A 288,358-nucleotide genomic window follows, 5' to 3' on the forward strand; every position below is an offset into this window, starting at 1 on the left:
TGCATCTGAAATGTATATAACAAGCTAATTTCCACTCTGAGCTCCTGTTTTTAAGGCTGGCAAATTTATTTGTAAACAAAGCCTGCAATCTTCTCCATCCATAATTTCTATTTTACTCCCAAGTATCTCTTCATTTCTATTCTCCTTGATGATTACATTAGTTTAGACTCACACCACTTTCTATATGGATTACTGCAGCAGTCCCTTGGCTGAGACTATCTTGACTATACCTACTTCTTCACTCTGTAGCAGACATTCTCTGTTCACATTTCTACTATTTGTCCATTCTGGATGTCACCGCTACACTGATAATCTACAAACTCTTTTTGTTGTCCCTCTATGTTCAAATATTTCACATGTCAATACTCTTGTACTTAACAATTACTATCAAGGGCATTCATTAATCTGCAACATTCTTTCAAACAAATGTTATATATCCAGTTTCATCCTAAAACATAGTGCCCCATAGTTTATTCTCACTCAAACAAATTAACTATTTTATTTCTTCAATATGGCCAGGTTTTTTTTTTTATTGTTGGTCGTTCAAAACATTACATAGTTCTTAATACATCATATTTCACAGTTTGATTCAAGTGGGTTATGAACTCCCAATTTTACCCCGTATACAGATTGCTGTATCACATCAGTTACCCTTCCATTGACTGACAAATTGCCTTTCTAGTGTCTGATGTATTCTGCTGTCTGTCCTATTCTCTACTATCCCCCCTCCCCTCCCCTCCCCTCCCCTTTTCTCTCTCTACCCCTTCTACTGTAAATCATTTCTTCCATTTGTATTATCTTGTCTTACCCCTCCTTTCCTCTTATATGTCATTTTGTATAACCCTGAGGATCGCCATCCATTTCCATGCGGTTTCCCTTCTCCCTCCCTTTCCCTCCCACCTCTCATCCCTGTTTAATGTAAATCTTCTTCTCAAACTTTCGTCCCTACCCTGTCCTTGTTTACTCCCCTTATATCAAAGGGGTCATTTGGTATTTATTTTTTAAAGATTGACTAGCTTCACTTAGCATAATCTGCTCTAATGCCATCCATTTCCCTCCAAATTCTATGATTTTGTCATTTCTTAATGCAGAGTAATACTCCATTGTGTATAAATGCCACATTTTTTTTATCCATTCATCTATTGAAGGGCATCTAGGCTGATTCCACAATCTTGCTATCGTGAATTGTGCTGCTATGAACATCGATGTAGCAGTGTCCCTGTAGCATGCTCTTATTAGGTCTTTGGGGAATAGACCGAGAAGGGGAATAGCTGGGTCAAATGGTGGTTCCATTCCCAGCTTTCCAAGAAATCTCCATACTGCTTTCCAAATTGGCTGCACCAATTTGCAGTCCCACCAGCAATGAACAAGAGTGCCCTTTTCCCCGCATCCTCTCCAGCACTTATTGTTGTTTGACTTTCTAATGGCTGCCAATCTTACTGGGGTGAGATGGTATCTTAGGGTAGTTTTGATTTGCATTTCTCTGACTGCTAGAGATTTTGCATTCTGTATTTTTCCCATCCCCATATTCAGGCCTTGCCCATGTCTTCTCAGGCACCATGACTGTTAGAAACTGCCACTGACTCTCTTAAGCTTTACTAATCTCCCCTACCAACACACCCTCTTTCTTCTGAAACCTGTAACATAGATAGTCTTACAACTTTTACTGTGTGCAGCATAATGTTGGTTTTTGGTTTACAAGGCTCATTTCCCTCAATACAGTCTACTTCTATAGAGGCAATATTTAATTCTTAATTTTATTTACATAGTGCCCTAAAACTGAGTACAGCAGTGATATCAAAGAAGTTTTTTAATAACTACTTAATGTCTGATTATGGAATGACTAATTGATAGATACCTTTAGTGGATGAAGGTTTGTTAGAGTCTGTAAACAAGTCTGGATGGCGCCTGGCATTTTTCAAGAGGGAGTGGTTTGTGAAGTAACGCCAGTGAGCCATTAAGTGTGGAGATTACTTATTGGTTGACTGCTGTATCTAGTTTATGTTAATTAGGATAAGCTGTGTGGAAAGGATATATACTCCTCCTGTCCTACAATAAACGGCTCCCACTCCTGCTGTATCAATGTACACAAGTTCCTCACAAGTTTGCAGCCGGACTGCAGCAAAGGTTTATAGATATTACATTAGATTTATCATATGTTGGGTTGCTATAGTTATATTTACTTAGTGTACAATAAAGCAGATGCTAAGTTTATCAAATTTATGAGTAACTATAATCACATTTATAGTCATGTCTAACTGTAAAAGTTATTACATTAGAGTACACTTCTAAGTGTAAATTAATGGATAGGTATAACATGCCATTATATTCAATAACTTTCATGAATAGTTACTGGGTTCTTACTCTGGTCCTGGAACAAGGAAAACAATGAAGAACAAAAGAGGCATTAACTCTATCCTTTCAGGGCTTCTAGTCCAATTGGGAGAATGACTTTAAACAAAAATTCAATTATAATTATGGTAATAAGTACAAAGAAGAGATACTTTGCACAATAACCATGTGGACCTATTGGGTCTTACCAAGTTGAGAAGGCCACAGAAAGTTTCATAGGAGAATTTTGTGGAGAAACTTAATCATCTATCTTAATACCTCCTCTAGTGATGTCCCTGCTGTGTGGGGCAGGGCTCAGGAGAAGGTAGGGCCTTTGCCTCTGCCCACTGCTACAGTGACATCCACTGTAGAACTTCATCCTGGGGTTTTCAGAACATAAACATAGCAGAAAATATGAAATAGTTGTTTCTGGGTAAGGATAAATAATGTATTTAGAGAGTCCACACTGGAGATTAAAGTTGACCACAGCCAAGTGAAATGTGCAATTAAAAACTGTTTGCAGGACTGGGGATGTGGCTCAAGCGGTAATGCATTCACCTGGCATGCGTGGGGCGCTGCGTTCGATCCTCAGCACCACATAAAATAAAGATGTTGTGTCCACCGAAAACTGAAAAATAAATATTAAAAATTCTCTCTCTCTCTCTCTCTCTCTCTCTCTCTCTCTCTCTCTCTCTCTCTCTCCCCTTCCCTTCTCGCTTAAAAAAAAAAGCTGCAGAAAATAGGGGAAAACTTAATGTATCTATTTAAATTCATTAGACCAAATTCTACTGTCAGGGACATACAGTGAAATTCCTTTGGCATCAGAAAGTAAGTTGAAAAGTTTAATGGGAAAAAATGTTCTTCAACATTTTATACCTGTTAACAAAAAATATAAGTTTGATAGGTTCCTAATATCAGTTCTAAATAGTGAGTAGAAATACTCCTCACCCTTTGCCTCATCACTGATGAGTACTATATCACTTAAATACATTTTACTTCTGATAAAGGAAACAAATTGGGAAATGTTACATGAAATGCAAAATGAAGCAATACATCTCATATCCAGTCAAAAACATTTCACAACCGAAATTGAAAGGTAGACAGGGAAAGATGTGAGATTTTGTATACTGCCATTAAACTCCAGAATATCATATTCATAAACATGTAACCAATTCAAAAGTGTAATTACTTATCAAAATGAAATGACTGTAGTTACAATGAAAACTCTCCATTGTTCAGGTAATGTTTTCATTTGCTTACATTACACATAGACCTGTACTAAGCTTGTTTAAAGAGTACAGTGTTATTCTTTATAGTAGCTTTATTTTAAAGCATGTCAAATCACTTGGTGGTATTTTCCACAGCAGTCAGGCTGTGCACACACCTCTCATGGCATACCAAGTACTCTTCAGCAAAATCTAAAGTGTTTCACAGATTTAAAGTATCCCTCACTTCCCCATATTCTCCCTTTCCAATGACCACTAACATTTCATGATTATGTTGTAGGAAATGAGACTATATTGTACGTATATGGCTAGCCAGACTCAACTGTCTATGACATTCTCCATGATGCTGTTTAATTCTAATTCCTAAAAAATGTTCCTGTTACTATGCTTGTTCCCTAATCAGGGAAGTATAATGTCTGCCTGTGAGCTTTCATAACCATAAAGTTCTTTGTATCAAACTTCTTCATAATTACAAAAATAAATTTTTGTAAGTATTCCTCACTTGTACCTTCTACTTTTCATTCAGGTACTTCACCCAATATTGTGCTCACTTCTGGCTCTATGACATCCCCAATATTTCAAGTGTTTATTCAAATTACTCTCATCTTTCAAGGTTTTTCCCAAGTTATATCTCCCTAGAGCATTTTACATACTACATCACTTACTGTAGTTTCTCTTTTATCATCCCATTATAGTTTCTTGCCTATAATGCACAACCCATTTATTATGATTTTAGTCACTCTCTGCTTTAAATTTTATAACATTTCAAAGGAATTATGCCAAACATTTGTATTTTAAACAGATAGTTACTCCATAAATATTTGAATGAATGACATAGATACCCTAAATATTTGAATAAACAATAATATAAATTGCAAGTTAAATATCATAAATATTCTATTGCTATATTTCATAGTGTTTATATTATTCGTAAAGATAAACATACATCATTTAAAAACTGTTCACTGCTCTTTTTAAAGATAGATATTACAGAATTTTAAAATGTAGAGTTCTTGGTAATCATTTATTTTAACCTCATCATTTTATTTGGAGGATATTGGGGACAGAATGGCAATTAAGAAGCAAGGCACAATGAATCCTAAACTATGGCAAATATCAAGTACAATGTTTTCCACCAATGTTTGTTGTTTAACCAACTACCTATTAGCCTGTCTTAAGTACAGCAAGGAGACTTTTCTTAATTTTTTTGCATGTGTTACATGATATTTCCTTATAAGAGACTCTGTGAAAGTCTAAGATGTATCCATGTTTCCTTCTAATTATTTTCAGCTGCTAAATTTTCAAAGTTTCCTAAAATTTGAAACAGGTTTGAAATGACTGCATAACAAAGTGTTTCATGACATCTCAGTTGTTCTTATTGTTTAAAAAACCCACTTTTATAGTCATTTTTTTCATATAATTGCTGATATTTTCTCACAAAGCAGAAACAGAATGATATAGAAAATGAATGTGTGAGTATGTATTCTCCAGAACATGATTGCCTCCCTCCCCCACAGTGCATATCATGATACAACAGAGCTGTATGACCCCAAGAAGTGTTTCACTCCTCACATTTGTCTTACCACATAACTGTGCTGAATTTTGAAAACTTAGCTATGTCAATATATAGTCCTAAAATGATCAGTTGGATAGTGGGATTATATCTGTATTTTGAAAGGGTTATTCTAATTAAAGTAACTATTATTGGGTTGTTTCTCTGATTAATTTGAAATGTATGCTGAGTGACAAAATTTTTTGCCTTCATATTCTGGAAAAAAGACTATTGTTTTAATTGTGTCAAATAATGAAACATGTCCAAATTTTGTGAACTTTCAGTGTGTGTAATTAAACATAAACTGCTTGAATGTGCAATATATGATATGTATCTGGATGACAGGAAATGGCAGTGTAACCTTTCTGTGGTATTAGGTCTGTATTATCTCTAGAGTGTGATGCAAAGCCCAGTGTTTCTCTGTATTAGGGATAGTGACCTGGGTTCAGTGATATCCTTTTTCTCATTCCATATTTCCTTTGTCTTCATCCATATCTGGGAGAAGGAATGGAAAGTTTTCTAACCTATTATCAGTTCCCCTGCTTCCTAGTCTGAAACTAAATCACATAAAAATTTGCTCATTTTGATGCTGAAAACTGTTTTGTTTTATTCTGTTTTCAGACTGTATTTCCTGTGAGTCATAATCAAGCAATACAAATGTGCTGCAATGGTGACATAAACTATTGACTGAGACTGGGAAAGAACCTGAAACACCATCTTTTCTTTTCTTTTTTAAATGGTGCTTCTGTTGGAAGAGTCAAGGAAAACCTATACATCATGAGTTTTATCATGAAGCTTCACAGACACTTTCAAAGGACGGTTATTTTGCTTGCCACTTTTTGTGTGGTGAGCATTATTATTTCTGCTTACTACCTGTACAGTGGCTACAAACAGGAAAATGAACTCTCTGAAGTGGCTTCAGAAGTGGACTGCGGTGACCTCCAACACCTACCATATAGACTAATGGAAGTGAAGGCAATGAAGCTTTTTGATGCCGCAAGGACAGACTCCATCGTCCTTGTGTTTGTGGAGAGTCAGTACTCATCCCTTGGTCAAGACATCATTATGATTCTAGAATCAAGTAGATTCCAGTATCACATTGAAATTGCTACCGGAAAAGGAGATCTCCCAGCACTTACAGACAAAACTAAAGGCAAATATGTTCTCATTATTTATGAGAATATTTTAAAATACATAAACATGGACTCTTGGAATCGAAGCCTTTTAGATAAATACTGTGTAGAGTATGGTGTGGGTGTCATTGGATTCCACAGAACTAGTGAGAAGAGTCTACAGAGCTTTCAGTTAAAAGGCTTCCCCTTTTCTATATATGGAAACCTGGCAGTAAAAGACTGTTGTATTAATCCTCATTCTCCTTTGCTCCGTGTGACCAAATCATCAAAGCTTGAAAGGGGTTCTTTACCTGGGACTGACTGGACGGTTTTTCAAATTAATCACTCAACCTACCAACCAGTAATATTTGCCAAAATAAAGACCCCGGAAAATCTTTCTCCTCCAGTCTCTAAAGGTGCTTTTTTTGCCACTATCATACACGACTTGGGTGTTCACGATGGAATTCAGAGAGTTCTTTTTGGCAACAACTTGAACTTTTGGCTGCACAAGCTCATTTTCATAGATGCCATCTCCTTCTTGTCAGGGAAGAAGCTGGAACTGTCCTTGGATAGATATATTCTCGTTGACATTGATGATATATTTGTGGGAAAGGAGGGAACCCGAATGAACACCAATGATGTTAAGGTAAGGTTCTATTATCTGAAAATCTATTATCTGAAAATTTAGTTCATATCTCAGGAGTGTTAACAACTGTCCTGGTTTGAATTAGGACTAAAGAATTTTCTAGGACATGGGACTATTATTTTATTGGGAAAGTCTGGGATAGGCTACTATAATTGGCTATGGTATCTCTCACCTTATAACACCTGCATAGATAGTATATCTACTGAACAAGAAAATGAAAGTCATACTAAAAGATTGAACATGGTAAGATCCTGAAATGGTTTTCCTTACCTATTTATAATTACAGAGTAGAAATGATTTTTAGTTGCTCACTACAAACTGTCTACCTTGGAAAACTGACTAATCTGAAATTCGATGAATTTAAATATGACATTAAAGTGAATTTGTTTTGCAGATCTCAAGTTCAATATTTTTGAAAGTCAAATATATGTCATTTTATCTTAATATATTTCTGACACTCTGAAAAATATGGGGAATTATGAGTATAAAAGCGTATATATATGTGGGTTTAACTTGATTTTACTGGATACTTCTAGTACATGCATGGATTCTATTATTCTACACTTAAAGTATATTACATTTCTTATTGTGTAAAACTGCTTCTCTTAAAAAGAAAGCATTCCTTTAAAGGTAGTTTATTGTTAACAATTAAATGGTTGTTTAATGTTAATCAAAGTCATAATTAAGATTATCTACATTTATCTTAGTTTTCCATTGAAAATGCTGTAGGATTCTATCTCTGTTATACTATGTTATTGATTTTCCATAAATAAGAAATGTCCAAAGAATTAATCTTGAAAATGACATCTCTTTTCTCTAATCACTGATATTAAGTTCATTGAACTACTTAAATGAGCTAAGGATACCAGAGGACCTATTTAATGTTTCTATAAGAAGATGTGAACATTAAAAAGAAACAAATGTCCATAGTAGAAATTAATTAATAAATAAGTTTTATTCAGATTTATTAAGTCTTTTGCAATTTACTTTAGCCAGTATTAACTTAAAAGCAAACTGGTAATTTAAAAATTCATTGTGGTTAAAGATTACAAATATTCTTATTATAAATAATAATACATCATTTTCCTTCTAATTTTTCCATTTCCATTTATTGTTATGGAAAACATTTGCAATGCATATGTATTTATTCCATAAAATTTTTAGACTCCCCAAAATATGTTGGTATGGCATTTAAAAATATGCTAAATAAAACTCAGAGCTTTTTTCAGTACTTTTTTCACTATAAAGGTTAAGCCAATTTTTAGGAACACAAAAAAATTAAAGGCTTTGTATACACATTAAAGACCTTAACATGTGTGGTTTATGAATTGCTTGCATTTGTGTAGGAAGATATTTTTTTAAACCATTCGAAAGCTTTAAAAGACATGTTTGTTTGTTTGTTTGTTTCCATGCAATTTTTTGTTGTTTATTTTCAATGATGTGCCTGTTAACATTTCAAACATTCACACATCATCCATCTTAAATAATGTGCTATTGAAATGATCAGTGTATTTTATGTAATTTTTTAATTTATATATGACAGTAGAATGAATTACAATTCTTATTACATATATAGAGCTCAATTTTTCATATCTGGTTGTATACATAGTATATTCACACCAATTTATGTTTTCATACATGCACTTTAGATAGTAATGATCATCACATTCCACCATCAGTAATTACCCCATGCCCCCTCCTTTCCCCTCCCACCCCTCTGCCCTATCTAGAGTTCATCTATTCCTCCCATGCTCCCTGTCCCTACCCCACTATGAATCAGCCTCCTTATATCAAAGAAAACATTCGGCATTTGGTTTTCTGGGATTGGCTAACTTTACTTAGCATTATCTTCTCTAACTCTTATCTGTTTATCTGAAAATGCTATGATTTGAGGGCTGTGGCTGTGGCTCAGTGGCAGAGTGCTTGCCTGACATGTGTGAGGCACTGGGTTTGGTTCTCAGTACCACATCCAAAAAAAAAAAAAAAAAAAGCAAATGTTTTGCCTAGTGCTGAGGGGGGTTGGTGCTAAAGTCATGCTGTCCATCTACAACTACAATTTTTTTTAAAGACATGTTTTGAATTGTGGGGTTTTCTTAATTTTTGTGTTTTTTTTTGTTTTTTTTTTTTTTAGTTGTAAAGGGCCAGAATGCCTTTATTTATTTTTATGTGGTTCTGAGAATCAAACCTAGGGCCTCACACATGCTAGGCAAATGCTGTGCCACCGAGCTACAGCCCTAACCCTTATCTGGGTTTTTAAAATACTTCTTAATTGCCTCTGTGATGATATCACAAAATACTTATTCATTTCAAACAGTTGCCCTGAGAATATAATATTCATTCTTTATTTCTATACCTATTCATTAAGTGTATACCATATGTGCAACAATTTTGGAGATATTTTGGGTAGAATCATAGAGCATAATGGCCCCAGGCTCTTTGAAAGAGGTGGGTAGGGACTATGTATAATGTTACAAAAGCATATTGAGCTGAGCATCTATCTGTTTAGTACTTTATATACCCTTATCACTTGCCAGGCACAGAGGCAGGCACTAGAGACACAACAACAAAGCATAGCTCTTAATAAGCTCACAGTTTTGTGGGAAAGATAAATTGGTAGTTAGCTTGCAACCAGATAAGTACAATATTATTTATGTAAGAAATACAATAGTCTATAGCATGTGTAATGTACCAGAAAGGAAAGAATGTGAAAATAAGTCTGTAGTGATGTGATGATTTGGGAAATTGTGGCATTGATTCAGATGGCCATTTCTTGAAAACAGAAAATAGGAATAAGAATTGAGAAAGAAGGATGCATTTAAAAATTATCTAGGAGGCAAAATTGAACAATTTAGTAATTAGTTAAATAGAGATGAAACAGAATATAATTGGGTGATATGATTTTTAGCATAAGTGGATAATTGCTGATAATACCAACAAGAAAGAGAGATATGATCATTGTGAAGGTCATTACACATAAAATTTCAGCATTCTCAATGGGCATGTGGAACATACAGATATTTCAGGTAGACTGAGCAGTAGATTTCAAAGTCCTCATCCTGTGGTCCTGATCCACATGAAAGGATGTGAGATCAGCCATGCAAAGGATTTATAGAATAATAAGAGATGACCAAGTATAGAATCTTGAGGAAAATCATCTTTCAAAAAAAAAATAGAGGGAGATTGCCCATGAAATAGAGTTAAAAGCACAATTAGATACCAGTAAGCTGAACTGCTGTAGAAGCCTTAGTAGTGAATTGATTCAGGGAAGATGTATCAGCAGCATTAAAACCAACAGCAAGGCCCACTGAGGTAAGGACTAGAAAGTCTCCTTAGGGAAAAATTGAAGGTCATTTGATGATTCTTGCAAAGCCCATGTGTATGAGTGATAAAGGCAGAAACCCAGCTGCAGTGAGTTCAGGAGTGAACCAAGAGACCAAGAGGAGGAGAAAGAGATTAGAGTACTTAAAGTAACTGGAGGGTGAACTGGCATTAAGGTGACCAATCATCCTGGTTTGCCTAGGGCTGAAGGGGGTTGGAGCTAAAACTTATAGGCCCAGAGTTAGTTTAGTTATGAGTGGCCTAAGTAAAGGAAGAGAAAAAATATCAAAGACATTGAGGTTGAAGAAAAGGTGAAGGATGTGGTGATTAATAGTACATAATTAATAGAAGCATTTAAATCAAGTTCTTTAATCATTACCATTTCTGAGCAAATTTTATGTTATCTTTATTTGAAGAGTTAGAAAAATTAAAAAGAATGTGAGAAAATTGAAGGTTATAGACTGTTACTTGAAAAATTAGAATGATAGTGTATAACATAAATTTTAACTGATTAATGCATATACTTCTTTTCTTATGTGTAAAAATAAATGTTTCCTTAAAGAGATTAGAATTAGCAGCAGTATCATCTTTACCTACCTACCTATCTGTTGAATAATATGAGTATGTTTTAAAGAGACACAAATCTACAAAGGAAACTATGATGAAACACAGAATATATTATTCTTTGTGTAAAAAAAAAAGCAAATTAAAAAAAAGTTCCAGAAACAACAACCACCAAAAAAAATTTCCCTAAACAGAACATCAAACTTAAGGTTGCATCTTCATTAGTCAAAGTCCTTAAAAAAACAAAATATAAAATTGTTTAGACAATTAAAATATTCTAATTCTCTTCTATTAAATTCTTAATAAATTGTATTTATTTAGTGCAATTAAAATTAAATTTAATTTTAAATTAATTAAAATTAAGTCAATGTCAGAAAAAGAAATTGTCCACATATGTGAGTGTGTGTACATTCCTGCACATGCATGAGTAGAGTACTACTAGACAGGTTTTGTGACTTTAGAGTTCAAGTTAGCACAAGTTCCTTATGCCCTGAGACCTATTCTCAAACATCCTGAGACTATCTACAGAATGAGATTTTGGAGAAGGAAAGTTATGCCTTTTTAAGTAAAGCATTTTAGTTTTAAATGAAAGCATATTATGACCCAATGAATATTAACATCTCACATTCTCTTTTAGAAAAATTATTTCACTCTTGGTTTAAGACACATTCTATCTTTAAACCTAGAACAATTCATGTAATATTTGTTACCCAAGACAAATGAAATGTTGAATTGGAAGATGTTGGTAAAGCTGGTTAGATGGTTTTACTGAAATTTCTGTAGTTGAATACTCGCAATAAATAAATGTGTTCATATCTCTGACTCTTGCTGTGTCTGTCCTTCTCTTTCTGTAATAGGAACATATTCAGGTTTAACTTTGACAAACTTCTAAATGTCCAGCAAAAAATGAAGAAGCCCAGTTATACCTGAGCACACTAAAGAGGTGCCTGTACCTGTTTTGGTGGTACTCAGAATCCCTTCCTTCTGCTCACTACCCTAAATCTTTCCCACTGTTTCCTTACATTTCAATATTCCTTAACTTCTTTGTTTCTGGATTAGCCCTTTAAAAAAAACACTATATTATTAAAGTGACCTTATAAGAAAGAGAAGTTCTTAATTTAATACAATGTTATAAGTGACTTTATTATACTTTTTCTCTTTATTTGAAGAGCTGAAAGTGTCTAGGGGAAAAAAGTGCTAAAAATAAAAGTAGGAAGCAGTAAACTGTGAAAAATAAGTAGCATCAAGCTCAGAAGATGAACTTAGCCAACTTCTTATTCTTGTTTTGTGCTGACCCTGAGAGGCTATAATTGGAGTGTAAAGGTGAGCTCTTTGTTGCTTGACTCCATAAGAATATTCACCATCTCAGCCAAGGTAAAACAGCAGGCTTTATAAACCCACTAAAAGAAAACAACATACCAAATGTTTGGGTATGGGAGCTGCAATCAATTAATTTGTCATAAGTTAAAGTAGAAGGGAAGCAAAAATTTCCCCAGATAGTTCACTATTTATATGCTCTACATGAATACCATTGTTTGTATACTGTACACAGTACTTTTCCATTTATTCCCCTAAAAACATATTTTTTTTTCTCATTCTCTTCTGTTATTTCTGTTTATTTTCTGACAACCATTTTAATTGTGAAAACATATACTTGTTTGGTACTAACAGCTTAAATTTTCTAGAATCACTTATAACTGTATACAATATTTCTTATATATTGGGCAGGAACATATATTTTCAGTCAAGACATGGCTATTGCTTCAGCTTTGTTAACTGTGTTTTTAAATCTGTATTCTCTCTTCTTTTTTCTTTTCTTTCTTTCTTTTTCCCCCCACAGGGAATAGAGCATTTGATATTACCCACCCAGATGTATGTTTAATTTTCCAGCCCTGAAGGTGAATTGTAAATATACCCTTGTTATTTGTCAATTATTATATTTTGTATTTTGAAGCTAGTTTAAGTGAACATATTTCAGATTACATTCTATTTTAATATTTCACTCTTCTGTGATTACTATTTTTAGTATTTTTGCCTTTAATTTTGTTTTGCCTAATGCTCATATTGTTATACCAACTTTCTTTTTTTTCTATTTGAAAAGTATGCCTTATCCCATTTTTATATATTTTCAACCCCTCTTCTTTGTCTTTGCATTATAAATTGATTTTGAAAACAGCTTCTAGATCCATATTGCAATTTATCTCCTAAATCAATATTTATCTACTATATCAATATCTATTTTAGTATTTTAGTTAACAAGATAAGTTTACATGAAGTTAATCAGACTATCAATGAACAAGGAATTATTTTAGCCATCTTATTTTGTGCTTTATATTTATCCTATTTGTTCTGCTTTTGTTGGATTTTTTCCCCCTACCTTCTATTTTATTTGAATTACCAGCTTCTTTTTGACCTACTACTGGTTTGAAATGCATGTATTTATTTCTATTATTTTAGTAATTTCTTTCCAAAATGTAAAGAAGTGCTAATATTATAGAGTATCTTTAAAAATTGATCAAAAAGTACTAAGTACTTTATCTTCAATCATGCCCACTTTAATGTAGCTGATGAGTCAAGTCACCTAAACATTTGTGGTAGTAGAAAGAGTACACTTCCATTGTTTTTAATTATTTCATAATTGTCAAAAATTAGGCAATTTTTGAGTGTTCTTATGAATGTATATGAACTATTTGTTTCTCATTTCTTCACTTTCTCTCTTAGTTTGGTGGGATATTTATGTATCAATTTGATATATTGTGATAATAATACAAAGAAAAATTTTCTAGCAATACCATCATTATACTCAAATAGCCATAATGTTTTAACATCTATACAATTGTTTTAAGGAAATAAGTTTTAGGAAATTACTTTGTTATCTAACCTGGGAAAATAAGAAAATAATTTAGCTAAGGGGAAAAAGAAACTATTTCATACTCATAATCCTTTTATGCTTACCACATTTTATTAAATGTGTTGTTGTGAGATAGAATGTACTCCATTAGTATTAATACTAAGGAGTGATTTGTTATGCAGTGGAATTCTAAACTAATGAGTTCCAAATCAGTTAAAGAAGGAAAAATGCTGTTGCTGAATGAACAAGTGAATTTGTCATCAGAATATTTGGCAACTTATTACTTTTTCTAAAGGTTTGTTGCACTGAATCGTGGCTGATCATGATAAAGAGAAGGCCTGTTATGATGGCATCAAAGCATAACTAGGCCATGCCAAATTTCATTTACTGGATTACTAGAAGATTACAGGAGGAAATTTGAGAATAAGGATTTAGAGTCTAGAGATATCCAATTCAGTGTAGAAAATTATGCACAAAGTGGTCAGGATTTCAAAGGATACTCTTATGGATGATGAAAAACATTTTTTTTAATAAAAAGAAATTGAACATGTGAAAATTTTAATATTTGTTAGTTTTTGGATTATGTACTTCTATGGGTTAAAACAGGATTATTTTTCCTGTGCTGATGGTTCATACTTTTAGATCAATAACGAATGCAGTTACCCAGATACATACCCAAATAGGGAGCACTTGTTCAGCAGTAAATATATTGTTTTAAATGTTTTACTTTGACCCTCATTTAATTCTTGAAGAAATTCTACACAACAAGGTGACATCACTTTATATGAAACTAAGACTTTTATGCTATGATTACCATACCTAAGATCTTACATGTAGGAAGTGGTACTCCCAAGATTCAAAATGCAGGTCTGCTTGGTTCAAGATTCTGAACTTTTTTGGAGCTGGGGTTGTGGCTCAGCAGTAGAGCACTCTCCTACCACATGCGAGGCCCTGGGTTCAATCCTCAGCACCACATAAAAATAAATAAACAAAATAAAGGTATTGTGTACAACTGAAAAATGAATATTAGAAAAAAAGATTCTGAATTTTCCACTTCACATGGTTGCACTGTTATGGATGTCACACAGTATTATGATGTCTATAGAAATTCTTTGCACCAAATTCTACTTCATATTAAAAATGTCTATTATGATTTTATAGGTCACATCTGAAGCTTTGTCTTGGATTTGGCACAAAAAGTATCAATCACTTCTTGAAATGGATGATTCAAATAAGTACAAAAATTTGATATAAAACTCACTTTAAGTTTTCACTAAGTTTGGCTTGCTAGACAAAAATCTTTCTAGGTGCTTTGCCTGCAATGCTAGTAACTGTTAAAATTTTGGAAGTTTGGGACAAATTTAAGGTAGTTCAATGACAAATCCAAGTGCCAGAAATTCCCCATAGTTCAGGTAATTTAACTGTTTCCCTCTGCGTGTACTCGGATTTTAAAATCTATGTGATATTTTAAGTAATTTGTACAGGCAATCTTCTAACATTTTTCAAAAGCCCATAAACAAAGTAGGAAAAATCAAAGAAATTCTGAAATATTCTCATTCAGTCTGTGGGAAATATGAATTAGTATCTCAAGCTCTGTTTTGTTCATACCTTTTATAAGCTATAATGAAACTACAAACTAAAATATAAAATAGATCTTAAATCATGATGTTAATATAAAATAAGTTATGAAATCTGTTGTTTTACAGTTCTGAAGGTCAGAGGTCCAACACAGATCTCACAGTTAGGTAACCCTCTCTTCAGTTAGGTAGTTAAGTTCAGGACTTTGCTAGGACTATATTCCTTTCTGGAGACTATAGGTGAGACTTGCCTTGCCTTTTCTTCTACAGTCTCCCACATTCCTTGGTTCCTGTGTCCTTTCTACAACTTCCAAGGCAGCAGTGTTGCATCTCTCTGTGCCTTCTATCACAGCCACACCTCTCACAAAAAAAAAAATGAGAATGATCTTCTGCCTTTAATAATCCATGTGATAATACTGGCCTACCTGGATAATTTAGGATAATCAACCCATTTTTTTTTTTTTTTTTTTTTTTTGCTAGGCAAGGTGCACATCCACGGGCTCCAGGATTTAGCATGTAGATATCCTGGCAAGAGAGGCAGGAGAAACATTATTCTCCATACCACATGCTGTGTTTTTCAAAGTAATATTACTATTACCGAAGCCCTCCAACCCCCCCCCACCCCCAAGAAAAACAAAATACTTTAACTACTTTATTATTGTTCTCCTCCCTGGGAAATGAAAATTTGATGGTATTTGTATGTTCAAATAGCTAGTTTAGCTCTAAGTCAATAGTAGTTAATTGGGGAAAGCATCAGTTAGCAAATATCTTAGCACTTTAGAGGTCAAAATGGAAACACAGGTAACCCTCTCTTCAGTTAGGTAGTTAAGAAACTTGGCTCTCCAAACATTGCTTAGTTGGAGAAGATGTGTGGTTATTATCAATTCACTACTTTAGTAGATTCCGATATAATGTTTCTGGAAGTGCATCCATTATAAGACCAATTAAAACAGAATGCTAAAAGATAGTTGTTTGAGACCAACACAGTTATTTGCAGTTGAAAACCCTGGTCACCATTTTCATTATACTTCTTTCATCCTTCCATTTTATTTTCTTATTTCTCTTGTGTTGCTATTTCCACCTCAGCTTTAGTGCCCTTACTTAGTCTTTTTAGGGATTGATCTTCTCCTCTTTAGAATTCATATTATAATTACCTAATCTAAAAACAACAATGGGAGTTCTATTCCATCTATTGACCCCTTCTCCACTCTGCTATCCTCCTCTGGTTCCCTGGTATCTGGATTAGTATAGTAATGCTTCCTTTCTCTTGCTTCATACTTACATCTTTACTTTTATGTAATTACCTGACTCTATTTTATTCCCTGAACCATATATTCTGAGTAGAATTAGCTTTTGGAAAAGATGGAAAACTTTGCATATAGATATTTAGTCAGCTATTAATGGTACCAGTCTTAGAGATCAGGAATGGGTCCTTTTTCCCCCTGTGTAAAAGGTTAAACACCCCGAGAAATGCCCAGGCAAAGCAAGTTTTATTTAAGAAAAGTGTTAATGACTGAGGGCATATTTTTTGAAGAGGAGGAGCCCCGCCCCAGAGCTGGGAGTCCCTGAGAGTGGGTGTGTCTCGCTCTTTTATGGAAACCAGAAGCCTACCTTCTCTTTTTTCTCTGGTATGTCTGAGGTAAAAAAGCAGCAGCACAGGGGTAATAGTTAGCAACTCATTTTGCCAGGAAGTGTGATCTCAGTAGTTAGCTGTTGGCAACCCATTGTCTGTTCTTTGATAACCATTCCTTATCCCCATAATTCATTACCTTTCCCCTATCTCAATTTGCTGAGGAATGTGAAATATCCTGTCCACTTAGGCCAGGTATGGGTCTGGCAGATTGCTTTTTGGCAAAGAAAGCATGTGGAGACAGTACAATGTGTTTATTTTATAGAATTATTCTCTTAACCTCATGTTCCCACCATTCTCATTTATTAAAAACAACAATGGAGTTCTGTTGATGCATTGACTAATGATCCAAAATAAGAATAATAAATCCTTCCCTATTCTTTATTTTGGATCAATATACACTAGAACAAGACATAACTAGTCTGTTTCTCCTCTGCAGATCCTTAGAAACAAAGTATTCTAATTCACACAGAATGATAACATACTTGATTGTCTCAAATTAATTAATTGAGTAGTTTTGACAATAAGTAGTTCAAAAGTTTGAACTGCTGTCATTGAAGTCTTAATACTTACATCCTTCTAGACTTGGATTTCATAGATACTAAAAAAAATACTTCTAGGAAATTTTATATAACAACTTTAAAAAAATTATTTGACAATATTTTCAGGAAAAAGAAGACATTGTAATGAAAAACCCATTTAACTCTAGCATACTTGCTTTGATGAAATAGTTTAGGTTAATATTTAAAGATTTTTTTCATAATATAATAATCTGCTCTAGAAATGCAACGAATATTAAAAGTAGCAAACAGTTTAGAGAAGGGGACTTTCCTAATCTTTATTATTTCTCTTCTGGTATAGGACATTGTCATTGCTCCAAATGAAGGGCAAATAAACAATGCAAAAGAAAAAAATGCATTTTCATTCTTGTTAGAACTATATTTCCAATGGTATTGTCACTTGTAACTTTGCTAGAACTAATTAGTGCTCAATCTGTGTTCTCAATGAAGCCCTGGAAGCTCATTCCACTTGACAAAGCTCTATTTCCCTAAAAGGGATCAGTCTCTAATGGATGCCAATGACAGGAGGCTGTTCATCAACCCTCAGGGTAGTTCAGAGCTTCAGCAGAAGACTGGGTAGCCCTTGCTCAACCGTCTGTACTTAGAAATTGACACAATGTCAATATAAGATTCTCAAAAACAAGGAAAGCCTAAGAGGGCAATTCACTGCACGTCTTTGTTTTCAAGCCATCAACACATTTCAGAGTGGTTCTCTGTTATAGCTGAATGCCTCTAAGGAGCAAAATCATTACTGGATTTAAATTAATCCATCAAATCACTCACATATGACATACTCAACTGTTCATAACTACCTTTATTGTTGACAAGCTTAAAACTCAGACAACTGTTAAAGTCACCAGTGATGAATCAACTTGTAATTTGTAAATGAACAAAGAACAGGTTGCTATAGTATTTCTTTAAAGAACCAGTCCAAGAGTCTATCACTAGTTTCATCTTAAGCATTCTTTAACTCAAAGATGTTTAGATGTATACAATCACTTATCACTTTGAAACTATTTTCATGCATTTTCAAGCCATAGAAAATGCAAGCAAAATCACTGTCTTTGCTTAAAAGTGGAAATTTCCCAGTCTCACATAGATTTTTACTGGGTTGATCTAGGAAGAATCTTGATTATCTATGTGATTCTAATATAGATGGTAGAAATACATATTTGGGAAAGCAATTGTTTAAATAGACTGCATTTGATATTATTGCAAAATGTGAAGACATGGGTCTTATTGTCTTTCTCTCTAGAAAGTATATTAAAAATCTCTCTCTCTCTCTCTCTCTATATATATATATATATATATATATATATATATATATTACTATGTACTTATATATAAGTATATATCTATATATTATATATATATATATATATATATGTAATATATAAGTACATAGTAACAAGGGGCCACAGTAAAATTAATAGTTTCATAACTGATTTGACATGATGCTGGAAGTTTTCATTTTTATTTATTTTAAATAATATAAAAATACTATATGATAATATTATGTCAAATGCATATGTATGTAAAATTGCCTATGGAGATATATAGGATAGATTTTATATGAATGATTTCAGTTATTTCCTTAAGTGAATGGGTTGGTACTGCCTAATAAGAAGATGTTGGATAATTTTGACAATGTATAGTAATGTAAAGTACTTTGCTTCTGTGATGTTTTAGGAAGTTGTAGATCAGATCATTTAGAAGAGAGAAACTTCAGAGCAGAGAGGATTATAAACAGGAGGCTAAAGAACCAGGGAAGAGAAATCAGAACTTTTCTGTTTTTTTCTTGTTTGTTTTTAGCTGGAAGAGGAGGCCAGGAGGGAGAGAGAGGGAGAGAGAGAGAGAGAGGGAGGGAGAGAGAGGGAGGGAGATTTTATGTTTCAGGTTTGATTGAATGTCAAATAAATTAGAAAATCAAATTGGGGCGAGTTACAGGTGAGACAGAGGTACTTCACTGTATGATTTAAAAAAAATGTTAGGGAGTATTTTGGAATGAAGAAAATAAATTTTATCTTAGGAAACTTTAAGTGGAAATTCAAGTGTTGTCTAAGAGGGTCTACAGTTAGCACGGATTTGGGTTTGTTTTTATGTTTTGTCCAAATGTCCAAAAAAAATCTTTCTCCTCTTGTCTCTATCTCTCTCTCTCTCTCTCTCTCTCCCTCTCTCTCCCTCTCTCTCCCTCTCTCTCCCTCTCTCTCCCTCTCTCCCTCCCTCCCTCTCTCTTTCTTTATGGTCTGGCTCATGTGAGGCAAACACTCCACCAACTGAACTATATCCCCACCCCTATTTCATTCTTCTTTAATTTTTATTTTTATTACTTTGTGAGAGAGGGTTACTATGATCACATTTATTGTCCATGAGCATCTTTCTTTTGAAATTTGTTCTTCCCCATTCATTATGTTCTTTACTTTGTTATTTCTCAGTTGGAATTGTTAATCTGTCTCTGGGTTTGTTTCTTTTTCTGAGATTGGAACATTGAATTTAATCACTTTTGAGTCTCAATTAGTTCTAACTCTGTGAGATAAGTTTTAAGATTTTATTAAGGGAATCCCAGCACCAATTGGTTTGAACAGAGTCATTTCATGGTAAAATAAGAGTGAGCAAAACTTCCTTTTCTGAGTATTAGAATTCCCATCATCCTTTCAAGTGGTGTGCTTTGCTTTTCCTGACAGCTCTAATGAGGGGTATTTTTGGAGGAGAGAAGTTTAGCTTTCCTGTCTTCAGCCTCAGATGAGGCATGCAATTCCAAGACACTCTAGTTTTCCCTTGAATAACTTCTTATTCATCTATTATATAACTTATTTAAAATATTTAGAATATATTTATATACGTATCTACAGAATGTTACTTAGACATGTTCTGTGAGCTTATTTTAAATCTGAAACAAATTTCCCAGCCCCTTGCTGTAAGCAAATCCGTAAACATTCTCTTCTCCCAGTTTTACAAAATCTCAACTATTTTTCTCTTGACTTTCACATTTTATAGACTGAAAAGCTGTTTACCATTTCATCTTTCCCATTATTTGGTTTTCCTTGCCAATTACATGGCTGAACATACTATTCATGCTAAAAGGGAGCTTGGGAGTTAAAAGTCAGACAGATAGTTTTGGTCCAATATCAGGTCTGTATCTTTCTAACTTACTCTATTTATCTGTCACTTTCCATATCTTTACAGTGAGAACAATACCTACTTCACTGCCTATGGCAGTCTATTTCAAATGCCTAATACTAGTGGACTGTCAACAAATTTATTTATTTATTTATTTTTCAATTATTTATATAAACACATCATAAGCTGGGAGCAAATATTTGAACAGAATTATGAAGTAATTCTAAGATGAATAAAATGAATTATTTTCAATATCCAAGTGTTATCATATAGGAGAAATGGGTTCCCTCTTGCTTATCATCTCAAAAGATATTAATTGGTGCCTGTGATGTGCCTGGCTTTCTTCCGGGAGCTGGTGATATAGTGGTTGCCAAAAAAGACAAGTTTGCCGTCTACATAATCTTACCTCTAATAGAGAAGTGAGAGAAAATAAACACATAAACAAATGAACAAATAAAACAACAAATAAAACAACCTTAAGTGGAATAAGAGAGATATGAAGAAAATAAAGCAGGCTCCATGAAATGAAGAGTGGTGGAAGATGCTGAGGGTGAGTGGGAGTGGACAAAATTTAAATGCTGATTTGGAGAAGCCGGATATGGAAATCCTCTGTGATATTGCTTATGAATTGAGATCTGAAAGGGAAGAAATTTCAATAAGTACAAATACCTGGAGTGAAAGCATTCTGTGAAAAGGAGGCAGGTTCTTCCATGGGGCAAGTTGTGGTCAGAGAGAGAGAGAAGGACAGTCAGTGTGAGGGAGTAGAAGTGAGAGAGCCAGGGATGGGATTCCGCTGGAAAGACAGGCAGGAACCAGATTATGTGTGGTTTGGTAGGCCATGGAGAGAAATTTAAATCTTATTTTGATTTCAGGAAATTCATTGCTTTTTTTTTTTTTGCAAAGTTAGTGAAAAAAATCTGATTTGTGTTTTTAAAAAGTTATACTGGTGATCATATGGAGAGTGAGTTACGGAAAATAATGGAATGTGACAACCTCGTCAGGTGGCCACTACAGTAGACCAAGCAAGTGATAATGATGAAAAGAAATGGTAAGAAGCTAAAAAGTTTGAGATACAGAGGAGATACAGCTCAAAGAACTTCTTGATGGATGCCATGTTGGGAACATCAGGAAAAAGTAGAATCAAGGATAACTCAGATGGTTTGGGCTGACAGTAGAGTGTGTTCCCTTAGCTAGGGAATGCTGAAAAGAGTCTACTGCAGTGTCTGTGACATCCCTTATGGGCACAGACCAGTTTTGCATTCCAGGTTCATCTTTTACCAGTCTTGGTCAAGTTATATTGCTTGTTTTCTTCAGTTTCTTTTAGTAAAAAATCAGAATCATAACAACATCCGTCTCCTAAATGTGCTTTAAAGATAATATGATTAAATTCATGTAAAGTTCGTATAACAGTACCATACTCATCCTGTTAATTATTATTAAGGGCTGAAATGATGAACAAAAGTTATATTTTGTATTTGTTAGGTTTGTGACATCTTTAGATATCAAAATAGAGATAAACAAGTAGTGGATATGCAAGTTCTGAGTTCAAAGAGTCAGGTACAAAAGTATAAATTGAGAATTATTTAGCATATTGGTAGTGTTTAAAGTTCCATTACTGGAAGAAACACTTGAGGAACACACATTAGAGAAGAAAACAGAACCAGTAGACACTTTATCATTAAAGTCGTGGCTCAAGTATACTTAATGTCACAGTAATGGTTTAAGATTATGAATACATTTTTATCTCATTATTTTTAGAGAAGATCCTATTTACAAATTAATTCATTAAAGTTTTATTTGAAGTTCTGGATCACATACTGTTTTCCATTTCATATATATACTTTTCGATATGATTATGTATTCCTCAAGGTAAGATTATGTGACATCATTCTTTATGCCCTTTACTAACCTTATCACTGAGTAATACACATAGGCACCCTTAATAAATATCTGTTGGGGTAATTGTTTAAAGGACTTTTGGTGAATAATCTGTCTTTTCCTTGGTACCATATAAAGATATAGTGACTGAGGATATGAATTATTTTGCTGTAGGGAAGAAGAGTAACTGAACTAATTTCACAGGGAAAAATTTGACCCCTTTGGAAAAACAATGATGAATCCAGACTCATGAATAAACTTATCTTCCTAGATCATTTGTTTCTCTACTGCACAAGGAATAGAGGAAAATTGAAAAGATGATGAGGATTTTGGACTTGGGAAAACTTGTGCTCAAGGCTCAGATCCACACGAGTTGTAAGACAGGAACAAGTTACTTACCTCATTTGAACCCATCTTCTCTTATTTAAAATAGAGTTGATCATAATAACTATCTTGTGATATTTAAAGGAATCCAAATGGACTAGTATAAATTGAATACTCACATGTTGGTTTCCTTGTCTCCCCTATAAAATATGTTGCATGTTAGGGAAGGATTTTTGCACGAATTTATCTGTTATTCTCAGTAGATAAACCAAAATTAAGTATAGTCATGTGTTAGTTCATAATAGGGATGCATTCTGAGAAATTCATTTTTAGGCAGATTCATTGTTGTGAGAGTGTCAGAGTGTGTACTTGCTCAAATGTAGATGTTGCAAGTCAATCACTTGATGTGGCTTCCTGATGCAATTAAGAAACAAAGTAGGCATGAGATATATTAACTGCTGCCATTGTTGCAGGATATACTGTGTTATAGTAAACTTTTAAGTAAAACAAATACACCATGAAATAATGACAAAAATATAGTATATAAATATGTAAACCACTAACAGTCATTTATTATCAAGTGTTATGTAACATTATAATTATATGACTGGCAGTACAGTAGGTTGTTTATGCCAGCATTGCCACAAACACACAAATATTGCATTTTGTTACAATGTTATGATGGCTACTGCTTCACTAGGCAATTTAAGAATTTTTCAGCTCCATTATAATATGGAACTACCATCATATGTGCAGTCTGTTTTATACGGAAACATTGTTATTGGCATATGATTGTAAATATAAAACTCAAGTTTATTTTTTTATGTCATGCATATAATGCAACTGATAGATTGTATGTGTTTGTGATTGTTCTGTGAATACAAAAGTGTACTCACTATAAAATGTATTGTTAAGTTTTATATAAATAATTTTACTTATTTTTAAGTGAAATTATATGTGTGACAGGTAACTATAGGGATTTGTTTCATGGTAGTAATTTATTGCTTATAAATAGATTTAACAACAGCCATAGGCAAGGACTTCTATGGTCTCCTTATTTCCTACCTCCCAGAGGATAAACTATGTTAATTAATTACATTTGAAGGGGGAATAAGCCTCTTTGATATAACCACATTAAGCTACTGTCTCATTACATACTAATGCTTGTTACAATTTATTAACTATGAATTATACGTCACAGTGAATTAATCCTTCTTTCTCCACTCAATTTGACAGATATAAAAGTTGCATAGAGTTACAAACCAGCCAGTTGGCTTCCCCAGGATATAGATATGAAACAATTTCCTACAGCACTGAATCTCAGAAGAATTTAATAGCTTTTGTGAAACTAGTACCAATGCTCATTTTCAAGCCAAGAGCAAGCATATAAATCATGTTCAGCACAGTGTACCTGTCTTTAGAAAGCTATTTACAGCCATGTATATTTATTAGGTTTTCATGGTTTTGAGCAATATGCTTTCTTTTTTTCTGTCTTATTTTTTTAATTTTTGTTGTTGTTTTTTTCTTTACACACACACACAAATAAATTCCTGTAACAAAGCCTTTCTGAATACAGCATAAAGCATCACCTTTTGGAATGATTATTTTCCACTCATATCTTGTGATATTGATTCATAAAGTACCTTAAATAAACTGGATCTTTTGCTATCCATGGGTGTATACATGTTTGCTTTTGCCACTTGTCAAGAATTGTGAAAAGCTGAAGATTTCAAATGCAAGCTAACAATTCAGCCTGCCACAATTTCATGGATGCTGGCAGAAGGCACACCAGTTCCTGCTTAGAAATTCATAATTACAATTGCAGTAGCCAGAGTGCCAAATTTTGAGCTGATTCTCTAAGTTCCTGGTTCTATAGGGTGATGTGAGAGGGCCACATGATATCTGTGCATATACTGAGTTGTATTACAAGACAACAAACTTTGGGAACCCAGTTTTTTATAATATTCAGTAGTCCTGGATAACTTTTACCCCAGAGGAAAATGTTGTTTACCCTGTACTGGAAAGTAGATAGATTTATCCTTTGCTAAAGGATAAATCTCACCTTCTGAGACTGTTTACAAATATCCTTAAAAAGGCATTACACAGCAAAAGCAGTCAATGCTTCTGCTCACCAGATTTGCAGAAGTATAAGAGTACTATCAATTTTGTTTTTGGAAGTACTGGGGATTGAACTCAGGGCCTCATGCATGCTGGGCATGCACCCACCACTGAATTATATCCCCAGCTCTCCCATGAATTGTTTTCTAACACCACTAAAGTTTTTTCTTCATGGATACGTGTTACAATTTAATAGTGTTTTCAGTGTGTGAGATTTTACAGTTAATATGGATTTGGGTGTTATGAGCATTTTGTTCTCAAATCAGATAGTCCTCTTGCAAAGAATATCTCAATTTTTTTAATAAAGTGAAAATCCAGTTTTAAATTTTTGATCAAATTTCTTAACCTCTGATTACCTCAGTTTCCTCATGTGTAAAATGAATAATAGTACCCAATTTGACAAATTTTGAGTAGATTAAATGGGACAGTCAATATAAAGTGCTTATCATAGATCCTGGTATACATTAAGTGTCCATCACTCAATAAATACAGTAAATGTTAGTTTTAATTAAAATTAGGTGTACTTTGATGACAGGTACTTAAATACCCCCTTATTAAACTATCACCATTGGACTTTTTTCTAAACATACCTTGAGAATGCTTGTTTGCTTTTTTTTTAGTATAGAAGTATTTATCGGGAAAGAGTAGTGATAAAAATAAATAATATTTTAGAAAATGTATTATGTATTTTAAATTGATTATTTGAAACATTATTAGTGCTTTAATATACTATTTTATTCACCTATTTTATTAATTGATTCCATTCTTATCATTTTCATAGAGAAGGTGTTATTTTAGAGATAAATTGAATTGAGAATCAGACATTATTGAAAGTTGCACATTTGCAAATTGAAGAGCAGATGTCAAAATCTGAATCTAGTCTGAAACCTGCTTTTTAATTTCTAATTGTTCAGTCTTACTTTCCTCAACATCTATCTTTTGGGACTGACTATTAGATTGTGTTGAAAAATCCTCTCTATTCTCTAGACACCTTCATTCTTCTGAAAATGATACCCATTCTGTATGTTTGACTTTTGTTTATTTATTTTTTTGAGGAAATGGGGTAATGTAAATCACAAGATATGCAACCATATAGGATGAACATATCTAGAGATCTAACGTATAACAGAGGACTATGGTTAATAAAATTGTCATGCATTTGAGATTGCTGCAGAAGGAATAGGTTTTCAGCTGCTCTTGCCTGAAAAAATTTTTAGAAAGTATAAATATGTGAGATGATGGTTATATTAATTTGCTTCATTATGCTCACCATTTTGCTATCCATATATACTCCACATCATCACATTATATCCTTAAACATAAACAATGAAATTTATTTTAAACCATCTGTCTACAACGTGCTAGGTTTGAGCAGTATTTGTGGCCCAAATGCCACTTTTTGTACCACCACTTACAGCCAGATCCAAAGTTCTATCAACAAGTTTTTCTTACTTTTTTGAATATAATTCCTAGCTTAGCAATTTTTAGTCTCTGTCAGAAACATTAATTACGTGTAACATCTTTGAGAAATGCTAGTCTGACTTCTGTGGTCTCTTGGCTTTTATAAAAAGCATTACATTAACCAGAAAATATTAAGCATTAATAAACCTATAATCATATCAAAATCTTCATTATGATAAATTTTAACAACTCATGGTTTTAATTTGATAGACTCTATTTACACACAAATAAAGGTAAAAACTTTTTTTTTGAACTCAACTTCACAGGAATTTCCTTTTATATCTACTCTATTCAAAATATTAATTACACATTCCTTAAAGTAACTGATATGAAAATCAAACTGGGAAAACAAATTATTTTTAACACTAAATCAAGCATGCTATGGATTTGCAGAAGAATTATTATTCTATATCATCAGAAAATTTTTTGACAATAACAGATCATATCAAAAGTCTTCTGCAATAATGCTTTTAGTTGTCTAAGAAATATAACCACATCAAAAAATTATCAAAAAAGTCATATTGAATATAAGAGTTCACACAAAAGTCTTAAGAACTGCCTGGTGGCATTTAAATTTCAAATATGATCATTATATATGTAAATAGAAAAGGGTACTAATAAAATATTCTGATTTTTTAATTGAATGTAATTGCATGATACCTAAAAATGATGAATTGATGTTATAATATAGAGCAAGCAAACCAATAAACATAAAATCCAGAGTATTCAGTGGAGGAAAAAAATCCCTATATTTTGTTGATAACATTGTTTAATCCAGGTACCTACTCTTGCTGAAGGTGATCATTCTTGAGTTGTGTTTTTATAATAATAATATTAATTATTATTATTGTTATTATTTTTTTGCTGTTGTAGAGATGTGGAGGAAGAAGAACTTATATACATTCTTGAATTTTAGTAGCACTTTTATATATACTCCCCCATTTAGGGTTTGTTTTGTTCTTTGACTTGCCCCTTCTCCATTAAAATTTATAGGGGAAAAATAACAGATGTATATCTTGGTCTCACAGGAAAATGAGAGCAAAAACAATTTCACTGTCAACCTGGTCAGCTTTCCCTGGGAATTCAATTACTGTATTGACTTTTATCTGTTCTACTGAGCATTTACTAAGATCATCAGCCATTGACTACTACTTTACTACATAACCATACCCTTACTTCACATTTATCTGAAATCCTGTCTGAGGATTTCAGTAGAGATTTTTAAATTCTGTTCCATGATATCACCATTTATAGGAAAGCTTTGTTATTTTACTTGAATGTGTTTGTGAGTAGGATCTTCATTTTTTTTTTAAATCTACTCCTCCCCTGTGGCTATTCCTGAATAATTCTGTAACTTTCTTCATAACTGTTTCATACTTATAACTTCTCTGTCCATTTTGTACCCCATTCTTAATATTTCAGTACTAACTTCTTGCCATCAAGTCTCCTTCCTAGAACTTGTTTAAATTCTGAGCTCTTTTCAATTTATGAGGAATTTTGGAAATTTCTCTTTGTATTGAATAATGAAATAGGAACTAGGATTCAAACAATATAGTAAAATATTTTCATAGTTTGCCTCTGATTCATTGATATATTCCAGATCCTCATGTGTACATCTCCCTAGAAATCTTGATTTTAACAGTTTTATTTCAGTTCCCCTAGTATCTTAAAACTTTGTCATTCAAATGCCATCCACTCCCCCTTTGACACCTTCTTCCTGATTAAAAGAGGCATTTATGTATAAGAGTCACCTCCTGTATAAGAGTCACCTCCCCCCCCCCCACACACAAATTACAGTGTTAAAGTAAAAGTCATTATGTCTTGCAGAGTAGAACAATAGAGCACTTTAGGGCCTTAACTCTTAGAATATCATGCCTTATTCTATATACTACAAATGAATGAACTCATAAATGCTATGCTTTCATAAATCCCAATAAGCTTCTTGGTCTAATACTAAATCCACTTTAAATTGATTTTTTTGTGAGAGGTAACAAAATAAATGAAAAATTAATCCATACTCAAGACATATTACATATATGTGATATATATGCTGAGTTATATTATGTGGAATGTGGAGAAGGAAGAACTCATAATTTTTGGATTTAGTATCAATTTTATATATACTTCCCCTTTGGGGGTATGTTTTGTTCTTTGTCTTACCCCTGCTCTATTAAAATTTGCAGGGGAAAATAACATCATTTTATATATGTATTTACGATCTCACAGGAAATTGAGAACATGTAGCCATTAAGTAAAGAATTTCACAGTTTATATGGTCAGTGAACTATATATGAAGAGAGAATGTGGATTGAAAAATAAAATATATTATGAGCAAAGCATTTTATCTTTACATGTTAATATAAAATATTAATGTGAACAGATATTTAAAAGAACTTATGGCAGAAACAGTTTTTTTTTTTGTGTTTGTGTGTGTTCCTAAAAAAATGAATTGAAAGTCTTGCCTATATAAGTTACCATATGTAGAATGCATATGAGTCGAGACATTTCTAGTTTTCTTGTTTCTGGGCAAGACAGCTGAGGCAACATGGAAATATGGCTCTGAGTCCCCTATTCTGCCCCTTGTTACTGGGTGAGTTTAAGCCATTTTCTTAACATGTCTGAACTTCAGTTTCTGTAAAGTAACGTGGTAAAAATAATTCCTTTTCTTCCTCTCTTGAGTGGTTGTGAGGATCAAATGAGACATGTGAAGGCTTTTTGAGAATTACACTTGTGCTACAAAGCTGAAGTGATAAAAAAACCAACAAAGGTTTGAATCTCAAATCAGTATTGTAGTTAGTATTCTAGTATCCCATTATTATTCTCTTGGTGGCACAAAATGCAGTACTCCTTCAAAGTGCATATGCAGCATGGAATGCCAATTCACTGTGTCTTTCTATTAGTTTCTCTCTAGATCTTGGCTTTCCTCAGAGGTGGCTGTAAGATCTTGAATAGTATACTGCTGTGCAAGATGAATAGCAAGGGAGGGAGAAGCTTAATTCTTTCTTGCTGATGAAGAGACTCCTGGATGACCCCTAATTCTTTCCTTCTCACCAGCCATCCTACTCACACATTCACAGATATATGTAACCTCAAATAAAGTCACATGGCATTTCTCCAGATACCTCCATAGAGTCTCAATAGTAGAGTTTCTCTCAGCTGTTAATAATAATAATCGGTTGTAGTCTATCCTAAGAATTAGGTGGGACATAAATAATTTCTAGAATTGGAAGTTTGACTGCCAATCCAGAGCTTCTCCAGTGTTTATACTTGACTTCATGATGGGAGGGGTGGGTGTAATAGGGGGAGTGAAGGGTAGTGTCTCTAAAAATGCATTAAGTCATTGTCCTTCAGAGAATGACAGCTTTTTAAAGTTTTTTTTCCCCATTTTGCATAGAGGGTTTTCTCTCTGTGTTACAAAGGACAACACACAATCAAGAACATAAACAGAAAGTCTACAGAATGGGAGAAAATTTTTAACATCTCCACCTTAGAGACAGCACTAGTCTCCAGGATATACAGAGTACTCAAAAACCTTAACACCAAAAACAAAACAAAACAGAACTAAATAACCCAATCAATAAATTGACAAAGGAACTGAACAGGCACTTCACTGAAGAAGAAATATAAATGGTCAAAAAATATAGAAAAATGTTCAACATCCCTAGCAATCAGAGAAATGTAAATTAAAACTACACTAAGATTCTATCTCACTTTAGTCAATAATACAAGTAACAATAAATGTTGGTGAGGATGTGGGGGAAAAGGTTCACTAATACATTGCTAGTGGGACTGCAAACTGGTGCAACCACTCTGAAAAGCAATCTGGAGATTCCTTAGAAAACTTGGAATGGAACCACCATTTGACCCAGTTTTCCACTCCTCAGTATATACCCCAAGGAATTAAAATCAGCTTACTACATTGACACAGCCACATCAATGTTTATAGAAGCTGAATTGAAAATAGCCAAGCTTTGAAACCAACCTAGGTGCCTTTCAACTGATGATTGGACAAAGAAAATGTGATATATATACACACACACACAGTGAAATATTACTCACCTATAAAGAAGACTGAAATTATGGCATTTTCAGGTAAATGGATGGAACTGGAGAATATCATGCTAAGTGAAATAAAACAGTCCCCAAACCCCAAAGGTCAAATGTTCTCTCTGATATGTGGATGCTAACCTTTAACAAGGGAGGGTAGGGAGGGTGAGCATAGACGTTCATTGGATCAGACAAAAGGGAATGAAGGGAAGAAAGGGGGTATGGGAATAGGAAAGACAGTAGAATGAATTTGACATAACTTTCATATGCTCACGTATGAATACACAACCAGTGTAACTCTACATCATGTTTGACCACAAGAATGGGATCAAAATTGTAATGGGTTTCACCCCATGTATGTGTAACATGTCAAAATACATACTACTGTCATGTATGTCTAAAAAAACCCAAAAAATAAAGTTCTGGGGAAAAAAACCCAGCACAGGACAGCATGCAGAGGTCAACAAAAATATGATCACTCCAGGCAAAAGATAGACTTTATTAACCTTTCCAGAAAATGGTTCTGAAACTAGAAGTCTAGATATTAATGCATGGATGGTCGACCTTATTCATTCTCAAGTGGAACAGGCTTCCCAAAGTAGAACTGTAGGATATTGTAAAACATAACTGAAGATCATTTCTCATAAGAGGGATATTAGACATGAGTCTTGATTTTTATCACGTTATGGTGAAAGCATGTATAGGAGGAAGTGATCACATTTCAAAACAGGAAGCCAGATACTCTTGTTCTATAGTCCCTCCCAAAAGCATAACCCCATTGATCTTAGGACTGTCTACTAAGCCCAGCTTTTAAGTTCTTACTACCTACCTATATTAGGGTTCTCTAGAAGTACCTTAACAGGAAGTACAATTATAAATGGGGGATTTATTAGGTTGGCTTACAGGACCACAAGCTAGAGAGTCCACAATGGCCATCTGCACCCTGGAGAGCTAGAAGAACTAGTTGCTGTGCAGTGCACAAGGCTGAAGCCCCAGAACAAGAGGGATCGATGGTGTTATCCTATTTCAAAACAGAAGGCTTCTAGAGAATCATTGTCAGAGTCTGCTTTGGAAGAAGCCAGAATCCCATATCCTCAGACGATCACAGGAGGAATCAAGAATCCATTAAAGAAGAACCGAGCTAGCATCTGCTGCTGCTTCCTTATTCTTCCAACTTTTATTCCATCCAAGCCATCATCCTATTGGTCAATGCTGCTCACACTTAGGGAGGGTCTCTATTTCAGTTGGCTATCCATACCAATAATTTTTAGACACACCCTCATTTACACACCTGTAAGCCTCTTAATCATGGGCTTCTCTTATTCCAATCAAGTTGATGATTCAAATTAACCATAACTCCCCATATTACAATTCTGGGGACCAAGCCTCTGATACACAAACTTTTTTGAGGAAAAATAAAATCCAAACCATAGCCTTGTGTAACTGTGTTCCATTATACCTTCATTTCTACAGCTTCACTAGGCATTACTTTAGCTGGGCTGTTATGTAGGGTCTCAGACCATGAAACATATATACTGCTTGGCCTTCCAGCCTTTACTTTGAAATTTCAGTGGAATCCATCATAACTCTTTAACTCTCTCTTTCTGTATACCCATAAAACTGTCATCACCTGGACCCCACTAAGGACTATCGCCAACAAAAGTCATGCCTAAGCCTGCCTTAAACCATGGATGTGGCTTGGGGCCCTTCACCAAGAAACAGCTTCTGAAACAGATTTGTACTTCTAGGCCTCTGGCCCTGTAGTGGTAGTGTCACATGTGAGAAGGTGTCTCCAAAGAAAGTTCCAGGGGAGTTCATGAATAGAAGGGGAATAGGAGAACTTGATTCAGGACCAGAAGGGTTCTTGGAATATGTGATGAAAAATAATTGCAGTGCACACCAGTACAGAGGCATAGATAGAGACATAGAAAGGAAACCAGATGAATATTCAAGGGAGAATTAGGGCATTCATATGACAGAGAGAGAGAGAGAGAGAGAGAGAGAGAGAGAGAGAGAGAGAGAGAGAGAGAGACCGACCTTTTTTGGGCAAAGCAAGAAATTTAAGGGTGAACATATGAGCAAGGCATTTAAAGATTCCTGTTTTTTCTTTTATGAGAAACTCGATGAGGGAGGAGTCTGGTTAGGAATGTGGGAGTGGTATCAGTCTGGTGCTCAAGATGTTTCTGGTGGTCTGATCAATCTCAGATCCTCAGGCTGTTGTGATTCTCAATTATCTGATCAGTTAGAACTGAAAATCCCCCTACTCTGTATTTAAATATTATATCTCTTTTTACTTAATTGTCTTGTTGGGGTTAAGTTAATAGCACACTGGTAGATTTACAATTTTTCTAGGAATTTGGGAGTAACATGCCTGAAAGTAGACAAGCGTGGTGAGTGACAGGCCTGGAAAAGTATGCATATCTTCTGAATTAAGGTCCTATTTTCTTGTCCTTTTGTGTCTCCTTTATACTTATTTTGTATTTATTCTTTCCTACCCCAGGGAGAGCAGCTGAACAGATTTGTGAAATGTCTTTAGGCCTTTTCCAAGTTCTCTTGAGAATTAGTATTCCTATTAATCTCTTCTGCAAATATATGCTCTCCTGTGCCCTTCTCAATGGCACCTTCTTGTCCCAAACAAATTTTCACTGCTTCCCTGGCCAGCCTACCATTTTCCAAATCTTTCCATTTGCTTCTGTCACTATAAATCTCTAATCTATCAATAATACCAATGCTATAGCCTGAATGCTTTGTTGTCTTGAAATGCATCTCAAGTAAATTAGTCCATCAATCTTAATTTTGATGTTCATGAAGTCTTAAGGCATGGACATAATTCAGCCAGGTTCTTTGCCACAATGTAACAATAATGAGTTTTTTTCCCTCTAACTTCCACTAGAATTCTCATTACTCTCACTTAGCTAGTCTCAAAGACATTTCAGCTCTTCTCTTATCCTCTTCTGAACCTTCACTAGAATTGCCTGCAATGCTCCAATTATGGCATCTGGACTTTTCTTAGAATGCTCTTCCAAACTCTCCCCATCTCTGCCTTTCACCCAACTCCAAAGTTGTCACCACATTTGTAGGAATATTTATAGTAATAATTCCACTCCTCAGTTTCAATTTCTGCTTTACTGCACTTTTCATTACTATAACAAAACACTAGAGGCATGCTAAATTCATAAAGAAAAGATGTTTACTGAACTCACAGTTTTGGAGCTGAAAGTGTAAAAAACATGGCATAAATTCTGGTAAGGGACACTCTGTACTCCTCTGCCTCATATACATCATTGTATGGATCTTGGGAGTGGCAGGAGCATGTGTGTGAAGAAGATATCACATTCCAAACAGAAATCCTGAGAGGATGGAGTCTCATAGTCTCCTTCCAAGGATGTGCCTATATTAGCTTCCGTTTTTGTCACTATGAAAAAATAGCTGAAAAAAATCAATGAAAGGAGGAAAGATTTATTTGGTTCATGATTTCAGTCTATGGTCACATGGCCCATTGATTCTGAGTCTGGAGTAAGGCACGAATGCTATGGAAAGCTCTGTTCTTTTCTCAAATGCCAATCCAATAATGATGTCATGGTTTTGAGTAAAAGGAAAAAGAAGTTTTATTGCTTTGCTAGCAAAGGAAAAACAAAGAGGACTCCTGTCCTAGAGGCTGTGATTCCACCCATCAGGAGGAATAGGGGGATTTAAAAGAAACTCTTCAAGGGTTGCATTTCAGAGTGCTCTGGTCAGGGATCTCAGGATACCCTGATGGTGTATTGGGATTCACTTGTTAATTTGGGAGATATTCACTTTCTAGATCCTTTGGCAGACATCTCCTTCCTGGGTTCAAGTATAGTTAACTAGGGGAAGAAAAGATAACATTCTCTCCCTAATCTTGTTAGAAAGGGGAGAAAAAGAGAGAGAGGAGAGAGGAGAGAGAGAGAGAGAGAGAGAGAGAGAGAGAGAGAGAGAGAGAGAGAGAGAGAGAAGAAAGGAGGAGGAGGAGGAGGAGGAGGAGAAGGAGGAGAAGGAGGAGAAGAAGAAGAAGAGAGGAGAGAGGTCCTTTTAAAAATAAGCCTCAGAGCAATGAGGGCTACATTCAAAATGTGAAATAGACCACTGTTACATGAACACTGCTGCAGGAAGGATTTGGCAGAGCAAAGCTGCTTACCTCATTGCAGCCAGGAAGTAGAGATAGAAAAAAATCCTGTAAAGGACAAGACACATACTTCAAGCAGGGGCTTCCAGGTCTACTTTGCTGCCCCTGCTTCTCCAAATAGGCCTCACCTCCTAAAGTCTTCTCCAAAGGAGAACTAAATCTTCAGTACAATTGCCTTTGAAGGGAAATCCAGATCCAAAGAATGATAGTCTTCAATTAATGCATAGACCTCCCATAAGGCTCCTCTTAAAGGTTCCATACCATCATTGCCACATTGCAGAAAAAGCTTCCAATGGCTGGAACCTTTGTGGGAGATATTTAAACATAATTAAACCATGACAAATATGAAATTGATTATACTGCAAATGTTTGTGCAAAAGGAATGTGGGAAAGGAACTGTTCTAAAGCCTTGAAAGTTTCTTAACCAATATTGTCTTTCTCTAGATCATTGCTCTATACAAAACATAGACATGGATAAAAATGAACTGCTAAAGATATGTTTTTGGAAACAAATCCACTAATTTGATTTGTAAATCTTCTCTTTCTTATTAATGGAATATAGAGTTTTTCAGTGTTTTTTTTTTAGACATTTGAACAATAACATCATTGGCTACATTTTAATTTAGTTTTATTTGAAGTTCCTTTATAAAGAAATTAGGTGTCATCCTGGATCCTACCTAAAGTAGCTAAGACTCCTCCCTCTGCAGAAGCCAAAATGTCATTTTTTAACTCTAAATTGGGTCACTGAGAGCAAATGACTGGTGACTTGATTCAAATAACATGTCTTTTCCAGTTTTAGAATCACCTTCCCTATTATAACTCAAAATGTAAATGAAGCCTACAACTTATTATTAGAAGAAATACTGAGAATGGTCTGAAGTCACAAAGTAAACAAATGTGAGCTTATATATTCTGTTCAATTATTTAAATGACTAAAACTTTGAAGTTCTGTTTTATGTTTCACCTGTGTTTATATGAACTGCGCATACTAATTATACTTCAACATCTGGCATGTGTTTGTATTCTCATATATCAATTTCTTCTCAAGTAAGGGGTCTTTGACAGGATACTTAGAAACTGTGATATTTAGGAATGGGAGGCTTTATGTAAGGAAGAATACTCTATTGATCTTGGGCAGATGAAAAGATGAAACTTTGAGAACAAGATTGTACCTGAGGTGATAACTATAATAGAAAATTTAGTCAAAGGAACACCAATCAAGCATATCTCCTTATGCACAGAGGTCTGGAGCCTCACAGGATGACAGACACCATGAATGAATAAAACAATGATATATTCTCAGTCCATGTAGCAGACTAGGGAAATAAACATTTTATGCTCATGACATTGTCTAACAGCACTTGATGGTTCTCCATGAGGAATGAGAACCCTACATCTATGCCTACACCTGAATGCCTCAAAACTTTGAGTTAATCTGGCTTCCAGGCTGTTTTTCACAGAGGTGAATGTCATATATGTTAAAGACGAAGTTAAATTTTGAGGGCAAATACAATTTAAGGTTAGGTTCTGCTTTGGGAAATACGTTCAGCCATTTATAAATATTTGAAACTCACTGTCAAGTGGAATAGATTGTCAGTCTTATCAAAGCTTATAGGAGTGAATATGAAGTCAGGAGGCAGGGCCTTTTTTTAACTCTGAATTAATTGGATTAGATTTTTTGACCTGTAATTAAACAAAAAAAAAATGAATTCCTTTCTATTTATAATAGAAGCTTAAAATCACATAGGCTACAAGAACAATTCTAAGAAGCTTCTAATTTTTATTAACAAATAAACATAAAATATGCAAACACTATTTCTGGCTCACATTGATCTTATTACATATTTGGAAACATTGATAACTTCCTTCACTCAAAAGGAACAAACATTTTGGAAGAAAGGAGTTTTTCTCCTTAGGTATATTTGTCAAGCAGAAGGAATTTTTCAAGTGTTTTATGAGCTAGTCTAGAAGCTTCTTCACCTGAGAAAAATATTTTCAGAAGCAGAATCCCAAGCCAAGATTCAAGAGACTTTATGATTTAGAAGTTTTGTGAAAGGGTCTGATTGATCAGCTGTCGATATAAAGTACTTCTATATAAGATTAAAATTATATTTTATAAATTTAAAAAATGAATATTTCTTATTTTGTGTTTTTATTTTTATAACTTGTGGATACTTAAAAATATGCTGTTAAATCATGATAGATTTTTGCAAATTTTGCAAAATTTTTGCTGGTAAAACCTAAGAGCCAAAGAAATCTTTTTCTTTGTGGGAACAATGGCACTCCATATAACAGGTATTTGGAATATGAGGGATAAGCAGTAAAATGTTCATTCCTTGGTTTAGAGAGATGCTTTCATGCCACAATGTAGAAACTACTGAGCTTGGCAATCTCCAAGGTGTCTTTTAGTTCTCACATTCTACTCTGTGATTATCACAAATAAGAATGCATATTTTGAATCCTGGTAGAGGACTTTCTAAACAGGCTCTGATTGCCAAACATCTTCTGGTCACAATGAGGAAGTATAAGACTATCTCTGTGGAAGAACTCCTAGGATATTTTCCTTTTCCAGTGTGGTAATATGCTTTCCCAACTATGTCTACTCTATTACAGTTCATACAGAACATTAGTACCTGAAGTTTTGTAGTATATTTTTGTATTTTCATTATAATAGATTATATTTTATATCTCTATAATTTCTCTCTTTTTTTCTTATTCTTATATGCACTATTATCATGTTTAATGTTACAGATTACCTGTGACTTTAAATCTTTATTAATTGAAGTAAGGTATTAAAATGTCATTGTGATGATTATGTTGCAGTTAAGTTTTGCATATATTCTTTCATTCAAAACCAATGAAGTACTTATTGTCACCATGTTTTTTCACAACCAGGAAACAGGTTCAGAAAAGATACTTTCCAAAGGGAAAATTTACTCAGTGTCCTTACCTCTGTGATCCAGGCCCAAGAACTTTCCTCCTCAAAACCATACTATTAAATGACTTTCTGAATAGCAGTTTAGTTAAAATAGTCTCAGAAAGTTACAAAAAGTTATTCTATTAGCTTCCTTTGTCTTGAAGTCTTTGTCAGGTGTTAGACTATTTCTATTTCTGGTCCCTTTGGTTCAGCTGGTCTTTTCTCTCTTTTCATCTTCAGAGTCACTATCTTTTTTTTTTTTTTTTAACTACTGTCTCTACTGTTTCTCTAAATGTTCCTTCCAGAGAACTTAGATAGATCCAAAGAAATTTTTTTTCTCAATTTTAGTTTCATTTTCTTAACCTCAGAACTCTACTTTTGCATCAGGCTGAAACAGCTCTAAATTCTAAGTTAGAAAAATTTATTTGTTTATATATTCAAGAAATATCTATGAGTGTTTACTGCAGGATACTGGGCAATGTGTGATTCATGAGGCAGGCAAACTCCTGCTCACTTGTATTCAACAGTGAACAAATAAATATACAGTATAACATCACAGGCACTAATGGGTGCTGTGAAGAAAATTCAGTAAGGCAAAGCAGATTAGGGAAGTCTGGGTCTCAGGGAGTAGATGAATGTTGCCAAATTAAAAAGATATTCAGGAAAAACCTTCCCAATAAGGTACTATTTGAGGAAAGACATTTGAATTAAAATGTGACGATATAGGGAAAAGACTTAGTGACAGAGAGAAAGAATGGGAAGAAGAACAAAGGTCCAGAAATATAAATAACCTTGTTCTGTTTCCCTATCAATAGGAACTTCTGTTGTCTGAACAGAAGTACGAAGAATTAATTGGCACCTAAAACTGTTTGACTTACGTATAATTTATTCAAGAGTGACATTAGACTTTTAAAATATGATCATTTTCCAAAAAAAATGACTTTAATAGTATTTAGTGCTTTACAGTGTAAAAAAAAAAAGTTCTCCAGGTAATATCTCATTTTCTTCTCAAACTTTCCTGTCACTGAGTGATGGGATTAATTTAATTATCCTAGCAACAGATGTAATATATAATGCATAATAGATACTCAATAAATGTATATTGAATTAATGAGTTGATTTATTAATGTAATGGCACATTTTTAATTTATGAACTTTATCATGTTCATTACTACTGAACATCAGTGATTGCATTATAGCGAAGCCTCAGAGGCTATGGTGATGTATTAGGTCATTTGCCTCCATCTTAATTTGCATGTGTATTTAATTTTTATGGGGATTTATACTTTTTCTGCCTAACTCTTCCATTATGCTCTTTAGCATATTGCCCTGCAACTGCTTTCTATAGGCTCATAATTTGTATTATGTAGTCTGTTATGTTCTTAGAAACTAGGTCACAAGTCTTATTAGAACTATACAAAAAATAAAGTGATTTCAAGTGAGAGGATGGAACTCTTTTTTAAAAATAAATTTGTATTGGTGCATTTGTGCCATTATAACAAAATGTTATATAAGCAATTTGAAAACAATATAATTTTTCTCCCTATTCTAGAGACCGGAATATCCAAAATCAACACATCAGCACATTTGGTGTTAGGTGAGGGCCAGGTCTCTCTAGTTCCAAGATGAAACTTTGATGCTACCTCCTATGAAGAAGATGAATGTTATGTCTTTACATGTTCAGGGACAGAAAAGGACACTAATCACATTTGTGAGAGCTCTGCTTTTATGACATAACCACTCCAAAAGGACCCACATATTATTATTATTACACTGGTGAACACATTCCAATATATGAATTTGGGTTGTGTATTCAGACCATGGCAAAATTCAGCTTCACTATTTTCTTCCTAACAACTCTATTGATATCATAGCCTTTTTGCTTATTTCTGTATCTTTAATTAGGTTCTAGTGGAATAAAGTTGCTAGGCAAATTATAGACTTGTGCCTTTTCTTCAACCTGCATCAGAGAAAATTATAAAGCATTTCAATCCCTCCAAAACAGGATCCAAAATGTAATCGAAAGCATATTAGAAGGATGTTCTTCATTAGACCAAACCTTACTTATATATTTGAAAGCATTTATGAATTTCAGTTTTGTGTGAATCTTAATTTCACCAAAGCAAGGGTTCCCATCTAACACAGATGGAGATTCCTCTGCCACATCCTTTGGCCCAGAGCAAAGGTGTCTGATTACCATTGGACTGAACCTCTGAAACCACAGGCCCAAAACAAGTTCTTTCTTTTATGTTTAGGATAACATTCAATAAATTACATGAGAAGTTGAGTACTTTATTATAAAACATACTTTGTGTTAGATTGTTTTGTCTGTGTTATGAGCACTCTTAAGGTAAGCTAGACTAAACTATCGTGTTTGGTAAGTTAGTGTACTAAATACATTTTTTACTCATGTTATTTCCAATTTAAAATTGATTTGCCCATACATCACTAAGTGATCACTAGTACATCACTAAGTCAAGGAGTATCTATACACCAATAGCAATAATAAAATAATTGATTTCTATGAAGAACTAAAGCAACAGAACCATATGTGGAGTTATAGGCAGGGCATCTACTTACTTAAAAGAGGATGGTCACAAGAATATTAAAAATCAAATCTGTAATAGATATATTAATTAAGTTGATTTAACCATTTCATAATGAATAAATCAAAACATGATATCCCATATAGTTAAATATGTAAAATTTAAATTTGTCAATTAATATTTTAATTAATCTGGGGGATTTTTTTTGCTTAAATTGCTTATATAGCATGCATGCAAATAGAAAAAAAAAAAAGAAAAAGAAAAGAGGTTGCTCAAGGAATGCCTCACCAAAAAGATTTTATTTAATCAAAGACCTGAAAGAGTAAGTAAATCACTGAATATATGGAAAAGGCTTTTAAGAGGAAACATCAAGACTAAAGACCTGGGGGTGAGAACAAAGTTGAAATGTTCCAGATATCACACAAAGGCAACCATGTGCAGAGTTGAGTGAGTATGAAGGAGAATAAAAGAAGATAAGGCAATAAGGCATAAGGTGAAGGCTAAATAGTGTAAAGACTGCTGAACATCTGTTGTCACTTTTTCCCAAGAGTTCATGATGTGTTTGACTTTATACGACTTCTGAGAAGTTTTGTTTAAAGCCAGTGTGAAGGGTATGGGACACCTATTGGAAATAAGTTTGTTAGGATAACTCATATAGTGCCCTTAAAATTTAGGAAAAAAAAAAAACATGAGGACAATAGTACTCACAGTTGTGCACTCTGATTTTAAAAATTTCTTTATTAAGGTGAAATTTACTTAACATAAGCTTAATAATTTTATAGTAAAAAACATCAGTGGCATTTAGTAATGCATGCATGCATAAAGTTCAAATACCACCTCTGTCTAGTACAACATTCTCATCACCTCATAAGTAACCTCACACCCATTTAATAGTCACAACTAATTTTCCCCTGCCCTGTAAATAGTACAATACCTGTTTCTGTGCATTTACATATTTCATTCTATAGTACATTGGAAATGCAGTCAGATGCTATGTGACCTTTTATGTCTGGTTTCTTTAACTTAGCATAAGTTTTTGGAATTCACCCATGTAGTAAGATGTAGCAGTACCATTTCTTTCTTTTTTTTAATAAATATTTTTTAGTTGTCAATAGACCTTTATTTTTTATGTATTTGTATGTGGTGCTGAGAATTGAACCCAGTGCCTCACACATGCTAGGCAAGTGCCCTACCACTGAGCCACACCTCCAGTCCCACCATTTCTTTTAATGACTGAATAATATACCATCATATGTAAATTCCACTATTTGTTCATTGATTGTTTTCACCTTTTTGCTATCATGAATAATGCTACCATAAACATTTGTGTACAACTATTTATCTGAGCAATGTTTTCAGTTATTTGGGGTGTATACCTACAAGTGGAACTGCTGAGTCATGTGGAAATTCTGTTTCTCTTTTTGAGGAAACACCACTCAACTGTTTTCACATTACTGAACCATTTCAAAGTTCCATGATGCTATAATTCTTAAACTACCTCTGTACTTTATTAGTGATTGCTTCCTCACACCTTATCTTCACTAGGTTGGATCTCTTTACCCTAGTTTATTATACATTACCTAAAGTGTTAAATTGGTATCTGATTTTCACAACTCATTGAAAGGGAGTTTTCTTTTAATTAAGGAAAAGAAAATGAATAAATACATAAAGAGAAATTTTAGTGGCCACAATGCAATGTTACATAATTTGTAACCCAAACTTCTCTAGCTGTGATAGATGTAGATATGGAAATAGAGATAGAGATAGAAAGATATGTAGGTAGGTACATGCATAGAAAATCTCCTATTGATTCCATTTTACAGGAGAACCCTGACACATACATGAGTTTTGATTGATCAATCAATTGAACAATCCATAGATAGGAAGATGGATTTGTTATAAGGATTTGTTGCCAATCTTATGGAAGTTTAGAAAACAAAAAGCTCTACTTGGAAGTCAACAGTTTAGTTCTTGTCCAATTTTGAAGGCCTGAGAAATAGGAGAACTGATGATGTATGATCCAACCTGATGCCCAGCTGACATGAAACTCAAGAATTCATGTTTCAGTTTGAGTTTCAAGGCAGAAAGAGACCAATGTCCCAGCTCAAGGCATCAGGCAGAAAGAATTCCCACTTATTTCCAAGATAGTCAGCATTTTTGTTTTGTTCATGCCTTTAACTCATTGAATATGGTCTATTCATGTTAGTAGGGGCAGTCAGCATTACTCAGCCTATCAATTCTACTGTTAATCTCCAAAAACACATTTTCAGACATACCCAAGATATTGTTTGACCAAATATGTAAGTAATCCATGTCCCATTCAGTTGACACATGAAGTTAAAAATTACTGAGCACTTTTGAGCCAATACAGTTTCTAAGACCTCCACTGAATTCTGATAATCCTTATACAATCTAGTTTTATCTACAGTATTTGTGATTTGAGAACTCATAGTAATCCTTATCTATGTGGTCCATGGAATTATTGACTAGCTCATATCTACTTTGTACTGGGAACAATTCAAAGCAGTAGACATCAAAGCCTTCAACACTAAGGGAAAATAGGCCTATAAATAAGTAATTAGAAACTGATGTCTTGAACTACTTGAAATCAAGGAACAGGTCAGTGAATCTTAGAATGTGCTATAATGTCACATATTAAAAACACTCTGGAGGCTTTTGTCTTGCTTAAGCAATATGACACAGAATCTCTGAGTTAGAATCCCAAAATCTATATTTTATTAAGATTCCCAGATGATTTTCCCAGTAGTTGGAGAAGCACTGAAATAGGACATGCTATTTCAGATTATTTTTAAATAAAATGTTTTATAATTACTGTTTTTCATTTTGAATTATGTTGAAATTTCTACCAATTCAAAATAGTTTATAAAATAAAATTGTAAAAAAATGTTAAAAATACATAATGTACAATATTCATTTCATTTTCAAATCTTTATGATTTTATTTCATCATGAGATCAATCAGAAATTTATTCATATTTATATTCAAGAGATATTTACTTGTTCCCTTTCTGATCCTGCTATTATACTGGGCTTTGGGGATTCAGACATTTGGGGACATAGCCATAATTACTACTTCATAGATTTTATAGTCAAGCTTCAAACTTACCTCACTTTTAATGTATAGAACAAGAACAAACTCTTCTGGATGTGGATGGCTTAGGATTATTTTTTGTGTTTGTGTGTGTGTGTGTGTGTGTATATGCACATATGTGCATATTTAGCGCTTGTACTTCTTGAGCACAATAGATTTGCTACTTACATGGTTCCCAATTGTTAAAGGACATGACTTGCATTAGAATAATGGCAAATGATGATACTCTGTTTTTTTTCATATTGGATCCCATATTTCTGCTTCTTTTTTCTCTTTTTCTGCAAAAGCAAGTATTTTAAATTGTATCAACATTAAATAATACTGACATTATTTTCATAACACATAAAATAATTTTTCTACATAACTGAACAAATGAGATGTGACTAATAATTTCTTAAAGATACTGTATTGTAAGAGATTATGAACTAATTTTACATGTTTTTTAAGAGTACATTAGTATTTTGACTATTTAAGTACATCAACAATAAGTAAATAAAATATGTATAGCAAATACTTAGAGTAGCACTTAATAATTTATGTTTCCTATTCACATATCATTATTTGCCAATTTCAGTTCAACAAGTGTTTTAGGAAAAATCATTCCTCACTATATAATTTAAAGTTTATTCATAATGTATATTCTAGACAAATTAAATATATATAACAGAAATAATTCAAATTTACTATTAACATTCTTTCCTTAGCTTTTACAAAATCTTTGCCCTTAATCTTTTAATACAATACAAACAACAAAATACATGAACATTTTGGTGGAACAAAACTAATTCACTGTCTTAAGAAGAAATACAAGTCCTTTAATGGTTACTATAATGCTGCTGCTTAGATAATCCTTATCTTTAGTGTTGATTAGACAACAACCAAAGAGCTAAAGATCAATTTGAAATATAATTTAAAATTTTAGATGTCTTTTTTTTTTCTTTATAATTTTCACATGGGTATAGGAAGAAATGGGAGATGGAGTTACATGACAGGACAAAAAGAATTTTGTAAAATTGGTTGAAGAAAGGACAGTAGATTCCAGTCCTAGAACTAGAACTCTAGAACTCAGTTTCCACATGCTAGAAAATGTTTTTGATTTGGGGGACATATATACATTTTACATGTGATTTTCATATTGAACCTGTGATCTATATGTTGTTATTCTATTTTCCAGAAACTGATTTGTCAAGGTTCAGTAACTTAGTCAGCATTTTGAATATGTCAAGTTTATACAGTAGTCAAGAACAGTCAGAGCCGGGCTCAGTGGCACACACATGTAGTTCCAACAGCTCAAGAGGCTGAGGCAGGAGGATCACAAGTTCAAAACCATCCTCAGCAAGGGTGAGGCATTAAGCAACTCAATGAGACCCTGTCTCTAAATAAAATACAAAATAGGACTAAGGGATGTGGCTCAGTGGCTGAGTGCCCTTGAGTTCAATCACTGTTATGCCTCCCCCACCCCCCACAAAAAATAAAAGAAAAATAAAAAAGTACAGAGACAGAGTCTAAAACCATTCTGATTCCTAATCTGCTACATATTTAATATGCCATGTGGGTGAAGTCATGTTCAAGCACAGGCCTGAAACAATTTAAGAAGGAGGAATACGATCTCTAAAACATCTCATTCTAATTAGCAAGTTTCTGGATGAAAATTCATGGAAAAAATAGATAACATACTCTCACCTTTGGTCTTCATATTTTAAACTTCCAGAATAAACATTTCCACCATTTAATGTTTATTCTGACAACTTAAAATATAAATACTCTAATTTAGAATATGGACAACTGGGAGCTGAGTGAATGTTTATCATCAGGAATTTGTAAGTCAATACAAGTGCCATATGTATAGGTTTCTTGTTAAGAGAATCTAAATACTGTAGCAGATAGTGACCAAGTATCATGCTTTCTGCTAGCTTACCAATCTTTTCTGCATTTCTTTCTTATTTCCACACTGAATGCCAGTTGTGTAGCTAGGTCAAATAGTAGTTAATCCTGGCCTTCTTGTTTACTGTTTTTCTGTAAAGGTGTCTTCCCTTTAATTGTTCATAATATCCCACTATCTTATCAAACCTAACTAACTGTTTCCAGCATATTTCAATATTTTCTTTATCTATAAATAACTCTTTAAGATAGAGTCTTCCAGGCTGGGGATGTGGCTCAAGCGGTAGCGCACTCGCCTGGCATGCGTGCGGCCTGGGTTCGATCCTCAGCACCACATACCAACAAAGATGTTGTGTCTGCCGAAAACTAAAAAATAAATATTAAAATTCTCTCTCTCTCTCTTTCTCTCTCTCTCTCTCTTAAAAAAAAAAAGATAGAGTCTTCCCAATTTTACACCTCATCTGATAGAGACTAGGGTGATTGCTGGAGAACATCATAGTCCTTAGGTGTTCTGAAGCCCAACACTACAGGTGGTGCACTCAATGAATGTTGTATAATTTAAATTCCAATGGGTAAACATTTTAGTTTAGCTGATGTGATTGATAAGTTTTGTACACAAACTTGTTTGGGCTGATGGATGCCTGGTCAGCTGGTAAGATATGATTTTTGTGAGTGCCAGTGGGGAAGTTCTAGAAAAGAGAAGATTTTGAACTGGTGAACTGAATAACGTAGATGACCATCCATGTGAATGGGTATGTATTATCCAATCCATTGATGGACTGAATGAAACTAAAAGATGGAAGAATAAATTCACTATCTCTGAGCTGAGATTTTCATCTTTGTCCCTCCTTGGACACAGACAATCTTTATTCTTAAGCTTTAACTAAATTACACTACTTTCTTAGTTTTTTAGCTTGCCTTCACAACCATATTTGCCAATCATATTGGATATGTTCCTCTCAGGAATCCTAACAGCTGCAGTATCACAGACCAATCTAGTCTTCCCATTTCCAGTATAACTTCAAATTTCGAAAGCTAAGAATGACAACCAGTTGTTAAAAGTTGAAGGAAGATCACCCTCTTATATCCTTCTAGAGGATTATATTACCAGGTTTCTTTTTTTGCCAGTGATAATAGTGTCCAATGTTAAGATTCTTGTTTTTTGAGATCTGAAATTCAAAATGCTTATTTAAGTCAGTTGTTCAGCATTTAGTCAGCTTTGTGACAAAGGAGAAATCACTTAAATTATTTAAGCAATGTCTACCATTATCTCAATTTGAATATTTCTGAGGGCTGTTTGCAGATAAATATATAGACACAGGAACTTCTCGCCCATGTCCTGCACAGGCAGCAGAATTTGGGTTTCCTCTGCATGTAACGGGCTAGTGTGAAATGAAAGAAAGAAAGAGAAAATGATGAAGAAACCACAGGACACAGGAAGTAATTTTAGAAAGGGGGTGGGCACAGCTATCTCAGGATCAAGCTTCCACACTGGAAAGAGAGTGAAAGCTCGAGTCTGCTTTGTTTTTATGGGAGAAGCATCAAAAGTTTTCCAGGGAATATTCTTTTGCTGAATAAGGTAGGAGGTGGGCTGTCCAATTTCCAAAGGGTTAAGCCCCACTCTGGAGCTATGAAAGCTGTCTCCCTAGCCAAGCAAAGACAGAGGTCAAGTGCATTGGGCCATCCATTGAGTAGGAGGGGCCACAAAATAGTTTGCAATGCCAAACCTAAATCTTCCTGGCTCAAGGCCAGTGAAGATGCTCAAATAAACTCAATAACTTATGGGTGGAGTTCCACAGGAATTTAAGTTGCCCAATTGCTTTTATTTGCTTTAGCAGATATAAAAAAATAAGTAGTATGTAATTAATTAAAATATCTTAATTCTAATTTTGTATTCAAACAATATTTTTCTTTCTATTGAAAAACCCTATTTGAAAATAAAATTTCTTCCCTGTCTTTAATATGGCTTACCAACACAGACTGTTGACTTACAGGCAATAAAATAAGTAAAAATATAATCTAGGAAGAAAAATAAAAAATATAAAAAATCAGCAGATGTTCCCCCAAAGAATGTCACACATGTGATGAATACTAACACAAATCTCAGTATGATGTTTTTGCAATTACATTTAATTTAAATTTTTGTCACTGATTTACTGTTTCTTATATTTATTTTCTTAAAGAAAGTTGAATAAAATTCAAAAATATATCAAAGCTGCCATTTTGCTTAATTCTCAGAGCTCAGTTTTATTAAATTAGATCTTTCTTTTGCTTGTAACTAGATCTTTTAATGTTTGGGAATGTTCTTGGCTTTGTAAAATGAGGACTTAAAAAATTAAGAAGTTAGTGGGATAAGTGTACAGAGTCAAATTTGAAAAAAATAACTTTGAAATGTTATGTGGAGAGTTGCATAAAATCCAATTCTCATATTTTTTATGGCTTGTTTCTTTTTAATCATCAAATAAGCATTTTATATTTTGCTGCAAAGCAGTTTTGTTTTATGAAGAACACATTGAATTTTTTTTCTACTATAGAAATGTCTGCTTCATTTGTATATAAATACATATTGGTTTTAATTTACCCATATCTCCATATACCTGAAATATACATGGATTTATTTAGTTATTGAAAAATGGAAGCAACTCACTAGCATCCTTATTATTTATTTTTAATGATTTTAATTTTTCATTGGAAAGTATTTTTTTAAAAAAATCACTGATTATCCTAAATATTTATTTTGGAGCAGTTTAAGGAAAGATTATTTTTCAAAAGTCAAACTAGTTTTCAAAGTAGATATCTATATTCTTAAAGTTTTTACTTGTTACTGAGGAGAATAATAAATGGTGCACGTTAGGGGAGCTTATTTACTTCCCTTTTCCATAGCCCAGGGGCTGTGCATATCAGAGATTGCTCAGGAAGTTTGTGAGTTGTTTGAATATAGTGTGATAACATTGATTTATTTTTTTCTGATTAGACTTTTAGATATTATCAGGTTATTTTAGAGAATAAAGCAAAATATCACTTATATAATCTTATAGCATTTTCTTTATAATAATGAATAAAATATTTTAGTTTAAAATGGAATAATAATAAAATCATTTTAGTAATGAATTTAGTGAAAAGGATAAGGGCCTAAAAATATTGCTGATGCTTAAGCTTTTTGCACTGAACAGGCCAGTGATATGCATATTTTGAATAGTTGGAAATAATGGATAGATACAATATTTAATATTATTATCATAGACAAATTTCCAAACTGGTTTATAAGAACAATTTAAATGTGAGAAATATTATGGCTTAAGTACATAAGATATCATCTTGAAATAGGTTTTCTTCTTCACCATACATAGGCATTTTAGTATCAGCTATCTGTTTCAGTATATCTCTTAAATATTTCCATATTTGTTTCTAGAATATCAAATAAATATGTAAAATTTCCAAATCAAACCTGAAAAATTAGGGCCTATTCAGTAATTGAAATTAATTCATTCTAGTTTATGAAGAGACTAATTCCTAAATATATTATATATTCTTTAACAGCTAAGGCCTAAGAACAGGATAGATTCATTTACTTCCTATCAAAATTATTAAAAGTACACTGGAAAAGTGCCGCAGTCTGGCTGGGCACAATTCAGGAGCCACTTGTCAAAAGAAACGAACTTTTTTAGAACACACACACACCAAACCACACAGCTCCTCAGGAAAACCTTCAGAGCCCAACTGCCAACACTGGCTTCCCACAAGCCTCTCAACTTCCCCCACTCCTCCTGCTCTTGAGGCTGATTGGCTGGGTCACGTGGGCAGAGCCAAAAAAAGTGCCCCAATGAGCAGCTCTGTGGTCTGAAAGGGCGGGGAAACAGCCCAATGAGCATCACCACAGAGGAGCCAATCAGTTGGCAGCTAGAAGTTTGCTGGGGCTTCTGTGAGCCAATCATTAGCTGGCAGCTGGAAGTTTGCTGGCAGCTGGAAGTTTGCTGGGGCCCCTTCGGCTGTGGCTCTCAACAGAAAAGCAATGAAGATTACAAAGCAAAGTTCAAATTCAACTTCAATAGAAAAAAAAGGCAGAAAGAATGTCAGCCTTACCTAATTTTAAGGTAGAACAATTCAGTAACACAAAGCACTACTTAGAATGTATTTCAAATCTTTATTTTAATCAGTGCAAGGGGAATAAGGAATAAAATGAAGTGATTAATATGGGAAAAGAAGAAATACAAGAGTTATAAGAGGAGAGAAAGATATGAAGACTCAAATAGAACGTTCCCCTGAGGTGAAGAGCCTAGAGGGATGGGCAGAGTAGGGGAAGACTAAAATAAATATATTTAATAAATGAATTAAATAAATTAAATAAAGAGTAAAAGGTTTAGAAAAGTAAATGAAATGGATGGATAGGTAGGTAGATAGGTTTAGGGGTAGGCAGATGATAGATACTGCTGACAATTACAGCATCAACATCTAATATTTTATGATACTTTTAAAAAAGTTTTCCAACTTACTTTAATTACTATTATTATTATAATGATGATGATGATTAAATGTGATTGAACTCAGGGGTGCTCAACCACTGAGCCATATCCTCAGCCCTATTTTGTATTTTATTTAGAGACTCTGTCTTAGCTTAGCACCTCACCATTGTTGAGTCTGGCTTTGGACTTGTAAACCTCCTGTCTCAACCTCTAAGCGGCTGGGATTACAGGTGTGCACAACTGCACCCAGCTATATATTATTTCTTATAATCTGTATTAATATTCCATGGGTTATATCACTGTCTCCAATTTACAGATGAAGGAAAATGTTCAGACAGGTAATGTGAATTCTCCTATATCATTTAATAATAATAACCATATGAGTAGTTGTAATAGTATCAGCAGCAATAACAGAAGAGCAGCACTTAATAATTGTTTGGCATGAATGAATCATTTCATTTAATTCACATGACAGAGCTTTGAGGTAATTATTACTATGCCTACTTTATAAATGAAGAGACTGACTCTTAGAGTTATTTAACAACATGCTCAAAGAAGATTAAGGACAGATCCAGAATTCCATCTGAGGCCATCTGACCTCTAAACCTGTCCTCTTAATAACTGCAGTAGTTTCATTTACACCTTCACATTCCTCACCTGATCTTCCTTCCAGAAGAAATAGAGAAGTTCAAAGTGTTCACCCAGGCAACTCCCAGCTTACCATGGCCCAGTTTATCACCTACCAGTCCCATTCCTCACTTTATTATGCCTACCAATTTGTTTCCCATGATTAACCCATACCCTACCCTGGTAAGGGCAAGGCCTGTGTGTCCCCAGTGGCATGACCATCAGTCAGTCTTGTTCCTGTAATGAGGTGTGCAGATCTACTAACAGGCCTACTTTAATTTTTGAGTGTCAACTCTTTCCATATAATACATGGCTCAGTTATGTACACCAAAGAAGTTGTTCATTTAAATAAAGTGATAGAAAGGTATTCGGTTATTGATCAGATGAGTTTAAATTTAACAAAAGCTCTTTTCCTCCCCTTAACACATAACTCATCATACATTTTGTTCAGGTGATCACCAAATAAAAAGAGTTTATTTGTTTATCCCCAAAGATCAAAACATAATGAACATGATTGAAACAATATGAATATGATAGTGCAGGGTTTCCACTTGTCACTCTGATATCAGGAAAAAAAAAGATTTAGTTATGGCCCCAGCTGTACTAAAGAAAGAAGGAAAGGATAGAGTAAAAGGAGAACGAAATTTGGATATATATCTTTAATCTAGGATCCACCACTAATTTTATCTGTGAAAAAAGAGCAAGTCATTTTCCTAAATTTCCTCAAGTGTAAAAGATGCATTAACCAATCTCCTTAACCAATCTAACATTGCTACTTTTTGTCCAGTTGGAGCACTCAACTACTATAGTGTGCTCGTGTGTGTGTCTGCACACACACATGTGCATGTTGAGAGAGACAGAGGAAGAATATAAAAAATAGAATTTAAATAATGAGAAAGAAAAGTACAAGAATGAAAAGTACACTAAATAGTCATAACCTGTTATAAATATATAACATATATATTTATGTAGCATAAACATAGAACAAAATACATAGATATATAACACAATTGTATAGATATAGCAAAACTTTACTTCAAAAATAGTTTACTTGTTAGAAATAGTGCATTTTGTTGTTTGTTTTATTAAAGAAAGGACAAATCAGAGATCTACTTTATCATGATACCTTTTTTTGAATGGGAGTCATCATCTTTTGGGACTCTTAGATTTAAGATAGAAAAGTCTTGCATTTTGAAGGCCAAAAATGTATCTGAGAAATAACAATTTGCTTCTTTCCTCATGCGATGTTACATAGCTTTCTTTAAATTGAGTGACATTTTTTTGACAATTGTTATCTATGTCCCTGGGTGGTAAAAGATACATATTTTACATATTACATACAAGTTCCTTTTCTGCACACAGATTAAACTTGTCACTTAAATTCCCCTTCTTAGCTGAAACTTTTTGTTGATTTATTACAAGCTAAAGGATAAAAAATATTTATGTTTATGTAATCTCAAAAGTATCTCTCTAATTTTAAAGTGATAACTACTTTCCATCATTTAATTCTGCCAAGTATAAGGAAGTGGTTTTATTCTATACCTGCAAAAGGAAGATGTCTTTTAAAAATATCTGGATGTCATTCTTGACCTCATACATTTTAAAAAATTCTATATTTCAGGCCCTGCTTGAGACTCAGAATCTTTTGCGGGAACAAATCAGAAATTTTACATTCAACTTGGGATTTTCAGGAAAATTTTACCACACAGGTAAGAAAAAGAGAATAAGTATTCTCACAAGGCTTTTTTTTTTTTGACCACTCTATTTAAAATAGTAAACTTCTACATTCCATATGTACTTCCTCTATTTTTCATATAATTTAACTCCATCTAACATACTATTTTAACCATTAAAAAGTGTTTATCACTTGAAAGGTTATGATGTTATCTAATGAACTTCTTTCTTATTATTATAATTTATGTATCTAAAATGAATAAATACTAGATGTGCTATTCAGTTAATTTTGACAAACTATACACATCTGTGTAATTCATAAGCAGATCAAATAAGGTAACAAAACCAGAGCACTGCCACCTCATACTCCCTTACAGTCATTAGTTTTCCTCAAACAGAATTATTATACTCACTTCTGATACCATCTGAGATTTGCCTCATTTTGAAATACAGGTAAAATAACTCATTTGTTACCAGTTTTTTAGTTCAACTGTTTTTGTTTCATAGATATTATTATGTATAGGTTTATTTCTTCATTTTTCATTGCTTTGTAGTATTCCATTATTTGCATATACAAACATTTCTTTATCCATTCCATTCCAATATAGATGACTGCATTATTTATAGACTTGGCTGTTTTTAATAGACCTGTTATGAAAATCTTTATACCTGTTCTTCAGAAACTTGAGTATTTTTTTTCTATTGGATATCAGCAGGGAGTGAAATTTCTAGTTGTATAGCAAACATATGATCAGATTTAACAGAAAATGACAATCAGTTTTTCAAAATTTTTTAATCAATTTATATTTTCAATAGTATCAGTGTTCTAAAATCTTGCTCTAAAGTCTTGTTAATGTTTGATTTTTTCTTGTTAATTTTAGCCTTTCTAGTAGGCATATAGAAATGTCATATTATGTTTTTATATATATTTTTCTGATGTCTACCATACAAGCTTTTTTCTTATGTTTATTGTCTGTTAATATCCTTTATTGAGAAGCATTTTTTCTATTTTCTGGCTTTTATTATTGATTTATAGAAATTCTTTATGCAAGTATTATAAGAAAAATAAGAGACACAGAGGTAGAGAGGCAAGATGCAGAGGCAAAGTAGCAGAATGTTAGAAAAAGCCCCTTGTCCAAGCTGAAAGCTTTATTCATAATCAATAGGTTACATTAGGTCAGTGGCATCAGTAGTACATTATTGCTCATTGTGTCATTAGGCAGGTTACAGAGTTAGCAGCATTATGCAGCTTATTCCTCAGTTACATACTGTAGTTGTGATGTGCAAGTTAGGAGCTTTGTGTACCTCTCAAGAAAGCCCATTGTTTAAAGTTACTGTTTTGTGGACAAGTTCAGGCACAGCAGAGCTTGGTGCAACATTGTGGTTGTCTAATAAGAAATTTTGTTTATTCACAAGAGCTGAGTGCCTGAGATAAATGTTGAGTCTGAAAAGACTCTAGCACAGAGCCTCCTCATGCAGGGCATTGCTACAGCAGCTAGGCATCCTGTGTCTTTGCACAGAAATTTTCCTAGCTACCAAGCATGCCACTAAAGAAAGAAGGAAAGAATCTGAAATGGTAGAGTAGAAAAATATTTAATTTTAACATTTTTCATTTTACTTTTTCTTTCCTTTTTGCTACCTTTTTGTTTCTTCTCTAAAAAATACCTACGTATCACAGTAAAATGAAATTTTCTACAATCTTAGAATTTATAAATCAGTGATTCATCTGCAAACTGAGATATAGAATGGCTAGTTTGCTCATAGTTGCACAGCTGTTGGTACCGATATACGATGTCTCTGCAAAATTCACAATAAACTGGTTTGAATGGTATCCGTGAAGAAGAAAATTTGGGAAATGAAGTACAAGGATGAAAATTAGTTACTTTTCATTGTTCATTCTGCATTTTACATTATACATATATATAATCCATTCAATTAAATTATGAATTAAATGATAAGTAATTTTTAAAATGACTTTATATTTAAGCACATTTTCCAGTAATTTTCCATAATTTTAAGTGCTTTTAATTTGATAATATGAATTCTTTTGTGTATAGCTAATGTGTACCTTCAAGGGGTTAACAAGATTATTATGGTGATAATTCTTCCTATTATTACATTTCTGTAATAAGTGAATTTTTACTTGTTTTCATGGAAGTTGCAATGTTGTGAGAATTGACTCTAATATATTTTATATCGCACAATATGTATTTCATCCACTATGTATTTTCATAAAACTATGTATGACTTTGCTTCTTTTTAAAAAATTTTTTTAGTTGTTGATAGGTCTTTATTTTACTTATATGGGGTGCTGAGAATCGAACCCAGTGCATTACGCATGCTTGGCAAGTGCTCTACCACAGAGCCCCAGCCCCAACCCCATGACTTTGCTTCTTAATTTGAAAATTTTCTGAGCTCTAAGAATGACCTTAACATAGGAAGCTCTGAAAGCCTTATTACTCTAATTACTTAAACAAATATATAAAAGACAAGTTTTCAAGCCATGCATACCTGTAATCCCAGTAATTTGGGAGACTGAGTCTGGAAGATTGCAAGTTCAATGACAGCATTGGCAACATAGTGAAACCCTATACAAAATAAAGTAAAAAGGGCTGGTGATGTATCTCAGTGATAGAATGGTGTTGGTTTATTTTCTTGGTAACACACACACACACACACACACACACACACACACACAAGCAAATCAAAACCAAAAAATAAAAAAAATAAAATATACCCTTTTCTGTGATTATTTTAAAGATTTACTGGGAATTCCATAATCATGGTTTAACTTTCTATTATTATTGACACAAATTTCAGTATTTATTATAACCTCAAAAATGAAAACACAATGACATATTCTAAATTACTCATTTACAGTAAAGTTCTACTACCTTGGTATAGATATATAAAGTGAAAACATTTTTTTAATGTGCAAAAGTTCAGTTCATCTTTTTAGCACCACTAAATTTGCCAATGTGGATCCCCACAAACTTAAAGCAATAAAAGTGTATTATTATGAAATCTCTTTCTAAATCTATCCTAATTTCAGTGTGCTTATTGTAGATTATTTGACATCCTTTGAAAAAAATAAAAAGTTAATATACAGATAAGGAATCCCCAGAGTAAGATCAAGGACATATAGAATATGTAGTTATCAGTGAGGCAGAGAGGAAGATTTTTGAAAGAACCATAGTAGGAAACCTAGGAAAACCTAAACTCATCAAGGGAGTACAAGCAAATATTCCTGGAAACTCGATTCTCTTCTCACCAAACACTGAATGCATGAACATTATTCCACCTTTCCCTCTCCTTTCTTACTTGTGGAAGATTTGTCCTCTATTTTTTCTTTGCTTCTGCATTTCTCATAGCTCACAATAAAAGCGCCCTCTCTCTAAGCCAGGGAAAGTAAACACAGGAGAAAGCTAAGACCAAGGTTATATTTTATCTGTGTAAAATATAACAACTTACACAAAACTGTGGCCAAGGTTATCTTATGACCAGTAGAAGAATTTTTCAGTGGAAGCACATAAAATTTAATACTCTGTCTTTCAACAGTTAGATATTATAAAATTTAATTACATTGTTTCCTTTCTAAATTAATAATTAATTTTTTATTAAAAATTCTATCCTTTTACTTTTCTTGAATGTAAGGAGAAAAGCTGCACTGTCATAATATTATAAGAATTTATTTCAGGAAAAAGCGTTACTTATGTGATTTCTTTTAAATTTTGAAGGGTTTGTGCATTTTAGTGAGAAATAGAGATAGAAATAAAGATCAAACTTCTTTTATAGTGAGCAATAACTACATCCAATGTATGTTGCTAAACACTTTTCATGTACCTATTCAATGAATCCTAGGAGTTATATAGTATGTAACTCACTTTCTAGATAGGATCATAAAAATTTAGAGGTGCCATGGTCATAAATTATTAAGTATCAAAAACCTGTCTTAATCCTAAATCAGTTAGAGCCCAATTCTTATGCATTAGAAAAACTGAATATTTGTTATTTATTTGGCAACTGTTAATTAGGGAGCCAAATGGCAAAAGATTCCTTTTATCTATAGAATCTTTAGATTGACCTATTTCACCAAATCACATAGAGAAATACATATGTAAATTTATTTGCATCAAAAGTTACTAAAACATCAAAAGATTGTGATATTGAATTGAATTTTTTATCTTACTTTTTATTCCACATTTGCCCAATGAATCATAGCTGGGGCTCTGAATTTGGAATTGCTTCATTTGAATTAGAATTCAGGTTCTAGATTCAGGTTCTGTCCCAGCACTTTCAGTGAGTTGGGACAAGTTACTTTATCTCTTTAGAGACCAATTTCTTTACCTGTAAATGGGATTTAGCAATGACTCTGAGCATATAGGTTTGTTATGAGAATTAAATCAAATATGTTGTAAAAAATGTAGCTTTTTTTTTTCTTTTTTCTTTGGTACCAGTGATTGAACTCAGGTGCACTTGGCCACTAAACCACATCCTCACCCCTATTTTGTATATTTTTAGAGACAGTGTCTCATTGAGCATTCCACTATTGCTGAGGCTGGCTTTAAACTTGTGAGCCTCCTGCTTCAGCCTCCAGAGACACTGGTAGTAAAGCATATAACATTGTTCTTGGAACAAGGTAAATCTTAGTCTAGGAGATGTTTTAATATCAGAGAAGGAAATATTGCTGATAAAATACTGCGAAAAGTTTTTATAATAAATAATATAATAAATTATAATTTGCAATAACTTTTTAAGCAAGTTTTGTAAGAACTTCAGAAATGGTCTTTAAAAATTGACGAATTTGACTTCTCTGTCTTATACCTCCAGTTTGACAAGGAGGGCAGAGCTGGAGAAGAAATGGACAGCATGGTGCTGAGGCAATCCAACCATGAACAACTACATTTCAGCTGCTTTTAATCATAATGTTTGGCAATTGTCCTCAATATAATTACTTTTTATTTATAACATCCCTAAAGTGGGGTTAAAGAAAAACAGATAAAACAGAGCTATCAAGAAAAAAAGGACAGACCTACTACTATGCCTACTATGTGAGTTAAGATAAATCAGTTGGAGGGCAGACAGACATCGTTTGTCTAACCCCGGCATGATTGCAGTGTACACACATTTTACTCATAGATTCACCGTGGTATACAGGAAAGGGTAATGTCTGAGCTGTCTTTCTGAAGATCACTGAGATGTGTCACTCTGTCTTCATAAATAAATTTGAGCAAGGTCTAATTATGAAATGAGTGAAGGAGAAATGACAAGATAGATTCAGGAAAAGATAGTCCTATGTAACAAGGAATGGAATGCAGAAGCACCTGGCAAGAGACTTTTTATAAACCAGGGACCCTCCACAGTCATATTGCTGGGGAGATAGAGATCAGGAATAAATTGATTACTGAGAAATCCCAAGAGATTTTTTCCTATTTTCAGTGTGAAAATTGCAATGAATAACTGACTTAATCTTAAATGACATGGTTTCCTGAGGGACCCAAATGAATTATGAAATTATTTTGTTGTGACTGTATATATAACCCATGTCAAAATGATTTACTACTAGGGTTCTATCACAACTTTCCATACTTTAAATTCCAATGGTTACATTTTCTATTTACCCCCATTTTCTTCAAACTACAAATTGTACAAAGATGCTAAAAGCGAAGAGTTTTAAGGTCCTTGGGAGTGGTTATATACATCCATCTTGCAGTGGTTATATACATCCATGTCTCTTGTTTAACCATATTAAAAACTGCTTTATAACAATCCCTGGTTTTTCCCTAACAGATTTTGCTTTGTTACGTTTTATGTTGAAATCCTTATATGTATGTAAGATAGTATAAATGTAATATATGAGAATATAAATTAGATAGATAGATAGATAGATAGATAGATAGTGGCAGATTAGTGTAACTGGAATTAATTAAATAATCACTTCTCCCCTAAAGGAACTGAAGAGGAAGATGAAGGGGATGACTGTCTTTTGGGGTCTGTTGATGAGTTCTGGTGGTTTCCTCATATGTGGAGTCATATGCAGCCCCATCTCTTCCATAATGAGTCATCTTTGGTGGAGCAGATGATTCTCAACAAAAAATTTGCCTTGGTAAGTAACTCATGTTGACTATTACATTGAACTAGTGTTTACTTATTAGAGAAATGACAAGATTTTTTATTGAAAATATTTTTGAGGCTCTTGATATTTTGACACTTGTTAAGCAGATTTACTATGTGATTGTTAAAAAGCTCTTGATATTGCAGGCTTTCAATATGTGGCTTTTGAGTTTGTATCGGGTGCCTATCATTATGCTAATGCATTGAGGGCTCTAATTTAAGAGAGACTTCACAAAACTCAGGACTCAGTTATATGTCATTTCAGTCAGAGCTCCTAACTCATGTTTTCTGTCTAGAAGGAGGTTTCTGCTGTGCTGGGGAGGTAGAAGTATACACATAAAACAATTATGCAATAAAACGAGATATTTCATGACTTAGTGTCAAACCTTCAATACACAAATTCATGGTTCAGAGAAACAAATGTCATTGGAAATGATGAAAGACCAGTTATTGTGGAAATGAAATTAGGAACTTCCTGCAATATTAATAGAGTTAAGTACCAAGATGAGTTGGAGTAAAATGAGGCTGAGGGAAACGACCAGGCAAGTTACCATAAAGGGGATATGAGGTAATAAAGATTCTGTCTAGTAATACTGTGGAAATGAAAGAAAAATTATTGAAAGACAGTTCCAACATACATGTTATATAGATGGAACATTTGCTTGGTTGAAGCAAGATATACTGCTTTAGACTGAAGGGTTTGTGACTTGGGACCCAGTGTGGCTGGGCTGGCAGCAACAACACCACACACACACACACACACACACACACCCAGAAATACCGTTTTTGGGTGTCAGGGATGACTCTGAGACCTCAGCTCCTATGTTGGAAAGCAAAGAGAGCAAGGGAGGCAAGAGACAAGAGAGAGAGCACACCCTGAACCCCTGTTTTTATTTAGGGGAAAGGCATTCAAGACAGATCCACCCAAATAAGGCAAGGGATTGGGTTTCGAAGGGTGGAGTCTTACTTGGTGATGTATTGTGGTGGTCAACAGATTGACTGACATCTTGGAAAGCTACACTAATCTCAGGAGCTATGTGGTATCATAGGCAGAATGAGAAGGACACATAGGTCACATAGCCTAATCAGGCAGTAACATTAGGCCAGTCCCCTCATATGATCAAATGTGAATAGCTCACACATACATAGCCCATGGATGGCTCACGACAACAAGGGACTTTAAAGAAAAACTTTTAATAAGTACATAACGAGAGGAAATAGAGTTGCAAGCAGAGAAGGTACTAAAGCCCACTTATATATAATGGTATTGTATGAACTACTAGAGTCAAGAGCTCAAGTAATTTATCTCCATGTTATCTTACCCAAACTTATGCAAGAAAGGGTTAGAATTTATAAAACCTACTTCTTTTTTTTTCTCACCACTGTAGAAAATCAAGTTTATTATGTGTAGCATAAAGAGTTCATACTTGCCTTTTAACTTAAGTGTACTCCTTGTGGGGGAAAAAAAGTTTCAAAGGAAAACTTGCTATGCATTGACATTTTATTATAAAAGAAAAAATAGTGCTCATGTATGTTGATATGAAAGTATTTTGATGGTATTTGCAAACTCCTGTAAGATGGATATATTTTCCCCCAAAATATAAACAAAAATAGAAACCATTATGTAAAATTCAGCAATTACTATCATGATTTGTAATTGAGAGTACTAAAATTCCTATTTCAATGGAAAAGGTAGACATCTGAGGCTTCTAATGTTAGCAGTGTTAATTAGTAAGAGATGATGATGCAGAAAATGACTTGGTAGTTGCTTCATAAATCTGTAGTAAAAGGGAGAAAGGAATTTGTGAGAAAGGGAAATATGTAAGTACAGTAAAAGAAAGCAATAATAAAAGATAAAATAATGAGAAGAGGGAGTTTTGTTGTTTTTTCAAAGCCTTAAAAGTATCTTGTGTCAAGACGGATTTCACAAAAGATATGGCATTCACTGTTATGAAAGAAGAGTAGTATATAGAATGATAGGTGTTTGATTATTATTTGAATGAATAAATCAGTGAATGAATCAACAAATGCCAATATTATGTTCATATTTAAAATGGCTGTAAATACTTGAGTACTTGTAGTGAAAATAGGCTTATATGCATTTTTGAAAATTCCTAACTAAAAAGCATCATAAATGGAAAGAATAATTCAAAATCAGAATCTAATAATTTTTCACCTTCTAATTGCAGTATCAAGCAAAGATTTCTGACGAAAGTGATGTCTTACTGGATGTTGACAATCCAAATCATTGTTCTTGAGGCAGTCGTAAAGGATCTTTGGAAATAATACCAAATGTATTTTTAATGTTTAATCAAATATAAAACCAGTGGATGGTTGCGGGGTGTCAAGAGTAGACAGGAAAGAATACTGCATCTAGGATTAGTTGGTTCCCAGCCATAACAGCATGAGAAAAAATATATATGTTAAGTATTTGAGAACAGTGATTAGCACATAACACCCAGTAGATAACAGTTACTGTTCTTATTTATTTGTTTTTATTTATATCATTTTATTTAATATAATAATGATGCTACCTTCAATTTTTGCTTGGGATCCTAAAAAGTTTGAAGTGACAGGAGGGACAGTCTCTTTAATTTTAAAAGTTTATTTGTACTGAAATGATATTTGCATATTGTGAATTTTGCACAATTTGTGTATATGAGTTAGTTAACCCATTTACTTTTCATTTAATTCATTAAGTTTCCCAAACCACATTGCTAGTGTATTTGAGGATGTAATGAGACAAGATGAAGGGTTCTAGTTTGTTATATGTTCTATACTATTTCTTTTAATTCTCACAACAGCACTGAATTTTAGTTGTATTTATTCTCCATTTGTAGATGAGGAAAATGAGAGCCAGAGTAGCATGGTGACTCAATCAGTGATTATAAAGCTTCCTGAAGGTAGAATTAAGACCATAAAACCAAGTCTTTTAATATTACATAAATTGTGTCACCATGTCTCCAATACACAGGTATAAATCTAGATTTCTCTTCTGCCTAGTAATCAAAGAGAATATATGGTAACCTTGGTAGTTTAAGGGAAATAGAAAAGTCTAGGTGGAATTCACCTTTTCCTTTGGGTTCCCTAAAGGTTCTTATCATAGACAGATTCTAAAATGATTCAGGAGACAAACAACTGAATCTGAGGAATTTTGCATATGACTAAAGTTATCAGCAGAGAAAAAAAAATCAGTGAAAAGTTGAATTAAATTCTGTCTCAAATGTCTACTTACTAGCTGCATCAAGTAAATTATTAATATGTTAATTATTAATAATAAATTATTAATATTGCTTTTCTAAATTGGTTTATATCTTGTTTCTCTCCATCTTCTTGGAGGCTCTGGATTTCAATATGAGCATGAATGATTTCCAAAGGAGAAATTAAATGAACATGCAAAGAAGCAATGTGCTCCCTTAAGAGAATATGGGCATTCAAACAAGAATAGAGGTCATGGGTGCAATATTCAAATGGTGATTATATTAGATGACATTTAAAGTATCCTTCCAGCTAAAAGAATCTGAGACTATAATCTAAAACTCTGGTCCCCTGCTTTCACTATCTATAGCCAAACACCTGTCTCTTACATTGAGTATTAGCAAATACATCTGATTTATTATCCTTTTGCATAATGTGGACATTTCTGATTCACAAAGGAATTTGAAGTCCATTTAATTGGCTTTGAAAGCTCTGTCTAATAGCGTATTATTGAAGGTCAGACAAATCTGTTAAGCAAATTTGCATTTGATGACTACAGCCATCAAAAGAAATGTAGCACTACAACTTGCTTAGAAAAAACTTGTAGTTGCCAAATATGGGCTAATTGAGGAATTCAATTGAAATTTTAAGGGGAGACATATTTTTGAAAGGTTACCAATTCTAAGGTAAAAAATTATTATAACATTAACGATTGACCTGAAATACAGTTTGAAATATCTAATGTATAGGCTTAAAAATAAGATAAAACCACCATTTGGAAAGTAAAATAACTTTGTATTTAAACTTCAAAAATTATCAGTAATATGTAATCTCAACTGAATAATTAGTTCTGACTTTTGGCAAATAATGGTAGTTTATGTTTTATTTTTTATATTTTTAATTTATTTTGTGTTGAGGAGTAAGCCCAGAGCCTTGTACATGCAAAGCAAGCATTCTACCACTGAGATACAACCACAGTTTCTCAGGTTAATATTTAATAATACAATAATTAGTAAAGATTTTTATCATAGATTTCTTCCAATATCCAATTAATATTGTTATATACAATATTATTAGTAGAACAATGTTCCTGAAAACATAAGGTCTTTTTGAGTATTATACTTTTGATTATATTATCATTTTTAAAAATAGTGTCATTTTTCCTCCCTCTTTCCAAGTTCAGAACAACCTACTAATTTATATCCACTGGAATATTTGTTGTCAATTATACAGAGTTTTAGATTAGTGACCCCATTAACTTTTCCAATATGGGAAATTAAGTTTATTTAGTATCAAAATACAATATAAAATATTTGGAAGGCTTTCTGGCTTGAGGAATATGTGATAAATTTTCAATTAGCTTGCTTGCCAATTGGAGAAGGAATAATTCCTATAATTTTTATTTCAATAAAGCACTTTATTAAAAAGGACATTGTATTTTCATTTTATTAATGCTTAAAAAGTATAATTTTAGTGATCTGAATAGAAGTGAAGAATTCCAATCAGGATGCAGAGTCCACTCTAAATTTATAGACCACTTCATTATTCTGAGCAGAATGACCAAAGTGTATAATTTACTTCATAAAATGAATGACTGAAAGAATTTGAACAGGGCAAGAGATAGAAGAGAGGACTAAGGGACAGAGTATCAAGGCTGATACTTAAAGAATTCTGGTATGGCTGGGAGTGGCGGTGCATGCCTATAATCCTGGATACTCAGGAGACTGAGGTAGAAGGATCACAAGTTGGAAACCTACCTTAGCAACATAATGAGAAATTCAGCAACTCAGTTAATCTTTGTCTTAAAATAAAATAATAAAAAATTAAAAAGACTGAGTGGTAGAGAGCTCGTGGGTTCAGTTGTCAGTTCAAAAAAAAGAAAGAAAAAGAAAAGGTGAGAACTGGTATGGCCACGCATATCAGTTATTACAATGTGACAATACTACTATCACTAACCTCATTACCATCTCACATCCTTCCCTAAGGAGTCCCAAACCTTGAAACTATTAAGCAACTAAAGGGATCAAGCTGGTCCAGAATGAGTCTCCAGCATCCAGTTCTAATTCTGGAGCTGGCAGCATTCTGATTCGTCAACATAATGGCAGGCAGGTTGGGAAATACCTTAAGTACCATTGAATACAGTACTTTAATATAATCAATCAGTCTTAAGACTTAGGATTGGATCATGAAGGAAATCACAGAAGAGAGAATAGAGTCTTATAGATTTAAGAAGTATGGTTTTCTAATTAAAATTTATGAACACAGAAGGGTGCTTGACATCTAATAAGTGTTCAATGAATGATTACTTGATAAAAGTAAATATTTCTTGGGACTTTTAAGATTCTATTCATTATGGTCTTAAAATGTATTATTATTTTAAGTAGTTATTATATAATATTTCTGGTATTATTTATGTGCTGTGGCTCAACAGATCAGGAGACAACTGACATTGAAAGGAGTTTATTATTCAGATTTCCGCAAGAGGGAAAGGCATGTCATACTTGTAGAGTTACAAGAAGAAGCACCAGAATTAGTTAGGAGGCAGAGTGGACAGTGGGGAAATGTGCGCAAGAATACTGTGATTTGGTTAGGAATGGTTAGACAAAGCAGGGGGAGCAGCTACTTTGAATATGTTCAGTGGGTTCTGAAGTATAAGGGCTATTTCTAATTGCCTGGTCATTGGCCTTGAGATGATTAAAGCAAGGAATATTTTGATCAGTGCCTGAGAACCTAATAAAGGAGATGGTTGAGTATAGAGGGTCTGATTTGGTTGATTTGCATTTGAAAAGTATGTTCTCAGGTAATAGTTTGCTATCTCTAGGATTCACTGGCCCTGGAACTCACAGTCTCTTTAGAATTAGCCAGGCCCCAATATCAAAGCATCAGAACTGCAGAAAGTAAAAAACTTTCTCTTCTTATGTATCTTGAAGCATTCTATAGGTTTTCAAACACCCTCATTATCCCAAATGCCATCATTGAATCAGTTCTAACTTCTCTTTCCCCTTCCTAACAAATGTTGTGGTATATGAACAATATAGTACACTGATTAGATATAGATATACCTATATCTATATATCTATATCTATCTATCTATCTATCTATATACATACATATCAGTGAAATATTTTTTGTTCTGCATGTGCAATTTACTTCTATTAATATAGCCAAAGATCACACTAATTTTGTTAAGCCATTATATCAGACCTCTGTTTCTGTTTATGAGCTATTTATTAGGCCTTCTTGTATTTATTTTGGAACAATTTATTGCATTAAGTAAATGCTATCCTTGAGATTACTGCTGTCTCTTTAACATTTCATATTTCTTATATATTCAGTGTTTCAGTATATAAACATCCTGTTAAAGATTCATTTTGTTATTTAACTTGTTTTATATTTTCCCAGTTTGTGTTATACCTATAATTTATAAGTATGACTTCTGCATTTCTGTTAAGCTGTTGGTAAATTTGAATGTAATAATATCATAGCTAGAGAAATGTGGTAGATAAATAAAGTTTTAATTCCAAGGTAGCATAAGTACAGTAGTCACCATTTTTTAAAATAGTTGGCCCATAAACTGCAAATCTGTTAATTCAACTAATATCCATAAGGATTATAAAAGTATGTCAAGGATCTTTCTAAAACTGACAATGAAGATATGTGTGGCATTATTCTGACACCAATTTAGAACTTGTATTTTAAAAGGAATTTACACAGTAAAGGCATTAATCATAATTCCTTATAATTATTGCTTTCTTCTTTGTTACTTCTCAGTAACCTGTCTAATAATATCTTCTAAAATTTCTTCAGTTTAACATTAAGCTCATTTATTTACAGATTCCAAAATGCTCTAATTTTTCTCCTGTTTTGAAAGTTTCGCATATTTTCAACTTATGCATCATATGTTATTTCTCTTTGATTAGTAAAATGATTTGCACGTCACATCTACATGCTTTATATTTTAGTTACCTTAAAATTTGCCCTTCTAAGCTTGAAATATTTAGTATATTATAGTTAATACTTTATCAAATTGCCTCTTTATCTAATTTTATGTTTATCTTGTCATAAAATCTTAAATATTTTTCTCTTGATAAATCAGAGAAGATAAGCAGATAGTTTCAACTCTTTTAAAACTCTGTTGTCAATTAAAATATGTCAAACTTCTCTTCCTCCCCCACACAATCATGTAAACTTATTTTTTGTTAATCAGATTCTTTTTTTTACATTTATTTTTTAGGTGTAGTTGGGCACAACACCTTTATTTTATTTATTTATGTTTTTGTGGGGCTGAGGATTGAATCCCAGGCCTTGTATGTGCTAGGTGAGTGTTCTACCGCTGAGCCATAACCTCAACCCCTAGATTTATTTTTGATTAGCAATTTCTGGAAAATAAACTTATTCTGAGATTTAATCTCATTGGCATTGTTTTACTACCTCTTTAATTTGTTTTCTTTGTTTTGTTAGTTTTTGTCATTGGTATGTGTAATTCCTTTCATCTCTTAAAAACTCTAGCATATACCATATTGAACATTTATTGTGTGGCTGTAACATCTATTAATTTAATAAATGTATTTACTTCTCTTATTAATATTATTTACTTCTCTTCACAACCCTCTCACTATCATCTTCATTTTCAAAATGATAGAGCTGGGACTAGCCTATGCAGGTCTCAGGCGCACTGCAGGGTAGACACCCATCAGAGCCTAGCCTCTGGCGAAGGATGACCCCTTCTGACCAGCACAGCACCAAGGGAGGTCAAGCCTAGTGGCAAAGATCCACCCACACCAACTTGCACAGGACCCAGATCTAGGATTCAGTGGCATTCATTGAGGGACACCAGCAGTGTCTAGAAGCCCAACATTAAGGTGAGGTACAGACAAACTGCATGGGTACTACAAGAATATAGGGAAGAAACTGTAATAACTCAGATCCATACTGCAAGAAAGGAAGACACATAGACAACATAAAAAACAAAAAGGGGGAGGAAAGTGCCCCCAAACAATCCAGGACACTATAATAACAGAATCCACGGATAGTGAAGTTGATGAAATGTCAGGGAAGGAGCTCAGAAGGTTCATAATTAAAATGATTTGTGAATTAAAGTACTACCTAAATGAGCAAACACAGGCAAAAATTGATCATTCCAACAATGAGATAAGAGAGCAAATACAGGTAGCAAAAGATTATTTCAAGAGAGACATAGAGATTCTGAAAAAAAATCAGAAAAATTTGAAATGAAGGATACAATAAATCAAATAAAAAACTCAATAGATTCAATCACTTGGAAGAAAGAACATCAGATAATGAAGTCAAAGTATACAACCTGGAAAATAAAGTTGATCACACAGTGAAGATAATTAGAAACCCTGAACAGAACATCCAAAAATTATGTGACAGCATCAAAAGACCAAATCTAAGAGTTATTGGGATAGAGGAAGGCAAAGAGTTTCAAATAAAAGGAATGCACAATCTTTTCAATGAGATAATATCAGAAAATTTCCCAAGTATGAAGAATGAATTGGAAACCAAACTCAAGAGGCTTTCAGGACATGAAATGTACAAAATTACAACAGATCTACACCAAGGCACATTATAATGATAATGCCTAGCATACAGAATAAGGATACAATCTTAAAAGCTTCAAGAGAGACAAATCAGATCACATATAGGGGGAGACCAATTCCTATCTCAGTAGATTTTTCAACCCAGACCATCAAAGCCAGGAGATCATGGAACAACATATACTAAGCTCTGAAAGAAAATGGATGCCAACCAAGAATCATATCCAGCAAAATTAAGCTTTAGATTTGATGACAAAATAAAAATCTTCCATGATAAACAAAAGTTAAAAGAATTTACAACTAGAAGTCTGCACTATAAAACATCCTCAGCAAAGTATTCCATGAAGAAGAAATGAAAAACAATGATGAAAATCAGCAGATAGAGGAATTACACTAAAGGAAAATCTAATCAGAGGAGAAAACAAGTCATGTTAAATACCAAAAATAAACAAAAATGGCTAAGAATACAAATCATGTCTCAATAATAACCCTGGATGTCAATTGCCTAAACTCACCAATCAAAAGACATAGACTAGCAGATTGGATCAAAAAAGTGGGGAGGGATCCAACAATATGCTGTGTCTAAGAGACTCAACTCATAGAAAAAGACATCTACAGACTAAAGGTAAAGGTTTGGGAAAAATCACACTACTCACATGGACTGTGGAAGCAAGCAGGGGTTTCCAGTCTCATATCAAATAAAGCAGACTTCAAGGTAAAGTCAGTCAAAAAGTATAAAGAAGGACACTACATACTACTCAAGGGAACTATACACCAACAAGACTTAACAATTATAAATACATATGCCCCAAACAGTGGAGCATCTATGTTCATCAAACAAACTCTTCTCAAGTTCAAGATTCAAATAGACTACAACAAAATAATTTTGGATGACTTTACCATACCTCTTAATCAATAGATAGATCATCCAATCCAAACAAAAGCTTGCAAAAGAAAATCTAGAACTCAATAATACAATCAATAACTTAGACTTTACTGACATATATAGAATATTTCATCCTTCAATGAGAGAATACATTTTATCCTCAGCAGAACATGGGTCCTTCTCTAAAATAGACCATGCAATATGCCACAAAGCAACTGTTAGCAAATATAGAAAAGTAGAGATACTACCCTGTGTTCTATCAGATCATAATGGAATGAAATTAGAAATCACTGATAAAATAAGAAATAAAAGCTACTCCAACATCTGTAGAGTAAATAATATGCTACTGAATGAACAATGGGTTACAGAAGACATCAAGGAAGAGATGAAAAAAAATTAGAGGTGAATGAGAACACAGATACAACATACTGAAATCTCTGGAACACTATGAAAGCAGTTCTAAGACGAAAGTTCATTGCATGGAGTTCATTCTTTAAAATAAGAAAAAGTCAACAAATAAATGACTTAACATTATATCTCAAAGCCCTAGAAAAAGAAGAACAAATCAACACCCAAAGCAGTAGAAGACAGGAAATAATTAAAATCAGAGCTGAAATTAATGAAATTGAAACAAAAGAAACAATTGAAAAAATTGACAAAACAACAAGTTGGTTCTTCGAAAAATTAAATAAAATTGACAGACCGTTAGCCATACTAACAAAGAAAAGGAGAGGGAAAACTCAAATCACTAACATATGTAATGAAAGGAAATATCACAACAGATACTACAGAAATACAGAAGATAATTAGAAATTATTTTGAAAACTTGTGCTTTAATAAAATGAAAATACCAAAGGCATCGACAAATTTCTCGAGTCATATAATTTGCCCAAATAGAATCAGGATGATATACACAATTTAAACAGATCAATTTCAAGTGACGAAATAGCAGATGCCATCAAAAGTCTGCCAACCATATGGATACACAGCTGAGTTCTATAAGACCTGTAAAGAAGAACTAATACCAATTATCTTCAATTAATTTCAGGAAATAGAAAAAGAGGCAGCACTTCCAAACTCATTCCATAAGGCCAATATCACTCTGATTTCAAAACTAGGCAAAGATACATTAAAAAACAACCACAAAAACTTCAGACCAATATCTCTAATGAACATAGATGCAAAAATTCTCAATAATATTCTGGCAAATTGAATACAAAAACATATCCAAAAGATCGTGCTCCACAATCAAGTGGTATTCATCCCAGGGATGCAAGGTTGGTTCAACATACAGAAATCAATAAATGTAATTCATCACATCAATATGCTCAAACATAAGAATCATATGATTATCTCAATAGATGCAGAAAGCATTTGACAAAATATAACACCCCTTTATGTTCAAAACACTAGAAAAACTAGGGAAAACAAGAACATATCTCAACATCATAAAGGCTATTTGCTAATGATATGATTCTATACCTAAGAAGACCCTAAAAATTGCACCAGAACACTTCTAGAACTAGTAAATGAGTTCAGCAAAGTAGCAAGATATAAAATCAATACCCATAAAGCAAAGGCATTTCTATACATCAGTGACAAATCCTCAGAAAGGGAAACGAGGAAAACCACCCCATTTTCAATAGCCTTAAAAAAAAAAAAAAAAAAAAAAAAAAAAAACCTTGGGAATCAACTTCACGAAAGAGGTGAAAGATCTGTATAATGAAAATTACAGAACCCTAATGACCAAAATCAAAGAAGACCTTAGAAGATGGAAAGATCTACCTAGCTCTTGGATAGGTAGAATTAGTATTATCAAAATGACCATACTTCCAAAAGCACTATATAGATTTAATACAATTATGATCAAAATTCCAATGACATTTGTCATAGAAAAAGAAAAAGCAGTCATGAAATTTATCTGGAAAAATAAGAGATCCAGAATAGCTAAAGCAATCCTTTGCAGGAAGAGTAAAACAGGTGGCATCACTATACCATACCTTAAACTGTACTACAGAGCAATAGTAACAAAAAAAGCATGGTATTAACACCAAAACAGACTGGTAGACCAATGGTACAGAACAGAGGACACAGAGACTAACCCACAAAATTACAATTAACTTATATTAGACTAAGGTGCCAAAAAACATGCATTGAATAAAAGATAGCCTCTTCCACAAATAGGGCTGGGAAAACTGGAGATCCATATGCCACAAAATGAAATTACAGCCCTATCTCTCACCATGAACAAAACTCAAAATGGATCAAAGATTTAGGAATAAAACCAGAGACCCTGTGTTTAATAGAAGAAAAAGTAGGCCCTAACGTCCATCATGTGAGATTATGTCCCAACTTCCTTAATAAGACTCCTGTGGAGCAAGAATTAAAATCAAGAATCAATAAATGGGATGGAGTCAAACTAAAAAGTTTCTTCTTGGCAGAAGAAACAATCTGTGAGGTGAATAGAGAGCCTACATCTTGGGAGCATATCTTTACCCCTTACACACATCAGATAGAGCACTAATCTCTAGGGTATATAAAGAACTCAAAATCTCAAAAACTCAAAAAACAAATAACCCAATCAATAAGTGGGCCAGAGACCTGAACAGACACTTCTCAGAAGATGATATACAATCAAACAACAAATATATGAAAAAATGTTTATCATTACTAGCAATTAGAGAAATGCAAGTCAAAACCATTCCAGTCAGAATGGCAGCTATTATGCATACAAACAATAATAAGTGTTGGCGAGAATGTAGGGTAAAAGGTACATTCATACACTGCTGGTGGGACTGCAAATTGGTGTAGCTAATATGGAAAGCAATATGGAGATTTCTTGGAAAATTGGGAATGGAACCACCATTTGACCCAGATATCCTTCTCCTCGGTCTATACCCAGAGGACTTAAAAACAGCATACTACAGGGGACACAGCCACATCAATATTTATAGCAGCACTAAGCTAAACTATGGAACCAAACTAGATGCCCTTCAATAGTTGAATGGATAAAAAAATGTAGCATGATGTTCTCCAACTCCATCCATTTACCTGCAAATGCCATAATTTTATTATCTTTTAATGCTGAGTAATATTCCATTATGTGTATATACCACAGTTTCTTTATCCATTCATCTATTTAAGGGCATCTAGGTTGCTTCCACAGTTTAGCTATTGTAAATTGACCTGCTATAAACATTGATGTGGCTGAGTTACTATAGTATGCTAATAAAATCTGACTTTTTATAGGGTTCTCTCTTAAATAGATGTTCATATAATTTATGCAGTTTTTTTTGTGTTTGTGCAACCAGCACCATAAGCTTTACCTTCCTGGTCTGTATTGTAAATATCAGAGGTTATGCAATAATTATATAAAGTAAACATCATCCATCACCAACTTCTATATTCTTTCAGGAATATCAAAATCCAGTTAAAATTTGTGCTAGATTCCTAGTTTAATCAATCTTGTACATTTCAAGAAGATTAAATGAGTATGAAAGTAGTCTGGGAATTGAGACTGTCCCTGAATCATTTGTAGCTTTTTTATATCTCAGTGACCCTGGAGGTCCGAATAAAACTCATTGTTCCAAACTGAGAAAACTACATTAAAATAAACCTTCCTCTTCCTTCATTGTATCCCTGGTTAATTTTCTTTTTAGTTGTTTCAATAGAGCATAAAAAATAAAGCCTCATAAATTCTTCATTTTACAGCTATGTAAACTTTCCTTCTTTTGTTTCACCTGAATAAATCTCAGTGATTTAAAAAAAAATCAGCCTATGGCAAGTATAAGTGTTTACATCATACTTTTGAGTATTCTCAAAAAGCACATCCTTTAGTGTCTTGTTTGTTTATGAGACACTCAACAAAGTTATGACAACACTTCAAAAATTTTGATGAGAACTTAAAAGAAGAAAACAACATGCCCTGTTAAATGGAGAAGTACTTAAATTAAGTTATATAGTTACTAGCAAAGACTGGGAAAGAATCAATTGCATGACCCCCCAAATAAAGTTTTCTTAGAAATTACAAAAGAAATTGAAGTTTTAAAATAGAGTTATGCACATTTTATAATCGTTTTTTCAGTACCAGTACTAAATTTTTAGCTCAACTTTGTTTCTGAAATTTATTTATTCATTTGAATTACTGAATATGATTTAAACTCAGCAAATAAATAAGCTGGTTACTTGCAGTCATACTTGAAGGAGAATATGTGGTGTCAAGGGAGGGTTTTAACTGATATCATTGCTATAGTCTTATCAAATTTGTGGTATACCTGATTATTACTTACCTCCCATTTTACAACTGATATCAATTGATTTTGTCAGAAGAAATTTATTTGGTTTCTACTTCTACTTTCTTTATACATAATGTCAATTTCTTTTCAGTCTAAATTTATACTCTCAAGTAAATCTGTTTTTATATACAATTGATCATATACTGTATTTTTCAGAAATGTCTCCTCTTAAATAAAAATTCTAATTTCTTGGTGGCAGAGTTTATCTTTGTATTTTTTCTTTTTTTTTTTAAAGAGAGAGTGAGAGAGGAGAGAGGGAGAGAGAGAGAATTTTTAAAAATATTTATTTTTTTAGTTATTGGTGTACACAACATCTTTGTTTTGTATGTGATGCTGAGGATTGAACCCGGGCCGCACCCATGCCAGGCGAGCATGTTACCCGCTTGAGCCACATCCCCAGCCCCTTGTATTTTTTCTTAATTAGTTGTTTCAAAAAGAAAGAGGAAATGTTAATTGAGTAAAAGAAAATTAGCCAATAATTTTGTTTATTTATTTCAGTGTCTAAAACTGTGAAAGAATTAGTTTTATTATGCCTCTTTGTTAAGTGAGGGAATTAAAACTTGGTAAAGCTACATGGCCCTCTGGTCAATGAAACTGACCATTGAGACTGAGCCAAGGACTCATAAATGTATGTTTTCACCATGAAACTGTGCTGCTGTCTGTCTTCAGCCTTCCTGGTATGTTGATAATTTCATTATCATGCTTTTGGTTTTCTTTAGGTCTAGAAATGAGATTATTTTCTTAATATATAATTAAACACTACATACTCTATTCAGAGATAAGTAACCTCAGAGTGATAAGATCACACTTCTGTTTCATGAGTTAATATGTCTTTCCAGTTCCCAAGATTTCATTATTAACACTTTTAACGCCTTTATCTAAAGATTTCGCTACTTTTGTTCTTGTAACTATGACTTTTGTTATCCAAACTTTTAGACAAAGAACATCTCATTACTAAGTTTTCTCAATCCATAGCAATATCACCAACTAAAGAAACTTATCTAAGCCTCAAATTCCAGTTTTTATTAGATTTCATCTAATAGACAAGATTGATGGACTCATTGACCATATGTATGGATTTAATTTCCAACTCTCAGTGACCCTGGAGGTCCGAATAAAACTCATTGTTCCAATAAAACTCATTGTTCCTACCCTGTGTGTGGCTGATACTACCTACCTCAAAGCCCCATCTCTGTACTGACATGCTATAGTCACATCCCATGGAATGGCATACTCATAAATGGTCTCATGTTCCCATCATGAATAACAAAGACATTCCCATTACTAGGGAAATTCCAAAGATTTAAGGAACCAGGAATGAGGAAGACTAACCAAATTCTTTATTACACCATAACTGCAACAGAAGATGATTTTAAATAGTTAAACCAAATCCACTAAAAACAACCTGATCATCACAGTAAGTTTTTAAAATACCAGCCAGCAGACAGAAATTTATATTATGAATTAAAAGAAGACTTCAGGGTTATCTATTGTCCAAATCTACAAATAGTAACTATATTTATATTAAACTACCAAGCACATTTTAGGAGGTTATTACTTCCTTAAATATAATGAAATTACATTGCACATGTTTATGTAACTCATGGATTACATTAGTGCATTTATATTTAGCATCTGAATATAAGATTATTTCTAAAACCACAAAGATTATGTTGAAGAAACAGAATTTTAAATCTTAACCTAATTGATTCTTGCAGAACTCCTCTATTACACAACCAAAAAAAGAAAGACAAATTCATTTGTTGATCACATATTTCAAGATTTCATTTATCATGTGAATTATTCTAATATTAAACAATCTTAGCATGCAGTACTGAACCTTAATTCTCTAACCTAGAAATAAATTCAACTTGCCCAGAGCTGTATTAGGTTTTGTTCAGTTTCCTTTGAACAGTAACTTTACATATATTGGACCACATTTCCATTAGTCAGTGGCATTCTTTGGTTTCCTTAGTCACAGCAATTGCTATAGGACTCCTAACCTTGGTGCTGGTGGCCCCACAGGTCCTCATAAGCTTAAATCTGTGTATCGACCATTATTTTTACTTTAGGAAAACAAAATGAATTTAGAAGTTTTAAAGTATATCTTGTATTCAAGAAAAGAGTTTTATAATTTTTTTTCTTCAAATATATATATATATATATATATATATATATATATATATATGAAGGTATATATACATACACACATATATATATGAATAAATATACAAAAAGGCTACACCTGCGCACACATACCTATGTGTGTATACATGATATGCATATATAAACATGTATGCATATAAATGTGTATATACAATATACACATATACAGTACCATATATATGTGTGTGTGTGTGTGTGTGTGTGTGTGTGTGTGTGTGTATAGTATGTGCAGGTATGAGCTTTTTTATGTCAAAAGGTTTGAATCTCATTTTCAAACATGCTCCTATCATCTGAAAAATATGTATAATTTTCTTTGTGAAACAATCTCTCAAATAGTCATAATTCTTAAAGAAGCCATTTGAACAGTCAAAGCAAAAAAAAAAAAAGATTCTTTTCCTAGAACCTACTGTAAAAATAAAATGTGAATGGAGGAAATATTTAAATCCACATAAATTGTAAATGTGAATTTACATAAATTGTAAATGAATTCTTAATACTATGAGACAGTTAACCAAAGGATGAATCTCTACATACTGAGAAAATGGGACATTCCAATCAAAGTGAAATGCAGAAAAGCATTAAGAAGTATTTCTAAATTATGTTGTAATGAAGTTTAAAGTTTTTTTCCTCTGTAGAGTGAAGAATATTGTTTGTCTATAATCGCTCTGTTTTTTTAAAATTACATTAATTTGCATACTTGATAATTTGTGAAATATAGAAAGAGTCAATGGGTCTTCTAGTCATTAATGGAAATTTAAAAGTTTCTCTTGTTTGGAAAGATTGATATACGATAAACATTAAAAGCAATGTGTCATTCTTAATTACTATAAAATGTTTAAATAAATGTCATCAAAGATAGTAATAAGCAATGATTTCTTCAGTAATTAATTATATTGCTTGATTACCTGAATACTGATTTTTCTTGTTTTAGTATATTGGAGAAAATTTAAAGTACTACAAAATCACTATTTACTTGATAAAATTTTATTTTAGCACTAACTACTTAGAAATATTTGGATGATAGTTTAGGAAAATCTAATATTTTTTTAAATTCCATGTAAACAAATGTGTGTTTTGCACTAAATTTTTTTAATTACCATCTCAAAAGAGTTTTTGATTATTACTTTTAAAGGCATCACAATTACCCGGATTAATTACTATATGTTCACTTTTCTGATGAGTTTACAGTTTAACTGAGGTAATTGAGAATTTGCAGTTGAATTAACAGTTTACAGAGGTAATTGAGAAAGTGATAATTCAAATGATAGAGAGATGGCCAGAATTAATCTACACAGTCATTCACTACTATTTGTCAAATGCTTATGATAGCAAGATATCGGAGAGAGAGCAGTGAACAAAACAGAATCCAAACTTCATGGAGGTTATTATTTAGTGTCAAAGAGAGGCATTTGGTAGTTATTTATACAAAAGAAACAGGTACTTTCAAACCAAGTAATATACTAAGAAAAACAAATGAATATTACTAAAAGAAATCTTAATGTGTACTTCATTTAAATTGGGGCTTGTCAGTAAAGGATTCTCTGAAGAAATGATAGGATAAATTACCTAAAAGATATTGTAGATTTATTCAGGTAAAGAGCTGGAGGAACATTTCAGGCTGAGACAAACACATACAAGGGTAAGACAATAGGAAAGTGCCTAGTAAATGCTATGGTTTAGATCAGATGTCCCCCAAAATCTCATGTGTGAGACAATTCAAGAAAGTTTAGAGATAAAATGATTGATTTATAAGAGGTTTACCCCAATCAGCACATTAATCCCTGATAGGGATTAACTGGGTGGCAAGTAAGGTATGACTAGAAGATGTGGGTTCCTGGGGGCCTTCCTTTGGGGTTTATATTTTGTCCTGGTGAGGACAACTTTCTCTTCCATAGCTGCTTTCCTCCAGTACAGATTTCTGCCATGGTATTCAACCTCACTACAGGACCCAAGAAATGGAGCTGGCTATCTTCGGACTAAGACCTCTGAAATGATGACCTTACAAATAAACTTTTCCTCTTCTAAATTGTTCTTGTCCTGACTTTTGGTCACAGCAACAAAAAAGCTGACTAAAACTGTAAGTTTCAGGAAAAGGTTTATGTGACTAAAATATAGTGAAGGAGAGAGGAAAAGTTATACACAATTAAGCTAGATTGGGAAAAGGTCATATCTTGCAAAACTTTTGGCTGTGCTAGGAATTTTGCATTTGATGTGCAAGGGAAAATTATGGAAAAATTTTGAAATGAAAGTAAGATAATATTATCAGTGTTTTTAAAATATTGCTTTGGCTGTTGAGTACAAATGGATTGGAAGGAGACAAGAAAGAAAATGGGTAGAATATTAGGAACTGTGCCCAATGGTAAAAAGATAAGATAGTAGATTGAACTAGAATGATAGTGATGACAACAGAAATGGAGAAAAGTGGATAGATTTAAGATATGTGTTAGAGGCAGTACTGAGAGAATATGCTAATGAGCTGATTTGGTTTAGGAAAGAATGAGAAAACAAGATTTTGATACTGTTATCTAGCTGGTTAATAATTGATAGTGTCTTTAATTAGAAACCATGATGAAAGAGCTGATATTGGGGTACTGAGACATTTTTAAAATTTTTTTTCTTTTTTTATTAGTTCACAACATTACAAAGCTCTTGACATATCTTTCATACATTAGAATCAAGTGGGTTATGAACTCCCATTTTTACCCCAAATACAGATTGCAGAATCACATCGGTTACACATCCACATTTTTACATAATGCCATATTAGTGACTGTTGTATTCTGCTACCTTTCCTATCCTCTACTATCCCCCCTCCCCTCCCCTCCCATCTTCTCTCTCTACCCCATCTACTGTAATTCATTTCCCTCCTTGTTTATTATCCCATTCCCCTCACAACCTCTTATATGTAATTTTGTATAACAATGAGGGTGTCCCTCCATTTCCATGCAATTTCCCTTTTTTCTCCCTTTCCCTCCCACCTCATGTCTCTGTTTAATGTTAATCTTTTCTTCCTGCTCTTCCTCCGTGCTCTGTTCTTAGTTGCTCTCATTATATCAAAGAAGACATTTGGTATTTGTTTTTTAGGGATTGGCTAGCTTCACTAAGCATAATCTGCTCTAGGGCCATCCATTTCCCTGCAAATTCCATTATTTTGTCATTTTTTAGTGCTGCGTAATACTTGATGGTGTATAAATGCCACATTTTTTTTTATCCATTCATCTATTGAAGGGCTTCTGGGTTGATTCCACATTCTAGCAATTGTGAATTGTGCTGCTATGAACATCGATGTGGCAGTATCCCTGTAGTACGCTCTTTTAAGGTCTTCAGGGAATAGTCCGAGAAGGGCAATAGCTGGGTCAAATGGTGGTTCCATTCCCAGCTTTCCCAGGAATCTCCATACTGCTTTCCAAATTGGCCGCACCAGTTTGCAGTCCCACCAGCAATGTACAAGAGTACCCTTTTCCCCACATCCTCGCCAGCAGTTGTTGTTGTTTGACTTCATAATGGCTGCCAATCTTACTGGGGTGAGATGGTATCTTAGGGTGGTTTTGATTTGCATTTCCTTGACTGCTAGAGATGGTGAGCATTTTTTCATGTACTTGTTGATTGATTGTATGTCCTCCTCTGTGAAGTGTTTGTTCAGGTCCTTGGCCCATTTGTTGATTGGGTTATTTGTTTTCTTATTGTCTAATTTTTTGAGTTCTTTGTATACTCTGGATATTAGGGCTCTATCTGAAGTGTGAGGAGTAAAAATTTGTTCCCATGATGTAGGCTCCCTATTTATCTCTCTTATTGTTTCTCTTGCTGAGAAAAAACTTTTCAATTTAAGAAAGTCCCATTTGTTGATTCTTGTTATTAACTCTTGTGCTATGGGTGTCCTATTAAGGAATTTGGAGCCCGACCCCACAATATGTAGATGAGCCAACTTTTTCTTCTATCAGACGCAGAGTCTCTGATTTGATATCTAGCTCCTTGATCCACTTTGAGTTAACTTTTGTGCATGGTGAGAGGAGGGGATTCAGTTTCATTTTGTTGCATATGGATTTCCAGTTTTCCCAACACCATTTGTTGAAGATGCTATCCTTCCTCCATTGCATGCTTTTAGCTCCTTTATCAAATATAAGATAGTTGTAGCTTTGTGGATTAGTCTCTGTGTCCTCTATTCTGTACCATTGGTCCACCCGCCTGTTTTGATACCAGTACCATGGTGTTTTTGTTACTATTGCTCTGTAGTATAGTTTGAAATCTGGTATCGCTATACCACCTGATTCACACTTCCTGCTTAGAATTGTTTTTGCTATTCTGGGTCTTTTATTTTTCCATATGAATTTCATGATTGCTTTATCTATTTCTACAAGAAATGCCATTGGGATTTTGATTGGCATTGCATTAAACCTATAGAGAACTTTTGGTAATATTGCCATTTTGATAATGTTAGTTCTGCCTATCCATGAACAGGGTATATTTTTCCATCTTCTAAGATCTTCTTCTACTTCTCTCTTTAGGGTTCTATAGTTTTCATTGTATAAGTCTTTCACCTCTTTTGTTAGGTTGATTCCCAAGTATTTTATTTTTTTTTGAGGATATTGTGAATAGAGTGTTTTTCCTCATTTCTGTTTCAGAAGTTTGAAATTTAATAATTCTATGGTGTTCTAGGTATTTATACCTTATTGTCACTTAGCCCTTTGCCTCAGTCTTTTGCTCCATGAAAATCTTGACATAGATTATAGTGCTCCTGGATCTAAGATGCTACATTTAATCAAGGTCAAATGAAAAATCATAATGAATATTTTAAACTAAAATATTTACTATTTTAGACTGTCTGCTCCAGTATTACAAAACAGTAAGTTCTTAGTCTCCAATTAAAAAACTTGGAAGACAGTAATCAGCCAAGAACATAGTATTATGGCTAAACTTAGTGAAAAAATGAGTCTGCTTTACAGAGTATATTGCACATAATATTAACTTTTTTATTCATTAAGATTTCAGGTTTTCTCTCTCATATTGAATGCAAATTTGGTGGGAAAAAAATTTATGCTGCATTTATCTCAAACTCATTTAAAAGAGAACTCATCAATTTTCGGTGATTCACTACTTGACAGTGAATGAGAGTTTTGAATATACGAGGAGGGAAAATGGATCCATGAAAAGGTAGTGGGGTAGAAGCCATGGTTTGCCACAGAAATCTTCTAAGACAGAATCAAAAATCTACAGGAGTAGAACACACAGCCTATCACTTTGGGCTAAAATAGGTGGCCCAGAGTATTCATAATTTCTACATTATAATTGAGTAATAGGATCACAGCATATAAAAACAATGTAGGTAGGGTAATGATAGCAACAATAATGATTAGCATTCATTGATATGTTTCAGAAACTATATTAAATGTTTTCCTTATATTAATTACATGAAACCCTTTGAGGTAAGTACACTTTTATCATCGTGTTTGAGAATAGAACATGAAGCTCTAAATCATAAGTCATTTCACCAAAGTTACATAGATTATAAATGGGAACATGAAATGGTCAGATATATGAGTCCAGGAGTGTAATTTTCTGCCACTGTGCCACACTGCACCAGCACACAAAATGATGAAACTTTAGTGCCACAAGATAGAAAGAAAAAAAATGAAAACATTATTTACGTTGGTTGCCAAATATTGTTAAACAATCCAAAAGAGGAAAAAAATGTCTCTGTTATGTTAAACCATCGATTTACTATATAGAACTTCTGAAGACAAAGCTGACTACTTACTGCAATGTAAAACTATTTTGAGATTTTGATTAATGTAATTTCTTACAAATCTGCAGGCATTTGAATTTCACACTATCGCTCCAGTTTTTGTGAACTTCATCCTTGTTTTCTCCTTCAAAATTTGTTTTAATAATGATGGACATTCATTTTCTTTCATCTTTGTTTTTATTTCTCACCCTTGTTCTTAAACCACTTTGATGATCTTTTCTAACACAAATTATGTGTTGATACGTGATTCTTCATTTAAAACTGCTTTGCTTGATTTTGTAAAAAACACTTTAAAAAATGAGAGAATTCACCTCAATTTTGGTGGAGTTATAGATGATATAATAATAATTGCATAGTTATATAAACTTCTAAAGAGGTTTCAGATAAAATGAAGAATGTCAATTTTTCCTTCTCATCCTTTAGCAACCCATCTATTATCCACTCTACCTCTATAACTACCTATTCTCTTTCTCTTAGCAGCAATGTGTTGGCTCTCATTTGTAGTGTCCTTAACATACCTGACTGAACTGAGTTATCAGCAATGAATAAGATTTTTAAGATAAGATGAGGGGCTAGGGTTGTGGCTCAGCGGTACAGCACTCACCTAGCATGTGCAAGGTCCTGGGTTCAATCCTCAGCATCACATAAAAATAAATAAATAAAGATTTTTTAAAAAGACAAAAGGGACATTATAATTGATAGGGGAAATGTATACAGTATACAGGAAAAGACTTGAAGGAAACATGAAAAATTGGCGTGGCAGTGAATGCTAATAGGAGATGAAGTTGATAGTCTGGGACCAAATTCTGAGTCTCTGCCATGTAAAGAAATATGAAAAGGTACAAGGCTAATGGCAAACCATTGGGAGTATATTTTTCTTCTGTATTCAGGTGCTTCTTGTACATCCTTGTCCTTTTGTTATTATTTAGGCTGAAAAACAAAACTGGCCATATTTGACTTTTTACATATCCATTTGTAGCACATTACTAGAGTTCAGTCCCTTTAATAGCGTAACTGTGGTTGTGTATATGTGAAGTTGTACTTTGTCATGAAGAAAGCCATGATTAATTCAAAGGAAGCTTCTTTAAGTAGAACCTTTGAAGATTATCAAGCAATTAAAAAATACAAACAACAACAAAAAATTTATTCAAGAAAAAAATATGCATGTCCACTTCTGAAGCCACGGGGATACTTTTTCTAAAAGAGATTTCATCTTTTGTGCCTGTGCAGTTTTCCTCTATGCCAAAGAGCAATATATCATGATCAAAGGACTGCCACAAGTGGAGAAAAGCAATTACAATTATACACAGTTGTCCCAAATCCCTTCTAAAATAATCCAGATTTACATAGATTTATTTTTGGAATTGACAGAATCTTAACAGGACCATTTGAAGTGAAGTGGTATGCAACTCAGACCCTGTCTCTAAATAAAATTTTTATTTAGCCCTAGTTTGTAAATAGGGATGAGATGTGGGTCAGTGGTCAAGCGCCCCTGAGTTCAATCCCTAGTACCTGCCCCCGCATCCCACCCCAAAAAATTAAAAAGGTATTGCAACACGTGATTAGTTATTTCATGAGTATAGTGTGTGTGTCAGGGGTGGTGGAGAGAGAAAGATATTGAGAGACTGGTATTTATTTGGAAACATTTATTAAATTGGACTAATTTTATATATAGAATTTCACTCCAGAGCAACAATTTCTGAGAATATTTGTCTCTTTCAGCACTGTCTACTTTCAGAATGGGAGTCTCTCCCTCAAAGTAAATTGCTCTGTAGAATTTTGCCACATTATTTGATCAAAGACCTGCCCTTCTCCTGAGACAAAGAATGTTGTCTATTACTGGCCCCATGCTGAGAGACCAATAGAAATGTGACAGACTTGATAGAAACTATGTAGCAGAGAAAAGCCTGTCATCAGTCTTAGTGAGCTTGGGATGTTCACTGTTCTGATAAATATTGGTTTTATTCTGTGGAGCCCTGTAAATATTGTTTGTAACAAGTATTTGTTTTTAAATTATGGAAGTTTTAAACAATTAAAAAATGTGGCTATGACAGGATGTGCTGAATGGAATTCCATGCATTGTCTGCCCCACGCCCTCTCAATCACAAGTGTATGGAGATCAGGACTGGTGAAATGGCTACTCTGCTTCCTAAAGTCTAAAGGTCTCAATATTTGTCACTTTAACTTTACCAAATAATAAGAAATGATTGATTTAAACAAATATCTTTGTGGTATATTGGAAAGTTCTTGGGTAAAACATGGCTAGGTCAAATCTTCCCATATTCTAATTAATATTTACTTGATCTTATTAGGAGCATGGCATTCCTACTGACATGGGCTATGCAGTGGCTCCTCATCATTCAGGTGTCTACCCTGTACATGTACAGCTTTATGAAGCCTGGAAGAAGGTTTGGAATATTAAAATCACCAGCACTGAAGAATATCCACATCTGAAACCAGCTAGATATCGGAGGGGCTTCATCCACAAAAACATCATGGTGAGCTTCTTCTGGTATGCATTGAGTACAACTAAATCTTCCAGGCTTACATTTCTCATTTGAAGCAGTATAAGAAGAGAGAAAAAAAGTTAAAAGCATAAATGTAAGAAAAGCTCTATGCTGTAGAAAGCACATTTGTCATATCTAAGCAAAGGATTTCTCAAAGTCACTTCTTTTCAATTCTTCAAATCTATTTATTTATTTATTTTTCTACTGGTACTATAGCTGGTAAGCCGGCACTGATGTGACAATGTAAGACAGTATTACATCAAATTGTCAAAAAGTTTTAGAAGCCATCATTTCTTCAAAAAGTTATTTGGTAGGTAAAACTGACACCAACCTGATATATGCACCATCTCTTTTATAAGCCAGTTACACTGAATTTTTTCTTACCATGGCAAGCTAAAAATAACTAATCTATTTGCAGCAAGAAGCCACATGTGAGATCCTACATAATTATTAACTGAGGATAATACAGAGAATAAATGACAATGTTAATTAAATCATTACTATCAATTGCCTAATTCTCTCCAGAGCTTCTCTGTTTTGTTACTTTTATTCACTGGGCAAATGTATATTGTCAAAATATTCTGCGACCTTATACTTTGCAGGATGCCCCCCAAAGGACATATTAAAAACCTTAATTTTTCTCAAGTACCAAGAAAAGTACCAGTGAATATAACAATGGATCTACTAATTTAGACTCACATACTGGGAAGAAAGACTGAAAATAACATGATATGATGAGCCACTGCAACTCTAAAGCTTATATGTTTGAACAGATATCTTTGTTTTAACCAAGGTGTAACTGACTTTTTTAAAGACAGTTTTCTAATGTCAGTAAAAATTACAGGGGAAATTACTTTTAACTTGGATCAGCTCACATTTTGACATTTCTCTCAATAAAAAAAATGTTATAAATGCTAGATGGAGATATAATGGTCACATTTTATCCCAGCCTGCCCTTCTTTGTTATTTGAAATGAACTTACTGCCCCTCAAGTTGCCAGTTTTCAGACCAGAAAGTTTAAAAGCATTCAATACTCCCTGTCATTTTAAAATTGTAGACAGTCTTATGACAGTGAAATTAATTCTCTAAAGACTTTATTTAATGTTGTTCTGTTTTATTTCTGTTTCAATACTGACAGAAAACTTGCTGGGATATGTCTCTTGAGAAATGTTCATTTTCTTTTTCTCCTGAAAAAATATTTTACCTCTATTATAAATGCATGAATCTTGCAGGTAATAAAGCCTTTAACAGATTTTGTGTTTTGATAGAACTATCCCTGTGGTCCCACTTTTGCATGGAAACCTTCTATTTTGGTTTATAGGCTCTTGGATGAGAGTTTTCTAGCGTGAAATGTTCAGAAGGCAGTTGATTATGCAACAAGAGAGACACGACACTTCTAGGAGCCAGCCAAATACAAATACAGGTGGAGACCACAATAGCCAATATGCCCTCATAGTAAGAGACTATACCAAAAAAAAAAAAAAAAAAAAGGAACTGAGGAGTGATCTCTAAATTCCATCAATAATTCCTTCTCTAGCACAATAGAGCCATTTCAAGAAACATCTTCAGTGTCTTGTATTTTGTATTCACTAATCAGAACAGTGGCCTCTGACCCTTATCAAACTCCCAATTATCTCTTTAACCTCTTGTGGTGGTCCTTACATTCTCCTAGGGTTTATGGTGATGTTTCTACTTGCATCAGGAGTAACCCTTAGTTGCAAGGTAAAGCCTGGCCTTTCCTCTTCAACAAATCTTATTTATTTATTTATTTACATTTTTCTCCATTTAGTATAGAATTATCTGAGCAATAAATTCTCAAGGACAGCTCTGTAGGCATTCTGTAATTTTTCAAGTAAAATAATCAAGTGAAATCCTAAAAGTGATTTAGTTAGTCACATCCTTGTAAAATGTAACACAACCTGGTATATAATCACATGTATTTTCTTATTTAACTTTTGAATATTTCTCTTTACTTGATGTATCTTAAATTTTTCAAGAGTAGACAACGTATCTTTTTATTCTCATATGGATTAGAATTCAGTTTAAATAATATTTTAAAAATAAATTATATGTATTTATGTATGAAGACATATCTTTGTATATATATATATACATATGTATATATATATATATATAGAGAGAGAGAGAGAGAGATACACTTTATATTTTCCTATATAAAGATATCTTTATATAGAAAGATAGCTATCTATCTTTAATTTCCAGGAAATGATATTTTTAAGAATCATTAGGAAATATATTTAATTTAATCATACTTCTTTTTTTTAGTGCTTTTTTGGTGTTGTTGATTTTGTGATTTTGTGCAGTTTTATGACATTGTATAAAAGCTTTCAAACAGTCATCACCAAATGATGACTCTCTGTGATTTAAACTTGTTCTTTAAGCTATTGTTTACTTAAACTACTAAGGAAACAACAACAGAAGAATTAGTATACTTGTAAAGTTTTGCAAAATATGGAAAGTCCTGAACAGGCTATATTTTGAGAGCATATACTGAAAAAAATTTGCTTTAATAGTAAAAATGAAGATCTAGGGCTGGGGATGTGGCTCAAGTGGTAGTGTGCTCGCCTGGCATGCGTGCAGCCGGGATTCGATCCTCAGCACCACATACAAACAAAGATGTTGTGTCCACCGAAAACTAAAAAAATAAATATTAAAAATTCTCTCTCTCTCTCTCTCTCTCGCTAAAAAAAAAAAAAAAAAAAAAATGAAGATCTACTTGCTTAGGGCAATAATCAGAAAGCCTGCTTGTGTTAGATGCTGTAAAATTTCTAGCATTCCAAAACATATTAATTTATTTTCTGCCATTTCAAATGTACATTGACAAACAGGTTGTCATGAGGTTATTATATGATACTAGGATAAAAACTGTACTATCTTGAACATCTTTACTTCTTTTATAATTTCACTGATATTTTATCAGGAAATCTATAAAAAATTAGTCTTTATCACAAATGTGTATAATTGATGAAATAATGATTTTCATATACAAAGCATGAAAAGAAAACCTTTACAGTAGTGACCATTTATCATTTTGTTTATAACACTCTCTAAAAATTGTGAACCAAATGGATAAATTCTTTCATATGTTTGAAATTAGTGGGTTTCACACCTAGAATTTTGGGCAGCATGATATAGTCCTTTCTAGAACTGATTTATGCTTCAAATATTTGTTCTACTTTATAATGTCATTTCCTAAGAAGCACATTAAGTAATTTAATAATGACTATATTTTCTAATGCTTGAGTACAACTTGGCAGAAGGTATTAATCTTTACATTTTTTGCCTACTATGATTACAGTAGAGCACAGACAATTCCAATATTTGTAAATTCTCATTATTACTTTTTATTTTTTAAGATGCTAAAACACACCAGGCTCGGTGGCTCAAGCCTGTAATCCCAGGTTGAGGAGATTGAGGTAGGAGGATTGTGAGTTCAAAGCCAGCCTCAACAATTTATTGAGGCCTTGTTTCTAAACAAAATATAAACAAGGGCTGGGGATGTGGCTCAGTGGTTAAGCACCACTGAGTTCAGTTCCCAATACAAAAAGAAAAAAGAAAAAAAAAGATGCTAAAACATATTAGGTTTCATAATGAAAGTACTGACTTTGATACTTAAAGTAGAAAAGCAGTTAAAATAATTCAAGCCTATTTTAGTTGTAAAATATTCTTTTAATTTTCTTCACTATTCATTCTCTTGTAATAGCATCCTCTCTTTCCCAGAGCTTAAAGTATTTTTCTGGACCAGAGTTAAAATTGACTAATGACAGCAGCTTGTATATCATCTTTTGTGAGAAAAATTTCAATCAAGTAATTTGTCGAGCGCAGTATTTTCTTCACTTGGTCCTTTTTTCTTCAGGTTCTTCCAAGACAGACCTGTGGACTTTTCACTCATACGATTTTCTACAAAGAATATCCTGGAGGTCCTAGAGAGCTGGATAAGAGTATCCAAGGAGGTGAACTTTTCTTCACTGTGGTACTCAACCCAGTAAGTATTTGGAGTTACTCTTCAAATAAACAATGAAAAATGACAGAAGCAGGTAAAAATTACACTTACATGGACAATAGGTTCGGGTATTTTATCAGCTGAAGAAACATGAAGTTCCAGAAGTTTCCATGAAGTTCCATGAAGTTTCCACAATTGTGGAAATGTGAATGGGATCACATCCAAAAGTGGGGACTCATTTATTCTAAAAGCAAAGGTGACATGAGGAGCTTCTGGCAGAAACATAAAAATACTCCAGAAGATCAGAATTTAGGGATTTTTGTGTTTTTGAAGAAAGATTTTTCACTTATAAAACTCTCCTATTTCTATTGGAGGCCATTTTTTTTGCACATTGTGAACAAATTCATCTATTAATTTGTTTCCTACTTAAGCCATAAACAAAAATATTTGTATCTGATAAGCATGAAGGAAATGAATTAGATAAGCAAATATAGTCATTATGCCTACCTTCATGTTACATTGCTAGATCACAGAATAGTCCTGTTTCAGGGAGTCCTCCTCTTCCTCCTTCACATCTTAATACCATGATAACAGTACCCAGTGAAACATTCTGCACATATTTCCCTTGAGGCAAGTATTATAAAGTTGTTTAAAGATGGAAGAACTAATTTAAGTAAGCAGTATAAGGAAAAGCTGTTAGTGATTTTTTCCCCAGAAGGGAAATCACTAACATAAAAAGTAAAGTTAAGTTTATTTATTAGATGTATAGGTTTGCCACTGGCATTAGCAGTGTTCCAAATGAAAAATGCAAATTATCTCTAATGTGGAGAAAAAAAAACTATCAGGATAAAAGTTGGATAAGATAGAAATAAACATTAAAATTTGAAAGACTACTTTCATGACTTCAATTTTATAGGTTCTACAAATTAAATTACAGGATTTTTTAAATCACCTACTCCTATTTAGTAATTATATCACTTTTTAACCCTTAGGAAATGAGATAACTCATATTTGGGAAAAATCTTCAGGCGTGTTAAAAAAATCAACATACTTTGGAACAGTGTGGCATGTTCCAAAAGCCACATTTCCAAAAGGCATTTTGGAAAGTTTATCAACCTTCAGACCAAAAAGCATAAATAATTCTGATTTACATATTAGAAATAACCTGACAATCCCAAGTTACCTGTTTATTTATAAATGTAACTATCTTTTCAGTTATATGATATGACTCTTTTCTTTAGAAGAGAGCCAGCTATGCAAAGGCAAAAAGAGTTAAACAAATATCTAATTATGAACCAAAGATTCAGTTAAAATACTCTTAAAATGTTAACATTTTTTAACAATCTATAATTGTAAGGCCTTTTATTTATGAGCTATAAAATTCTTACATTTATATTTCCTCTAGTGATAGGGCAGTAGGACTGTGAACCATTCTAATTGATCAGACTCCTTAGCAAACCTCATTGCTTTTCAGACCTTATCAACAATATTTGGCAATTTTAGTTATCTTGATGAAGTGATCCATAGGAAATAAAGTAGTTGGAGGACTTTACAAAAGCACTCTTTCTTGGTTCAGAAAATTTTTAAAAGATAATTACTTCCAGATAAATACTCAGACTCAAAATAAGTGACAAACCTTGTCAGATATTACAAAATAGACCAGGAATCTAAACCCCTCATTTGATGCACCAGCTCCAGTTCTACTTACCTGGAGCTGGTGCACCAAATGAGAAGTCTAAATTAAACTCAACTGAGTCAAACAAAAATGAGTTTTGCAGTTGTTAGTGATGTTTGCCTTCAGGAAGTGATTGAGAAAAATTAGCATGTTTCCCATAAGTTCTCATACTGAAATTAAATGTTGGAATAAAAAGCTACCAGGTATCGTGAGGCATACTATTAATTTAGCAGATGATACTCTTTAATTTTTTTATTTGTTCTTTTTAGGTATTCATGACAGTACAGTGACTTTTGCCATATTATACATACATGGAGTAAAACATTCTAATTAAGATCCCATTCTTGCAGTTGTACATAATGTGCAATTACACTGTTCATGTATTCATGTATGAACATAGGAAAGTTACATCCTATTTATCTTACTGTCTGTTCTATTCCCTTCTGCCCTTTCTCCCCTTCATTCACCTATGTCTAATCCAGTGGAATTTTATTCTTCTCTTCATTCCCTCACTCCCCACCCTGACTTTGGGTTAATATCCACCTTCAGAGAGAACATTCAGCCTTTAGTTTTTAGGAATTGGCTTATTTAATTTTGCATGATATCTCTAGTTCCATCTATTTACTGGCAGATGCTATAATTTTGTTATTCTTTATAGCTGAGTATACATGTGTATACATGTGTATACATGTCACATTTTCTTTATCCACTTATCTGTTGAAGGGCATCTAGGTTGGTTCCATAGCTTAGTTATTATTAATTAAGCTTCTGTAAACATTGATGTGGCTGTGTCACTGTAGTATGCTGATTTTAATTCCTTGGGTATATACTAATAAGTGGGATAACTTAGTCAAATGGTGGTTCCATTCCAAGTTTTCTGAGGAAAGATGATACTTTTTATTAGATTAGAATAAGAATGAGAAATGTATATTTGCTGCAAGAAAAATGTAAGTTTTAATTATAGTAGATTTCAAAGATAACTATTGCAAGATCATGTAATACACCAGACCTCAATTAGTAGTACTATTTTCTGAGAATGCCAAATGAGGTTGTTCACTGAAAAAATTTAGATGTGTGCTGGAAACATGAAACTTAAAAACATTTATATACTTTTCATTTTAAAACAAAAATATAATAAAGACTTTAATGAAGTTTTAAATATCTTGTCATTTGTCAACATAATATCAAAGTTTTAGAATAATTGATAAGAATTAGGGTGACAGATGGTTGCAATAAAATCTTTTAGAGTTAAATTGGAATAGATCACAAGAAAGATAAAAACCTGAATGGAATAACTTTCTAAATTGAGGTGTTTTACTATTAGCAAAGTACTTTTTCAATAGCTAAACAAAGAAATGTCAATCAAGTAAACAATAGAAACAAAAAGTTCCGAAGACAAATGTTAGCAATGCCTAGGGGAGAGCAAACCTTGACCATTTCTAAATGAATATTCCCCAAATCATAGACTTGGAAACCTCAGATGTGGGTTAAATGCAAGTGTTTGAGTAATAAATTTTTAGGTTAATATCCACTTGGGAAGTGGACACATCAGGCTATCTGACCTGGGTCCTTTAAGAATTTAGTTCTGGTTCTTCTTTTTCTGATTCTGAACTCAACTGTCAAGATACTTATCATGATTTGCTTTCCTTCGTAGTTAATATTATAGGAAAAAATGTGTTGATCACAGAAACTATGATAATAATTTCCAAATTAATTTTATAAATTGTCTTTTAATTGATAAATATTTCCCATGTCGTCTAACTGCCACAAAAGAATCTGCTGATTGCACAGATTCCATATTAATTTCTTTTCTAATTCATAATTCCCCATTTTAAACTAATAGATAGCATCTTATTTTTATTTATTAGTTTCCTGGGGTTTACTAATTTGATGCTGTCCTGAGAAATGGACAGTGTCAGTGTTTAATTTCCAGTTCCACCTGTTTTAGGAAGATGATCTTAGGAAGATATTATAATATTTAACATGTCTTCCTAAGTATGATGAATGGAACCATTCCAATTTACATAAAAATTTTACTATTGTGGCACCATGTAATCATTGTAGATATTCTAAGCAAAGATGTTGCCTTCTTACTTCACTGTTCTAATTTCTAACCACAGATGTTCTAGTCTTTGTTTATGCTCCTTCTCAGTAAACACAATTTAGATATTGTGTCATTAATAATTGATATCAATGGAACATTTTTGCCTTCTTCCAACATGCTTGATAATAAAGTCAGTACTAGCTTTATTTATTAATAATAAATGGTTTTGTATTGCCACATTTCATCACATTTGCTTGGCATCCCTGATAGCTTAAGAATATTATACTTCCTTCCAGATCGGCATCACACAAAACCAGTAGCTAATATTTTATGTCCACATTTTATTAATTTTTTTTCTCCATGTTTTCAATTTGCCATACCCTCATTACCCTTTTACTTGCATTCCTGGAAGTTAAATCTAGGTTGTGTTTCTCTTATTAAAGAAAAAAAAAACAAAACAAAGACATGCATGTGAATAGAGTGAATATCCTATTATGAGAAGATAGGTGGATTACAATTAAGACAACAAAATTCATAAAAGAAGATAGCTTATATAAATAAAAATTAACTCACATTGAAGAAAATGTAATTTACATTTGTATATTTAGTATGTGTTTGACTATAAAAATTATCTAATTTTTTTTTTTTTGCCTAATGGAAAGTGTTTGTTTACTTACATGTCTTTGTTGCAAAATAAGTAAAGAATAACAGCCACAATTTTAGACAATGGGAAAGGGATACCTGAACATACTTAATGATGGAAACTCTCTAGGATTCTTGATAAAATTTTTTTCTTAATGCTTAAGATACTACAGGGGAAAGAACTCTGCATATTTATTATGTGCTTAATGTGATTGTAATGATCAGACAAATTTGCAAAATTCTGTAGAGTAAGGAAAAGAAGATAAATATTGAGGACCTCCTATAGTCAAGGTTTCAGAAATAAAAATGATTCCGGAAGAGGTGGAGGAGGAAGAAGGGGTGGGGGAGGGGGAGGGGGAGGGGCCAGAGAACTCTTTTGTTGGTCATCCAACAAAAGAAGCCTCTCATTTTGTTTCCATAACATCTTCTGCAGACTCACCCAAATCACTTCTTATCCTGAATTCTAATTGTGAGTGCTATTAAGTTGTTTTTGGTCACAGAGAATGTGTCATTAGTTTCCCAAAGCATTCAATTCCAAAAGTATCCCGATGTAATACCTATACCTTTTTTTTTTTTTTTAATTTAACATCTGTTATTGTTAAAGGAGACAGACTGGCTTTTCTAATGATCTGGTGTAAACAGTAAATCTGAAAGGAAAGGAAATATATGTCCTAGTAAGATAGTTCCCCATTAAAAATATAAGTAAACCCTGTTTCTTGAGTTGACTGGGGATGAATTGTGTATTGTTGGGCACTCTTCACTTCTAGTTGTTTTCCTATATGGAGACTTGATTTTGTTGAGTTTCTCTGGTTTCGGGACTATCGGCTTAAACAAATTACCTCAAGTAATAGGAGTGTGGGACTCCAGAATGCTGAACATTCAGGTATCACAGGACCAGAAGATGTTGAGTCCAAGGCAGCTCTTAGACCCATGGAAATGAGAATTGCTGATCTTGATCTTGCCTTAGTACTTTAACATGACCATAATGCCTGCCATCTCTGTGTGTATTTGTATTCCTTCTCTCTCAAAAGTGCTTCTTGTTTATGGTTCATGTCCCAGTGTGATTACATCAGATGTACTCTGTATCAGAATTCAGTTTCAATTCTTACTGATGACTGCTTCATCCTCTTGTGGTTTCTTAGGCAAATGTTCAAGCTAGGCAATCTATTTGGGTTAGCCCACCTTTTTTAATCAGCTCATGTCAGTCCTGCCCTGCTATGAAATGTCTGCTCTGGTAATTCCCAAACCTTTCTAATCTATGACTAAGCAAGTCTGCCTAAGGGATATCCTTTCAGCAAAGGGGCAAGCATTATGGCTACTTTATGGACTAAATCTGAATCATGTGGGAACAGTGTGGTCTTCAGACAATTTCAAATGGAATTATTTTGTGTTATCAGTTTATCAGAGATAGAATTAACATTTATTCAATTCTATTTATTCTCTAGGTTATAGTTTGTATCACACTTACCTCACAATGTGGTTGTTTGTGTATGTATCTTTCCTACCATATGAGAGGGAATTCTCATTATATAAAGATTTGTATGTCTCATTCTTTGTGCTTTGCACTATCTAAATCAGTGCTTTTAATGCAACTAAGAGGTCATTAAATGATTTTAAAAGATTAACTCAATGCTGGAAGAGTTGTTTAAGGGCATGACTTGATTTATGGCATATACAAATGTGAATAATAATAAGGCTTTTTAAAAAAATAAAACTTCATTCTGGCAGATTACCTGCTTGCAAGTAAATGAAATTTGAAGCTCCGAAATATAAGTGGCCTTAGGTCTTTAGTAGGCTCTCACAAGTGCTTACTTTACATGCCCAAGGACCTAGATTTGATCCCCAGCACCACCCAAAAGAGAGAGAGAGAGAGAGAGAGAGAGAGAGAGAGAGAGAGAATACTCAGATAAATAAAATTAGAACTGACAAATGATTTTATTTGACTACTATGTAAAACTGTACACTAACAAATTGGATACCTAGAAATAATAAGATCCTAAGCTCTTCTATCTACCAAGATTAAGTGATAAAAAAATAGAAATTTTGAAAGGACTTATAACTGAGAAAGAGACAGAGTCTGTAATCAAATGCCTTTCAAAAAAAAACCCTCAGGATAAGACAGATTTACTGATTAATGATTAATTCTACCAAATATTTAAAGAAGAATCAATTGATGTCAATCTGCAATGAACATAAATATTAAAATTCTTAAAAATAATACTTTCAAACCAATACAACAGTGCATTAAAAGGTCATAAACCATGACCAAGTGGAAGGAATTCTTAGAATGAAAGGATAGTTCAACAAAGAAAAATCAATTGATATGATGCATCACACTGACGGAAGAAAGTGTATCATCTAGATGTAGCAAAAGCATTTGAAAAAATTCATCATATGTTCATGGTAAAAACACTTAACAAAAGTTTAAAATAGAAGGAAATTATCTCATCATAAGTGCCTTATTTAGAAAGCCCACAGTTAACATTACTCTCCATGTTAAAAAACTAAAGATTTCTCTCTAAAATAAGTGACAAGGGAAAGGTATCCACTCTCACCATTTCTCTTCAACATAGTTAGACAAGAAAAAGGAAATATAAATTGGAAAGAAAGGAATAAAGTGATCCCTATTTGTAGGTGATGTAATCTCATTTGTAGAAAATCCTTAAAAATCAACCAAAAAAACAAAACAAAAGTAAAAATGAAGTCCCATTAAAATTAATCAGTTTGCAGGATACTAAATCAACATACAAACATCAATTGTTTTATGTACTAATAACAACACATCACAAAACAAAAAAAATCTTACTTATAATAGTATAAAGAATAAAATGCTTAAGCAAGATAATGAAAGATGATACACAGAAGACTGCAAAATATTGTCGAAAATTAAAGACACCAAAATAAATAGAGGGGTTTCCCAAGTATTGATTTAGAGGCTATTGTTAAACTGTCTATACTACCCAATTAATCTACAGATACTCAATACAATATCTATCAAAATTTCAATAACATTTTATAGAAATGAAAAATTTTAAATGCATATGTAAACACAAATGATTCAAAATAGCTCAAATAATCTTGAGAGAGAACAAAGTGAGGGCATCACACTTCCTAATTTTAAAAGATATTATAAAGTTTCAGTAACTAAAGCAATCTGGTTCTGTTATAAAAATATATAGACCAGTGGAACAAAGCAGTCCATAAGTGAACCCATTCATGTGTTTGTGTGTGTGTGTGTGTGTGTGTGTGTGTGTACTTTTTTCCCACTGATCTGTGGTTGCTCATGGTTTCTGTAAGTCAGAATTTGGAAAAGACTGCAATAGGTGATTCTGGGTTCAGGTTTATTATGAGGTTGGATTTAGGTGGTAACTGCAGCTTTAAAACAAGGTGGCTGGAACAATTTTGTGGAATGGGGAGTATTCACTCATATTTCAGTCAAGGATCTCAATGAACTGGTGGTCATTCTAAAGGTTATGTGCTTTCAAGGGAGGTATTATTTCAATTACACAGATAACTGGTTGATTGAGATTGGGCCTTCTGTTTTCTAAGATAAGTGGGTTTGTTAACCTTTTCTTTGTAAATCAGTATTAAGCAGGGCTTGAGGATCTTACACTCAGCTTTGGCACCAGTGAGCAGAGTAGGTCCTGGCAGAACAAAGGAAGGGCATCTCTCTTCAGTTCTCCTGCTGAGTTTACACTGTGCTGCCATGCCACATTTTTATAAAATGTCAATAATGTTGCAATAATAATAAAGGTCTCACCAGAAATTAGACATTTGGTAGACATTAAAAATCAAGATTTCAAAGAGTATTATCAAAACATTGAAGTGCTTTTTGCAGTTGGCATTAGTAAAGGGAATATCCACATGAGATTCTCCATCCATAGCAAAACAAAGGCTTCGACATTCATCTGGAGTAAACAGGAAAAATGCCAGAAATGCTTGGCTAGCAACCCTTTGGAGTCAAACCTTGATTCTAAAATTGCTATATTTCCACCTGTCAAAAACCTTTGTACTCTGGAACACTATTGTAACCCCACTTCTAGGCATCTATCATAAGAAAAGAGTATTAAATACAGAAAAAGTATTAATTGTGATGGAAAGGAAATGGAAACAAATTGAATATCCAACTGAAGGAATAAATTATGTCTACTTAATAAAATAAGTATGTAGATCTTAAATGCATGTTTAGGGATACTTTGGTTTTATAATTATGAAATACGTATAAAATATAATATTTTACATAGTGCCAAAATTTTGCTTCAGAAACTATACATAAAAATAATGAAATGATTCATCTTTGGATGTTGAAAGTTGATTTTTTTTCTTTCTAATTTTCTGAATTTCATAATTTTCTTTAATGAGTTTCCATTACTTTTTATAACAAGAGGGTAAAGCATTAATTTTAAAAGTCCTTATTAAGAATGATTAACCTTGTCTAATTATTATTATTTACATTCTCAAAAAAGTGTTTCTTAACTGAATTTCTTAATATTTTATCTATAATAATTTGATGTTAAATCATATGCATTGAATTTCTTCAAATTTCAAAACATTAATAACATCTAGAAGTTCACTAGAGATGAGATAAATACTAGTAATATTTTGACTATCTGTAATCTCTCTTTTCCCTGTAAAACTATATAGACTGTAGCCAAGAACAAGGAAAAAAAATGCCAAGAAAGGCTTTTTGAGAAGAGAGAGAAGGAGACCAAGGGAACTTACTTTATGCCTGGCAATGTGTCACGTGATGTTCTAATGACCTTATTTAATTTTCACAATAACTCTATGAGATGTTTTTATACATTAACTTATTTGACTGTATCAGCAATTCTGTGAGGGATTTTACAGATGAGGAAACTGAGGTTCAAAGAGATTACAAAATTTGACCAAGAAAAGTTCTGCACTATTTTTACTGTCACTGCTTTGATATATTCATGGCCCACACAGAAAGCCTTAAATAACTATTTTTTACCACAATTTATCCACATTTCTTACATTGATTTCTTGTTCTAAGGGATGTATTAAATAAAAAAAAATAGCACATTAGGGAAAAGAGAGGAAGAATGCTAGAAAAATAGCAGAGGAAAAGCCAATGAAAACAATAAATAAATAAATATATCTATATATATAATATATATTGTAAATATATTTACATATATTTATAAATATAAATATATTTATATTTACATATAAGTACACTTATAGAATTATTCATATATGCATGTTTATACATGTGTGTATATACATGTATGTGCATATATATAAATTTTAAACGTACTTAATAGAATAGAAGTAATATAACACAAAATTATTTTGCACAGTGGCAACCTCTCTCTCTCCTACAATTGTCCAAAGATAAAGTATTTCATTGTTTCATTTTGTAATATATGAAAACCCAGAAGAATACTTATATTTGCAAGCTGATTACTAAATCAAAGCCCCTCAGAAAAGGTAATATAAAGATTCAGAACTCACTAGTTGCTGATCTACCTGTCTAAAAGCTGAAGTATAAACTTAACAGCTACTTGGTTATTGAAATGCATTTGAAATATTTTGCTAGTACAACTTAAAAATGAAATTGAATCATCAATGGTACCTTCCTATGCTACTGTGGTTTAAATTAAATGCTGCACTTTGTATAAACATGATTTTTGTGTTTTAACTTTAGGCTGTTCTCTGTGGTGTTCCCATATAACGAGAATGCGTCAGAAGTACAGCTTCGTTTCCTGTGTAGGCTGGAAACTGTTAACAGCAAAGTTTGGAGACAGTCTGAGTGAGCTCTTTGCCATATGTTAAACTAAATTTGATATGAAAAATCAAATCAGTTTCTAGTTTCCCAGAACATTAAAAAGAAAAAAAGGAACGCATGCTTTATAAATATAAAAAGCATCTGTCTCCACAGGAAATTTTACTCTGTTATTTTGCAAATGATCCTTACTTATATTTACCAGAGAAATCAGATCTGATGATCTACATAGGAAGTAATGCACCATTTCGTTTAAATTTTTGAAATATGCTTTCATAATTCTGTACAGCTAGCTGAACTGTGAACTAACCACCATTGCACAAAGATCTCAACAGTGATGCCCAGCATGATCCTAAAGCATTTATGTTTCCAAGTCAAAGAAGATGGAATATTTTGATATCATGCTGCTTGCTAACTTAAACATTTCTATCCGATATAATTTTTGTGTTTAAATGCTCCCAACACCATTTCCAGCCCAGGAAGACATTCATAAGTATTCACGCAAATATTGGCAAAGTTTTCACTCCAGTTTTTTTACTTCTCTTGACTCTCTAAACCTCAAAAGAATTCTCACAGTTGCAGATGCAAATAACATTGAGTTAATCTTCAGTAACCCTTTTAAGAATCTCTTTCTGCGACTGCCTACTGTCCTGCTGACACCTTCCCTGTTGTCACCTATAATTTTTTTATTTATTTTGCTCTGAACCAGCTAGATATTCTAAAAGTCACCTCTTCTTCTCAACACTGTTCCATGACCCTCATAAGATTATCAGCTAAAAATCCATGACCATAAATCTGATCATTCAGTACATTCCACAGAAATCTTCTTGTTATCATTATAATGCCCCATATTTTACTAGCAGTCCTCTCTCAGATTTGACTATAAACTTTGTGTCTTACTTTATTTATCAATTGAGTACTCCAGTGAAGATCCTTGATTTCACAGATTGTTTTCTTGCTTCAAAGATGTACCAAAGACTTTTTCCAATTTTTTTTAGTTTTTTTTCATCTAATAGGCTATTTGTTCTAATATTTCCAACTAAATTCCCCTTAACTGATAAACCATTTTTATTTTCTTTTTCTCAACTCTATCTTGCTTAGCTTTTATTCACATTCATTCTTTTAATAACTTAAGTCTCCTTTTTTGCTCTCAATTCATTTATTTATATTATTTCCTCCAAAGTCATAATAAGATTATATATTGATAATTATTACTCACCCACCACTAAGTAGTCCCTACATTGGCTAATTTCTCTGGTTTAAAAGTTATTATCTCTTCCAGGGTCCTTTCTTTATAATATACATCTTTGAGGTAACATCTTTTCTCCTCCATTTAATAACAGAAAAATTATAAAATGGTTTTCCCAGATAAAAATTGTAACCTGCTTTCTAGAACCTATCCGTGAGCTTTAGGTTCTCATTAATAAAAGGTGAAGCTCAACTACATCTTTGTGGCAAGTAGTAACAACCTCAGTTGTGTGTTTTGCCTCTGCTTGCTCCTAGGGATGTGTAGACATATCATATTTCTCTCTTAGCCTGGACTTATGAAGGAAAAAAAAGCTTGACATCCATCAAAACAGACAATTCCACTGTGAATTAGAAAACTCCAGTGAAAAAATTCCACATAAATTCATATTCTCAATTTGGAACTGTTTTTCCATGTTTATAATTGTCTCTGTGGTTAAACCCTCAGATGGTTAGAGAATGGTTAGTCAGTCTATGCTTCTATCCATTTCCTTTTTCTCAAAACATTGCACATTCTTACCTCCAACCAAAGTGAGGAAGAAAATGAAAATGTGTGTCACTGTAGCTCTACCAGCTTCAGTAAAATGTTTGTCATTTAGAAGGTCAAAATTTTTAGCAATTTTTATGATGTACCTCTAAAATATTTAGCTTAAAATAATTATTTTAGTTATCATTTAATATAAGTTTAAGAAAAATACCTGTGAGCCTACCTATTCCCTGTGTGTTTTTAATGATTTATCTATTCATTTAACATAAATTTATTTAAGTGTTTCTTCTTAAATTAATTTACATAATGTCTTTATAACATTATACACAATTGGTTGCATACATATTATTATTATTATTGCAAGATAATGATCATGGCCAAAGTTTTTTTTTTTTTTTTTTTTTTTTCTTTTTCATTTTGAACCCAAGGGTGTTTTACTCTTGACTCCTGAGCTAAATCCCCTGCCCTTTTAATTTTTCACTTTGAGACAGAGTCTGGCTGAATTTCTGAGGCTTGCCTGGGATTATAGGCATTCATGATAGTGACTCACCAAAGACCATTTTATACTCTAATCTTTCACCTCGATATTGATGATGACCTGTTCATCATAGCATCCATCTTAACCTGAGATAAATAAATCCTAACATACTAATGAATCCAACTTGTATGTTGAGTTCACTTCCATAACTATGTGCCTATTTTTTGAGAATTAGAAAATAAATAGTTTAATAATTTTTCCAGGGTAGAATTTTGTCAAGGAGATGGCTGAGAAGGGTGTATTAAGAAATATGCACTCAGCATAGAGTACAAGACATTCACAATGTTAACAGAACAAGAAAGTTGTAAGCCATTACTACTTCTCTTGAAAAATTTACATTTTATTTTTGGAGATATGAAGTAAACATCTGGAAAATGGAGAATAACCAAAATACTATGTAACTTGAGCCAGGTGCATTTGTTCATGCCTGTAATACCAGCAACTTCGGAAGCTGAGGTAGGGGGATAGAAAGTTCAAGACCAGCCTCAACAATTTAGTGAGACCCTAAGGAAATTATTGAGACCCTATTGCAAAATAGATAATAAAAAGGACTGGGCATGTAGCTCAGTGGTAAAACACCACTGTGTTCCATTCCAGCCCCATCTGTCCCAAATATTATGTAGTTATTACTCTCAAGTGAAATTTGACAGAAAAATATTGTTAACTTCATCAGCAATGACAGTCTTCAAGGCAAACTTCAAGGAGCTGGTGGATTTAAATTGAATTAGAAGAAAAATGAAAATATTAAGTGGACAATGAAGTCCCTGAATTGTGGGGACATGAGGAGAAATTCAGAACAGGAAGGAACAAATCTACATAGGCAGTAAGGAGCAGGTTAGGTAACAGAACCAGAAGGAAACATGCTTATCTTAGGGTAAGAGTCTTGGAGCAAAAAAGTAAAAGAGAAAATTATTTAAATAATCCAGATATCACATTTCTTTAACATTACAAAAACCCATTTCACAGTGTTATGATAAAGATCAAGTTTGTGAAGATAAAATACGTGAAAGTGCTTGCAAGAGTACAGATATTGAGAACTCCTGTGAAATAGGCCTGAATTCAAAGTACAGAGATAGATTAAGAAGCATTCTGACATTTGCTTCTTGATTTCAACAAAATAGCATTTAGATTAGCATTCAGATCTGGTATGATGTCCACACTGGATTATTTTTAAAAATTTAATCTTCAAAGCAAAGGAAAAAACATACTCTACTAAGTATTTTTTTGTCCTGGATAAAATCACTAGGTTCATTGCTTCTATCAGATTCCATTTTAAGAACATTAAAAGCATTCTTTTATTTCAATCTTGTTCTCCTTGCACAATATCAACCTATCTTCTAAAATAGTTGAATATTACAAAAAAACATAAACATCATTACCCTTTGAGATATTTCACCACAACTAAAGACTACAAAGTTGATGTATTTTTACAACAAAAAGAAATGTATGGGGTTTTGCTCTTGGTGTATCATAAAAATTCTGTGTTTCTGATTGTAATTAATATTACAGAGTAAGGGTAGTCCTGGATTAAGATTATAAATAATATTAACTTTGGTGCTTCTGAAAAAAAATTTTTTAAAGGTAAGTGTTGTTTTGTGAAATTTCAATGAAGAATGAAGGACTTAAATGAGTCTTCCTAAATGTGCACAGTTCAGTTAAGTGAAGACATGGAGACAGCAACCATCTAGAGAAAGAATAGTCCTCAAGTAGTCAGAAAATCTGGAAGGTACTATGCCAGAATGGAAATCTAATGTTAGAGAATTATGAGAAATAACACTGGATAAGGTTAACATGAGTGAGTAATTAACTCAGCTACTGCATACATAATATTTTAATTTCTTGATAGATGTTCAGTAGGTATAAATTATATATAAAAGTACCCTTTAATAATTGTATTAAGCACATGAGTTATCTATGTAGCAAGGCTGAAATAAAAATCCATATGTGATATTGTAATGCTTTTTAGTTGTGGTAAAATATATGTAACCTTAAATTTAGCATCTTAGCCATTTTTAAGTATAAAACTTAACAGTGTTAAATTATATTCACCTTGCTATGGCACAAATATACAACTCTATACCCATTAAACAAACAACTCTTCAGTCACCTCTTCTCCACTCCCTGACAGCCATCATTGTACTTTTTGCATCTATAAATTTGACTCTTTTTGGTACCCTAGAATCATACAATGTCTTTTTGTAATTGATTTATTTTGTTTAGCATAATGTCCTTAAGGTTCACTAATACCTGTCAGAATTTTTTTTCTTTTTAAGGTTGAATAATACATCCTATTGTTTATACCAGTTTTTGTTTATCCATTCATTCTGTTTATCCATTTTGTTTATCCATTATTCATTTTGTTTATCTTTTCATGTACACTGCTTCCACCTTGTGGCCATTATGAATAATGTTGCTGTGAACAAAGGTGTACAAATATCTCAACACCTTGATTTCATTTCTTTTTGTTTTGATTTAGGATTCAAATTAATAGAATATGTCGTAATTCTATCTTCAATTTTTTGAAGAATAACCATACCATTTTAAATAGCAGCTGCACCATTTTACATTCCTTCCAATGGTAGACGGGAATTCCAGTTTCTACAACCTTACCAACACTTTTTTTTTTTAAATAGGAGATGTGTGATAGATGTGAAATAATTTTAATATTGCCAACCATTATGATTTAATATTATTACAAACTTGAAGACTGTCAGCTTCTATTCATATATATTCAAAGAAGGCATGAGATTCTTTAGTTAAAGAATGACAATAGCAATAGTCAGAATATCAGCATTTGTGTTGGTTTTCTGACACCAAATCCCATAAGAGAAGTGAATCGAGGCAAATATTATCTTCATGCAGTAAGACTGATTACATAACAGGGAACCCAAGTTCAGAAAACTAAATCTCATATAATGGGCAGTAAGCTTGCTAACTCTTGCCCTAGACAAAGTTGTTAACTTTTATGAATCATGCTCGTGAGATATATCTATCCTTTGCTGGTTGTGAAACACTATGTCTGTCCTCTGAGGCTGTTTACTTTATAAATATTCTTGAATATGGATTTGGTCTTTTTTAATTTTTTACTATAATGGAAATATTTGACATGGGCCACTTAAGAAAGAAAGTGGTTTATTTAGCTTATATATTCTGGGTATTCATATACCCCATAATAGATAGCAATAGTGGGATACTTGTGAGACCAAGAAGATTACACCTAAAGTCAGGAAGCAGAAAGGGCTGGTGCACCTAGGATTGCTTCTTTCATAACAATCATCTACTAAGAATTCATGGGCCTGTAGGAGAGTTGCCTTCAGAGAGCCTATCCCCAATGACCTAAAGAATTTACACCAGGACCCAATTTTAAAATGTTCTACTACTTCTAAGTAGTATCACTGTGGGGACCAAGATTTTTTGACATAAAATTTGGGGTAAGGAAACAATTAAGCCATATTCAAATCTTTAGAGAAAAGCTAGCTTAGAAGAAAGCTGTCAATATTTCTGCTCATAAGACACGTAGAAATGTGAGAGACTCATTGAAATCTTGTCCTAACAAATATCTAATAATATTTTAACACTATAACAAAACATGTATTCCTATAAATCAGGAAAAATGGAGTACATAAATCAGGGCTTTCAAGAATTAATTTTTATTTTCATATAATTTAATTTTAACTCCAAGCCTTTATTTCTAGCATACTGACTAGAAATGTAATTTCAATCATCTGACAGAGGTGAGAGTTTGGGTAATGGAGTGAGAGTAGAGGTCCACTCCTAATTAGACCTAGAGAAAAGTCTAGAAAAGTTACTTGTCACCTGGAAAAATGAAGAAATATCCTCCAGTCTTAAACCTATTATTGTTTTCAACACATTTGTATCTTTGCTTTTAATGAGAAGGACTCACAGGAATATTAAAAAGCAGCTTAAATCTTTTGCCATGCCTATCTCTGTAAGTCAGTCTGTAGGGCTAATACTTCTTCTCCATAGAAAAAAGAACTTGAGTAAGCCTCAGAACTTGGGGGTGGGGGTGGATTATACTCCTAGGATTAAAGTCATCTAGCCACTTTTGTAATGAAATATGTCTCAATTTAGTAAGTATAGTGTAATAGTGAAAGTACTGAATTTCATTCAAGGTTAAATTTCTCTGAACTCTCAGCCCATCCTATAGCTCTAGTCTACTGTAGAAAAGAAACCCTCAGTAGAAAATGGAGAATGTTAGGTTTTGTTTTTAATTCTTGACTGAAATCTATAGTTAACAATGGTTTCTAACCTGTCTAGTGTAAGAAAATCAAAAGGAGGCAGAAGAAAAGGTGCAGAGGCAAAGTGGCAGAATAACAGGATGGCAGAATGGCAGAAATCCCCTTATCTACACTGCCAGCTTTATTTATGTCAATAAGTTTCATAAGGTCACTGGTATCCTTATTACATTATTGTTCATTGTGTCATTAGGCAGGTTACAGAGTTAGCAACATTATGCATCTTATTCCTCAGTTACATACTATAGTTGTGGTGTGCAATGTTAGGAGCTTTGTATCTCTCAAGAAAGTCCATTGTTTAAAGTTGCTATTATGTGGACAGGTTCAGGCACAGCAGAGCTAGGTGAAACACTGTAGTTGTCTGACAAGAGAGTTACTTTATTCCAAGGAGCTGAGCGCCTGAGATCATTGAGAGGCTGAAAAGACTCTAGCACAGAGCCTCCTCATGCAGGGCATTGCAACAGCAGCTAGGCATCACATATGTATTAGTTAACTTACCAGTTCCTGGCAGAAACTGCAGAATATTCCAAGTGTGGAATATAGGGTACCTGTTATTCCCCGGGAATTTGCTCACCAGGGAATGCTGTCCTGTACATTTTCATAGCCAGAATCCTTACAGTCTAGGGTCTTATCCAGGGAGATACTGAAGAATAAGAAAAAAATGAAGACCAAAGGTACTTATGTTTTTACTTCTTCCAAGAGTTGCTTTCTGGATTTTAGGGTTTAGGTGTGTGAGCTTGTCAGGAATTTCTTATCTCATTCTCTGGAGAATCCTTCATCTGATAATTCAACTAATGCAGAAAAGTGTATACCATTCTTTTGGTATGGATATGGTTCTCTACTCACCAAATCAAAAAGTAAGACCACCTTCCTCCTTAGCAGTTAGGAGAGCAATCTGGGTACACAGTACACTTCTAACTCTCATTTAAGAAATCTTCCAATTTTCAAATTTCTTTAACTATTCAGATTTATAGATACGTACTATTTTTTTCTCAATATCTACACTTCCAAGAATTTGTCCTGGGATATATTTCCAAATAAATGAAGTGAAGCATAGACAAGGTTATTCAAAATAGCACAAAATCACAAGAAATCTTTGAATAAACTATATGGCAATCTATATTAGCATAGTTAGATGACACCTATAAGTATGTCTCAGTGGTAGAGTGCTTGCCCAGCACATGTGAGGCACTGGGTTTGAAAAAAAATAAATAAAATAAAAATATTCTGTTCATCTGCAACAAAAAATAATTTAAAAAACCCCTAATGTCAGATAATGTCAGAGTGTTATCTATAAGCTGAAAGAGATAATTTACCAGAAGTTGATGGTAGGAAAAGCAATCATAAAAAATTTAACCAACAAGAAAACAAATAACCCAGTCAACAGATGGGCCAAGGATCTGAACAGACACTTCTCAGAGGAGGATATATAATCAATCAATAAATACATGAAAAAATGCTCACCATCTCTAACAATCAGAGAAATGCAATTTAAAACTACTCTAAGATACCATCTCACTCCAGTAAGAATGGCAGCCATTATGTAGTCAAACAATAACAAGTGCTGGCGAGGATGTGGGGAAAAGGGTACACTTGTACATTTCTGGTGGGACTGCAAATTGGTGCAGCCAATTTGGAAAGCAGTATGGAGATTCCTTAGAAAGCTGGGAATGGAACCATTCGACCCAGCTATTCCCCTTCTTGGACTATTCCCAAAAAGACCTAAAAAGAGCATACTACAGGGATACAGCTACATCAATGTTCATAGCAGCACAATTCACAATAGCTAGACTGTGGAACCAACCTAGATGCCCTTCAATAGATGAATGGATAAAAAATGTGGCATTTATATACAATGGAATATTACTCAGCACTAAAAAAATAACAAAATCATGGCATTTGCAGGGAAATGGATGGCATTAGAGCAGATTATGCTAAGTGAAATTAGCCAATTCCTAAAAAACAAATGTCGAATGTCTTCTTTGATATAAGGAGGGGGGGTGACTCAAAACAGAGCAGGGAGGAAGAGCATGAGAAGAAGATTACCATTAAACAGGGACAAGAGGTGGGAGTGAATGGAAGGAAGAAGGGGAATTGCATGGAAGATGGAAGGAGACCCTCATTGTTATATAAAATTACATATAAGATGGTGTGAGGGAGAAGAAAAAAAAAGAGAGAAATGTGTTACAGTAGATCGGGTAGAGAGAGGTGATGGGAGGGGAGGGGAGGGAAGAGGAGGGGAGAGGGGGATAGGAAGGGGATAGGAAGGGCAGAAGACTACAACAGACACTAGTATGGCAGTATGTATAAATGTGGCTGTATAACCAATGTGATCTTGCAATCTGTACACGTGGAAAAATAAGAATTCATACCTCATTTGAATCAAATGTATGATATATGATATGTCAAGATCATTGTAATGTTTTGAGCAACTAATAAAAAAAGAAGAACACAGATTGGCAAGAACAGAAATTTGTGAAAAGTATTGTGCCATTTTTAAAGAATGAAATAGAGGATATAGAACTGTAGATTGTATGCTTTAAGCAGAAAGAGAATGTAAAGCATCATGAACTTGGGAAATATAGTTATCATCCAGTTTTACAGATGAGGCACTTAAACATCTGGAGGCTTATGATCTTACCCAGGCAGGTGATATCGAAACAAAAACAAAACAAAAAATTTAAATTAAGAATTTAGGAACAGATATTTAGAGAAGAGTAGAAAATTGTTTTTAAGTTAGAATGAACATAAGGCTTCTGCTCTCCTCCCTCCCTTACTCAACCTCCCTTAAAAGGTGAATTTTCTTTCTTTAGCATTCTGTAGTTTTCATTGTAGAGGCTTTCACCTCTTTTGTTGTTGATTCCCATTTTTTTTAGGTTATTGTAAATTGGGTAGTTTTCCTTATTTCCCTTTCAGAGGATTAGTCACTGATGTACAGAAATGCCTTTGACTTATGGGTATCAATTTTATATCCTGGTACTTTGCTGAATTCATTTATTAGTTCTGGAAGTTTTCTATTTTTTGAAATTTTTTCGATATTTTAGGTATGGAATCATATCGTTGGCAAATAGTGATAGTTTCAGTTCTTTTTTTCTTATCTGTATCCCTTCAAATTCTTTCTTGTCCATAATTGCTCTGGTTAGAGTTTCAAGAACTATGTTAAATAGAAATGGTGAAAAGGGCATCCCTCTCATGTTCAAGTTTTTAGAAGGAATGCTATCAATTTTTCTTCATTTAGAATGATGTTGGCTTTGGGCTCAGCATAGATAGCTTTTACAATGTTGAGCTATGTTCCTGTTATCCCTAGTTTTTCTAGTGTTTTGAACATAAAGATGCTGTGTTTTGTGGAATGCTTTTTCTGCATCTATTGAGATGATCATATAATTGTTATCTTTAAATCTATTGATGTGATAATCACATTTACTGATTTCCATATGTTGAACCAACCTTGCATCACTGGGAAGAACCCCACTTGATTGTGGTGCACTGTCTTTCTGATATATTTTTTTTTGTATTCAATTTATTTTAATGAGAACTTTTACATCTATGTTTATTAGAGATATTGGTCTGAAGTTTTCTATCTTAAAGAAGATATTAGAAGATGGAAAGATCTCCCTTGTTCTTAGATAGGCAGCATTAATATTGTCAAAATGACATACTACCAAAAGCACTATACAGATTTAATCCAATTACAATCAAAATCTCAATAACAAAACTCATAGAAGTAGAAAAAGCAGTCATGAAATTCATCTGAAAAAATAAGAGACCCAGAATAGCTAAAGCAATTCTTAGAAAGAAGATTGAAGCAGGTAGCATCACTAGATCAGATCTCAAACTATATTACAGAGTAATAGTAACAGAAAAGGCATAGTATTGGCACAAGAATAGATTTGTAGACCAATGGTACAGAATAGAGGACACAGAGACAAACCCACATAAATATAGTTATCTCATAGTAGACAAAAGTACCAAAACACATAATGGAGAAAAAATAGTCTCTGCAACAAATGGTGTTGTTAAACTAGAAATTTATATGCAGAAAAATAAAATTAAGCCTCTATCTCTCACCATGCACAAAACTCAACTCAAAATGTATCAAGAACCTAGGAATTAAACAAGAGATCCTGCACCTAATAGAAGAAAAAACAGGCCCAAATCTTCATCATGTTGGGTTAGGCCCCTAGCTCAAAAAATAAAACCATGAATCAACAGCAGAATGGATTCAAACTAAAAAAGCTTCTTACTAGCAAAAGAAGTGAGGTGAATAGAAAGCCTACAGAATGGGAGCAAATTTTTACCACACACACACATCAGATAGAGAACTAATCTCTAGGATATATAAAGAATTCAAAAATCTTAACACCAAAAGAACCAAATAACCCCAATCAATAAATGGGCCAAGGAACTGAGCAGATACTTCTCAGATGATGATATACAACCAATCAACAAATATGTGAAAAACTGTTCAGCATCTCTAGTAATTAGAGAAATGTAATCAAAACTACTCTAAAATTTCATCTCCCTCCAGTAAGAATGGCAGCTATTAAGAATACAAACAACAATAAGTGTTGGCGAGGATGTGAAGGAAAAGGCACACTCATACATTGCTGGTGGGACTGCAAATTGGTGCAACCAATCTGGAAAACAGTATGGAGATTCCGTGGAAAACTTGGAATGGAACCACCATTTGACCTAGCCATCACACTCCTCAGTTTATACCCAAAGGACTTAAAGACAGCATACTACAGGGCATTCTGTCTATCTACAAATACCAAAAAAAAAAAAAAAAAAAAAAGTTTAATGTGCCTCAGGCTTGCCTGATTGTGATAACAATGATAACATCTAAGCAAAGGTTTTTAATTTTTTTCTGTAAGTCAATGAAATCTTAATGTTTATTCCTGACTGAATCTAAATTTCAGATTTCATAACCTCATTAAGTTCCTTATATCTCTTCTATGCAGTTCTGGGTAGTTGCTACCATATAATATTTGGTGTTTTTAGAAAGGAAACAGCTATAATTGGTAATTCTGTTTAATAAGCTTGTTTACCTGGTTCCTTATGGTGATTAGTTTTAGAAGTAAAACTCCTCCTTACCAAATAATATTTCTTGTATGTTGGTTTATAAGCTATTTAAAGTGAGACTAACGAATTATAGTCTAAAATGTTGGACTTCCTTTAAATTATTTAAAAAATAGATAACTAGTCTAGTTACAATCTTTGTCTACAGAAACTTCTATCATGGTATTTTCACACTACAGCTGAACTCAGCCGCTTCACCTGCCAGCAGCTTTGGCAGTGGGTAGCCTCTAGTTGTGCTGACTCATAAAGGTTTGAAATATTTTAGATTTCTGGTCTTTCTACATCTTTAAAGAAATTCCTTTCTAGGTCTTTTGATTTTGATTAACTTTTTATACAGTACCTCTTGAATGTAGGTTGGTTGTCTTCTCCATTCCAAAGCTCTGGAAAAACTATTATTTTTGTTATCTTTGGCAAAACATTACTTCCTGAAACATTCTATTTCAATCAAAACAGCTACATGCAACTCACAGAAGTCCAGTATTTTCTCTCTCTTAAAGTTAATTCTGGGTGATTTTGTTAACACCTAACTAGTGTTCATTCTTTAGTATTGTACTTTCTTGTCCTTTAAGTATCTATCCTATATTTAAAGATTTTAGTGTATGTACAAGATTAGTACTCCAAATCTTCAGTGTTTTATGATTAGAGGGTTGTCATAAAATAAGTAAACAAAACTAAAATTGTAAATTGTTTTCAATATTTAGAGACTTAGCAAGTACTTACCAGCTTTTGTAAACCTAACATTTTTTTTAAAGTCACAAAACAAATAAACAAATGCTTGTTTGGTAAGTTAATATCTTCCCCCACTCCAAGGTAAATTCAACCACATAAGAAAATACAAATTAATTAAAACTTCCTGGTAAAGCTAATCAATATGATAGCACAAAAACATAAAAAAAATATTAGACAGCCAAATGAGGAGCTATGAGAATGACCATCATGCATGCTAAAATTTAAAATTTACCATCAACTTCCAGGGAAAAAAGGTCAAGTTTCTGAACTCCAAACCTAATTTGATTCACACACATTTGAGCCAAAGTCAGACTTTCATGTGACCAATTTTCTTAAAGATTTCTTTTTTTTTCCAATTCTGTGACATCTTTGGGTTTAAATTAAATAACTTTAACAACATTTAATTTGATTCCCTCTCTATTTCTTCATTATGATGTGGAGGCATTACTTTAAAACAGAGGCAAAATGTTTTGTTTTGTTTTGTTTTGTTTGCTAGAAAATGAAGATATTTCCTTTGCAAAATCTAGCATAACCTTTGTGATGTTTCTGGTTTAAAAAAAGGATTTCCCTTAATTAATCATTTTTTAAATCTAAAATAAACTGTAGATATATTCACTATCCTGTCACTTAGTGAGTCTAATAGAACAAGTTCAGCTGTTGTTTGGTCTCTAAATAACTGCAGCAGTGTTTCTCAGAGTAATAAAGAGACAATCAGAACAGCACAAGCCATGGACACCAGGCAAAAGTATTTGAAAATTGGTGGTCTGAGAGATGCAGACACTTTCATGGCCTGTAAATGTTTTTTTCAGAAAGTTAAAGTAATATCAATGAATTAAACCAATGGAATTACTTCTTCTGATACCTAACAGAAATGTTAATTGATCATCAATCAGTAGCTTGTAATAAAAAGGCTGAGCTTGCAGTTCTGAATGGATAGCCAGAAAAATTAAGTGAGACATAAATGTTATAAAAAAGGCAAATCACTTCAAGCTAAATTGCTTTGAATTACATTGACCTCATCCCTGTACCTTTGAAACCTGTGCCTATTTGAGAGCAATGGATTTACCCTTTCAGCTTTCTTTTAAAGACTATCAGATCTCAAATTTGAAATCTTAAAAGCTCTTTGCCAAATTATTATGCAATTGAGCCTTCATTTGAGAGTATTAGTTGATGACTAAGGTACACAAGCTAGATAGAAAAACAGTGCACGATGAATTTAAACCACAGAAATGTATTTTGCTCCCATGGGAGAAGGATAAAATCAGTACATTTAGCATATTTTATTTTTTATCATAAAATAATTATGATAGCAAAAAACATAAAAAAAATATTAGACAGAAAAGTGAGGAGCTATGAGAAAGACCATCATGCTAAAATTTCAAATTTACCATCTACATCCAGGGAAAAAAGTTTCTGAAACTTAAGAAGACTTTGTAAGGAAAACTTGTAACAAATTTGGTGCTCAGAGAGCATGATCCCCACCATGTGTACCCCTGGGAGAACAGAGGCAGGAGTGCCTCCTCTGCTCTTCACTTCAGCTGTGACTCAAGGGCCACTGGTGTCAAAGAAGAGTGGGGAGCTGAAACTCCAAATCTTGGATCTGAAGAAAGAAAATTTAAAGTCAGACACCAAAAACCATGCAAGAAAATTTATTATAACTGAAAGTTAGTTAAAAGTGAAGAAAAAGCAAAGTAAGGCTCAAACAAGGAGCACTCTTGAGAAAATGATTGAGCCATCTCTGAGCAAAGAATTACAAAGGAGACATGCTATCTCCAAATTTATTACTGAACTGGGGTCCTCTTTCAGCAACCTTCACCAATCATGTGTTCAACTCCTCCTTCACATTTTTTACCTTAGTTTTTGACCTTAATTGCTCCTCTCCAGAATGTCATCATGGCCATCTTATTCAGGGGGGCTTCATTTATAAGTTAAGCCCATGTTAATGTGGGAACTGGGGTCAGTAACTGATGAGAAGTTACCTTAGTGAGCTTGCACTACTAAAAGGAATCTTCCTTCCCAGACATAGCTAGCCATAATTCCTAGCTTCATACCAACCTCAATGGAACCTGTCAAGAGTTAGTCCCATTAAGCCTTTTCTTTGACATATTTTTTCCATTAGCTCCTTTGCTTCTGTTTATTTTCTACAAAGAAACTACCACCTTTTTTTCTTATCCACTTTGAAAGTAGTTTAAAGAAAACCCTAAAGTAAATTAAAGAACACTTGTGACCTTGCCATGCATTTCACTGCTCATTGTTAGTTACTGCCTAACAACTAGGACCAGGGAAACCCTGGTAGATATTCTCTGCAGGAGACACACCCAGTAAATTGATGGCTGATTCACAACAGATAAAATGAAAGGATGAGAAAGATTAACTAAAGTGGTTTGTCAACAGAGGAAGACAACATATGGATATTTCACAACTTCTTTTTCAAAGTCAAATCAAAGGCCTCTAAATCCTAGGGTCTAGTTGGGGTCCTTTTGAAAGGAACCTTATTCAAGAAGGATCCTGGCAAAGGATGGTTTGCTGGTCTAGTAAAGAAAGTTATATTGATGAAGCCCAACAGTGATCACTCCAAAGGTGGTTATAAAGAGTCTTATGGCAGTATTCAATTCAAGTAGGGATTCTCCCTTGCATCTCTTTTTTCTCCTTTACCTTCATGTTCCAAATAGTAAGGGTTCAAAAACTTTGACAAACAACAAAATCATTTATTCCAGAAGAGACAATCTATCCTCTTTTGCATCAAATTGCAGCTTGGAAAAGAAGAAAATATTTAATATTGCAACAAATTTGGCATTTTGATTATTACCTGGATCAGAAGATTTAAACTACTAAGTCTGTGTTATCAACTTAAAGCTACTTAAGATCGTCCATATCTGTTCTCACCTTCACCCAAGGATAAGGGGAAAACCAGGACACTGAATATATTTTAAAGGGCAATTGGATAAAGCAATAAGACTACTTTAATTATTATATCTCCTGAATTCTGTTTAATGCCTACATTACACAATGATTTTTTATTAAATATTATTTTATTGTCATTTTATATTAATCTTTTTATGCCATAAGGATCCATTCAAATATAAAATTTTAAAGGATGAACTAACTAAAATTCCTAAATGTCTTATTAATCAGAATGTTTCCTTATTAAAATTAGTGGTTTCAAATCCATATTTTAAAAATCTGATTATATCATCATTGTTTACATCTTATTATGTGGCTGACAGCCTTATACTAGAAATAGTACAAGTGTTGGCTCTGCTAATTTCCTGTTCTTCACTTGTACTTTCATTATTAGTATTGGCTACAAACTATCATTTCCTAAAAATTTTATTAATATACTTGGATATTTTCTGATGGCTAGCTTAGTTAAAATTAGAAATAATATTTGTAAATTTGTGTAGCTGAACTTTCATAAACTGCTACATATCCTAATACACTGCAAGTGAAATGTTTTCTATTCCTTCGTTGGTAATCACTTTAGAATCCTCTGCATTTCAGAGCTCTCCCTTTTTCCTCAGGATTGCCTGATTACCAGAAGAGGGATTACTGGTAAACTAAAGAAGTTAATGACTCAAAGCCCCCTACTCTCATGGGCCCCAAAACAATTTATTTGCAAACACTCTGTTTTCTTTTCATCTTTCCCTCTATCAAATATTCCTTCGTGTCAGTTGGGGTTTAAGTGGAAGTTGAATAGAGGATATATTTAGTTTGAGGTCACAGTCATTTTTAAGAACACAGTTTTTTCCAAAGGCAAATATTGCACTTGAAATGTGTATGATGACCTAATGAAGAAACTTACCATAAACTATTCCATTAATTGCATTTTACAAATACAGCAAGAGAAGCAAATGTATAATAAACTCTTCCTACTCCTCTTTCAGATTCTCTCTTGTATCCTTTTCTTTAATGTCTAAGATTAAAAGTGAAAAATTATTATTGCCCATATAATATATGACAATATCATATGGCATGTCACTGAGATTATATCATGACCATTTATATCAAAACAATCCTATAGCTTCAGAGACCATCTGGTTGGGGGGGGGAAAGTAAAGGACAAAGTGGTCTCTAGCTGACTTATTTTTCCTACTCTTCTAGTTTTTCTTATCATTGTTATTTCATACTATTTTTCCTGATGTAAGAATCAAATGAATTCCAGAGTATGTTCACACAGCTTCCGTTATGGTTAAATATGAAGTGCTACTCAAAAGCTAATGTGTGAGACAATGCAAGAATGTTTTTGCATTTGTGAAGAGGTGAAATGATCAATTTATGAGGCCTATAATCTAATCACCTGATTCATCTCCTTATATGGATTAACTACCTACTATAGGTAGGTGGGTGTGGCTAAAGAAAGTATGTCACTGGGGGCATGACTTTGGGGTTTATATTTTGTCTTTTATGTCCTCTCTGCTTCCTGGCTATCTTGAACTGAACAGTTCTTCTCTGCCACACCCTTCTGCCATAATGTTCTGCCTCACTTCAGGCCCAGATCTATAAAGTTGACTGAGCTATGACTGTGGACCGAGCCTCTGAAACTATGAGCCAAAATAAACTTTTTCTCCTCTAAGTTTTTTTGTCTGATGTGTTGGTCACAGTGGAACAAAAACTAACTGAAAACACCTTCTTCAGAGTAGATAAACTAACTATGACAAGTTAGCCTTGATATAAGAATTTCAAGGCATGTTTTCAATCTCATGTTTAACCTAATGAAATTAATTGCCTGCATCTTTCTCAGAATGCTTGGATGTTCACCATGTTGTTAGAAGCTTTTAACATGTATTATCTCATTGAATCTTCACAAGTAATCCAAAAGGAACTATTAAAATTATCATTTCGGGCTGGGGATGTGGCTTAAGCAGTAGCGCGCTTGCCTGGAATGCGTGCGGCCCGGGTTCGATCCTCAACGCCACATACAAACAAAGATGTTGTGTATGCCAAAAACTAAAAAATAAATATTAAAAAATTCTCTCTCTCTCTCTCTGTCTCTCTCACTCTTATAAAAAAAAAAAAAACAACCCTATCATTTCCTCTTTCATAGTTTAATGAAAGATACACCATTTATCCAACACCCTTCTTACCTCTTATTCACATTTGGTTTCTCACTCAACTGTGACTCATCAATTCAAATCTAAATAGTCAAAGCTAATACGACTTTGAAATAATGCATCCCAGCCAGAAGAATTATATAAAATAAAAACCAATGATGAAATTAAGAGGGCAGTTTTTCCTAAATTTAACTGTAAATTTATTGACTACAGTAAACTGCTTTTTCTTCACGGTTTGTGTCTATTCATGCATTTGGAGAACAGGGAACAAAGCCCAGGGAATTGGGCTAATGTGCTGAATCTAAGCCTGGTGGTACACAAAATACTAGCCTTTAAAATGCTGTTGTGGTTGAGTGATTTCACCCACTTCTAAAATGTTCTCTTAGGAATAGTCTAATATATAAATAGAATGTCTCCAGTATCATTTACAACAATAAAAACCTATAAATACTATAAAGGTAGCTGGGGGTACAACTCTGTGGCCAGCCATATGCCTAGCATGTGCAAGGCCCTAAGTTTGACCCCCAGCACCATCAAAAATGAAGTAAATAAATAATAAATACACTAAAAGGTCAACAGCAGAAAGCTTTTTATGTAAATTTTCATGATTAGATTACCGTTTAATTATTCAAGTGTATATGTATAGGTTTAAAAGCATTTTGATTTACACAGTAACATTCTAAAGATAATATTGTGACAAATATTTTGTACCAAATTATATTATACTTTAAGATATACAAACAAGATTTTATTTTAAAAACAATTTATATATACAACCATTTATAAAATGTTTTATATATATTCCATATTAAACAATTTAGAGAAAACAGTTTTGAGCATTTTTATCTCTTCTTAGAGTGTTTTCTGGTATTATTTCACCTTGAATAATATTTCACCTTGATTTTTAAAAGCAAAACGACTCCATGAAATGAGATAGATTTCAATCTGTTCAACAAACACTTATCATTAGTCTATTATAAAATTAACTTACATTTAACCAGCATTTTTTAAATGAAGTATACCATAGATAAAAAGGTTATAACATGGTCACTGTGTTTGGTGAGCTCCTAGTTCACTAAGAAGAATATATAACACATCAAGACAACTATTGCAATAGCTGCTATAAGAGTGCATAAGGTAACAGTGGAGATAGAAAAAGAGAGTGAGCTCCTCAAACTGGGAAAATCTTGGATGGTAAAAATATAAGACAGAATTTCAGATAGATCAAATAGCATCTACAAATGCATGGATGCATTTTCTGTAAAAGAAGTAAAAGTAGATGGAAAGAAGGTGCATACTAGATTATGACAGATTTCTAAAGCATTGAGGGAATAGACAGTATAGTTACACTGTCTAGTATGGCTACTCCAAATTGATGTGTACTATAAATGTAAAATGCTACATCAAATTTTGAAGACCTAGTATTAAAAAATTTAAAATATTTCATTAATAATTTTAATACTTATTATGTACTAAATGATAGATAATATTATGGTTAGATTAAATACATCACTAAAATTAATTTTAGTCAATTATTTTTGTCTTTTATACTAAAAAATCTAAATTATGTATATATATATATATATATATAGATAGATAGATAGATAGATAGATAGATATAAGGCAAATCACATTTTATATATATATAAATATATATATTGGACAATACTACTCTTGAAGACCGATTATAGTAATAAAACACTAGAAAGAGGAAAACCACTCAGAAGGATTTAAAAGAAACCAGGTAAGAGACAATAAGGGATTTATACCAGATAAGTACAAATGATGATAAAGAGGAGGAGATGAATTATAAAAGAGACAGTGTTAATAAATCAGATCAGTTGAGTGAGGAGTTGATAAGTATCCAGGATAACCTTTTATTTTTTTTCGTCATATGAACAATACTAATTTTAGGCAAAATTAAGTAATATGAAACAAGAACTAGACCAAGTATAAAACTTCACTTAATTCAAATTTTTATGTATTGAGCATCTATTCTGTCCTCGTCTTCTAGTTGGTTAGGTGCTAGGGACCTAGCAATGATGAGACAAATGATGTCCCTGCTTTCCTAGAACTTACTTAACTCTCTTAGGAGCATATACAGAATTCAATTTAGCCATGTTTAAAGTAAGATGGCTATGGAACATTCAGAAGAAATGACAACTAGACATTTAGATATTTCCACATAAAATTTAAGAAGAGGATACAAATGGTAGTTTGAGATTTAGAGATCAATATGGTAATTCTACATGGAGACAGCAGGTAAAGAACAAAACTCTGATAAACATCAGCTATTTAAAGATAATATGGATATAAACTAGCAACAAATATATGAAAAAGTGTTCAACATCTCTATTAATTAGACAAGTCAAAACTATTGCAATATTTCATCTCATTCCAGTCAGAATGGCAGTTATGAAGAATACAAGCAACAATAACTGTTGGCAAGGATGTGGGGGAAAAGGCACACTAGTGCATTGTTAGTAGGACTGCAAATTGGTACATCCAATCTGGAAAACAATATGGAGATTTCTTAGAAAACTTGGAATGGAACCACCATTTGCCCCAGCCATCCCACTGCTCGGTTTATACCCAAAGAACTTAAAAACAGCATACTACAGTGACACAGTCACTTTAATATTTACAGCTGCACAATTCACCATAGCTAAACTGTGGAATCAACCTAGATGCCCTTTAATAGATGAATGGATTAAGAAACTGTGGTATATATACACAATGCAATACTACCATTTAAAAGGAATAAAATTATGTCATTTCCAGGTGGATGGAGTTGGAGAATATCATTCTAAGTGAAATAAGCTAATTCCCCCTCCAAAACAGGGGCTGAATGTTTTCTCTGATAAGTGGATGCTAATCCATAATGGGGGGCATCCAAAGCAGAGGAACTTTGGATGGGACAATGTGAAGGGGGAAAGGGTCCATGAGGGTAGGAAAGATGATGGAATCATATGGACATCACTATTCAAAGTACTTGTATGAAGACAGGAATGGTGTGACGCTTCTTTGAGTACAACCAGAGAAGTGAAAAAGTCTGTTCCATTTGTGTACAATGAATTAAAAAGCACTTATAGCTGATTAGAACTAATAAAAATTAAATTAATTAAAAATTTTTTTAAAGTAGAAGCTGAAGTCTGGTAGTTATCACCTTTCTAGTTTATCTTGTTCTTTAGTCTTGCTGCATTTCAATCATTTGATTTCCTTATAATGATGATTGAATAATTAAAATATTTATAATTAAAACATGGAAAAAATAAATAAATGTAATATGGAGAGAGATGAATCAATGAAGGAGAAGAAGGGGAGTAGAAGTAAAACATTCACAAAAACTAGAGAAAAAAATTAAATGTGGTTGATGATGTGAATTGGTGCAGTCGGTTAACATAGACTACCAAGTGTCCATGGGATTTTGGAGCTAAGAGGCTATCACACACCTTTGGGAAACCATTTTCAGTGGAAGGGGACAAAAAAAAAAAAAAGGTTTCAAAGGTTTGAATGGAAGCAAGGAATAAAGACAGCATCTATGTATTGCTTTTTCAAATAACTTGACTGAGGACAGTGGCTAGAAAAGACAAAAACTCAGGAGTGAACCTAAGGTGAGAGAGATTCAGAAATTTTTTTCAGCTATTAGGGAATGATCCTTCCTTAGTGAGGAATCCTGTCAATAAAAAGTATTGAAAATAGAGGGAAGCAGAGGAATAAGTGATCAGTAAGATCTTGTGGGAAATGAAAGTAGATGGCATTAAAGCTTTGGGAAATATAGTAGCCTTGAATATGAAATTGTACAGCTTTACTTGAGGGTACTGGCAAAGGCAAATGTATATGCAGAGGGTAAGAGACTTGACAAAGTTACTGCCTAATGACATTCACTCCCTGTCAATTTTAGAACGAGCAGCTACAGAGAATGGAGATTAGCCAAGGCCTCAAAAGAGGGATGAAAATTTGAAATATCTGCTAAAGGAAATTCAACAGTGAGGGTTCAATTGAGATCAGGGATCACATGCTTCTATGATAAGAATAGCTCCTATTGTGTGTTTTTCTCTAGATGTACTGAACAATCCCTATGTGGGGTTGAAATAATTAACTGGAAAAGTTGATCCAAAGCCTCAGATTCCCAGGGCACTGACAACAGAAAGGTGATTTAGGAATCTGAAGATCATTGTAAGAGGGATGTTCTTATCATTGACCATAGCCTCTTGCCTGGTAGAGGAAGTGATCTGAAGACAGATGCAAGAAAAAAATGGAGAATTAAGAGACTGGAGATTTATACTGAAAAGGTCTAGGAAGAAAGATAAAAGAAAGCTATAAAGTGAAAGATGATATTTATCCAAAATAACAATAACATAACAAAAGCAATAAATAGCAATTGTGTATTAAGCAATCATATGTGACAGGCAGGGCTTGAAATGTTTTATTTTGCATATTATTGTCATGATGACCCTATCAGGTACTTATTATTGTTAGATTTTTTTTTTCAAATAAGTACTGAAAGTTGAAATAACTTTTAAAGATTACAGAGCCAATAAATGGCAGAAAACACATTTTTTTCTGTTTTACTGTGAAGGCCAAAGTCAAAGACAAAAGGATAATAGTTTATTTATTTTGGCAGGGAGTTACCAGGGATTGAATTTAGGGACACTGACAACTGAGCCACACCTGCAGCCCTATTTTGTATTTTATTTAGAGACATCTACTTTAACTTTATCCCAATTCACTCCATACTCCTTTCCCTAAACTCTGCCTTCCAAGTCTTCATTTATTTTCTCCCCACCCACTTCCCTCTTTTTTCCATTAAACCCCATTCCTTTGTAAATAAACTCTATCATGCCTTGCATGGTGGTGCATGCCTGTAATCCCAGAGGCTCCAGAGTCTGAGGCAAGAGTTCACAGCCAGCCTCAGCAAAAGTGAGGCATTAGGTTACTTAACTTCCTTCTACTCTACTAGTATTCCTTTCACTCAGTTTTAAATTTATTATCATTGGTTATTTATAAGTATGCATAAAAGAAGAACTTACTATGGTATATTTATACATGCCCATAGCTAATTTTGTCAAATTCATTCTTCATTTCCTCCCCTTTCATATCCTCTTCCCCACTTCTTGATCTCTTCCTGCTCCTCTCATCTTCCCTATATCTGTATAATATCCAAGATCTTTATTTTGTTCTATCTGAAGGTGGAAGCATATGAGAGAAAACATTCAATTGTTGATTTTCTTAATCTGGTTAATTTCACTCAGCATGATGCCCTCCAGTTTCATCCATTTAATGGAAAATGCCATCAATTAATTCTTCTTTATGGCTGATTAAAACTCCATTGCGTATATATGTTATATTTTCTTAACTCATTAATCTATTGAAAGGCACCTAGGCTGGTTCCATAGCTCAGCTTTTGTGAATTGTCCTGCTATAAACATTAATGTGGCTATATCATTATACTATGCTGGTTTTTGTTCTTTTGGATAAATAGTAAGGAATGGGATAGGTGGGACATATGGTTTTTCCGTTCCTAGATTTTTGTGTAATCTCCATATTGTTTTACCAGAGTCTTTGTGCTAATCCTCAAATTATATTCTGGTGCCATCATCATTAGGACCCCTATAGATGATTCTGTAAAATGAAAATAGCAGGGATTTGATCTAAGTAGCATGAAGATGAATAATAATAAAACAACTTTTTATTTCTACCTATTTCCTCTACTGTCCTCCATCTTCTCAAAAGAAAAAGAATAATTATGGCATTGTCGATTGCTTTTGCACTACAACCTATGTTTTGTTTCTTAATCTTCTTGGTACCAATGCATGCATCCCCTATACCTGTAACTTAACAGAATCACAGGGTTGAGATTGGAAAGCATAGATTCCCTTATCCTTCTCTTATCTACAGGTTTACAAGTATTATATGTTTTTTTTCATAAATGGTAATGTATATAGTATTTATCATTTACCTTGTGCTTTTTGTTTTTATAAAAAAAACAAGTACCTTTTTTATTACTTATGTATATACAAACAAGGTCAAACTTTTTAAAAACATTTTTATTAGTGCTCCATAGTTACAGATAGTGGAGTGCATTTTGAAATACTTATACATGCATGTAATATAATATAATATAATATAATATAATATAATATAATATAATGCTTTATTACAATCCCCATTACTTGCCTAAAATTCAGTGGGGTTGGGGGCACTGAGGCAGGAGCATCACAAGTTCAAAGCCACTCTCAGCAATTTAGTGAGGCCCTGCCTCTAAATGAAAAATATAAAAAAGGACTGGGGATATAGCTCAATGGATAAGTACCCCTGGGTTCAATCTCCATTACTTCCACTTTCTCTTCCTTCCTTCCCCCTCCAACTTCCCTTCATCTACTGGCTTTCTTTGTACTTTACCTTTCTTTCTTTCCTTCCTTCCTTCCTCCCTTTCTCCCTCCCTCCCTCCCTCTCTTCCTTCCTTCTTCCTTCCTTCCTTTCTCCCTCTCTCTCTCTCTCTCTCTCTCTCTCTCTCTCTCTCTCTCTCTCTCTTTCTTCTTTCTTTTTGTAATTTGTACCTAATAGATAAATGTGCAATTCATTGTGATGTATTCATACATGCACATGGCACAATTTGGTCAGTTTCATTTCAGTTCATCTACTTTCCCATGCCTGTTTCCTCCCCTTCAAGTCCCTTCCTCAACTCCACTGTTCTCCTTTCATTTTCCTAGGATTCCCTTTCCTTTTTTTAATTCTATTTTTCTCTAGCTTTACTGCATATGAGAGAGAATATTCAAATTTTTGAGTTAGACTTTCATATCTTTCAACATGATGGTCTGTAGTTCCATTCATTTACCAGAAGATGGAATAATTCCATTTTTTATAACTGAGAAATCTTCCATTGTTTATATACACATTTTCAATATTCCTTCATCTGTTGATAAGCGCCTGGCTTGGTTCCATAATGTGGCTGAATTATACTGCTATAAACCTTGTATGCATGTATTGCTATAATATGCTGATTTGAGTACTTTTTGATTAATAACAAGGAGTGGGAAATCTGGGTTATATGGTGATTTAATTTTTAGTCTTTTGAGGAGTCTCCATATGCTTTCCAAGGTGATTGTGCTAATTTCTAGTCCCACCAACAATGTATGAATGTACCTTTTCCCATACATCCTCACCAGCATTTATAATTATTTGTATTCTTTATGATTGTCATTCTTACTAGAGTGAGATAAAATCACAATGTCACTTAAATTAGCATTTCCCTATTGCTAAGGATGTTCAATACTTTTCACATATCTGCTGGTCATTTTTTTATTTTTCCTTTTGAAAATGTTTGTTTAATTCATTTGCCTTTTATTGATTTGGTTATTTGAGTTACATTTGTTTTATATGTATGTATTAAATTTTGTTGTTGAGTTCTTTATATATTCTGGATAATAATGCTCCGTATGAAGTGTAGCTGGCAAAGATTTTCTCTCATTCTGTGTGTTCTCTCTTTGTGCTCTTAATTGTTTCATTTGTTGTGCAGAAACTTTTTTAATTTGATGCCATCCCATCTATATATTTTTGGCTTTATTTTTTGAGCTTGTTAATATCATGTGTTGATGTTAATGTTGAGTATTGTTAATGCAGTTGGTGCTGGAAATAATGTGTTAGAATTTTGACTCTATATTCTCTTGTAGCATTTTCAGTGCTTCTGAAATCATAGGTTTTTGATCCACTTTATGTTAATTTTTGTTCAGAGTCAGAGATAGAGATAAAATTTCATTTTTCTACATACAGATATCCAGTTTTTCCAGCACCATTTGTTAAAAGACTATCTTTTCTCCAACATATATTTTTGGTATGTTTATCGGAAATTGAATCCAGGGCCGCCTAACCACTGAGCCACATCCTAGCCCTTTTTATATTTTATTTAGAGACAAGGTCTCACTAAGTTGTTTAGAGCCTCAATAAATTGCTGAAGCTGGCTTTGAACTCAGCCTCCTGAGCCAATGCAATTATTGGTGTGCACATTATGCCCAGCCTTGAAAAACTTTTCTTAGAAAGGCATTTTATATTGGGAATAATACACTAAGTATTATTTATGGAAAATAAAAACTAAGGCACTTTTTGTTATTATAGCTTCTAAGAAATGCATATCAGAGGAGGTTCAGTTAATGCTAACAATAATTCAATGATTACTTATGCCCTTTAAATTGGAAATACAGTGTTATAAATTGAATTAAATAGACCGAATTACAAAATCCCAACCTCCTAAAATACTGCCACTCTATATGATTAATTATCTACATATCACAAGGTTTTAGGTGTTGATATCTAGGATATCTTATTCTGGATTAGTTTTATTACAAAGGCATGGGTATGTTACACCACTGATTTACACTCAGCTTTGATGTTATTTTTGTTATAAAATATATCAAAATTTCAGGGAAAGTGTTCATTAAGTCTTGTTGTAACACATCCTATAGTATGCATTAACATAATGAGAGAAGTTTAGAAATATGTCTGAAATTCAAAGTTATAAAACCTTACACTGTCTCCTTAGGGTGGAAAAACTAATATTGCTATGCTTATGTTGTCTTCTAGTATTAAAATAACTGATGTTTACAGTGAAGTTCATTTGCCTTTTCAGATCAGTATTTTCATGACTCATTTGTCTAACTATGGGAATGACCGACTGGGATTATATACATTTGTTAATCTGGCCAACTTCATGCAGACCTGGACCAACCTGCGTCTTCAGACTCTGCCACCAGTGCAACTGGCTCACAAGTATTTTGAACTCTTCCCTGATCAGAAAGACCCTCTTTGGCAGGTAAAATTGGTTCAATTATTAGTACAACTAATGAATCCCATGATCAAATTGTGTACCTCTATGAGATATTCCAAATCTGAAAGAGTGAAGGCATCTGAAAAAAAAAGTACATTTGGGAAATGCTAGTGTACCTGAGAAACTGTTTCTTTCATAATTGTGGTCTTATGTTATTGCTCCATATTAAGCTGGATTCTATTTTATTGATCCTTAGAAATTATGGTGTTTTCAGTGGGAAATTCAGTTTATATAATGTTTTCAATCAGGAGTGAGATATCTATTTGCAGATTTCAATAGGTTGAAAGAGTAGAAGATTGTAAACAGGTTTTGTGCTAGGCAGATAGTCAACCAGTCAGCCTTTAACACATTCCCTGATCTATAAATGACTAATGCACATTAAAGGGTCTCAGAGAAGCATTCCCTTCTGACATCTGCTTCCTGAACCACAAGGCTTGTAGCTACAGAATAGCAGTTGCTTTCAGAAATATTATTTGTGGATTATTTTGGACCCAGGGAAGGTGACATGTTTCATAGATAAATCACTGAACTTCTTAAGAAAAAAAAATCACATTAAACTGCTCTAGGGATAACCAGATTTCAAAGCACAGTTATGTGTTGTAGAACTGTGGGAACCATGTTGAACCAAAATTTTCTATGACATAACTTGTGAAAAGAAATAATCTTAGCAAATAACTTAATATACTTATTACTCGTCACATTGGGCTCTTCACATATGTTAATTCATTTAACCAACACAAATGTCTATGTGGTAGGTATAGTTGTTATCCGCACTTTATAAATGATCATACCAAGTCAAAAACAGGCTGAGTCAGTTAAGCAAAGTGACACATCTACTGTTGTTGCAGAAAATGAAACAGTTCCATGCTTGCTTACTCCAGAGGTTGTGCAGAGCTGATGACAAAACAACACAGTCTTCAGAAGTAAAACTCAATATATTCACAAATTGAAGTTGTGGTCAACTTTGAACTCTATATTAAATCCATTCAGCCAAACCTGAAAACTAATTACTCCTTAGGGATAAACAGATAATTCCAAGAAGAGACATAACTATATTTAGCAGGTTAAAGTTGGTGGTTGTGGAGTTATAGCTGCATATTACTTTTTAGTTGTTATAACAAGTATCTTTTCATCTTACTACTACAAAAACATCATCAAATGTTATCCACTGGAAAGACATAAAATTTTCCTGCTTATTGAACACCTTATTTTTAAACAAAATCATTACTTCAAATAACAAGTTTAAAATAACATTTTTCCCAACAGCAATATGAATATTCTCACCTTAGTCTTCACTAAAAACACAGATTACAATATTAATTGAATATAAATTTTAAAATGGTCCTGTTTGCCCAGTCTTGACATAATATTCAGGAATACTGTAATTCTTCCCTATTCACATAATATTACATAATAAAACTTTGAAGTTAAAAATTAGGGATAGTCTAGATATATCTTACACAATGGATATTGGTTTCAAGTTATTATAAGTATAAAACAGAATATTAAAAGTAATTCACCTTCATTTTACCCATTTTCTAAAATTTAGTACTTTTCAACATCATAGTCTGTAAAGTTACATTTTTAGATAGACATTACCAATCTTTGAAGGCATCTGAAGGGTTGGCTATCTCTTTAAATATTATAATAATGATTAGATCCCTATCTGTTTGAAGCACAGTTTGAAGCACAGCAGGGAAATCCCTTTGAAGCACAGCATGGAAGCTTAAAGTTACTTAGAATAAAAATCTGACACTTAAATTCATTTATTTATTTAATATTGATATTGAATTAGTCAACGTTTAGTTTGGCAGGAAATATAGTCTGCTCAACACGCGCTTCTCTCTCTCTCTCTCACTCCCTCTCTCTCTCTCTCTCTATATATATATATATATGCAAAAAATTAGAACCTAGAACTGGCCAGTAACAGAAAAATGTTAAACTATAAATACTATGAGATTTTATGTAGAAATATATGAATATATTAAATTGAAATATATATCCTCTCCCACCTCCTCACTTTCAGCTTCAGTATGAAAAGACACCTGTCATGCCATTTCAGGACTTTCAATTAAAAAAATTAAAAACCAAAAGAATTGTCTTTGTTTATCCTGTTGCTTCCTGTGATATCTTCTAGGGATAAAAGTTGAAAATGATAATACACAATAAACATACACAAATACATCTCTATATTCTTCTTCAATTTAGAATCCTTGTGATGACAAACGCCACAGAGACATATGGTCAAAGGAAAAAACCTGTGATCGCTTACCAAAATTCTTAGTAATAGGACCCCAGAAAACTGGTAAGAACTTTAATGCTATGATTAACCAAAGAATGTAAAAATATAAATGACTAGACAGTGAATTCTTAAACTTCCTATAAAACTGATGGTTAAATAACATGTTATCTTCTTACATGATCTTTGTTTAGTTCAGTATAGACTTAAGTGTTTTGTCAAAGTGTTTTTTTTTTAATGAAAAGGATGAGGTAGATGTCATACATTTTGAATATCCAGCAGTTAATTTGGTGGAACATATCATTTTTTCCCAAAGATCTTCATTGAAAAACGTTAACAGAAAGCAAAACTAATCATGTGTTTAGAAAGTGTTACAGGAGTCTGTCAAAAGTCAACAGGAACACATATAAATACCTAGTACTCTATAATAAACCCCATCTAGTACTCTATAATAAACTCCTCTTTAGTCTACCATCTCCATGATATAATTTATTTGTAAACAATATCTTGCAGAGATGACTAATTTTTAAAAGTTTAAAAGATAGCTGACAAGCAGAATTCCTAAACGTGAAACATAAAAGTTTGTGCTAAAAAAGGTATTTATTCATACCCAAGAGAAAACTTTTGTACCATTTCCTAAATTGGTGTGCAATTTTTTTTCCATAAATTTTTTGTTTTTGTAAGAATCAGTATTAAAATGAAGCCCAATGGAAGCTTTAAAATGCCAGACATTTAAAATGTATCCTGCGTGATAAATTATTTGAGGCTCTTGGATTCTGGCTTCATGGAAAACAGCCAATTCAACTGCATTGTTGCTATTCCACTCAGGAAAAAGCTGAAGAGAATTCTATGCAAGGTCCACAGAGAGTTAAGTATTTTAATTTTTTTTCTTAGTCCCATTTGCAAATATCAATCTGAAAACAGTATTGATGACATTTTTCTTTGTGCTTATTTATTTCACTTGTCTTTATCTATCTAAAGTCAAAAGACATCTAGGAAAACATTGAAACTGAAGCCTTTTCAGTGAACTCCCACTGTCATCAAATAACCTTGTCAGTAATACAAGGATAAGTACATCTACTCTCTGAAGCTTGACATACCACGTTTGCTTCAGGAAGCCCTGCAGGGGATGCTTCCTCTTATGCTGGGCTGGATAAACAGGTATTTTAATATTATGGTTAGATGGCAGAATTATTATTTCTTATTCTAAACTCAATTTGGTTTCCAAGTGTATATGCTATTATTTGGATATGACATTTGTCTTTGGAAAATAATATTGAAAATTATTCCCTTTCATAGAAATTGATTTTTCCCCATATTATTGAGATATAATTTACTTACATTAAAATTCAACCATTTTAGATGTCAATTCGATAAATCTTGTGAACTGTAGTTACATAATTACCACCACATTCAAATTATAGAATAGTGTTGTTCAAAACAATTCTCCATATCCCTTTGCAGCTAGTTTCTCTAAGCTGCATCATATCCCCAGCCAAAGGCAACTACTTTCTATCACTGTAGTTTTACCTTTTTTAGAATTCCATATAAATGGAACCATGCTGTGTATAGTCTTTTGTATTTAACTTCTTTCATTTATCATGATACTTTTAAGATTCATTCATTCTATCTATATCTATCAACATTTTATGGAACTGAATATTTTACTCAGACAAAAATATTTCCTCAGATCAATCCCATAAGAACTAAATAGCTTTATTTTCCCACACTTTGTTGTGTGTGTGGTGGGGGAGGGAGGGTACTGGGGATTGAACCCAGGGACTCTTTACTGCTATATTATAAAGTACAATTGTGCTACATCTCCAGCCCTCCCCTTTAAAAATTTTATTTATTTATTTTCTTTTTAATTTTGAGACAGGGTCTTGCTAAATCTGAGGGTCTCGCTAAGTTACTGAGGCTAAACTCGAACTTGCATCCTCCTCCCTCAGCCGCTAGAGCCACAGGCATGCACCACACTAAATAACTTTAATTTTTACTTCAGTTTTGTCACAAGTATTTTCTTGGTTAGTTTTGTATAGATTTTTGGTTATCTGGATATTCAAATACTTTTGAGTGTTTTACAGTGACAAAAAATAAATAAAAACTAAAGCTTCACAGGTTTTTTTTTTAAATGTATATAACTATCATTATGTACTTGATTTACTATTGACAAAATGTATATACAAAACAGTTTATCCAGCCCAAATAATATGTGTGGATAAAGATGGAATTCAGAAATCACGTATCTATTTTTTGACCACTGAAAAATTATACCTTTTATTGACTATGAAAAATAATTACATTATATTTATTTTTTCTGTTTTTTTTAATTGATGCTGGTTATGAAACTCTATTTTAAAAAGCAATAATTCTTAAAAATAAAAATCAGAAAAGAGTGTTTTTCCAAAATATTTCAGAAAAGAATCAACGTTTATTTTTATATTATAATATTTGTGTTTTTTATTTTTACAAATATTTATTCTTTTCATTGAAAATAAAAAAAAACACTTAGGACTGAGGATATAGTTTAGAGGCAGAGTGTTTGTATAGCATGCATTAAATCCTGGGTTATATTCCCAACAACAAAAATAAGTTAATTAATTAATTAAAAGGATGTATGCTTTTTTCTGAATGGCATCTCAACTATATTATTGAGATATAAACATATTTAGTATTTTTACTTATTTAAATTCTAAATCACATTCCAATGAATTTATTTTTAAAAATGCTTTACAAATATTCAGATATGGCACTAAATAGGTAATACTTCACAGATTATCTCACTTGACTTTGATCAAGTATTTTCTTCTCCACTACACATATCAGTAAACTGAGATCCAGAAAGTTAAATAGCTTTTGTTCAAGTTCACATAGCTGATAAGTACTAGAAACAAAACTTTTGACACTAGGATTTACCTGACTCCAAATAGCATGCTGTTTATACTTTACTGTAAATGTCAAATACTATAGAATTTTTCCCCCAATAAGTTTTGTGTATTGTTTAACATTTCTTTTAATTCAGTGATTTTCAAAGATGATCACCAAACCAACAGCCAAAGTATCACCAGATAGTTTGTTAGAAGTGCAAATTCTTTTTTTTAATATTTTTTAGTTATTGTTGGATATAATACCTGAATTTATTTATTTCTATGTGTACCAAGGATCGATCCCAGGGCCCTGCACATGCCAGGCAAATGCTCCACCACTGAGCCACAACCCCAGCTAGACAAATTCTTGAGCCACACCACAGTATGGCTCAATCCAGAAATTCTGGGATAGGTCCCAACTATCTGTGTTGTAACAAGCACTCTAGTGAATCTGATATATGCTAAAAATTGAAAATTACTATTTTAAGTGAAACTTGTGAAGAACATTTTTACTTTGTATATCATAGATAAATATTTAATTTCCTACATTTATTTGTGATTATATTTAAAGCGTTCATTGTTTGGCTCAGACGTAATCTAGAAACACTATTTCTTTCAATTAATTTACCTGTCAATATTCAATTAGTTGAAAAATAGTAATTTTAATGATTTTTCTATTGATGGATATGGTAGATTTAAGTACAATACTACCGAAAGCTTATCAGAGATATAAGAAAATTCAAACTTCTGTGCAAATGGCAACATGACAGTATTACAAAGCAAAATTCGAACAGTAATTTCTCCAGTAAGAGAAATATTGCAAGATCATGTCTGATTACTATTTCTATGTATCAACTTGGAATACAGTTAACAAAGCCTATTCCATCAGATTGTAAAAACTATGAGTCACAGTAAAATAGAGAAGTAGAATCTGTAGTATATTTTTTCTCCCAGGAGTACTGAATATATAGTACAGAAAATTTTTTATGTTGTGATTTATAAACACACTCACAGTTTTAAGTACATGGTTAAATCTTTGAAAAACTGAACCTAACCTGTCTCCCTTTCTTTTGTAGATGTATGACTAAGCTGCATGCTCTACCTCTTAATTTAGACAAATAAAATAGTAATCTTTAGCTTATGACATTGCTCGATTAAAAAAATTCACACCCTTGTTCCACAATAGTTGCAAATTTACATGGATTCCTAGGATACACAATTCTCTGTTCAATAAATTGTTAATATTTTAAGTTATGTCAATAAGAAATGATACTAATTTTTTTTCAAATTTAACAAGTTAAACAATATCTATATTACTGTAATAAATATGAAAGAACACTCAAGTTTATGATAACTTCTTAAAAGATTTAATTCTGTTTAATTAACTTTCATCAACCTTAGCAATAACTTTTATAGGAGAACCAAACTATTCATTTTGGTAATGTAATATATTGACTAATAACATATTTTATTTATACAGTACTATATTAAGTTAAAATATCTTCAGGTCCATTATGTCTTTCATCCACTGAGAAAATACATGAAATATACAAGGACTTAAGAAAAGTGAAACAAAAAGAAGCTAAAAGCCAGTGCCACAGACCAAATCAGTGATTGAACTAAAATGAAAAGCTGATTCTCTTAATCCCTGAAAGAGGCTTCTTCTCACATCCCTTTATCTCCATTTTTTAGAATATGTTTCTTTTTAAATGCTAGATGTGTATTAAGTTTAATCCAAGGAGTAATTATAATGAATCTGTTTGGATCCTTACATTATTTAATTTCTTAATAACTTTGAAATGCTAATAGTAGAAACTTTCTTTTCATTACATTAATTTCTAAATTTCTCTTGTCTTTTCAGGTACCACTGCTTTGTTTCTGTTCCTGGTTATGCATCCTTCCATCCTTAGTAACTCCCCCAGCCCAAAAACCTTTGAGGAGGTACAGTTCTTTAATAGAAATAACTACCACAGGGGGATTGATTGGTAAGATGGGTTATTAGTATAAATCTAAAAGTTTGTTTACTGTGCATAGTATAAACTTAGTGTTAACATTTAGAAACATATATGTTTGTATCCATAAATAAAAGTTATCCTGGGTGGCTTGGAAACTGATCAAATAACATGAAGGAACACAGAAAATCATTCATAACACACTCATTTCAGTTTATGGAGTCACTTGTTGTTTCATGAGGCTCACATGTAACTTCAATTGGCATCAATTATCTGTGATGATCACAAATGTGAAATAGAAAAAATAGTATGATACTCAGGAATTTCATTCCTTTATACTCTTAAGAAAAAAATTTCATATTTTTCTCCTGTGCACTTTTTATTATGTGCTATAATACATTTATTATGTGCTATAATTCATGTATATACTTTTTTATTTTGTTTTTGTATAAAAGGTAATAATAAGTATATCGAAATATAAATGTGTATATATCTCATGAGTAATGAAAGCGATAAAAACTATCAAAATTTATGAAATTTAAATGTTTACCTTTGAATTGAAATTAGAAATAAATTAGGTATCTTAAGAAAATAGTTAAAATGTGAAAATGTAGATACATACAAAACTATAATATAGAGTAGAAATGGATGGTACAATGTAACATTTTAATCATGAAATATATCAAGAGATTTTGCTGCTAGGGTATAATGCTAGACGGAGTAATTTAAAGGAGTGAAATTCTTGTAATAATTCTAGAGCATAAACACACATTTTGCATTGATTTTAGCAAGAAGAGTCATGTATGTTAATATCTGTTTTGTCATATTATGTGATCTCAGTTTTATAAGTACCACCACCTCAAGTGTTGTTTGAGGTAGTATGAATGAAAAGGTAAAGTAATGGATTGAGTAAAATTTGAACACCCACTAGAATTCACATATGCTAAAATTGTTATGTATGTCACTGCCAATTTTTCTATATAGAGCTTGATGTTCATTATGTGGTGTTAAATAATAGCAGGGAGGATTGATAACCATCAACTACTTCAGCTGCTGCTTGACTGTGGGAATAATCAATTTTTTGTTGTCATGAATTATATCAAATAAAACCTTCTTGATCATAACTAGTACAGTATAGGCACTGTAATATGAACAAAAAGTTTCTTAAGCCATTTATAAGGATAGGACTTAAATAAATAGACAGTTAAAAAACAATGAAGGGTTTTCAATATAACTCACTAAAATTACCCCAAAACACAAGCATTTTTGATTGATAAAGTATATACTTATAAAAGGCAGTTAATTCAAATGACAGATAATTATTGCAAATTTTAATATATAACACTAGGTATAGCTTTGCATGCAACAACTTCACATATTCACATTTGTCAGACTGGTCTGGTTTCTCTATGAAGCATTAACTATTTAGGTATCTTTTTATAATCACAGTTTCAAAAGGTGTAGACGATTGTGTGTCTCAGAGTCCCAGGGTCATTTAAAGAATTAACTTAGGCATAGCTAGTTTATCTGGGTTCTTGGATCTGCATTTTTGGAGAATGGATAAAGCTAGGGTTGCTTTAATTGACAAGCAGCTTAGGGTACAAACAAAGTAAGGCAAATAAAAATTAGAAAACATTATCTTTGACAAATAGTTGACATTTGCAATTGGAACTTCTCAGAAAAATATTTGAGTTATGTATGCATGTAAGTTTAATGTTTTACCCATTGGTATTATTATTTTTAGTTACATGGGATTCTTGGAAGGTTGGAAAGCTATACAATCCTGTTAACATTTAGAACCCCTATAGTCATAATGTGGCTTTAAGTAAAATCAAATAAAAATATAAATACTCAGAGTCAGCTCAAATAGCAAATAAATGTCGAGTATTCAAAAAATAAATATATATATATACATTTTTCAGGTAGAAAAAAAATGCTGAGGTGTTATGTTTAATAGAAGTAGCAAAGCTGAGGGAGGAAGGCATTCACTTCTAGCCCTCAAATTGTTAAGACATTCTAGTGTGCTTGCTAATTCTATGGATAATCTGAATGTATATTTTCCAAAAGTGAACATTTTGGGGAGCATCCAGGTCCAATACTATAAATATGAACCTGATTTCTTTTATTTATTTGCTTGTTTATCAATTTCTTTCAAATCTATATGGCGCTTCAACATTTCTACAGTAGAAATTGTGAACATATAGGTGATCATATATTATTTTCTCTGTGAGCATCTAAGGCCAGGCAAAATTAACACACTATAGATCCAACATTCAGAACTACATAGGATTTGAAATCCTAAACTGTTTCAGCTATAAAAAACTGCTGTGAAGGTAGGACACTTTGTTAGAAAGTAAAAGTTATCTAAAATCAGCTCATTTCCTCTTTTTTGTGCTATTTGGAACCATCCTCAAAACAAGCAAGCTTGAGGCAAGCTTGAGGCAAGCTTAGATCAAACAGGTACCACTAGTCATTCTTTATAACCTTAGCACCCCTGCAACCAGCATGAACTTCTAAATAATACCCCAAAATGTGGCACTTTCTGTAATTAGAGTATATACCAGAAGACATACCATATCAACTCTCCCAAAAGTTTTGTACATTTCTTTCTCTCTGAAAGGAGGCTAGAATGATTTATCATCAGCAATGCAATTTCCAGAAAACATAAAAGGATTTCTTTACTTCTCTGAGTGTTAAGACATCACTAAAAGGTTGAAGTATAACTCGTTGGTAATGCTTCAACAACTGGAATATCACCACAAACACTGTTATGTGAAACTATGAGATCTCACAATTGAAAAGTCTATGAAAGTTGCATGATCTCATTCTAAAGAAAACAACATACTATGATAAGAAGTCCTTACATGTATGTTAATTACTGTTCAGTTCAGTAATTATTGAATTACCTTTTCTTGTTTGTCTATAGTCACAGTGGCTTAAGAATTGAAGGGGTTGGTGGTGGGGAGTGAAACTATTATTATAAAATGTATGCAACCCACGTAGTTTCTAAGGAATCCTTTTTCCTCTAAAACATGACCCTTTTTTGCTTTAGAAATATATATGATCATCTGCTGATTTTGTTATACTTGACAACTTTTATCCTTTAATACAAAACATGAAGCAGAATCCTCCATTTCTGTACTTGAGACTACAGGTATCCCCTTGTTAACACTGGAGGTAAATAGATTATAAAAGATAAAATACAAATTCTAACCTTGGAAATTTGGATTGGGTTTTATATTTGTAAATATATATATATATATATGTTTTAATCTTTCACTGTAATTACTCTAAAGAGAGATGTAAGTGGTTCTATATGACAGAAACAAATAAATAACATTTACAACAGATATTTAAGTAACATCAACTCAACACACTAGTGGAGATAAAATTATTTTATTATGATAACGTAAAAAATGTTTTTTTCTAATTCATTTAAAATACCTTTGAACTGAGTACATCATCTATTTTGATCAAATTTTATTCCTGTTTCAATATTTAGAATTTCATCTGTACAATATTAATCCATTTAGATATATTTTAAATTGTTAGATTGATTATTGTTGCCATTATTCTATGTCTACATTTTTATCATCTCTTATCTTTATTCTGCTACTAAGCAAACAAAATGTACTTAGAAAAACATTTTTAAATGCATTATTAGTGTTCTGGATGTTTCCCTTGCTAAGTATAGAGGAAAATACCTTAAAGGCAAAATTTTATTTAGGAAAGAAATGAATATGTGGAACACCTCTATTATCTTCAGTCACTAGTACATAAGTGTAAAACAGGATCTTATTTTGAGAAAAATGTTCCTTTTCTAGGTATATGGATTTCTTCCCAATTCCATCTAATGTTACTACTGACTTTCTGTTTGAGAAAAGTGCCAATTATTTCCACTCAGAAGAAGCTCCTAAAAGAGCTGCTTCCCTAGTCCCCAAAGCCAAGATCATCAGCATTCTCATTGACCCATCAGACCGAGCATACTCCTGGTACCAGGTAAGGGTAAACAAATCAAACTGGGGGAAGGGGAGCGTGGACAATGGAAGATCATTTTTAGCAATAGCCTCCATCTCAGGTATTAACAAAAGAGAAGATCTGCTAGTTGGATGGTATCAGCAGAAAAGTAGATGACTTTTCCTAAAAAAAAAAAAAAAAAAAAAAAAAAAAAAAAAAAAAAAAAACACCTTTCTGTGTTAATCTTTTATTAGTGTATTTAACAAAATGTGTTAATACAAGAAAGAAATTAAATTGAAACATAACAAACAAAATATATGCTTGTTTGTCTGTGTGTAGAGATATACATTTATTTACGTACCCTCTGTTCTTCTATACATCTGTATTTTAAGCATGCATTTCAAAATCATGAATTTTTATCCATCTATATTTTATAAAGGACTAAACAGCAAAATTTCATGTTTTAAATGTTGTAAGGTCTTTTGCGACTCTGTAATTGTATTTTGAAAGTAGCCATAGATGATATGTTAATGAAAGAGCATGGTTGTGTTCCAATAGAATTTTATAAACAAAAACAGACTCTAGGCATCCATAGATTATTGCCCCAGTTCTGAAAGAATCTAAATAAATGTTTGCACTCTAGAAGTAACTTAGAGACAAAGCTTATATAAGAATTCTTCATCACTGGAAGTCCAATCTGTCTAAACCTGTTCTAAGTCTCTTCTCATATAGTCATTGTCATTATGTTTCTGAGGTTGGTGAGAACTTAGCACAGATACCATCACTTTAAAATGATTTAACAGATTCTAATAATACTTGTATATAAAGTATATTTTATAATAAATCATTAAATAATAGAGAAAAAACTGTCCCAGTGATATTTTAATCACCAAATGGAAAATTTCAATAAAAGGCATTCAAAATTAAAAATAAGAATATAACAAAATCAGTATCTTGTCTCCCCGATCCTTTGTTATCATTGCTCAACTTTTAATTGAAAAATACCTATTATTTATATTTCCATCCATTCATCAATAATATTAATGACAACTATGTGCCAAGTTTTGTTCTGAAAGTGATGGAACATATGTTAATAAATGTGGCTGCTATACTTGAGACTGTGTTTTACATAATTGGTGAAATGCTGTATGTGTAAATAACCATATAAATTAGAAAGAAGTAAGTGATGGACTGATAGCATCATTCTGTGATAAAGTCCATCTTAAAGACTACAGGGAACAATCTGGAATGATTAACTGGCTGCAGCAGAGATACAGACTCCAGAAGAATCAGTACACATTCTCTGAAGAAGTGAGGGATTTATAAGGGGAGAAATTGAGGTGAGGTTGAAGTGATGGATTGTTCTGGGAGGGGTAAAACATAACTATGTATAAATAAATTATTAGCAGGCTAAAAAAACAGACTATGGTCTATATTTCTTTGAAACTATGAAGCTAAGATGAATATGTAATATCGTGTATACAAAAACTCTTTTGGGGGGTTAATATAAGGTAATTCGGTGTGCTCTAAGTAACCCACAATCCTCTGGTGAAGATTTGTGGGTTACTTAGAACACAGCAAATTACCTTATATTAACCTCAGCAAATACTTACTTAGAGCACAGCAAATTACCTTATATTAAGAGCTCAAATCCTCTCACCAGGGGTGGGTGGGATGTTCCACTGATATGATTTCAAACAGGAAACTCCTTGAAATTATGATATTAAATTAAAGAATATAGCTTTTTAACACCAAGATACCTTTTGTTAGTTAACAAAAGCAGATTTTTTTCAGGTTTACAAATAGAAGAAAAGGTTATTGGGAAAGATTTTGTGACAGGGGCAGAGTGAGGAAAGGTCATACAAAACAGAATTCTAGTTAGGTGTACTAAAAATTGACAGATTTGATTTTGCACCTTTTACCTTTTCTATAGGAAATCTGGAGAAAAGAGAAATAAGCCTTAATTGACTCCAAAAGACAGAAGAAAATTGGAGCTTGTCAATCACTTAGCCTCTGAAAAATTGGGAATTTACAGAAAAAGAAGGTTTCAAGGATGCAAACTAACAAAACACTCTAAATATTGCAAATAAGTCACTCCACAGGGTAAAATGCAGACCTTAACAAAGTTTATTAGAGTTTATAGTATAATAATTTGAATCCTAACTAAAGCAAATTTGCTTCTCAACTAGCTGTGGTAAACATTTACAATCTTACCACTAAGCCTGAATATTTATTGGTCAATTTAAGGAAAAGATGATTTTCTCAAATCCATGGGCTGGTATCTGAGTCATTATGAAACACTTTCATATTTGGATTGCTGCTTTCTATATTTTCTGAACAATAAATGGTTCTGATTCACTGCAAAAGTTACCTTTAGATAAAATAATCTTGGCTTTCAGATGCTAGGTAATATATGATAAAATCTATGGATTTGGGATAATGTATATGTCAGAGTTTCTCCATTTTAAATAGCAAATAGGATTTTTTTCCTGATCTAAAAACTACATTACAAGGAAGAACAAAAATTATTTGGCTGAACTAGTGTTTATGTATTACGGGTATCCACTGAGCTTGATGAATGATTTTCTTATGGGCAGAAAAGGGGACATAATGTAGCTTTCAAAAGTTTACTTTCAGGTAAAATATATATACAAAGGGGAAAAAAAACTCAGTAAAGTTGGTTAAGGAATTCTACCAATAAGAATTCATCCTCTAAAATACGTACTCATCAATGTCATAATTTTAAATTTTGATTCTTCAAGCAAACATTTTCATCCTTTATTAATTTCAAAATAAATAACTCTCCAGCAGTGAGGCACTCTTTCCTCTAGCTTAAGGACTTGTCAGAAAGATTGGCTTTTAATTATTTATGCTTATGTTTCAAGTTAGTTTAATTATCCACCTTTTTATCAGCATCAGCGATCCCATGAAGACCCTGCAGCTCTGAAGTTTAGCTTCTACGAAGTCATCTCAGCCGGGCCCCACGCACCCACGGAGCTTAAAACCTTGCAGAAGAGATGTTTGGTCCCTGGGTGGTATGCCAGCCACATTGAGAGATGGCTTGTTTATTTCCCTCCCTTTCAGGTATGGAGCAATAAAAATTTACATCTTGTAACAATCTCATTAAGTTGATGATTTTGCCTCAAGGATAGAGGAAAATTTTACTCATTAAAACTACTAGCTTTTTACCTCTTACTTATAAATAATGGACTGTGGCAAAGAAAAATAGAGAGGCAAAGTAGAAAAGTAGTCTGATTTTTGGAAAGTATTTCAGAGTAATTTTTCCTGTTCCATTTTCTGGTGCCTTACCTGATTGTAAAGAGTTTCAATAGCTTCCTGATTAGATCCCTAATTCTTATTCTGACATAAATAAAGCTTGAAGGGAGCCTCTTAACTAAACAAGGCAAATATTGTTTTGCTTAATTAAGTGATGTTATTTTGCTTCTGAATCACCTTGTTAAAATTTTTGGAAGTCTTATGCTTTTATCACATTCCTTACTCTTTTTTTTTTTGGGGGGGGGGGGCGGGCATCAACTTAGGTTACCAAATCAAATCCTTTGGATTGTATAAACCATCTAGTCATATCAGATGTGGTGTGTACTTGCACTTTTAAAACTGCAGTGTCCAATGTGATAGCTATTACCACTTAATGTTAATTCAATTTGTATTAATATTAAGAGAAATTAAAAATGCAGCTTCTTATTTGTATTATCCAGGTTCAAATGCTCAATAGTTACCTGTTAGCGCAGCTATAAAACATTCATTATCACAGAAAGTTCCATTAAGTAATGCTAATCTAGACTGATAGAAATATTGGAAAATAGGTATGGGCTGGAGTTGCATTACAGGCTTTGTAACCTTCCATTCCGTCCTCAGTCATTTTATCTTGCTGGGTCCACTATCATCATAGTAACAAATTCTTCCCCTTAGTTTTTTGAGGAACTATGTACATGCACTGGTTCTCTGAGAATTCTTACCTTCTTCATATGAATTATCAAAGTATTTCTTCAAACTTTACATTGCTACTCCTGAATGGAATTGTAAAACATGGCATGTCTTCTTTCTTATTACATTTGGGCTTATTTTGAACATTCTTTTTTTTCCCACAGTGCTCCTTTCCAATATCGATGATGGAATAATTGCTTTTTTTTTCTTGGCTTATATTTGTGATTTTGCAGTTAAATTTCTAAGCTCTCTTGGTCCCCACAATTGGCTTTTTGCTTTTATAGTGTTTGTAGGAATTCTCAGGTAACAAAAATGAATGTGCTTAATTAGCATGATTTATTTCTTGGTTCAGGCCATTAACAAGTACTGTGTGATTATATCTAATAATGATGCATGCAATTCTCCTTAGGACCTTGTTTCTGAATAAACAGAAAATTTTTTATTTTACAGTTAACATGTCTTTTTTCAACATTAATTAAATAATAATAATTATTGTTATTATTTTGGTGATTTAGTTGCTAATTATCGATGGGCAACAACTAAGAACTGATCCTGCTACAGTAATGGATGAAGTACAGAAGTTTCTAGGAGTCTCTCCTCATTATAATTACTCAGAAGCTTTAACGTAAGTTTGTATTCTCATTAATTAATTAAACTTTCAGCAGGGAAATAATTTTAAGAAACTGTAGTTTGGTGATGCAATTGTCAATTTATATGTTAACCATTTGGGGAAGAACAATTAAAACATTGTCATGAAGAAAGGTCCTAAATCATCTGTTTACTCCTAAATATGCAGATTTCTCCTGGAAGAAAAGTGGGGGAAAAATTGTGATTCTAAAAACTAACAACAAACCTTAAGAGTAGACTTGAAATAAGTTCATAAAAGTTGACATATTTAACAGACAATATTTCAACCTCTTGGATGTATGAAGAGGAGATTAGATAATTTTGGAACTGGCCTTTTTTTGCAGTTTTCAGAAACAATGTCATACAGGCAGAAATAATCCAATAGGTGACAGCATAGGCAGAGAGAGAGAGAGAAAGACAGAGACAGAGAGAGGGAGGGAGAAAGAGAAATGTACTATTATTGTTCTATTGCAGTAGTTTTATTTTTTACCTTTGTTTTTATGTAAAATAAATGTGACCTTGTCATCCTTTCTTCTGACACCTCAGCAGTTAAAAGCAATGATTTGTTTGTTTGTTTGTTTGTTTGGGTAGTTTTATTTTTAGTTTTTTTTTTCTTTATTGCCTCTGATCTTCCTTGGTAATTGACTCCAAGGAGGTCAAGAGACGCATTAGAATTTAAGAAACGACTCACTGTTGAATTGAATTGTCATATGCCTGAGAATAACAATGCACTTCCAGTGAGTTTCTTTTCATATTTTCTTGTGATCATCATTGACACACCTTGTGAAAACCACTAGTGCACTTGTAGAATATTTGGAGGTTTCATGTCATTTTCTTAGGTCTAACATAGTCTTCTTTCACCCTATAGCCTTTGCAGTTGTTTATCTGAACCCCATCTTCACAGTTTAGTTACTCTTCTTATAGTAACTCTGACAGTTGTTTCTGTGATACTGTAGAAATATTGGGATGGCTATGAGTACAAAGTGTATATTCTCATAAATGTTATTTATACCAAAAACTAAGAGATCCTTTATATATTTTGGTATCATTTCTTATTTTCCTGCTATGATAGTGAATATCACCTCTTTGGTGTTTACATTTCTTTTTCAGCTTAAGACCCTTCCTTCCTTCCTTTATTAAGGATTTACTAAACAAAATCCAATATGAATTCTCAACCAATCACTTAAATACAGTGCATTATACAAAGTAGAATAAATGAATGAAACTAGGTATACACAAAGGTTTTTACAATACTCTCTTGGCATGAAAGAATGCTCCAATTAAGAAGTTTCTAAACTGATTATTTTCAGTTTAGCAAATTCTACTATCAAAACTTATTTTCAAAAGCAATGGTAAAAATCCTCCATTGTCAAAATGTTTTTTATTCAGTTCCATGATTACTAAAGAAAATATTCTAGAATTCCAAAATTTATACCAACTAACTGGATAGTCTGGATCTTAAAATTACTTTTTATTGTCATAATGGATTTTAAAAGTCTTATTGAATATGTAAAAATAATCTGATTTTCTCAGTGAGTGTGGGTGTGGTTTGAAATGAGGACTATTAGCTTAAAACAATACATTTTGGAACTTTCTCATTCAAAAAAGTAAGTTACATTTTACAACATATTTCAGGGTATTTATTGAATCAAATGCACACTGCCTTAAAAGAGGGCCAGTATCCAGAGAGGCTGAGAGGCCTCATTTAAAAACTTTTGTCCAACAAAAACTTAATTCCTTAATTATGAACAATAGGATTGTTATTATATTGACACTAGTTTAGTTTTCAGGTTATGTGTTATATAGTGTTTTAAAAATAATTAAATATTTGAAAAATGAAGAAAATTAAAACTTGACATGAATTGTGCTAATGTGATAAATTAAAATTAAAAATATAAATTTTAAATTTTACCACAAATATGTCCATTCACAATTATCACATAGGCATTGATGTCCATGACAGAAGTCTTCAATTCAGAAATACTAGTTACTTAAATACCTGAACATGACGTCTCATTTCTCAGCCCATTAATAAATTTGTTTAGTGAAACCAGACTGTGTTAAATAAAAATTTAATACAAATTTACTTTGAAAACTTTGATGCATGGGAATTATTAATTTAAAAGTCAGAGATAGAATATAGTTTTTCTTGTGTGTGTGTGTGTGTGTGTGTGTGTGTGTATTTTTTATGAGGCTTGGTTAAGTCATAAAGGACTGAAGATGCATTAAATTTAGAAAGAATTCAAATGTTTCTAATATCACATCCTGATAATCAAAATTATGTTGCCAGGAGTTCTTTCCCAACTCACTGCAGATGAGTTTGGGTAAGAATCTACCAGTATAAAGACTTTTTAATAGCAAAACTAGTTGTCATAGTAACTAAAATCTGGTTATCCTTGGGATGACCTATGAAGAAGCATCTAGAAATGTTAAGTTTTGAATAGAAATATATTTACTAAACATATTTACTATACATACTAAATAATTTCTATGTGTGTGTGTATATATATCCTCACAAAACTGTGTGATAAGTAGTATTAGCAAAATAGTACTATTTTTCAGGTAAAAATATTAGAGCATAGAAAAATTAAGCCAAAAATTACTCAGCAAGTAGTTTAAGGAGGCAGATTTGGAAATCAGTTATTTCTGGAACCTACCCTGACCAATCTTAAGTTCTTCCCATTGTCACAAAAACTATTGTGAATTTTAGTAATAAATAGTATATCAACAGGAAGTACTTCCTTTCAAGACTGAAAGCTTAAAATGAGCTTTTTAAGTTGTATCAGACATTGCTACAAACAGAATCTATCTCTCGACTCACTGAATTTCATATTACAAATAAATGTGTAATTATAGAGGTATGCAATTAAGGCCATATTGAGATACCAGTTTACACCCATTGCAATGGTTATAATCCAAAAGATAATATGTGATGTTGGCAAGAAAGTGGTGAAACTTGAAACTTTATATATTGCTAATGGTGGTGAGTGGCTACAGGAAGTAGATCTCTGGGGGCATGGCCTTGGGAACTATATCTGGTCCCTGGTTTCTTTCTCACTCTCTGCTTACTGGCTACCATGAACTGATCAACTTTACTCCCCTGTACCCTTTTGCTATGATATTCTGCCTTATCTCAGATCCACAGTAATAGTCAGTCAACCATGAATTGAACTTTTAAACTCAAAATAAACTTTACCTCCTCTAAGTTGTGCTTGTCAGGTATTTTTGTCACAGTAATAAAAAGCTGATTAACAGGGTTATAATGAAGGTTCAAATAGAGAAATACAAAATATTTTGATAAACAAATATAAATTTAACGTAATACTATTATTATTACAATTATAGTATGAAAATCCCATTTATAGATGGAATTACTTTAATATAGCTCTCATATTAAAAGAAGAAATTCTTTTATCTGGAAAATAATTAAATTTGGTTAATAGCTATAGAATTCTAATTCCATGGCACATCAAAATCTTTTCTCTCAAATCACCCTGTAGTTCTGTGATACACAGAAGTGATGAAGATTGATATGTCATTTTTAAACCCTATAAAAATGGACTTAAAATTTATAAATATTTTGATACCAGATGAAGGAATTAGTCTTAATTTTTTATTAATAGGATATTTTTTACTGAAAAATTTTGTATTAAGAATTGGGCAAACTTAGAAATATGACAGAGGGACTGAAAATTCCTTATGACAAAATTAGCATGGAAATTAGAGTTTTCAGTGTGCAAATCTTGCTCATAATTTTTATTAACTTTACGGATTTCAGGATTGTATGCTAACTTAAACATGTAACAGTGGGTGGTAACCATAGACAGGTGGGACATGGCTGGAGGTCTTTCTATACTATTTGATTCTTTATGACACAAGATTTTATGCAAAGAGATATAGTATAAAAGAAAAAAAACCTTCCAGTTTTATTTGTTATAGATTGATATTCTTTATATCTTATAAACTACTTAAAAATAATTTCTTTAAGGTTTCTTTGGGGGTTTGTAATTTTTTAGGTTTGATTCTCATAAAGGTTTCTGGTGTCAGTTGCTGGAAGAAGGTAAAACAAAATGCCTTGGAAAGAGTAAAGGAAGAAAATATCCACCAATGGATTCTGATGTAAGTGTAGAGCTTAAAAATCTAAGCTATTTGTACAAAAGAATAAATAGTAACATCACATCTGATTTCTTAGAAAAGTGATTAAGTCAAATCCAACTTTCTAAAATTTAAAAGTGACAATTGAGTTTTAGAATATCTATGTTGTTTGGTTTTTTATTTCTTCAATTTTATAACATTACCTGTCATGCAAGAATAAATGAAAACAATAGAATTTTTTCAATTTTTAATAAGGACAGAAAGATATCATCTCATTCTAAAAAGAATGATAGTGCACAGAAATTTTTGCACTAAAAAGGTAAAAGGTTAACTGAATCCAAGACAGGAAATATATCAACTAGAAATTGAAAATAGGAGCAAAAGGTTTCTATCTTTTGTCACCACAAAATTACTCGATAGTGGTAAGTATAGCCTAGATAATATTACTGTTATAATGTACTGAACATTGAACTGTTTTTATGCTATTAAAATGAAAAAAAATTAATACATTTCCCCGATGTATAATATACTAATATATTACTCAGGTTTTTTTTTTCTTTTAAGAGAGAGAGAATTTTTTTTAATGTTTATTTTTCAGTTTTTGGTGGAAACAACATCTTTATTATATGTAGTGCTGAGGATCGAACCCAGTTCCCCTGCGCATGCCAGGCGAGCGCGTTACCCCTTGAGTCACATCCCCAGCCTGATTACTCAGGTTTTAAGGAATGGAGATGTGTACATTATGGTACCTAGCACTTTGTTTATTCTGTTCAGTATCCTGAGATGATGAACACTTTATGCTATAGTATTTTTCAGGTTGAATATCCTGTATTTTTACTTTAGTACTTAATGCACATGAAATTTATTCATATTTTAATTTCATAATCAGTCTACTTAAAATGTAGTTTGGCTATTAGAATGCAAGTAGATTATGATTGTATAATACCTTATGTTAACTGACAATCTGAGGTTGTCTGAGAATGCTTAGGTTATCTGAATTTATTAGAAAATTATATCTAACAGGACTTTGAAAACTATTTGTTGTATCAGGCCTGATAGATATATGGCCTGTAATCAAAAAGCTCATACTTAAATTCTGTATCAAAGACATTAGGAAATAGAACTTCTACTGTTTTGATAAAGAATTTACATTCTCTGAATTCTAATTTTATTTGGTTGATAAAAATATACCCTCATAGCACTCTAAAATAATCCTAATACATTAAAAGAGTTTGAAGGGACATTTCTATACTATTTCAAGAGAGCAATGTAAAATTTATTGTTTTTATGTCAAACTTTTTACAAAATTTATTTATTAAAGTTACAACATTTAAAAGATACCATATAAAGTTTTTCTTAACATTTCATTTTACTCTGGTCTCACATAGACACACTGAGATAAAATACAAAATATAGTGGTAAAGAACTTTTCAAGATATCAATTTCAAATCTCTCTACAAGGTTACTGTGAAGTACATAATGAATTCATTGAAGTACATAATGAATTTATGGTAACAAACCATCTTTTGATATGAATAGCTTACCTATATGTTTCCCAGAGTAAAACCTACCAAATTGAAGGGGCTAAAGTGTCTGGTTTGGTCATATGGTTTTCAGAGAAAGGTAAATATAAAGGGCCTCAAAAATGTCAACAAAACACTATGGGCAAAATAAACAGTTCACCTGCTTAATACAAATTTTAATCCAGATCTGATATACTTGATGATTATTTAATCATAGTCAAAATGTATAAAATATACTTTAATAAACAAAATTGAATGTACTTGTATCTCTCCCTCCCCACTCAGAGCAGAGCATTTCTGTCAAGCTACTATCGAGATCACAATGTGGAACTCTCAAAGCTGCTACACAAACTGGGTCAACCTCTCCCATCTTGGTTGAGACAAGAACTGCAGAAAGTGAGATAGCATTGAGAGAAAACTTGTTGAGGATTCATCTTTTCCAAAGTTTTCAGAAGCTACCAAAAGATGATCAAAATATACCTCTTCAAATAAGAAGAAAGGACAAGGCTCCTTCCATGTGCTGGCATGTGGATTATTAGAAAAAAAAAAAGGACAAGAAAAATATGTTACAACCCTGAGGCCTATGGCCTACTGCTTAATGCTCATCCGAGCCTGTGAGATTGTCATAGACTACTTACTGTGCACTCATGTGTAAGTCAGTAGCAGCAAACATAAATAACAAACACAAATGCAAAACTGTCCATTTCATATTAATATTTACACTTTGATATGTCAACTAAGATTGTGTCTACAGATTTTTAGACCACTGTTTGCCTGTAATTATTTTTAATTCTTTGATTCTATGAGGCATCATTCAAAATAAGAACCAAAATAAACCTCACAATATAACATAAAATTCAAGAAGCATAACACATAAAAAAAAACGCTTGTCAAAACTTAAATCCACTGAAGTATTTAGAAAGAATTGTAAATTGTAATTTGTGCTAGATCAGAGAGTGAAAAAGCTATACATGTGCTTTATCTGCATAAAAAAGAGAAGTACTGTAGCAAAAAAAGAAAAGTGATTTGTCATATATATAGTCTAGTTCATTTATGTAAAAATTACTAACTCTTCCATTGTAAGGTAACTATTATACTGAAATATATATTGTAAATTTGTTGGATGATACGTAGAAACACACTGAGTACACCAAAATAGTAAATGATAATGTAAGTGTACTGACTAAATCCTCTATAAAGGAGAAAGGATAGGGGTCTAAAGATATATCATTGAGAACTCTATACCCACTTGCTGTGTGCTACAAATCTATTCCAGCAGTCCTCTCTAGTTCTACAGAAATGCATGCAGAGTCTCTGAGATATGTGTCATCTCTGGTAACAAACCATCTTTTGATATGAATAGCTTACCTATATGTTTCCCAGAGTAAAACCTACCAAATTAAAACTAAGGACAGCTTCCCGAGATGATTGTTCAGATTGTTTATCCTTATATTATTACAAAGCTACATTTTTCCTATAGTCCAAAATAAAATTATATAATGTCAGATTTGTAATAAAACAGAAATTAATATTTGATTTATAATCTTATATTTGAAATGATAATTGTAATAAAAGGCAGAGAAAAATAAGAATAAAATCCCATTTTTAAAATTATTTCACATATCATTGTCACAGAAGATAACAGAACACAGTTAAATTTATGGATAGCTACAAAATTAAATGAAGCATCACATGACTCTTGAAGTATATTTATACTTACTTAATGAAATATTTAAAAAGGAAAAGATTTAAAATAAATCAACTTATTTTCTTGTATTAATATTTACTTACTTTTAGATTACTTCACATACACACAAAATTTAAATAGTAAATAAATTCCCTGCTATGATTACATGTCTTTATAAAAAATCCTTAAAGGTATGATTAAAAAAATATATGCAAGGAAACTACTATTTTCATTGTCACTATAATGTGTAAAACTAATTCTGTATAATAATTAGAAAATGAAATGTTTGATCCTTATACTTGCTGTAATTTTAAATATACATTATAATTATCAATTAAATGTTATTTTGAGATCTTATGTACCCCCCAAATGCATTAATTTTTAAACAAAGAGCAGAAAGAATTGGAAGAAAAACAATTGTAAGACCCTTAGTAAAAAGCAAAAGCAAAATCATTTAAACAAACATGAGAAATTCAGTCTTTATGCCTACTGTTGACTCTTTCAAAGCAACATATGCCAAATATACTAAAAAAATTATAATAATCTTTCATCTCCATTAATTTAAGAAAATTGACTTAAGAAGGATGCAATGAGAGGAGGCTGCAGCAGTTACATACAGTGTCTTGTTTTTATTTGTCAACATTTTTGTTGACAAAAGAAAAAAGGAAAGTTGATACATATACGCTTTAAAGATGAGATATACCTTTAAATTTCTGAATAAGTTGTGAATGGTATTCTCTTGTCAAGGTAAATTGACTTGACTGAACAATTCACCCTTTGAAATAATTGTTTATACTCAGTGCTTGTATAATGAAAGGAGAAAAAAGGGAAGATATAGCATCAAGATTAACTCCATCACAAAGTATGGAGTTTGATGCTACATACAGTTGCAAGGGTTTGAAAGGATTTTTGACCACTCAGCGTGTGTTTTGAATATACTATCAAATTCCAGAAGATGTGCATATTTTCCACACTGTATATTTCAGTCAGTCATGCTATTCTGAAACTAACATAAATACACATGAGAAAAGACTGAGAGAGAACATGATTTAAAAATTGCTTTGTATAGAATTCCCTTTTTCATTGCTTAAAATATGAAACTTCCTCAGGAAGAAATGAAATGGTTATTTCCCTGTTTATAGCTATAATATTTGTCATTCACATTGAATGAAAATTACTGAAAACATTTTTTTTCTCTGCATTTTTTTAAAGAAAAAAAACTGGATATAACTCTGATAGTGGCATGGTACCTCATGTAAAACAATAAACTCTTATAAGAAAATGAAGATTTTGGGACTAGTGATTTTAGGCAAGAAGTAGGTACTTGATAATTTTGCCTGGGAGGCAGTGGGAAGTGGTAACAGAACATAGATGCCACTAACATAATCTAAAGTAGAGATGGATGAGTGCTTCTGAGTAGGGAATAAGTAAAAATTTGTATACAACTGTTCAAAGTTCTCCTAAATTTTGGTGTTATTTCTTGTGTTTTTTTTTTCCTTTTTAGTTGTATCATATTTAAAGCAGCTCCTACATCACTTTTGGGACTCTGGAATAAAAGAATGAGAAAATCACACAGCTGTTGCTTTAGAGATTTGAGAACCCAGGTGGTTGTAGAATGTCTGACTCCAGTACTCTTTTCTGCTCTCACAGATGAACCCCCTTTTATTTCTTTAGATCTTTAAAAGGTGTTAGCTAGTCTTTCCTTTATAAAATTACAGAAAACATCATGTGGAGATAAGCTAGACTCAGAAAGTCCAAGGTAATATGCTTTCTCTCATCTGTGGAAGATAAAGAGAGACAGAGAGAGAGAGAAAGAACAGAATAAAGGACATCAGGAAAATTGAAATGAGACAAGTTGAGTAGAGAAAGATCAAGGGAGGGGAAAAGTGAAAGGAAGGTGAGGTATTGGGGAATGATGATTGGAGTACAACAATAGTTTTTTTAAAATAAAAATAACAACATAACACCATGCCCATTTTAAAAATCTAGAAAACAATCTCTGAACAAAATATGTAGAGCTAAATGTCTACCTTCATTTTCCACATTTTTTCTCTATTTCAACCCCTTTCTCTTCCAGATATCAAATTTCCTGTTGCAACTCATCTTATCTTCAAGTAGTGAGTCTCTCTCCCTCCCCCGCCCCCTCTCTCTCACACACACACACACCACATACATACATTGCTCCTACCTGGAATACATCTTATTTTACAATTTTCTTCCCAAATATGCAGTCCCATATTTCATCTACTTTAGGACCAGTCTCAGTACTAGCTAATACACCAATCCATCAATATTACTGGTGTACAACAGCATGATATTATGCTTTTCAGAGATATCAGTCCTGCATTTTCTAGGAGATACATTTTAAACCCTAAGGAACAACTCACAGATGAGAGGCACTGAACTGGTCAAATATTTTCATGTGAAGGTATCTCCATAATATCAATTTGCACTGTATAGCTAAATTCTAATATGCCAAAGTTCTACTCTGCTTGATGATAATTGACAACTTAGCTGCTCCTTATCCTTGTCCATACGTCACACATCAGCCCCCCAAACACACAAAAACACTCATATCCAAACAGCAGTCATAGTAGCAAAAATAAATACTCTATGGTAGATAGTCCTTAAGAAATTATTCCTGGGCTGGTTTGGAATGTTCACCATCTTTTCACTTAACATCACAAAAGCTGACTAATTTGACCTTTGAGGATGAAGAATAAAGGCAGTGTGATAGTCAACTATAGGTCACTTTGAGCCAGATCAAAGATTATTCCTAGGTGTGTCAAGGAGGTTGTTTGTGAATGAAATTAGAATTTCCATGAGTGAACAGTAGACTATTTTCCCCAAGTAAGTGGGCATTGTCCAGTCCTTTGAGGTCCTGGAGAGAGCAAAAGGTGAAAGAGAAAAGAATGTTCTTCTTTTTATCTGGCTCTCTGACATCTTTTCCTTCAGACTCGGATTTAGACCAGTAACACCCCTGGTTGTCAGGCCTTCAGTTTCCGACTAAAGTATACCACCAACTTCACCCACTCTCCATTTTTCAGACAGTTGATCATGGGACATTTTGGCATGTATAATCATATAAGCCAATCCCTCATAATAAATCAGAGAGAGATAATAGATAGATAGATGATAGATAGATAGATAGATAGAATATTTATATGTCAGAGGATAGATAGGTAAATAGACAGACAGATATGGAGGTCCTATCATTCTGCATCTCTGGAGAACCCTAAAATACACAGTATGGCACTGATTCCATCCCAAAGAATATTTAGAGTTGGCCAAGGGTACTAACAGAATTGAGGATGGTGCTTCTCATGCAGGGCTCCTAGTACTAATTGATCTGTAATTATCCTGATTTTTGTCCATTTGAATTTTCTATATGTCACTGGTCTTGACAAATGGTGGAGTCAAATTTTTCACTTATTTATTAGTATATTAAATTAATCTTTTATTGAAACTTCTTCAATTAGTTCTGTACCTAACCTAACATTTTCATTTTTATTACTACTTTTTATCCTATTCTTATGAATATAAAAATTGATAAATCACTAAAATTGGAATTAGCTATATATCAACCGTATCCTTTGGCAAATCTCTTAGAGACAAAGGAATCATAAGTAAAATCAATAAGTAAGAAAACATATTCACTTGCAAGATTCAAGTGCAATAATTTCAATATATCAGAGTTCTCAAAATATATAGCACCAATAGAAATATAAGTGTGTGTATATGTATAAAAATATAAAAAGAATATATATAATAATTATATATATTAATATTATATATATATATATATATATATATATATATATATATATATTTGTGTGTGTATACACACACACACACATATACACAAACATACCCTGTAGGTATATATTCTTTTATATAAAATTTATTGTACGGTATTAGATTAAATGGTTGAAACTGAGAAGTTCCACAATCTGCTGTCTGCACTCTGTAGATCCAGGAAAGCTAGAAGAGTAGTTGAAAGACATGAGAGTTAGAGAGTCAATGGTATAGATTCCAGTATGAATTTAAAGAACTAGCTATTCTTCAGGATACCTAAGGGAGCAGTTGATGCAGCAGGAGCCTAACAGAATGACCTGCATGTCTCACTTACTCCTCAAAATCTGCCAGGAATGACACTTAGAAGCAATCGGAGGAAAGCACACCTAAAGAAGGCAAAGGGACATGGTCTGGTAGGAGCAGAGAGATCTGGAATTCCACTTGATTTGTAGAATAATAATGTATAGAGTAACATGGCAGGTGTATATGGTAAAAATCTGTCAGATATAAAAAAAAAAAGAACTAAGTAAGCACTGAGAATAGAAGATGAAAGTTAGCTCAAGCAACCAGGCAGAGTTAATTCAACTTTCATCCATCTTTTTGTTTTATTCAAGTCCTCAATGGATTGGATGTTTCCTGTAACATACCAATTGATTGTAAACTTATCAAGAAACATATTCACAGCTACATTCATAGATAATATTTAACCAACTATCTAGGTATTCTGAGGCCCAATCAAGCTGACATATAAAATTATACATTACATTTAACAATACTTTTAGTATTTTAGAAAGTCAAAGCTAATATAATTAAATGATTATAGCATATACTATCCACAATATTTTAGGATAAATATAATTGTTCACATTTTATGATAAAGAAAACTGAATTAAACTGAATGAAATGTGTGACATTTCCAAAGCACACAGAATCTGGCAAAGTTACATAAAACTGTCTTCATCAAGCTGCTTTTTGGTTATGAGAGAATAAATTAAGTTTAAGAAATGCCTTCTGCCTGCATTTCTGGCCAAATGCTGTATTCAAATCAATAACTGAAATTGAAACCAGACTTTTCTCTTAAATATTATGCGTAATTTTTATAGTTGGACCAGAGAAGATGGTCTTCTTCGTTTGATAAATATTTTTCAAAGTTTCAAACACTTTGAATAGACTGTAGTCCAATGTATGATCTTAACTAAGGGACACTAGATAGGTGATTTTGGGGGCTTTGATTTTCTCATCTATCTAGGGAAGTCAAGTGTGGCCACTGGTAAGGAAAAGGTACTGTTTCTTCCCTTGAATTATTTTACCACATGGAGGTTGTTGTAACATTAGACTCTCTATGTGACTCATCTCTTCTGCCAAAATGGAGGAGTGATTTAATCATCTAAGTGGTAAAATTGGAAGAATTTGGGATTGCATTGCTAAACCTTAAGAATCCCTCACTTCTCTTAAGGATCTAACATCCAAAAGCAGTCTGGTTTGCTTTTGGTCTGTGTTAAGTTTAGCAGAAATTGATATCTGGCTACATTCTTTAAAGGCACAGACATAATCAAAAGAAGAACCAGAAACAAGAAATACACACACACACACACACACACACACACACACACAAGGAAGCTGAAAGAATGTGAGGAAAAAACAATATAAATAAGCTGTAAGCTAAATGTCTCATCCTTCATGTTGGAGCCAACAGTACATCTTAAAGTTGACAAATCAAGAAATTAAAGGTAAAAAGGCAATTGGAATTAAAAATAGAATAAGCAGAATTTAACAGAAACAGTGAAAATGAATTTATTTTTGATAAGTAGGACGTGAGTACAGGACCAGGGAGAAATACTGAAATTTTTATTTCCAAGTACATGTATTATTTTTTAAGAACATCAATAATAATTAGCATAAAAATAAGGCTGTAAATATTCAGGACCAACAATGTCCATCCTGGTGGGAAGAGCACAGTTACAAGAGAGATGTAATTACCATTTCTATTCAGCATCAGATGTTGGATGTTATTCAGGAGATTAACAAATATAAAGTTCCTCTTTGATGGTCAGTTCCAGAACTCTAGAACAGTTATTGAAAAAGTATAGTCTGCAGACCCCTGGCAGGTCTGATCCCCTCCAGGAAGTCTGTAAAGTCAAAACTATTTTTAAAAAATAATACTAATTGATTATGTGCCTTTGTTATTGTGGTAGTATTTTCATTGGTGGTACAATAGCAATAATAAACATTCAGTGGGGCTGGAGATGTGGCTCAGCGGTGGCGCGCTCGCCTGGCATGCGTGTGGCCCGGGTTCGATCCTCAGCACCACATACCAACAAAGATGTTGTGTCCGCCGAGAACTAAAAAATAAATATTAAAATTTCTCTCTCTCTGTCTCTCCTCTCTCACTCTCTCTTTAAAAAAAAAAAAAGTTCACTGGAAGCATAGTTTAAAAAAAAAATAAAAAAAAAATAAACATTCAGTGCTTCAACATAAGTAAAGGCAGTGGGATCATCAGTACTAACATTATTGTTTTCTTTATCACGCTAGTCTTTTTAAAAAGTTGGAGTCACTTGACGTTTAGCTATAAAAAAGTCTGAAGTTATATTAGTTGCTAGAATATGGATGGAATTGCAGGACATTACATTAAGCAGAATAAGTCAAAATCAGAAAGACAAGTGCTAAATTTTCTCTCACATGTGGAAACTAGAAGAATAAAATGAAATAAGTGGGATTTTCATGAAAGTACAAAGGAAATCATGAGGGTAGGGGAAAGTGATCAATGGGAAGGAGGAAGGGAGAGTTAGGAGAGGTATTAAAGAGTAAAATTTCTGTCATATTCATGTATGAATATGCCACAACAAAACACATTATTTTGTATAATTAGTATATGCACCAATAAAAATCGTCAGTCATATTGAAAAAAGAAATCCTTGGCAAATAATTAGAATTATTAATATACTTCAACCCTTGAGTGCATGTCTCTTTTAAAAATATATATGACAAAATACTACTTTTGCCTATAGCATTTCTGCTACTTAGTAGATAGTTATCTAGTGGAAAAGCTCTTGGGCAATTGTTTGAATTGTAAGCTGATCTAGTCACTTTATTCTTGGAATGTCATTACTTGAAAAAAGAATTGAAAGAGAACTTTGATTATTCAGACTTGATACAATGGCAGGCATTTTCTTGAAATGAACAAAGTGAGCCTTTCAGTTCAAAGAAAAAAACTGACAGTATTTTTGTCAATAATAAAATTTGAGCTTTCAAGTCAAAATTAAGAATCTAAGAATATGTATCCACTACCATGAAGTTGACAGCATACTCATATATAAATACTTTTCTGATGAGATTCTTGGTAATATTAACAAGAACAATTTTCTAATACTTTAAAAAGCAAGATGTCAGCACTTGGAAAATCTACACAATGTAGTGAACCAATATTTTCCAAAGCACCAGTGCATGACATCACAAAATCTTTGTACATGTTCCAATCTTTATGATGGTAAAAAGTCTATTCTCAGAGCAAGATAAGCCATTAGAAATTAATGAATAAGTATAAGAAATGTTCATTGACTTAGTTTTATATTCCACATCACAAATACTCTGAGAAAATAGCACTTGCCAAACTTTAACAATATTAAAATAATAATAAAATACCCACAATTACCTATAAAAGTCACAAATATGTACCTCCATTTCACAAATACATATTTGAGTTAGGCCAGATTTTCATGATATAGTTCAGCAAAAACAACATAAAAATAAATTGAATAGAGAAATAGGAGAATCAAACAGTTTTCTATTAAGCCAAACATTTAAAGGAATTTGAAAAATTGTAACCCAATGTAACTCTTTTAATTTTATTTCTTTTTGGAAAATAAAGTGAGATTTTTTTTAAAAATTATTCATTAAAATTATGATCTTAGCTGTGTATGGTGGTGACTTCTGTAATCTCAGCAGCTCGGGAGGCTGAAGCACGCTAATCACAAGTTTAAAGCTAGCCTCAGCAAATAGTGAGACCCTAAGCAACTTATTTAAACCCTGTCTCAAAACTCAAAAGGAAAAAGGGGTGGGGATGTCACTCAGTGTTAAAGTGCCCCTGGGTTCAATCTCTGGTATGAAAAAATAAATGAATAACTAAAAATAAAATTATGATCTTATTCTAACTTGTTCTTATTATTTTCAAATTAAATAATTTTATTTTTTAATTTTGATTTCTAACATAGTAATTATTTATTTTTTTAAAGAGAGAGTGAGAGAGGAGAGAGAGAGAGAGAATTTTTAATATTTATTTTTTAGTTCTCGGCGGACACAATATCTTTGTTAGTATGTGGTGCTGAGGATCAAACCCGGGCCGCATGCATGCCAGGCGAGCGCGCTACTGCTTGAGCCACATCCCCAGCCCTAACATAGTAATTATTAATAGGTACAACTTTTATAATGCAGACCTTCTGAGTTCTCAATAATTTTTAAGAATGTAAGAGGAAGTAGGTCCTAATCTCCATCATGTGGGATTAGGCCCCAACTTCCTTAATAAGACTCCTGTAGAGCAAGAATTAAAATAAAGAATCAATAAATGAGATGGACTCAAACTAAAAAGCTTATTCTCAGCAAAAGAAACAATCTCTGAGGTGAATAGAGAGCCTATATCTTGGGAGCAAATATTTACCCCTCACATATCAGATAGAGCACTAATCACTAGGGTATATAAAGAACTCAAAAAGCTAAACACCAAAATAAAAAAAAAAAAAAAAACACCTAAATAACCCAATCAATAAATGGGCCAAGGACCTGAAGAGACACTTCTCAGAAGTTGATGTACAATTAATCAGCAAATACATGAAAAAATCTTCATCATTAGAGAAATGCAAATCAAAACCACTCTAAGATTTTATCTCACTTGTCAGAATGGCAGCTATTATTAAGACAAACAGCAATAAGTGTTGGCAAGGATGTGATAAAAAAGCACACTTATACACTACTGGTGGGGCTGCAAATTGGTGCAGCCAATATGAAAGCAGTATGGAGATTTCTTGGAAATCTGGGAATGGAAACATCATTGACCCAGCTATTCCTCTCCTCAGTCTATACCCAAAGGAGTTAAAAACAGCATACTAAAGGGACACAGACACTTCAATGTTTATAGCAGCACAATTCACAATAGCAAACTGTGGAACCAACATAGATGCCTTTAAATAGATGAATGCATAAAAAATATGGCATATATATACACAATGGAATATTACTCAGCAATAAAAGAGAATAAAATCATAGCATTTGCAGGTAAATGGATGGAATTAGAGAAGATAATGCTAAGTGAGGTTAGCCAATCCTAAATAACCAAATGTCGAATGTTTTCTTTGATATAAGGAGGCTGATTCATAGTGAGATAGAGGGAGCATGGGAGGAATACACAAACTCTAGATAGGGCTGAGGGGTTGGAGGGGAAGGAAGGGGGCATGGGGTAATTAATGATGGTGGAATGTGATGATCATTATTATCTAAAGTACGGGTATGAAGACCCGAATTGATGTGAATATGCTATGTATACAACCAGAGATATAAGAAATTGTGCTCTATAAATGTAATAAGAATTTTAATGCATTCTGCTGTCATATATAAATTTTAAAAAAACTATTTAGTCATAAGAGCCCTTGTCTAAGAAGGCAGTTAATCATCACCCAAAATCCTACCAGCCACAAATATGCTTGTTGAATGTCTTTCTAAACATCTATATTTATATAAAGATGAAATATTTTTAAAATATTCATAAATGTTGGCTTTAATAATAAAATAAAAATCATAGAAAAATAAAATGAAAGAAACAAGAATGTAAGAGGATCTGAGACAAGGATAAGTAGAAACAATGCATGGTATCTAGATATCTAAATCTATTTATCTCTCTCTATATATTATATCTATCCATCTCCAAGATTTCACAGATTACACAGTGGAACAGGAAAATTCCATTGTCCAGGGAAGGTACAGAGATCGACAAGGATAGACTTTTAAATCCAAAAGGACCTAGTACCTGGAAGTGGAAGGACAATTAATAACCTACATAAACTGAGGACTACAAGTTATGGAAAGAGCCTGGACCATGGAAGCTAGAATAGAGACCACTTATCAAAGGCAGAACCTGATGCGATTCATCCTATGGAAATAGAGGACAGATAATGGCTGAGGCCCAGAAGTTTCCCTGTGTGTTCATTGTCATGGCCACCTTGGGAAGAAAGGATGATATAAACCCTGAATTTGACTTTACTTAGAAGATATTCAGAAATTCTTGAAGAGATGAAACATACCTTGAATGTGGACTGTTAATGAGTACTAAAATGAAAAACAAACAAAAAAGACCCTTATATTTCTGCACAGCTTGTTGATAATGGCATTTACACTTATAAGCACATCCAATTAGCACCAATTGAAACTTGGGGGGAAAAGAGGCTATTTAAACACTCTGCCTTAAGACAAGGTCAGAAGTAGGTCTAGTGATGTAGTTAAGACTCCAGATTGCTGGTAAAACACATCTGTATATGGTGATTTTTTTTTTCATTGCAATCTGTTTCTTCCTGTGATGGATATACTCTAAGAGTGACACCCTGTATAACCCGATCACCTTGAGTACAGGTATGATCTGTGAGTAGTCAATGAGCACACCCCACATTCAATTTTTCTACTGACTGTGTCTTCAATTATATCCCAAACATTTCTGACCAACTCTACTCCTGCCATGCCATTATAAGATGCCATCATCTTTATCCTGGATATCCTCCCTGCTTGTATACTTATCTGCACAATCTATTGTCAACTCATGACCCAGAGTAACCTTTTACAAACTAAGTTGGAACACTGTCAAAAATTCTGCAGTAGCTCTCCTTTGAATTCAGAGCACAAATCCTTAAGTGGCCTGTGAGGACTTACTGATCTGGCATCTGTTGCTTTTTTGATTGCAGCTCCTCTTTCCCTCTCTTATTCTGCAACAACCATGCTGGCTTCCTTGTTGAGTACTATACAGAGTCTTTGTGCTGATGTACTTTCAAATGGCCATGTGCTAACTCCAAACTCTATTTGTGCAAATATTTTCTTCTCAATAAGGCCTACACTGACAGTCTTATATAAAATTTCACCCTTTCCTCCCTATTCTGAAACTCCTGATTCCTGTTACCTTGGTGTAATCTTTTTTTTTTTAACCATAGCACCTATAATCTTATACTTAAGTATATATTTTACTATTTTATTACATCTGTTGTCTTCTCTTACTCAGATATGCTTCGTGAAGGCAGATATATTTGTCTGTTTTATTTCCATCAGTGTATCCCTACACTTCTATATCTAATCTCTGACCCAACAATAGTTGTTGATAAACATGTATTGAGTAAACTAATAAAGCTAGTAATTAAATAGCTGAAGAAGGAAGATGAAACTACAAGAAGGATCATAATTTCAACACAGCATATCTTTTCTACATTTTAATGTTAGAAAAATATAAGCTTTTATAGAGTAACATATTTGATTAATAAAGAAATACATCTCCTCAATCATATAAAGATTACCACTCCTTCATTTTTCTAAATAACAAGAAAAAAATTTAAATTTTAATAAAATATAATTAAAGTTATCAAAACATTTTAATGTAAGGTTAAAACTCTGTAACCTTCAAGTAATGCTTTATTTATCAAACATTTCTTATGAATTATCCTAACTACACTACCAAAAAGAAGATATTGCCTATTTCCTTCTACGAATGAGCAAACAGGTTTAGAATGGATAGATAACTTTTCCAAGTTCACACAAATAGCCAACTTAAGGATTTGAGCTCTGATTTACATTATATCTAATATGCTTTTTCTTCCTTTATACAGGATACCAAGGAAGTGTGGGTTCTGATCCAGTAAGCCTATGTTGAGATCCCAGTTATGTCCTTAGTTTAATTACATTATTCTCAGCACCTCAACCTGTTTGCCTGTAAGATAATAATGAGTGATAATGATCATACATCCCTCTCATTACTGTTGTGAGGAATCACATGAGTTTGATGGAAACATAAGGGCTCAATTAACACTAGCTATAATCATTGTTATTATTTCCCTGAGGTACAATAGATAGTTGGTATTTTCAAGATTCCTTTATGCGTATGCTGATTTTATGTAATTTTCCTTTTTTAATCCTTCTCAGTCTGTCCAGTAACCTTAAAAAAACAATGAATATTCAAAACTTTTTTTTTGCTTTTGAAAAATTTAAGTCCTTCAAGTCCAGGGAATTCTTTCAGAATGCTTGATATTTCTAAGACATACTGTCCATTTTACATAAATTATTATACAGATAATAGCATTTTAAAGTATATAAGTACTAAAGTCATTTTTTTGGTTCTAATTTGACTTGGTTTTCTGTAAATTTACATAGAATTAAGGAATAATTACTAAAACTTCTTATATATTAAGTTGGATTATTCTGATGTACCATCTGAAGTCTTTTATTTTACCTAAAAATAAATATTAATATTTTTCTAGTTTCAGCTCAAGCTATTTTTTTTCAGAGAGCATTATGTATGTCCTGCCAATTCTTTGAAGCATTAAACAGAAATCAATCAATGTATTACTTAGTGTCTCATAAAAAATCTTAATCATTAATACTGAAACTCAAGACAGTGATAATCTATTCCAATTGTAAATAGTGGATAGTAGAGAATCTATTCCAAATTTAATCATAAAATTTTCTCTTTGAGATGATTTCTCTTATCATTTTAAAAATACATAAATTGTGAGAGGGGATACTCAATTTAAAACTTTTGGCAAAAATAATACTTAAGGTCAAAAATTGACATGTATTAATTTTGTTTTAAAACACTGTTATAGTTGTGATAGGAGGCATCCCCTCAAAAGCTCATGTGGGAGACAATTCAAGAAAGTTTAGCGGCAAAATGATTGGGTTATGCAAACATTAACCTAATCAATGTGTTAATCCTCTGATAGGGAATAACTGAATGGTGACTGTAGGCAAGTAGGGGCATGCCTTTGCAGTTTATATTTTGTGAGCTGATCTTAGTCTCTCTACTTCCTGGTATGATATTTCCAGCAGCTTTTTCCTGCCAAATTTTTGCCAGCCATGATGTCCTGCCTTACCTCAAGCCCTGAGGAATGGAGTTGGCCATTCCTGAAACTGTGACCCCCCAAATAAATTTTTCCTCCTCTAATTTGCTTTTGTATTGTCTTTTAGTCATAACAGCAAAAAAGCTGACTAAACATACTACAATTCACTTTTCCTTTAAATTATTATATATAATGTCCCATTTTTTATTTTTATTATTCCAGCTTTCATGAAATAAAAATTTAATTGAGCATGTATGAAATGAAAAGCATCACCATAGGTCATATACATATGATATATCATTGATATATGATATATCATTATACCCTAGTAGAATTGGTGGAAATATTTCACTTTTTGAACAGAATCATCATCTACTTTGATATACTCCATATTAATAATGTAGTTACTTAAATTTTATATGTTAGGAAATTAATTAAATCTCTACTTGATTAATGTTGTAAAATCTATACATAAAGTTTATATGTAGAAAATATACGGTATTTTTCAAATGTTTTCTTATAATGTGTATTTGGGCAAATATGTTCCTCTCTAGTAGAATCTAAAATATTAAAAATTCACCATAAATATTTAGTATATAAAATCAAAGTTTACAGAGTAGGTTAGTAGAGCTATTATGCATGCGGACATTCTTATGTAATTATTTAAATATACATCAATACTTTCATGCATGATAATGAATGAATATAGCTATTCCAAAACCTTCTAGGGATTTAAACACATTCCTTAATAATAGGATAATACCTCCATCTAGTGGCACATTTTATGTAATTTTTTTCCAAATCTTACACAAATGTAAGCTTACATTTTATTATTAAAGGTATTTATAACCCTAATCATGGTGGCTCAAACATATTTTGAGATTCGATACTAGAATAAATATCTCACATCATAAAATGTACAATATATGAGGAGAAAAGTGTTGGGAAAAACTAGTGAGGTGAGCAAATGATCATTACATTTTCAAATTATTTTATCTGGGATGAAAGCATTAAATGTTTTACAAATAATATTTTATAACTATTCCAAATCATGAGTAAAATTTTCCATTTTAATATGATATATTAAGTGCTAAATAAACAACAACCCTTTTTTGCATATGCAAACCATAAAAAGAAAGGCAAATAGATTAGACTAAGTAATCTGGGAAGGGCAGAGGAAAAAAAATCAAGCTTTTCAGATGCTAAGCATTCAATGAGATATAAATTCAGTATCCCATAGGACCTGGGAGTTTCTACAAGACAGTTAGGAATTCACTTTTAAAGTGATGAAGGTCTGTTTGAAATGACAACATGTTATTTTGTTAAAATTCCCAATAAATATGTACATTATAAATGTTTCACGATGTGAAACATTTATTCAAGTATCTCATTTATTCAAGTATCTCAGTATTTACCTTTCATGCACCATAATCTGAAATTTAATTAATTTTATGTGGTACATTTTCAAGGTCCCCTACACTTATTTCTTTTTACCTTAAATTCCATGAAAAATCAATATATCCATTTCCTTGCATGTGTTCCCATTCTCCCCTCCTCTCTTTGCTTACTCTTCTGGCAAACCCCACCTATATTTAATTTCAAATTGTCCAGATCCATAGTTGCATTTATACATTTGAGCTTGATATGGAGTACACCCCATGCTAAATATCTGAATTTAAATTTACTACAAGAACTGAAGTGAACTCTTAGTGTGACCCAGGGATCCCACTACATTTCTAAGACTATAGATGCTATCTCCTAATTAAACCTTTTCCTCTTTCCTGAGATTTCTAATACTCTGTCCTTGGTCCTCACTCTTGGTGGTTTTGTTTTGAATTACCCTGAATAACAAAAACAAAGATCAATATAGTAATAGAATAGATTCAAAAGTTTGCACTATCACATTAGCTCATCTACCACCCATATATAGTACCTCTGATTTATAGATGAATTTACTAAGCTACTATCTTGGACTAAATTCTTTTGTCGAGTAGTTATCCATTTTCTCTTCCAAGCATCTTGTCAAATCTCTTCTGCATTATCAATTTTACCTTTCTTTTTTTAAGAGAGAGATAGAGAACTTTTTAATATTTATTTTTTAGTTTTCAGTGGACTCAACGTCTTTATTTTAATTTTATGTGATGCTGAGGATCTAACCAAGCACCCCACACATGCCAGGTGAGCATGTTACCACTTGAGCCACATCCCAGCCCATCAATTTTACCTTTCTACTGAAACTTCCCTATCAGAAAGCTTTAGTTTCTCTTATGCTTAAATAAAGAATTCACTGCTGAACTCACATGCATTTCCACATATTGCCCCATTAATCTTCCACTTTACAGCATATCTTCCCAAAAGAGCTTTCCAAATCCATGGCTTCCAATTCTTCTACCATTTTTCCCTAAAAGGATTATTATCAGAGTCACAAATGATTTCTAAGTTCCCAACATCTTACCTGTACCATAAACAGTTGATTACTTCTGCTATTCAACAAACTTTCTTGATTTTCAGAATTCCATATTCCACCAGCATTTATTCTTATCTTACATATCAATCTCTTTTTCAGGTCCCATCCATGTTTCCTAGTACATTAATGCTGACAGCCTCAGAGCTCAGTGATCTATCTTTTTGTTTTCTTCTATTTACACTTCCTCACTTGTTATTAGCATTTATCTAATGGTTTTATATCCAACTATATTTTGACAAATTCCATATTTGGCTTTTTTCTCAGACTTCTTGAACTTTACACTTACATATTCAACAATTTATATTCAACAATTTATCTCAATCCAGCAATTTTATGTGTATATCTAAAAGACATCTGAAACAAAACATGTACAAAACTTCCACTGAGTACCCTGTTACTCCTTCAGGCCCCATCTCAGCAAATCACCAAAACATTTTAGAGTATTTTTTTTTCATCCCTTATGTTTCCTGTTCTTATATCCTATGTCTAATTTGTCAAAAAAAATTAACTATACAAAAAATATATATCCAGAATTGAATTATTTCTTTCTATTACTGCTACCAGTCAATACCATCTCATCTCATCACTAATATAAACTATAAACTAGTTATAGTTTACCTGCTTCAAACTTTTCCCTATGAATATTCTAAAGTCTTTTTTAAGAAACAGAGCTTCAACAGAGAACAAGTTTTAAGTTAGATCATGTCACTCCTCTATTCACAACTCTCCAGTGGAAAAGAAGAAATCAAACTAATTCTATTTGCCCACGACATGATTCTATATTAAGAAGACCAATAAACTCCACCAGAAAACTTCTAAAACTCATAAATGAATTCAGCAAGTAGCAGGATATAATTATAAAAATGCATTCATAAATCGAATGCATTTCTATACTTCAGCAATGCATGTCAAAATACATTTTGTAGTGATGTATAACTACAAAGAACAAATAAAAAAATAAAGTAAAAAAAAAACTCTCTAATGGGTAACTAATTTACTCAAAAGATTAAAAATTGTACAATGATCGATAAGGTCATAAAAAACTTGCAATTACCTAACTTTGTATTCTACTTGCCTAACCTACATTATACAAACTGGTCTCAAATTTTTTCCTTGTGAATCCCATGTTATGAGATAAATTGATGCATAACAAATTTTGTAAAATATAATGCTTTAAAATAATATTTGTGTTTTAAAAAAGTTATAATTGTAGATGGATAGCATGCTTTTATGTTATTTATTTTTGTATGCAATGCTAAAGATCAATCCCAGTCGTCACACATGCTAGGCAAGAGTCCCAGCCCCAATATTTGTTTTTAAACACATTCTCATTTGGTTGTATTGTTTTCACTATTTATATTAATTGATACACAATAATTGTACATATTTATGAGATATAGTGTGATCTTTCAATATATGAATATATGTGATAATCAAATCAGGGTAAAAATCCATTGCTTCAAAATTTTGTGTTGTGAAAATTCAAAATCCTCTTTTCTAATTTTCAATAGCAAATTGTTAGCAACTATGGTCACTGGAGTATGCTATAAAACAGGGGAACTAATTTGTCCTACTGAAGTTTTGTTCCCATTAACCAACTTCTCCCTGTCTTGTTCACCTTTCTACTGTTCCCGCTCTCTCGTAACCACAATTTTACACTTTATTTCTATTTGGTCAGTGCTTTTAGCTTCTAATTGACTGAAAATGTGTAGTATTTATATTTCTTCATTTGGCTTCTTTAATCTAACATAATGTCCCCGGGTTTATTCATGTTGCTGCAAATGACAGGATTTCATATTTTAATGGTATATATATGTATACACACACACACACACACACACACACACATGGATGGATATATATATGCATGTATATATACACATATACATATATATGTATATATACACATATACATATATATATATATGTTATTTTAATGGCTAACATGTTATATATTATATATATATATATATATATATATATAACCTATTATTAATCCATTTCTCCACTGATGACCACTTTAATTGATTCCTTGGATATTTTAATATTTTAAATAGTGTCAAAGTAAACAAAGGAATGTAAACATCTCTGATGTACTGAATTTTGTTTTCCTTTTGGATATATACGTACCAATGGAATTCTTGAATTAAAGGGTATTTCTATTTCTAGGATTCTAAGGAAACTCCATGCTATTTTCTATTTTTTTAATAGTTCATATTTCCACAGCAGTGCATAAGTGCTCTCCTTTCTCCACATTACCACCAATATTTATTATTTTATAGCTTTTTATAGTATTAGACCTTCATTTTATTATTATTTTTTGTTTTCATTAGTTACACATGACAGTAAGATGACTTTGACATAACATAATTTGAATCAGATGGGATATAATTTCTCATTTTTCTGAGTGTACAGGTTGCAGAATCATATTGGTCATGTAGTCACATATATACACACAGTAATAATAATGTCTGTTTCATTCTACTATCCTTCCTATCCCCCCAGCCCCTCTCCTCCCCTCCCATCACTTCTCTCACCTAATCTAACACTATTCTTTTTTTTCCTTTTTTTCTCACATTTTCATACATGTGTTTTGTATAACAATGAGGGTCTCCTTCCACCATCCATGCAATTCCCCTTCTCCCTCCCTTTCTTTCCTACCCCTCTTCCCTATGTAGAGGTAATCTTCTTCCCCTGCTCTTTCTCCCTACCGCATTGTGAGTCACTCCCATTGCATCAGAAAAGATATTCAGCATTTGTTTTTTGGGGGGATTGGCTAATGTCATTTAGCATAATCTGCTCTAATGCCATCCATTTCCCTGCAAATGCCATAATCTTATTATTTTTTAGTGCTTTATACACATCCATTGTGTATATATGCCACATTTTTTTTATCCATTCATCCATTGAAGGGCATCTAGGTTGGCTCCACAGTCTAGCTATTGTGAATTGTGCTACTATAAACATTAATGTGGCTGTGACCCTGTAGTATGCTGTTTTTAGGTCCTTTGGGTATAGTCCAAGAATAGGAATAGCAGGTTCAAATGGTGGTTCCATTCCCAGCTTTCCAAGGCGTCTCCATACTGCTTTCCAAATTGGCTGCATCAATTTGCAGTCCCACTAGCAATGTATGTATCAGTGTACATTTTTTCCTGAATCCTTGCCAGCATTTGTTGTTTGTCTTCATCATGGCTGCCATTCTTACTGGAGTGAGATGGTATCTTAGAGTAGTTTTAATTTGAATTTCTCTAATTGCTAGAGATGATGAGCATTTTTTCATATATTTGTTGATTGATTGTATATCCTCTTCTGAGAAGTGTCTGTTCAGGTCCTTGGCCCATTTGTTGATTAGGTTTTTTTGTTTTGGTGTTTAGCTTTTTGAGTTCTTTGTATACCCTAGAGATTAGAGCTCTATCTGATGTGTGAGGGGTAAAATTTGTTCCCAGGATGTAGGCTCCCTATTCACTTCACATGTTATTTCTCTTGCTGAGAAAAAAAAATTTAGTTTGAATCCATCCCATTTGTTGATTCTTGGTTTTAATTCTTGTGTTATAGGCATCTTATTAAGGAAGTTGCAGCCTAACCCCACTAGATGGAGATTAGGGCCTATTTATTCTTCTATTAGATGCAGAGTCTTTGGTTTAATTTCTAGATCCTTGATCCATTTTGAGTTAACATTTGTGCATTGTGAGAGATAGGGATTTAATTTCATTTTGTTGCATATGGATTTCCAGTTTTCCCAGCACCATTTGTTGAAAATGCTATCCTTTCTCCACTGCATGGTTTTGGCACCTTTATCTATAATTTTGTGGGTTAGTCTCTGTGTCCTCTATTCTGTACCATTGGTCTACTAGCCTGTTTTGGTGGCAGTACCTTACTATTTTTGTTAGTATTGCTCTGTAGTATAGTTTAAGGTCTGGATAGAGATCACCTGTTTTACTCTTCCTGCTTAGAATTGCTTTAGCTATTCTGGGTTTCTTATTTTTCCAGATGAATTTCATAATTGTTTTTCAATTTCTATGAGGAATGCCTTTGGGATTTTGATCAGAATTTCATTGAACCTATATAATGCTTTAGGTAGTATGGTCATTTTAATAATATTAATTCTGCCTATCCATGAGCAAGGTAGATCTTTCCATCTTCTAAGGTCTTCTTCTATTTATTTCTTTAAGGTTGTATAGTTTTCATTGTAAAGGTCTTTCACCACTTTTGTTAGGTTGATCCCCAAGTATTTCATTTTTTTGAGGATATTGTGAATGGGGTAGTTTTCCTCATTTCCTTTTCAGAGGATTTGTCACTGACATACAGAAATGCCTTTGATTTATGGGTGTTGATTTTATATCCTGCCACTTTGCTGAATTCATTTACTAGTTCTAGAAGTTTCTTGGTAGAAATTTTTGGGTCTTTAGGTATAGAATCATATCATCAGCAAATAGTGCTAGTTTAAGTTCTTCTTTTCCTATAGTTATTCCTTCAATTTCTTTCATCTGTCTAATTGCTCTGGCCAGTGTTTCAAGAATTATGTTGAATAGAAGTGGTGAAAGAGGGCATCCCTGTCTTGTTCCAGTTTAGAGGAAATGCCTTCAGTTTTTCTCTGTTTAGAATGATGCTGGCCTGAGGCTTAACATAGATAGCTTTTACAATGTTGAGGTAAGTTTCTGTTATCTCTAGTTTTTCTAGTGTTTTGAACAAAATGGGATGATGTATTTTGTCAAATGCGTTTTCTGCATCTATCAAGATGAATATGTTTCTTATCTTTAAGTCTATTGATGTGATGAATTACATTTATTGATTTCCATATGTTGAACCAAACTTGCATCCCTGGGATTAATCCCACTTGATCATGGTGCACAATCTTTTTGATATGTTTTTGTATCTGATTTGCCAGAATTTTATTGAGGATTTTTGCATCTATATTTATTAGATATATTGGTCTGAGGTTTTTTTTCTTTGAGGTGTCTTTGTCTGCTTTTGGATTCAGGGTGATATTGGCATCATAGAATGAATTTGGAAGTAGTCCCTCTTTTTCCTATTTCCTGAAATAGATTGTAGAGTATTGGAATTAGTTCTTCTTTAAAGGTCTTGTAAAACTCAGCTGTATATCGTCCAGTCCTGGGCTTTTCTTGGTTAGTAATTTTTTGATGGCTTCTTTTATTTCCTCACTTGATACTGGTCTGTTTAAGTTGTGTATATCTTCCTGACTCAATTTGGGCAAATCATATGACTTAATGAATTTATCTATGCCTGCACTCTCTTCTATTTTATTGGAGTATAACGTTTCAAAATAATTTCTAATTATCTTCTGTATTTCTGTAGTGTCTGTTGTGATATTGCCTTTTTCATTCCGTATGCTAGTAATTTGAGTTCTCTCTATTCTTTGTTAGCATGGCTAATGGTCTGTCAATCTTATTTATTTTATTCAAAGAACCAACTTTTACTTTTGTCAATTTTTTCAGTTGTTTCTTTTGTTTCAATTTCATTGATTTCAGCTCTGATTTTAATTATTTCTTGCTTTCTACTGCATTTGGTGTTGATTTGTTCTTCTTTTTCTAGGGCGTTGAGATGTAATGTGAGATCATTTATTTGTTGGCTTTTTCTTCTTTTATGGAACTAACTCCATGCAATGAATTTTCCTCTTAGTACTGCTTTCATAGTGTCCCACAAATTTTGATATGTTGTGTCTGAGTTTTCATTTACCTCTAAAAATTTTTTAATTTCCTCTTTGATATCTTCAATAACCCATTGTTCATTCAGTAGCATATTGTTCATTATCCATGTAATGTAGGAATTTTTCTTCCTTATTTTATCCTTGATTTCCAATTTCATTCCATTATGATCAGAAGAAATGCATGGTAGTATCTCTATTCCGTTGTATTTGCTAAGTGTTGCCCTGTGACATAATATATGGTCTATTTTTGAGAAGGATCCATGTGCTGCTGAGAAAAAAAAAAGTGTATCCACTTGATGTTGGTTGATAAATTCTATATATGTCAGTTAAGTCTAAGTTATTAATTGTGTTATTGAGTTCTATAGTTTCTTTATTCAACTTTTGTTTGGAATATCTGTCCACTGTTGAGAGAGGTGTGTTAAAATCACCCATGATTATTGTGTTGTGGTCTATTTGACTCTTGAACTTGAGAAGAGTTTGTTTGATGAACATAGCTGCACCATTTTGGGGGGCATATATATTTATGATTGTTATGTCTTTTTGGTGTGTGGTTCCCTTGAGCAGTATGTAGTGTCCTTCTTTATCTCTTTTGATTAACTTTGGCCTGAAGTCTATTTTATTTCATATGAGTATGGACACCCCTGCTTGCTTCCACAGTCCATGTGAGTGGTATGATTTTTCCCAACCTTTCACCTTCGGTCTGTGTATGTGTTTTCCTATCAGATGAGTCTCCTGTAGGCAGCATATTTTTGGATCTTTCTAAAAAGTCCATTCTACTAGCCTATGTCTTTTAATTGGGGAGTTTAAGCCATTAACATTTAGGGTTACTATTGAGATATGGTTTGTATTTCCAGCCTTATGTGTTTATTTTTGTTATTTAAATTGATTTGTTTTCCCTCTCTGATTAGTTTTTCCTTTACTATCCTACCTCCCACTGTTGGTTTTCATTGTTGTTTTTCATTTCCTGTTCATGTAATGTTTTTTTCAAGGATGTTTTGATGCACCAGTTTTCTAGCTGCAAATTCTTTTAACTTTTGTTTATCATGGAAGCTTTTTATTTCATATTCGAACCTGAAGCTTAATATTGCTGGATACAAGATTCTTGGTTGGAACCCATTATTGTTCAGTGTTTGAAATATGTTGTTCCAGCATCTTCCAGCTTTCAGAGTCTGTGTTGAAAGATCAGCCATTAACCTAATTGGTTTACCCCTAAATGTAATCTGCTTCCTTTATCTTGTGGCTTTTAAAATCCTCTCCTTGTTCTGTATGTTGGGCATCTTCATTTTAATGTGTCTTGGTGTGGGTCTCTTGTGATTTTGCACATTTGGCTTCCTGTAGGCTTCTAGGATTTGGATTTCTGTTTCATTCTTCATGTCTGGGAAGTTTTCTAATATTATTTCATTGGACAGATTGCTCAGTCCTTAGGTTTGGACCTCTATACCTTCCCATATTCCAATAACTCTTAAATTTTGTTTCATTATGCTATCCCATATTTCTTATATATTCTGCTCATGGTTTCTTGTTAGTCTGTCTGTGCTGTCTACACTCTTTTCGAGATGATATATTTTGTCTTCATTGTCTGGTGATCTATCTTCTAAGTGTTCTACTCTGCTGGTGATACTCTCATTTGAGTTTTTAATTTGGTTTATTATTTCCTTCATTTTCAGGATTACTGTTTTTTTTTTTTTTGTATAACCTTGATCTCCCTGTAGAGTTGATCTTTTGTTTCTTGTATTTGTTCATGTAATTCATTTTCAAAGTGACTTTCATTGTCTGCATTTGCTGTATTATGTCTTCCTTAAGACTGTAGATCATCTGAACCATGTATATCCTGAAAACTTTATCTGACATTCTTTCTGCTACAGATGTTACCTCTTCTAATGTTGACTTGTCCTGCATTGTTTGTGGTCCTTTCTTTCCTAGTCTTTTCATACTGCTCACGTTTCTTTCCAGCTCTGTGTGACTGTTGTGTTAATATTTTCCCTTATAAATCTATATTGCTCTTGTATAGTTCCAAAATCTCTCTTTTGTGGATATAAACAATGTTAACAGTTCCCAATATCAATAATACATCATCTCTGAGCAAGTTTTCATTATTAATACATTTATACTTAGACTCTATGTCTACAGATTTTGGCTTCAATTATTATTTAGAATATAGTCATTATTTTCATAAAAGGCATACCATTTCTGGTGGTGTATAGAGAACTGAGGGTCAGGGGTAGGATGCTATGTTAAGGGAGAAAGGCGTGAGGGTATGGGATTAATCTAACTTAGCAACTTTGGAGGAGAATTCTAATGAATAGACAGGGGTAATTTATGGAAGAATGTATAATTCAAACTCTGTATCTGTATTTATAAAATTACTCTACGTATAAATAGTAAAAGTTAGAAGGTTGAAAGTGGGATAGAGGGAGGAAATAAAAAAGATGGAAAAAAATAACAAGAAAAAAAAAGGAGAGGGAGAAAGAAAATAAGAGAAAAAAAGGTGTGTGTGTGTGGGTGAGGAGGGGCCAATGCAATTTTTCATATAATACTATTCTGATGATTCAGTTCTTAAAGTTCAATTTAATGCAAAGTTCGTGGCTTCACATATGTTGAGGTTGTGAGGACCAGAGGGGGAAGAGTAGAGGAGAATGTATGAGAAGAGCCAGAAAAGAAAAGTAAGAAAGAAAGGAAATAAAAAGCCTCTCAGAACTCTGTTTTTTTTCTTTCAGTAGGTGGAGTTGTCTATTCCTAGTTTGAGTCTCTGTGCTCAGGGTGGTGGAGGTAGCTAGTGTGAGAGGGCTTGAGCTTCTACCTGGAGCCTCCCTACTCTTAGTCTCTGAGTTGGAAACCAGGTGCCTGTACAGTTGCTGCTTCACTTTGATAGCTACGCCCCCCAAAAGCTTGTGAGATAAATTTTGAGTTTTCACACCTGGAAGTGGGGGAGTTGGAAACTGGGTACCTGATCAGCTGCAGAACCAGGCTGGTAGCCACGCCCACCGATAGATGGTGAGTAAGGTTTTCCAAGATTGATTCCATCTGTTACGTGTGTAGGGTGTTTGATGAGGTGGGTAGTGCTGGGGTGATCTTGTGCTGTGTCCAGAGCTCAGTCTGGTGACCCGGAAGCAAAGCCTCTGTGTTCTGTGCCGCCTTCTGTCTGCACTGAGCGTGCCCTAGCAGCCGAGCCTTCCATCTGCCCTATTAGACTTTCTAATAGGAGTGAAATATTTTCTCTTTTTTTCTTGATTTTATTTATTTATTTATTTATTTATTTGGTGCTGAAGATGGAACCCAGGGCCTCAACGTGCTACATGAGCAGGGTTTTAATTTGTATTTCTCTCATGATTATTTTTTTTAAAGAGAGAGAGAGAGAGAGAGAGAGAGAGAGAGAGAGAGAGAGAGAGAATTTTAATATTTATTTTTTAGTTATCGGCGGACACAACATCTTTGTTTTGTATGTGGTGCTGAGGATCGAACCTGGGTCGCATGCATGCCAGGAGAGCGTGATACCACTTGAGCCACATCCCCACCCCTCATGGTTGTTTTTGTTGGACAATTTTTTCATATACTTGTTGTTTGATTTTCAAAGAGTTTGACTTATTTTACTTAACATGATGATCTCTAATTCCATTCATTTTCATGAAAGTTCCCCAGACCAATATCATTGTCCAGACCAATATCAAATCCTTATGTTTTCTTAGTTTTTTATTATTTAAGTTGTTGTACTTAGGACTAATCCACTTTAAGTTTATTTTGTACATGGTGACAAGTAGGGCTCTATTCTATTCTTCAGTGTTCTTATATCTAGTTTTCCCAGCATCACTTGTTGAAAAAAATGTACATTTTCCTATTTATGTTCTTGGTATTTCTGTAAACAATCATTTGTCTGTATACATAGATTTATTTTTGAATTTTCTATTCTACTTTATTGGTCTGATTTTGGTTTTTAATACCAGTACCAGAATGCTTCAATTACTATAGCTTTGTAGTATATTTTGAGATCTCTGTGTATGCATGTGTGCACATCTTTTTCTGTGTATATGTGTGTGCATATCTATGAATGTGCACATGTGTGTGTGTGTGTGTGTGTGTGTGTGTTTTCATGCCTCTGTGCTTGCATGTGGGCTTGTCTCTTTCTCTGTGTATCTGTATGTACATATTGGTGAGTGTTTTTGAGTTAAAAATCATGTCTTTATGAATCTATGTGTGTAAATTTCTATAGGGAGTGTCTATATGAGTGCAAGTCTGTATATGCTCATATTTTCATGTCTGTATGTATATAAATGCTTGCATATTAATATGTATGCCTATGTGTGTGCATGTCGGTGTCTTTGTGTCTCCATGTATATTATCTCTGAGCATCTCTGTAACTATGCATGTCTGTGGGTGTTTCTGTGTTGCTGAGTGCATGACTCTGTAAATACATGTCAGTGTGTATTCATGTATGCATATATGTATTCCATGTATCATTGAATGTGTCTTTCTGTGCATATCTGTGACTTTGAGCACTTTCAAATCTATGTATGACTGTGTTTGCATGTCTATAGGTATGTATATGTCTGAATGTATGGCTGTGTTTCTGACTGTGGTTGTATGATTATATATATATATATATATATATATATATATATATATACACACACACACACACATATGTACATGTCTGTCTGTGGGTATGTGTTTGCATGTCTCTGTATGCCAATGAGAGTGTTCTGATCTCTGTTTTTCCATTTGTGTAGAATTATATATCTATCACTTGTTTGTATATGCATCTAACAAAGTATCATTATGTGCAAGCATCTTTATGTGTTTTTTTTTGTGTGTGGGCATGCATGCCTCAGTCTTTGCATGTATGCTTATCTGTCTGATATTCTCTGCATGTGCCTCTGTGTGTGTGATACCTGTCAACATGTGTATGTGGATGCGTCTGAATATTTGTGTGGTGTACATGCACGTGGGAGTCTGTGTGCATGCATTTGTGCCTGTTGGTATATTAATCTGTACATGAAGGTCTTTCTGTGTTTGTGACCATTGCATTTGTGTATATACATATTTGTAAGCATATATTTGAATATGGGTTTTTTCATGTGTCTCTGTGTATTCTATTCAACAGAACTCTTCCCAGGATGGGAAGATTTACTTTCAGTTTCAAGTGTCTGTGCCATTGTTACACATCAGTTCAAAAGAAGCAGGAAAATGCAATGGAAAGTAATGTTGTGATACAGTTGTAGAAAAGAATTCCAATGAAACTTTACTGAATGCATCCTGTACACATTCTTCCCTCTTTAAAATCAATACTTGGTGATCCTAAGTACAACTTTTTCATCCTAGACTAATTTGAATATTTTGAAATCACTGTGATGGGGAAAGGCTGATGTCTGATTTGAAAGTTCTGGCTCAGTACAGCTTGCAAAAACAGAACAGAAGCAGTTTGTGCTAGAGCTTCAACTTTTGAGAACTTGCTCTGTTTTAAAGGAGAACCATCTGCTTTGTTTGTGCTTGAAGTAGCATTCAACACACTTCTTCCCTGAATGAGCAGATTGGTTTCATTTTCAAATGTCTGTGCCATTGTTAAATGGAATTTTGTAGGGAGTGGGTGAATGCATTGAAAAGGAACATTGGGAGAAAGTTATAGGAAAGAATTAAAATGAAATTTTATTAAATAAATCCAGTTCACATTCTTCCCTCTATCTATTCAATGTTTGGTTATCCTACAAATAACTTTTTCCTCCCAGACCAACTTGACTATTTTGCCATCACTGTGATGGGAAAAAGATGATGTCTGCTTTGAATGTGCTAGCTGAGTAGAGCTTGCAAGAATGGAACAGAGCAGTTTGTGCTGGCAACTTTAACTTGCTAGATTCACTCTGTTTTAATTAAGAACCCTCTGCTTTGTTTGTGCTTGAAGTAGCATTCAACAGAATTCTTCCCTGCATGGACAGATTCAGTTTCATTTTCAAGAGCCTGTGCTGTTGTTAAACATCAGTTTGTAGGAAGTGGGAAAATGAAATTAAAGTGAGAATTATGACAAAACTGAACCAACATATTTCAAGAAAATTTTGGTGATATATCCTTATAACATTCCCTCATTCCCCACAAAATTTGGTGAGCCTAGTCCAAAGATTTATCTTACTACCACCATTGGAACAATATGCTTGCAATGTGATGTTGAAGGACTGAAACCCGCTTTGAATATGCTGGCTTAGAAGATCTTCTCAGTACAGAAAAGAATCCCTTTTTTTGCAACGTCTACTTACATGAATTCACTCTCTTCTAAACAAGAACCATGTTCTTTGTTTGTGTTAGAAGTAGCAGTCAACATAACTCTTCTATGCATTGGGAGATACAGTTTCAGTTTCAAGCATCTTTGCCATTGTTAAATGTCAGTTCAAAGAAAGCTGGCAAATGCATTTGAAAGAAAAAATTGTGAGAAAGTTCTAGAAAAGAATTTCAATGAACGTTTACCAGATGCATCTTTTCACAATCTTTCCTCTTTCCAATGTTAGGTGATTCTGCATACAATGTTTTCTTCCTAGACCAAATTGAATATTTTGCCATCCCTGTGATGGGGAAAAGCTGAAGTCTGCTTTCAATGTGCTGGCTCAGTAAAGCTTGTAAGAACAGAACAGTAGCAGTTTGTGCTAGCAACTTTATTTTGCTAGAATTCACTCTCTTTTAAAGGAGAACCCTTTGCTTGGTGTGTGCTTAAAGTAGCATTTAAAACAGTTCTTTATTCATGGACATTTTCAGTTTCAGTTACAAGAGTCTGTGCCATTGTTAAACATCACATTTTAGAAAGTGGGAAAATACAAATGAAGTGAGTATTGCGAAAAAGGTGGACCATTGAATTTTAAGGAAACTTTGGTGAATGTATTGTCATAATATTTCCTCTTTTCCTCAAAGTTTGGTGAGCCTAGTCCCAAGGTTTTTCTTGCTAGTACCATTTAAATAATATGCTTGCAATGTGATGTTGAAGGGCTGAATTGCTCTTTGAATATGCTGTCTTAGAAGAGCTTCTCAGTGCAGAAGAGAATCCATGTGTTTAACAGATTTTACTTGCATGAATTTGATCTGTTCTAAAGGAGAACTCTCTGCTTTGTTTGTGGTTGAAAAAGAATTCAAGAGAACTCTTCCCAGATCTGGTGTATTCAGTTTCAGTTTCAAGTTTCTGTGCTATTGGTGAATATCTGTTCAGAAGAAGTGGGGAAATGGATTGGAAAGGAATAATGTTAGAAAGTTTTAGGAAAGACTTTTACTGAAACATCACTAAATGCACTCTGCTCACATTCTTCCATCTTTCCCCTCAATGTTTGGTGATCCTACATACAACTTTTTCTTCTTAGACCAATTTAAGTATATTGCTAATGTTACCGCTGTTTACCGGTGACAAGTCCTTGCTTCCAAATGCTGAAGTAACACCAGAGAAGCACGCCAAGGCAAGTGTAGAGTGAAAAGTAGAAGCTTTATTAAAGGACAGCAGAAAAAACTTCTCCTGGAGGAAGAAGGGGACACAAAAGGCAGAATCCATGGAAAGGGGAAATCTTCCCTGTTTTATAGCTAAGGTCTTCTTTTAGCTTTCCCACACTCCTGTCCTTTGTTTCCCTTTATCTTGCAGTGAGAGAATGCAGGTGGGAAGGCCCAAAAGGTGGGAGATAGGTGGGCTGAAGGAGTAATCTGGGAATGAAGGGCCTGTGGTGGTTTTTGATTAGCACTTCCCTGTTTGCTGGGAGCTGTTTCATTAATAGTTCCTTAGGATGGGTTCTGGGCCTTGGGGACATTAACATTTCAATTTCCCCAAGTGCTGCTCTTCTTTCCTAGACTCCATTCTCTAAAATGGCCTCCATTTTATTCATCTTACTCGATATTAGACCCAATTTACCTAACTACACTTACTACCTCTCTGTAAATCTGGCTTCTTTCCCCCCTCTAATTTTAGGAACTCCTTAATGCTGTAAGAAAAGGGGGGCAATGACCATTCTGGCTTCTTTAACTGAAAGTGGGTGGTGTTGAGCAAGCAGTTATGGAGTCCCCTTTTTAAAAAATCGGGTCTATTGAGTGGTCCATAATAGAAGTTCAATTGAGAAGTAACAGGCTGAAGGGCCATTTGAGTGATGGGTGGTCTATAAGAGAAACAAGAAGTTATTAGTACTGGAATGAGATTAATGCAACAATAGATGCCAAAATTTAGTAATATGCCAATGAGTATGATGACAATGACAGAAACTAACAATGTTTTCCCCAGGAAGTACCAGAGAACCAAGACCTAAAATTGTTCCCATTGAAAAGGTTGGTGAGGACATGGCTTCTATCTGAGCATGTAAATCTTTAAGGATATTAGTCACATTGCCAGAATTGTCAGGGATGTAAACACAACATTCAATTTGAATAATGGCACAATTACCTCCTTGAGCGGCCGTGAGGACATCTAAAACCATCCGGTTTTGTAAGATGGCCTTCTTCATAAGTGTTACTTCAGTGTTAAGCAGAGAAATACTTTCCTCAACCTCATGGAGAGCAGTTTTGGTATAATTGTTTAAAGTCTCTACATGCCACATTACATCTTATAAACCAATTTGTGGGATAAACAGTGAAGCTAGATGATCATATCAATGAAACACAGATTGTCCCCATCTATGTTTGAGATTGGAGAGGTTTGCTGGCTCTTGAGGTCGATCTGCCCTGCATCCAAGGATATCCAACAGTACATCTCCCTATCCAGCCTGAGGGAAGCCAGGGTCATAAGTTAGTTCCACATATCCATTGAGTCCCATTGGGTGCTGGCCAAATAATTTTAGGTCTAGAGAGCCAATCTGTTCCAAACCAATCATTGGCTTGTAAAATTATAACTTGTTGGTATAGTGACTCTGGAGTCCATCCTAACTCTCGAGTAGCATTAGGCCATTTGTCATAGGTATGGTTTCACCGTTCCCAACAGATTGGGGCTTCTTAGTTTAAATTCCCAATAGTGGGAGTGAGCCATAAATCTCCATCCCAAATTTGATAGTAACCATCTTTATACCTGTGACATGTTGATGGTGTGGGTGGTGGAAGGAGAGAATTAGATATTAAATCATGGGATTATTTCCTGTAATAATGCCTTGACTACCTCTCCTGTCTGTTCAGTTTGGGAGGGGTAGGCTTCAGTTCACCCATCAAAAGAATCTATCATGACTAATAAATATTGGAATCCATTACTCTTGGGCATGTGAGTAAAATCAAGTTGCCAGTCCTCCCTAGGGAACTGTCCCATCTTTTGTAATTCTGGGGACTTCTTGACATAATTGAATAGATTATTTCTTTGGAATGTTTCATAGGCTTTGACTGTTTGGTGGGTGGTCTTTGAAATATTTTTTCCTTCAAATATCTCTCGGGTTAATTTGAGAGTTTTTTATTCTCCTAGGTGGAAAGATTGGTGTAGGGTATGTAAAATTTTCCACTGGGAATTAGCAGGTAAATAAAATTAGTCATCTTCCATTTGAATCCATCCAGAGGGTAAAAGAATACCTCCTGTGTGTTTCCTCCTGGGTATACTGAAGTCTTATCTCTGGGAGAGGGCCTGTCCATATCAAAGGGACTAAGGTTGTTATCTGTAAATTTCCCTTAGCAGCCTCTTTGGCTTGATGGTCTGCTAGCCTATTTCCTTCTATTTTATCTATCCCTTTTTGGTGTCCTTGACAATGAATTACTGCTACCTCTTTGGGTAAATGAACAGCTTCTAGCAGTTTTAAGATTTGCTCATAGTTCTTTATGGATGTTCCCCCAGTTGTTTGAAATTCTCTTTCCTTCCAAATTGCTGCAGGTACATGCAGGATTAGGTAGGCGAATTTAAAGTCAATGTAAATATTAATTCTCTGTTGTTTCCCTATTTCAAGTGCTTTTGTTAGGGCTATCAATTCAACTAGTTGTGAGCTTGTGCCTGGGGGCAAAGATTGTGCCTCTATGGTGTCATGTAAAGTCACCATAATATATCCAGCTTTATGTTTTCCTGGTTTAATAAAGGAACTCCCATCTGTGAACATGGTGAGGTCTGAATTGGACAGGGGAAGGTTTTGAAGGTCCTCCCGGGCTGAGTAATTTACAGCTAGGACTTGTTGGCAGTCATGTTCAGGATTTCCCTCTAATTTCTCTGGGAGTAAGGTGGCTGAGTTTAAATTAGAGCAAGTCTTTATTTGAGTTACAGGTCCATCTAAAAGTAAGGTTTGATATTTTAGAAGGTGATTGTCTGAGAGCCATAGTTCTTATTTTTATTTAAAATCCCTGAGAGATCATGGGAAGTATAGACAATAAGGTCTCTTCCCAGGTGATTTTTGCTGCCTCAGGGACTAGTAAACAGTGAGGCCATCCTCGAGACACTAGGTCAAGCTCCTTACTGAGATAAGTTACTGGCTGTTGAGCTCATCCCTTCTTTTATGTGACCACTCCCAGGCTGTTCCTCCTCTCTCAGTGACAAATAGGTTGAATTTTTGTTCAGTAGGTAAGCTGAGGGCAAGGGCTTGGAGTAAGGCTCCTCTCAATGCCTTAAAGGCTTTAATATGTTATTGTTTCCATATCAAGGAAGTTTTTCCTTAGCATAGTGTTTCTTTGAGGAGACTATAAACAGGCTTAACTAATTTCCCATATCCAGAGACCCAAAGCCTCCAGTATCCAGTTATTCCTAGGAAGCTTCTGAGTTGCCTTATGGCTTGAGGTAGAGGATTGTCCTATAGGGGTTATTCTTTCTGGTCCTAGTTTGTGGGTTCCCTGAGACAGTTGTAATCCTAAATACTGAACTTGCTTTGGTCAAAATTGAGCTTTTTTCTATGAAACTTTATAGCTCTTTTCAACTAAGAATTTTAAAAGTTCTTTAGTGGCTTCCTGACATTCCTTTTGAGTGGTGGCACATAAAAGTATCTTATCTACATATTGTAGAACAGTCAGAGATGTTTTATCTTTGAATTCTGTTAAGTCCTTAGCTAGGGTTTGGCCAAAAAAATGAAGGCTATCTCTGAACCCTTGGGGCAATACTGTCCAATTTAATTGAGATCCACTATCTCTCCTCAAAGGCAAACAGTTATTGTGATTGGGAGTCTAAGGGTATACAGAAAAAGGCATCCTTTAAATATAAAACAGTAAACCAAGGAGTGGCTGCTGGAATCTCAGATAACAGAATGGAGAGGAATAACTACTTCATTAATTATTCTCAGGTCCTGAACTAGTTGCCATTCCCCATTGGGTTTTTGTATTCCTAAAATGGGTGTGTCACATGGGCTGTTGCAGGGCACTAAAATTTTCTCTTTTGAGATTCTGAATGATCTTCCATAAGCCCTTTTTTTTGCCTTTGGGTGTAGGGGATATTGACTCTGATGTGGAAAGATAGAAGGATCTTTTAAGACTATTTTGGCAAGACAAGATAATACAAATGGAAGAAATGATTTACAGTAGAAGGGGTAGAGAAAGAAAAGGGGAGGGGAGGGGAGGGGAGGGGAGGGGAGGGGAGGGGGGATAGTAGAGAATAGGACAGACAGCAGAATACATCAGACACTAGAAAGGCAATATGTCAAGCAATGGAAGGGAAACTGATATGATACAGCAATTTGTATATGGGGTAAAAGGGGGAGTTCATAATCCACGTGAATCAAACTGTGTAATATGATGTATTATGAACTATGTAATGTTATGAACGACCAATAAAAAAAAATAAAATAAAAAAAAAGACTATTTTGATTGGAACATCACTTTTTGCCAGTCCAATTTTGTCTTCAGTAGCCCAAACTTTGGGGTTTATATTACATTCTAATAAAGTCAAACATAATGGTCCTCGTGGTTCCAAATTCATTGTAATGGACTTCTGAAATATTGAAAGTAAGTCTCTTCCAAATAAAAGGGTAGGACATTCTGGGACAATCAGAAATGCATGAGAAAACTTCATCCCGTCCCACTCAAAATTCAGTGGGGAAGTAAACTTTATGGTAATAGGCCTTCCAGACACTTCTTGTACCATTATAGTATTAGAGAAAAGAGGTCCAGGGTAAGAAGTGAGTACAGAATAACTGGCACCAGTATCTAAGAGGAAGTTGACCTCTTGGCTCCCTATGGAGAAGCATAGGGCCAGAGTTACGGGAGCCAGAATTGAGCGTGGGCCCTGTCAGGCCTGTGTGGAGGAGTCTGGCTTCAAGGACGTATATCCCTGAGGACAGTCACTCTTCCAGGGATTGCCTTGACATTTAGGGCAGGGCTTTCGTGGTGGTCGCTTGGCTATCTGGCAATCCTGTTTGAAATGTCCTTCCTCTCCACAATGGAAACAAGTCCCTTTTGTGGATTGAGAAGCATTTCATTTTCCTCCTTTTTCACCCTGGGAGGTTACTCCTCTAAGAGCTAATACCAGCGCTTCATTTCTTTTTCTGTTTCTGTGCTCTTTCTCCTTCTTTTCTTCTTGATCTCTATTATAAAGAAATGGAAATAGCAAGTAGGAGGATGTTTGATTGAACAGGGCCATATGCCAATTTTTGTAACTTCCTCCAAATGTCTGGGGCTGACTGAGTAATAAATTTGTCCTTTAAAAGTATGTGGCCCTCTGTGGATTCAGGATCCATGGTGGTGTATTTTCTCATTGACACCCTGAGTTTCTCCATGAAAATAGCAGGGCTTTCCTGGAGGCCCTGAATAATTTCTGAAACCTTATAATAGTTAATGGGCTTTTGATTGATTCTCCTGAGGGCCTCAAGGACCAACATTTGAAAATGTCTAATTTTCCAAGCCTCCTTGGGTCCCAGTCAGGATCATTTCTGGGAACTGCCTGTGCTCCAGATGGATAATTGGTTTTGCTCCTAGTCTGTGCTGCTGGGGCATGAGCAAGGTTATCCCAAAACTGTTCATCTGCTTTTAGGGCTGCTTCCTTCTCATTGGAAGTCAAAGTCTGGTTGAGTAATAGCGTAATATCTTTCCAGGTGAGGTCAAACACCTGGCATACGTTTTGAAATACTTCAATACATTTATCTGGGTCCTCCAAAATCTCCCCAAGTCTGTTTTTATCTGTCTTATGTCTTGAAGGGAGAAGGGGGTATGTACTTTGATTGGTCAAAATTCTCCTCCTGGCATCTCCTGGAGAGGTAATATATTTGATCTGTCTATTGGGCAGATGCAGAGAGACCAGGTATGGAGGACAGGAGGGCCGCTGGTGCACATCAACAAGAGATGGAGATTTTCTGGGTCCTCCTGATTCTTTCTCCCCAGTAGGTGATTCCTTAAGATTTTCTCTCTTCATGGCAGATATCATAGCTAAGTCTACTTTACATTGTTGGCATAATTTGGGGTTTTCCCTTAGGGCAAAGAAAACCTGGACATATGGCACCTCACACCATTTCTCTTCCTTTTTCCAAAATTTATCAAGCTGTAAAATTGTTTCAAAATTGTTCCTTCCCTCTGATGGTCAGGATTCTCCATCAGGGAGTTTGATTGTGGCCAGGCCTGGCGGCAGAAGAAAATCAGGTGCATTTTTTCTTGAGCATCGTGGGTCAAACTTATCCCAATTTTTCAATATGCAGGTAAGTGGTGTACCAAGCCTCTTGGAGAGAGAAGCTACCATCTGAGTGAGAAGATTAAAAAAAAAAAAAACAGTACTCAGTTTCCCACGCCAGTGAAAATTGTTCTAATTAGGGACGTCTCCCTAAGCTTGAGCTTCCTTACAGTCCAGAAAACCTATCTCTCACCTTGCTTTGCCAAGGTTGTTCCTGGTCCCCTTTGGCAAAGTGCTGGGGTCCCAGTTTGCCCTGTGCCAGAGACCCTGGGATGATTTAGACTTAATGGCATTACTGCTTTCCTCCCTGCCACTACTATAAAACCCACAGCAAAAAAGAATCACCCACTCTTCTTGTTTGCCTTTTTCCCTGTAGACTAAATGAATCTCCTGAGGGTGAGGGATATCTACCAGGTAAAGCATATAGCACTTTCTATCAGAGGGACTCCTGGAAATGTTGATTCTAAGAATGCCCCTCTAGCAGCTTAAAGAGAACACAGTACATTTTAAACATCGGAGCGGTAATGGGAAATTTCAAACCAGACTGGTGAAAATTACCTATGCGCATGAAGGGAACCCAGGCACCTTTTTATTAATTATCCCATGTCGTTCTCAGTCCTACAACCTGAATTGCTAGTGTTTCTGATGAGCGAAGGAAGAGAAGCATCCAGGAAAGAATGGATGCAGAGTTGGGAGTGTTGTGTAGTCTACATGGAGGCAAATGTAATTGAGGCTTTCTCTCAGTGCCATTCATCTACCAATCACCCTAGATACCCCTTAGGGCTGTTAGGAGGGGGTTCAAGAGAAAGGAACCTTAGAAATACATCTGAGTGTAACCCAGACTGGAATTCCACAGTTGTCCCAAACTCCTTCCCCCATCTCCATGCATCCAAGGCAGATCAGGATTAGGGAAACTGTGTACTCATGACAATTGCTCTCTGGGCCCAGACAGAAAAGTGGGAAGCAGCTTTGGCAGAATCCAACATGCCTTCTCTGTATTGAACAGGTGATTGAGAGCTGCCTAGGCCTGGAAACCTCTCACCTGAGTCTTGAAGAGTGGCCACTGCACTAGTTGTGTTTGAATAGTTGTTGGGTGCCCACATCACCCTCCAGAAAGAAAAAGAGAAAAAGATGCAACTCATACAGATGTCAGGTGCATGGAGAGGTGCTTACCTTGGTGTAGGTCTTGGTGGGGACCTCCAATCTGTTACTGCTGTTTACTGGTGACAAGTCCTTGCTTCCTGGAATGCTGAAGTATAACACCAGACAAGCATGCCAAGGCAAGTGTAGAGTGGAAAGTAGAAGGATTTATTAAAGGATAGCAGAAAAGACTTCTCCCTGGAGGAAGAAGGGGACCCAAAAGGCAGAATCCGTGGAAGAGGGAGATCTTCCCTGTTTTATAGCTAAGGTCTTCTTTTAGCTTTCCCACACTCCTGTCCTTTGTTTCCCTTTATCTTGCAGTGGTAGAATGCAGGTGGGAAGGCCCAAAAGGTGGGAGATAAGTGGGCTGAAGGAGTAATCTGGGCAGGAAGGGCCTGTGGTGACTTTGGATTAGCACTTCCCTATTTGCTGGGAGATGTTTCATTAACAGTTCCTTAGGATGGGTTCTGGGCCTTGGGGACATTAACATTTCAATTTCCTCAAGTGCTGCTCTGCTTTCCTGAACTCCATTCTCTAAAATGGCCTCCATTTTATTTATCTTACTCAATATTAGACCCAATTTACCTAACTAACTACCTCCCTGTAAGTCTGGCTTCACTATATCCCTGATGGGAAAAGGATGAAGTCTACTTTGAATCTGCTGGTTGAGTAGAGCTTGCAAGAACAGAACAGAAGTGGTTGTGATAGCAGATACAGCTTGGTACAATTGACTATTTTAAGGAAGAATCCTCTGCATTGTATGTGCTTGAGGTAGCATTTAGCAAAATTGTTTCTTGCATGCATGGACTCAGTTTCCTGTTTCATTGTCAAATATCAGTTATTATGAAGCGAGGAAATGCAATTGAAGTGAGCATTGTGAAAAAGGTGGGCCAACAAATAACAAAGGAACTTTGGTGAAACAATCCCCATAATATCCATCAGTCCCGTCCACATTTTGGTGAGTCTAGTTTCTAGGTATTTCTAGGTATCACCATTTAAATAAATGCGCTTGCAATGTGATTTTGAAGGGTTGTACAACACTTTGTAAATATGCTGGCTTAGAAGAGCTTCCGAACAGAAGACAATCCATGTGTTTTTGGAGCTTCTAATTGTTTTAATTCACTTTTTCAAAAGAAGAATCCTCTGCTTTGTTTGTGGTTGAAGTATCATTCAACAGAACTCTTCCCAGCATGGGCAGATTCAGTTTCAGTTTCAAGCATCTTTGCCACTCTTAAACATCACTTTGTATAAGGGGGAAACTGCAATAGAAGTGAGTATTGTTAAAAAAAAAGGGGGGGGGCAAGGAATGTCAAGCAAATTTGGAAAGGAATACCCTTAATATTCCCTTGTACCCAACAACATTTGGTAAGCCTCATCTGAAGGTCTTTCCTGCTGCTAGAATTTAAATAATGTGCTTGCAATATTTTGTTGAATGGCTGAACCCCGTTTTGAATATGCTGGCTTAAAAGCTTCCCAGTGCAGAGATAATATGTGTGATTTAACAGTTTGTACTTCATCTGTTCTAAAGGAGAAACCTCTGCTTTGTTTGTCCTTGAAGTAGATTCAACAAAACACTTCCCAGCACCGGAAGTTTAGGTTTCAGTTTCAAGAGTCTGTTTCATTGTTAAACAACAGTTCTTGGGGAACGGGAAACTGCAATTGAAGTATTGTGGAAAATGTGAACCAACAGATTTCTAGGATACCTTGGTGAATGAATTCACATAACAATTTTTTCCCTCAAAGTCTATTGAACCTATTACAAGGTATTTCTTACTACCACCATTTAGGTTAAGTGCCTGCAATGTGATATTGAATGGCAGAACTCTGCTTTGAATAGCAAATTCCTGTGCTATAGGAGAAGAGAATCTGCATGCTTCAGAGTATTCTACTTGCATTAATTCACACTGTTTTTTTTAAATTTTATTATTTTTTTAAATATACAATAACAGTGGAATGCATTACAATCCTTATTACATATATAGAGCACAATTTTTTATCTCTGTATATAAAGTATGTTCACGTTAATTTATGTCATTATATATGTACTTTTTTACATTACAATTCTTAATACACATATTTAACACAATTTTTCATATCTATGTTTGTATATAAGAAATGTTGACACCCAATTCAAGTCTTCATACATGTACTTTGTATAATGATGACCATCACCTTCCACCATCCTTGCCAGTCCCCTTCACCCTCCCTTTCCCTCCAATCCCTCCTCCCTATCTAGAATTAATTTAATCCTCCCGTGCTTTTCCTCCCTACCCCACTATGAGTCACCTCCCTTATATCAGAGAAAACATTTGGCATTTGGTTTTGGGGGGATTGGCTAACTTCAATTAGCATTATATTCTCCAACGCCATCCATTTACCAGCAAATGCCATGATTTTGTTCTTTATTAATGCTGAGTAATATTCCATCGTGTATAAATGCCACAGTTTAATCCATTCATCCACTGGAGGACATCTAGGTTCACTCCACAGTTTAGTTATTGTGAATTGTGCTGCTATAAACACTGATGTGGCTGTGTCCATGTAGTATGCTGTTTTTATGACCTTTGGGTATAGTCTGAGAAGAGTAATAGCTGGGTCAAATGGTGGTTCCATTCCAAGATTTCCAAGGAATCTTCATACTGCTTTCCAAATTGGCTTCACCAATTTGCAGTCCCACCAGCAATCATATGAGTGTACCTTTCCCCCCACATCCTCGCCAACACTTGTTGTTTGTCTTCATAATAGTTGCCATTCTGACTGAAGTTAGATGATATCTTAGAATAGTTTTGATTTGCATTTCTCTGATTGCTAGAGATGATGAGCATTTTTTTCGTATATTTGTTGATTGATTTTACATCCTCTTCTGAGAAGTGTCTGTTCAGGTCCTTGGCCCATTTATTGATTGGGTTATTTGATTTTTTGGTGCTTAGCTTCTTGAGTTCTATATATACCCTAGAGATTAGTGCGTTATCTGATGTGTGAGGGGTAAAAATTTTCTCTCAATATGTAGGCTCTTTATTCACCTAACAGATTGTTTCTATTGCTGAGAAAAAACTTTTTAGTTTGATTCTATCATTTATTGATTCTTGTTTTAAATTATTGTGCTATAGGATTCTTATTAAGGAAGTTGGGGCCTAATCCCACATGATGGACATTAGGGCCTAGTTTTTCTTCTATTAGAGTCTCTGGTTTAATTCCTAGGTACTTGATCCATTTTGAGTTATGTTTTGTGCATGGTGAGAGACAGGGGTATAATTCCATTTTGTTGCATATGGATTTTCAGTTTTCCCAGCACCATTTGTGAAAGATGCTATCTTTTCTCCAGTGCATGTTTTTGGCACCTTTGTCTCATTTAAGATAATTGTAATTTTGTGGGTTAGTCTGTGTGTCCTCTATTCTGTACCACTGGCCTACCAGCCTGTTTTGGTGCCAGTACCATGCTATTTTTTGTTACTATTGCTTTGTAGTACAGTTTAAGGTCTGGCATAGTGATACCACCTGCTTTGCTCTTCCTGCTTAGAATGGCTTTAGCTATTCTGGATCTCATATTTTTCCAGATGAATTTCATTATTGCCTTTTCTATTTCTATGAGGAATGCCATTGAGATTTTGATCAGAAATTCATTAAACCTGTATAGTGCTTTTGGTATTATGGACATTTTGATAATATTAATTCTGCCTATCTATGAGCAAGGTAGATCTTTCCATCTTCTAAGGTCTTCTTTTATTTATCTCTTTAAGGTTCTGTGGATTTCATTGTATAGATGTTTCAACTCTTTTGTTAAGTTGATTCCCAAGTATCTTTTTTTAGGTTATTGTGAATGGGGTAGTTTTCCTCATTTCCTTCTCAGAGGATTTGTCACTGATATATGGAAATGCCTTTGATTTATGGGTGTTGAGTTTATACCCTGCTACTCTGCTGAATTCATTTACTAGTTCTAGAAGTTTTCTGGTGGAGTTTTTTGGGTCTTCTAGGTATAAAATCATATTGTCAGCAAATAATGCTAGTTTAAGTTCTTTTTTCCCTACACTTATTTCTTTAATTTCTTTCATCTGTCTAATTTCTCTGGTCAGTGTTCCAAGAACTATCTTGAATTCAAGTGGTGAGAGAGGGCATCCCTTTCTTGTTCCAGATTTTTCAATTTTTCTCCATTTAGAATGATGTTGTCCTGAGGGTTAGGGTAAATAGCCTTTACAATGTTGAGATATGTTCCTATTATCCCTAGTTTTTCTTGTGGTTTGAACATAAAGGGGTGCTGTATTTTGTCAAATGCTATTTCTGCGTCTATCAAGATGATCATATGATTCTTATCTTTAAGTCAATTGATGTGTTGAATTTCATTTATTGATTTCTGTATGTTGAACCAACCTTGCATCCCTGGGATAAATCCCACTTTATCATGGTGCATGATCTTTTTGATATGTTTTTATATTTGGTTTGCCATAATTTTATTGAGGATTTTTGCATCTATGTTCATTAGAGATATTGGTTTGAAGTTTTCTTTCTCTAAAGTGTTTTTTCTGGTTTTGAATTTAGGGTGATATTGGCCTCATTGAATGAGTTTGGAAGTGTTCCCCCTTTTTCTATTTCCTGAAATAAATTGAAGAGTATTGGTATTAGTTCTTCTTTAAAGATCTTGTAGAACTCGGCTGTGTATCCATCCTGTCCTGGGTTTTTCTTGGTTGGTAGTCTTTTGATGGCTTCTTATATTTCCTCACTTGATATTGGTCTGTTTAAGTTGTGTATATCTTCCTGACTCAATCTGGGCAGACCATATGACTTAAGGAATTTATCAATGCTTTCACTGTCTTCTATTTTATTACAGTATAAAGTTTCAAAATAATTTCTAATTATCTTCTGTATTTCTGTAGTGTCTGTTGTGATATTGCCTTTTTCAACACATATGCTAGTAATTTGGTTTCTCTCTCTCCTTCTCTTCATTAGCATGGCTAAGGGTCTGTCAATCTTATTTATTTTTTCAAAGAACCAACTTTTAGTTTTGTTTATTTTATCAATTGTTTCTTTTGTTTCAATTTCATTGATTTCAGCTCTCATTTTATTTATTTCTTTCTTTCTACTGCTTTTTCTGCTTTGTTTTTCTTGTTCTATGGCTTTGAGATATAGTGTGAGGTCATTTATTTGTTGACTTTTTCTTCTTTTAAGGAATGAATTCCATGCAATGAATTTTCCTCTTTGTACGCTTTCATAGTGTCCCAGAATTTTCCATATGTTGTGTCTGTGTTCTCATTTACCCCATGAATTTTTAAATCTCCTCCTTGATGTCTTATGTAACCCATTGTTCATTCAGTAGCATATTGTTCAGTCTCCATGTGATGCAGAATTTTTTATTCTTTGTCATTGATTTCCAATTTTATTCCATTATGATCTTATAAAATGCATGGTAGTATCTCTACTTCTTTTTATTTGCTAAGAGTTGCCCTGTAGCATATGATATGGTCTATTTTTGAGAAGGATCCAAGTGCTGCTGAAAAGAAAGTGTATCCAATTGATGTTGGTTGATATATTCTATATATGTCAGTTAAGTCTAAGCTATTAATAGTGTTATTGAGCTCTATAGTTTCTTTATTCAACTTTTGTTTGAAAGATCTGTCCAGTGGTGAGAGAGGTTTGTTAAAGTCACCCAAGATTATTGTGTTGTGGTCAAATTGACTGTTGAACTTGAGAAGAGTTCATTTGATGAACATAGCTGCACCATTGTTGGGGGCATAAATATTTATGATTGTTTTGTCTTGTTCATATATGGTTCCCTTGAGCAGTATGTAGTGTCCAACTTTATCCATTTTGATTAACTTTGTCTTGAAGTCTACTTTTTTGATATGAGTATGGAGACCCCTGCTTGCTTCCACAGTCCACGTGAGTGGTATGATTTTTCCCAATCTTTCACTTTCAGTCTGTGTATGTCTTTTCCTATCAAATGAGTCTCATGTAGGCAGCATAATGTTGGATCTTTTTTTAAATCCAATCTGCTAGCCTATGTGTTTTGATTGGTGAGTTTATACCATTAACTTTTAGGATTACTATTGAGACATGGTTTGTATTTCCAGCCATATTTGTTTATTTTTGTTACATAACTTGACTTGTTTTTTCCTCTTTGATTAGTTTTTTTTTTCTTTTAGTGTTCTACCTCACTGTTAGTTTTCATTGTTGTTTTTCATTTCCTTTTCCTGAAATATTTTGCCAAGGATGTTTTGTAGTGCCAGTTTTCTAGCTGTACATTCTTAACTTTCCTTTATTGTGGAAGGTTTATATTTCATCTTCAAATCTGAAGCTTAGTTTTTCTAGATACAAGATTCTTGGTTGGAACCCATTATCTTTCAGTGTTTAAAATGTTTTTCCAGGATCATGTAGCTTTCAGGGTTTGTGTTAAAAAATCTGTGGTTATCCTAATTGGTTTACTCCTATATGTAATCTGATTCCTTTCTCTTGTGGCATTTAAAATTCTCTTCTTATTCTGTATGTTGGGCATTTTCATTATAATGAGTCTTGGTGTGGATCTGTTGTGATTTTGCACATCCGGCATCCTGTAGGCTTTTTGGATTTGGATTTCTGTTTCATTCTTCGTGTCTGGAAAGTTTTCTGATATTATTTCATTAAACAGATTGCTCATTCCTTAGGTTTGTACCTCTTTGCCTTCCTCTATCCCAATTGCTCTTTATGCTATCCCATATTTCTCGGATGTTCTACTTTTGGTTTCCTATCATTTTCTCTATGCTGTCTAGGTTCTTTACAAGATGATATACTTTGTCTTCGCTGTCTGATGTCCTATCTCCTAGGTTGTCTACTCTGCTGGCGATGCTCTCATTTGTGTTTTTAATTTGGTTTACTATTTCTTTCATTTCGATTATTTCTTTTTGTTTTTGTTTTTTACAACTTCTATCTCCCTGTAGAGGTGATCTTTTGCTTCTTGGATTTATTTATGTAGCTCACTGTAAAAGTGATCTTCCAATGTCTATTTGCTATCTAATGTCTTCTTTGAGATTCCAAAACATCTAAATCATGTAAATCCTGAAATCATTCTCTGTTATTTTTTCTGCTGTTTCTATTAATTCTTATAATAATGTGCTGTCTTGAATTTTTTGTGGCAATTTCTTCCTGTCTTTTCATGTTGCTCGCATATCTTTCTTGCTCTGTGGGACTGGTGCGTTGTTATTTTTATCCTAGAGACTTATAGTGCTCTTGTATAGTTCCAGGATCCCTCCTTTGAGGGGAAGGACAATGTTGACAGTTCTCAATATCAATAATACATCACCTGTACAGTCAAAGATCCATGCTGGTAGCCACACCCACCAAAAGATGACAAGAAAAGTTTTCAAAGATGTAGTCCATCTGTTTCCTGCATTGGGGTATCTGGTGAGGTGGGGGGAGCTGGGATGTCCTCGTGCTATGGCTAGAACACGGTCCAGTGAATTGGCTGAGAGTAGAGAATAATTTGGCATTCTGCCACTTTTCAGAGATGCTGAATTGGTGTTTCTACTCCGCTGCTTGAGAGTTGCATGTGTGCTCAAACTGCTGGCTTTGGGACCAGAGTCTGGGGTCTTACCGAAACACAGAGGCTCTGAGTTCTGCTCGGTGTTCGCAGCTTTGGTGGATTCTGAGAAAATCTGCTGCATGGGGTCCTGTCACAGGCTCTGAGATGTTGTGTTCCATCAAGGCGAGCCTGTGGAGAAGCTGCATTATAGCTTTCTTGGATTCATGCAAAGAACAGCCAGAAACAGTCTCCTCTACTCTGCCATCTTGGATCCCATTAATTCACACTGTTCTAAAGGAGAACCCTCTGCTTTGTGGTTGAAGTAGCATTCAAGAGAACTCTTCCCAGAACAGGTAGATTCAGTCACAGTTTCAAACTTCTGTGCCATTTGTAAAATCAGTTAGCAGGGTCGGGCAAATAGATTGGAAAGAAACATTGTGAGAAAGTCGTAGGGAAGAATTCCAACAAATTTTACTGAATGCATACTTTTGAAATACTTACCTCTTGCCCCTCAATGTTCTGTGACCCTACATACAACTTTTTATTCCTAGACAAATTTGAATATTTTGTTATTATTCTGAAGTGATATGGCTGAGGTCTATATTGAATGTGCTGGTTGAGTAGAGCTTGAAAGAATAAGAAAAAAGTGGTTTGTGATAGTGTATTTAACTTCATAAAACTCACTCTGTTTTAAAGAAGAACCCTCTGTGTTGTATGTGCTTGAAATAGGATTCAACATAATTCTTCCATTCATGTGTAGACTCTCTTTAACTTTCAAATATCTGTTTCAGTGTTAAACAACAGTTATTATGAAGCCGGAGAATGCAATTAAAGAGAACATTTTGAAAAAGGTGGATAAAAAATATCAAGGGAACTTGGGTGAATCAATCCCCATAACATTCCTCCGTTCCCTCCACAATTTGTTGAATCTAGTTTTTAGGTATTTCTTGATACCACCATTTTGTTAATGTGCCTGCGATGTCACGTTGAAGGACTATACAGTCATTTGTAAATATGCTGGCTTAGAAGAGTTTCCCAACAGAAAAGTACCTTTGTGTTCTTGGAGATTCTAATTGTTTTAATTCACTCTGTTCAAAAGAAGAATCCTCTTCTTTGTTTGTGGTTGGAGTACCAATCAACAGGACTCCTAGCAGCATGGGAAATTCAGTTTCAGATTCAAGCCTCTATGTCATCGATAAACATCAATACAAAGAAAGTGGCAAAATGCAAGGGAAGTGAGTATTGCAAACAATGTGGACCCACAAAATTCAAGGAAACTTGGGTCAATGAATCCCTCTGACATTCCCTGTTATCACCAAGCTTTGGTGAGCCTAGTCCCAAAGTGTTTCTTGAAACCACCATTTAAATAATGTGCCTGGAATGAGAGGTTGAATGGTTGAACAGAGCTTTGATTATGCTGACTTAGAAGACCTTCCCAAAGCAGAAGAGAATCCATGCTTTTGGTGGCTTCGAATTGTATAATTCTGTTTCTTCTAAAGGAGAACCTTCTTTCTCTGTGGTTGAAGTAGCATTCAACACAACTCTAGCCAGCATAAACAGACTCAGTTTCAGGTTCAAGCTTCTGTGATACCTTAAAATAAGTGCCTATGAAGTGGGCAAATGTATTGGAAAGGAATATTGTGAGAATCATTTAGGAAAAAAATTTAATGAAACTCTTCTCAGTGAATCCTATTCACATTACTCCCATTTTTCCCGGGATGTTTGGAGATCCTTCATACAACTTTTCTTCCTACACCTCTTTGAATATTTTGCCATCACTGTTATTGAGAAAGGCAGAAGAGTGCTTTGAATGTGCAGGCTAAGTAGAGATTGTAAAAAAGTTCAATGTCTTGCAGCTTCAACTTGCTATAATTTACTCTGCTGTAAAGGAGAACACTTTGCTTGGTTTGTGCTTCAAGTAGCATTCAACAGGATTCTTTTGTGCATGGGCAGATTTAGTGTTTCAATCAACTGTGCATTTGTTAAACATCATTTCATAGGAAGCAGGAAACTACAATTGAAGTGAGTATTGTGAATAAGGTAAACCAATGAATTACAAACAAACATTGGTGAAGAATCTTCATCATATTCCCTCTTTCCTTTTTTTTTGGTGAGCATAGTCCCAAGGTTTATCTAGCTACCACCTGTTAAGTATTGTGCTTTCAATGTCATGTTGAATGGATGAACCCTGCTTGGAATATGCTGGCTTAGAAGAACTTTGCAGTGCAAAGGAGAATCCGGGAGCTTTAGCATCTTCTAATTGCACTAATGCCATCTCTTTTGAAGGAGAACTGTCTTATTTCTTTGTAGTGGAGGTAGCATTCAATGAAACTCTACCCAATACTGGCAAATTCAATTTCAGGTTTAAGATTCTGTGCAGTTGTTAAACATCAGTTTCTATGAAGTGGGCAAATGCATTGGAAAGAATTATTGCAAGAAAGGTTTAGAAAAGAATTTTAATGAAATTTTTCTCAATGCATCCTATTCACATTATTCCTATTTTCCTCTCTATGTTTGGAGATCCTACATACAACTTTTCTTTCCTAGAACAATTTGAATATTCTTCCATTGCTGTGATGGTAAAAGGCTGATGTCTGCTAAGATTGTCCTGGATAAGTAGAGCTCAGTTTTTTTTTTTTTTTTTTTTTTTTTTTTGGCTAGGAGTTTCAAGTTCATTGTACTTAGTGCATTTTCAAGGAGAACCTCTGCTGGGTTTGTGCTTGAACTAGCATCCAACAGAATTCTTCATTGCATGTACAGTTTCACTTTCATTTTCAAGCATCTGTGCCATTGTTAAACATAATTTCATAGGAAGCAGGGTAGTACAATTAAAGTGAGTATAGTGAATAAGGTGAGCCCAGTAAATGACAAAACAATTTGGTGAAGGAATCCCCATAATATTCCCTTTTCCCCACAAGAATTGGGGAGCCTAGTCCCAAGGCTTTTCTTGTCACCACCATTTAAATAATGCACTTGCAATGAGATGTTGAATGGTTGAACCCTTCTTTGAATATGCTGACTTATTGCGCTTCCTAGTGCAGAAGATAATTTGTGTATATTAAAAGCTTGTACTTGCCTGAGTGCATCTGTTCTAAAGGAGAACCCTCTTCTTTGTTTGTGCTTGAAGTAGCATTAAATAACAGATTTCCTTCCCAGCACCAGCAGATTCAGTTTCAGTTTGAAGCAACTGTGTCACTGTGGAACATCAGTTTGCAGGAAGCAGAAAATTGCTATTGAAGTGAGCATTGTGAAAAAGTTGGGGAAATGAATTACAAGGAATTTTGGTGAAGGAATGCCCATAACATTCCCTCTTTCCCCACAAGTACTTGTAAACCTAGTCCCAAGGTTGTTCTTGCTACCACCTTTTAAATTATGTGCTTGTAGTATGATGTTAACTGGCTGAACCCTGCTCTGTATATGCTGGGTTAGAAGACTATTCCAATGTAGAAGATAAGTTGTGAGTTTTAACAGCTCATATTTGCAGTTATTCATCTGTTCTAAAGGAGAACCCTCTGGACTGTTTGTTCTTGAAGTAGCATTCAACAGAACTCTTCCCATCAGCAGCAGATAGAGTTTCAGTTTCAAGTGACTGGGCAATTGTTGAACATCAGTATGTAGGAAACAGGAAAATGCAATTGAAATAAGTATTGTAAAAACGATGGAACAAGAAATTTCTATGACACTTTGGTGAATGAAGCCACATTAAAGTTTCTCTTTTTCCTCAAGTTTTGGTGAGCCTACCCCAAGGTATTTCTTGCTACCAACATTTAAGTTATGTGTCTGCAATGGGTTGTTGAAGGGCTGAACTGTGCTTTAGATATGCTGGCTTAGAAGAGCTTCTCAGTGCATAACAGAATCTGCATGTTTCAATAGCTTCCACTTGCATTAATTCACTCTGTTTTAAAGGAGAACCCTCTGCTTTGTTTGTGGTTGAACTAGTATTCAAGAGAACTCTTCCCAGAACAGGTAGATTCAGTCACATTTTTAAGCTTCTGTGGTATTGGTCAATATCAGTTCGCAAAAAGTGGGCCAATGTATTGGAAAGAAACATTGTGAGGAAGTTGTAGGGAAGAATTTCAATAAACTTTACTGAATGCATCCTTTTAGATAGTTACTTCTTTCCCCTCAATGTTCTATGACCCTACATGCAACTTTTTCTTCCTAGACCAATTTGAATATTTGGCCATTGGCCTGAAGTGAAATGGCTGAAGACTATATATTGAACGTACTGGTTGAGAAGAGCTTGCCAGAATAGAACAGGGCAGAAGCAGTTTGTAATAGCAGATTCAACTTGCTAGAATTGACTGTTTTAAAGAAGAACCCTATGTGTTGTATGTGCTTGAGGTAAGATTCAACAGAATTCTTCCTCACATGTGTAGAGTCACTTTCACTTTCAAATGTCTGTTTCAGTGTTAAACATCAGTTAGAATGAAGCAGGTATATGCAATTAAAGTGAGCATTTTCAAAAAAGTGGAACAAAAAATATCAAGGGAACTTTGGTGAATAAATCCCTATAACATTCATCCATTCCCTCCACATTTTGGTGAATCTAGTTTCTTGGTACCCCTATTTAAGTAATGTGTCTGTAATGTGATGTTGAAGGGCTTTATAGCACTTTGTAAACATACTGCCTTAGAAGAGCTCTTTGTGTTTTTGGAGTTTCTAATTGTTTTAATTCACTCTGTTCAAAAGGAGAATCCTCTACTTTGTTTGTGGTTGGAGTGGCATTCAACAGAACTCTCAGGAGATGGGAAGATTCCTTTTCAGATTCAAGCTTCTATCTCATTGTTAAACATCAATTCGAAAGAAGCAGCAAAATTCAAGGGTAGTGAGTATTGTGATGAAGGTGGACCCACGAATTTCAAGGAATCATGGGTCAATGAATCCCCTTCACATTCCCTGTTTTCCTCCAATGTTCAATGAACCTAGTCCCAAGGTTTTTCTTGCAACCACCATTTAAGTAATGTGCCTAAAATGGGATGGTGAGTCACTGAACAGAGCTTTGATAATGCTGGCTTAGAAGACCTTCCCAGAGCAGAAGAGAATACATGCTTCTGGTGGCTTCTAATTTTATAATTCCATCTCTTCTAAAGGAGAACCCTCTTCTTTCTCTGTAGTTGAAGTAGCATTCAACACAACTCTAGCCAGCATAAACAGATTCAGTTTCAGGTTCAAGCTTCTGTGACACCTGAAAATCAGTGCCTATGAAATAGGCAAATGCATTGGAAAAGAATGTTGTGAGAATAGTTTAGGAACAAATTTTAATGAACCTCTTCTCAATACATCCTATTCACATTAATCCCACTTTCCCCTGGACATTTGGAGATCCTACATACAACTTTTTCTTCCTAGACCAATTTGATTATTTTGCCATCACTGTGATTGAGAAAGGCAGAAGACTACTTTGAATGTACTGGCTGAGCAGAGATTGCAAGAATATAGAATTTCTTTGTGCTTGCTGCTTCAACTTTGTGTAAATTACATGGCTCTAAAGAAGAACCCTCTGCTTGGTATGTGTGTCAAGTAGCACTCCACAGAATTCTTTCGTGCATGGGCAGATTTAGTATGTGTTTCAAGCATCTGTGCCATTGTTAAACATTATTTCACAGGGAGTGGGAAACTACAATTGTAGTGAGTATTATGAATAAGGTAAACCGATGAACTACAAACAAACATTGGTGAAAGAATCTTCATCATATCCTCTCTTTCCCCACAACCTTTGGTTAGCGTAGTCCCAAGGTTTATCTAGCTACCACCTTTTAAGTATTGTGCTTGCAATATCATATTGAATGGCTGAAAAATGATTTGAATATTTTGGATTAGAAGACTTTGAAGTGCAAAAGAGAATCTGTGAGCTTTGGCATCTTCTAATTGCACTAATGCCATCTCTTTTGAAGGAGAACTGTCTTATTTCTTTGTAGTGGAAGTAGCATTCAATGAAACTCTACCCAATACTGGCAAATTCAGTTTCAGGTTTAAGATTCTGTGCAGTTGTTAAACATCAGTTTATAAGAAGTGGGCAATTGCATTGGAAAGGAATATTGTGAGAAAGGTTTAGAAAAGAAGAATTTTAATGAAACTTTTCTCAGTGCATCCTATTCACATTATTCCCACTTTCCTCTCTATGTTTGGTGATCCTACATACAACTTTTCTTTCCTAGAACAATTTGAATATTATTCCATTGCTGTGATGGTAAAAGAGTGATGTCTGCTAAGAATGTCCTGGCTAAGTAGAGCTTGCAAGAATGGAACAGAAGCAGTTTTTGCTAGGAGATTCAACTTCATTGTACTCAGTATTTTTTCAAGGAGAACCTCTGCTGGGTTTGTGCTTGAACTAGCATCCAACAGAATTCTTCATTGCACATATAGTTTCACTTTCATTTTCAAGCATCTGTGCCATTGTTAAACATCATTTCATAGGAAGTGTGACAGTACAATTGAAATGAATATTGTGAATAAGGTGGAGCAGTAATTACAAAACAATTTGGTGAAGGAATCCCCAAACTATTCCCTTTTCCCCCATAACAATTTGGGAGCCTAGTCCCAAGGTTTTTCTTGCCACCACTATTTAAATAATGATCTTGCAATGTGATTTTGAATGGCTGAACCCTTCTTTGAATATGATGACTTGGATGAGCTTCTCAGTACAGAAGATAATTTGTGTGTTTTAACAGCTTGTACTTGCCTGAGTGCATCTGCCTTAAAGGAGAACTCTCTGCTTGGTTTGTGCTTGAAGTAGCATTAAAAGGAAGATATCCCAGCACCAGCAGATTCAGTTTCAGTTTCAAGTGACTGTGTCACTGTGGAACATTAGTTTGTAAGAAATGGAAAATTGCAATTGAAGTGAGCACTTTGAATAAGGTGGAGAAATGAATTACTAGGAATTTTGGTGAAGGAATCCCAATAACATTCCCTCTTACCCCACAAGGACTGGTGAGCCTAGTCCAAGGTTGTTTTTGCTACTACCAATTAAATTGATGCTTGCAATATGATGTTGGATGGCTGAACACTTCTCTGTATATGCTGGGTTAGAAGACTTTTACAGTGTAGAAGATAAGTCATGAGTTTTAACAGCTCCTAGTTGCATGTGTTCATCTGTTCTAAAGGAGAACCCTCTGGATTGTTTGTACATGAAGTCACATTCAACAGAACTCTTCCCACCAATAGTAGATACAGTTTCAGTTTCAAGTGACTTGACAATTATTGAACATCAGTCTGTAAGAAGTGGAAAATGAAATTCAAGTAAGTATTGTAAAAAAATGAAGCAAGAAATTTGTAGGACACATTGGTGAATGAATCTACTTAAAAATTTCTCTTCTTTCTCAAGTTTTGGTGAGCCTACCCCAAGGTATTTCTTGCTACCAACATTTAAGTTATGTGCCTGCAATGACGTATTGAAGGGCTGAACTTTGCTTTGAATGTGATGACTTAGAAGATCTCCTCAGTGCAGAAAAGAATCTGTATGTTTTAATAGCTTCTACTTGCACTAATTAAGTCTGTTCTAAGCAGAAACCTCTGCTTTCTTTGTGGTTGAAGTAGCATTCAAGAGAACTCTTCCCAGCCCAGGCAGATTCAGTCACAGTTTCAAGCTTCTGTGCCATTGGTCAATATCAGTTCCCAGAAAGTGGGCCAATGTATTGAAAAGAAACATTGTGAGAAAGTTGTAGGAAATAATTCCAATAAACTTTACTGAATATATCCTTTTGACATACTTAGATCTTTCCCCTCAATATTCTGTGACCCTACATACAACTTTCTTTCTAGATCAATTTGACTATTTTGCCATTGCTCTGATGTGAAATTTTTGAAGACTATATTGAATGAGCTGATTGAATAGACCTTGCCAAAACAGAACAGGAGCAGTTTGTGATAGCAGATTCACCTTGCTAGAATTGACTCTGTTTTAAAGAAGAACCCTCAGTGTTGTATGTACTTGAGGTAGGATTCATCAGAATTCTTCCTTGCATATGTGACTAACTTTCACTTTCAAATGTCTGTTTCAGTGTTAAACATCACATATTATGAAGCAGGAAAATGCAATTAAGGTGAGCATTGTGAAAAAGTTGGACCCAAAAATATCAAGGAAACATTGCTGAATCAATTCTCATAATATTCCTCCATTCTCTCCACATCTTGGTGAGTCTAGTTTTTACGAATTTCTTGGTACCACCATTTAAGTAATGTGCCTGCAATGTGATGTTGAAAGGCTATATAGCACTTTGTAAATATGCTGTCTTGGAAGAGCTTCCCAACAGAAGAGAATCATTTTGTTTTTGAGCTTCTAATTTCTTTAATTCACTCTGTTTAAAAGGAGAATCTTTTACTTTGTTTATGGTTGGAGTAGCATTCAACAGAACTCTTAGAAGTATGGGCAGATTTTGTTTCAGATTCAAGCTTCTGTGTCATTGTTAAACATCAACTGGAGGAAGTGGCAAAATTCAAGGGAAGTGATTATTGCGAAGAAGGTGGACACATTCTCTGTTTTCCTCCAAGGTTTGGCAAACCCAGTCCCAAGGTTTTTCTTGCAACCACCATTAATGTAATGTGCCTTGAATGAGATGTTGAATCACTGAACAGAGCTTTAATATTGCTGGCTTAGAAGACCTTCCCAGAGTAGAAGAGAATCCATGGGTTTTGGAGGTTTCTAATTGTATAATTCCATCTCTTCTAAAGAAGAACTCTCTCGTTTCTCTGTGGTTGAAGTAGCATTCAACAGAACTCTACCCAGCACTGGCACATTCAGTGTCATATTCAAGCTTCTGTAACACCTGAAAATCAGTGCCTAGGAAGTAGGCAAATGCATTGAAAAAGAACGTTGTGAGAATTATCTATGAAAGAATTTTAATGAACCACTTCTCAATGCATCCTATTCACATTATTCACACTTTTCCCTGGATGTTTGGACATCCTACATACAACTTTTCTTCCCAGTCCAATTTGAATCTTTTGCCATCACTGTGATTGAGAAAGGCAGAGAATGCTTTGAATTTGCTGGCTGAGTAGAGATTGCAGGAAGAGTAAAGAAACTCTTTGTGTTTGCCACTTCCACTTGCTATAATTAACTCTTATCTAAAGGAGAACTCTCTGCTTTGTTTGTGGTTGAAGTAGCATTAAAAAGAAGACATCCCAGCACCTGCAGATTAAGTTTCAGTTTCAACTGACTGTGTCACTATGGAACATCAGTTTTTAGGAAATGGGAAACTGCAATTGAAGTGAGCATTGTTAAAAGGGTGAACAAATGAATTACAAGTAAACTTGGTGAAGGAATCCCCATAACATTTCCTCTTTCCCCCACGGACTGGTGAGCATAGTCCCAATGTTGTTCTTGCTACCACCTTTTAAATTATGTGCTTGCAATATGATGTTGAATGGCTGAACACTGCTCTGTATATGCTGGGTTAGAATATTTTTCCAGTGTAGAAGGTAAGTCGTGAGTTTTAACAGCTCATACTTGCATGTTTTCATCTGTTCTAAAGGAGAACCCTGTGGATTGTTATTGCTTGAAATAGCTTTCAACAGAACTCTTCCTACCAGCAGAAGATAGAGTTTCAGTTTCAAGTGACTGGGCAATTGTTGAACATCAGTATGTAGGAAACAGGAAAATACAATTGAAGTAAGTATTGTAAAAAAGATGGAACAAGAAATTTCTACGACACTTTAGTGAATTAATCCACATAAAAGTTTCTCTTTTTCCTCAAGTTTTGTTGAGCCTACCCCAAGATATTTCTTGCTACGAACATTTAAGTTATGTGCCTGTAATGGGGTGTTGAAGGGCTGACCTGTGCTTTGAATATGCTGGTTTAGAAGAGCTTCTCAGTGCAGAACAGAATCTTTATGTTCCAATTGCTTCTACTTGCATTATTTCACTCTGTTCTAAAAGAAAACCCTTTAGAACAGTGTAAAATAATGGCTGAAAAGAGCTTTGAATATGCTGGTTTAGAAGTAGAATTCAAGAGAACTTTTCCCAGAACAGGTAGATTAAGTCACAGTTTCAAGCTTCCGTGCCATTGGTCAATATCAGTTCACAAAACGTGGGCCAAGGTATTGGAAAGAAACATTGTGAGAAAGTTGTAGGAAAGAATTCCAATAAACTTTACTGAATGCATCTTTTTGACATACTTACCTCTTTCCCCTCAGTGTTCTGTGATGCTACATACAACTTTTTCTTCCTAGACATTTTGCCATTGGTCTAATGTGAAATGGCTGAAGACTATATTGAATGTGCTGGTTGAGCAGAGTTTGGCAGAACAGAACAGAAGCAGTTTGTGATAGCAGATTCAACTTGCTAGAATTGACTCTGTGTTAAAGAAGAACCGTTTGTGTTTTATGTTCTTAAGGTATCATTCAACAGAATTCTTCCTTGCAGGTGTAGACTCACTTTCACTTTCAAATGTCTGTTTCAGGGTTAAACATCAGTTAATATGAAGCAAAAAAAATGCAATTAAGGTGAGCATTGTGAAAAAGGTGGATCAAAAAATATCAAGGGAACTTTGGTGAATCAATCACCATAATATTCCTCTGTTCCCTCCCTATTGTGGTGAGTCTAGTTTTTAGGTATTTCTTGGTACTGCCATGTAAGCAATATGACTGCAATGTGATATTGAAGGGCTTTAGAGTGCACTGTAAATACGCTAACTTAGAAGAGCTTCCCAGCACAAGAGACTCTGTGTTTCTGGAGCTTGTAATTGCTTTAATTCACTTTGTTCAAAAAGAGAATCCTCTAATTTCTTTGTGGTTGGAGTAGTATTCAACAGAAATCTCAGCAGTATGGGCAGATTCAGTTTCAGATTCCAGCTTCTGTGTTAAAACATCAATTCGAAAGAATCAGCAAAATGCAAGGGAAGTGATCATTTTGAAGAAGGTGGACCCACAAATTTTAAGGAAACTTGGGCCAATGGATCCCTCTCACGTTCCCTGTTTCCCCTCAAGTTTGGTGAGTGTAGTCCCAAAGTGTTTCTTGCAACCACCATTTAAATAATGTGACTGGAATGGGATGTTGAATGGCTGAAAAGAGCTTTGAATATGCTGGCTTAGAAGACCTTCCCAGAGCAGAAAAGAATCTGTGGTTTTGGCGGCTTCTGATTGTATAATTCCATCTATTCTAAATGAGAACCCTCTCCTCTCTCTGTGGTTGAAGTAACATTCACAGAAGTCTACCCAGCAGATTCAGTTTCATATTCAAGCTTCTGTGACACCTGAAAATCAGTGTCTATGAAGTGGGCAAATGCATTGAAATGGAGCGTTGTGAGAATCATTTAGAAAAGAATTTTAATGAAACTTTTCTCAATGCATCCTATTCACATTATTCCCACTTTCCCCTTGATGTTTCCAGATCCTACATATGAAGTTTTGTTCCTAGACCAATTTGATCATGTTGCCATCACTGTGATTGAGAAAGGCAGAAGACTGCTTTGAATGTGCTGGCTGCATAGAGATTGCAAGAAGAGTATAGAAGGTTTTTTGTGTTTGCTGCTTCAACTTGCTATAATTTACTCTGCTCTAAAAAGAGAACTCTTTGCTTGGTTTGTGCTTCAAGTAGCATTCAACAGACTTATTTCATGCATGGGCAGATTTAGTTTGTGTTTCAAGCATCTGTGCCATTGGTAAACATCATTTAATAGAAAGCTGGAAACTACAAGTGAAGTGAGTATTGTGAATAAGGTGGACCAATGAATTACAAAGATACTTTAGTGAAGGAATCCACAGAACATTCCCTCTTTCTCAACAAGTTTTGGTGACCCTAGTCCCAAGGTTTTTCTTGCTACCACCATTTAAATAATGTGCTTGCAATATGAGTTTGCATGGCTGAACCCTGCTTTGAATATGGTGGCTTAGAAGAGCTTCCAAGTGCAGAAGATAATACATGTGTTTTAACAACTTGTACTTTCATGAGTTCATCTGTTCTAAAGGAGAATCCTGTGCTTGAAGTAACATTCAACAGAATTTTTTCCAGCACCAGCAGATTCAGTGACAGTTTCAAATAACTGTGACACTGTTGAACATCAGTTTGTAGGTAGCTGGAAAATTTAATTAAAGTGTGTGTTGTTAGAAAGGTGGACCATCAGACTTCTCAAAAACTTTAGTGAATAAATCCACATAACAATTTTCCCCACAAGGTATTTTGAGCCTACTCCAAGGTATTTCTTGGTACCACCATTTAAGTTATGTGCCTGCAATGTGATGTTGAAGGGCTAAACCGTGCTTTGAATATTCTGGTTTAGAAGAGCTTCCAGGGCAGAAAAGAATCTTTGTGTTTTCGCAGCTTCTACTGCATGAATTCACTTCTTTGTAAATGAGAGGTATCTCCTTTGTTGCTGCTTAAAATAGCATTTAATAGAACTCTACTGAGCCTGAACGGATTCAGATTTAGTTTCAAGAGTCTGTGCCATTGTAAAACACCAGTTTGAAGGAACAAAGCAAATGCAATGGAAAAGAACATTGTGAGAAAATTTTAGGACAGAATTCCATTGAAACTTTACTGAATAAATCCTGTTTACATTTTTTCCACTTTCCACTCAATATTTGGTGCTACTATATTCAAATTTTATTTCCTAGACCAATTGGAATATTCTGCCATCCCCATAATGGTAAAAGGCTGATGTCTGCTTTGAATGTGCTGGCTCAGCAGAGCTTGCAAGAACAGAACACAAGTAGTTTGTGCTAGCAAATTCAACTTGCTAGATCTCACTGTGTTTTAAAGGAGAACCTCTGCTTGGTTTGTGCTTGAAGTAGGATTCAACAGAATTCTTCCCTGCATGTGCAGATTCAGTTTCACTGAGAAGCATCTCTGCCATTGTTAAACATCAGTTTGTATGAAGCAGTTGCAATTGAAGTGAGTATTGTGAAAAAGGGGGACCATGGATACTTTGGTGAGGAATTCCCATGTTCCCCACGAAGTTTGGTGAGCCTTGTCTGAATGTTTTTCTTGCAACCACTATTTAAATAATGTACCTGCAATGGGATGTTGAATGGTTAAACAGAGCTTTGAATGTGCTGGCTTAGAAGAACTTTCCAGTGAAGAAGAGAATCCATGGGTTTTGACAGATTCTAACTGCATTATTTGAATATCTTTTAAAGGAGAACCCTCTCTCTCTCTCTCTCTTTTTTTTTTTTTTTTTTTTTTTTTTCGGTTAAAGTAGCCTTCAACAAAACTCTACCCAGCATGGGCAGATTCAGATCCAGGTTCAAGCTTCTGTGCCATTGTTAAACATCAGTTCTTTTGAAGTGAGCAAATACATTGGAAAGGAATGTTGTGAGAAAGGTTTTAAAAAGGATTTTAATGAAACTTTTCTCAATGCATCCTATACACATTATTTCCACTTTCTCTTGGATGTTTGGAGATCCTATATACAACTTTTTCTTCCTACACCAATTTGAATATTTTTCTATCACTGTGATGGGGAAAGGCTGAAGTCTACTTTGAATGTGCTGGCTGAGTAGAGTTTGCAAGACCAGAAGAGAAGAACTGTGTGTTTGCAGCTTCCACTTGTTATAATTTACTCTGTTCTAAAGGAGAACTCTCTGCTTTCTTTGTGCTTGAAATGGCATTTAACAGTATTCTTCTGTGCAAGGGCAAATTTAGTTTCTGTTTCAATCATTGTGCCATTGTCAAACATTATTTCACAGGAAGAAGGAAATGAAAATTGAAGTAATTTGAATATGGTAGGTCAATGAGTTAGAAGGAACCTTTGGTGAAGGAATTCCTATAACATTCCCTCTTCACCCATAAGATTTGGTAAGCCTAGTCTCAAGGTTTTTCTTGCTACCAATATTTAAATATTGTGCTTGCAATATGATTTTGAACCTGTTCAATATGAGGCTGAACCCTGCTTTGAATATTCTAAGTTAGAAGACCTTCCTAGTTCAGAAGATAACCCGTGTGTTTTAAGACTTTCTACTTGCATGAATTAGTTTTTTTCCTAAATGAGAACACTCTGTTTTCTTTGTGATTGAAGTAGCATTCAACCAAACTCTACTCATCATAGGTGATTCAGTTTCAGGTTCACATTTTGTGCCATTGTTAAACATCAGTTCATAGGAAGCTGGCAAATACATTGCAAAGAAATAGTGTTAGAAAGTTATAGGGAAGAATTATAATGAAACATTACTGAAAGCACCCTACTTATATTCTTCCATCTTCTCTCTCACTGTTTGGTGATCCTACATAGAAATTTTTCTTCCTAGGCCAATTTTAATATTTTGCCATTGCTGTGATCTGTAAAGGCTGAAGACTACTTTGGATGTACTGGTTTAGTAGAGCTTGCCAGAACAGAACAGAAGCAGTTTTTGCTAGCAGCTGCAACTTGCTAAAATTCACTTTGTTTTATAGGAGACCCTGTGCTTTCTATGTGCTTAAAGTAACATTCAACAGAATTATTCCCTGCATGTATCTATTCAGTTTCAGTTTCAAAATCCATGTCATTGTTAAATATCAGTTCAGAATAAGAAGTAAAATGCAAGCGAAGTCGGTATTGCATAGAAGGTGGACAATCAAATTTCAAGGAAACTTTGGTGGATGAATCCCATAGCATTCCTTCTTTCCCCCCAAATTTGGTGTGCCTAGTCCCAAAGTTTTTCTTGCTACTTCCATTTAAATAGTGTGGCTGCCATGTGATATTGAAGGGCTGCACCATGATTTGAATAGGCTGGCTTAGAACAGCTTCCCAGTGTAGAAGAGAATCTACATGTTTAGAAGCTTCTACTTGCAGTAGTTCACTGTTCTAAAGGGCAACCCTTTGCTTCGTTTGTGGTTGAAGTAGCATTCAACAAAACTCTTCCCAGAACAGACAGATTCAGTTTCAGTGTGAGCACATGTGCCATTATTAAACATGAGTTCCTATGAATTGGGCAAATCCATTGAAACAAAACATTGTGAGAAAGGTGTAGGAAAAAAATCATGAAACTTTTCTGAATACATTTTATTCACATTATTCTGTGTCTCCTTTCAATGTTTTATGATCCTACATACAACTTTTTCTTCCTAAATCAATTTGAATATTTTGCTATCATTGTGATGAAGAAAGGTTGAAGTCTGCTTTGATTGTGCTGAGAAGAGATTGCAAGAAGACAATAGAAGAACTTTGTTCTTGCAGCTTCAAGTTGCTGTAATTTACTCTGTTCTAAAAAAAGAACCTTTTGCTTTATTTGGGCTTGAAGTAGAATTCAACAGAATTCTTCCATGCATGGGCAGATTTAGTTTCTGTTTCAAGCATCTGTACCATTGTTAAACATCAATTCATAGGAATCCAGAAACTGCAATTAGATGGAGTATTGTGAAAAATGTAAACCAACAAATTTAAAGAAAATTTTGAAGGACTCCCCGTAACATTCCCTTTTCCCCACAGAGTTTTGTAAGCCTAGTTCCATGATTTTTCTTGCTACCATCATTTAAATAATGTGCTTGCAATGTGAGTTTGCATGGCTGAACCCTGCTTTGAATATGCTGCCTTAGATGATTTTCCCAGTGCAGAAAATAATTCATGTGTTTTAACAGTTTGTACTTGCATGAGTTCATCTGTTCTAAAGAAGAACCCTCTGCTTTGTTTGTGCTTGAAGTAACATTCAACAGAACTCTTCCCAGCATCAGCAAATTCAGTTTCAGTTTCAAGTGAATGTGCCATTCTTGAACATCAGTTTGTAGGAAGCGGGCAAATGCAATTGAAGTGGGTATTGTTAAAAAGGTGAACCATCAAAATTCTAGGAATCTTTGGTGAATGAATCCACATAAAAATTTTGTTTTTTCTTCAAGTTTTAGTGAGCCTTCTCCAAGGTATTTCTTGCTACCAGCATGTAAATTCTGTGCCTTCAATGTGATGTTGAAGGGCTGTACTCTGCTTTGAATATGCTGGTTTAGAAGATCTTCCCAGTTCAGAAAAGAAATCTGTGAATTTTAACAGTTTCTACTTACAAAAATTCACTTGTTTTTAAAGGAGATACCTCTCCTTTGTTTGTGCTTGAAGTAGCATCCAACAGAACTCTATCCAGCATGGAAAGATTCAGATTTAGTTTCAAGCATTTGTGCCATTGTGAAATACCAGTTTGAAGAAAACAGAAAAATGCATTGGAAAACAATGTTGTGAGAAAATTGTAGGAGAGAATTCCATTGAAACTTTACTGAATAAACCCTGTTTACATTTTTTTCCTCTTCCACTCAATGTTTGGTTATCCTATATAATACAACTTTTCATTTGTAGACCAATTGGAATATTCTGCCATCCCTATAATGGTAAAAAGCTGATGTCTGCTTTAAGTGTGCTGGCTCAGTAGAGCTTGCAGGAACAAAACAGAAGCAGTTTGTGCTATCAACTTCAACTTGCTAGAACTCACTGTGTTTTAAAGGACAACCTCTGCTTGGTTTGTGCTTACGGTGGCATTCAATAGAATTCTTCCCTGCACATGCAAATTCAGTTTCAGTTTGAAGCATCTGTGCCATTATTAAACATCAGTTCATAGGAAACAGGAAGCTGCAATTAAGTGAGTATTGTGAAAAAGGTGGACCAACAAATGTCAAGAAAACATTGGAGAGGAATTCTCTTAACATTCCATTTTTCCCCACAAAGTTTAGTGAACCTTGTCCAAAGTTTTTTTTTTTTTTTCTACCACCATTTAAGTTATGTGCTTGCAATGTGATGTTGAATGGTGAATCCCCCTTTGAATATGCTGGCTTAGTAGAGCTTCCCAGTGCTGATATAATCTGTGTGTTTTCACAGCTCATACTTGCATAAGTTCATCTATTCAAAAGCAGAAACCACTACTTTGTGCTTGAAGTTGCATTAAATAGAACTCTTCCCAGCATGGACAGATTCAGTTTCAGTTTGAAAGGTCTGTGCCATTGTTAAACATCAGTTTGAAGGAAGCAGGCAAATGCATTGGAAAATAACATTGTGAGAAATTTGTAGGAGAGAATTCCAATGAAAATTTTCTGAATGCATCCTGTTTACATTCTTCTCTCTTTCCCCTCAAATATTTGCTGATCCTACAAACAACTTTTTTTTTCTAGACCAGTTTGAATATTTTGCCATCACTGTGATGAGAAAAGGCTGATGTCTGCTTTGAATGTGCTGGCTCATTATTGCCTGCAAGAACAAAAGAGAAGCAGTTTGTGCCTGCAGCTTCATCTGCTAGAAGTCATTCTTTTCTAAATAAGAACCTCTGCTGTGTTTGCACTTGAAATAGAATTCACAAGAATTCTCCCTGCAAGGGCTGATTCAGTTTCAGTTTCAAGAGTTTGTACCATTGTTAAACATCTGTTCAAAGGAGGCAGATTAATACACTGGAATGGAACATTGTGAGAAAGGTGTAGAAAAGAATTTCAATGAAATTTTACTGAATGCATCTTATTCACATCCTTCCCTCTTTTCTCTCAATTTTCAGTGAGCCTATATACACCGTTTTCTTCCTAGACTAATTTGGATATTTTACCATTACAGCAATGAAGTAAAAATGAAGTCTGCATTGAATGTGCTAGCTGCGTAGAGCTTGCAAATCCCAAACAGAATTAGTTTGTATTGCAGCTTCTACTTGCTAGAATTCACTCTGTTCTTAAGGAGAACCTTCTGATTTGTTTATGGTTTAAGAAACATTCAACAGAATTCCTCCCAGTATAAACAGATTTAGTTTGAGATTCAAACATCTGTGCCATTATTAAGCTACAGTTTTTAGGGAGCAAAAAAAAAAATGCAATTGAAATGAACTGGTGGACCAATGAAGTTCAATGAAAATTTGGTGAATGAATTGCCTTAACATTCTCTCTATTTCTTCAAGGTTTGGTGAGCCTCGTCCCATGGTATTTCTTGCTACCACCATTTAAATAATGTGCCTGCTATGTGATGTTTAAGGGCTAAACCACACTTTGAATATGCTGTCTTAGAAGAGCTTCCCAGTGCAGAGATTTCACGTGTTTTAACAGCTTCTTTTTGCACAATTCACTCTGTTAAAGAACTCTCTGTGATGTTTGTGCTTGAAGTAGAATTCGTCAGAACTCTTCCCATCCCTGACAGATTGTTTCAATTTCAAGCTTCTATGCCATTATTAACCATCAGTTCATAGGAAGTGGACAAATGCATTGGAAAGGTACATTGTGAGAAAGATGTAGGAAAGAATTCCAATGAAACTTTACTGAATGCATACTGCCTTCTTTCCCCTCGATATTTGGTGTGCCAACAAACAACTTTTTATTCTTAGACCAATTTGAGTATTTTGCCATCTCTATGATGGGGAAAAGCCAAACTATGCTTTGAATTTGCTGTCTGAGTAAGCCTTGGAAGAACAGAACAGAAGCATTTGTGCTAGCAGCTTCAATTTGCTAGAATTTACTCTCTTCTAAAGGAGAACCCTCTGATTTGTGCTTGAAGTAGCATTTAACATAATTCTTCCCTGAATGGGCAGATTTAGTATCAGTTTCAAGCTTCTGTTTCATTTTAACATCAGTTCATATGAAGCAGGAAAATGCAATTGAAATGAGTATTGTGGAAATGGTGGACCAACAATTTTCAAGGAACGTTTTGCCTTAACATTCCCTCTTTTCCCCCAAGTTTTGGTGAGCCCAGTCTCAAGGTTTTTCTTGCACCATTTAAATAATGTGCATACAGTGTGATGGTGAAGAACTGAAGGATTTGCAATATGCTTGCTTATAAGTTTTCCAATTTCAGAATATAATACGTGGATTTTATCAGCTTTTAATTGCATTAATTCCATCTCTTCTAAAGAAGAACCCTCTGCTTTTTATTGTGGTTGAAGTAGTTTTCAACAAAATTCTTTCCAGCATGGATAGATTCAGTTTCAGTTTGAAGTGTCTCTGCCATTGTTAAACATCAGTTCCTATGAAGTGGGCAAATGCATTGGAAAAGAACATTGTGAGAAAGGTGTAGGAAAGAATTTTAATGAAACTTTTCTGAATCCATCCTATTCACATTCTTCCGTCTTTCCCCTCAATGTTTGGTGATCCTACACACAACTTTTTCTTACTAGACCAATTTGGATATTTTCCCATGGAAGTGATTGGAAAAGTCTGCTTTGAATGTGCTGGCTGAGTAGTGCTTACAAAAACAGAATAGAAGCAGTTTGTGCTCACAACTTCAACTTGTTACAATTTACTCTGTCTTAAAAGAGAACCCTCTGCTTTGTTTGTGTTTAAAGTTGCACTCAACATAATTCTTCCCAGCACCAGCACATTCAGTTTAATTTTCAAGTATCTGTGCCATTGTTGAACATCAGTTTGTAGGAAGCAGTAAAATGCAATTGAAAGAGTACTTGATAAAATTGGACCAACAAATTTCAAAAACTTTTGTGAATCAATACACATAGCAATTTTTTGTTTTTCCTCAAGATTTGGTAAACCTACTCCAAGGTATTTCTTGCTACTACCATATAAATTATGTGCCGTAATGTGATATTGAAGGGCTGCACTGTGCTTTGTATATGCAGGCTTAGAATATCTTCCAAGTACAGAAAACAATCTCTGTCTTGTAACAGCTTCTACTTGCATTGATTAAGTTGTTTTTAAAGGAGAAACCTCTGCCTTGTTTGTGCTTCAAGTAGCATTCAACAGAACTCTACCCAGCATGGGCAGGTTCAGATTGAGTTTAAAGCCTTTGTGCCATTGTAAAACATCAGTTCAAAGGAAGCAGGAAAATGCATTGGAAACGATCTTCCAGAAAGTAGTAGAAAACAATTGCAATAAACTTTATTGAATGCATTCTTGCCGAAGTCTGGCTGGGCACAAATCACAAGCCACTGAAGCAGGAACAAACTTTATTTCTGAACTCCACCAGCACACTCCACACACGCTCCCTGGGAACTCTCCCGAACACCACGTGGCTCCTCCAGGAACCACCAACCGGAAATCCCTCCTCTGGAAATCCCTCCTCCCGCACTTCTCCAACCAATGGGAACTCTCTGGGAATCCCCACAAGAACTCCAAAGTAGCACGAGAACTCCAAAGTAGCAGGCCGAGGCGGACAGTAAAGGTCTAATATACAACCGAATCAATCATCATCTTAATGGCTTGCCTCTCAACCAATACTATTGGCAAAATTCCAGGGGCCATTCCGCCTTGGCTATGGCTCTCAGCACTTTCTGTGTACATTCTTCCCTCCTTCCTCTAAATGTTTGGTGAGCCTTGTTGGGAGTCTCCCTGAGAACTCCCTGGGCCTTTCAAACATGGTGTTGGGCAAATTGCCAGTGGGCAGCTAGAACTCCATGGGCCCTTCAGATAAGGAGCCCCTAATGCAACATGGCGGCAGGCAAGTTGCCAGTGGGCGGATAACAAGTTGTTTTGAAAATTTTCTAATTGGTCCTCCCGTCTTCTGTGATCATGGACAGCTCGTGCCCCCCATGAATCTTATGCAGGGCGGACATGCATGCACCATAGGTGATGACCTGACCTTTACTATGATTGGCCCCGGGAGCTTCCTGGTTTAAGATAACTGACTCTCACTTTCTATATAAGCTAACACCAGCTTACAATAGGTGCTTCATCTTTGTCACTGCTATCTGTGTGTGTGTGCGTTTTAATCTCCGACGACGATCCTTGGCCTTTTAAGCCTACATACAACGTTTTCTTCCTAGACCAATTTGAGTATTTTGCCATCACTGTGATTGGGAAAGGCTGAAGTCTGCTTTGAATGTGTTGGCTCAGTAGAGCTTGCAAGAAAAGAATAGAAGCAGTTTGTGCTAGCAGCTGCATCTTGATAGAACTCACTCTGTTTTAAAGGAGAACCTGTGTTTTCTTTGTGCTTGAAATAGCAGTCAACAGAATTCTTCCCTGCACTGACAGATTCAGTTTAAATTTCAATCACCTATGCCATTTTTAAACACCAGTTCATAGCAACCGAGAAACTGCAATTAAAGTGAGTATTGTTAAAAAGGAAGACCAATAGATTTCGAAGAAACTTTGGGGAAAGAATCCCCATAAAATTTCCTTATTTCCCTCAAATTTTGGTGAGTCTAGCCCCAAGGTTTTTCTTGTTACCTCCATTTAAATAATATGCTTTCAATAGGTTGTTGAATCGCTGAACTGAGTTTTGAATATGCTGGATTAGAACAGCTTTCCAGTGCAGAAATAATCCATGTGTTTTATCAGCTTGTACTGGCATGAGTTCATCTGTTCTAACATAGAACCTTCTGCTTTGTTTGTGCTTGAAGGAACATTCAACAGAACTCCTGCAAGCACCAGCAGATTCAGTATCAGTTGTAAGAGTTTATGCCAGTGTAAACATTAGTTCCTAGGAAGTGGGAAAATGCAATTGAAGTGAGTATTGTGAAAAAGGTTGACCAAGGAATTTCAAGAAAACATTGGTGAATGAAACCACATAACAATTTTAGTTTTCCTCAAGCTTTTCTGTGCTTACTTACTCTAAGGTATTTCTTGCAACCAACATTTAAATTATGTGCCTGCAATGTCATGTTGAAGGGGCTGAACTGTGTATATGTGTATATGTAACTATGTACATGCTGTCTTAGAAGAGCTTCCAAGTACAGAAGAGAATCTGTGTGTTTTAGTAACCCCTATTTGCATTAATTCACTCTGTTCTAAAGAGAACCCTCTGTTTTGTTTGTGCTTGAAGTAGCATTCAACAGAACTCCACCCAACACAGGCAGTTTCAAGTGTCTGTGCCATTGTAAAACATCAGTTTGAAGACAGTAGGCAAATGCATTGGAATCATTGTGAGATATTTGTATGAAAGAATTTCAATAAACATTACTGAATGCATCCTGTGTACATTCTTCCTTCTTTCCCCCTCAATGTTTGGTGATCCTTCATACAACTTTTTCTTCCTAGGCCAATTTGAATATTTTTGCCATTGCTGTGATTGGGAAAGGCTGAAGTCTGCTTTGAATGTGCTGTCTGAGTAGAGCTTGCAAGAACAGAATAGAAGCAGTTTTTGCTTGCAGCTCGAACTTGCTACAATTTATTCTGTTTTTTAAGGGGAATCCTCCGCTTTGTTTATGCTTGAAGTAGCATTCAACAACATTCTTATCTGCATAGGTAGTATCAATTTCAGTTTCTAGCATCTTCCTTATAAGCAGGAAAATGAAATTAAAGCGATTATTGTGAAAAAGATGAACCAACAAATTTCAACCAAACTTTGGTGGAGGAATCCCCATAGCATTCCCTTCTTCCCTACAAAGTTTAGTGAGCCTAGTCCCAAGGTTTTTCTTGCCACCACCACTTAAAAAATGTGCTTGCAATGTGATGTTGAATGGATAAACCAGGCTTCAAATATGCTGACATAGAAGAACTTCCCAGTGCACAAAATAATATGTATTAACAGCTTGTACTTGCATGAGTTCATCAGTTGTAATGAAGAACCCTGTGCTTTGTTTGTGCTTGAAGTAGCATTCAACCGAACTTTTCTCAGAACTAGCAGATTCAGTTTGAGTGTTTGTGCCATTGTTAAACATCAAACATCGGTTTGTAGGAAGTAGGAAAATCCAATTGAAGTGAGAATTGTGAAAATGGTGAACCAACAAATTTCAAGGAAACTTTGGTGAATGAATCCACATAACAATTTTTGTTTTTCCTAAAAGTTTGTTGAGCCTACCCCAAAATATTTCTTGCTACTATCATTTAAATGATGTGCCTGCAATGTGATGTTGAAGACTGAACAGTGTTTTGTATGTACTAGCTCATGCTTTGTATATGCTGGCTTAGAAGAGCTTTCAGTGAAGAAAAGAATCTGTGTTTTAGTAGCTTCTATTTGTATTAATTCACTCTTTGAAAAGGATTACCCTCTGCTTTTTTTGTGTGTGTGTGATTGAAGTAGCATTCAACATAATTCTTCCATGCATGGGCAGATTCAGTTTCAGTTACAAGATTCTGTGTCATTGTTAAACATCAGATTTTAGGAAGCAGGAAAATGCAAATGAAGCAAGTATTATGAAAAAGTTTAAGAGAGAATTTTAAGGAAACTTTGGTGAATGAATCCCCATTACATTTCTTCTTTCCTTCCAGAGTTTGGTAAGCCTAGTCCCAAGGTTTTTCTTGATTCCACCATTTAAATAATGTTCTTGCAATGTGATGTTGAATGGCTGAAGAGAGCTTTGAATACACTGGCTCAGAAGAGCTTCCCAGTGCAGAAGAGAACCTGTATATTTTAGCAGCATCTACTTCCATGAGTTCAATTTGTTCTAAAGGAGACTCCTCTGCTTTGTTTGTAATTAAAGTAGCATTCAATAGAATTCTTACCAGCATGGACAGATTCAGTTAAACTTTCAAGTGTCTGTGCTATTGTTAAACATCAGTTTGAAGGAAGCTGCCAAATGCATTGCAAAGAGACATTGTGAGAAAGCTATAGTAAAGAATTTCAGTGAAACTTTACTGAATGCATCCTGTTTACATTTTTGCATATTTCCCCTCAATGTTTGGTGATCCTAAATACAACTTTTTCTTTCTAGACCAATTTGAATATTTTGCTATCTCTGTAGTGGTTTTCTGCTTTGAATGTGCTGGCAGAGTAGGGCATGCAAGAACAGAACAGAAGCAGTTTGTGCTAGCAGCTTCAACTTGCTAGAATTCACTCTGTTTTACAGGAGAAATCTATGCTTTGTTTGTGCTTGAAGTAGCATTCAAAATAATTCTTCCCTGCATGGGCAGATTCAGTTTCACTTTGAAGAGACATTATTAAACATCAGTTGGTAGGAAGCAAGAAAATGCAATTGAAGTTAGTATTGTGAAAAAGGTATACCAACAAATTTCAAGGAACCTTGGTTGAATGAATTCCCATATAACATTTCCTGTTTCCCTCCAAGTTTGGTGAGCCTAGTCCAGTAATTTCTTGCTACCACCATTTGAGTGATGTTCCTACAATGTGATGTTGAAGGGCTGAAACTTTCTTTGAATATGCTGACTTAGAATGCTTCCCAGTACAGAAGAGGATTGTATGTTTTAGCAGCTTCTACTTGCATGAATCCATTCTGTTCTAAAAGAGAACCCACTGCTTTATTTGTGCCTGAGCTAGCCTTCAACAGAACTCTTCCCAGCACTAGCAGATTCAGTTTTAGTTTCAAGCCTCTGTGCCATTGTTAAAAATGAGTTTGTAGAAAGTAGACAAATGAATTGAAAAAGAATATTGTGAGAAAAATGCAGGACTGAATTCCAATGAAACTTTACTGAATGCATATTATTCACATTCTTTCCTCTTTCCCCTCGATGTTTGGTAATCCTACATGCAAATTTTTCTTCCTGAACCAATTTGAATATTTTTTCATCACCATCATGGGGAAAGCTTGAAATCTGCTTTGAATATGCTGGCTCAGTAGAGCTTGCAAGAACAGAAAAGAAGTAGCTTGTGCTAGCAAATTTAACTTGCTAGAATTCAATTTGTTAAAAAAAAAAAAGAGAGAGATCCCTCTACTTTGTTTATGGTTAAAGTAGCATTCAACAGATGTCTTCCCAGGGTGGGTAGATTCAGTTTTAATTTCAAGTGTCTGTGTCATTATTAAACATCATTTCCTAAGAAGCAGGCAAATGCATCGGAAAGTAACATTGTGAGAAAGTTGTAGGAAAGAATTCCAATTAAACTTTACTGATAGTATCCTGTTTATATTCCTCCCTCTTTCTACTCAATGTTGGGTGATCCTACATACAATCTTCTCTTCCTGGACCAATTTGAATATTTTGCATTGGCTGTGATTAGAAGTCTGAAGTCTGCTTTACATGTGCTGGCAGAGTAGAGCTTACAAGAACCCAACAGTAGCAGTTTGTGCTAGCAGCTTGTACTTGCTAGAATTCACTGTTTTAAAAGAAAACCCACTGCTTTCTTTGTGCTTGAAGTTACATTTAACATAATTCTTCCCTGAATGGGCAGATTCAGTTTCAGTTTCAAACCTCTGTGCCATTGTTAAACATCAGTTCTTGGAAGCAGGAAAATGCAACTGTAGTGAGTATTGTGAAAAAGATGGACCAATGAATATCAAGAGAACTTTGGTGAAAGAATCCTCATAACATTCCCTCTTTCACCCAAAGTTTGTGAGCCTAGTCCCAAGGTTTTTCTTGCTAACACCACTTAAATTATGTGCCTGTGGTGCAATGTGGGAGACTGAACTGCTCTTTAAATCTGCTGTCTTACAAAAGCTTCTCAGAGCAGAAGAGAATCCATGTGTTTTTGAAGCTTCTACTTGCATGAATTCACTCTTTTCTAAAAAAGTACCCTCTACTTTGTTTGTACTTGAAGTAGCATTCAACAGAACTCTTCCCAGCCTGGTCAGATTCAATATCACTTTCAAGCATTTGTGCCACTGCTAAACATAACTTCCTCAGAAGCAGGCAAATGCAATGGAAAGGAACATTGTGAAAAAGCTTTAGTAAAGAATTCCAATGAAACTTTACCAAATGCCTCCCATTTAGATTCTTCCCTCTTTCCCCACAATGTTTGGTGATCCAACATACAAGTCTTTCTTCCCAGGCCATTTTGAATATTTTGCCATGGCAGTGATTGGAAAAGTCTAAAGTCGACTTGGAATGTGCTGGCTGAGTAGAGCTTACCGAAACAGAACAGTAAAAGTTTGTGCTAGCAGCTTCTACTTTCTAGAAATCCCTCTGTTTAAAAGGAAAACTTTCTGCTCTTTTTTGTGCTTGAATAGCATTCAACAGAACTCTTCCCAGCATGGGAAGATTCAGTTTCAGTTTCAAGCTTCTGTGTCATTGTTAAACATCATTTCATAGGAATCAGGAAAATGCAATTGAAGTGAGTATTGTGAAAAAGATGTACCAACAAATTTTAAGTAACCTTTGGTTAATGAATCCTCATAACATTTCTTCATGCTTCACAAAGTTTTGTGTGCCTTATCTCAAGGTTTATCTTGCTACCACCATTTCAATAATGTGCCTGCAATGTGATGTTAAAAGGCTGAACCCTATTTTGAATATGATGGCTTAGAAGAGCTTCCCAGTGCAACAGAGAATCCATGTGTTTTTGTAGCTTATTGTTGCATGAACTAAGTCTGTTCTAAAGGAGAATCCTTTGCTTTGCTTGTATTTATAGTAGCATCCAACAGAATTCTTCCCAGCGTAGGCAGATTCAGTTTTAGTTTTAAGCTTCTGTGCCATTTTTAAACATCAATTCATAGGATCTGGAAAAATGCAATTGAAGTGATTATTGTGAAAAAGGTGTACCAACAAATTTCAAGGAACCTTTGATGAATGAATCCCCATAACATTTCCTGTTTTGCCCCCAAGTTTTGGTGAATCTAGTCCAAGGTATTTCTTGCTATCAATATTGGAATAACATGCCTGTATTGTGATGTTGAAGAACTGAACCTTGCTTTGAATATGCTGGCTTAGAATAGTTTCCCAGTGCAGAAGAGAATTCATGTCTTAGCAGCTTGTACTTGCATGAATTTACTCTGTTCTAAAGGAGAACTCTCTGCTTTTTTTATGGTTGAACTAGTATTCAACAGAACTCTTCACAGCAGAGGCAGATTCAATTTGAGTTTCAAGTATCTGTGTCATTGTTAAACATCAGTTCAGATAAAGTAGACAAATGCACTGGAAAATAACATTGTGAAAAATGTGTAGGACTGAATTCCAATGAAACTTTACTGAATGCATGTTATTCACATTCTTTTCTTTTTCCCCTCAATGTTTGGTGATCCTACATACAATTTTCTTCCTAGACCAATCTGAATATTTTTCCATCACTGCTTTGAATGTTCTGGCTGAGTAGAGCTTGCAAGAATAGAAAAGAAGCAATTTGTGCTAGAAGCTTCAACTTGCTAGAATTCACTCTGTTTTAAATGAGAACCCTGTGCTTTGTTTGTGCATGAGATAGTATCCAACACAATTCTCTGCATGGACAGACTCAGATTCAGTTTCAAACCTCTGTGCCATTGTTAAACATCCGTTCGCAGTAAGTAGGAAAGTGCAATAAAATTGAGTATTGTGAAAAAGGTGGGACAACAAATTTCAAGAAACCTTTGGTGAATTAATCCCCATAACATTCCCTTCTCCCACCAAAGGTTGGTGAGCCTAGTCCCAAGGTTTTTCTTTCTACCATCTATTAAATAATGTGTCTGCCATGTGATGTTGAAGGGCTAAACCTCGGTTTGAGTCTGCTGGCTTATAAAAGCTTCCCAGTGCAGAAGAGAAGCTGTAGTGTTTTTTTTTTGTTTTGTTTTTTTTTTTTTTTGCAGCTTTAACTTGCAATAAATCACTCTATTCTAAAGGAGAATACTGTGCTTTGTTTGAGCTTGAAGTAGCATTCAAAAGAATTCTTCCCTATATGGGCAGAATCAGTTTCAGTTTCAAACCTCTGTGCCATTGTTAAACATCTGTTTGTAGGAATCGTGAAATGCTATTCAGTGAGTATTGTGAAAGATGTGTACCAACAAATATCAAGAAACCTTTGGTGAATGAGTCCCCATAACATTCCTTCATTTCCCACAGAGTTTGGTGAGCCCCTAAGGTTTTGAAGAGCTGAAGTCTGCTTTGAAAATGCTGCCTTAGACGAGCTTCCCAGTGCAGAAGAGAATCTGTGTGTTTTTGCAGCTTCTACTTAAATGGATTCACTCTGTTCTAAAGGAGAACCCTCTGATTTGTTTCAGCTTGAAGCTGTATTCAACAGACCTTTTCCCAGCATGGCGAGATCCGATTTCAGATTCAAGTGTCTGTGTCATTGTTAAACATCAGTTCATAGGAAGTAGGCATTGGAAAGGATCATTGTGAGAAAGTTGTAGTAAAGAATTCCGATGAAACTTTACTGAATTCATCCTGTTAACATTCTTCCCTCTTTCTTCTCAATGTTTGGTGACCCTACATACGACATTTTCTTTCTAGACCAATTTACATATTGTGCAACGGGTGTGATTGGAAAAGTCTGAATATGCTGGCTGAGTAGAGATTGCAAGAACAGAACAGAAGCATTTTGTGCTAGCAGCTTCAAATTGCTAGAATTCACTCTGTTTTAAAGGAGAACCCTCCATTTCTGTTTGTTCTTGAAGTAGCATTAAACATAATTCTTAACTGCGTGTGCAGATTCTGTTTCAATTTCAAGTTTCAAGAGTTTGTGCCATTGATACACATCAGTTCTTAGGAAGCTGACAAATGCATTGGAAAGGAACATTGAGAGAAATTTGCATGATAGAATTCCAATAAAACTTTACTGAATACATCTAGTTTACATTCTTCCATCTTTCCCCTCAACGTTTAGTGATCCTACATTCAACTTTTTTTTCCTAGACCAATTTGAATATTTTGCCATTGCTGCAGTTGTTAAACACTGAAGTCTGCTTTGAATGTGCTATCTGAGTACAGCTTGCAAGAACAGAAGTGGTTTGTGCTAGCAGTTTGAACTTGCTAGAATTCAGTGTTTTAAAAGAGAACCCTCTGCTTTGTTTGTGCTTGAAGTAGCATTCAATAGAATTACTTGTTCACCTTGAGTGTATAAACCTGAAAATTATTCTAGGTTTTGTACATGATGATACCTAGTGTTTCTCCAAGTGGTGTTCTGAAATATTTTTTAGGTAGCATTACTCCTCAGTGATGTGAATATGTACCGGTTCAGAAGAGCACATCTGTGATTGCAGACACTTTAGAGGCTGAGACAGCCCCCTGTCAGAGCAGGAATCCACTCCTCTGCAGCGTTAGAGCCATCCAGGCTGGTAAGCAAAGCGAGAGTGGTGGGATCTCCGAATTCTGTCAGCATGTGACTGATAAATGTACTACTGATGCATAAATTTGGATTCCCTTCTCCAGCCCAACAGTAGCTATTTATTTGACATTGTAATTTTAAATTTCAACTTTACCTATAATATAAAAATGTTTCTAGTTTACAAAGTGTAAATTCTTACTCAAGCCAATGGAATCCTTGATTTCCTACCTCATTGTACACTCAGCTGTCCCTCAGTTTTTGCAAATGTTCAATAATATTTTGCTTTGATTGCTACTATATATATTTGCTTTGAAAAGTTACTGTTTTATGATAAAACCTAGTTGTCGTCACAGTTTAAATATAAGTTTGAAATTTCTCTCTACCTCTGAAATTTACATTAAGGATTTATCTTAGTGGCATCTGATAATTGGCCAAGTGTAATATTTCTTAAATATACCATAACTTTTAATACCAGCATGTAATACAAATGATTACACTACCTCATATCTACATGATTTTCAAGTTGTATTACAGATGGACAGAAAAAGATTTTATCTTTGTGTTTTGGCCATAAGGTGAGGACGTTTTCTGCCTATTGCATAGCATTACACATTTATGCCTATTCTGATTTTAACTTCTAATGAAATTTTTTCTAAAAAATTGTTTCAAGGCAATTTTTTGAGGCTGCTGAAGACAAATGATAGAATTATGTGTATAAAGTGTATGCCTTTTCCTTCATGCAAAATTTTGTGAATGTAATTTTCAGTTTGTATATTGAATATTTACATGATTATTCTTCCTAATTTTATGCACTGGCCTACTCAGTGCTTGATGATTTTTTAAAAGCTCAGTAAAATCATATTACCTGATAATTTTCCTTATTTGAATGGCTGTAACAAATGATTTATTAAATTGCTGTACTCAAAACAATTGTGGATATAACCTTGGTTCTCCTTCTGTAAGCTTTATAACAGTTTGCCTTAATGCTTAATCAATTGTAAATGAGGTAAACAATACAGCTTTTATGTGGACATTCAGCCACATCAATAACTTGGAAAAATTAGTTGTAAGGTTATAAAGAATTCTCAGGTGACTATCTGATACATATATGAAAATGCTGACAGAAGTATAACAAGGAAAAAATATTCATAACATTTTCTGCAATATTATCCTTCATTAAAAAGAACTTTAAAAAAGAATTCTCAGGTGAATTTTTTAAAGTTATGAAACATCTATGTTCAACTTATAAATATTGTAAATGTTTTACTAAGGCATGTATAAACTATTCTTTGAAACCTGCTGGGTAGAATAAAAATTTAGAGCCATATGGTAAAAGATGACATGCTAATTGTAAAAGGAAAAAAAATAATGACATTCTGGATTTTTTTTGTATCTTTCATATTTAATTTTCTAACAATGCAATAAACCCACTATTATTTATATGTCCATATGCTATTAAAGCCATGATTCATTAAGAGTACACTTTCATAGTATTTAATTTACATTTTATTCTTAACATGCTTGTCTTTTAGTAATAAAACTATAATGTTAATGAAAAATCAACAGTAAAATAAAATGCTTTAAAATCACTTTAAAACATGGATAGAAAGTGAAAAATGAAATAATGAGGGAAACTCCATAAAACAACACAAACACAAAAAATATCAAGGACAACAGCAGCAAAAGCTTGAGAGTCCAAAGAAAATATTTCTTTACAGAATTTTAAGTTTAAATACATATAACTTCTGGGATTTTGAGGGAAAAAAATATAATCCAATTCTTTATTTGCTCTAGCCCCCAAAAGCCTAAACTGTTATCAGCATGAATAAACTGAGTTCCTCTGCTCCTTTGTCCCCCACTCTACCCATAAAATCCTGAGAGTACTTTGCAATCTCAACAAACACCCTCAGTACCTGTTTATGTACTCAGAGCTATGGATCTATCAAATATGAGAACTTCCTGACAAACACTCTGGTCCATGGAGCCTGGGGACTAGTCTGTAACAAAGACCCCACTGAGAGATTCCTATAGTCAGTGACCTTAAGGTGGGCAAGATTCCATGTCTCTGAGGAGTTTCTTTACAACCTATTGAAACATGGCAGTCATGGCCTGCTTTTAGAATCTATTATTTCTTCTAGGACCTTTAGAGAAATATCATTCACCTGACAATGCCCCAGCATTCCTGAATTCTTCTGTCACTTGAATTCTCACAAAGCACTTCTCCCTCACTATCATCATTCTTAAGCACCGGTTTGAAGAGGCAGTACTCAGTGGAACTCTACTAACTATACAACAGGCACAACTCACATATTACTGATGAGAGTTTTCAACCCATTCCTGACTATAACTATTCTGAGACCACATGATCAGGATGAACTCCCACGATTCTGTGAGGAAAGTTGGCAGAGCATCAAGAAATGCAACGATTTCTGATCTTGCCCAAAGAGTTGCTACAATGGGACCCTTCTCAAAAGTGTTTGCGCTAAAGATTACATTGTATTCCCTAGGAGGGTGTCTACATGAACCGCAGTGGTAGCAATGTGGACAAGATGTCCAAATGCCTCTCAGCTGAGTGGGTTGAACATTCCTGGTATATCTGCCCCTATGTGTTCTGCATGCAGCCAATTTTCTACTGGACTTATCTCTGGCATCTTCTCTCACAGAGTTGGAAACATCACAGGGAGTCTCTCTTACATTGACATAAGTGCCGTAATCTTTTAATCATTAAGTAGACCAGAGGGACATGCTCTAGACCCCAACAGTGCTCACCACATCTTTATCTCATATTCTCTTCTATACCCACCCTGATTCTTGTTGTGAGTGCCTTCAAAGGCACATTTTAAACAACTTTATAGTCTTGAAAACATTACAAAAGGATAGATTTTTTTTCTAAAACTCCAGGAAAAAAGTCAAAATAAGGTAACTTGAATGATGAGGCCCAATTTATTAGTAAATCTGATTCTCCCAGGAAGATTTGGCCAAACATAGAATTTTCCTTGGTATCTTTGGGAAAATCCAAGTCTAACTCGATAAATGTGTTGTATTTTAATTGACAGGAATCTAAATATATTTCCTATATTTTTCTAGAAAAAAAACATTCCCTAATAAATTGGGGAAGATTTAAATGTTAAAACTTTAATATTTTAGAAAGTGTTGGGAAACTATTTCTATACACTATCTGTAGATTCATTTTGACCTCATGGTGCATCAAAAAGAATTCAGTGCCAAGTGTCTCCACGTTTTTGTTTCTTTGTTTTGTTTTTTTGATCCGTCCATCTGTTGACGGGTATCTATAGAAGTACCATCATTTTCTAATTCTGAATTGCTGCAATACAGACATTGAAGTTCTTATGTCATGTGTGTATACTGATTTCTGTACATTGGGTCTAAAATTGAGGAGTGAGAAAGCTGGGTCTTATGGTAGTCACATTCTTAGTGTTCTGAGAAGTCTCCATACTGCTTTCCAGAGTGGAATCTAATTTTCATTTTCACAGTGTATGAGTGTACTTTGTGTCCCACATCCTCACCAAGACTTATTATTTGAATATTTAAAAAATGTCATTCTGTCTGGAAGGACCTGAAATGTCCATAGAGTTTTAAATGGTAGTTTCCTACATGCTAATGGTGTTGAAATTTTTTCATATGTTTGTAGGCAATTTGTTTGAGAGTTATCTATCTCTTGATTTTCTCTATTTCCTAATTATATTGTTGAGATTCTCCTCAGGCCACCATAGGGGAGATAACTTTTTTCTACAAAGCTATATTACCCCTGGCACTGCTGGAACCTATTTCTTTCATGAATGCCTTTCTTCTTTTAAATGCCACTCTTTCTGAGCTTCATCAGATCACAGGTTCTCTGTAGTGGTTTGTCAGCGTTTTCCCATAGCCTGTCTTTTTCATCATGCAGCCATAAACCTGTCCATCTAACTCTCATTTCTGAAAATGATCAATCCTTAAGCACTGCATGATGTTGCACTTGGAATTCCTTTTAGTTCTTTCTCACTTGGAATTCCTTTTAGTTCTTTCTTCAGTGAAAACTGTTACATATTCTACCCAAATTTCCTGTGTCCTTGTATCCAAGTAAAATACAGACAAAATTTGTTTTATGAATTCTGTTTTGTTTAAGTGATAATTTGACTCAGTAAATATTTTGCTGAAAGATATTAGATTCTGAAAGTCTGTGATAACTCTAAAGAAGCAAGTGCAACAGTGTTTCTTTCCTACACAAGATGACAGAACTGAAATTCTCTTATCCCATCAAATATCCTAATTTAGCACTAATAATTTGGCCATGTATTGTTTAAACTGTCAAGTGCTGTACAACATCACAAACACTTTCAAAGGTGTCTTAGATGAGTTTTCTACTGAGTTAGTAGATTTCCTGGGGAATGAAAAGTTGACTAGTTAAGCTCTGATATTTTATATTTTGGATACATGCATGTCAGTGAGTTTTTGTCAGGGAACACATTTCTTTTATCATCCATTCTGGTTTTATCTCACCAGTAACCACACTAAAAGAAGAGTTCAGTTTCATCTGGAGTGCAAATATAGTCTCTTATGTAGAAATATTGCTCAAAATGTAATGGTCTAATTTCCAATTCCCATGATTTCAAAACTAGAAATATGATGTTTAAAGAGCGAGGATGAAATCTATTTGCAATTCATTATTGCCATTATTCTTACCAGTGTGAGTCTGAGCAACATCCAGAGTAATGCAATTTGTTTCCAACTGTGACTAAGTCAGAAACATTGGGAAAGTTTTACTCTCCCTCATAGATTGCAAAACATTTTAGAGAGTATATTGCCTTAAAACCTGAGCACTAATACTGGAATTGTTCAAAGAATGTATCTATTAAATATCTAGTGAGTAAAAAAGTATATTAAGAAGTCATATATGTTATTAGATTTCAATCACATGTTAAATTGGGGATATTGCTGAAGGAACTGAAATGGGAGTTGCATTTTGACACATGCCCCAAGCACAGGAAAATGGAGATAAGAAAAAGGAGAGAAGAGGGAATTAAAACTGAAAAAGGCAGTGAGTACAGGGAGTCAAAGAAGAAAAAATAATTAGTTGTATTCAGGGGATGGTGGGAAATTCAATTCACATATGATAAGGAAGAAGGAAAGGATTTGTGAAATGTGGGAAAAATTTGTGAGTTTCCAATTCTGAATGAAGGTGACAGTAAAACTTTCCCAATGTTTCTGACTTAGTCACAGTTGGAAACAAATTGATCCTGCAGAGCTAAGTTTATTTTTATTCTTTTACCACAAATGGCTAGGCATATATAAAATTTAATAATATGAAAAATTATACTGCTATTTAGGACAAAATTATAGGCAGAAATATTGAGGAAGTAGAAAGAAGTATAGATGGTTATGGATTGATCCCCCAATCCACACATATGAAAAATTCATTTTTTTTGAAATATTACCAGTCCTTATAAACTTTTATTTTGGGGAACAGGCTAGGGAGGAACCTAGAGCTTCATTCAAGTTAACAGAGGAATTTGAAGGTGACAAAGTTCATACTGGATATCTGAATGTGTAATGAAAAACCACTCGGGACCATATTCAAAGCTAATTCTGACTTAGCTGGAGTTTGATCTGCAGAACATAGCACACACATGTTTTAGGTACTATTTATACTTGTACAGTGTATGAATAATGCATGTGAGAATATACAGGCATTCATATATAAAAATTACTCACATATTATTTCTATTTTATTTCCTTACTGTTTAAAATTCTGTTATCCAATTAAAACATTTGAATTCAGGTTCTTCATTTAACATAATAAAAAGTCACTGCTCATAATGTTCACTACACATTAAAAGAAAATTGTGAAACTGGAAAATGAGCTTTGTGAACTTAAAAAGAAATAGTCTGAAGTAAAAAGAGTGAAATCAGAGATTACAAAGAAAATAAAGTATGGAAACAAGAACTTCCAAAATTTGAAGTCTGCTATGCTGATTAAAAGAAGGGGTGAAACTCTTTCCTTTATACTACTGGTTCATGGGGGGGTGTTTGTAACTGCTGAATTATTTTTGGCATGTTGCAAGAGAGAAAACATTTTACTCATCTGGAACATAAAAATTTAGTGACTAAGATAACACACTGTTAATCATCAATACTCAGGAATATTAAATGTATATTCTTCCCAATCACAGTTTATGGCTGTACAGAACCCTACCTTATAGGAATTATTTTTTTATTTAGGTACCAGATATTAAACCTAGGGGCACTTAACCACTGAGACATATACTCATCAAGGCTATTTATTTATTTACTCTTGAGACACTACGTTTCTTTCTTAGATTTTTGTTAGGTTGCTGAGGCTGGCTTTGATCTTTAGATACTCCTGTGTCATCTTCCCTAGTTTCTGGGATTAGAGGCATGTGCCACCACATCTGAATATTAATCTGTATATATAAAAAATAGAAATTTGTGTGGTTTTGTATTTATTTTTTGCTTTTTGTAATACAATCAATGTTTCAAGGAATAAAATCCAGAAAACTATTTTTCTCTATTTGTTTACTCTTAATACATTTTCACTGTAGAATTATTTGACTAGAGAAACTTTTTAAAAAGTTGATATAGATTTTTAAATTATTCTCAAGAAAGTTTAAGTTATTTACATTTCTCCCAAACATAATGAAATGGGCATTTTTTTTGCTGCTCAGAAACATGTTTTTAAACATTTGTAGTTTTTCTTCTTTTGTATAGAAGGAAATCTACGAGTTAGTTCATCTAAGAAGATATGCTAGTACTGAGCTACACCCTCAGCTACAGTTTTAATATTAATATTCATTTAAAAATGAAATGGAAATCGATTATTGATTATTTTATTCAAATTTACTCTGGTTTATAAATAAAATTTCTTCCTATTTCTTTGTTGAAAATACCCATACTCATAATTATTAGATTAATTATTTGGTTCAGTCTTGTTCCAAATGGGATTTTGAGTTGTTTATAAAATACATAATGCTCAACAAGGCAATTGAAAGTGCTACCATAAGAGAAACATAAAAAGTAGAATAAAGTTAATTTTTTCTCAGGAATAATCAATTTAAAGATAAACATATTTTATTGCAAATGTACCTTAAAAAAGAAGAATAGAAGAAATGATTCTCTATTTTTTGAATGAAATAATGACCAGTTAAAACCAAAAGAAAATGAAGATAATAAAGAAGTGAAAAAGAAACTTGAAATTTATCTCAGAAAATTTGATATGGAATTAAATATTACAAGAAGTAAATTTAATCAGGTACATAAGCTTTCAGTAAATTTTCAATTTTTAAATCTTATTTCAAAAAACTTATTTATAATATCCCTTCAATGCATTATATGTAGCCATATTTCAGTTCATGGTGGGGCTATGATCTGAGAAATGTGCCATTTGGCAATTTTACCAACATACAATCATCACAAATATGTACTTCCACAAACTTCAGACATCTCTGACAATACCAGGATAAATAATCTTTCAGGATCTCCATTGTATATGCAGTATATTTTCTCCCCAAACATGGTTATGTGTGGTGGAACACTACTATTTAGGTTTAAAACAAAATATTATCTCACCCTAAAATTAAGTGATGACATTTTTGGCAACATTAATTATTGATAATATACCAGCAAAAAAATCTCTGCAAACAAAAAGTGATAGATATGGCCAAAATGAAATGAATTGTTTTCAAATGTGTGTGTGTGTGTTTAAATATAAACTATTTTCATCATGAAAAATATGGAGGATTTAAAATCCATATATGTACAACAATAAGGTGCATATTTAGGGAGTGAAGGTGACATTTTTGTCCCACTGGATTAAGTTATGTTCTTGATTCAACTTAATTTAGCTGTAGCAGTAGAGTGGTTTTTCACAGTGGCCTCATTCAGAGAAAAGGCTTCTAATATTTCTCATAGAAATTGATGATTTCTCTATGGTCTCAAAACCCTTGATTCTAACAATAGGTCTTCTATTTGGAGGAAGTGATTTAACTCCCTTGGTGTGTTAATGTGAAGATATGCTTATTACTCCCACTGTTAAATAAGGAGGAAAAGTGTGGCCAGCGGAGACCCTGCTTCTGGATAACTTTTCCTCACTTTTGAGAAGACAAACTCTTTGCAGCAAGAATCTCCTGTTTTATAGAGGACAGTCTGGGAAATAATGATGCACCATGATATGTACTCAGTAATAACTTACTAGTATTTGTTCCTAATAAATTGGACCAGTTTATTTTCTCTATTTCACACTTACTTATGTTTCAAACTTCATCAAAAAGAAACAAATAATACTGAAAAGCAACTTAGAAATTGTTTTACAATTAGTATTTTGCACTTCTTTTCAATGGTTACTTATTTTGAATATATGAGCCTTCTCTGGTTTTTATATATTCACAGGACAGAAATAACTGCTTGGTGCATAAGCACTAGAAGCAGAGGTGGAAGGCTTAGATAAAATTTCACAACTTGTCTATATTTTTGGCTTCACCCTGTCTTCTAGAATTGTTTCATTGATAAACATAGATATGCTAAGTGTTGGCCCTAGTTCTATCATTTATTAAGGGGTGCAATTCTCATAACTGATATCAAAATTTTAAAACAATAGAATATGCATAGAATATTTTCAGGAAAAAAATTTAAGAAAATTCTGTGTGCCCGAGTACATGTGACGCAAAGGCTTTTACCATGGGCTGGTCATATAAATGAGGTGACAGAGGGCAAACTTCTTTTTTTTAAACCATCATACTTAGAAATCACTTATTCTATTCCTTGGATCTAACATAATTCATAAATTTTTCAATTTTGAGATTCTTTAAATTGGAAATTCCTTTTATTCTCATGTATACATTTTGCTGAAATTACTATTTTTTTAAAGTCTTGGGAATTAATGCTTTTATATGATCTGAAGTTTACATCTTATATTTCTTCAGTGGGATACCTATATATTGCAATGCTTTCATTATACAAATATACAGATCATTGTTTAATTTCAGAGGATATATTGAAATGTCACTTTGTTGTATGCTAGCTAAATGTATCCTTGATTTTACCTAGGTTTCTAATAGTGATACAAGGGAGAATGAGCTATGGTATAAATGTCAGAGGATAAAGGATAAAATCTCCATGAAGTGACTAGAAATAGAGAAAAAATTAAGTGTCAGAACCAGAAAAAGAAACACAGTGACATTACTGAAACTTTAAGGGAAAGGAGTGATGACCTTCAAAGGACACACAACCTGAATGAGGAAACACAAAACCAACAAGCCCCCATAATGAACAGTTGGATACTCCAAAAGTGGCATATACAATGCAAAAGTTTACACAGCAGAATGAGAAAAAATGCACAGAAAGACTGAAATCAGAAGTCAAATCCTACTCTTCCAGATTGGCTGCTGTTCCACATCCTTGCAATGAAAGGCAAACACCAAAAAGAGATCTAGAATTTGCTTTCCAAAGAGCCAGAAAAGAGGACTTTAGTTCAATATAAAAGAAGAATTTTGATGTATCTAACCTAAAAGACAGTAGTGAAATTCCTTTCCTACAGGGTTCACAGTCAGAAATGAAGATCAGTGACCTAGAAAATGAGATTGGTCAGAAAAGAGATACCCTTAGAGTAATGACTTTAGTTTCAGAACAAGGAAAAGACACCTAAAACAAACAAAAATGCCAAATGAAGGGGATATAGATAGATATAGATATAGATATATAGATATAGATATCAAAATGAACAAAGGAAAATGAAAGAATGCCTCAGAAAGCAGAAATCTATTAGAGACTAGAGATTATTTAGACTCCAAAGTGAAATTACATGGTTTCAACAGGAATGTTATAACCTTCAAAACAAAGTTGAGAATTCATTAACAGTCAAGTGAATTCATTAACAGCCAAGACAAATTTTGTGATATTATAAAACAATTTCACACTCAGAATGAAAGACAACATCTTATCCTGGAAAATAGAAATATTAAATTAATCCATGAAAATTATCATTTTAAAAAGGATAGCAATATGAATAGAGAAAGCAGAAAAAAAGAAGTATCAAGCAAGTAAACTATTTGAATTATCTTTAAAGGAATACCCCAAGTGATATTTGTGTGTAGTTAAATGTTGCTCTGATTCCTACATGTTGAGTACATATTTTAAAGAAACACTATCTCATATATGTGTACAGTTATATGCCAATTGAACACAGGAAACAGATTTTAAAATTTAAGAAAGGAAACATATCAAAAACCTTGGACCTAATAGATGTTTCATTTTGAGTAAAGAATTGTAAAATTTTAAGAGGTCGAGATACAGATATTTAATAGCTATATATGCTGATGTTAGTAATATATTCTCAATAATGATGAAACAATATTTATTATTGGTCCTGGCTACTGAAGCCAAAGCTTTGTATATAGTAAATACATGCTCTAACTCTGTAATACACATCATCTCCATGTCTTCCTGTTGCCATACTTTAAGACCATGAGGAAAGAGACACATGGAAATGCCTATACTTAGTTGCAATTAACATTTAATTATAGATTGTCCAGCTGAACTGAAATGCAAATGTTGTATTTCATAATACATTTCCTTCACTAAACTTTTATATATTTCTAGTTGGAAAATTTAATTGTATTAATGTCAATTTTATTTAAATCAGAAAATGGATTAAAAACATCTACTTGTCAGTATCATACATTGAGGCAGATGTGATGAATTGCAGCAAAGCCATGGTTGATTCAATCTGTAAATTATTAATTATGTTCATGATAACTTGATCAGTTTTCTTCAAACCTCAATTGCTATCATGAAAAGAATATAGACTTTTCCAGTACAAAGATAGTTGTATTTATCTATCATTTATTAATTTGACACTGAATTTCCATTTCTAGACTAGTAAGGGTAGAAGGATTCATGTACAATAGAAATGGTGTGAAGACAGGTGAGAGTATTTAAAAAAATGCATGTCACTTAGAGAAAAAATTGAAATACTAACTAATTACCTTGTGTAATCCTCAAAAAATCAAAAAGAGCCTACAGAAGGGTAATACTAGCAGACTCCTGATGGAGAAACAGAGCCAAACTGCATATGGTCCTCTAGGTACAAGTTCTGTCCCAATGTATCACTGAGTTACATATAATTGGGTACCCACCAAAATTTTTATTCAAAGAGAAAATGTAGTGAAGTAACTGGCTAAGATTAGTTACATTATGTTGCTATTTTTGGTTTCAGATTTCATTTCTGATAGTCTTGTTTTGACTTAGTGAAATACTGAGTTGTTTAGTTGAGCTATGTATGTTAAATAAAGGTCATGATAATCTATATTAAGAAAACAAAAATACAATTAAAAAAATCACTGGATACCTCATTTTCAAGAGACACTTACTTGTTAACTGTATTCAATAAATAAAAATGAACTGATAATTTGAACTTTCCTTAAGTGCTTCATTTAAATTACTTTTTAAAATGAATATCACTGTCTATAACTGAAGGAAGATATTGAAGTATGTAACATACCTTATGTGTAGTTTTAATTTCTCTGTGCTTTTAACACTTTCATTTATCCTGCATCACCCCAAGGTTTCCACCTGTAGTCATAAATGCATGATTGATACTCAAAAATGTTATCAATATGAATGTTTATAATGTAAAAAATATTAAATAATTTTGTAAGTTCATAAACTTGAAACACTAAAATTGTTTAATTTTTGCTTTTGCTAAATTGTTTAGACATGTTCTTCAGTGAAAATATATCCTTGATTGTTTTTATTTACATGACCATCATCATAATTTTTGTAAAACATGTTTATTGCTGTACTGTTACTGCTATTATAATATACTTAAAATGATTGAATTAAACATTTATTTGAATTTATACAACAAGGAGCCATTACATATGATCCGTATCTAAAGTGGCAGTGGTATTAAGAATATTTAAATAGAAATAGAATCGATTATATTCTTTCTATCTTCCGTCTTATGTACAGTGAGCACTGATTCCATCTTCCTGGAGATGTAACAGAAACCTTGCAGTTTAATCACATAATTTCCTTCATACTAAGAGTTTTTTGGGAGATTTAAATCTTATTCCAAAAATGAAGAGCTCTATCTACTTAAGAGTTGATAATAAAAGCAATGTTCAAACTATGTTGGATATTTTAAATATTTTAAGATATTTCTATAAATATTTTAAGATATTTCTATAATGTTTGACCATTTTTTATTGGGGGACTATTGCAACCATGAAATATCTGTTTGAAAATTGTATAAATAAAAGATACCATCTTGTTTTCATTATGTGTCATTGTTGTTAAAATATAAATTTTATTGCACCTTGTTTTATAGCACGGTGTTCAATCCTTAGCACCACACAAAAATAAATAAAGGTAAAATAGTTCTCTGTTAGTTTATTTAAACTTTTACTCTTAAGTTGAACAGAAAACTTTTAAAGTGGTTATTTAAAGGCTACATACCAGCTGTGCCGTGTAAGTGGTCATAATTCACTTGTAAACTTGGATGATAGCTGCTTTTTAGGTCTTCTAGCACCAATCTTAGTTATCTTTTCAAAGAACAAATTCTTCATTACATTGATCCCATGTGTTGTTTTCTTATTCTCAATTTCAACGATGTCTGCCCTGATCTAATTAATTCTTGTTTTTATAGATTTGGAAACTTGTTTTTCTTGTTCTATGGCCTTGAGGTATAACATAAACTCATTCATATGGAACCCATGTTCAGTGTAGTCACTCAATGCTATAACTTTTCTGCTTAGAACCACTTTCATAATATTGAAAATATTTTGATATATTTTATCTCATTGTTTATTTCTAAGAATTTCTGAATCTCTATTCTCATTTCTTTTTTAATTTAAGAGTACTATTCAATAAGAGCTCAGTTAAGATTATTATTCAATCTCCATGTGTTTGTGTTGTTTATATTACTTTCCTTCCCATTGCTTTCTAGTATCTTCCAATTATAATCTGATAGGATACATGGGATTACATCAACAGTTTTTGTATTTGTTAAAGTTTGTCTTTACAATATTCAAGAATACGAAGAAAAATAAATGTTGTCAACAATGTGGGGGCAAATTTATACTCATACATTGCAGTCCCATTGCTGTTGCAGTCACTCTGGAAAGCACTATGGAGATGCCTTAGAAAACTCTGACTAAAACCACCATTTGCTCTTGTTATCCAGCTCCTCATTTTGTACCCAAAGGACCTAAAATATCATACTACAGTGATGCAGTCACATCAATGTTTACAGAAGCTCAATTCAAAATAGCTAAACCATGGAACCAACCAGGTTCCCTTCAACAGATGAATGGATATAGAAAATTGGTAAATATGCAAAATAGAATACTACTCAGCCATAAAGAAGAATGAAATTATGGCACTTGCCAGTAAATGGATGAAACTGGAGTATATCAAGTTAAATTAAATAATCTGATTCCAAAATCCAAAGGCTGATTGTTTTCTCTGATATGTGGATGTTAATCCACAATAAGGCAGGGGGGTGGTTAGGCAAGAATAAAAGTTCTTTGGATTAGACAAAGGGGAATAAAGAGAAGGCAGGGGAATGATCCTGCTGATACTATTCAAGTTTCTCAAGGGGTAAGGTCATTCATTTAATGAATACTCATTCAATGACAAAAACACACTGAGCCACAGAAAGTATGAACATAGCTGCTATAGCCAAGGTGTTAAAGGCTTGGTCTCCAGCCCAAGATGCTATTGGGTAGAGGTGGAATCTTTAAGAGGTGAGGCCTAGTAAAAGGAAGTTAGGTCAACGGGTGAGCTCTTGTAGGGAATTTGGGACCTTGGCCCCTTCTTGTCTCTCTCTTCTCTATCCAGCTGTCATGATGTGAGCAACTTACTCTGACATACATTCCTGGCCATGAAGTACTGTTCTGCCATAGCCTCCAAGTGACAGGGTCAAGTAGCCATGGTCAGAGCCTAATTAAATATTTTCTTCTTATAGCTGTCAGTTATTAAATCCTTTCTATGGGCCAAGTACTGCTCTTAGAGCTTCATGTTAGTCTTTTGTGTATAATTTATTTAATCTTCACCACAACTTAAGAAGATAATATCATCGTCCCCATTCCACAAAAGAAAAAAAAAGAGTACAGAAAGGATAACAAGTCTGTCAAAGTCACACAGTGGATCAGTGATAAAAGTGGAATTCCAATCCTAGTAGTTGTAGCTTGATTCTTAGTCAATCTATATATCTGCCTCCCAATGCCTACCTCATAGGGTTAGAAAATATATAAGTGAGACAACCTATTAAGAAGCTGAATTTCTTTGAAGAAGCCACATCTATATTTTCAACTAATTTTTATTGATGCATTATAATTATACATAATAATGGAATCCATTGTGACATAATTATACATGCATATAACATAAATCAGTCAATTTTATTCCCCAGTGCCACATCTTTATTAAAGATCATGCAGACTGACCTCAGCTGAGAACATCCTGTTTCTGGAGAGATGGCAAATTGTAGGTTGAGAGACAAAATTAGCTTGGGGTACATTGGGGCCTTTTAAAAAAAGTCATTTACTTTAACTTTTGTATCTGACCTAACATTCTCCTATTAGGTAAACCTCTTAGAATGTATTAATAGCTTAATAGACCTCTAGCCTGCACCAACTCTAAATCTAAGAAGGCTGTAAGAGTCAATACCTATAGTAAAAACTTTCCCTCTTTGCTACAGCTCACCTACCTACTTTCCCCACCAATTTATTTCTTAAACATATTGCTCAATGACTTTTGTTTTTTGGCTATAAAATAGTTCATGTAACCTCTTCCACATCAAAACAAATCATTCAGGCAACTTGAATCCATGTTCCTGTGCCACTCATACTTGGTTCAAGCTATTTTATTTTCTTTAAAGCCAAGTGTTGTTTCATATCATCATTTACAATGGAGACAGATGATGATGGTTCCTTAACAATGTGAATGTATATACTTAAAATACCACTGAATTATATACTCAAAAATGGCTAAAATCATACAGTATGTACATTTTAGAATAAAAATTTAAAAAGATATGCATTTAAATAAAAGAACATAGAGAAGTACTCTTATGGATATACACCAAAGAGTTGTCAATGGTTATCTCTAGATGTTGAAGGAAGTGATTTTACTTTCTTTTTTATAAATGTTTTGATATTGTAAAATAAACATTTGGTTTTCATCCCATTTCCTGACACACATCTCCTAAAATCCATAGAATCTTTGAAGTGATAAATGAATAGTGATTTTTTATATGCTAAAGACTGACAAAGGAAATATATAAGTGAGGCATATATTTCCATGTGGCCTGATGGTAAATTTGGCTAATGATTTAATATATCATGCCTGTATTAGCAGAGTCTCCATAAAAACTTGAAAAGAAAGGATTTGGACAGTCTGAGAGCTGAAAGCACGGAGGTTCTTAGACGGTGGCACACCTATACCTCATTCTATGTACCTCTTTATCTGGATTCTTTCTGATAACTTATTTTTTTATTGTTTTGGTGAAAACTTTTATAATAAGCTGGTAAATGTTTCCCTTAATTCTGTAAATGCTCTACCAAATTAATAAAGGAGGGAATTGCTAGGTAAACCAAATTAATAGCTGGTTGGTCATAACTGACCTAAACTGGTACCTGAATAGGGGAAAGTCTTAGGGGGCTACGTGTTCAACCTATGAGACCTGTTGCTACTCCCAAGGAAACAGTGTCAAAAATAAATTGGATTAAAGGACACCCAGCCAGTGTCTCTTTCTGCAGCTTACTTGATGGGTGAGGAATCTCCCTTCCCTGCCACTCCTAGTATCATAAAAATGTTGTAAGAGTATAATGGAAATAAACTGGCTTTTACTATTCATATGTTTTTATTATTCTCTGAAATCTCTACCAAGAGTATTCAATATATGACAAGAAAAATAATTTATTGACATATGGAAGAAATACAAGAAATGATCTTTGTCCTCAAAGAATTTACAATGCAAATAACGCACAAGGAAAATGCATTAAATAATTTGAACAATGAAAGACAGCTATGTAGGGGTTGTGGGTATAGCTCAACAGTAGAATTTGTGCTGATGTGCAAGAGTCCTGGGGTTTGATCTCTAGCACTGCCACAAAACAAAACTGCAGCACAGGCAGGATCATATGCCATCTTCTAGTTCAATCTTTATTTCAGAGAAAAGGAAAATGAGATCAAGTGTAACCAAGACCTGAGATTACATGCTTTACCAGTGGCAGTAGCAAGACCATAATTTAAGTATTCCAGTTGCGAATCCAGCACTCTCTCTGGTCCTAAATATCCTGAGGATATGGAGGTACAGTAGTGTTTGACCTACACACAGGAATGAAGAAGGTTCTGAGCAGGAGAGCAACTTGGCCCCATTGGAACAGAATGGAAAAGGCTTAACGAAAACAGACAATGGTGGATCCTGGCTATAGTCTCAGAAGATCAAACTCCACCATGTTTTTGAGTCCATAAATAATGCAATATTGCTAAAATGCTTCAGATCAGGTAGCTGGGTCTGTCTGTACTTGAATGAACTTGGGTACTTGACTAATTTAAGCCTCAGTTCCTCATATGTCTATAAAATGGGTTCAGGGCCACATCTTAAACACATGGACCTTTGAGGACCATATTATATAGGAGATAATTGATCCAAATTTATAGGGGATAACTGCCATGTTGCTGTGAGAATGAGAAATATCAAATGCAAAACCCTCAGAACATTCCCTAGCATATTGGATACTCAAGAAATACCAACTGCTAGAGTTAGATGAATGCAAGTAGAGAAAGTACCAGTATTTTCTAGGTCCTAGAAACATTATATAATTAAAAAAATATGATGCTGGGGATAAACCTAGGATCTTATTAAAAAGCTAGGCAAGCAATGTACACCACGTCCTTACCAATTTCTATCCATAAAATTAATACTATTATTAATATAGTATCATTCAACTGCTGTAATAACCACACACAGAGCAATTGGTTTGTGCCCACCCCTTATATAAACACTTTTCATGTACTAACTCAAGTAATCTTCTCATCTATTCTAGGAGGTAGGCATAGCTGTTATTTTGATTTCTTAAGTGAGGAAACTGAGGCACTGAGAGGTGGAGTTATTTGCCCAAAGCCCACAAACATAACAAAGGAATTGAGTTAAAATTTGACTGTCTTGAGGACCCCATTTGAAACTATAGCATGTGGTGCTTTTCTACCACCAATATCTCATAAGATCCTCATGGAACCCTCCTGCAGCTTCCTGAGGAGCATCCTCTTTGTCTTCAGAGAAAAAGACCTCTCAAACTGTATGCCCTGTAACATGGCTATTTTTTGTTCACAGGTTATGTCACCTGGATGGGGTGCCTCCTTCAGTTGCCCAGCACAGAAATGAAAATGGTAGGTCAAGATCAGTTTTTGTATGCAAAGCACTTGCTCAGAATGGAAATTTTTTTAAAAAATAGCATTTTGCCAAGGGAAGGGAGGAAGAGAAGAATGAATGAAGAAGAGAGGGCCAGAAAGGAATTTCAGCAGGTTTGCATGTTTGTTCAGTCCCTAGTGTTACATACTTGTGGCAAGTATTCCTATCAAACTAGTAATCACACAATAGATTGACATTAATGAACAAAAACACGTTTAACAAGAAAAAAGTGAACATTAGAAGCAGGAGTATGGGCAGTATTCCTTACAGAATCCACCACCACCTGTGAGGATGGAGCAGCTCCCCCAAGATCAAAGGACTTGTGCTCTGAATTCTAGTGAAGGTTGTATTGTAAATGGGAGAGGGAAAATCCATCCACTAAGAATAGCGATGGCAATGAGCAAGCTCACCTGGGACTTTGCTTCTCTTTGCTCAATAGTCATGTCCTTTTTCTGGGCACTTGCCCCAGAGTAGGTGCAGTCTCCAGGAGGTGGATCTAAGAAAAGAAAAAGAAACCACAAGAAAGCCCCCTTTGCTTTCCATCCCTCAAAATCAGGAGCTCTAAATTTTTTCACCACAAGTGACCACAGAGGGAAGTCAGAAAGATCTGGGAGTGCACAAAACTGGAGAAAATAACTGGGGTCGTCCTGGACAAGGGCCCCACTCTTTGTGGCTATGTAGCTTTCCAGAAGCAAACTCAGGAGGACATGCGATTCCATCAGCAGTGGCAGGCACCAACAGCCTTACACTGTTCAATCCCACAGAGTCAGCTGGCATTGCTCCATTCCATTTTGTAGAAATGGAAAACTGAGGACAGAATGCACCAGTTCACAAAGCCAGTGACAATGGCACCAAGATTCCTGTCCCTGAGCATCTGCTCTAATCTCACTGTGCACCTTGCAATTTTTCTCCAAAATTGCCACCCAAATTCCTCTGCCTCCTGTCAAGGAATCGATTCCCAGATTTTAGAGAAAGCTGTTCCATAAAAGAAAAACAGTAGCTTTCCAATGGAGGGAAGGGGATCAGGCACAGAAACCAAAGACCTGGGTACTAATCCTGATTGTGCCATCAGAGAGCCAGCACCTCTCTCCTCAGTGAGACAGGTCACTACGCCCGCCACTGCAAGTGCTGAAGCCATAGGGAAGAAACTCATTTTCTCACACGTTCTACTGAGTCCCGCAGCAAAACAAACAGCAGCAGGACACAGCAAGGTAGGGTAGGGCAGGGCAGGTACTGTAGACAGACCTGGGAAATCAGGAGACCGGCCTGCTGCAAACCCGGGATAACTGCACAACCCGACACACCTGAGACGATATCGTGGGATGGCTAGCGGGGACTGGTGACAGGTCCTGGGGTGTCGCCCTGATCAAAAAAGCTTCTCCACACACCTTAGGGGCCATTTCCCCACTCCGGACGCAGCATTCTCCAGAGGCCCAGATCCGCCTCCCACCGTCCTCTGCTGCTCACCTCCCCTGGCCTGGGGCACCCGGGGCGACACCTCGCTGGGCAGGGCTCCGCAAGCTGGAGGTTCCGGAACAGCCCCGTCCGCCAGCAGCCTGGCGTGGGAATCTAGTCAGCGACCGATCTCAGACCTTTGAATAAGCGCACGCAGCAGCGGACACTCAGTGGCCCCGAAGGTCTACAAGGCCAGAGCAGGGTGGAACACGATTGGCCGCTAGTTCGTCTGGGAAATGTAGTCCACTGGAGACTCCAGGATTCTGGGAAGTGTAGTTCTCCGCATTTGAGAGGCAATGCCCCGGGCTGAACCTATCTGGTGCCCAGACCCCAGTTGAGGGCTCCCTTTAGTAGAGCTGGGCTTTGCTGACGCCCTCCATGAGCAACGTGGAATCTTGGATTCCAGGAAATGACAAGTTCATCTAAGTCAGTATCTAGTACTCTTCTTTTGTGTGAATGCTGGAACATAATTATACAGCATTTTAGAGGAAAATCCAAAGAAGAAAATGGTTGGAGGTATCTGGGACGATTTGGTAGATCGAATAGGATAGATGGGGCAGGTGGGAACGGAGCAAAGATTCTGAGGTAGTGAGGGAAGTAGGAAATGAAAGGCTTCGACTCAGGTACTGAGAAGCCATCAGATGATTTTATTTTCAAGTAAATTGTTGTTTCCAATTACAAAACCCCGCGCAATGGCACATGGCTTTGTTCCTAGCTACTCCAGAGAGTGAGGCAGGAGAATTGCCAGTTCCAGGCCAGCAGGAGCAACATAGTAAACTACATCAGGCTTTTTTAAAAAGCTGCTTGCAGACCCTCATAAATTAATCCATGCATAATTCCCTCCTTGTGGAAATTGCAGCTCTATTAGGGCAGTATATGGTAGTAATAGTAGGGATACCAAATTATAGCTAATTCATAATTATCTTAGTATCATCTAGAACTGATATTTTTCTGAATGTTATCTGAGAATGTGCAGGATCAAATTCAGCAGAGGTTGAATTACCTGTTTCTATACTATTAGGGTAATACAGAAACAGTTCCCCAAAGGAGGGTTGTCCCCTTTTGGTTGGTGAAATGATGTTGAGGAGGAGAGGTACACACATGTACAGTTACAGAAGAAGAGACAAAACCTGTAGTTGTTCAGAGAGGCTGTGGCTCACACCAATTAAGTTAGGGTAGTTGTCATTCTCTACACTTGATAATTAAGTCCTCCTGAGCTCCTCTACTTGCAGGAGCAGATATCAAATAGGAAGAGTCAAAGATTTGTGTACAACATGTATTTATTGCTCTCAACCACACACAATTATTTTATAATTGGTTTTCTAGGTAAAAAAAAGCTATTCCTTACATATCAAATATGTGAATACATGGTTACATGAAGTATGTATGATTTAAAAATAGTAAACTACATCAGGCTTTTTTTAAAAGCTATTTGCAAATATCTATTATCTTCCAGAAAAATCCATCTGCTTATGTGAATCTAAACAAGGCATTCTTAGAAGTACAGAGTAGAATGGCAATTTCAGTGCTTGGGCAAGGGGGAAATGGAGAGATGTTGCTCAAAAGGTACAAAATTTCAGATATGAAGAATAAATAATCTCTGATAACATATCACGCATTATGGTGACTATAATAACAACACTGTACTATATACTTGCTATGTACTAAGACAGTAATCTTAACTGTCTGACCAAAGAAAAGAAAGAGAGAAAGAAAAGAAAGGAAGAAAGAATTACACAGGGCATAAGGTGATGGCTACACTAATTCGCTTAACAAGGGCAAACGTTTCACCATGTATACATATTTCAAAACATCTAGTTGTATACTTTAAATATATATAATTTTATTTGTCAATTACACCTCAATAAATCCAGAGAATAAAATAAAATATTTTAGAAATATTCAAAACAAAGCCAAGAGGACATTTTCATGGATTCAGAAAGTGAATAGAGGGCTGGGAATGAAGCTCAGCTGTAGAGCATTTGCCTAGCAGGTATGAGGCCACAGATATCATGTCCATCATAATAGGATAAAAGAGTGAACATTCTCTTAAATATTTGACATTTATTGATGTGAAAAAACATTTATCCTTTTTGTGTTAAACTAATAAGCAAAGACTTATTGGTAATTATTTCACAAGGAAAGAACATTTCCAGAAAATAAGACACAACTTTTAACTACCACCTTTTACTTGTTTTATAACAGTTTAAAAAATACTTCTTGGCATTCACATTACAATCACAATGCACATTTAAATAAGCATGCCAACTAAGTAAATGCTTGACTTTCTTAATTTTGATTTTTCACACAGTAAAAACCCATAGGAATTTAACAATTACAGAAGAGCGTAACATACAGGTCATGTTACAGTACACAAGAGCTGGTCCTAGAGGGCCACTTCCATCCGAGTCAATGTAGTAGAGCATAAAAAATTTCTGCTATTCTTATAGGCTTCACATGACCACTCCTACAGAGCTGCAAAGAAGACACAGTGTCACAGAGGGGCTGAAGGTATGTGACACTCTGTGTTGCTCATGAAGTGGGACTTTTCTCCCATGAGGCTCATACTGCATTGTTCTTTGTCACATCTTTTCTAGGGCAGTGACCTTCCATCTGAATTATGCATCAGGAAGATTCAGAGGCACAGAGTGAAAGATTTGGGGAAATCACTCTGAATCAGAATACTACACATCCTTATTTTCAAAATCAAGCAAACTAGACTTATTCTAGTCTAGTTGAAGGATCTCAAGTGCATTGGCTTAACCTGCCTAAATGCTGCCATTAACTAATTATGCTGATTTTTTAAAACTTTACTGTTTATACCTTTTGCTCACTTAAAACAATTTATATGTAAGACATATTTTTTCAATGAGTTGAATTGTACACATCAACATCTCTTCATGCCATTTTTAAGTTCATTTTTAAAAGACATGTCTTAAATGCTTTGCAAATGATTATCAAGAAAACTGAAATTTAAAAAATATTGATGTCTATTTTTAATTTAATTTATCCTAATTCAGAACTGACTTTTTAAATTGTACAACAAATTATTTGATATGTACAAGGGAAGTTATTAAATATTCAGATGCTGAACCTAACTGATATTTAGCATAATTTTATATAAATAGTGAACCTATGACATTTCTTGTGTGGGTCACACATTCCCTTGATGGGAAAACACTTTGAAAGCCTCAAATGCAGGCCATAGCTGCCAGGAAAGAAATGCAAAAGTATCATATGAGGTGTCCACACAGACAGACTTGAGTAGTTTTTATGCAAGGGAGACTAAGACAAGTGATCATAGTAGGACCAAGTATACAAATTTAGGCCATTCCACAGTGACTGCACTCTCTCTGTATGTATGTGTGAGTATGTATACACACACACACACACACACAAATATATATATATATATATATATCCACAAACACATAGACATACATACATAGTATGTATTTATATAATGCTGTGTACATTTATATGTATTCATATATGTATGTGTGTATATTATATATTACATATATGTAATATTATATATATATATATATATATCCCTATTCATTTCAAATAGTTAAGAATGACCCGAGGATGTGTATGGAAATTATTTTTCTCTCATTTCACAGAATAAGAACAAATAAATGTCTGCTTAGTTCAAGGATATTAAAAATAAATTGTTTATAAACATGGTCAAACATCCAATGTGTCAAATCAGAGGCCTCCAAATCAAGAGTGCAACTAGTACCATTTCAAACTAATGAAAGTATAGACAACATGAATTATTTTCCCATCATGCTTGGATTTTGGACACTTACATTTGAATTTCTATAAATAAACAAACATGCTAATAATGAGGAAAATATCCCATATTTGGGCTGGGGCTCAAATTAACTTAGAAGAATAAAGAAAGAGGAATAATGATTAGAAAAATAATAATATAAATGAGAGTGTGCATATAATTAACTTTATACTTTGAACCCCAATCCTGTCCTTTATCCCCTCAAAGAATAATGATGCTGGGCTGGAGTTGTGACTCAGTGGTAGAGCACTTGCCTAGCATGTGTGAGGCACTGGGTTCAATTCTAAGTACCACATATAACTAAACAAAATAAAGTCAATTGATGAGTAAAAAAAAATAATAATAATGGTGCCATGTTCACTTGGTTTTTATTTGGAAATATCCAACTTTTTTTTGGTATGCCCTTAGAAGAATTACAATGAAATTAATTCAGTAAATAAACCAAAAAATGGGCCACAGGGAGAAGACCCTTTATATTTATCAATCAAGTTGTTTTTTCCTCAGTGTTACTTAAAATTATGTTTAGATCACAGCTATGCCGGGTTTCTGTTCTCGCGACTAAAAGGCTCAGGGGTCACTCTAGTTAAACTGGGCTAACTGGGCTGCATGAAATAACCACACAAGAGACACAAATACCTTTTTCTTTGGGGTCGCTGTGAGGGCTCTTCTGACCTTAAGGGTCTGCAGAAAGAGAGAGAGAGCACGTGCTGACCCCTTTTATTGAGGAGAAGCTATTCAAATGAGGCAAGGGGTCAGGTTTCAGGGGGCTGAGTCTATCTTCATGATGTCCACTGTCAGCAGGTTGACTGACACCTGGGTAGGCCACACCCAAGGGCACAGTAAGAGGAGGGGACACACACAATGCACTTCCATGGAAGATTCTATCCTAAACGGGACAAGGGATTAGATTACAAAGGAACAGGTGAGCATAGCTTCACCCATGGGGCTGTAGCAAGACACACCCACTTCTGTGACTGAGCGCCTCAGCACCCAGCTGGGGAGTGTAACTCAGTCACCCCTAAGGTTGGCCTCCCACACAGCTACTGATAACAAACATATTTAGTAACTATTTGCTTTGTCTAAGACACTTTCTAGTGTGATAGGAGAGGATGTAAGTAAAAGAATCTCAGTCCTAACTTTGCAACTGCGGCCAAACCTTTGGCTCAAGGTTTCCAAGATCAGATTCCAATCCCTTTTAAATGAGGAGTTCTTTAGCAAATTCTTACCTAGCAATGTAAAATTAAATGGAGATACAAATGGAACTGATCACTAGATATGTAGGGGTGTGAGTCACCTTCTTTAGCTTCTCTGTGGAACTTACACATCTGGAAACCCAGGGGTCTCATTCCAAACCCACACTAGCTCCCTAGGATTAAGTTCCTGCAAAGTTAGATTTATGAGAATCCATTCTCTGCATTATATCTCACAGTTTATATGGAAATAAAATTAATTCACAAGAATAATTTCCCCTCTCCAGTCCTGGGTATTAAACACAGGGCCTTCCACATGCTAGGAAAGTGTTCCACCACTAAGCTATATCCCCAGTCCTTCATAGTTTTTATTTTGAGACAGGGTCTCACTAAATTGCTAAAGCTGTTGATTGGTTGCCAAGACTGGCCTTGAATTTGTAGTCATCTTGCCTCATTCTCCCACAGGTGCGCACTAATGCACCAGGGCCATAAAAGCATTTTTAATAGTAAAATGCTGATATTTCTTCAGCAGGAGGGACTGGAGGAGGCAGATGTGAAATGCCATGATCTTCTAAAGACAAAGGAACAGGAGAAGTGCTAAGGAGATAGGACTCTAGGAATGACCTCAAACTTAGAAAAAATCCTAAAATGAATAGAAACAAAAATAGTAATCAGGAAAACATTAATATTTCAGGGGCTCTGTCAAATGCTTCTAGAAGCTAATAATTAGTGGCCAGTAAAGTAAAATATCAAGAACCATATTTCATGAGGACCATACTACCATCAATGCCCTTACAACCAAAATTAAAGATGATTTAAAAAGCAAAACCACAAAACAAAGCTTCTGATGAACACAGAAGCAAAAATCTATAACAAAATAACAGAAAACTGAAATCAATAAAACAATTAAACAGATAATATATATCATGATTAAATGGGATTTATTCCTGGGTTACAAGGGTGGGTCAGTATATTAAAGTCAATTAATGTGATCAACTAAATAAACAGAACAAAGGATTAAAAATCAGTTGATTATATTAATAGATGCAGAGAAGGCATTTGAAAAAATTCAAGATTATTTCATGATAAAAACTTCAACAAGTAAGAATAGAAGGATATTATCTTCACAAAATAAAAGCCATCTATAGAAAGCTAATGATTTGAATGGTAAAAAACAAATAAAAATAAAAATTTCCTTGAAAATCAAAAACAAAGCAAGGGAGTCTTCCCCAGACCCTAGGCCTCAAATACCAGTTTCCTTCATTGGCAACAGCACCAGGTTGCTGTGGATTTCTTGAATCCTGCTTCCCAACCTCCAGGATGGTGCAGTGCAGGCTCTGGTGAGATATGGCTAGCTCATGTTGCGAGGAATAAAAATGAACGTCAAAATACACATCATGTCCCATAGGAATCTACTAGCATTGATGTTAAACTGGGTCAGTTATTGTAGAAGTATTAGGATTTCTATGCACCATTCACTGAAGTTAGTTTTCAGTACTAGGAAATAAATATGTATTTCAGTGGATGAATATTTCTGAGAATAATCTTGTGAAAAGTTGATTGTAAATCCACATACATGAACATGAATGAATTTAGGGAGTGTATAATAAGAAACATATATTTCATATTTTGAAAAATCTGGAGAGAGAGAGTGTGTGTGTGTGTGTGTGTGTGTATATATATATGATTCTGTTATAATTGATAGGTCTGTATTATTGCAATATTGTTTTACAATATACATTAGTGTCAAATAACAATAACTACTTTATTTGGTCTTTTAAATGAGAGGTTTGGAGGTATTTTACTTCTCAGATAAATTTTAGAAAAAATTGTCTTGGACTCTTCTTTTATTAAAGAAATTCATGCTAAAATTTTGATGGGGGAATATAATACATTAAACTACCATAAATTGATTGTCTTTGCAGTGATGAGTTTTATTTATTTACTTGGTGTGTTTGATGAAGTATTTTATGTCCTCTGTAAATTTTTATTTTGTGATAAGTTCTACATATTTTTCATGAAAATCTCTACATATGTGATGTGTTACACAGATATCACTTCTATATAATACTTCTGTGATATTTTGTTCTGTTAGTTAAAACTGAATGTAGTGAAACAAAAAATGTGTCTATTCCCTAGAAACCAATTTTTCAAACTTTAGTAGTCATGTAATTTTTAATGTACCTCTTCTCTTTTCCCAGCCCCCAGATTTTAGCTGTATGGACCAACATAGCTCTAGCTTTATTCTATCAGGTAATTATATGCTATCATGGTTCACAAGTACATTAATTTCTATAGGTCTATCTTACTTTCTGAGGAGCATTATACATATTTATATATTTATAGTAAACATTTTTCAAAATAGATGACAATAATTTATACTCTTTTCAATTCGTTAGAATTTGTTTCATTTCCTCATCAACACTGTAATACTTTTTATCTGATATTATTTTATTTTTATCTAATTTGCTAACATGTTGTAATTTTTTATTGTTGAACACTTCTGTATTTGAGTTATTCCAATCTCTTGTCTGCTTTTCACTTGGTGTCTCTATCATTTCCTTTTTTATTAAAAGAGTTTAGTTATATGTGAGGACATTAATTCTCCTATTCTATCTCTTTTCTTTGTACTTTTTTAATGGTATCACTCAAATTTTAATTTTAATGTTGCCCAAATATGAATTTTTAACATATTTTGTGTAATTTTTTGAAAAAAAAGCCATTTTTTGTTGTTTTTGATATTGAAACCATGGGTGCCATTTCACTGCTCTTCCAAGCCATTTATTGAATCTTATGTAGAGACAGGTTGTCAGTAAGTGGCCTCAGCTGACCCTGAAATTTCAGTTTATTTGCTTTAACCTCCCAAATAGATGGTATTACAGGCATGTTCTATGACATTCATACTATAAGTCCCCTTATTATTTTTTAGTGCTGGTAATTTGGGCCATATTCCCAGTTCTATTTTGTGTATTATTTAGAGACAGGATCTTACTGAGTTGCTCAGCCCATTGTTTTTGCTGAGGCTGGCCTTGAACTTGTGATCCTCCTTCCTCAGCCTCCTTAGCTACTAGGATTACAGAAATGTGTTCTGGCATAAACTCCCCTTTATTTTTGTAGTTGTAGTTGGACATTTATTTATTTATTTTTATGTGGTGCTTAGGATCAAACCCAGTGCCTTTCACATGCTAGACAGGTGTTATACCACTGAGCTATAAAACCAACTCCCATAAATTTATTTCTATAGTAACTTTATATATATATATATATATATATATATATATATATATATATATATATATATATATGTCTCAGATTGAAACTAGAGGTGGTTTAACCTTAAGCCACAGACATATCTTCAGGCCATCTAATACTGTATTTTGAGACAGAGTCTTGTTCTATGTTCTCAGGGTCTTGATAAGTTTCTGAGGCTACCTTTGAACTTTGGTCCTTCTGCCTCTGCTTTCCCGGTCATTGTGATTACAAATGTGTGCCACCATTCCTAGCTACATTTTATTTTTATTTTGACATATATATTACTTCTGAAAATAATTTACATCTGGTATTATGAAAGCATATAATACTATTCCCCCTCAAAAAATCCCCTTGTCCCAGGAGTTGTCTTTGGAAAGAATGTCATTTTTCTATGTCCTCACCATAGTGCAAGCTATATATTTTATCGTTGTCTCAAGGACAAGTCTTTTTTTTCTTTTAATAAATCTTCTATATTATTTACACAGGTCTATTTATTTATATTATTATGAGGTATATACTAATATTTATAACATCATGACATATAGCAATGTGTGATAAAATTATCTGTTGGTCAGTGAGGAACTTTATGTAACTATAACATGTAGCCTAAGCATTTGGTAATACAAAAATCTTGGTGTTGGTATTCACTATGGCATTTAAAAAATGAAAAAAAAAAACACTTTAGAGTGTATTTATTGCACTGTATATTCATTATTAAAAGAGGCACATTTTGTACATATGCACCAATATATGACACTCTGTGGACATGTACATTTTGTATATCTTGAAAATTTTTATTGTACTTAATGTTCTTTTCATCACTCTCCTTTTCATGTAATTATCTTTTCCAACTTACTGATATTAATGAATTTTAGACCCTTTAATTTAACTAGTGATGTCTTTAGATTTCTTTTTAACCTCATATATATTACAGCTTTAGAGGTATCCCACTTTTTATAGCTTTATTGTTATATAATTGACTTCTAATACCCTGCACATTTAATCTTCAACCCTGAACCCACTCTGGACTATCACAAAGTGATACATGCACAATACAGAAAAGGGAAAAGGCAGGACATAAGACTGTTGGATGCTGAGTATGTAGGACTGGCTATTCATGATAAAGTATTGGTGGGATAGATGGGATAAAGAGGAAATAAGCATGGAAGAAAAGAGGAGATAAAAGACCAGCTAATAGGTTCAAAAGCAACAAGTCTAAAATGTTAGCATGAGGATAGCGGGGCAGTGTCTTTATAAGCAGAAATGTGGTTTAGATAGAAAGAAGAAGATAGCACAGTTCCTGAGAGAGAGAGCCAGTTGAATAGGATCCTCAGCTCCACATGAAAAATATATAAATAGGGTGTGTATATGTGTTTATGTCTTCCCACAAAGGAGCAGAATTGATAGTTCAGAGGGTATGCCTTAGCAGGTAGTAAAATAAACATTTCCAAGTAGCTTTAAACTTTTGCATGGCCACAAGAAATCTTTGAAAATTCTAATCACTTAATGTCCTTGCACTATTTAGTCTGTTATTCATTTCTTCATTTATTTCATTATGCCCTGAAAGTATTATTTATTCACTTTTGCATAGTTGTCATTGTTTTTACATTCCTGGTGAGTTTATAATGATACAAATCTCCTGAATCTTAACTTTTCTAATAATGGTTTACATATTTACATGTTTACTTATCATTTGAATGTTTTCATCTTTGCCAAGTCTGCTTCTTATTAAGTCCTAAACTTGGTTTATGAAGACCTGGTATAAAAACACATCAATTCAAACAGCTCAAGAATCTATCACCTGGGCATAATCCAATTACCCACTAAAGTGGAACTCTGGGACAACTAAAAGCTGTGCTGAAACTTCTGTTTGTTCCCATACACACCTTAAAATAGAACTTCTATCTCCCTTTCATACATTGAAGAACAGGATACTAACTTTCTAAAGCAGCAGTTAACAAACCTAGAGGAGTTTTCCATAGACTAACCACTACTGCTTTTAAATTCTTTACATTCTTGACACAGATTGTCACTTATTACCTCATCTTTTTCTATACTCTTTCTTTCCCCTGTGGTATCACTGGTTGAATCCTGGAATGCTTTTCCACTGACACATTATCAGCACTTTATAAAATATTGTACTTAGAGACAGGGTCTTGCTTAATTTCTTAGAGACTCACTAAATTGCTGAGGCTGGCTTTAAACTCGTGATTCCTCACCTTCAACCTCCAAAGCCACTGAGATTAAAAACATGCACCATTGTAGCCAGGCTTTATACTCTCTTTAAAATATTCACTAATGTAAAAACTGAAATTGCATTCACATCATTCTTTCCTAGTACAGTAATATATTACCATCTAAAATATTTTTAAACCAATTTAATGAATGACTACAATTTTCTTTTCCATAGTTTATTTTGTCACCTCTTTGGGTCTAGGTAAAGTGTTTTCTTCCATGCTTTCAGAATATAAATGTCACCTGTTGTCAAATGGATCTACTCTAAGTGTTTTGAATATTATAATTCTAAACCTCTTATACAGCCTTCACATTTCCAAGATTATTAGAGGTAGTTAAAGGTCAATATTCATAACCAACTACCTACTTCTAGGAAAAGCATAATACCCATGTCCAACTTGGAATGAAATCCATATGCTTCAGTGGTAAAGTGGTGTGAAAACCACTACCCTATGTTGTTGGGACCATTTAAAGCATCATGGATGGCTCCGATTCTTTTACTATCCACTTAAATAAAATTCCTGCTACTTGCTTTAAAATTAAAACACTATGTATAAGAAAGGTTAATGATGGACTGGGCTGTAGCTCAGCAGAAGAGTGCTTGCCTAGCATGCATGAGGCAGTGGGATTGAATCTCAGCTCCACATAAAAAATATACAAATAGGGTCTGGGGTTGTAGTTCAGCAATAGAGTGCTCACTTATCATGTGTTAGGTGCTGGGTTTGAACTTCAGCACCAAATAAAAATCAACAAATAAAATAAAAACATTGTGCCCAACCATAACTAAAAAATGTTTTTCAAAATGTACAAATCAAATAAAGGCATCCTGTCTAACTACAACTACAAAAATTTAAACACCAACAAAAAAAGTGAATGAGAATTAATACCTCTGTTGTCACTGAGGTTGATCTTTAATTCTAGTGGCTAATTAGTTAAATCAAAAGGGCATTTCAATTTTTCAATCTTTTCCAATTATATGGAATGGAACATAGAGATGTAGTGACCTGAAATGACAAAAATGCATTTCAGGGAGATGATATCACAGAAATTTTCAGGGCAGAATCTTGGAAATGTGGGAAAAATATAAGCACATACATATACAATTATAGAGAAAAGATTAATGATCAGTGCATAAATGTGGGTGTGAATTCAGTATGCCACATGCATTTTAGATAGAAGGTAATGATAACATTCAAAACATGAAGTAGTAATTAATGTGATCCAGAAATCTATAATTGTGGGAAACATTATTAGCAATTTAGTTAAAAGAAAATAAAGCTAAATCCTTCTGGCTATGCCTCTGTCCTCTGTTCTTCATCCAAATTTGATTCTCTTAAATGAATGTGGGTGGATATGATGTTTTCTGAATTTTTGTTTTGTTTTTATATCAGGATTTTATCAGCTATGTCCTGTAATGCCCTGTCCTTAAATCACTTTTATAACTCTTTTATGACCTGTTCTGGTTTCCAGAGGCAGAGACTCATCTCACTTATTCTGGGACATGAACTGACTTTTGTCAATCTTTGCAAACAATGTTTGATAGAACAAGTCTATTGGAGGGTCTTTCATATGATGAAATATGGTTCCCATATCCCAATATGGTAGCTCCCTGTTGGGTTAGCACTATCTTTAATATGATAGGGACTTCTCTGTCTGCTTTATGTTGAAGGCCTCAATAATACAGAAAAGAAAGTTTTGTGGTCACAAGATAAGGAATGCTAGAAGCCATTGGATTTGATAAAATGCAAAAAAATATTTTTCTCTTAGAGCCATTAGAGGTAGTATGGTCCTTACATCACTTTGATATCAGTGCACTCACAGTCATTCACAGTGAAAATCTTGTATTTAAGTCATTCATAACTGGAAGAGAAAAATTCTGGTTATTTTATTCAAATGAGTGCCTAATGCTTTTATTATTTTGCAGTAGTAGAAAATCAGGCATTATTGCAAATTACATCTTCTATGTGATCAAATTTCCATTATGATAATGTGATCAGCATTAAGTAGTAGTTATGAAAACATTGACCAAAGCTACTGGAAAACATGATTGTGGCTTCACTGACTTTTCTGAGAGTCAGCAACAGCTTGATCAGACAGCCTTTAATTTCAGATTGATAAGTAAATGTATTTGTTATTCTTTGCTTTAATACCAGCTTCCTTGTGATGTGAACTACATGGTGTTCCATCAAGAACCTATTCCCTTCTGCTATTATCTATAATGACCTCTTTGCCTTCAATTATTTCTGGTAACTTCTGTTTTAACATTTATTTTCTTCTGAACCTAATCCCATTAGAAGACACATTATTTTTTGTAACTAAGAAGACTGATTTCACAGAAGATTTTCTAGTGTTATACATTTCTTGAACACTCTTATTTTACATTTTGGAGGTTGGCCGATAGCTTTTCAGTTTTCTTTCCTACTCAGTTGAAACCTGAGTATTTTTTAAATCTATTTTTTATTTGTTCTAATCAGTTATACATGACAGCAGAATGCTTTTCGAATTGTATACAAATAGAGCACAAATTTTTGCTTCTGGTTGTGCATGAATTACACACAAAGTAGGGTAACACCATTTATTAAATCATACACATACCTAAGGTAATGATTTCTGTTTCATTCCACCAACTTTCCTACACTAATTTCCCCCTTTCCTTCTACAAATCCAAAGTTTCTTCATGTATCTCATGCCTCCTCCATCCACTTATCAGAAAAAAAAAAAAACCTTTGGTTTTGGAGGATTGGCTTACTTGGCTTAGCATGATATTCTTTAACTCCATCCATTTACATACAATTGCCATAATTTTATTCTTTTTAGTTATGAGTAATTTTCCATTGTGTATATATGCCACAGTTTCTTTATCCATTCTTTATAGAAAGGCATTTAGGCTGGTTTTTATTTGGCAGTTGAAAACCTGGGCATTTTGTTGGCTGGTTATTCTATCATCTCTTGCATTAAGTGAATATGGTTTGGTCAAGGGTTCTATTCTCTAGTTTTCTAGCTTATAGATATTGGTGTCTTCTAAGTTTCCCATCAAACCTTTGACTATTTATTTATTTATTTATTTGTTTATTTATTCTTTGTGGTCATAAGCTAAGGAATGCCATTTTATTTAGAGATTGGGCCTTAGTGAGTTGCTTTGCATCTTGCTTTTGCTGAGGCTGGCTTGGAACACATTATCCTCTTTCCTCAACCTCTTGAGTTGTTGGGACTACAGATATGTGCCTCCTCTCCCAGCTAGATCTTGCATCTTTTAAATTGATATTATGAAAAACTTGTATATGCAACTATATTGCACTTACAGAAGATACATTTCATGAGAGAAGATATCTATTGATGTGATAACAAAATTTTTGTGTAATGTTTCTCTATGATTTTTTTTGTTTTATTTACTAAAATACATATGTGATAACATCAGAATGTTAGTTTCATCTCCTTGAAAGAGTTTCATATTTAACTTTTTAACCTATGTTGTAATTAAAAATAAATAAGCTCCATATTTCTCTAATATTGTATGATTCCAATGTAGTTAATTTAAGATAGACTTTTCAGTGTTTGCACTCAAATTTGTGGTGAACAGATTAATGACAAATTTTGCATTCATTAAAAAGTGAAGTGGATTTATCCAGGTCATCATCACATCTTAAAAGCCTATAAAAGTCATAAGAGTGTGACTTATTCTTAGTTGATTTTGAGTTGTTTCATTTTGATTCTGCTTAGTAGTTAATGTGTCACTGCAATGTGTCCCTTAGAAGCATAGCTCATAAGTCACTCAGAATATATTCATTAAAATATGATTCTTTAAGAGACTTTTCAGCATGACAGCATGAAGAGATCCATGAAAGTTCAGCAAAGAAAAATTGATGAACAGAAAAACAAGGGCAACACAATTCCAACTATTTATATTCTCTCGTCCAGAAACAGAGGAAGAATACAGACAAGTAAAAGTGAAAAAAAAATATAAAAGGAAATAGAAATACACATTTTTTTCTTTTTTAATGAATCTTGAAAGCAAAAATATAAAACTGCATATATAGAAATGTATGTACCTTGGACCACAAAAATTAAGATAGAAAGATCTCACACAATGTGGGAAGGATTCTCAAGATTCTTCATTGTCTTCTTTGAAACACCTATTGAGATTCATGATGAAAAACATGTAAAAGAATAGAAACTCTATTCAGATTCAAGTGTTTAACAAGTTTATTAATCACCAATACACATATATTTGGCTTGGTTCAGAAAATACCGGTTTAATTTTATGAATGGTTTTCAGGGTACAATCAAAGCTTCAAGACTATAAATTCTCTATATCAATAAACTTAATTCAAGTACTGTTTAATTTATTTTATTTTATTTACTTTGGAAATTAATTTAGTAAATTAGTGGTTCTCTCCCTTACATTAGATAGTTGCTCTTATTTGTTTTTAATGATTGTATTTCTTTGTTTTCATTATAAAACATTTTTTTATTTTCTTCTTCTTCTTCTTCTTCTTCTTCTTCTTCTTCTTCTTCTTCTTCTTCTTCTTCTTCTTCTTCTTCTTCTTCTTCTTCTTCTTCTTCTTCTTCTTCTTCTTCTTCTTCTTCTTCTTCTTCTTCTTCTTCTTCTTCTTCTTCTTCTTCTTCTTCTTTGTACTGGGGATCAAACCTAGAAGTGAAGTGCTCTATTACTGACGTATATCATCTCTGGCTAAGTTGCCCAATTGGTCTTGTTATTCATTTATTTCTATAGTGGACCAGGGATTAAACTCTAGGACACTTAACCACCAAGTAATATCCCAAGCCTCTTCCCCCTTTTTATTTATTTATTTTTAATCCTGAGATGTATAACCATTAACCACATCCTCAGATCTTATGTTTTTATTTTGATATAGTGTCTCACTAGGTTGTTTATAGTGTTGCTAAGTTGCTGAGGCTGGCTTTGAAAATGCAATCCTCTTGCCTCGGGCTCCTAAACCACTGGGATTACAGACATGCCACAATGCCCCGCTTATTTTTTTCATTTTGAGACAAAGTCAAACTAAGTTGCTTAGGGACTTGCTTAATTTTGAGGTTGCTTTTAAACCTGAGAACTTCCTGCCTTCGACTTCTAAGCTGCTGGAATTACAGACACGCACCATCAGGAGTCTTGTATTTATGTTTGGATGGCCTTGCAATTCCATCTTACTAAAATTATAGATATACACCACCATGCCTGGTTTAATTTCTTTTTAAATTCATTTAGTACTTATGTGTTACCTTCTTATTTATTTATTCCATTGTGTTACATCATTCTCTTTTTAGAATTAATTGGTGGTTCTTGTGGGGCAGCTCAAAGTATACTTTATGCCATTTCTTGACCACTGAATGTAACTATTTGGATCTGATTAAAAAATCTGAAGGGTTGTGCTTTTAGCTCAGGGGTAGAGTGGTTACAACGCATGTGTGAGGCACTGAGTTCAATTATCAGCACCACGTATAAATAAATAAATAATAAAGTTTCATACAAAACTAAGTGTGTGTGTGTGTGTGTGTGTGTATGTGTGTATAATCTGAAGCCAGATACAAAACTGAAATTTATTTATTACTTTATTACTAAATTAATATTCACTTGTGGTTATTGACCCTGTGTTATTATAATTAGTCTTCATGGCTCTGGATAATGAACAAAAAGAAATGTATAATTTCTGGCCTCAGAGGAGTACTATTCTTTGGTTATTTATTATGTTTGTGATTTTTGACTTAAGTTATCACCTTCAAATAGGAACCAAAAGTGAGGCTAAAGAAGGCATAGGTTAGGGGCTGGGGCTGGGTTCAGCATTAGAATTCTTGTCTTGCATATGTGAGGCCCTCGGTTTGATCCTCAGCACAGCATAAATAAAATAAAGATATTGTGTCCATCTATAACTAAAATATATGTGTGTGTATGTATGTATATATATATATATATATAAATATATCAAATATATAATTTATACATATATATATATATATATATATATATTAAAAAGCTGTAGGAAGAACTGAGTGCTGATTTTGTAATTTAAAGGACAATTAGATAATTCATCAATTCAACTTCACAAAATTGCAGGAATTAAATTGTTGGGGGGGCATTGGTCACTGAACCCATTGATATTTTACCAATGAGTCAATACCTGAGCCCTGTTTATTTTGAGTCAGGGTATCACTAAGTTGCTGAAATTGGACTCAGACTCACAATCCTCTTACCTCAACCTTCCACGTTGCTGGGATTACAGATGTATAATAAATTGTCTAAAGTGGGTCTTTGTGTATTACTCATATTACCAATGTGCAAGTAATAGGGCAGGGATCTTTATGCTCAAGTTCTTATTTCTCAGCTTTCATTTTATCTTTAGTGAATACCGTGTAACCCCCTTCCTTTACATCCATCTGAGTGTCCCTTTGAATAGTTTCTTCTGTTTGAAAACATGGATATAGATGAAGGTGAATTTTTTGTTATTTTAACGCAATACTGTGCCTTGCTGTTCTAAACTCAGAACCAGGGCTGGTGCACTAGCACAAGTAAAGAGATTCTTGTACTCAGGACATATGTACAGCATAGGTAAGGGAGATTTGTATCACTGAACTAGAGCAAAACAGGAATGAGGAGGCTGAGATGGCCAGAGAACTGAGGACTCTGAGACTGAGCACACTAATCAGCAGGCCAATTAAGTTTGAATTCAAAATAAGGGCTGGGGATGTGGCTCAAGTGGTAACATGCTCACCTGGCATGTGCAGGGCAGGGTTCAATCCTCAGCACCACATAAAAATAAAATAAAGATGTTGTGTCCACCAAAAACTAAAAAATAAATATTAAAAAATTCTCTCTCTCTCTCTCTCTCTCTCTCTCTCTCTCTCTCTCTCTCCCTCTCTCTCTCCTTCGCTCTCTCTTTCTCTAAAAAAATTTAAATACAATAAATAGGCAATAGAACAAAGCACATGTGTGAAGGAGAAGATTATGGTTAATAATGGGGAATTTTTACTCACTAATATAACAGCAACAACAATCATAACAGTGTTAATTAGGATGTGCTAAAAGTTCACTTTAACAATAAGAAATACATACAATGGAAATAAATAATGTGTCATTAGTTATTCTTTCAAAAGAAATTAATAGCCAGCCATGGTTGCCCATTTATTTAATCTCAGAACTTGAAAGGCTGCAGCAGATTTATAAATCTGAGGCCTGCCAAATCAAATTAGCTAGACCCTGGGTCACAATAGCAAATGAAAAGGATTGGGAATGTAGTTCAGTGGTAAAACTCCCCTGGGTTCAATCCATGTTACAAAACAAAGAAAACAAACAAACAACCACAACAAAAACAACAAAGAGAGACACAGAAAGAAACACACACATACACACACACAAAGAGAGAGAAGCAATCAAGATTAGAAATGTACATTTGTATTTGGGATGTGACCAAACAGTAAAACATTTGCTATGCTTATGTTTGATCTCAAGCACTGAAAACACACACACACAATCAAAAAATAATGCATATTAATTATGTAAGTATAGTAAAATCTTGACAACTTTACAATTGTACTTTGTATACAGACATATTTTTCTTATATATTTATCACAAATTATAAACAAGCAATAAGGAAATAAAAAATAATCATCATATACATATAGCCACAGCATATTCAAGTAAATGTAAGTGGAAGCCATAATAAAAAGAAAATTAGTTACATTTTTTTAGATCACTTGGAAGTCATTTATTTATTTTTATTTATTTTTATTTTTTTATTGGTTGTTCAAAACATTACAAAGCTCATGATATATCATCTTTCATACATTTGACTCAATTGGGTTTTGAACTCCCATTTTTACCCCAAATACAAATTGCAGAATCACATCGGTTACACACTCACATTTATACATAATGGCATATTAGTGACTGTTGTATTCTGCTACATTTTTGTTTCCCTATTTTACTGGCTGGGACTTTGGCTACTTTATGCATTCCATAAAAAATTTATCTGTTCTAGTAGTTTCTTTGTAGACCCTTTTGGGTCTTCTAGGTATAGAATCATGTCTTCCGCAAATAGTGATAATTTAAGTTCTTCTTTTCCTATTTTTATGCCTTTAATTTCTTTTGTCTGTCTAATTGCTCTGGCCAGTGTTTCAAGAACTATATTGAATAGAAGTAGTGATAGAGGGCATCCCTGTCTTGTTTCAGATTTTAGAGGGAATGCCTTCAATTTTTCTCCATTCAGAATGATGCTAGCCTGAGGCTTAGCATAGATAGCTTTTACAATGTTGAGGTAAGTTCCTGTTATCCCTAGTTCTTCTAATGTTTTGAACATAAAGGGATGCTGTAATTTGTCGAATGCTTTTTCTGTGTCTATCGAGATGATCATATGGTTCTTATCTTTAAGTCTATTGATGTGGTGAATAACATTTATTGATTTCTGTATATTGAACCAGCCTTGCATCCCAGGGATGAATCCTACTTGATCATGGTGCACATTTTTTTATATGCATTTGTATTCGATTCTCCAGGATTTTATTGAGAATTTTTGCATCTAAGTTCATTAGAGATATTGGTCTGTAGTTTTCTTTCTTTGAGGTGTCTTTGTCTGGTTTCGGTATCAGGGTGATGTTGGCCTCATAGAATGAATTTGGAAGAGCTGCCTCTTTTTCTATTTCCTGAAATAATTTGAAAAGTATTAGTATTAATTCTTCAATTCAGCAAAGTGGCAGGATATAAAATCAACACGCATAAATCAAAGGCATTTCTGTATATTGGCATCAAAACTTCTGAAACAGAAATGAGGAAAAACACCTCATTCACAATATCCTCAAAAAAAAATAAAATACTTGGGAATCAACCTAACAAAAGAGGTGAAAGATTTATACAATGAAAACTACAGAACCCTAAAGAGAGAAATAGAAGAAGATCTTAGAAGATGGAAAAATATACTCTGTTCGTGGATAGGCAGAACTAACATCATCAAAATGGCAATATTACCAAAAGTTCTCTATAGGTTTAATGCAAAGCCAATCAAAATCCCAATGGCATTTCTTGTAGAAACAGATAAAGCAATCATGAAATTCATATGGAAAAATACAAGACCCAGAATAGCAAAAGCAACTCTAAGCAGGAAGTGTGAATCAGGCAGCATAGTGATATCAGATTTCAAACTATACTACAGAGCAAGAGTAACAAAAACACCATGGTACTGGTACCAAAACAGGCAGGTGGACCAATGGTACAGAATAGAGGACACAGAGACTAATACACAAAGTTACAATTATCATATATTTGATAAAGGGGCTAAAAGCATGCAATGGAGGAAGGATAGCATCTTCAACAGATGGTGCTGGGAAAACTGGAAATCCATATGCAACAAAATGAAACTGAATCCCCTTTTCTTGCCATGCACAAAAGTTAACTCAAAATGGATCAAGGAACTTGATATCAAATCAGAGACTCTGTGTCTGATAGAAGAAAAAGTTGGCTCCAGTCTACATATTGTGGGGTCGGGCTCCAAATTCCTTAATAGGACACCCATAGCACAAGAGTTAATAACAATAATCAACAAATGGGACTTACTTAAACTAAAAAGTTTTTTCTCAGCAAGAGAAACAATAAGAGAGGTAAATGGGGAGCCTACATCATGGGAACAAATTTTTACTCCTCACACTTCAGATAGAGCCCTAATATCCAGAGTATACAAAGAACTCAAAAAATTAAACAATAAGAACAAATAACCCAATCAACAAATGGGCCAAGGACCTGAACAGACACTTCTCAGAGGAGGACATACAATCAACAAGTACATGAAAAAATGCTCACCATCTCTAGCAGTCAGAGAAATGCAAATCAAAACCACCCTAAGATACCATCTCACTCCAGTAAGATTGGCAGCCATTATGAAGTCAAACAACAACAAGTGCTGGCGAGGATGTGGGGAAAAGGGAACACTTGTACATTGCTGGTGGGACTGCAAATTGGTGCCACCAATTTGGAAAGCAGTATGGAGATTCCTGGGAAAGCTGGGAATGGAACCACCATTTGACCCAGCTATTGCCCTTCTCAGACTATTCCCTGAAGACCTTAAAAGAGCGTACTACAGGGATACTGCCACATCGATGTTCATAGCAGCACAATTCACAATAGCTAGACTGTGGAACCAACCCAGATGCCCTTCAATAGATGAATGGATAAAAAAAATGTGGTATTTATACACAATGGAGTATTATGAAGCACTAAAAAATGACAAAATCATGGAATTTGCAGGGAAATGGATGGCATTAGAGCAGATTATGCTAAGTAAAGCTAGCCAATCCCTAAAAAACAAATGCCAAATGTCTTCTTTGATATAATGAGAGCAACTAAGAACACAGCAGGGAGGAAGAGCAGGAAGAAAAGATTAACATTAAACAGAGACTTGAGGTGGGAGGGAAAGGGAGAGAAAAGGGAAATTGCATGGAAATGGAAGGAGACCCTCATTGTTATACAAAATTACATATAAGAGGTTGTGAGGGCAATGGGAAAAAAAAACAAGGAGAGAAATGAATTACAGCAGATGGGGTAGAGAGAGAAGATGGGAGGGGAGTGGAGGGGGGATAGTTGAGGATAGGAAAGGTAGCAGAATACTACAGTCACTAATATGCCATTATGTAAAAATGTGGATGTGTAACCGATGTGATTCTGCAATCTGTATTTGGGGTAAAAATGGGAGTTCATAACTCACTTGAATCAAATGTATGAAAGATGATGTCATGTGCTTTGTAATGTTTTGAACATTACAAGTAAAGTATGGGGCTGGGGTTGTGGCTCAGTGGTAGAACACTCACCTAGCATGCATGAGTTACTGGGTTTGATCCTTAGCACCACATTAATTATAAAATAAAGGAAGAAAAATAATAAGGTTTTATAAAAAAAGTAAAATATGCTACCATTTTAATGGGGTAATATTTTAGATTTAGGGGGAATTTTACATCTTGGTATTGATGTACACAAATTATGAGTATCATTGTACCTTTTATGTTTTTTATATTTATATTTTGTCAAATGCTACAATTTTTCTACAAATATATGCATGTAAAATATTGCATGTATGTGTCATCTACATAAAAACTAGGTGGTGTTTCACAATATTTGTCAAACTGGATACAGTATGATGAAAATGGGTTCTGGAAATCATTTTCCTCACCCTTTTCTTCTTATCTCTTTCCCAATGTACATTGCCTTTTCTTTATGCCCTAGGTTTTATCTCTTTGGGCCAATGCTGCCACAGTCTTATATGTTTTTGTGGTTCATATATGCAGTGATTTTTATAAGCATATGCTTCTGCTATGGAATAATCATGTATTTTCAATAGCCAATTTCTTCAAAAAATATAAATTTTCACTCCCTCTTCAGTTCATGAGAATTTATTTGTTCTCTATGCTTACTGATAATATTTAATTTTGTTTCACAGATTTGATTTTATTTTACATTTTTTTGTTTGTTTTTTTTCCTTGATACTGAGGATTGAACTCAGGGACATTCCACCACTGAACCCTATTTTGTATTTTATTTAGGGACAGGGTCTTAATTAGTTTCTAAGTGTCTCACCATTGCTGAGGCTGGCTTTGAACTTGTGATCCTCTTCACTCAGCCTCCCATGTCACTGGGATTACAGGTGTGTGCCAGCATTCCTAGCTTCAACATTTTTTTAATTTATAAAGATATAGAGTGATTTAATTATTATTGAATACTTATGTGTATGTGTGTGTGTGTGTGTGTGTGTGTTTGTTTGTGTGTATGTATGTTTTAATGAGGTGGCCATTCAAGTGTTCTCTTTTCCTTTTGTTGGTATCAGGGATTGAAGCCAGAAGTGCTGAACCACTGAGGCACATCCCTAGCTCTTTTTTATATTTTATTTTGAGATGGGATATCACTAAATTGGTTAGTGCCTCACTAAATTGCTGGGTCTGTCTTTGAACTCCCAGTTCTTCTTCTTCTGTGTCTCAACCTGCTGGGGATATAGGCATGTGCCACTGAGCCAGGCTTTCCCTTATCTTCCTTAGGGTCCCTACTTTTTTTTTAACTTTCTTTTCTTTATTTACTTTTATGGTACCTATTGTAAAATCCAGCATGATTAACCAGTGTGCAATATCCTGTAATATTCTTCTTCTCTCTCTTCTTTTTTGTTTTGTTTTGAGACAGGGTCTCATTAAGTTGCTTTTGACCTTAACAAGTTGCTGAGACTAGTTTTAAACTTGAGATCCTCCTGCCTTACCCTCTTTCTTTTCTGTTTCAAAGTATTTTGTTATATATGAGGCAGTCACTTTCTTCCAATCTGTCACTTCAGCTTATATTCTTTAATGGTATCAAGTGTGTGTGTGTGTTTGTGTGTGTGTGTGTGTGTATGTGTGTGTGTGTGTTGGGACCTCTGCTGACCACAGAAGTGCAATTGCTGGGGAAAGAGGAAGAAAAACCACTGTTGGGAAATCCCCAGTTTTGTGATTCTGGTCTTGTGATTTTCCATGTACCTGACAGTTAGAGCTTGAGAAATGGCTTCTGTATACATGCCTGAACAGCCCCAAGATATGGCTTCTGCAAACACAAGGAATAACTCCCCAGCAACAGGGGCACACATACCTAATGGGGTATTGTTTCTGTAACTAGGGTAACGGGGCTCTGTTTCTGTAACTGGGTTGACTAGGCTACCCCAACCTGGGGGACTCTCTGATCTCTGATTGGCCCCTGCCTTTGCCCCCCCTTTTCTTCTTTCTTCCACTATATAAGTCCACCCCCTCCACAATAAAGTGCAGTTGCTGCGCCATCTCGACTGACTCAACTCCCGACTTGGTGTGATTTTTGCCAGGCTGGGTTCCTGGCCTAGACTTCGATACTCACCCTCTCACTCAGCCTGGAGACACTAGCCAGTCTAGTGTTTCTCCTCAACCCCTGTTGGAGGGCGGTTCTGACATGTTTGTGTGTGTTTGTGTGTGTGTGTGTGTGTGTGTGTGTGTGTGTATGAAACTTACTTTAATATTCCCAATTTTGTTATAAAGTTAGTATTTAACTTTGTAAAAATAACCATCTTTCTGTATTATTAGTATTATTCTTTTGGGTAATTGAAGGCAGACATGCATAATAGTCAGCCACATTCACAGTTTTTTCTAAAGTTTATTATGAGTAATCTTCTGACTAAGTTGCTCAAGCTTAGCTTGTTCCTTCAATTTTTATGATATTTTTCTTCCAAGTTCCTGGTGTTATAGTCATATACCACTATATACACTGTTTAAATCCCTTTCTTAATAAAAATTTGTTGTCTTCTATTATTCTTTTTTATTCAAGTATTTCTTACAAGTGAATGATCTATTGAGTCACATCAGGAGAGAATACAGGAACATTTTGTGTCATGCAGATACTCTATTTTCCCAGGAGCTTTCTTTGAAAAGGATGTAATTTTTTTTTCTATTACTGCAGTGAGTTTTCTATCTTTTATCATCAATGATGCACTTCATGTACATTAATAGATAAATACTAATCTAGGTTTGTAGTGGTCTATAGCATCTAGAATTGAGGCAGGACCTTGAATCATTTGCAAAATAATATAATCACTTTATGATACATTTTTCAGAATGTATCCCCATCATTAAGTGAAGCATCATTATATAAAACTATATGTTAAATTGAATAATATATAAATAGTATGCATTTTTTTCTTGTGAAATTTACTAGAGCTTTTGCAATTTTATCTGTGTTATAAGTACAACACCTGGCTTTCCTGATACTTTCTTTGGTATGTTCACTGTTAATATATTTAAATTTTGCTTTTTTGCCTATTATTAGCCCTTTACTCTTATTTGTATAAAAATTGCCTTACCCAAAATATTGAAACAAATATTTAGCTAATGAATTGTTGGTTTCATTTAATAGTCTGTGATTTTTTTTAAAAAATAATTTTAGTTGTAGGTGGACACATTGCCTTTATTTTATTTGTTTATTTTTTATTTATTGCTGAGAATCAAACCCATGACCTCACATGAGCAAGACAAGGATTCCACTGATGAGATAAAACCCCAGCTAATGTGTGATTTCTCCTTAATTTTAACTTAGACACATGACATATTTTTCAGGAACATACAAAATAACTAGTATTTCTATCAGAAATACAACATTAATGATTCTAAGAATATACCATCATATCTTCTTTTTTTATTGGTTGTTCAAAACATTACAAAGCTCATGACATATCATCTTCCATACATTTGATTCAAGTGGGTTATGAACTCCCATTTTTTACCCCAAATACAAGTTGCAGAATCACATTGGTTACACATCCACATTTTTACATAATACAATATTATATCTTCTTGGTTTTGGTAACAACTGTTTTGTCACAACTAGGTATCTTAAAGTATTATCTCTTTTAAAAACAAAGAAAAAACAGAAGTGAGACAATTTCTTTATTTAATTGTACCAAAAAAGGAGGTAGACTAACAGTTTCTTGTCTAGAAAACCAATCTGACCACAATCTTGTATGATGCTTTAATGTTGGAGTAAATGTGAGGGTAGTCCAATGATCAGAATCAAGAAGAATAGCTCAGAATGTCAGAGTTGGGGCACTGAGAGTGTGGTTCTGAAAGTTTACCTGAGAAAAAGGATGAGTGGGATGGGTTGTAGAAAAAGAAAAGCATGGATGTGGGTTACTAGCATCAAGCTGGGGACCTCAGAAGCAACAGGTCAGAAAGTAGAGCAACAACATATTTAAGTTGGTTGAAGAGTGCCTGGAGGAGGAAGAAATTACAAGGCTTGAAAGTAATAAAAATGAATGTGTCATATATAATAGGTCTCCAATAGCAGGGAGCCAGGTATGTGTCATACTTGTCTGATTACCCCCATTAACTCCTGGTCTTAAGGGTTTTCAAATATGAGGCCAGTGGCATAAGTGTCATACTGTCACATTTTCTGTCTTCTCCCACTTGGGATTCACCTTTTTCTCATCTCTGAATCTTACGCATCCTCAGCAGTTTTTTTTTCTTGCTCCTCAGATTTGTTCTCCTACTACTTCAACATGTTTTCTTCTCCTCTGCCCGGAATTTATTTTCTTACACTATCTACTTCTTCAGATCCTTGACTTTCAACTATGGCACTTTCTTTGACATTTTTGTGGGACTGAACATAGACTTGTGAAAATTATGTGTACTATGGCTCTGAGTTAGGGGGCCTGGACTGTGGAAGGTTATGGCAGTTGCAGTCTAGTTTTTTGGTGAAAGCAGCAGTGGCAGCTACCACTTGGAGTATTCACAGAATATTTTGATAAATTTTTGTTCTGTCACAATAAAATCATGGCTCAAATATGACTATGTAGTTGGTACAAAGTAAATTTTCATAGTGGCTCTAAAAATTTTTATCACCAACAGAAGATTTGAAAATTGCCATTGCTTAACAAGTTTGTAATTTTAAGACATTTTTTTTGTTAGATTTCTTTTCTTTTTTTTTTTGAAAATTCATATTCATTTTATTGATTGTTGAAGTTCAGTCTCAGATGTGTCATCCAGGCCTTTCTGATACTGTCTCTCTGAGGCTTTTCTTCAGTAGACATCATAGAAGGTCTCTTGGCCCATTCGCATGTTAATCATGATCCACTCCATTGTTCCTCCTGGGCCCTGGAGAACATGCTCCATTGAGGTTGTGGCTCTGGGTGGGATGGAACCAGGTGCGACTGAAGCTGAAGCCGCCCTGCCCGTCCTCGCTGGGCTCGGCGACCTAGGAGATGAGTGACCGCAGCCGAGTCACTGCCCCGCAGCTGCAAAAATTGGGGAGCTAAAGCTGACCTCCAGGCTTAGATCCCTGTGCAGCTCAGCCAATCAAACTGTTAGATTTCTTTTGTGCCTTTTTATTTCATATTTTCCTCCTGATGGATATGCAATAATGTATTGGCTTTAGTGTTAACTTCTCTTGGTAGTAATGACTTATACTCCTATTTGAATATTTCCTTCTTTGTGAAATACATTTACAAATACTTTCATTGTGCTTTACTCTTTTGTTATGTCTTTTTTTCCTCACAAATATAATACTTCATTTATTCTGCAATAAAAATATTTTGCTACATATGCACTTTCCAAATATTTTCTCCCACTTCATGCTCCAGCTTTGATAACTGGATGTACATTGATTTAAATTTTAATAAAACATGGCTTTCAGAGATATCAATACATAAAAATTTACAGGGGAATATCTTAGAAGTTGAGTAACAGTGATACCTGGTATATGTAGATTTCCCCTTCACAGTATTCAGATAAGCACCATGCACTTGTATTGTAAGAGGATGAATAAGGTCATGCACAAAGTATAAATAGAATATTAATTGGAATTATCCAAAATGATTCAAAAAATTTTCACATTCCAGGCAAAACATGATAAGACTACTCTCTGGACATGATTCTGTCTTTTGTTCTGCATCAGAGTTTCACTCTCTCCAATGAATGCACTTATATTTGGTGATCTATGAATTTTGTCTTTTCAGGATTTTTGAAGCAGTATATTATACCACTCTTTATTAATCTAACATTTATGGATCTTTAACCTGTCCTGCTCCATTTTGCTTGCCCAGGGTCCCCTCACTTTCTTTATTCTCTTGGGCATGAAATTTCCTTTGCTGTAATTCTATCAAACAATTTGTGCAAAGATCAGCCCATTAGAGGATCTGCCATCTATGATGCTATGGCTTCCAGATTCTGTGATGTTTGAAGGTTGTAACCTGTTGCAATACCATCATGTTCTACAGAAAGTTAGTCTGTCTTTATATTTTGTAGGCTGCATCACCATGAGCAATACTTGTGACTATAAAACAAGGAACACAAGCAGTCACTAGAAGCTCTCTTCTAGAGCCTCTAGAGAGAATGTGGCTTTTTTAACACTTTAATATTAATCCTGTGTCATGAAAATAAAAACATCCATAACTATAAAAAATGAATTTCTGTTGTTTTAATCTGTTACTTAGTAGCAATAGGAATTTATCTTTTTTTTCAAGTTTACTTGGCTACATTACCAAATGGAATTATGCTAAAGTGACAGGTATTTATAAAATATTGTTTTTCCAAAAACTAAGTGGAATGTGTTTTATTATTTGAAGTGAGCAAAAAAGTAGAGTTGATTATGACAGAAATTTTCTGATCAGAATTGTTTTTCTTAAATTAGCAGATTTAATTTTTACTTCTGTTTTCTATTTGATTTAGAACAGAGGATTTGCTGGCTTGTTTTTTTAACACTTGTTCTGAGTAAATGTGTTTGTTTCTGGTTTGTGGTTGTGTCTTTTTTTTTTTTTTTGAATTGCAGGTAGTACAGTTTGTGAGATTTCCACCAATGTTTTTGACTTGGTCAAAATAAGGTTTACTGTAGCTTCCTTGTGTCTCTTCCTGCCTTAATTTTGTTCTTTCCCCAAATAACAGAGTTTGCAAAGTGGATATTTTCAAGGTCACAAAAAATTAAGTATGTAAAAGTAAGAAAAATGGGAAGGAATGGAAAAGCTAACAAAGCACCTGTGCTTAAGCTTGTGGCCAATATGAATAAGGTGATGAGTTTGTGCTTGAATGGTCTTTAAAGTGAGTTGTCATATGTGTGGATAAAAAAGTGAGAGTCAAGACTTAAATTAGTTTGACTATTTACACATAGAACTGTTTTTCATCTCTAACTTGCCTGAGGGTTTTCATCCGGGATATTAAGGGGTCCGTGCACTTCTTACTTTATAATGTTCAGTGACATTGAAATTATACTTTAATTATCTTTTCTATAACTTTAAAAAGCTGAGAGAAAAATATTCAGAGAACAATAAAGAGTCAGTATAACAAATAATGTATTCTGCTATTTAAAAGTTTTCTTAGGCTATAAATAATAACATTGAAAATATATACCTAGGATTATGTGGCATATAGGAAAGAAAATCTTCCATGAAGTACCTATCAACTAATATTTTGACAAAAAAGTCACTAATACATTTTATAATTTGTAAGTACTAAATTCTGTACATGGTATATCATTTTTATTGTTTTTACCTTCCTGAGTTTTATAATATATTAGCATTTTTTAAAACCAGGGATTGAACTCAGTATTGCTTGACCATAGATCCACATGCCTAGTTCTTTTTATATTTTTATGAGATACAGGGTCTTGCTGAGTTGCTTAGGGCCTTGCTAAGTTGCTGAGTCTAGGTATGAACTTATGATTCTCCTGCCTCAGCACCCCAAGTCACCAGTATTATAGGCATGTGCTTCTGTGCCTGGCATATATTAGCAAACCTGTAATTAATACTTCTTCCTCTTAGTATTTTTTAAACATAAGATTATATTGAATAAAAATTAAACAGTATATTTTTGATTCTATAATGTGTAGATAAATATTTATAGTAGTTGCACAAAGGATACAAGAATCTAAACAGTCTCCAGTAAGGTTTTTATATATTTTGTACTTAGTAAACTCGTATAATATTGACTCTAATTAAATTAAAATATTAAGATGGAAATTATTCTCATAGCAACCAGTAAAAATGAATTATTGTGTCAATGAAATACTAAGAAAGAATAAACTGAGTAGAATAGTTATTTAAGAATAATTTGATTAAAATTTTTGTTTAAAGACCAGTAGTACTAATGATCCAAAATAAGAAAAAAATAAGAAATAACTCAAATGTTCTTAAATCTTGAAATGAAAAATTGGTAGTGCATCCATAAAATACAATACAGGGTGACATATGAGTAACAAGGCCTGTGGCCACCTTTTCCAGGAGATTTGAGAACCCACATCAGAGGGAGGGCTGCATCACCTTCCTTCCCACTCTTTAGAAAGATGATTCTATAAAATGATTACGATGTGGAGAGGTGGTAACACAGCATGCTGTTTGCAGAAGAAAATATTATATGATTTCTTCTGGGTTTTGTGATGTTTGTGTTATTTGTGATACTTTCAGAATTTACATTTTTTTTTCAGTACTGGCGATTGAACTGGGGGGTACTTCATCACTGATTCCCATCCCCAGCATTCCTTTTTTTTTTTATTTTTGTTTAGAGAGAAGGTCTCACTAAATTGCTTAAGGTCTTGCTAAATTGCTGAGGATGGCTTTGAACTTGAAAATCCTGAGCCCCTGGTATTACAGACATCTGGGCCTCAGAATTCACAATTTGTTACTTTTCATCCTAAATAAATAATCACTGCTCCACCTGATTTTGTATTTGTAATTTTGTATATATATATTTTTTTTTTCTTAGAGGGTCTCCTCTCTCCCAAATCCTGTCACTGGGTTCTGAAGGGCAGGTGAATGCCCAGATTGATGGGCACACATTTTCCTTTAAATTTGACTTCTGGAGGCATGTACATTTTCTGCATATTCAAGAAACATAAATAAATAAAATCTCCCTTCCTCATCCTTTTTAACATACTAAAGTAAATAATCCCCGCTGGATTTCAAACCAATATCATAACCACACGGAAGGGGAAAATGAAAAAAATAATAATAAATGCAAGTAGCTGGTGAATACAGTGTTTGACTATGTGACCTCACACTTGGGTAGGATGTGGCAGGGGAGAAGGGCAGTTGGGTTAGTAGCAGTGGGTAGCCATGGGGGAAGCCACTCTGACACCGTTTTGGATGGGTTGCTGGTTTGATGGATGAGGGAGTGGTCTGTTATGGGGAGCGCGGGTTCCACTGTGGAGGGAGGGAGAGATAAACATGGAATGAAGGAAGGGTTTCAGGAATGGTGACGTGGCAGTGTGAACTCACAGTTTCTGAAATATTCACATGCCCAGGTCTCCCAGCTTACCTGCGTGCGAGCGCTGCAGGTGGTGATGCACACGCACCTCCCTGCCTGCCTGCTGGACGCACCCAAGTAAAGACACCAGCGGCAGGAGCGCAGCGAGGTCTCCATCGCCACCTTTCTCCAGCCATAACAGGAACACAGACACAAAGCATTCCAGGACTGGCTCAGGGTCGGTACAAGATAAACCCGAATCACCTTTCTGTGTCACAAAGGAGAGCAGTGCTAGAAAAATGTGGGGGGGGCTGGGGATGTGGCTCAAGCGGTAGCGCGCTCGCCTGGCATGCCTGCGGCCCGGGTTCGACCCTCAGCACCACATACAAACAAAGATGTTGTGTCCGCCGAGAACTAAAAAATAAATATTAAAAAAAAAAAATTCTCTCTCTCTCTCTCTCTCTCTCTCTCTCTCTCTCTCTCTCTCTCTCTCTCCCCTCTCTCACTCTCTCTTAAAAAAAAAAAAAAGAAAAGAAAAGAAAAATGTGGGGGCACGGCGCCAGGACAAAATCACCTCCAGGAACCCCCGACAGGCAAACCGAGGATATTTTGAGCAGAAGTACTTTGGAATATCAATCCACCATAAACTGTGGAAAAAGAAGGAATGAACCAGGCACTGTGGGGCACGCCTGTAATCCCAGAAGCTTGGGAGGCTGATGCAGGAGGATCTCGAGTTCAAAGCCAGCCTCAGCAGAAGTGAGGAGATAAGCAACTCACTGAGACCCTGTCTCTAAATAAAACACAACACAGGGCTGGGAGGGGTTCAGTGGTCCAGTGCCCGAGTTCAAGTACTATGGAAAATTGTATTCCTACAAGATAGCCCCCAAGAAAAACAGAGGGACAGTGTGGCTCAGGAGGAGGGAAGGGAAATTACTCAAACATTAAAGCTCTCCCAGTACCTCCTTTCCCAGTAACAATGGCCCCTGAGGGAAAAAGCAAACTTTCATCCCTTCCTGGGTTTATTCCCAGCATCTCCACCAAAAGCAAAAGTCACCCCTTCCCCACCCCAGTGGGTCCTGAAGGAAGGAGGCAAATACTGAAACCCTGGGCCCTGGACTTTTATCCTTTCCCATTGCGGATGAGTCCTGGAAGGAGAAAAGCAAATAGAGATGCTGTAGGTAACAATGGATCCCAGAGGAAAGAAGATAAGCAGTGAACACTGAGTTGTGAGCTTTTCTCTGTGACAGTGAGTTTCAAAACTTTTTACAACTGCCTTCCTGAGTTAAAATTTTAACCTGCACGACTAGACCCCTGACTGTCTGAATAGCACAGCCACAGTCTCCAATGATTAATTCACCCCCAATGTAAACTATAAACCAAGACTTCTCCTTCTGTAACCCAGGGGGCCATTTCCATACCCAGAAAATGAGCCCTCCCATGCCTGATGGATTGACTTCGCTGCAGAATAAAGGAAAGCTTGCTGATCTGAGGTTCCATTCTTGCCTTTACCTCCATTATTCATGCATCATGAACTTACACCAGGTACAAAAAAAAAAAAAAGGAAAGAAAGAAAGAAAGAAAAAGTAGGAATGTTAGAGCCCATAACTATGACAAATAGGCAACCAAGTAAATGCACCCAGATGTGCATGGGAAAGAAGGGAGGGCAATTGCCGCCATGTTGAATTCTGTGTGGAGGTTGGATCACAAAAGCTTCATCAATGGCAGTAAGATATTTCATCAGACAACAGTATTTCTCCATAGGTTTATTATTAGTTGCAAGAAAAATTAATAATTTCCAGTGCAGGAATTTTACAGTGTCTTGAACGGATCAAAAATTAGCATCATCAGTAAGGGGTAGGTGACATCATTTTCTCCGTGTATCTCCAGATGAGGTTCTTACGTGATATTCCAGCCAGAAATGCATAACTTGAACCTAATGGGGAAGAGACATCGGACACCCCCTTTCCCTCACTCATTTGTCCTCTCCTCCTTCTCCTCCTTCTCTACCCTCTTTCTGTCTCTGTCTCTGTCTGTCTTTGTCTTTGACTAGAGAATTTTCCATTTTATTAGTTATTTTAAAACATTGACTTTGGCCTTCTTGGATTCCAGAACATGTAGGGGAGCTTAATCTCTGAACCACATCCCCAGTCCTTTTTATATTTTATTTTGAGAAAGGGTTTCTCTAAGGCTGGCTTTGAACTTGCAACCCTCTGCCTCACTCTCCAGAGCTGCTGGGAATACAGGCGTGGGACACTGTGCCTGGTCATGAATTTCCACTCTTACTGGCATCTCCTTGCTTTTAATTTCTCTGGGTTTATTCTTTTGTTGTTATTTCAGTTATAAAGTTGGACACTCTGCTCATTAGTTTTCAGCTTCATGGGTTCACAAATAAATTCCCCAATAGAAATTTTAAAATGCTATACTTAGAAATCACTATCATTTTTTATAAATTACTATATAATTCAGAAATCATGTATAAATATTAAACTTATAATTTTAAAACTTTCCAGGAAGTGATCTCCAGGGCCAGATGGTTTTACTGGAGAATTCTACCAAAAAAAATTTTTTTATAAAGAATTAACACCAAGTCTTCTCAATTCATTTTATGAAGGAATTTTTCCTGATGCCAAAACCAGACAAAGACAGAACAAAAAGGAAAAGTTAAATCAATATTCCTCATGGATATAGACAAAAATATCCTCAAAGTATAGATAAGATTAAGTAACATACTAAAAGAATGATATACCAAATGGGATTTATTCCCCAAGGATGTAAGCCTTGTTCAATACTTGAAGATCAATCAATATGATCACCATATTAACAGATACAGAAGAAATACATATAATTATATCATTTGATGAAGAAAAATACACCTGACAAAATTCAATCCTCATTCATCATTAAAAAAACAAATCTCAGAAAGGAATTCCCTGAACTTGATAAAGAGCCTCTACAAAAATAACAAAAAACAAAAAACCCACAGCTAATATCACACTTGGTGAACTATAGCTAGGCAAGGAGTGTGTTGACACAAAATCAGTTTTTTTTTTATTTTCTTTCTGTTTTTTTTTTTTTTTGGCTGTGCCAGGCAGAGTGTTCTAGAATATGCCAGGCAAGGGTCCTACCACTGAACCACGTACCCTCTTAAAAAAAAAAATCAAAAGCATGACTCATAAAAAAGAAAGGTGTGGCCCAATGTGGTACTGCACTCCTGTGATACCAGCGACCTAGGAGACTGAGGATCACAAGTTCAAGGCCAGCCTGGGCATGTAGTAAGATCTTGTCTCAAAATACAAAATAAAAAGGACTAGGGATATATCTCAGTGGTCGAGCACTCCTGGGTTCAACCCAATATTGAAAAAAAAGGGGAGGGGGGGGAGATGTGAATTTGACCTCACTTTGCTCTGAAAAATTCCCTGTTTAAGTGGATGCAAAACAAATTGAGACTGGGAAAAAATATGAGCGTACCACATACCCTGCAAAGGATTGGAATCTAGACCATCTAGAGCTCAAAAATGCAATAACAAAAACATCCAATTAGAAAAAGGGCACAGACATTTCACCCAGGGGGACACACAAACAGCAAGTTAGCATGAAGAAATGTTGACCAGCATTAGCCATTAAGGCAATGCAAGGTTAAAAGTTCAGTGCTACACAACTATCAGAACGGTTAAAATCAGAACTCAGTGGCAGTGCCAAGAGGCTCTCAGGGCACACCTAGCTGATGAGAATAAAAAAGGGTGTGGCTGTTCTGGAACACAACATATAGTTTCTTTAAAAACTAACTATGCAACAACCACATGACCTAGCATTTGATTGCACTCCTGGGTATTTATCCCAGAGAAATGAAAACTTTAGTCACTTAAGAACCAAATGTGAATGTTTGTAGCAATTTTATTTGTAACAGCCCCAAATCCTCTAACAGATGAATGGTTAAACTGTGGCACAGCCACATCCTGGAATACTACTCAGCAGTGAAAAGGAATGGGCTAGTGAGACATAAAACAATGGGCTGGATCCCTAGAGAACCATGCTGAGTGAAAAAAGCCAGCCCTCAAAGGTGACATGATGTACAGTCCTGCTAATAGTACACCCTTTCAACAACAAAATTATAGAGAACATGTAACTATTTAAATGACTGCCAGGAGTTAAGGAGGAAGTAGGAACAGGAAAAAAAAGTGGGTGTGGTTATTAAAGGGCATCACATGAGCTCCTTGTGGTTGGAGATGTCCTGTGTCTTGGCTACATCAATGTCGATATCCTGGTTGTGATTCTGTATTTGATTTTACAAGGTGTTACCAACTGGGTAAAGGTACATAGGATGTCTTAGCATTTTCCCCCCATAACTGCACATGAATCAACAATTACTCTACATGTCTTACAGTTTTCTAGGGATGAGGAAGAAGAGTCAGTTAAAGCAATCTAAATATGGCTGGATGGCTGTCGAGGTTGACCTTTATGTCCCTCTGGTATGGGCAAGGTGCTGTGGACCACAGCTGTGTTGTCATGGAGCCAATCCTTGGCATCCAGGCAGAAGACCTTGGCTCAGATCTCAATTTTGCCACTTACTGAGCCCTTGTCCTTTGACAAGCCACTTGTGGCGCAGTCTCTTGGTGCTCCCTGTTCCTTTATACTTCCGGCTGCTCCGATGGGGCTGACCTGACCCTGCTAACCGGTGTGCACACAGGCCCAAGCCTGGCGGTTCAGGAGCTCATCAACCCAGCTAAAATGATTGGTTCAGATGTCAGGCTGCCATCAAGGCAGGGTTCCTGAGGGTCTTCCTTCAGCCTCCTTCCTCCTCGTCCTCCTCCTCTTCCATCTTCCCCAAGAGCTATCAGAAGGGGCACTGGCTTCTTCTGGGACTACAGATATTAAGAATGCCTGGGAGCTCCCTGGAATCTTCTTCCCCAACCACCTGGAAGAAGAAGTAACTTGAAACCCCAGAAGGACCAGCCGGCCTGAAGTCAGCCACTGTGATAAATATCCTTTTTTATTTGTTGATTGGAATGAGGTGTCTGTCTCTGGCACTTGAAAAAGTAGTGATTATTATTTCCTTTAACCACATTTAGTCTGTTTTATGACCTCTAAAATAGGTGTAATAATAATAATAATACCAATTTCACCGGATTATTATACTTAAATAGATCATGCAGGTAAATCTGATCCTTCCCTTCTGCTTAACCACTTGATTAATTTGGGTAGAGTCATGGAGAAGATTAAAACAGAATAGATGCAAAGGAGGGGGACTTAAAGGTCACCTAGGCCACCTATCCAGTACTTTCTTGAGTCTTGTTATTTATGGTGGGTATAATAACAACTTAAAAAAAAATACATGATGTGGTTGGGAGAACCAAATGGCTTGATTCACATCAAAGCATTTTGCACAAAGTGTAAGAAAACAGCTCTTTTACAAATAGCTTGAGGTCTGACGACAGGGATAAGGAATAGTCCGAGAATCCTCCAGGCAAATATTCTTAAAATACAGTGCACATGGGGAGCTGGTTGTAGGGGTGTGCACGTCTTTGGCTCCAGCTGCTCAGGAGGCTGAGATGGGGGCTGCTTGAGTCCAGGAGTTCAAGTCCAGCCTGGTCAAAACAGACAGACTCTGATTCAAAAACAAGAAAAAGTAAAAATATGAGGAGGAATAGGGCAGGCTACTTACAATGCAGATGTCTTCCTTTTTATAAACACCCAGGTTGCTCCGGTGCCACACTCTGGGAATTAGTGACTATGGAGAGGGCAAGAAGATGTGGAAAGGGGGTGCTGCGAAGCTCACTGCTGACCATCAGAGAAGAGGCCGCAGGCAGTCACCAGGAGCGTGTGGGAAGGAAGTTATTGCTGGGTCACCACGGGCTCCTGGTCAGCGGCTTCCCAGGTGGAGTTCTGCCGGAAGCAGACCTGGAGTCGAGGCAAGTTCAGGTGTGCCGGGGTGATGGAGCACCTTCTGAACACTGCCACAGAAACGAGAGAGGCAGGGTGCAGGAGAAGGAGCCAACCAAGGGCGCCGTGGTGGGTGAAGTCCACCACTCAGCTCTTCCTGGCAGCTCTGAAGGGCAAGCAACGATTCCCAGTACCCAACACCCAGGAGGTACTGGCTATGGGTTGGGGTAAGTGGGGCTCTCTATCTCGCACCTGCAGCATCAGACAACAGTGCTCTGAGGGTCACAGGTGCTAGCCATTTTAGCAGCGAAACTTCAAGAAGCTGGAGGATGGGATCTGAGAGTCCGGGCAGGGAACAGAGTGTCCACTACAGAAGCATGGTTTGCACAGTGAGGTTGGTGCATTACCAAGGAAGGAGCAGAAGGGCATTTCGGAGTCCTGGATGGAAAGGGCCTTGGGGGTGGGGGTGGGGGCACCGTTGTCAGAGCTGCAGCTCCTGTGTTCTTATTTCCTGCATTCTTAGCAAAGCACAGACAAACATCCAGAGCACTCTGGAATGTCGCCCACCTTCCCACAACCCCTCCCCCGCCACCCACACAAAAATCAGTTATTTTTAGCTGTGCTCATTTGCTGTCTGTCTCCCCAGACAGGGTTGCATAACAGGGTTTGCTGGGGATGGGGAAGCTGCACTCACGAATGGTAAATCCATTTACACTTAGCAGAGCAGCCAGTGTGGCTTAGGGGAGTTGGCAGGCCCCAGACCTCCTGGCACACAAAGGGAAAACCTGATGGATGCCAGCGAGGCAAGGTGACTTCACATGGTGAGGAACGACTCCCGAGCCCTCCCACTGCCCCTGCCATTTTGGAGTTTTGAAATCACAAAATGTCATAGCTGGGAGAAGGGCCGTCAGCAGCAGATCACCTGGACTGCACTGGTCATTGTAAAAAGATGAGGACCTGAGGCCTCCAGGTGGGGAGGGGAAAGGGAAGAATATTTGTGAAGCAGAGGCACAATCAATCTCAGGTGCCATGCCGGGCACTTTTTCCAGATGGTTCCATTTTAGCCCCTCTGTGACACTGTGGGGTGGGTTGATGATGCCATTTTATAAACAGGATTCGAGTTCTTGGAGGTACCAGAGCTTCTTCTCTAAGTCAAACACTCAGGAAGGAACTGAGGTTAGAACCAGGCCCAGGGGTGCCCAGCTAGTACCCTACTGTGTTTTCTCAATCTTCAGGGTGAATCAGGGAATGACTTTCCAGCCAGCCACAAAGGAGCCCAGGCCTGCAGCCTCCACTGAAATGTCAGGGCCCCAGGGGTGGACACCATCTCATTGACTAGAACAGGGCCTACCTGACACACAGTAGGTGTACAAAAAACATCTATTGGATGACAAGTCAAGCAAGCAAGAACTTACTGTGCAGTGATTTGTCCCCCCGAAGAAATAGTCCTGGCCCTTGAAGTGCTTGCTTTTGAGTTGATAGAAGTTGTGCACCTGAGTTTTGGGTTAAAGTCTTGAACTTCTTTCTAAGAGAGTAAATAGGAAATGGACTCTGGAAACACCTGCAATGAATTCCTGCTATTGACTGCCCTGCATCCATTTCTCTTCCTGCTTGGAGAAGTAGCCTGAATTTCTTTTCAAAACCTACCTCTTCCCTCCATTCTCAGCTTTATGATTTAGATGGATTCAACCTCACCTGCCTTAGAGGTGACCCAATCTGAATGCACCATCTCTGTTGATAATAATGACCAGTTGGGAAATGGTAACTATTTAAACTGATTCATTCAGTAACTCATAAAGAACTTTTTCCTGAGTTTGAATTTTCTGTTTCTTGAATGAGGATGTATATAACTCTCAGACCTCTTGGAAATTTAGGGATTATGAATTGGGTGAGATTTGTCCAAAACAGAGTCAACATCAATGAAGCAACTATAAGAAATTGAAAGAAAGAAAGAAACCATGTCCTAGAACACATTATATGGGATTCTGAATCAACTCTCCATGTACCAATCACCATGTATCTCTGAAGTTTTCAGGATGAACAATAAATTTTCTTTATTAAAGAAAAGAAGAAGAAAATGTAAACATGGAAAATGTCGCTAATGGCCCCAAATGATACAGATGCATGTATGAGCTTGTTTTGTCCAGTTGGGCTGGGCTCAAAGCAGCTTTGTGAGGGGTGGGAGGTATTTCACCCTCTTCTGCCATCTCTCCTATGGTAGACTGAAAGGAGCTACTCCTTGTGCCTTCCACCCAGGACCTTGATCTGAAATGGGCTCCCTCCAATTCCCCATATTTAGGGCCCACCAGCCTTCAAGGCTGAGCCTGTGAGTCATCTCACCTAAGGAGCCCACCCTGATTCCTTTAGCTGGTAGATATTTCTCCTACCTCTGAGTTCCTATGAAACTTGACTGGAACTTCCCTTGGGGTGCATGCCTTATCTCCTTTACTGACCCCCAAATAGGTATCAGGCTCACTGCTGTAGCCCCAAATACCTAACAGCTCTGACATGATGGTGCGCCCCCAAAAGATGAGTGTTAGTCTGGATGTGGAATGTTCCCTAAAATCTCGCATGTTGAAGGCTTGGTCCCAAGGTGGTGGCACTATTGGGAGGTGATGGAAACACACTCACACATGTGCCTGGCACCTTGACAGGGAGAGGTGAAGACTGGGCTCATTGGGAATGGCTGACTGAAGACTTCCCTGTACGGAAGGTCTCAGGGACTTCTGGTGCAAGGATTTCTTACATTGAGATTCAGGGTCCCAGACACAGCATTCCAAGTGGTCATGAGGATGTTCTTCAGATTTCTTGTGAAATTTGCATCACTATAGTATGCTGATTTTAAGTCTTTGGGGTATAAACCAAGGAGTGGGATGACTGGGTCAAATGGTGGTTCCATTCCAAGTTATCTGAGGAATCTCCATTGCTCCAGTCAAGCAAGTCACTACAGGTATCCTAGAATCCAGCAGACACGAATTAGACTCGGGGAAGCAGCAAAGAGTTGGGGTCCTTCTTTAATTTCCTGCACCTATCTTGTTCCTCTTTAAAATTTGAGGAGCTTATACTTTTTAAAAATGTTAAAAATATTTAAAGCTGTTTCTTCAAAATTAGGACCTTAGGAAATATGATCTTGTCTGTGCTACTTTTAACATTTTTCTTGGTGCTGGGAATGGAACTCAGGGCTTTGCTCATGCTAAGCACACACTTTTCCACTGAGCTACATCCTCAGTCACACCTCCTACCTACGTTTTTTGACTGTTTCTTCTTGTCACTGATAAAGATGAATGAAATTATGGCATTTACAGGTAAATGGATGGAGTTGGAGGATATCATGCTAAGTGAAATAAGCCAATTCCAAAAAAACAAAGGCCAAATGTTTTCTCTGATATATGGATGTTGATCCACACAGTAAAGGAGGGGGGAACTTTGGATTGGACAGAGGGCAGTGAGGGGAGAGGGTGTGGGGGTGTGAACTAGGGTGGAATGGGATGGATATTATCACCCTGTGTACATGTATGATTGCGCGAATGGTGTGACTCTGCCCCATGTACAGCCAGAGAAATGAGAAGTTGTGCTCCATTTGTGTACAATGAATTGAAATGCATTCTGCTGTCAAATAATAATAATTAATAATAATAATAATAATAATAATAATAATGAAAGACTTTCCACATCCTGGTAAGTGAAACTAGTGGTGTAAACATTCTGGTCTCATTCTTGATTTTAGAGAGTGTTCAACATTGCACTTTCCATATCATGTCTGCTATGGATTTTTTTCATGTCAGATATTTATTAATCAACTTAATAAACTCCAACCAGCCAGCATGCTTTCAAGCACTTAGAGGAGAAGCGTGTCCTGGCTGAGTGGGAATCTTGTGGTTGGCTTCTGGAAGACTTCATTCTAGGCAGCTTTATGTTGACGCGTGTCATTTGGAAGCCGGGACCTTCTTGCTTCAGTTTTGCTGTAATACACAGTCGCTGATCGTTGGGACCTAAAGCGTCCCAGGGTTCTGGGTTATTCTTCCTATCCCCACTGATACCTGGATTAAATGATGCCAGATATAAGAATACAGTGCCGCTCCACACCTCCAGCTCCAGTAAGTGGGAAGAGGGGAATCAGGCTTGGATGCTTCTTGGCCTGACAGAGGATCTGGCAGAGGTCTCTGGTTTAAAAGAAGATAAGAACAATCTGCCAGGCTAAGGCTAAGCTGTAGGGTGTTGTGTATTCTTTTATCTGATTAAGCAAATTACCTTCTATTTCTACTTTGCATTCATAGATTTTTGAAAATAATATGCACATATACTTTGATTAAATAAAAATGAAACAATAAAAGATGAACACAGGAAGGAAGAGCCTGGGTGATGAGAAGCAGAGAGGCCAAGGGAGACCAGGTCTTGCAGGAGGGTCAGCAGGCCAGAGCCTCTGGAGGAAGCTCTTTATAGAGAGGGCTGCTGAGACAGGAACTAAGTTCCTAAGTAAGGAACTGCAGGTCTGAATCCTCAGAAGGTTCAAAAGTTGGGGACCAGTGGGGTCATCTAAGGACAGCAATACCACATGGCCAGAGAGGCGGGTGTCCTAGGCTGGCTGTGAGTCAGATGTGGGGTGTGGCCACTCAGTCCCACTATGGCTGCATCTGCTATGGTGGCCAAGCAAGCCTCTCCATCTTCTCTCTGACTGTCACTCAGGTAGCTTTATGATGGCTGGAGAAGGGATTTAGGTGTTCCCATGGCAACAGGGAAAAAAAAAGAATCTGAGGAAGGGAGAAAGAAAACCATTCAACTGAATCTGACCCTGAAATAAAAAGAAAAAAAATCCAATAGCTGAGTTTTTTTACGAAAGAGGAAAAATCATAAACAGTGTTTGGTTTGTGAGTCACACTGACTTCTTCCAGTTACCAGTTTTCAGGCTCCAAACAGGGGAGCCTGGGGATGTCAGTGGTGGTGAGGATGCACAGCTCACCTTCCTCCCAACTCTATGTTTGGCTCTTTCCAGGGAAAGAGTTACTCTGGCTGCCCAGAGCTCTGTGTCTCCACAGGCACATGGAGCCAGGAGACTGGCCCAAGCCACACCCTCCTGGGCCCTCAGTTCCCCTCTCTGGAAAGTGAGGTGCTGGCCTGTGTGGTCTCAAGGTCCCTGAGGGCTCTGACATCATTTGTTATGCTTTAATGTGGGGAAAGCGTCAGAGGTTGCTAAGGCCATCCCCTGGTGCCTAACCGTTGGCTGTGTTGCAGGGGTGTGTTCTTCTGTCTGCAGTCTAGAGAGAGAACGCTGAGCCCCGGCAGCCATGCTCATCCAGAAGATGGCTGGAGTTTTAGCTATTCCAATGGGAAGGAGAGACTCTAAGGGCAGGACAAGGCTGGAGGCTTCTTGAGGAGGTCCCTCCAAGCCTGAACACTGATTCTGTTGACTGCTTGGGTTGGTGCAGGAGACGGAGTCCAGATGCAGGGGGATGGACTAGAAGGCAGCCACCCTGCAGCAAGTTCCCAGTCCCAGCCATGACTTTGGTATAAGTTTGGTAGCAACTTCCCTCAATGGCTGCGTTCCCACCACCTTGCTACATGCCCTTTCTCTATGAAGGACAAGCTTCATCACTCCAAGAATTGAAGTACATGTCCTCCAACAATGGACAGTAGGAATATGGCAGCCATCGTGTCACTCAAAGAACACTCAGTCAGCACTGAGAGCCGGAGGAGTGGCACGAATCTTCTGCACCCTCAGTCAGCCTCTGCCTGTGAACCTTGTCTAGAGAGGCCATCTGACTGAGTTCAGTACACCTGGTGTGTAATGTCACAGGTACGTGTTCACTGTGACACTGACCTCAGGGCCTAGGCCCCACTGATTCTGTTCTACAATGCAATTCACAGAGACCCGGAGGTGTGGAAGGCCCTGGTGGGGCTGGTCTTTGCTGAGCAGAGGCATGTGGCATGGTGGTCACCAGGTGCACCTCCCTGTTATCCAATGAGCAGTAAGCAACGTTTTGCAGGAAACACCTGAGAGTTTGCAGAAGGGGCTGTTTTTCAGGGATGCATAGAGGACTAAGGAACTCACAAGGATGGGCAGCCCCAGGGAGTCCTACAGAGAAAGCTCTTCCACCATTGACACTGAGGGGCTTAGGGGTAGAAGCCTGTGATGGGAAGGGGTGACAACTGAGCCTGGGAGAGGGGATGAGGATGAGGGATGAGGGCTGTGGCTGGGAGAAGACGAAAAGCTCTACTAAACCAGGGCTCCTAGCAACTCAGGAGGCTGAGGCAGGAGGATTGTAAGTTCAAGGCCAGCTTCAACAAATTAGTGAGGCCCTGTCTCTAAATAAAATGTAAAAAGGGCTGGGGATGTGGCTCAGTGGTTAAGCATACCTGGGTTTAATTCCTGGCACCAAAAATAAATAAATAAATAAATACAATAAGCCAGGGCTGGTAGGGAGGAAGTGGGGTCACCCCTTTGGCCTTTCAGTTCTCCTACCAGGGTGCCATGGCCAAATCCAAGCAGAATTCAGGAGGGGAAATAGAATGGGCTGAGGATAGAGATCAGCCCCCAGAGCACAGGGCAGGAAGGGGAGAGGTGTCCCTGGAAGGTAAAGACCTCCTGTGCCTCGTTCCCCATGTTAAACCAGTGACAGTAACACCACCCACAGCATAGGCTACCGTCAGAATTAATTAATTAGATCCTTTAGCTACCTATCTGTCCTCTCCCTATCATCCCAGTCTAACCAATGCCTGGATGAGCGCCTGGCCCAGGTGTGCACAGGTTAGCCATGACTGTATTATTACACACGTTTGCTCCCTTACTCCACACACCCAAATATCCTTCCTCCCCTTTGGTTGGAACCAAGCATCCTGACACCCCAGGCCAGTATCCTTCTTCACCCACCACTGTCCACTCTGAAGTGTCCACCTTTGAGTGACTGGCGACATCCCTGGACAGCTTACCTCACCAGTTGGCCTTGGAACAGCTGGGTCTTTCAGTCAGGGGAACATGTGACCCAGAGTGGGGCCAAGTAGGACCCCAGCTGTGTGCGTGGACTCCTTGGGGTGAGATTTCTGCTGTTCTCACTGTGCTTGGTCATGACCTTCTGTCCTGGGCCATGTGGCCCTGTTCCCACCTATGGAGGTGCCTCTGAGCGAGGCTTCAGCTGACCTCAGAGTGACCCCCTCTCCACCCTTAGCCTGATCCCCTCCGGGCCCTGGGTCATCTGTTTGGGGCATACATGTGAGCCAATTGTTTTTGTAGTGTTTTGTTCACAATAGCAACAAGCACCCCTCTTCCACAGCCTCTGAAGGCAAGATGCTGTCAACTAGGAGGGGCCACAAAGTAGCTGGCAGCAAAACACCCAAAACACAATCTTAGGTTCATCGAAACTCTGCAAAACAAACTCAGTCTCAAGAAAATATTTAAAAAATTTTAAATGAACAACAACAACAAAAAATGTCAGGCTCAAGCTCCTTCCCGGTGATGACTCATTGGCACAAACCTAGGCCTTGCTTTGTGGTGTCAGGTCTTCCCCCTTCTGCCACATTGCAGCCTTGGGAATCTCTGTGAACTCTGACACAGCACCACTCAATTCAGGAACCCTCAGATTCCAGGACTCAGAGGAGGCCAACATTGGGCATCAAGGATCTTAGGAACACATATGAATTCCAGGTCAATAAAGTTGAGAAACTCTGACTTTTGCATGAATTGTACCATTTTCTTGTGGTCTGAGCTTTCATCAGAGTTCTGATGGGGTCTTGTATTAGTCAGGATGGACCAAGTGATGCTGTGATAACAAGCAATCCCCCATTCTCAGTGGGTGATACCAATAATGAATATTCAGAGAGCCATTGATTGGAGTCTATTTTTTGTCCCTGTTCCTCTTCCTTACTGCCCAACTATGAAAGGACAAACTAAACCACAATAGACAAACATACCAAATTGCTTGATTTGATTATCCTGTGGGTGGTGGCACACTAAGATTCAAGTATTTTATGAAGTGCTCTTATGTGCTCTTGTGAGGCAGAGGAGGAAACTGAGGCTCCCAGAGGGGAATCCACTGTTCTAAGTCCCCTGACTAGTTGTCCAGTCAGAAGCTGGACTGAGATTTCAACTCAAGCCCACCCCAATGGCTGCAGGAATGAACCCAATCACATGTAATCTTTCCAACATTGCTACTAGTTCTAGTCATTGGTTTGGGCTTTTGAGTTTACATAGCATTTCATTCATTTGGCAAATAGTCGATGAGCACTCTCCATGTCCTGAGAATGGTTCTGATGCTTGGGTACAGGGTATAGGGAAAGAAAGAGAACAGATTGGGGGCTGCGAGATGAGAATCATGGAACCACTGACTGGGGAAGGAACAGGGTTTTAACCAGGAGGCCTGGTGCCTGGTGGGGATCCAGGCTCCGCAGTGAATTAGCCAGAATGACTCCTGAGCCTTTCACACCAGACCAAGCCACCTGCATCCAAGGAAGGGCTGGGCTCTCTGAAAGGGGTTTTGGAGACGTCATGGTACCACTGAGCCCAGGCTGCATTTTTTAAAAATGATAAATGTGACTCCACACATTCATCATTTAGTCTCTAAAAGCTTGGGATCTGGTTCAGAATGTTCCAGCAATGTTTATGAGATGAATGAGTTAATGAGTAAATGAACACATGGATGAAGACTGGTGGTGGGCAGTGCCCCTCTGCTCTTTGGACCTCAGTTTCCTCATCTGTCAGTTGAGCCTATGTCTAAGGACCCCTTCCCTCAACATATGATGACTAATGTGACAGCAGCATGCCTGTGGGGTTGGAAAGCCTGTTTGCCATGTCATCCCCAAAGGACCATGTGTCAGTCCCCAGAGTTGGCTTCTGGATTGTCTGGGTGGTTTCAGTCCAGAGACGGTTGCTCCCTCGGCCAGTATGGCTCTTGGCTCCAGCAGCCTTGTTGTGGGGTTGGTGGGAAGCCGTGTTCTGAGACTCTGGGGCCAGAGTTCGAGTCAGAGGCAGACGGGCATGACCTTAGGAGCACTGATGGAAATGCCTTTTCCCAATTACCTCTTCTGCATGTCCCTGGAATTCCACTGTTCATGATTTATTCCACTGGGGTCAGCATTACCCTTTTCTTTTGTGGGTCTGCTTGATAAATGCTGCCAATCTTGGCCGAGTAATGGAACATCTGGATAAAATTCAGTTCCTGAAGCCTCTCGAGCACCAACCTCTGCACCAAGGGGCTGGGGTAGATGGAGAGGCGGCCGTGGTTGATGGTCACACCACGACTGGGTGTCTAGCAGGTGCCATGTGACACAGACCGCACACATCCCTTGCTTCGGCCCTTACCCCAACCCTGGGGGATATGCAAGTTTGGCCTCATTTTACAGGTGGGGAAATTAAGTCAGAGAGGCTGAGACACTCACCCAATGTGACATCACTGATGTCTCCCGCCCACATGACCACCGCACTACAGCCACCTCCGGTGGGGAGAAAGTCAGGGCAGTGAACAGGACAGAGGCTGAGGGCAGGCATCAGTCATGGGCCATTCGGGGAGCCATGCGGGGGTGATCAGGAAGGCCTGGAAGATCATATTCCAGTTAATTCTGGAAGGATAAGAAGAATTTTCATATCTTGAGAAGGGAGGAGGGCACCACAGGTTTAGAAAGTTACAGAAGTCAAGCCACTTGGAGGGGGCTGGGTGGAGAACACGGAGAATAGAGGAGCAGTCATGAGGACCACGGGCTGGGCGACGGCACCCACAGGATTTGGCGACGGGGAGCCATTGAAAGTATTGAAGAGAGAAAAATCCATGAGGTCTGTTTTAAAATACTCCCCTGCTGAAAAACTGTCACAGACCAGAGAGGGCTAAGGAGGCAGGATGTAGCAAGGCATCCTAGATGGGATTCTGGAGTGGAAAAGTGCTGAGAGCCATTGCCAAGTAGGAATGACGCATGGCAATTTCTTTGTCAGCCTACCCCATGGTTCTTAGAGGAAGGACTCTCCATTGTGGACCCAGGTCATTTGCAGTGACATTGCATGAATGGTGACCTTGCTCAAGGACCAGGGCTGGGAATAGGGAGTATCCTGCTCCTTGGGTTTAGGGTGGTTCCAGGTTTAAGGTGTACCCTGCTGGGAATAGGGGATATCCTGCTGCCTCAGGCACGCCCCGCTCCTTGAGTTCCCGTTGAGTTCTCGCGGGATTCAGAGAGTATTTTGGGATACAGAGCCCAGTGGAGGTGTGGATTTTCCCCAGAATGTGTGTGTAGAGTGCCGGTGACAGTTGGAGAATAAAGAGTTGCTGTTTGAATCTACAAGGTGTGTGGTGGCTCGGTTATTTTGTGCCCAGCCAGACTGCAGCAGAAAAGGACATTAGGAAAAGACTAGTGACATCCAAATAGGCCTGCAGCTTAGTTTCTAGTAACACACACGTGTTGGCTCCTTCAATGGGACAGTTGGATTGATGCTTGTCAGCAATAGGGAAGCCGAGTGAACCGTCTATGTGAACTCTGGAATATGTTTGCAACTTTCCTGTAAATCTAAAGCTTCCCAAATGCAAGTCTCATTTAATTTAAAAATTTTACTCCTCCTGCAAGCAGCGTGGAGATGGAGCTGAGCTAGGAGGGTTAGGATGTGGGGAGAGGGTGTATGAGCTGCCACCATCCTAGTGACAGTGAGAGCAGGGCTCTGCCGGTGGCAGAGGGATCAGAGAGAAGGGGGCAGAAATGACCAGGAGTTGGTCAGACAGAATTTGGCAACTGGATGTGAGGGCTGAGATGGATGCTTGAGTCCAGAGTGAGGTTCTGTCCCTAGCCCAGTGCCAGGTGAGGAGGAGACCTCCCCAAAGAAGGGGTTGGGTTACCATCAACCAGCCAGGCCGGTTTGCAGGGAGGGGATACACACCAGTCCCAGTGACCTCTGGGCATTACCACGTTCTGCTGCTGACCTTATTTATGGAGGAGCTAGATTCTTCACAAGGGTGCTTTCCAAATTATTGGTGGAAAAGGCCTGTTTTTAATTTTTGAGTATATTTTCACTTCAACGAAGATCAGTATTTGGTCTACACCCTGTTGGATGAGACAAGTGCACTGAGCATGTGCTTGAAAACCAGGGGTGCTTAATCACTGAGCCACATCCCCAACCCTTATTATTTCTTTAAATTTAGAGACAGGGTCTCACTGAGTTGTTTAGGACCTTGCTAAGTTGCTGAGGCTCGCCTTGAAATTGCATTCCTCCTGCCTCAGCCTCCCAAGCAACCTGCCGGGATTAGAGGAGTGTGCCACTGCACCCAGCTGACTTTAGACATTTTCAAGATGTTCTAAAAGTTTCTGAACCTTTGCCTTCCATTCCCGTTTTCATCTCGATGAGTAATCACACAGTTCATGGCACAGCACTGCTCTGCTGTGGCCCTGCATCTACCACAGAATTAGAGGCTGGGGGCCTCAATTGATAGATGAGGAAGTCATGACTCAAAGAGGTTCCTAAGTGGGCTGGGGATGTGGCTCAAGCAGTGACGCGCTCACCTGGCATGCATGGGGCGCTGCGTTCGATCCTCAGCACCACATAAAATAAAGATGTGGTGTCCACCGAAAACTGAAAAATAAATATTAAAAAATTCTTTCTCTTTCACTCTCTTTAAAAAACAACAAAAAAGAGGTTCATAAGTAGCCTGAGGTCACATGAACCTGGAGGGTTGCAGAGAGCCAGGATTTCCTCTGTGGTCAGTCTGTCTGGAAGCAGTACCCCGTCCAGTTCACATGGCCCTGTCAACACACAGGCAGCCTGTCACCTGCCTCTTGCCCTGTGTCCTTCGTGTCAGTTTGGAAGCTCCTTTTCAGTCCTCCTCCCTGGAGCTAGGTATGGGTTGCATTGGTTCAAGAAAAGGAGAATGTGGAGGGGCGTGCCTGGAAAAGCACTCACAGGGTGACCTCACAGCCCGTCTCACTGGGACCTTGTCAACACTATTGACCCTGACACTGGTGTTGCTCCCAGGTCTCCACCTCTGACAGACTGGGAGGGGAGGGAGGGTTACACAGTGTCCTGTCTAAGGATCTCCTCTTTAGTGAACCCAGGCAACATTTTTAGCGGCTACTAAAAATGACAGTGGAGCCCAGCGTGGTGGCACACACCTATAATCCAGCTACTTGGGAGGCTGAGGCAGGAGGATCACGAGTTTGAGGTCAGCCTGGGTGATTTAGGGAGATCCTGTCTCAAAATAAGACATTAAAAACATTGGGGATAGCCAGGTGCAGTTGCACACGCCTGTAATCCTAGCAACTAGGGAGGATGAGGCATGAGAATTGCAAGTTGGAGGCCAGCCTCAACAACTTAGCAATGCCCTAAGAAACTTAGTGAGACCCTATCTCAAAATAAAAAATAAAAAGGGAGGGATGTGGCTCAGAAGTTAAGCACCCTGGGTTCAATCTCCAGTACCAAAAAAACAAAAAGCGGACTATTGGTAGAGTGCGCCTAGATTCAATCCCCAGTGCTGCAATGAACAAAGAAACATGCAAAAATATCAGCATAAAAAACAGAGTGCAGAGATATTAATTGGTGATGAATCGGTGACGTGTGCCGCGGGAGATTCAGAGTTCTCTCCCTCTGAGACAGAGTGGGCTCTGGCGCTGCTACTCTTCAGGCCCGAGTGCAAGGCTCAAAGGGGCGGGGCTGGTGGCAATCTGTGTCTCCTTTCCAGGTTTCTGAGGAAGCCTAAGCTTGGTGGTGCCAGAGGAAGGGGCAGGTGAGACGGCCACAGGCAGCACAGCACTCTGAAGCCCTCGGTGAAGGGGCTGGACATCTATGGCTCTGTGGGTCTCTGAGCTGTGGGGACCCTCCCCTGGGGTGACGCAGAGGCTGTGCTGATGTCTCAGGAGGCTCCTGGTCTCTTCCAGGACTCTTTCATCTATTCATCAAACGATCACAAAGCCCCACTGGATACAGACAACTGTGTTGGCTCTGGGGACACAATGACACAGCACACACTTCCCACTCCATTTCAGAGAGCACAGCCATCCTTAGCTCCTGCACAGATCTCCTTTCCTGGAATCCTCCCGTTCCTGGAATCCTCCCGTTCCAGCCTCCGCTGACCCGTCATGTTTCACAGCAGGACTCTCTTGTCCAAACCTTGAAGCTCAGTTTGGAATATCCTCCATTACAGCAGAGATACAGTACATACACCTTGTGGGAGCATCTGAGGCCCGCTAGCACTTGGACACACTCCGTGGCACCCATGGGGGCTCACAGTCTTCAGTCTCTACTGCTGGCCTCTGCTCGTGCCTCCTGGCCTCATCCCAGCACACCGTTCCCACGTGCGTTGTGTTCTGGCTGCACACAGCCACCCATCAGATCTTGCTTTCTGTTCTCTGTGCCTTTCCTCCCACCGCCTCCTCTGCCCCAGTGATTTGGGGGTTTTCATTTCTCTGCATGTGGAGATCTTAATTGCCCACAGCCAGCTCACAGGTCAGCTGCACCAGGAAGTCTGATTTCCGCAGTCAGAGGTACACATGCTCCCCGTGTGGGGAGGACTCCTCACCTCTGGCCGACACCTCCCATTTCCAGAACACACTGCGAGGAGGCTGCACCTCTGTTCCCACCACTGTAGAATCTGCTTATGGAGGCTGTGAATTAGGGTTCTCCTGGGAATTGGAGCCAGAGGCATTGTGGGATTGGCCCACTCCATGGCGGAGGCTGAGAAGTCCCACCATCTGTCACCTGCAAGCTGGAAGCCCAGGAAATCCAGTGTTGTAATTCAGTGTCTCATGGCCTGAGAACTGAGTAGCCAATGGGGTGCATCCCAGGTCAGGGCAAAGGGGGTGAGATGAGGTGTTCCAGCTCAATCGGCAGTAGGAAACAGGGAGGTCTTCCTCCTTCATCTTTCTGTTCTCCCCAGGTCCTCAACAGGTGGCACAATGTCACCCCAGGCTGAGAAAGACTGTCTACTGTCTACCGCAGAGGCCACTGATTCAAGTGCTCATCTCACAGGCACAGCCTCAAAGCACATGGCTTCTGGGCACTGTTGGCCAGTCCAGTGACAAGAAATTTAACTACCGTAGGCAGTTCTCAAAACTGTTTACCTGGGATCTTCTCTTTAAAATTTTTTTTTAATATTTAAAAACTTTTTAGTTGTAGTTGGACACAATACTTTTATTTTATTTATTTTTATGTGGTGCTGAGGATTGAACCCAGGGCCCTGCATATGCTAGGCGAGCTCTCCACCACTGAGCCACAGCCCCAGCCTTGGGCTGTTCTTTTTGTTGCACAGGATCACAGACCTACATAGGCATAGCCTGCATCCAGTGCAGATTGTAGCAGGGGACACAAGGCTTCCAAGGAATGGCTCCAGAAAAGAGGGACTTAAGTTTATGCCATGTACTTAACTTAGTAAAGAGATGTTGGTAGTTCTGGTCCAAAGTTTGGAGCTAGATTGATCATCGCTTCATAGAAAGAAAACAAATGAAAGAGAAAAGGCAATCATTAACTCATGAAAAAAAAAGTCATTCCAAAGAAAATAATGTCATCTAGTGCTCTAGGTGGCTCAGTCCTGACTCATATTTACATAATCATAATCACAGTAATGCTGAATTAGAGACTTGAGCAAATAATGTGGTTCGATCATATGGAAAGGTGGAAGTGTGGTGTGTGTGCGTGCGTGCGTGTGTGTGTGTGTGTGTGTGTGTGTGTGTGTGTGTGTATTGGGGGAGAAGTACAAGACAGCTACGTGGTCATCTGTGACAGTTAATAGCAAATGTCTAAAATTTTAAAAATCAAGAATCAATGTCAAAAGCCAGACTCAACAATTTAGCAAGGCCCTAAGCAACTTTGTGAGACCCTGTCTCATAAAAATAAAAAGGATCAGGGATGTGACTCAGTGGTTCAGTACCCCTGGGTTCAGTCCCTGGTACAAAAAAAAATGAAGTAAAAGACACATCTGCCCTCCCATGTTCACTGCTGCCCTATTCACAATAGCCAAGCAATGGAATCAACCTAAGTGCTGACCAGCTGATGAATAGATAAAGAAAATATGGTTTTAAACAATGGAATATTATTCATTCTTAAAAAGGAAGAAAACTTATCATCTGTGATGACATGGAGGAAGCTGTATGACATACTGCTAAGTGAAGTCAGCTGGGTGCAGAAAGACAGATGTCACATGCTCTCACTTATGCATGAGATCACAAAAGTCAAACTCCTAGGAACAGAGATTAAAATAGTGGTCTTAAGAGGCTGGGCCGGGGAGACTGTTGTTGGTCAAAGGACACACACCATTTCAGTTAGACAGGAAGAATAAGTTCAAGAGATCTAGTGCACATTATGGTCACCATAGTCAAAAACAACAGATTGTATACGTAAGCATTGCTAAGGGAGTAGACTTAAAGTGTTCTCACCACAAAAAAAAAATTAAGTGAGAAAATGCTATTTTCAACAGCTTGATTTAGCCAGTCCACAATGTGATCATATACTAAAATGCCATGTTGTGCACCACCAATATATACAATTTTTACTTATCAGAAAATAAATTAAAAGAAAGCTTAAAAAAAACCAGAAAAGTTGATTAAGTAGAAACGTGCAGGTGAATACACTCTAAAAATTGATGCTTCTGGTGTATGGGAGGTTGTTTCAGAGACTTTGTTTTTGTTGTAAATTTTACAGTATTGTGGCTAGGCATGATAGTGCACATGTAATCCCGGCAGCTCAGGAGGCTGAGGCAGGAGGATCGCAAGTTCAAAGCCAACCTCAGCAAAAAAGGCGATGTGCTAAGCAACTCAGTGAGACCCTGTCTTAATAAAATATAAAAAGGGGCTGGGGGTGTGGCTCTGTGGTTGAGTGTCCCTGGGCTCCGTCCCTGGTACCAAAACAAATTTTACAGTGTTGTTTGACTTTTTAAGACTAAGCACAATATTGCCACGATTAGAATTACAATTTAAAGAACTTAAAGGTAAGGCAATGATGTGTCAAGGGCTGTCCCTGCTAAGCTCTTCTGTACCCTACCCTGCTCCTCCTGGGGAAGAGTGGCAGGAACCGAGGAGAGCCAGCCCTCGGTGCCCGGGACGTTTCTTCTCCGCAGAAGGGTCTCTGAGGCATCTGCTCCACCACAGCTGGGGGGTCTGGTGGCGGCCTATCTCATGGCCAGAAGCCCAGGGAGACAGCCCCCCACTCTAGCCTGTCCAGTGTTGGGTGGCGGGGTGCTTGGGAAGCCCTCGCAAGCCGGGGCGGGGGGGTTTTGTTTTTCCTCTGAGACTCAGGCACTTCTGGTAACCATTGTTCCCGAGTGTGGTTTTTCAAAAACTTATTCTCTGCAAATTCCATGGGCAGCCCAGACTGAGTCGTCCGTCTAGGAATTTGAGGGGCCAAGAGCAGAAATAACATTTTATAGGAAAAGGGGGATCAAAGCCCGCAGGCTCTCTGCGGAATCCACCAGGTCTTGCACTTTCAGGCTCACACCTCGTTAACGG

The 288,358-nt window shown here is 35.0% G+C and overlaps 1 protein-coding gene and 1 long non-coding RNA gene across 2 annotated transcripts; one reads left to right on the forward strand and one right to left on the reverse strand.

The window, feature by feature from the left end:
- Positions 1 to 5,886: 5,886 nt before the first annotated feature.
- On the forward strand, positions 5,887 to 144,041 carry Ndst3 (N-deacetylase and N-sulfotransferase 3). The gene is made up of 13 exons (XM_026389692.2): positions 5,887 to 6,867; positions 51,629 to 51,716; positions 57,633 to 57,787; positions 81,954 to 82,139; positions 86,026 to 86,154; positions 122,234 to 122,416; positions 124,640 to 124,736; positions 129,399 to 129,522; positions 133,314 to 133,488; positions 136,360 to 136,530; positions 137,907 to 138,016; positions 142,035 to 142,137; positions 143,922 to 144,041. Exons 1-13 carry the CDS (start codon positions 5,887 to 5,889, stop codon positions 144,039 to 144,041), a joined length of 2,622 nt encoding a protein of 873 aa, XP_026245477.1.
- Positions 144,042 to 203,385: 59,344 nt separating this feature from the next.
- LOC113183407 (uncharacterized) lies at positions 203,386 to 236,097 on the reverse strand. The gene is made up of 3 exons (XR_003300874.1): positions 235,927 to 236,097; positions 234,870 to 234,955; positions 203,386 to 205,514 (listed from the first exon to the last, which is right to left on the reverse strand). It is a non-coding gene; the product is annotated as an uncharacterized LOC113183407 (long non-coding RNA).
- Positions 236,098 to 288,358: the final 52,261 nt, after the last annotated feature.

Source organism: Urocitellus parryii, chromosome 10 (genome assembly GCF_045843805.1).
Source record: "Urocitellus parryii isolate mUroPar1 chromosome 10, mUroPar1.hap1, whole genome shotgun sequence".
Taxonomy (NCBI): domain Eukaryota; kingdom Metazoa; phylum Chordata; class Mammalia; order Rodentia; family Sciuridae; genus Urocitellus; species Urocitellus parryii.

Excerpts from the sequence above, each read along its gene's own strand:
- Ndst3 (XM_026389692.2), top strand. The coding sequence starts at position 5,887 with ATGAGTTTTATCATGAAGCTTCACAGACACTTTCAAAGGACGGTTATT. Across the intron at positions 82,140-86,025 it reads TCATCCACAAAAACATCATG|GTTCTTCCAAGACAGACCTG; the intron begins GTGAGCTTCTTC and ends TTTTTTCTTCAG. Across the intron at positions 129,523-133,313 it reads TACCACAGGGGGATTGATTG|GTATATGGATTTCTTCCCAA; the intron begins GTAAGATGGGTT and ends TTCCTTTTCTAG.